The sequence below is a fragment of the Grus americana genome, chromosome 3 (genome assembly GCF_028858705.1).
Source record: "Grus americana isolate bGruAme1 chromosome 3, bGruAme1.mat, whole genome shotgun sequence".
In the NCBI taxonomy this organism is placed as follows: domain Eukaryota; kingdom Metazoa; phylum Chordata; class Aves; order Gruiformes; family Gruidae; genus Grus; species Grus americana.
In genome coordinates this window covers 63533783-63777575 of record NC_072854.1, presented here as the reverse complement: position 1 = coordinate 63777575, position 243793 = coordinate 63533783, and the positions used below count along the sequence as shown (strand labels likewise).

The 243793-nt window shown below is 39.6% G+C and overlaps 2 protein-coding genes across 4 annotated transcripts; one reads left to right on the top strand and one right to left on the bottom strand.

Annotated features, from left to right (window-relative positions):
- Positions 1 to 793: 793 nt before the first annotated feature.
- MTFR2 (mitochondrial fission regulator 2) lies at positions 794 to 10153 on the top strand. 2 transcript variants are annotated; one of them, XM_054818969.1, is made up of 9 exons: positions 794 to 925; positions 1473 to 1604; positions 1984 to 2088; positions 2322 to 2446; positions 4506 to 4723; positions 5808 to 6108; positions 7618 to 7804; positions 9318 to 9451; positions 9575 to 10153. In XM_054818969.1, exons 1-8 carry the CDS (start codon positions 863 to 865, stop codon positions 9414 to 9416), a joined length of 1230 nt encoding a protein of 409 aa, XP_054674944.1. In that variant the 5' UTR covers positions 794 to 862; the 3' UTR covers positions 9417 to 9451; positions 9575 to 10153. The 2 variants fall into 2 exon arrangements, with proteins under 2 accessions (XP_054674944.1, XP_054674943.1); XM_054818968.1 differs by having other exon boundaries at positions 9318 to 10153.
- A 14543-nt stretch (positions 10154 to 24696) lies between these two features.
- Positions 24697 to 203578, bottom strand: PDE7B (phosphodiesterase 7B). Of its 2 annotated transcripts, XM_054819761.1 has the most exons (14): positions 203440 to 203578; positions 203200 to 203314; positions 142927 to 142987; positions 61647 to 61730; positions 48857 to 49008; positions 47531 to 47594; positions 45815 to 45910; positions 44033 to 44133; positions 42383 to 42514; positions 36410 to 36501; positions 35207 to 35351; positions 33126 to 33222; positions 30281 to 30361; positions 24697 to 29730 (listed from the first exon to the last, which is right to left on the bottom strand). In XM_054819761.1, the coding sequence occupies exons 2-14, from the start codon at positions 203218 to 203220 to the stop codon at positions 29513 to 29515; spliced, it is 1344 nt and encodes a 447-aa protein (XP_054675736.1). In that variant the 5' UTR covers positions 203221 to 203314; positions 203440 to 203578; the 3' UTR covers positions 24697 to 29512. The 2 variants fall into 2 exon arrangements, with proteins under 2 accessions (XP_054675736.1, XP_054675735.1); XM_054819760.1 differs by lacking the exons at positions 142927 to 142987; positions 203200 to 203314; positions 203440 to 203578 and adding an exon at positions 107465 to 108680.
- Between the last annotated feature and the right edge of the window lie 40215 nt (positions 203579 to 243793).

Here is a 243793-nt window from a genome sequence, read left to right as displayed (position 1 = left end):
TTTTTAATTTTTAGAACGAATGAGTTAGTTTACTACATAGAGGACCTAAAGCATCTCATTTCAGTTTAGCTCCTTACTGTGGCCCCATCATGAATTCACTCCTGTTGCTCTAGTGTGTTTCTTGTTGCTGTGTACTCTGGTTCTGCTATTGCACACACTGAAGTTTCATTTTCTCACCAGTAGAATAACATGCATCATTCTAGCATATGAAATAGCCTCAGTGGTACGTGCAGGAATATCTGTCCCATCCCCATGCAGCAAACCTCGACGTTACTCAATGGAAACCACTGGTTGGTCAGTCAGGTGTGAGGTGCTGGTGCTCAGCCGGGGTTGTGGTGGGAGCTCTACCAGGACCCTGGGCCCGACTCGGCAGACAGGCTGGGCTCACGAGCGGGGGAGCGCAGGCCCCGCGGGAGCGGTGCTGCCCCTGGAGCTGCGCGGGGCGGCCGCTGAGCGCCGCGCCCGGCTGGCCTCGCGGCGGCATTCAAACATGATCCCCTCCCGACACCCCCCGCGAGGGTGCCCCGCCCTCGCCCCCCTATTGGCTCTGCGCTAAGCACCGGCTACTTCCTATTGGCGTGATTTCTTTTCTGACCTGCCCCTACCTCTCGATTGGTGCTGCCGGCCAAGGCGGCCTAGCTGGGCTATGGGCCGGCTTCTGCGCCCGTCGGCCGCGGCCTGAGGCGGGGGATTAGCGGAAGCGTGCCGGCTCTTCTCTGCTCGTTGGAGGCTTTCGCGGAAGAAAGAGGGCACCGGGTACTTCCGGTGAGGTGGGAGTGCCGCGGAGGCTGGACGCTGCTCGGCGCGGTGTCCCTGCTTGCGAGGTGGGCGACGACCTCTCCCTGCAGCGGGCGCGGCGGCCATGGCGCTGGTGCTGGATCTCCTCAGGCGGGTGCTGGAGTACTTCGGCTGGCCGCCCGACCAGGTGAGAGACCCCGAGGCGAGGGAGGGGGGATGCCTCCTGCCGGGCGGTGCCTGGAGGCCCGCTAGTGCGGGGTGTCTTGTCTGCAGCCGTTGTGGTTAAGGGGAGGAAGGGTCTTCACCTCGGAGCCGCCGCCTGCTTGCGGCAGGACGGGTTTTGCTCCTTAAGTACGGTTGGGTTTTGCCGATGTGGGAAAGCTTGCAGGCATGCTGCCCCCGTGTGGGATTTCGTGGGCTCACTGTTCTGATACAGCCATGCAAGGGGTTCTTTTTTCTCTGAACGGGCGAAGAAGCAGTCACTCTAGCTGTCAACGTTTTGCTATTTTAAATGAAAAGCTACATAACAATTTCTAGGTAGTAGTTAACCCTGTGTTTTCAGAGACCTGGGAAAGGGCAGCTCTTTAGTGATGGGTGTCAGTAGGGAGGCGCAACTTGTAGTTCTGGTTTATTTATGTGAAACTACTAAAGTATCTCCAGGAGTGCTAGTTTGACTGAGCTATCCTGGTTATTTCTGGTTTCATTGTTGGGAGTTCTTGGGGTTTTTTTCACAGGCCATATATTTGGAAACTCGCATATTCAGCAGCAACATCAGTCGTACAATCAGAACGTGCCTTCTTTCAGCAATCTCCTCAAGAAGGCATTTCCAGCAGTTATATGGAGTTATAAGGAGCTATCAGGTCAAGGTACATTAAACTTATTTCACTTATTTACTACTATTTTCCCTAAGACTTTTATAGATGCATATGGTTACTCAAATACGCACTTTTTATTTTGTCAGTAATGGAATAGTGCTAGCTGCATGACATACCTGCCGTGTTCTTTCTTGGTCTTTGTGCCACTCTAAAACATACTGGGTACAGGCTGTATCGTGGTGGTGTTTTGGAAACAGTCTGTTAAAACCAGTGTAGGCCTCTCTGGACTTTCAGCTCGAGAAGAGCATTGAAAAGTTAGGTTAACCTAACTGCATTATTTTTAATTACATATAACATTAAATTATTTACTAACTTTGTAAGAATGGAAGGCTTTGATTTTGCTCAAATTAAAAGGTATTCTTATTTTTAGGTCATATCTGTTTGCCAAAAAAAGGAATATGGATCTACTCGAAGTGTTGTCCGTAGACTTGGGACAATTCTTTCCTTAGAGCCCTACCCAAGACCTTACTTTCAAGTAAGTGATTTGTTGTTATATATATGTTTCAACTATTTAAGTTTTCTAGCTTCTTAATGTAGTCATGGCTTTCCTGTTCTTTTTAGCTTGTGTAACTCTTCTGTTGCATCTGTTATGCTCACTGTTTTCAACTTGCTTACAGCACTATTTAAAAGTTCCTTTTGCCGAGGCAGAACCCTTAGTATGTGCTGAATCTGGTTTCTTTTCATACTTTTTGTTTGTTTTGTTTTTAGCTTGTTCAAGACCCAAGTCCGTTGGGTAATGATGAACAAAGCACAACTCCAACTCCTGTAGCTCCGTCACTTGCTGATGTCCTGTGGGTGGCAAATGATGAGGGACAAGCATTTACTAGACTTAGGTAAGTAAAAGTGGAATATATGCATAAAAAATGAGTAATGAAAGTAACTTATGTCTTTTCTTCTTTGTGGTGTGTTGTTTTTGGGGGGGGGTGTTGGTGGGGTTTCTTTTTCCTTCTTCTTGTTCCTACCCCTTTCAGGGTTCCAGCTAAACCAACCACGGAAACTGTCTGTTTTTTTAGGGGGGCAGTTCCTGCTTACCTGAAAATTCTTACTATGTAGAGTATTCTTATCTGAAAGATTGCTGAAATTGAGCCCCCTCTTTTCTCTGACTAATAGCATATCGGATGCATTACTGGTATTTTAATTTGTTTTCACTCACAAAGTACTTTGTGAGAGAGGGAGTTAAAGGAAAGCTAGTGTATTGCAATATACAATAAGATTATTCTTATCTTCATAATTTTATTTTACAAGCATTTTGATGAATGTTATAAAGGGGAGAAAGAGAAAAAATATTTAAATGTCTCCTTTTGATGTTGATTATTACAATGCTATGTGTGTAAACCTTGATGGTTGCTTTGATGGAAAGAAAAACATAATTTATTTATTGTAAGAATTTACTTTGAATATAGTTTTTATAATTCTTTCTAGCTTTTACAGATTGCTAAAGGAAAATATTTTTACAATTAAAAAATATTACAGGTACTGTGAAATGACAGATTATCCAGGAATTTGCAGACACAAATAGTATACAAGTCTTTCTCCACCCTCCTCCCCCCACCCGCCCCCCCGAGAAGGAACAGAAAGTTGGCTTACTGTTCCTCTAAAGGCACTGTTCAAAATCAGAGGATGAGTCAGCCAGAACCAAGATCAAAACTTGGACTCTTGTATAGTCTTGTACTACGTCTATATTGGAAAATGTAATTCTACTTCATATTGACATGTGTTTGTCTGTGATCTTTGTGCTGCTTGCTGGTAATGAAACTACAAGAAACTGGTGAAATAACACACTTTTTATTAGAGAATTTTTGATAAAGTTGTGTTTCATCTCGTGATTCCTGAGATGTTACTGTTGAATTGTGGAAGGTTTTTTTTCAGCAGCTGTAAAATACTGGAAGAGTAAGAATATTGTTGAAAGGAACTGTGGCCTCTTTTGTCTTGCTTGTGCTGTTCTTTAGTCAGTAATTCATGAAAGTTCGTTCTTCTGTTGTTTTCATTCTTTCTTCCTCTTCCTTCTCTTGTGGCTCTGTAGGATGTTTTTCAAGAACAAGTATTGTAACTGATATCTCTTTCTTCTGAGCCAGTGTGAAGAGCCAGGGTTTTTGGCAAATCAGAAGGCAATGCTGCAGGTCTGATTTGAAGTAAAAGGTTGATTAATATAAGGGAAAAGGTCTAGTTTTGTTTCAATCAAAACTTAGTACATCTTGAATAAATAAACTTAATTTCTTTCTCTGTTTCATAATTTGTTTGCACTCATCCTGTATTTTAAGGTTATTTCTACAGGTACAGACTTGAAACAATTTTTAAAATTAAAACCTGAGACTTGTAGCACAGTTTTCTAATGCGGTCTGTATTCATATGTAGTTTACAGAAGATGAAGTTCTTATTCTGTGTGTATTAAAATTCATGATTATTCTCCAATATATTTTCTGAAAGACTGAAACTTCTTTGCTGCTTGCAGTGTTCATCTTGTGGAGTTTGATAAATTACTAAAATGTGCGAAACCTAATTAAGAGATCATTATTATTTGACTCTCCCTGCCTTTCATATCTACTGTTTCAAGTAGGGAAGAGATACACCTTTATGATGTCAGTCTAATATTTATTGAATAATAACAACTTAATCCTATGTTATGACCATATGATGTATATAATCTGTCCTCAAGTAAATTATCTGACTATTTTTTTATGATGTCTCTTCAAGGATCTGCATCAGACTTGAGTAAAGGGAGGCTTAACTACACATGACATTAAAAATATTTTTAAAGTGTAAAGTTTTCTTAAATAGTTTGCAAATTTATGTCTTGCTGAATGACGATAACTTGTTTGAACTGACAGTGAGTAAGTTTTGAGATTTACATTGCTGGCTGAGCCTTTTGAAACTGTCTTTTGTGCTTTCTAGGACTGAATTATGGAGAAAAGAAAAAGGTACAGCTTATCGTGACCTACATCCGTCTGTAGATTCAACACAAAGTGTTCCAAAACACAATACACAAAAAGACAGTCTTGTTGATCAAGCAGCACTCCAGAAAATTTCTGCGCTTGAAGATGAGCTAACCTTTCTTCGTGCTCAGATTGCTGCGATTGTTTCAGCGCAGACATCAGGAAGCATTCCGTCACGTAAGCCCTTCTCGTTTGAAGAAAACCAAGTTTTCCTTTTTTTGCTTTAGAGTTCCTGTTCACAGCTGGCCATGTCTGATATTGACAAAGAACATCTCTAACTTCTGTAATTGAAGTTACACCAAGTAAATGTACAGAATATAGTATTTTGTTTCTCTTTTAGTATTTGGTGTTGCTTCTCCCTTCCTCCCTTCTATTTTGTATCCTGTTTGCCAATTTTGAATGCAGTTGATCCTAAGTGATCTTTATACTCATTTCCATGTTTGTGAAGGAACTTAGTAGCAACACTATTTATAGGCTAAAAAAGCTACAGACTATAAATTATCCCTTTTGGGTTTTGGCCTGTTTCTGGCAAGTTATCAAAATAATGAATAGAAAAAGTATTCGAAGTCAGTCAGGTTCAGGCTTTGACAAAAACAAATACTGCAAATAAAGGTGTCACTAGCATATCAAAGATAAAAGTTCATACTGGACACCAACTATCTTGTGACTTTTTTTTCTCACCCCCTTTAAAAATTTCGAGTTCTTGATTGTCTTATTTGTAGCCTAACCCTACTGTGGTTGTTGAAATATTTGGACCGGTGCAAGGTAGTTACCTTTGCATGGTATTGTGAGTCACCTCTGTGCTTCAGTTAGCTTTTCTTTTGACTCTTCCTTTGCTGCTTCTCCATTGCACTCAGTGTTGTAGTCTGTTTTACATGGTTCATGGTTATCTTTGCTTTTGCTTCATGTGGGTTATTCTGACCTTCAGACCACTGAGAATGAACTGTATGTAGTAGTAGCAGGCTGCTTTGCTGATTTATCTAGTGCTTAAGATTGAAGACACAAATGGAGACAATTGGAACGGCACAAGACACTTCAGTTTAATTATTTTACATGTTCTGAATCTGTGACTTTGAAATAAAAAATGTTCTTTAAGTATAATTCTTCTGTGGTATGATGTGTGAGGTGTGTAAGAAAGTCCTTTCAAGATAAGACAGCCCTCTTAAAACTGAGTCATTCTAGATGTTGCTTAATATTGTTAATTGTGAAGGTATACAGACTAAAAATAAAATCACTATTTTTCTTTTCTAACTGTGTCCAGAAACCTTTAAAACATTCAGCACTCCAGATGGATTTTACCCAGTGCCCGCCATGACTTCTACGCCATTGTCCATCTCTCACAATCACTTTGTAATTCCCTCGCCTCCTCCACTTCCTTCTGGTGTACCATCTGGTGTTGATGGTAGTAATTCGGCAATTGAACTTATAAAACAGCGTCGTGCTTCGAGAAACAGTGGTTCAGCTGCAGCTGATAGCGCTGATCACCAAAGGACAAAGAACATTCCTAGTATGATGGATGTTTTGAAAGACCTAAATAAAGTTCAGTTGCGAGCTATTGAGAGGTAGGTTGAATTGAATGTGTATGTGAGTAAACCAAGACTGTAAGCATCACAGCACTTCAGTAGCACCAGAGAGCACCAATGTGAAACATCATTTAATGTGCAGCTACTGCTAACAAACTTAAGTTGGCAACTTCTAAGTTCACAGCTTGGAATGTAAGATACTTGTCACGTGCATTTAGATGCATTTAAAACATGCTGAATATCACAGCATTTAAAACTGGTCGTCCGCTTCAGTATACAAATCTCAGGTTGGTGTGGGGAGGTGGGTGTGTTGCTATCTGGAGATCGCTTACAAAGTTGCCTGCACAGTCACAGGAAATTGACCTGAACAAATAAACTTTTTGGATTCACTGTGAAAGGATAAATCCTTGGGGAAGCACTGGAAAACTACTGTTAACATACACAAAGTATTCTGGTTCTAGCTTTAAAGTGTTAAAGAAAATACATGCTGTATCTTTCATTGAAAATGTTTTGTAAATTTATATTTCAAAAGTGCAGTTGGGTTATAAATATTTAAAATGTTCTGCTGTTTTGATGGTAAGCACAGTTGACATGTTACAATAATGCGTTATTGAAGACTGCAATACCTCTTCAGGTCAGTGTTGCTCTGCAATGCTAGGTGTGATGGAGGTTGTTGGATGTCTTTTCTGAACTTCTTGAGTTGAAAAAGTATCTAAGAACAACTGAGTCTATAATGAATATTTGGAGCTCTTAATGTGGGAATAATGTCACTTGCCAAAACTTACTGCATTCTTATTTCAGCATTTTCTTAACTGTGAGGTTTATCCCTGAAAATAACTAGCAGAAGTCTTGGGCAAATTATCTATATGCAATTCTAAAGCATACCTTTACACTTTTGATGACATTTTCACAGTAACTAAAGCAAATACAAAATGCACTTAGGTAAGCCTGTGTGTTTCCTTATATCTGTTTTCTTCCATATATTCCATGTACAGTGAATGAAGAAAGTGAAATGTTGAGGTTGACATTTCAACAACTATCGTCTTGAGCAGGGGCATAATTAGTAGGAAGTGGTAGGTGTGCATCCAAAATGCTTTCTGGATTTAGATATCTACCTGTATTCTGAAGGTAGAACTTAACTGAATAATGAATTTATGTTATTGGAGGGAGTAATGATCAAAATTGCTATAATCTTTCAGGCAGCTGACATATCTTAATATAACTTAGGAGACCTGCTATGAAAACTGCACATTTTGCTTTTTTCCTCATTATTTATTTGCAATACTTTAATACTTTGTGTTGATTAACTGCCATTTTTCTATATGGAACAGCATCAAGTTGTATTGTCAAGCTAAGAATCTATCTGACAAATTGTTGGGTGTACTTGTGTTAGTCCTGTTTGGTGAACTGCTGTAAAATAACATTAGCAGCATTATTTGTGTACTCAGGGATTTATAGGATATTGTGTATACAGAAATTGTCTCTCTAGATTTTGGGTCGCTCAGCACAAGATCAGGGGCAGGAGACAATAATTTTCCTTCTTTGTAGGTCACCTGGAGGTACTCCTCTTTCTAAACCCAAAAAGAGGCAAAGTTCAGATTGGGATCCAGTTGCTCTACTAACTCATGCACTGAAGCAGAAATTTGCACATAAAAATGATGATGATGATGATTCCCTGGACAAAGAAAACCGATCTTTTGATAGCTCTCCATTTTCTAGTCCAGAGATCCCATTGGTATGTTTTTATATAAGAATGTGTTTTTATATTCTTGAAGTGACTGCTGTTTTCCAGGATAGTTTTTTTACAAGTCTACAACTTCTCTACAATGTTTTTAAGCCATCAGCCTAGATGGTTGCTCTTTTTCAAGTATAATCAAGGCAGAGAATCTCAAAGAATAATTATTTTGGGTGGATGTAGACTAGTAAATATACTTCTAGATGTACCAAGAGATAAAACTTAGAAGACTGACTTTAAAAATTCAGCTCATAGTTCGTTGATCTATGGTTGTTTCCTTGATGGTTACAGCAGGTATCGAAGCATAGAAATTGTGTGTCTAGTTAGTAATACTACTTATTGACTAATTTTACAAATAAAGATGCTAGGAAGGTACAGAAGGTCTGACTAATACATGCTATGCCTTCAGAAATGGAAATGGAAGCATTGTCTATAATATTTTTCTTTGAGGTAGCATCATTTTCACATAGTTTACTTCTTTATCCAGCATGAGATGTGATTCTGAATGCTGTTGCAAAGCCCATGAAAAATACAGTTTTTGCTACGAACAAGAAAAGTGTGGTAGACAGAGCCATCTGACTAAAATGATCCTGAGCACTGGTCTCTGTAGAGCAGCCTGTGCAAGCTCAGTGCAGTCTAGCAGTACTGTTGGCTAATTGTTAAGAGACATCCACAAACATCAGAACTGCTTAGATGAGATGGACAGAAATAGGTGGCAGTAATTTAAACTGTGTCTCTGCTTAGCAATTCTAACTATTTCTTAAGAGTGAGAGAAAGATTTGGACTGTGGCATTTGTTAGCCTAATGGAGGGAAATAATGATGTAAAACATGTCATGGAAATCCAGACACTCTTTGAAGACTGCTGCTTATATGTGTGGCTAGCTGCTTGGCTGAAAACTTAAAGAAAACCTAGATGTGTGGTTTTATTTCCAGCTGTAATGATTTGTTTTGTTTTTTTTAATTTCAGTTGCCACAAGGGTTCTGCAAGTGAAATGTAGCATACAGACTGTAGTGAGTCAAAAGCTCTGGTGCAGCCTTAATAAATTTCCTTGTTGACTTTTTTTCCCAAAGGAAAAATTAGAAACTTGTTAAAAACAGCCAGGCTTGTATTTTGGATGCTGCAGACTATTGCATTGCATAGCTGACATACCTGATTCTAGATACAAAGATCCTGAAACATCTTGTTTCTGAAATAGCTTTTGTTCCAGGATCTAACAGCTGAATTATAAAGTCCTGGAAGGGAGAGTGCTTAAGGCCATCATATTCAGAAGTAGACACAGAAAGATGGGCTTTTTCTGGTTAAAGCAGAATAATCTCATGAGCTTGTAATCAGGCTTCTAATTATTTACCCTTGAGTGTTTTGAGGAATAAATGTACATAAAGCAATTGCACAGGCGTACTATTTTATTCTTCCTACGTTAAGTGCAACAACTCTTCCAAACTGTCTTTATTGTAAACATCTATTCAGTTGCCTTTGATATAATTTTGTTTAACTCCATCTCTGCTCCCCAGGTTGGACGTTGCAGTCTGAAGTCAAATGCAAAATCTAGTCTTATGAGAACTGATGAAGTTAAACAGGTACCAACGTGGAAGGTGAAAGCTCATATTTAACTGATGGAGACTTCTGAGGAAACTTCATAGTGTGTGTAAGTGGTGGGTCCACTTTGAAACTGCTGTAAGGTGCTGTAATGTGTTGTAGAACATCTCTCCAATGCAATTGTGGTTTGGGAGTTGCAGGGTTTGTAAAATTTCTGCCTCTTTCTCCTTAGTTTCACAGCAAACTTGTGAATGTGATGCTTTTATGAGAAGCACAGAACCAAAAGAAGGCTTCTATTGCTATGGAGCAGTGTGTTTGAAACCTGGGAAATGCAGGAAAGAAGTGTGTGTGAAAGAAAAATAATTATTGGTGTGGCAGCTGTGTGCTCTGTTTGCACTCCAGTGTAAATAATGAGGAAGTATAAACTTCTTGTTAGTGTGTTATATGTAACTGACTGTATATAATGGTTACGAATACTGTTCATTAGAATGGTAGAGTTGCCTCAGTTTTCTTTGCAGTTTGTTGATGCAACTTCATAGTCAATGTGCAAACAGTATTCTAATTTATTTTGGGTCAGTAGATGAACTATGTTTGTGAAACTTTGTTATGCTGTAAGTGAACTGCAGGCTGTCTGTTAAACGCCTGTAATATGGGGGAGTTGTGTTCCGAGATAAAGACGACCTTGTAGAGAGATCTGCTAGCACATGGTCTAAATTCCGTATGTAAATAAACAGTAACTCCCTCCTTGGCTTCTCCATATGAAGTCTGTTTTGTTCACAAGGGTTTATAAAATAAAACTTCCTTTACCTCATAGATGTGTGTGGTAGTGGTATTTTGTGTTGCAGACTAACTCTTTTGTATCTTAAGAGCTGACCATATTAGACAACTTCTTAATTTTAGATAATACAATTTATTTAAAATAGAGGTTACATTTTTCCTGACAGAGTAACTCCTGATGGAGTCCCTTGTTTACAAATTTGTTACGATCCACTGCTTACAGTAGCTGCCTTCACTTAATCTTTTGGCTAATGATCCTGATGTATCAAACCAAAATCCTATCAATTAGACTGTTGAATGTGTCCCTTGTATATCCTGTGTGTCTTCTATTTCCCGGCTCGCTTACACAGAGTAGACTAGCAGCTGGATTCCCTCTTACTGCTCAGTCTTATTTGCATGGTTGTAAGAAATTTCTGTGCAAATCTCATACTTCTGTTTTAATTTTCAAATTCATCTTTGATTAAAATTGGAGCTTAAGCAAGTTGTTACTTTATGCTTCTAAAATCATATCTCCTAGATGTTTTTTTCTGAATTTAGTAATTACTGAACTTCATCACATTCACTCATTCCTCTCACAGTCCATAACAGTTTGACCTTCCCTTTCTTTCCATCTTCAAAATTTGTCACATTCCCTCCCTAAACTCTTCAACTGCTAGGAAATTGATGCAGAATAGCCAGCTTGGCCCTGTACTTACCAAACTTACCCTCTTCTATCAAAGCTCCCTGTCGTCTTTTGCCTGATGCTCTGGTCTCTGATGCGCTAGGGCAGCAGGGAGCAATAGTGAAGGGAGCCTGTGCAGTGCCTGCAGAAGGGCATACGAGGGCAGCTGAGTCCTGTGGAGTGTAAAGCCTATGAATCGGCTTGCTTTTGCTCAGTATCTGCAGGGTGATGAGGTGGAGCAAGTTATCTCCTGTGTTACATTAGCACTCATAGATCCAGAGGATCTTGGCGCTTGTGGCCCTTCTGTTGTGACTGAAAACATGAAGGTGGAATTCTTGCTGTGAGAGACTGAATTAGTCTATAGAGCCCTGAATACACTAGACTTTTCTCTCTCCTACTTCAGTTGCTTTATGTGATCAGCAGTTTCTTCTCTTCAGGAAGAACTACTGTTTTGGACTCCTTTTGTATGTGGGGTTTTTTTCCTGTTCTCTCCAGAGTTCATCATTTAACTACAAGTTTGGCCTACAGGAGCATTTTGCAGTGAGAATTTTGAATTTGAAAGTGTCTTTTCATTTTGGAAGGGAATTCTCTCAGAAATTTCTTTAAACTAAGGATCTAGTGTCAGACTTAAGAAGGATCTGCAAATTTTAGTGAGCTGTGTGACCCTTCAGGTCATTGGGTCTCCGATCTCTGATTTTTGTGTCAGTCTGATGTGAATTGTGTGGTGATGTAGTTTGTGTAGCTGATCCGCTTCCTTAGGGAAAAGAGTAAGTCATGGGCTATGTGATTTTTTTCAACTACATACCACCTACACATGTCATGAGAACAGATTCTTTGGTTTATGTAGTTCCAGATATAAATTAGGTTAGACATTGAGCCTTGGTATACCTTGAGAAGTCTGTGGGTGGCATCTGGTAACATCTGACAGTTTTCAATATTAAGAAGATGAAAAAATAGTGATGTTTAGTGATGAAAAAGTTAGCACCCATTTCAGAGATTTCTCCTTTTCAGAACTAATGGAAATGTGGCTTTGTCATCTTATTTTCTGTGACGAAAACATCTGTATTGACAACTTGGAAGCAACTTGAGGTTCTCTAAGATTGTCCATGCCCTGTTTACCTACAAATAACCTTGTTTACATATGGTCCCTGACTGAATTGCTCAGTGACAATGCAACACTTAGAGACGGGGTAGTGATATGGGGGAGGAGGAAGAGACACAGGAACATGAGCGCTCTATTGGTCTGCTGGAATAATTTTGTGAAATGTTGTGTCTTCTTATTTTTATCACTGAAGAAGTCTGGAAAAGTTATTCTCCTATCACTCCTGATGAATTTTTGGGCAGGATGTCTTCCTTCAGGAGTTGTTGGGGAAGTCTGTGGAATGAAAGCTGGTTTTGTTTTTCCACTAGAAAGACCAAGAAATACGTATAGTATATCCAGTTTTTCAATTGATAAAATTGAAACAAGAATAAATGTTTCCCATAATTTGAGTAAATAGGGCTAGAAGGAAGAGTACAATGCAGTTGTTTAAAAGCACTCTTAAGATTTTTTTCTCTTGGAAATGCTAAGAGATCTGAGTTCTCTATCAGTGAGTTTCCCATTACAAGGAATAAATACAATTACCTGAACAGCCAGAATATCACTGTTTGCTGACAAACTCCTATAATACACCAGACTTGTCCAGATACTCATTACTTGTGAGGGACAATTAATATATAATCTGTCATCTCTCTGGATGTGTAGGTACAGAGTTTGGCGGGGAAAGGCACAGCAGAGAATATGCAACAGCATTCACTGCCCTCAGTCTATTCCTCTTTTCGGGAATTAATTACAGTGTTCTTTAGTCCTACCTAAATAGTAAAATTATTTATGGGGCTCTTGCAAAAGCCTAGTTGATAAAGGGATCCTGCTCAACAAGTTAGCCTTTGAGTTACTGATCAGAAGCCTTGGGGAAAAGTCAGTCCTGCAGGCAAGACTATGGAAACCACAGGTGTCCCGCTGTTAGTAAGTCTGCAACCAGATTTCACTTCTGCTTTCTCTGAAATCTCTTTGCCAGGGATTGCAGGTATCTGGGAGATGTTCACGATCCTGGTTGCTGTAGCAGGTTCTCAGAACAGATCTCCCAGTAATCTGCTAATACACTTTTTCATAGTGATACCTACTTCAACTACATCTGTATTACCTTCCAGGTCTATCTGAATAATCTATGAATTAATTGTGTATGACACTTTAGAGCATTGGCATTGCATATATGTGAAATTTGAATAGTTTGCACATTCTGTTCCAATGCTTAACATACTGCTGTGACTTGGCTGGAAGACACATAGAAAAACTGAAGTTTTCCAATGATCAAAATGGGCAGCGTCAGCCCACTGTGATGAGAGAAACAAGTGAAAATTTGACATTCGTATTGCCCTCAGTCAATGGCATGATTTGATTTTAGAACTTCCAGTTGTTTTAAGATACAAGTCCTTATTATTACAATTCTAAGTGAGAAAATGCAGCTTTTTTTTTTTGAACAGCATTGTCCTCAATATTAATATGAGTATTTTTTTCTCTCAGGCATGTGTATTCATCATACTTAAAGCATTTGGCATTGAGAATGTACTGCTATGTAAAAGATCTGCCTTGCATATACTTTCCCGTGCATTAGTGAAGAATAATTTGATAATTATTTTATTTGTTTAGACATTAAGATTATATAATCTCATTTCTTTTATAAATATAAACAATTTCTGTTATTCTTCAGTGTAACATATTAGCAGCTTATTTTAAAATCACAATTAGACTTTTACCCACTATATAAAAGCAGCTAGCTTCAGGTGGAATGTCTTGGCAATTGTACCACGGGGTTTTTTTTAAGAGAACTGATGCAAGCACCAGTAGTTTCTTTAGGAATTTGATGCGGCTTTGAAGGCTTGCTGATTCTCTTAAAGTTTTAATGACAAACCTCTAGAAGTTGAAAAGTGATGGTGACCAAAACTGTAAAAACCAAGCAGGTTTTTACACGTATGTATTTATTTTATCCTGCTTTCTATTCTTTATTTTTCAGTGCTAGTGCCTGCAATCTCATAAACTTCTGCTCACGTGTCAGCCCACAGGCCATTCTTTTGCCTTTTATCTTGTTTGGGAGAATTATTGCCAGAGACAGAAAATGATTCTTGAAACTTCTTTGAAGTGTAAGTCTAGGCATTAATTACCAAATTCTTTCAAAGTACCTGTAAAGTAAACTTTCATAATTTAGACTTTGTAGAGTCTAAATAGTAGTTAAAAGATTTACAAGGCAGTTAATAGCTATCAGGATACTAACTCCTCCTAAAATACTTGCTTTTGTGATTTTTTTGTGAGGTTTTAAAATAGTGAACTGATTTCTGTCTCTGGAGGTGTTTTGAAAGGACATACTATCCTTTCTCAGTTTCCTTTCATGGCTTATACTTTTGTTAATTTTTCCTTGCAAGACTGTTTTGAAAATCTTTGTTCATGGATAAAATCTACACAAGGTAGATGTGTGCTTTTTATTTGGTTATATCTTTGCAGTACTTATGTAATTCAGTATAACTTAATAGCGAAGCTATTGTAGTGTTTCTTTGATAAATGTACTGATTTTTTCCCTTTCTTGCCTTATTGCTTGTATGAAGCATCATATTTTCTGTACAATATATGTATTGCAGTTCTATTCCATTAGTTGTTTCATTATCCTTTCTTGTCTCAATACTTCTTCCTGTGTTGGCATAGTTAGACTCTCTTGGTCACCATCGCCTTCAAAATTTTCTCTTTTCAACATGTAAAGATTATTAAGAGAGAATAGTAATCTTCAGGGGATAAAAGAAATAGGTTAAAAAGAGAGGAGCTATTACAAAAAAGCACGTTTGAACCATCTGGTTTGTCAGCAAGTGTACTGGCCTTGGTTAACAAATATAGTTCTGCCACTGAGAAACTGGAAGTAGGTAAATACTATAGTGGTAGGTACAGGAGCTTCCCTCAGACAAACTCGGTGTACTTTAAATTGTCCCTTTAATTTCAACGATTTGGATGGGAAGCATGTAGCTTAACTAGAAGGAAAAGGATACCTGTTGTAACTCACCCATGTATAAAGGGAATTTTTTCATTATTTTTCAAAATACTGTGTTGAAGTATGAAGCTGAAGTTACTATAAACAGTATAGCAAAAAAGGACAGGTATTGGATAATAAGTATAGAAGGGATTTTGTAAGAAAAGGAAAAAATCTTCTAAGGTCATTAAAAGTAATGCATGCGAGAGTAACTCGAGTTATGTAAAAAGAAACAAGACATGGATTAATGCTTGTATCTGTATAAATAATTCTGCTTTTGTTTCTTGCAGTTTGACTAATGTGAAAGGCACAATCTGGACGGGTCTTTGCAAGCTTTTTGCTCTCTTGCTGCTTGGAAATGTTTCAGTGGTTTATGACAATGCACATCATGCTCCATAGTTACACTTTGAAACTTTTTGTTTAGGAGCCCAATGTCTAACTGCTTAGACATTATGTTAACAATAACTAAAATTATGCTGTGGGTAAAGGCTAAAGATGACAGCTGCCCTTCAATTACAAATTCTTGTGCTCTAGAAATATTTTTTCTTTTTAATACCAGTCACTGACAGAACAGAAATAATTTCTGTTTACTATCAGTTTTCAATGTACTTTTTGTATCTCTAATTATTCAGCAAAGAAATGTTTTGCCTGTCCATCTGTAGGCATGTGTTAATAAAATAGCTATCTCATATAAGATAACTAATACTAACCCAAATATCTGTGTTATTTAATTTATATTAGGACAGCTCAAAATTAAGTTACAAATAAATGATCTTGGCCTGTGTTTAACAGAAAAAGAAATGACTGAAAACCACTTAATTGTGACTATGAATCCTATATATTTATATATGGAAGCACCTACAATAGGTATTTGAACTTGCCATCCTAGCAAAAAATAGAAGATTCTAAAACCTTCTGTGTTGCTAAAGGGATCTTTTTCTTTAAATTCAAATGTCATGTTTTGTACTAGGAGATTGAAATAGTAGTTTCATTTGCAATATCATAACTTTACTCTGTTTTATCTAGCTATAATTTAGCTATTTAGCTGAAGGACATTTTTGATTGTGCTAGACATTAGTTTCCACAGTATTCTTTATTTAGAGAATTAGTTCTAATAGCTAATTATAATAATAAAAGGCCTTTCTTTTGATATTCATTATTTTCCTCAATAATCCTGTCAGCAGTATCTCTCCTTCTGCAATGGGAATTTGATTTTTATTTTTTTTTTTTGCATGTTGAAAGGAAAACAATGTGGTGCTTTTGTGCCAGCTATGTTTCTAGTCCTCTTTACATTTTAATTTCTGCTTATATTTTCATTCAGGCTATTTGCCTGGAAGACTGAAGGAGGCTTTAAAAGCAGATTATTTCTCTGTGTGAGCAGGAATGTTCAGACTCTCATTTTGATTGTTATTGGGATGGAAGTATTCATACCTTTTGTTTAAGGCTAATTTAGGCATTTAATTTCAATGGATCAGAGAACCAAAAGCAGGAGCTTAAATTCCCTCTTTAGGTAATGGAGAGGTAGCAGCACAGTGTGCAGAGCTGGAGTTGGCACTGGTTGCAGTAAACCCCTAATCAGTAAAAAATATCTTAGAATAAAATATATTTGAAAATTTTGAAAATAATTGATGTAAACAGTTGATACATTCTGCAGTTGAACTGCATGTATTTAACCACAAGAGAGCAGTGTTCCACCAGTTCTACGCTGCAAGTCTTAAATTTAGAAGTAATTCTGCTTTGTCAGTAATAGATCTAACAGGAAAATTTTAATCCCTTTATATTTTTACCTTTTTGGTGGTATTCACTAAATTGTAGAGGTACATGCTTCTAACTTACTAGTGTTATGGTGAACTGTATTTATATGTATTTGGATTAGTAAAAATCACAAGGCTAGTTTATTCTCTTATTCACAAAACAAATCTGCTACTTCTTTTTCTAGGAGAACAGACAGAAGATTTTATGTGGTGAGTTAGAAAAGAGCTTCATCTGAAAGTAGTCTTTTCCTGAAGATACAGCCTCTCATATCCCACGTAAAATGGCTATTGAAGAAAATTTCTGTTTGTGGTGCAGTACATAATGAGCGTTGCCATGGAATTGCAGGGATTCGTGTAAATAACTTTTAGGTTATACAAGTGATAATATGCTGGTACTTACTGATTAAAAGTCAAAGTGACCATCTGGCATAAAAAAAATCACACTTTTCTTTCAGATGAAAGATTGTTCTCTGCTCCTGTAAGCATACACATTCTTTGCTCGTCACATGTAAACAATGACTTGAATGAGTTCAGGTGCCTTCATAAAGCTGAGCAAGCGTATGTTTGCAGGGTTGGGCAAAGTTCAACCTTCCGTAATGCTTCTGCATTGCTATCAACTTCATTAGAGCTGCTAGAGTGGAACTAAAGGCAGTATTTAGCTACATATTTTTAAATAAGAAATATCTTACCTATCCTATCACCTTGAACAGTGGAGAACTTGTACATTTAAGTCCTCTATTCTTGCCATCTGTGCTTCCTCTTTAGTACTCTGCAGTTTACTTAATGGGGAAAGTTAAACTAGATTGATTGTTCCCACTTCTCTGTTTTACTTTTTAGTTTTTATGCTGTACCACAGCAGCTGTATTTGCTGGGATGCAGTTGCCACTGAGCAGCAGCTGCTGGTATAAAGGAGGAGTAGGAAGAAATTCAAAGTAAGCTTAGTTTTAGTTTCTTCACATGTTATTGTTGCCTTATGGTTGTCTGGCTAGTATTTTAGTCATCTTTTTCCATTACACTTTTTCTAGTAGGTGTATTGCTTGACTTATATACCATGTTTGACTGCCATCTACTTGATAAGCCAGGCTGTTTTTGTTATGCTCTTTCCTTGCTTGTGAGGAAGTGTTTCTGAATAGAGGTCAAGCTCAATGTTCTTGTTTTTAATTTTCTTAAGTTAGGAGCTGCCTTACCAGCATGTACAGTGGTAAAGTAATCTAAAAAAAGTCAGGACTTTGTGATAGTAAAAATAGCTAGTTTGAGGTTGTACTTTGATTTGACTCAGGCAAAATGTGGGCTTTATCAACAACCCCTGTTCCTTATCTGCCCGTTTGACCACTCAGATGTTTTTCATCTGGTTGCGTTTGCTTCTTATGTCTTCTCTTCCTCTCATGTGCACTGTCTGCATGTATCTGAATTATATTAAGGTTTTACTTGTTATGTTTCTGCAGGGTCTTGTTTTTCAAAACTGCTAGTAAATCTTCAGCCCCTTTATTATTTCTCAGTAGTGACTTAGTCTTTTCTTTAAGATTTGAAGAGGATATTTTGTATTTAGTATGTTAGAACAATGAGGCTGCTAGCAAGACTGATCTCTACCAAATACTCTATAACCTAGTTTGTCACTGATACCATGATTTTTGATGTTGAGTTAGAATTTTGAGGTCACAAATGAAAGAAAGAAATATTAACATGTGGTAAGCTACATAAACAGAATTCGGGAGATTCCACTTCATGCCTTGTAAGCTCTTGGTGCTGTTGCTAGGAGAAGAGCATGTTAACAGTTCTCTAGGCTAGTAGTTGCCTGGGGAACCCACAGAAACTCGTGCTATTTCTACACATCTGTACAAACTCACGGATAATCTTTTTCTTCTGTGTGCTCCCCTTTTCCCCCCTTTCTAGCGTAATAAAAGCCATGGATGAAGGAGGTTGTGTCTTGATGATAGGACTGAGTCCTTTCTCATTCTCTAGCATACAGGTCTCCCTTACAGAAAAGACTCAGTAGCTTTGAAGAAAATGGTATATGGCCAGACCTTGACTGAGCATAGTAATCCTGAATAGTTGACCTGATACGAGTTGAGGATCATGAACATTGCACCTGGTAATGGTTACTGGCACAGGTGAACTTTCATTTGGAAGTTGTTGCCATTCTGTTGCTTAAACAAGAATCAAAGTCTCACTTACGAATTGCATAGATTTTTAAGAAAAGTGAAAAGTATTTACTTCAAAAAAAGCAGGATCACTAATTACTACTAAAGTAATTTTCTGATGGAAGAATAAGTTAAACTCTGCTTGCTAGAAAAGAAGCTTTAAACTGTGGATGGTTAAGCAATTTGAATCTGCAATTCTAAAGAAGTTGGCTGACAGACATATCTGGCCTTTCGTGTTCACTTTGAATAAACCTTGGAGTAATACAGAAAAGTATTGTGGCATCTAAGTATCTAAGTTTTCTTTTTAAGAAAAGTGGGGTGAACCAGGTGACGACAGGCCAATTAGCAGGTATCAATTCTAGGCAAAAAATCTGTATGATTTGGAAATTCTTAGATAACAGGAGTGATCTCATACGACTTTATTGGAAAACAGATCTTTTAAATCATCTTTCACAAAAATAGCTGTCATAGAATAGTGTAAATGAAAATATAGCATTCATATTATCCACAAAGTATATGTTAAATGGATGTAGAACTGATTAACTGGCAGATAATAGTAATCACTGAAAGGAAGTATTTGTACTAGAGCTATAGAGTGGTTCTAGGTTAATGCAGTTTCATATTTTCAGTAATGAAATAAGTAATAAAATTTGTGGATAATTAAAACCAGAAATTACGTTGTGAGAAATAATGAAGATGGGAATGATGGCACAAAGCCATAATGATAATGCCATATTATGTTAGGTCTTGAGAAACAAAGTATGTTCTAGTACAGTCAGTTGGAAAACTCTAAAGGAGTTTTATTCAAATTTACAGGTTTTGCTGCTGTATTATTTCAGAAACAGAAAATCTGTTTGCAGTAACCTGATTTATCTGTGAATGCATGAAGAGGAAATAAAAAAAAGGTACTAAAAGCCTTTTTCTCTGACAGAAAGAAACATAACACTAACCAGCAGCAGGAAGTGAAAACTAGAATAATTTGAATGAGAGTGTATTTCAGTGATGAGCAGTGGGAAGTGGTGACTCTTATTTCTTCTCAGTAGTAGAAACCAAAGCTAGTTCTACAGTGAACCAACTATGGAGTGAAACAAAACCAACAAAGAAGCCCTACAGCTTCTGATATCTAGATGATCGAGGCTTATTAGGTGTAAAAGCTCAGATCCCATATGAATTGGGTGAACTTTCTAAGAGATTTTTCTTGGCTGAGTCACCTTTTGACAACGGTGCCTTCCTTCTCTTCCCCTTACATTATTTTCTGCAGAGAAGTTTTGAAGTATGTTTATTTTCTAATGTATTTATCATAGGTTGTCTTACGAAGAGATCAGCTCTTACTGAAGATATTTGTTTTAAATTCAGAAGTACTTTGTTTCACAGAGGGAGGAGCCTGTGCTACTCTTGAAGGCGCAAACTCTTTGCTGATATTCAGAGCTTTAAGGAGACTCCATGCTATCATGGTTGTCAGTAAAATTTAAGTTTGTAGATGTGCTGTGCCAGCTGAAAAATGGCATCTGCATTATTATATAAGATGTCCCTGAGAGCAATGTAACACCCACAGGCAAAACTTGAAGCTGTCAAGCAACTCAAGAGTGATCATGTAAGCTCTTCCTTTAAATTAACGACACTGAGGTACCAGAAAGAAAGAACTGCAGTTGGATTGGTGAAGTAATAAACTCTTTCCTCAAAAAACCCAGCAAAATGTACTTTTTCTTTTAAGGTACTTAGAGGTGATCAATCCACTTTTCCCACAAAACCATAGAAGTTTAGCAAATAAACTCCACCTTTATCTAGCATTTCATATACAATATGACTGTTGAGCTGTAATAATAATTTCATTAGTGGTTTATATTTCAAAGCCTGCAAACGTGGGCCTAAGTAGTGGGACAATCCAGAAGAAAATGAAGTCTGTTGGTAACATGAAGTTATATCGTGATATGTTTAGGTCTTGGGCAGATAGAGGATTTGGCAAAAGACAGCTGAAGTCCAGATGCTTTTCCTACACTCCTTCCTAAGCAAACAGTAATACTAATATTTTTAACTATGAATCCTTAAAACTGGGAAACTGAAATGTATACAATAATGTCTTAAACGAAATTAGGTTTCACACTGCTGTAAAATGTACTTAAGTGTGATAGGAATTGAAGCTGACCTGAGCCTCAGGAAAATGTTTCTCTTGAAATCAGAAACCCAGGTTTTCTTGCAATAAAACCTCCATAGTTTTAACTAGGGAGAACTTGGAAATGACCGAGGAAGACAGAAAATAAAAAGGGGGTTGGAAGTAACTCTTCTTCTGCTTATCGTGCCCTTGCGTGTCAGTCCTTGCATCCACTTACTCAGAACCTTTCTGAGTTGCAGCGAAGTCTCTTAGGCCCCTCTTGTGTAGGTGACAGCAAAGCCTCACAAGAATTTTACTTGCTGCGTTCTCCAAGTGAGCTGTGAGCTTCTTGCTGTGGCTCTCTTACATGAAATACCCTGCGGTCTCTGTCTTTTCTCTCTTCCAGCCCAATCCAGAGCATCTCAGAGAAGGAAGAATTCCCCCTGTCTTTTGAGGGTGAGGGGAAGTCACTGTGCTCTTTAAGAGAACATAACATATGATTTGGAGCATAATAAATACCGTATTTTCCCAAAGCAAATTTTTTTTTTGTCTTGCCTGTGACTAGTTGGTGTCTTCAAGAAGCTGACTGTAATTAGGTGTGCATGGCGGGGCAAGAGATCCAAGAAGGCAAAAATGGGGGCTTGATAATCAGTTTTAGTCATCCCCAGATGGGACTTCTGCTACAGCGAGCACAGAGGAATTGTGAAGGTTGAGTGCAGAAGGAAGTCAATTACACAGCTTCTTACCCAGGTTTCTTCACTTTCGTTCACTAATACCCTCAGATAATATAATTTGTGTGTGTTATCTTTGTAGCTACAATGAAGGTAAATGCAGGAAGTGTATTTGCTATTTTAAAACTTTTGTATGCACCTTTATGCACCTAAAGCATGTGCAATGTCACCTGCTTTGAGTAGCTGAAGTACCCATCCAACATCACCACTGACTGACTTAATTTATGTTTCTTAGTCTGTTTAATGTCTGTCTTTACATAGGCAGTCTTCAGGTAGCAGCATTGTTGAGAAAGGTTTCCCTTTAATGTGGCAGTTACTATACATATATATATATGCATCTTAATTAGGCCTTAGTGCTGATAACAGGTACTTCAAAGCACACAGTGCAAATGGCCACTCTGTCATGTTTCTTGCAGTAATGCTAGTACTGGTGGTGTGTTGACTTTTTTGATACATTAGAGGGGAAACCTGTTGGGCAGAGGTACCATAGAGGGCAGTGCCAACGTCCCGAAGTACTTGCCATATACATGGAACCTCATCCCAACAAAACTGTATGTTTTAGAGTAATTCCACTCATGTTTTGATGTCTCAGTTGATGATACTAATATATATATATTTTCCTTCTGCCTCTAAAGATTGAATTGAAATATATTTATCCAATGCAAAACATGACAGATACAAAAGAGTGGTCTTCAGGACAATATTTTATCTTTCTTGTTGAATCGTGTTTCAGTACCTCCTATTTTCTTTGGATTTTGATTGCCTGAAGTGACTAGCCCCAAGTTTGTCTCCAGTTGTTGGTAGGTCCTGCTATAGAAATGAGGCTGGGCATCAAATACATGTGTAGGTGTAGCTCTAAATTTTTCTTTTTGGTGGCTAGAATTCTTTCATAAATATGTTTATGTATGAGCTAAGCTCATAGGAAACCTCTGCAAATATGAATTAAAACTCTGGATTTGAAATGTAAAAGCTGCTGACCTGCACAAGTAGGTCATGACAGCATCATTCTAAACTAAAGGTTGGTTTAAGTCCCAAAGTATGCTTTCTCCAAGATTATGATTTTAGTAATACTTATTTGTAACCACAAATTTTGGTTTTGTTCATACAAATGTTCAATCTTCTTTTAAGTTTTGCCATGTGGTTAAAAGTTAATGCATTCTTGTGGCAGCAACTTCCACATGTATAGCTTTACTTTGTTTTACCTATGTTTTGATTTGGAGTGAAATAGAAGCTCTCCATCTGCCTAAATGTTCACTTTTTTTATGGGTGGTACGAATGAAGCTATAGTCTTTTCTGGAGATTTTTCGTGATCCAAATTGGTTTTTGCCACCCTTCTTTGCCTTTCCCACTCTTGGACTTTCTAGAGAGGGGCGATTACTATGAAAATGATGGCAAATTCCAATGTTCCATTTTAGTTACAACTTCTTATAACACTCAGATCCCCTTCCTAATCTAGTGCAATATATTTAGAGCCCTGTAGGGTATAGGATTCAACTCTTCTCTCTAAAGTGTATTACCATAAAATTGTCTGGCATGAAATTCATCTGCTGTTGGGATTCTCATTTCCTTGTGTGTTTAGGTCTATGTGACCCTGCATAGACACCCAAGGTAGCTTTTAGGAAGTGGTGCTGCTGGCAGCAAAATTCAGTTGTCATGGGTGGAGCTGTTGCATGATGTTTAGTAAAACTCTGCCTGAGACCCAGACTAGGCTAGGATATAGGAAGGTCATCCTTTGGTTTTAGTGGCAGAGCCAATTTAAGCCCTCTTTCCCTTTATCCTGTGGTTCATTTTCTGTCTGTCCCTAAATAGCTGTTTGAGACTGCACTGTACACGTCACTGAAAGATTGAGAGGTTTAGGAGTGGGAGCACCAGAAGCCTGCCTTGTTGCTAAAACCAGCATATTTTATAATTACACCCATGTTAGCTTGGAGAGGATGGGACTGTGTTGGTGACCGGAGAGACCCTGCCTTCCTCAACGTTAGGGAAAAGGAGTGTCTGTCACTTAAATAATTGTTTGTCACATGCATGTTGTATTGCTGCTTTTCTTAATGAATAGTTGCATTTCCTGAACTTCCACAGTTAAGTCTTTGGCCAGGACAAAAAAATTGCCATATTATTAATTTTTCTTTCGCTATTAAGTTCAGTGATCATTTCAACTTGCTAGTCTACATTATTTGTTTTGAACCATTGAACATCAGCATCCATACAGACAGTGCCTGTGCAAAGTAGGAAGATGTATTGACTTAGCTGTACTTAAAAATAGCACTGCTCAATCTGTTGTGGAAAACTGGGAGTGGTTTTCCAATGCTGACTATGTAAAACTTCTGGAGAAACCGTCACAACTCCATCTATATACAGGACAGATCTCTAAGTGGCTTCGTTCTAGAATTTATTCTGCAATTCAGCTTGCATCTGGAGGAGACATGAAAACACTTTTGATTATGATTCAGAAGGGTGGTGGTTTTTTTTAAGAAAGTAAATATAAAATGTTGCCTAATTAACACTGAACCCAAATATATTTCCACCTCCTATATTCAATTCAATTGTAGGACTTGCACTGCGCAAACTATATGAGTATTGCCACTGAAGACTTTGAGGTACAAATGAAGTCTGGCTTTAGAAATGTTTCAGAATCAGGAAGAGTCCCTGCAGTGACAAACATCCATCAGCAATGACAAGTATTTATCACTGAGAAATATTTATCAGTGTGGAATGTCAATACTTCCCATATTTTCAGTTAAACTTCACAAGCCTTTGTCATGTTGCACATAACATGTACAACATGGTCTGCAACTGAGAAATGAGAAAACGGAGATTAAAACTGACCGATGATATTAAGAACTAATTACTGGAACTGAAACAATAGTAAAAGACAACTCCCTCTTTAAATATTGGAATAGGGAAACATTTCCCCTGTGGTTTGAAAATCCTTCTACTATATGCTTAGGAGAAATATATGGAAAGACTTTCCTTGCTGGTAACTCCATTTAAATTCCTACAGCGAGGCTAAGGCTAAATTTAGAGAAAAGTTCTTCTCAGCAGCAGTGCACTAGGGCAGTGATCATCCTGTTGGTAGGAAGGAGAGGCAGTGGAAGGATGGATGCAGCAGGACTTTTGCTGTCAAACCACAATGTCTTCTGCAAACTAGGGAGATGCTTTCAATCAACTGGCTCTACCAAAGAACTTTGGACACTTAATTTTTTCTTTTTATTTATTTTTTATTAGTTGTCATTCTTTGACATGATGAATACTTACAGCAGTATGTTAAAAAAGATACAGTTAAGTCTCTTGGCATCACTGCATAGCAGTCACAGCATTTTCACACAATCTAGTGCTTCCTTTCAGAATGATGCATATGGCATATATACGCACATATGGGGGCTGATTCTTGGTCCCAGTGAAGTTGGTGGGACCAGTGTTTGGCCCATAGAGTTGTATAAGATATGTGAATATGTATATATAAAATGCTTTACAATAAACATGACATATACAATCTTGAATTCAAAGATAAGCAGAATATATTTTACATCCAAGTCAAACTTATGCTCTGCACTTAATGTTTATGTACCTAAAATATTGGATGGATTATAGAAACAAATAATAGAATAGTTTGCACCAATCAAAGAAATTTGGATACATATTCATGGCATGAAGCTTGCCTTGGGTTTTTGTTTTGTTTGTGTTTTGAGGTGGCTTTTTTTGGATTTGCAGGATCTTAATTTAAATTGAAGTATTGATTTTTGTGGGCCAGGAATGGGGGATGTTGGCATCAGGAGGGGAATGGAAGTACTTCATGGACAACTCAGCTGAGTGACTTAAAATATAAGGCTATAAATTATGGCTGGTACCCTGACTGATACCTGAAAATAAAATTGTAACTACTTGAGTGTTTCTCCTTTCCGAGGAGAGCCGATCTGGAAGGGCTAGTATACGTTCTGTCTCTGCTTTGTTGGAAATTTTTTAATAGAAATTTCAACCACAGATTGGAAAAGCTGGTGAGATAGCTATGCAGTGTGAAAACAGGCTTATCTAATTTACTGTGGTAACAGCCTTCTCACTGATCATTTGGGTAGACTTTGATTTTCTTCAAGAAAACCAATAGCTTGCACAAAAGTAATTGATCCATGTTGTAGATTAGGTTAGATACACTGCAGATCATGTGGAGTTTTATTCCTCCATAGAGTCTACTTAATTTCAGCTACTCCTCTCTGTGTCTGTATTTCAAAGGTACACATTTTCAGTAGTCCCATTTTTCCTCTTTTGGCTGGTGGCTGGAATGTTGACCCTTAAAAACCCAAAGGTTGGTAAATTTTTTATTTAATACATGCATTATTTTAACCAGCCTAAAAGTTTCACTTATCACCACTTTCCTTTATCATCATTATTATTGTTGTTATTTATACAGGATTTGCCTCTTTGATGGTGTGAAATCTGCATTTAAAGAAATTAGGTTTTAATCAAGTGAACTGCATTTGTGGGGCATAAAAGCATTTTGAACTGCTTTTAGCACTTTTCTGCTTGTTTCCTTACATGAAAAACCTAACTCAGTTTTAAAACTTCGAAATCTTTTAGCTGCACTGGCCCAATAAGAAATAAAAATAATTTACAAGGGCTTTCTGTAAAGTGGCTAATAGGGCTGTCAAGACAGAAACCTGTATTACCTGCATTAGATGTTTTTCTGTTCTGTGCATCTAGCATTCTGTTGGCATCCTGGGGAGAAATCCCAGTACAGAAATGTCCTCCGAACTAGAGAATACCAAACGTGTATCACAACTGCGTATGCTGAGCACTGGTGCTGCTGGATTGGCTGTATCGGGTACGGTTTGGCGGCTTCTATGGGGAATCCAATGGCAGCATTTTGCATTACAGACCCCAGCGAAATCTGGCTGCCGGGCATCTGCTGCCAGAGCCTAAATCTCAGCGTGCTTTTCTCTGGAGCACCTGAGGCAAACTGGCCCGGACCCAAACTTGTGTAACACGTTTGGCTTACAAGTACAGAAGCATTTCTGGAGCCACCCTGAACCTATTTCAAGCGTTGTTTCATTAGACAAGGTGATTGAAATCTAGCAAGTCTGTTCAGTGCACCAAAACAACCCACAACCTGTTCATTTTAAGAGCAGCTTTCCAAAGTTGGGAAGTTTTACCTTGGTAAGAGCAGACTTATAATGGACCCCGTAGGCTCTAATTACAGAAAAGGACTTGGTTTTATTGTAGCTATTACAGAACTTGATTTGTACCTAAGCTTTCCTGTTGGACCTATTTTCTGGAAGCTCCTCAGAAACAGCTCAACAATGTATCCGTCAAGAGGTTTTTATGCTGCTAGACATCGGGTTTGTTTAACTAAACTTCAGAACATTTAAAAAAAATCTTTGAACTAGATGGAAAATGGCTTCCATTTCTTAGTAAAAAGACAAAACAAGGGAAATTATAGCCTTTTGTATGTACTTAAGTGCTTCTAAGCAGCACATTACACTGCTTGTGTAATGTCCTAATAATTGTCCTAAATCTGTCAGGAGTAGGAAAGATACACCTAAAAAGCTGCAAAGTGGTGATGTTCCCGCCCCCACCATCAGGTGGTTAAAAAGACATTTATGTCCTGTAGTTAGAAATAATTTTATTCTATTACAACGCTCTCTCTCTCTCTCTGTGCTTGTTATGGTACTTCTAATGTGAGGCCCATTTAGAAGAGGGAGGAAGAAGAATGTTTTCTACTACTTTTAGCTTACAAAATAGTAGAGAAGAAAATCATCGTTCTCAGGATGCTTTGTGTTCTCACAATAAGAACAAAGTTCCACCTTCCTTCTTCACTGGGTTTCAGTCTCCTTCTCTGAAGACACATGTCCAATGAGTTAGTAGAGTAAAACATCCTTTACTAAAACTTAGGCTTTTTATTTTCCTTTAAACATATTAGTCACCTTATGAGCCTGAACACTTTGACTATCAAGTCAATATTCCCTGTAACTGAGGAAAAAAAATCTATTGTATTTCCCCTTGTACTTTTATGAGTAAATATTATCTTTCTCAAACACCAACTTAAATAACTCTTTCTTTGTTGGTCTCTCTAAGATATTCTCATCCAAATGTGATTATAGAGCCATATCTGCTGGTTCTTTTGGAAAATTGCTATACAGATTTGATGTACCGGGGCTTTACAACAACACTACACCTGAATGCAATTAATGTTTTCCTGAGGGCGGAGGAGAAGGGGACAATCGCTTTGGTGCAATGCAGTAGTGGCCGACAACACAATCTCATTGAAATGATGGAAGCTTAAGGAAAGTTTTATAAAGACTATCCAAACTGAGGTTGTTTATGGCATAGATAAGGCCATGTATCTTGCACAAACAGGAGACCATAGAAAATTCCTCGGCTACTATGATAGTTAAGAGGATTTTTCTTAACGGTCCAACTCCAACGCATTTTTTTCCTTCGCTGAGTCAGACTGATCTAAAAGTCAGTTGAAGGGGTTTTTTTGTTTGTTTTTGGTTTTTTTAATGAAAAGAAAAATACAAATGCATTTCGATGCTGGCTAAGGAGGGAGTGTGGGGAAAAAATCAGCTACACTGCAACATCACTCGAGAAAACAACTGGACTCCAATACTACTAGAATGTCGTGCTTTGTAGATTGCTAAGCTATTTTATAAAAATTCACACTCTTGAATAAATGGTAATCAGGTTGAGGTGTTGCTGTGGGTTTTGGTGTTTGGTTTTTTTTAACTTAAACTTCAGGCTCTGTGAAGCATTTACCTAGACCGAATGTGCAAGGTGCCATGGATTAACAAGACGGACCCATATGGAATGTGTTTGAAGTTTTCAAGAAGTTATCCTGCCAGACTTCATTCTTTAATGACCTTTGATACACCTTGGGTCGTGGAAAGGCAGTTCAGAATCCTATCTTGTGATCATATGATTTTGGCAGCTATCAGAAGATGAAGGATGCTAAAGTTAAGGCTTTTATCCACAAACAATGGTGTATATTAATAAACTCTATACCATATTTACAAATGCTTTCTCTTGTATTAAAACTAACAGTATTCTGTTCACAGTGCCAATGTTTTTACAGGTAGCAATCCCACAGTACTCCAGTATTTTGGCATGGGAATCAGTAGCGCTTTGTATTTACAGAAAATGTACACATATGAATATAAACACGTTACTTGAAACAGTACTCAAAAGATAGATCTGTTCGTGTTTCAAAGGTTTAGACTGTACAACACCTTCCCTTTTGGTTGTGAGGGAATACTGTTCCTTGCAATGAGAAGATGCCTGTCTTTTATCCAAAGTGGCATAAAAATGATTACCAAAATGAGCCTTGTTACACTGGAGTTGTGTATACGGAGAGTAACTTCAGTCCAAGGTTTATAGATCTGTTGTTTAGTGCACAGAATACAAAAGTTAAAAAGGCTTTTGTTTTAATTACTAAAATAATCAGACTCGCTCTGCCCTCTGTAAGCGCTGTCTCACTCAGCCAATGTCCTCCGGATGCTGGAGATGCTGGTGGTTTCACGTGCAGCCCAGCTGCCAGCCTGGGAAGCCTATGGCGCTCTGGGCCTATATACATGTGTCACAGTATGACTCGTGGTAAATGAATATATAACCAAGAGTGCCTCTATCTATCATCTCCCCTGTTCTCTCAGTAATCCTCCCTGCTTCGTGGCAGCCGTAACCAGCCCGGCTTCAGTACTGCTGACTGGGACTCCGCGTTCAGGCAGTTCATGGTCAGAAGTGACGAATGGCGTCAGGCATGCGCAGAATGAAGAGAGGGGAGAGGAACGCGAAAGAGATCCAGAAGGGAACCCAGAAGAACCGTGGGCTTGTTTGTGAGGACCCTTGGAGCTTCTACTTTGCCATTTCTTCGCTTTCCACGGTCTTGACAACAGGCTCCTAGCTCCCCAGGATTTTGTTTGCTGCTGTGATCAAGACGGAGATAGCAGTGCTATAAGGGAAAGTGCAAAGCTGCCACTAAGGAGTCTCTTCTTCATTTAAAGTCTGTTCGTGGCTGCCAGTCATTTGACCTGAGTGGTCATTGCTCCTACTACTGCTGTGTTGCTTGTGGAGCAAACTCCTCCACTTGGCCTTGTTCCTCCTGAGATGGTTTAGCATATTTTCAGATAGGGGGGTATCGCCTGTAAACTGGGCCCACCTCTCAAAGAGTGGCTCTACAATGTACGTCATGAACCCTGGGGAAACACACAGAGGACAGCAGGTGAGGAACAAATTCATTCCCTGAGTGCACTTGCCCCATAGAGTGCCTCGAGAGAATACAGCAATATAAATGGCAAAAACCCTGAAGAGAAATATCAATAAACCCTCAAGCAGCCATCAACTCTTTTTGAAACGCACAGCTTTTGACCAGCGCACATGACAAGATGTGGCTCCATCTGTGCATGTAACAGTAACATCTGTGAGAGACAGCATCCTTCTCTGAGGAGATTCCAGACTAGGAAGTAACTGGTGTGTAATCACTGTGTTGGCTGTGATTTTTCTCCACAGATATTAGAATGACCCCTTTTTTCCTTAAGCAATGACTCCTTTGTATTTCTATTGAATATTTGGTTTGGATAGGTTTCTTTTTGAACATTTTTGTTTAGAATGTGAATCGTGACTCTTACGGTACTTACAGTTCTTACTGTTAAACCAACTAGATTGGGAAAGAAAAAAAAAAAAGAAAAAGAAAAGTTTCTCTTTGAGGTTGTGCCATAAACATGGGGAGAAGAAACTAATACTTACCGATCTGTATGCTTGGTATTGTATCCTTCTGCTGATTACAAAGGGGGCTTATTTCCAGTTCAAATTTTTGTTCCAGATCACCTGAAAAAAAAAGACGAGAAAATAATTTCGGGCCACATATCTCTTCTCCATACCTGTGTCAGTGACTGCAACTGTGTGGATTTCAGCAGCTGGAATCTTGCACCAATGATGACCATGTTAAATGTCTAAATACCTTCATTTTTTGGACTTTAAGTATCATAGAAACTGAGTATGCATACAGAGAAAAATCTCTCTAAGGAAAGGTGACTTTTGAATGAACATTAAATCTGTGAGCACTTACATTTTCTGAAGACCTTAGTTTTTAAAATAGATTTTCTCACATGAAAGATTTTTTAGCACATGTTTGTTTAGAACTTCTTTTCTCACCACTAACAGACAGTTTTGACTTAAATGGTATTGTGCCACTCGGGCTCTAATAGCCCCATATGAAATACCTTGTGCATTTTTAAGCCTTGCCTTTCTTCTCTCTGCAGCATACAATGGCTTCTTAAATGTGAGGGGAGTATTTTCAGTTCTAATTAGATATTTACAAAAAACCAGGGAAATGTTTTTAGCTTCACAAACAATGAAAAGGAACAATTCGGCAAAATTGAGACAAAATAACAGTTTCATCGTGTTTCCAAATGTGTGATTTGTCTGTCCTCTTCTTCCCCTCTATCCCCTCCAAAAATCTTTGGCCAAAAAAAAGAGTTTCTGACTCTAGTGATGTACCCTCTGCAGGTATTCTGGGTTCAAAATGGTTGATCTGTCTGGCTTGAAGTGTATCAACATCTTCTTGTCTTTGACAAGTCATTTAATTGACAAAGATAAGATTTGCCTTTGCACACATGGTAACAACTTAAATGATGGTCAAGTTTCATATGTTTGAAGTTGCTATAAAAGTAACTGCATGAATTAGATGCTGAGAACTTTCATGCTGGGGAAAACTTTCCAAGCAATTTAAAAACCCCTCCAGAGAAACCCATCATTAATGTTACTTAAACATTAGTCATTTTCTTGAAACTTGTTTCTTTCCAGTTCCAGTTTTATATAAACAAATCGAGTTGCATCATTTACCCTGTATTCCTATTTGACTTTTAAAATGCTCATTTGAGAACAAGTTAAAGTTTTTTTCTAGGAAAAGTTTGTGTTAGGAATTGCTGTAGGCATCAGGTGCTCCCTGAAGTGTACTTGATTGTATATTTTATTTGCTAATAGATGTAGCGTAGATACACCAGATGACCAGAAGATCAAGATCTGCGTCTACTAAAATGGCATTAGAAACATTCGGTACAAAAATGTTCAGACTTTGTATGCGTTACAGGAGGAAGATTAAACATGGCACTAATTGAGGTATAATCTGCCTCATCTGTAGTTAAAAATCAAAGCATAAGAGCCATGGTTTTCAAAAGCTAACCTTAGTGAGGAAAAATACCTTCAAGCCTCAGCATCGTGTGTAAGGAGGTAGAGAGGGCTACAATAACATTCTTAAGTAATAATTGTATCTAAGTACATGGTAGTTAATGTTGGGTTTTGTATCACTTGCCAGGACTATACAGCCACCAGTGACAGTCAAACCAGAGTTTCTGTATATTCTCCCACATGAAATACTCTTTTTTTCTCCCTGTTACGCTTCTAACTGGTCTTATATGGTCCGGTGTCCCCTTTCAGAGGTTAATAAATCTTGAGTCTCAGGGAAAAAGCTTACGTTTATAGGAGTTGAGAGTGCTGTTTTTCTCAGCGTGGTCTCTCAATACACTAAAGGTGAGGTACCGCACAACTGCAGCCCTGTCCTCATGTGCTGAATACTGATTATGCCTTAACTATACGTCTGATTAAACAAACCTGCATCTGACAAGCTGCTTATGTCGCTTCAAAAGCACCAAAGTCAAAGACATTTCACCGGCTTAAGCTGACACTGGCTGAAAATTAACTTGCTGACCTATTTGTCCTTGTTCGCTAATGTTACGGACTAATGGTACTAGGTACCAGCTCGAATGTGGCTTAATTTTATAGTGCAAAATTTTAAAAGAATTGAGAGCTTCATTGCGCACTCTTCCAGTGTTTGTACCACTTGCCTTTGGCTCTCAGGATGCGCCGAACAAAGAATTTAGCAGTGATTAAACTCTGCTGCACCCTATGTTGTAGCACAGCATGACCTTGCCTATGCAGATAGAGCCAAATGGTGTAATTACTGTGTTTAAAAAAAAAAACCCTGCCTGACTGCGCGCTCTGCAGGGGTTTGAAAACATTTGCAATAGGTCCTAGCTGAGCTTTGGCTTGCCTGCTTTGGCCCTTTCAACAGCACTGGAAAAGCTCGACGTGTGCTGGGAACTGCATTTGAACCCTTTCTCTGCATTCGTGCGCAGAAGAATGTGTCATATTTGGGAAACAGCGAGGGTAAGGCTCCCATCAGAGTCGTAATGGGAGCGTGAGAAGTGAGGTAAAACACAGTGGGCAGCGGTAGGATTTTGGTGCAGCGTAACCCTGGTGCTGTTCCAGCTCAGAAGAGCTAATGGTGACTGGAGGGCTCTCAGAGAAGAATCCAGCCATGGGCTCTCCTGCTGAATTCAAGCGCGGAGGCACAGCAGAGCCCTCCCTCCCTCCTGCCTGATGCTGTTACAGGAGCAGCGAGGGCAAAGACACGCTTGCTGCTCTTGTATCCCTTCCCACTTTTCAAATGGGGCAGAGTATCTCGTCAACAGCTCCTTCTTGAGGGAGATTTCAAGGCAACCTGGGTAGACTGAATGCTTCCTCTGTCTCGCCACACAAAAAGCCTGGAAAGCTGAGGTGAAAGGGGACCACCGTGCGCAAAGGGGCTGACCTTGCCGGTAAAACTCTTCGCAGACCCGTTCACTCCACTGTTTGCTCAGATCCCAGAGCCGGCAAGGGTTGCAAATGTCAGCACACTTGAGTGCAATCTGAAAGCAAAGAAGAAAAGTAGCAGTGAGAAATGAAACTATTGTCTAGCAGTGCTTCAGCAGTAAATCTGCAGCCATGAAACTCCCAGCTATGTTGGGAAGGGTTAAGATCACCTTTTAGAGACTCAGGCTCACCCAAATACGCCTTTTGAGGAAAGAGCATTTACTTAAGCTGCAAACAGAACTTTCATTCAGTCCTCTGCTTTACCGTAGTGAGAACAAGAGGAGGGCCAAATTCCAAGGCTGCAAAGTCTTTTGGATATTCCTTGCAAGGAATAAGCCAACAAAAGCCTCAGGCTGGCTCCTGCTGACTGCCTGGCTCAGCATCCACGGCTGATGACAAGGAAGGGAAGAGCCAAGCTGGTGTATTTAGGCATCATTTCTCTGCGGTCTCAGTGAGTGACCTTGCATCTCACTTCAATTACACTTCATCTTAATGTCTGCATATTTTTGTTTACAAAGCTAAGCACAGGGCTCTCCGCACTGCCCTGGCTTGGTTTCACTTAGTTAACTAGTACTTTTAAGTGCTTTGCAGGGGAATGAGTACAGGAGGGCAAGAGGTTTTTAAAATCAAGTAACTGCTTCAGAAAAGTAAACCATGTAATAGTCTGCCTTACTGCCTTGGAACGAGTTGTCATGTGCCTCATTTCTTCACAGATTGAACACAGTCAGTTAGCCTGACAGAGGTCAGAAATCATTCTGGCAGCCGGGATGAAAACATAAGAAATATTTCCTGTATAAATTCAGACCTGTGAACTGGAGAAGGGAAGCCTCCAAGTCGCTTTTCTCTCTGGATTAAATCGATTAGCCTTAATGTTACTGTCTATTACAAGGACCTTTCAAACATTCTATAACTTATCCCGATCAATCAAGATTTCTTGATATTTTTTTCTTTTCTTATTCCACAGCTAATCCCCCAGATAAGTAAATCTCACCATGTCTATGCCCTAATTACTATCTTCAAGAGAGTGCGTAAGAAACTTTTTGCCATAGTTGCGATCTGTAATGCCTCTGCGTTTGGCATTTGCACAACTTTCTTGCCTAATCTGTCCAGAAATATGATAAGCCCATCATCCTGCCTTGCATGGTCCATGCAGGAATCTGACAAAAGACCATGTCTGATGGAGGACAGGCGAGCAGATTACTACATTTCCCATGCTGCTGGAGGGGGAAGAAATAACAGATCAGCACGTCTTTCCTTGCAGCTGTCACCTTTCCTGTAACCTCAATGAAGTGATAACATGTAGATGTTTGTTTTATAAATCACAACGATTACTTAAACTCCGTTATGTATTTAAGAATGAAACTAATATGATTTCTCCACAGAAGCATGTATATGCAGCTACTTTAATCACAATAATGCTTTAATAGGTAGAGGTTAATTCTGAAGAGCCTGTTAATGACTGCAGCTTAGCTGGAAGAACCAGTCTGGATCTATTTGATTTTTAAATAAAGCATGGATTCTTCATTAGCTGGCCAGATCCACTAGAGAAACACCTGCTGCCATGGCAACAGCTGTCTCTGCAGAGGCAGTTTCTGAACACCCATCACAGGAACGGGACTTGGGCACCCGATGTCAGGCTGTCTTGGAAAGAACACCGGCAAGGGAGGGTCTCCTGCACGGTGACAGAAAATAACACCAGTGACGTGACGTTTGCCAGAAGAGAGACTATAATCGAATCATTACCTGGCAAGAGAAGCCGTAGTCGAGAAATAAAATAATTAATAGCTTATCTTCATTTCTCAGCATTTGACACTCTCCTGTATCTGTTGCATTCACAGCTTTTTAACTCAAGGAAATTACATAAGGAAATACTGGAGGCACCTTACGCTTGCCTGACATGCCAGGTGGCACAAGGTGATAGGTAAGGAAATGCTGATGTCCAGACACACTATCATATGCTATTCTGACATATACTAGAAAATACTGTGACTTGAAAAACAAATAAAAAACAACAGTGGAAAATGATTTTTTTAAACTTACCTGAAGCATAAAATGTCTGTCTTGTGCATCCTCCAGCCTCAAATCTTGATTGTCAAGGTGAGATTTCAGACGGATCAAAAACTCATTCTGCCTGTTGATGTCTGTTGCCAAGATCAGGGAGCCCAGCTGCTGCTCAATGTCCTGTCTGCAGATTAAGGAAAATAAGCCCCTTCAGTCATGGAACCATTGAACATTAATAGCTCAGAACAACCTGCTACAGATCATAGCTAGCATAAAGCTTCCTCTTTCTTTATGGATCCAGTCTGACCTGTTTGGTCAGTCTCTGCTGGGGTTTGCAGGGTACAACTGTTCTAGCTGCCTAGGTTCAGGAGTAATAGATAATATAGAAGAAAAATGCTTGTTGGCATAGGTGGTTCTGAAAAGTGCTAGGAAAGTTAAAAAAAAAAAAAACCCAAACCATAGCATGATGCATTTAGAAAAATGCTTACATCTTACTTCAGCTGCTCAGAGCTGGGTGGTGAATACCGCAACTTTGAAGTTGCAGTTGAAGTTGTGAAGGACTGAAGTCCTTCAAAGTATGACTGAAGTTGGTGGTCTGAACCAAAGGATTTCTGGAGGGATATGGAGCTTATTGCTTACAGGTAACTTGTTTATATTCTTGGTAAGGCAACCTGTGATTAAAACTCAGTACTGCAGGTTGTTCGTTGGCTCAATCTCCATTCCCTGGTGGGAGTAAAACTGCACAAAACCAGCAGGTGAAAAGTTAGCATCAACTTGGCCAGGTGCTCATGTTGCTGTGGTTTTTTTCCTTTACCCCAAAAGATGGTGAAGACTGAACTACACCTCCTAAGTCAGGTGTGGAAGTCCTGAGCAGTCTTGAAGCTACTTGACCAACTCCTCCATTTTTCTATGTCATGCTTTTTAACCACTAGATCTTTCCATATTTGGTTGGTGCTATGTGAAATGAAAATTGCCAACAATGGATCTGAAAAGGTCCATTCCTGCTGGGACTCCCAATGTTCCCAGCACTGACAGTGGCCGTTCCTGTGCTACAGAAGTGGCAAAGTCTTAGAAAATACTTTTGCTGTATAACTTTGTCTCATAATTCCATACTGGCACCAAGCAAGGTCAGGAAGTTCAGCCTACTCTGAAGCTTGTGCCTCTTTGCCAGTCTCTTTTAAAGAAGGGTGATGGAAGCCATGGACTAGTTTCAGTGATGCACTTCCTCCAGCGGACACTTACGTCACCTCCTTGGGCAGATGGGCGAGGAGCCGTGACTCTCGAAGCATGCCTATTGTAGATCGCCAGTGATGATTTTCTAGCACGGAAACATTCTAGGGAGGAATAAAAGGAATAAATTCAAGGATTAGGCAGGTATCCATGGTACAGATTTGCCATATCACATGATGCCTAGAGCTGGTTGGAACTGCTGTAACATGAGCCTAAAACGTGTGCCTTTTAGCCACCTTTTGGATTTGAGGAATTGGCCTGGATTTCTAGAGTTAAGGGCCTTGTGCTTCTAGGTTTCCTGGCTAAGGTCAGCCCTAGAGTCCTGCTGTTCTACAGATTTTGAGTCCTGCTGTGAACGGAGGAGCTAATCTCAGCTGAGTGGGAGGTAGCTTGCATTCTAACAGATTTATTAACAAAGGAATTGAAGTATGAGTGCAAAATCATATTTTTACCTCCTACTGATCCCAGGTTGACTTCTCAGCTTCTACAGTTTGAATGCAGAGCAGACAAGAAAAAGAAAACTAAACTGCCCAATTTCCTTTGGAGTCAGGGAACTGGAAGCTGCCTGCAGCTGCTCAGTGAAAGCAAGAGGGGTATCAGTACAACTGAGCATCTGCAGGCTGCAGCAACTTAGTTTGCAACAAATTTTGAGTCCTTTTCATTTGTTTGCTTCCAACTAAGTGGAACCAAAGTTAAACTGGAAAAAAATTCCTAGGGAACGGAAACCTAGCTTTCTAGGTTGTCTGTAAATTACAACAAATTAGGTATCTTGTGTCTAATGACTTTATATTACTATCCTGATATACAATGCATTTGCCAGTCATCACTCGTTTTGTTCACAGAGTACTTTTTCTACCACTGAACACCTCAGAAATGCCACTTGTTTAGAAACCTCTAACACAGTTATTCTAATTCACAAAAGCATCTGCTTGCTGCAGAGAAGCAGCCCAGCAGAGCACCCCTCCAGTGAACAGCACAGTCCTCAGTCATCCACGACACCGCGCACAGCGTGAATGAGACGACTGTCACCTAGCAATAGTGACGCTCTCAGGGGAGGTACGGCATCTGATCCCTGTTTTGGGCAGTCTATGGCTTTTGCAGTGGACAAGCACTGGATTAAAAAAAAACCACCCAACACAACCAAACCTTCTGAACAGGTAGCAGAGCAAGGACTCCAGCCCATCACTGCCAACTGGGAAATCAGAGTCCCTCTCTCCAGCCACTGTTGATCTCTGGCTCCTTTCTGCACGGTCCCACAGCTCTGAGGCGCAGCTGCATTAGTGCTGCCTTTCCTGTTGGATGTGAGCACAGCTTCCACTTCTCCAATGGGGACCAAACAGTATTTTCTCCTTAAGGCTTCCCCATCCTCCTTTGTAATCCTGACATAGCTAATGACTGTTGAAACACTAAACATTGCCAGTAACCAAGATCCAATTTGAATTTTGATAATCTTGTCTGTATTTTTCTTGAAATTTTGTGCTCAAAATTAGTGCAAAGGTGACACTGCAAATTGGATTGGTTGCCTATTACGATATTTTCTGCAGTACGTTCTGTTGCTTTGAAATTCACACAATCACTGATACATTGCTTTGGTATTTTTTTTCTTCTTTTTTTTCCCCCAATAGAAATCACAGATACTGGGTGGGGGGGAGGGGAAACAAAACAAAACCAACCCTAAGACTTTCCAACCATGCAAAGACTAAGTCCTTTTCCTTGGAAGAGCTGACAGACTCAGAATCAGGATCAGCTATGCAATATCTAAATTACTTTCAACAGCAATTCTGTTCGTTAGCCAACTTAAATATCCCTCTTCTCCTTTTGCCTAAATACATCAGGATGGACTTTTGCAATCCTGCACTCTGACCAAGAAAAATAAGGGAATGTAATAGGACTTTTTTTTTTTTTTTTTTGCTTCTTTCACCTCCCTAATCTCAGAGCCAAATCCTCATCCCAACAGTTACCCCAAATCCACAGGCTGCCATCTTCCCACCCTAAGGTAAATCGGACAAACCCTGCCTGCCTGTCACCTTTGGCTTTTGAGAAGGCTTACGCTCATTTAAGACAGAGCCTGCGCACAGTTCCTGTAGCCCCAGTCTGACTGCACCCTTGACACATCCCAACTGGGGAGATCCCCCTCAGAGCACCCTGTGCCCCCACGTCCCTTCCAGCACGGCAGCACTACTTGCCCGGAGGAGCTGCCTCAGCAGCACCCACCCTAGCTGGGGAATGACACTCCATGGATGCAGTTGCTCTTTGGCCACCCTGAAGGCCAGCTAGAACAGGGCTGAGCGTGTGGGTATCCAAGAACTTCTTGCACCCAACTAATAGCTACTCAAAGGAAAAAGCAATCTCAGGTATCCACCCCAAAGCATTTCTGCTTCTAAGTTTCTGCTCTTTGCCTGCTGCTACAGGGCAAACTTAAACCACAGCTGCTGCACTGTCTGATTTCCCACACTTAAAGCACATGGAAGAGCAAAAAGGAAAGGTCAAGTTAACAAGCGACAACTGAGCATAAAGTCACATGGCTCCCCTGTTAAATGCTAGCAGCCAGAACCCCTGAAGCTGCTGCCAACAATTAGTGGAGTCAGCTATTCCACCTTATTAAGACTAATTGCCATGAGCTATCTGATTGCCTAGGCTGGTGGGGAGATAACCTGTGCAGGGAAAAGGCCATGAGCTGCCTTGCAGACTGGGGTGCTCCGCTCTCATCTCCAGAGAGCTTGCTTCCCCTAAGTTTTTATTTTTTAAAGAACTTAGTAGCACAGGTTTGTTTTAAAGGCTGTATGCTAGGAAGCCTCTATCGCGTGTATTGCCTAAAACTAGTGGATTGCTGTAACACCGACTTGAGGACTGTGGAGAAAAAAAATGGGTTTTCACTTAGACTATCACAAAATCTCCAGTCTGTGACTTTCCCTGAGCCATTCAAACCACCGTACTTGACATATGTATTTGGAAAAGAATAATAACTCGAAGAGAGGAAGACTTGCTATTAGGTGTGTGCAGAGAAAACTTCAATTTTAATTCAGAATGGAAGGCAATCTAAATTTCCTTAAACCTGGTCATCCATTCTTAGTCACTAAGCAATTACACAATGTTAAATACCTGAAAATCATATTTTAATTAGAAATGGTGCTTTTAAGGAAGACTGCAAAACATGTTTTCCTATTTCTAGTTTGTATGTATCTGTATTACAGTTGTAAAGCGTTCTTTCATAGATTTCTGTTTTGTCCTACAGATGTTGTGTGTAATCACTGCAGACTTCTAATCTATTACCCTTCATTAAAAGCCAAAGATAGATCTCAACTCTCTATTCCTGAAGTTATAAAACAACATTTTATTTACATTAATGCTATTTGTTTTCTTAGGAAATTAATAAATATTTTTCAGTAAAATACAGGGTTTTTTTTTAAAAAAAAGCAGTATGACTTTTTCTGGTGTTAGCTTTGATGTGGAGTTTTTGGGTAAATACAAGGCAGCAACCTTGAATTCTATACTGTTTTCAGTCAAAAGAAGCAGAAATAATGTTGGATAAGCCAAATGTATCACCCAGAATTTGAGTTATTTATGACTCTTAAGGCTACAGAGACCTAAGAAGACAATCATTATCAAGCAAGAATAAAACTTTTATTTTTCATTTTAATGGCCGATGAAAGTTAGAAGTGGATCTGCGTCACAAAACAAGGAATGCTGTTGTGCTCCTCACAGGAGGCTAAGTGACCTCCAGGTCCCTACTGTCACCTTTTATACTCTCAGGTGTCTTTGTAATGCTAGAGACATGGATGAGGCCCTTTTATTTTTGTGGAAAATGACAGTGCCTCACATGCAATAGACTCTTGTAGAAATTACCCTATAGATTACAAAAAAAAAGTCTTGCATCATAAAATATGGATTTCATTTGAAAATTAATATTGAAAGTTCTGAGCTCCTTGGTGATGACACCTATCTTCCTGAAACATGATTCTGCTTATATATGCCCTTCAGAAGCTGTCAAACACTTTGCATCTTAGGCAAATACTGACCGACCTCATTTTGCAAAACCTTTTTTCCCAGATGATTCAAATATAAAGTTCTAATTTAAATTTACAATCAAGAGCAAAGAGATGTCATAGACAGATAACTCTAAGTCTCAGTTACTACTGTCTCAGTGACAGATGACTGCCAACTATGTTAAAAACTTACTTTTGTTTGATTATTTTTCTGATTAGTCCCAGCGGTTCTGTGGCTCTACTATTTAAAAACAGAAAACCCTAGAACTTTTTTTGTTTGCTTCAAGCACATGTTAAACTACTAATCTTGAGAAGAATATAATTTATTGTTTCAAAGACTATTCACTGAATCTAAATTTTTGACTAAAAATGTTTTCAGCAAAACTTTTTTTCCAGCATTGTTATTTTTATTGGCATTCATGTACTGTATACTACTAAAATCTTCGGAAACAATCTGGGATCAATTTCAGGTAAAATAATATAAGTGAAACTTGCCAGTGAACATCCCTAAACAGGATACTTAAAAATCACATTTGCTGCTGAAAGACTGCGTTTGCTGTATTGTCACTGCCTTTTCTAACCAACATTTGAAATTACATTCAAGCCCAGTTAGCTGAGCAGACACCATCTCTCCAGGATAGTAATATCTTATTTTAGCTACATTTCTTTCAGATTAGCCTGAATTTTCAACCTAATTATATATTACTGTTTCCCACTATTAATTTGAGAAGGAGATGTTTATACCTTTTCATAGGGTCAGGGTTTTTGTGGAATGGCTCTACCCACTCTTCAAAGGATCCTTAACATAACCTTCCCAAAGTCCCCTGGCTTAGTCCCCTGGCTTTCCTCCCTCCCCACTCAGCTGGCCTGACATTTAGCAAAGTCTGGAGCAAAACACACCACACACGTACGGGTATGAAAAGGCTCCATTTGCTAAGTATATGTAGGAAGGAACATAGCTATCAGTGAGCCTTTTTCAGTTTGATTAATTTTTAACTTGGCATATTCTGTTTCTGGTACCTTATTACAAAGGCTGAAGTTGACTCTTCCGAAGGCTACAAAACAATACCATCTCCGTTTATTAGCTATGCATTACGGTTAGTGCAACCAAAATCATGTGCATACATAATCATGTATACGTGCATGCAAAGATTATACGCACAGGACAGTGGTAGATAAAATCCAGAGCTACAGTGATTGCCATGGGCCAAAACTACAAATATATTCAAAAAGGACCACAAAAATCAGGGCAGGGTAAGTTCATTGACAGTTATTGAATAAGAGGGTCTGTGTTTTTGTTTCAGGAAGTCTTCTACTACTGCTTGCCAGAGCCGGGAGGATGTATTCCAGGTGAAGGACAGCTCTGTACTTATCCCAGGCTTATGTTTCTCTCTGAAATCTTTTGCTGGTTGCTCTTAGAAACAGGATACTGGTCTAGACAGCCTGTGGTGTGACCTACAGTGGCTGTTTTAACTTCTTTCTCTCTATCTCTAGGCATGTTTGGGTAAATATCTACAACTTTTCCCTTGGTCTCCTCTATAATTTTTTTTTAAATTGCAGTATTCATTAAGTGTTTAATTTTACTAGACTCATAAGAAGCAAAACTTTCTTTTAATACAATGCCGATTTAGAACATGCTTGTTTGCTTGCTCACTGAAGGAAGATGAAGTACAAATTGTCTCTCCGTGATTTGAATTCTCCTACCCACAGTTCCTTACCCTACATGATCTACAGCAGAAATAACCCAGGCAACTGATTTGGCTTAAGTGTCCTCAACAAAATCTGACATTTCTACCTTCTTTCTCATGTGTATCACCAGCTTTGCTGAAGAAGAGACACCCAGTGAGGAGCTTAGCTGAAATTGTCCAGACTCTAAAGTGCAGGTTGATTTGACCAACATCCCCGCACTGCCAGATTTCGGCATGAAAGTTCACCGCAAGTTGCTTAGACCCTCCTTGACACCAGTTTACATATTACCAACTTGATGAGCAGTTTTTACCTGGTACAGGCTGGCAAGGTGGTGTTTAGTTTTGATTAGAAAGGGCTGGTTGACCCCTGGATGATCCACGTCATGAGCCGCAGCAGCTAGCAGTCCGAGCATGACGTCCGACGGGGTGAGGAAGTTGGCAAGCTGAATCACACGCATTAATCACAACGAGAACGTGAACAGTAAACTCTTTTTTTTTTTTTTTGGCAAATAAAGGAATCAGCTAACATCACGGCATTGCTCAGTTTTGCAGGACAATACACAAATGTCAAATATAAAAAAATTTTGTGAAGAATGTTTTTAAGGTGACTGTTGAACAAACATCTATAAAGATATCAGACTATATAGTCATGTTTTATTACAGTTTGTACTTACCTCTTTATCATTTATGGCAATATAAGGATTGTTGTATAGAAGTGCTTGAGCTTAGACTAAAAGATTCAGTTTTAAAAATTAAATAACTATACTAGCAGGTTGGCATAAATGCCAACAGCATACATGATAAGGGCTCTGCCTCACACAGTATTTAGTAATACAAACAATACATTAGGCTTCGTTTTTCTAGCACAGCACTGTGCTGTAAAATGCAGAGTTTATAAACTTTTGAAATTACAAACTTGGCTGTTAGATATCTCAGTTCAAATATAAGTATTTTATTAGAGAACATAATTTACCTTTCTAACTTCAGACATCCAAATTTGAAAACCTGCCCAGATTTTTTTTCTACTATACAGCTTATCATTCAGAAGCAAATTTTGTTATCACTGGGAAAAAAAAATCAAGTCTTAGCATTTTCTGTTTCAGAGCGTGAGGTAGTTATTACCGGCCCGATGAGTCTGTACAGAGTACAGGTCTATGAGCTGAAAGAAGCACCCTGTGATGAGAAATTAAGAGCAGTATGGTACAGATTCTGGATATTGGCTGTCCTCTGCACTTTTTCACAGCAGGGACTTGCAGATCTTACAAGAGATGGAAATACAGGAAAGCTGGGTCCTGCTCCTGTCCTCGCTTACCATTACTGTATTCCGGTCTAACAATTTGCTAATTCTAGCAGAACTTCCCTCCATTTAAGTCAAGCCAGGAAAGATTAGTTATATTCTTACAGTGTGGCTCAGCATTACAGTATTACAGTGCCTTCCAGTAACACATAAAGCAACGTCACACCCGCACGTCGTGAGGGCTTGCTGCAGCAGCCAAAAGCTGCTGTTCAGTCGTGCGGAGGACACCCTTGCAGCAGACCCAGTCAAAGGGAACGGTTTCCCCTTTTACTGGTGTTGCTCTGCCAAATCTGGTATTTTGAAACACCGACGCGAAGGGCTTATGCCCTGAAGGGACTGAGGCGCGGGCACGCGCTGCCTGCTGCTGGCTCTGCTGGGAGGGCTGCGGCCACTCGCAGGTGGCTGGTACGCACGGTCACGGGAAAACTTGGTGGAACGCATATGACAGCACTTTGATACGTCACCTGCGTGATGACAAGCGACTCTAGTAGCTTGTTTAAAGTGTCGGTAATCTGTAGCTGACTCTGCTGCTGCCTTGTTGCTGACTTCAAGTACACAATCATTTTCTGCTATCTAAAAATGTTTTTTGGTGTTGTTTTCTAGTCCTGGGGAAAAAAATTGAGAATTATCTGAAAGCAACATCAGTGCAAAAGGTTGTCATTACCTTGGGCTCCCTCAGATAGCAGTGCATAGCTTGTGTGACATCAGCAGCATGGACCGCATTGTGGTACGGGTTTTGGCTATGGTAATCTTCTTGAACCATAACTGGGAACCAAAACAGAAAATAAAGATCCTTTTGTCTCTGAATGCCACGGCTACAAGTGGGAACTGGATTTAAAATACAATTTGAGGTTTTACAGCCAGCTGCCTAAGGAGTTTCTTCAAATATCTGTAGCTTACTTAGACTGGTGCTCTCATTGGGATACCTTTAGAGAAAAAATGCATGAAAGGATTTGTGAGGCCCAAGAGGATATACTGGGTCTAGTTCATAAATCAGCTCTTTCTTGCCTTAGTGAAGGCTCTCATTCAGGAGTAAAATAAATAAGGAAGAGAGGCAAATTTATCCACAACGGAGTGTAATTATTTATGCTGCTGTCATAGAGGAGTAATGCCATTACGGCAGCAGCACCTATTTTACAGCGGCAGGGGGTGAGGCCCCGAGTATCCTGGCATCATTTGTTATTCGAGTGACTAGCGATGGTCAAAGGCATTCCTACATCCTCTAGACAGAGAATCAAAAGATAAAGCACTGGGGTATTTGGAGCAAAATCTTATCTTCTGTGATAATTTTAGTCACATTTTAAAATACTAGTCCCTCTTGTTTTAGTGTGCAGTGCTGGAACTGGTCCAGGTGGAAGACCAAGCGACAGCCTTTTAAGTCTCAGCTTTCACTCACACAGAAGATCACGGAGGTGTGTGCTTCACACTCACCTCTTCCTTGCAGCAGTGCCTGCGCCATTGGGTGGTCTCAGGGGGACACCACGTGAGCAGTGGAAGCTGCACGTGATCTTGCCCAACGCGCCCTCCTAGACACTATCAAATCCATCAAACAGAGAGCTAACGGGCAAATTTCCCATGGCGCTCGTCTCCAGCATGGGGAACACCAAAGAAAGCCCTAGCCTTCGGTTTGTTTCCAGCTCCCACGAGCATTTGAAGCTACAGCGGGTAATCCTTTAAACCCTGAATACCGCTAGCTCTAATTATCCGAGCGTCCACTTCGCGGCCGCCCACAGGAGTCAGAAGCAGCAGGGAGATTTCGTCTGTCTCCACCGGAGGAATGCTTTCCAGAAGTGACAATTACGCAGTCTTAAACAAGAGACCGTGCCTTTGAAACTCCGTCTGACAGCCGGCATTCAGCCGCATTCAAAACATGATGCAAAAAGTAATTGATTTTGGCCAATTTCTTCTTTTGGTTCGCTGACAGCATGGGGCTAATATTTCTGTTGGCAGTAACAGCAGCAGGGGCTTTCATCAACACTATTCAGTCCAGACAGCTTGATATAATTTGTTAAATTTTGAACATAAGCTTTTAACTGCCCTGGGTCTCAGTGGTCTATTAGTCACTAAAATAATGACACTGCACCACAATTGTACTGTGCACGGGTACACACTGCAATGTCTGTCTGTCTGTCTGTGTGGGCCTACTTGGCCGGCCACATCCCTGCATGACATACTTTTTTTAAATCACCAGTGCAATTGTGGTACTAGGACGCTTCAGCCCAACGGAGAGCCTTTTGAAGTCCCTCCATTGACTTAATAGGGACTGAACCAAGTACCTGAGTGCCTGTAAATTGTATGCTAATATATATCACACAAAGGTTTTACCGAAATATTTGCAACAACATCATGATTTTACATAGACAGGCAGAGCAAGCCAGTGCCGCCTTTGATGCCCTTCTTAAGCTTGTAAACTGGACTTAAAGACGGCTTTGAGGTGAGCACTTACCTAAAAACCTGTGTAATGTAACCATATCTAGCTGGAAATGGTGAATAAGTCCATGCACGTTGAAGAGATGACAAAGCAGTGTTACAAGACTGTTACCTAAAAGCAGAAAGGAACAACTCTTAGATTCCCTTAACATGTAGTTACAAACCAAGCAAGACTAAAAGTCTTGGTAATTTCCTAACTATTAGCTCCTATCCCCTTAGCTCCTAACATATGAGCCTAGATGACACTCATATACTCAAAAGTAGTTTATATAAATTACTCCTACATATAATCAAGGTTTGATGGTACGGCTGTACCAGTGGAGTGCCATTCTTGTGACTAGATGCCATAAAGTCACGTTTGCTGTTTCAACATGACGGAGAAGGCAAATTGACATGGTTTTAACTGGAAATCTTTTGACAGGCTTGTTTGGGCACCACGTCATCTTCATAATCCAGGTCTGCCTCCAGAAACAACAGAAGGGAGAATGGCTTTTCTGCCACTTCAGTTTGCCATACTGTACTAATTTATTAATTACTGAGAATTCAGCAGTTTTTCATTATTTTTTTTTATTTGGCTGTACAAACAGGTAATTAACCCATGTACCTAGCTCAGCTACAGTTGCACCTGATAACGATGATGCAGACAGGAAAAAATGAATTGCAGCACTTATGGTCTCAAGTCCCACTGTAACGTTACGCTGGCCATACTATGAATCCAATACTGGGAAAACTGGCAAAATTGAGCCTAACTAGTATTATACGATCAACTATACATATACACAGTATTTTAAAAAGTTTGCCTTGCATAATTCAGCAGCAATGTTTCCAGAAAAGTTAGAAAGCCGCCCCCCCCAAGACCAACCTACCCATACAACATATAAACAATGTTTGAAGGGAATCTTCTTATTTAATGCAACTCAGGAAAGAAAATAAATAGATGTACGAAGAGGACATGGGAACTTATTTGGCCTTGACTACTGAGCAGAGGCGCAGAAAGGTAATTTAGAAGAATTATGCTTTTGCTTCCCTTGCCGTTTGCAGTCCTTTCCACTCTTCGCTGCCAGTCACTCAGCTAAAGTACCCTCTACACCAACTTTTTTCTACACCGTCTACCCCAGCCAAGCCTAATTAGATTGGGGGTGAGGAATGAGGGATCTCATTTCTACGAACAATACTGAAAGGAGAAAGGTGCGATCGTGACCCTCTTCAGCAGTTACCTGATCAAGAGGTATTGCAGAGACGTTGGGGGGGAGTGGTGTTACAGGCATATATTTAGACAAAACATTTCACAGATTTTTACTGTCTTAATGAATTTCCTAATTTTGCTGCTGAACAGAAGGAGGATATTTTCAGTTAAAGGTACTTCATGTTGATAGAAATCGACTGATTATGGAGGTTTGGACTTATCAACCAATGTATCTAATAGGTATATTTAAAGTACCTTTGAATTTCCCAGGTAAAGGAAACTGAAACACTTCCTTGAAAAGGGGGCCATAACAAATGTAGGAGATTAGGTTAATACAAAAACACACTTTAAACATTACCCTACAGTTGTGAATATTCTGGGAAAAGCCTGAAAATGTTCTAGGATACGATTTTGAGAGAAGTTAACTGTGTCCAATTTCTCTTCGGTAATCTAAACTGGAAACGTTTAGTAATTATTTAATTAGGGATTTTTAGAATAGTCATACATGAGAGACATTAAAATAAAAACTTTTAAAAAATTACTTACCATTTGTCAAGCGGTCAAACAAGAAAATGTCAAAATCCCACATTCCCACTTTGGATAGCATATGCTAGAAAAACAAATATAAAAAGGCAAATGACTGGTATGTCAAAGTGTCAAGCAGATTTAAATTATTATTCCACATTAATCAATCACAGAATTGGTTGCTGCAGCTTTAAAGTTTTGTTCGGGAAACCTATAGAGATGTATTTGAAATATCAGACATCAGGAACCAAATTTAGCTATACTGCATAAAATATCACTTGCATTTTTAATGGAGGAGGTTTTGAACTTGACACTAAAAATATCTTCTAACAAAACATGGAATAATATAGACCAAAACATTATGAAAAGATTCCCTTTTACTGCACAACTTCTTTATTGTTCTTTCATGTCCCCGAATCAATTCAACACAAATTCTCCTAGGTTTTTATTACAGTAAAACACAATCCTAGCTCTCATGGTGAATATGAATTACATTTTGCTAAACAAACCAATTCACAGGAATAGATTTATAAACTGAGATACAGTGCTTCTGTGAAGCCCACTCGGCTACGCAGAAGAACCCATCATTACCACCACATACAGGGTCTTTACAGCTACGTCAGTTCAGTCAAGAGACCGAGTCGGGGCTAACTGTATGACCTACCATGGCATATGCACGAATCAAATGTGCGTTCACTCCCATCGCTTAGTCTATATTCAAACCAGTTCTGGATTCTTAATTACTTTCTAACACCTGGCACGTAACCTTCTCTTGCAGAGAATAAAAATTGCCTAGGCACATAATCTCAGTGCCATCAGTTGTGCAAGTTTTGTTAGAAAATATCATTCAAAGCAAGCATAAGAGCTGCAAAATAAGAGAATTACATGTTGATTATTTTGAAGTTCTTTGCAGTGAATGTTCCCTGTTTTCTAGCCTTTGCCATTACGGAGAGCTATTGTGGGTTGCCTAATAGCTGCTCCATACCAGCTGAGAGACAGCTGTCTTTTTTCAAGCGGATGAACTAAATCCTGTGTCAAGGCTGCACTTACTTAAATCAGTAACTCAGCCAGGGATCTCTCATCCTTTGATAAATCCAGATTATAATTTCAGTTGACAGAATCTGAAAATGCTGAATAAATTTAGACGACTTCTTGTTGCTTTGAGACTAAGCCTTTAAAGCTGTAACCATAAAGGAGGAATAGGCAGTCTGTTTGCTGTGAGGCAGGCAAGTAATGTGGGTCATTTAAGACAGATCAGCCATATAGCTGTTTATCTGAACACTGAAACAAAACTGACACTCTCTGGAATATTATTAAAAGAAATGGAGATCTGGAGACCCGTCTTACCCTTGCTTGCCCAAGGTAGTCCTCATCCAGTAGGTACAGAGAGGCTTGTGGTACAATTCCACGCAGTAACCGGGATGCATGGAAATATCTCTGGAAACTTAACAGTCTTTTCACTTTTTTCTTGGTGCCGATTTCCCCTGAGAGCGTAGTATCTACGAAAAGCAGTAAGTACAGAAACCATGAAACCCAAGATGAAGGATGACATTCTCAATTATTTAATGAGAGACAGCAAAAACTTTCAAATAGTGATACAAAAACCATAAAGTTCACGCTTCTTGCCAATCCAAACGGAGGAGCAGTATTCAAATCCCTATACCTGAGCGTAATGTGTTTATTTCAGAAAGGAAATACCTTCCAGCAAAAAGAGTACTAACGTAGGACTTGGAAGATCTGAGTTCAGCACATGGCCTGCCACAGACTTTCATGTGATCGAGGCTAAATCAGCGGAGAGGTGACAGATCACCTAATCATGGATGTCTAGAGGGAGCCTAAATGACTAGGCAGAGCTAGGTATGGGAAAGCTGCTCTTAGGCTTCTGCACCTCTGGTCCCCACCGATACAATTGAAAACAGCATTACCTTGCTACCTCATCGGAGTGTCACCGGAATACATTAAAATAGCATAGCACTAGCATACAGCGTGATCTTGGACATAAAACCAAAAAAGTGGCCTCGAAATGCAGTTGGAAAGCACAACTGTATGACCCGCTTTTGGAAAATGAGAAAGAGAGAAAGAAGTAAGAACAGGTTAATAATCCTAGTGTATTGTCTGCTGTCCCTCCTACATCTTAAGGCAAATTATAAATGAAGAAAATATTTTAGTTCTACAATTAGGAAAGCAAGTATATTCAGGCAATACGTGCATTTCTGGTTACACAACATAGTATGTTCTTTTCACTCAGTACCAGGATAATTCTAATTCCCTAATGCTGTATTAGGAGATTTTCATATAGGGCTAAACGTGCCACAAAAACCAAGGCAATTTTTATACAGTGATTAAATCAGTAATTAGAGTAATTAAATTACCTTATTGTTAGTAAGGCTTCCTAAAACTGATAATGACTGAGGTAATTTCATCTGAGCATTTAACAGAGCCTCACTTACAGTGGTGATGTTTTCATTATGCAGCCTGGTATAAGTTTTGGAAGAAGGGAGGGCAGAAACTGGACAGTTGTTCGAAGGTGTATGATTCAACACAGTTTTATCCATAAGAGGAACCTTGTGAGAAACTGAAGATTAAGCACTCCTTTTAGAGAACAGTAATGATTGTTTGAGATAAGAAGCTGCATCGCAGTTCACTGGATTTCAGGCTTAAATAAGAACTCAGGAAAAATATCTATGGACTGAAGATGACTCTATTCTGCTATTTCTTTTCATGCAAAAATGCTTAGCATTGTTCTGCTGTGAAATTAAAATACGACTTTTTATCCTGCTTTTATGAGTATTATTAACCTGAGAGGTTTTTCAGATAAGTCATTAAGGTTTTTTTTGGATCATAGATGGTTCAGTATTTGATCAGCAGATGTGCGAGCACCCTCTGTAGCAAGTTTCTTCCTTAAGCAATCCAACAGCTACTGAGCAACACAATGTCAGTAACAACAACAAAAAACACATACTTACATACTGAGTATCAATAATTAATATATTTTCTTACACCTGTAAGTCTCCCACTTCTCGTGGGCAGCCCAAAAGCCCCACCAAGTTTTAACAGTATAAAAGCACAAAATAATTTTATTGCAACTTGACAAGCCATGTGTTTTCAAGAACGCAAACAGCAACAATGTCACTACTGTACCAGCCTTAAGGTTAGATTTTCATTTATGATGTGCCAGCACCTGCCTTAATTCTCTCTCACATTTTAAAAGCTGGAACAATTTCATGGCCCGTTGAAGGAGTGACTAAGGTAGGTGTTAACAGTTACCCAGTGACAGCAACATGTGGAGGAACTGGCAGGCTTGTTTTCGCATTTCTTTTCATTTATATAGTGCTGCTAAGAAGTGGCTGGCATTCAGTTTAATTCCTGGATAACAAAACACTCTTAAAATTAATTCAGTTTTTCAAACTTTTGTCAGCTGCTTCTCGAATTCCCAACTTTCCTAATTCCAGCTTTGCCCCCGAACTGTCACTGCTTTCAGGTAACAAGTTTAAAGTACAGAAAACTTCCCTTTTGTACATTAAAAATGAGTAGTTGCTCCAACTATTTTTTATCTAAGTTCATATCTGTTTTTCCAGTTAAAGACAGACGATTGAAATTACAAGCTATATTCCCCTAAACTGTCTTTAAAACTCACATGTAGAGTTGCTGTGGATGATCTGAAGGTGAAGGTTTGGCCCCAGTCCCAACAAGCAGCCGTACGTTGGATTATGAAGAAGTGGTTATTTTACCCTTCAGACTATCAGATTATTTCAGTAGGACAAATAATACTTACAAAACCCCCAAACCACCAGGCTGAAATAAATAATTTATTGTTGTGAAACATATTTTCTGCATTGAACCGCCAAACTTGTTGCCACCGCTTTGTCACATTGCTCCATAGAGCTGTCACGGATCTCAAGTGGAATTTAATCATCGGCAGACAGCGCTTCTGAAACATGACTTGCTGCTTCAGATGAGCAGAAAAGATTACCCGCAATAATCTGCTGCCCTGTGTTTTCATTCATAAGGGAAGGAGTTCATAATACTGATAAAGAATGGTAGGACATGTATTCTCAAAATCGGGCTCTTGACAGAACAGCCCAAATCCCGCACTGCAGCCTATCCACATGCAAACTCTGGATATCATGTTAAAATCACGTCCTTTAGGTCATTTCAGTAATAATTGATTTGTCCATGAATCACAGGACTTGTAAGATGATTGCTGTGACCCTTAACAGATTACTATGCCATCTGCAATAATGTACCTTATTATGACGGTGTCTTGCATAAAACTGGACTAAGACTATGCCCTGCTCTGCGCACAACACACCCCAAACTATTATAATCTCATCAGCACTTTCTCTTTCCCCTCCAAAGATCAGTGTCAAACAAAAAAGAAAAGCACGGCCGTATGAAATTGAGAGGAAAAGGACATTTAAAAAGAAGAGCAAAAAGTAGAGGAAGCAGCTGAGAGTGAATGCTGAAATTCTGTCCTCAGCTCAGCAGCTGCACCTGAATCTCCCAGCAGCAAAGAGCTGTTCCTAGGATATGGGATCCACCAGCTGGCACAAAATCAGGATGCAGTTTTAAGATGAAATTAAGGGTTTATGTGAATGACTTATAGTAACACGCTGAACATACCCCTTCTTCACTGACAACTGCAAATTTCAATATAAATTGTAAATAAAAAATTTCCTTGATGATACCTCATATAAGTCATATAATGACTTTGAAACATAAAGAGTTATTGTTAGCTATTTCTAATTAGGTTAAATTGACTTACAAGTAAATGAATCAAAAATATCATTGCAGATATCACTGAACTTCAGTTGTGGAACTATGGGTACTAAAACATACGCTATATTATCTAGTTACAGAACACAAGCTGCAAGGCTCACATGGGAAGGATTTAGTAATTATGTGCAATTTGGAAATGGACGTGAAAGACGAAGAAGAATGTCTTTTGTTTACACCCATAAAACTTCCCTTGAGAACTGTGTTTATCTTTAATCGTTGTGGCAACTTCTGAATGTTTCATTTACCTAAAAAAGCCTCATCTGTATCTCTTAAAAGACGCACATTCTCATATCCTGTGGAGTTACTCCTGGCACAGTGGTTGGAGAATCCCTTCTTTGTGTACTGCACAAAGTTATTGTATGAATTACATACACATATTGTATGAATTACATGCACATTTACAGAAGCGTCCATCTAAGCATTCCTCACAAAGCTTAACTTCTGCCTTCAAAAACACAGGCGGCCTGAGCTCACAGCCTATCTCCTGACGCGTTTCAGCAGGCAGAGAAAGTGGTTGCCTTTTTCCTTGGGTCACTTGATACCCACATCACATATACACACTATCAGACCACGGGTGATGTCTGGATACTGCACGTGGCCCTCAAGAGGTTAATAAGCTACAGGAATCAATGGTCGCCTTCTCTTCTCCTAACAAAGTTCCTCCAGTTACACAGATCGGCTCGCCTTAACATGATCTACGGCTCACTACACCCCAACCTCTGTTATTTCAGGGAAAGAGGTTTCCTGCACTAGGAACTGCTACCAGTTTTCTTTCAGATTTCTTTCACGTTGCTGCGCTAGCATGTGCCCGCAGGCAGCGTGACTATAAAAATGACGGAGGTTATGTTAACAATGGTTGAGTTAACATCCAGAAACGATCACATAAATCAAATTTGGACAAGGATGTACTTAACTCTGCACCAGGCGTTCATTACACTGTTATTGTTCTTTCAAAGTAAACAAACTTGGTTATGCATTCAAATAAAGCCTGTGAGTTTTCCTTCACAGAATTGCCTTTTTTATTTTATTGCACCTCAGTGTACAATAAAAACAGGTCATCCAGCAGCATGAGTGGATAACAACAGGTTTATTAATTTTCAAAAGCCAACTGATTCAGAAACAGAAAATGTTTTTCCTCTTCCTTCCCAAAGGATGCAGAATAAAACCAACATATAGAAATCAGGTCATCTAGCACCTGCCTTTGACTCATATGGTTCACAATACCCTTTCCCCTCTTCTGAGGATGCAAAGACATTCTGTACTCAGTCACTGCTCTACAACTGTACGCCCAAAGAGTCAGGCAGGATTGGCAGAAAAGTGCCGGAGTATCTGGAAGATAAGGTGAGGGGATCAGACCAGCAATTTACTGTCCAGTTTGCAAACAGCGAGGACTCTGGGAAACAATTTGTCTCTGGTCCTATACATTATGGAGGTAATTTCCTGCACTGGTTCCTGGCTTGACAGCCGATTAGAATGCTTTTATTTGAGAGCCCAAGAGCTATGTAATTGACTTATGAGGAATAATTGGTGTTTGTCCATTTTTTTGTGTGTCAAATCATGCCAGGCATTTAGATCGCCTTTACTGAAATCTTGTTCAGCAAACTCATTGCATGACTTGGTTGCTAAATTTTTCTTATTAGGAAGAGTGCATAGCACTGCTGATGCAAAAAAATTGCTATGCCTTCTTAATATCTTCTTACATGATGGATTTATCGCATTATCCAAAAAACAACAGCAGCATGAGTAGGGATTGCTGAACTAGCGCAGGTAATTTAAAAATTAATTCCAAACTTAATACTTCAAATCTGAATTTTGGAGAAGGACTGCTAAACTAGAAGAACGGGTAACATCATCTCTCCGCACTGTCTAGGCTTTCCTGTTACCTTGCACCTTGCAGTCCAAAAACTCTTTGGAAAGGAAACATTGCAGTTTTGAAGAAACTATATGGGAATCCAAAAAGTTTGTGTTACAAACATTTTGTTTTTATCTGCTTCTCTAATGTCTAAAAACTTCTCTGTTCCTTGACTTTTGATAAAATTCAATTTTCCAAGTCAAATGCTTTCTGTTAGCTGCCATTGTTCATATGGGTTACAACCACATTATTTGTCTTTAAATGGGTAAACATTTTTTTCAATTAGGAAGAGGCTGTGAGAAAGAGAGGAGGACTCTAAAGACATCAGAGAGAAGCAGAAAATTAAAAGTAAAACAAAGGATCGTTAAAATTTTCCACTTTGAGTCAAGATTCCATTCTTCAATCACCTGCACAAGTGCACAAAAATCAATGCAGAGCCCTGTTTACGGAATAGGCACTTGTGTGCTTCTTTGGCTAATGTCATTAATGAAATGTGACAGGTTCTGGATGCCAACTTTCTAGGTCACCTTACTGTGGGGTTTGCTCTTCTTTCAACACCACTTGAGGTGATGGTGGCTTGTGACAGCTCAGTTTCCAAATCATAGAGTTCCTGCACAATTGTTGGCATCTTGAAGAACACAAGTCGTGCAGTTTCCCCCCCCCCATCCCAAAATATATTTCTTTTGATACTGTTTGAAAGAGACTACAGAACTTAAGAATTACAGAGATTATCCCACTCTATATACAAATTATCCGATTACACCAAGTTCTGGAGAAACAAGGTTTTCAAAGACTAGTTAACAGAATATTAGCCTTAATAACAGGAAGAGGAATAGATTAAATCCAAATTTAAGATAAATTCAGATATGTTTCTCTTCACAATTTGCAGCTTTTATTGGGGTCATCAATCATCTTTATGCAAACATACATCTTGGCATCTTTTATTAAGCCTCCTACAAGTTCTTAGGAAATGGCATGTTGCGTTGTTATCATTTCAATATGAACCTTCACTTTGCCACTTCAATCTTCGTACAGTAGCACAGTCAGGACCTTTTTTTCCTAAAACTGCAAATGTTCTATAGCTGATTATAGTTCCTCCAGCAGGAAATGGTACATCCCCTCCCCCTTCACTCCCCTTGAGAAAAAGCAACATAACCTGTAATAACAGCAAACCCAACTTTCATTTATCATCTTAATGATCCCTTCTCCTTGTTCTTTCTTTTCCTCTGGTCATTTGGAAAGTGTCCTCAGTGTTATCTTCGTACACCCTTTCCCTTTTCTAATCAGGAAAAAGAAGGTGGGGTGGCAGAATGGGTCACGCATCGTTTGGAAACTTTTAAAGGGACATCCTCAGTTGAACTGAATCCCAAATCTGTATAAAAAAATAAGTTACAAACCTGTATAATCAGGTCACTGTTCACTAAGACTTTGTGTGTGAAGCACATCTAGTTTTTTGTTTGCTCTGTTTGCTCTCATGAGTTCTCCTGAAGCAATCATAACCCAAACCACTGCATTTTGTTAGCATCTGAGGGCACGTGCATCAATCGGTTTTACATTCTGGCTGTCATTTTCTACGAATGTAGCATAAAAGCTAAACAAGGAGCACGAATGGCAAGAAGAAGAAGAATATACTTTTCAATCTACCTTGTTATTAAATTTTGCAGACAACAACTCTTAAAAACACCCCCCCTCCCCCCCCCAAAAAAAAGAAAGAAGAAACCCAACAAAAACCAACGCCCTGAACCAAAAAAATCTTGCTGATATTTGAGGTAAAGGGGAAAGGGGGGAATCAGACTGACTTCCAACGACAGAAAGAATTTCTGAATATAATAAAGTGTTACTAGAAAACAGAACAAGCTTTGTGCTGAAACATTATTAAGAGAATCCCAATTCCTCTTCCTTGAATAGGAAACTGAAAGCAAGGCCATCGGCCAGTTCTGGAAATGTTCTTTCCATTCAAACCAGACACAAGCTAACCAGATTAAGAAGCCCATGTGCCTTCAGGATGTTGATGAGTATCTTTTGGGCATGCTTATCCATGAGGAACTAAGGGAGGTATTATGTAGAAATGATGCAGAGCTCATAAGATCTCTCCCTTTCTAATTTAATAACCATCCGGAACTTTGGGCTCATCTCCATGGGCTGGGTTGGGATCCGAGTAATCCAATCAGCCCTTGAAACCTCCTCACAAGACTTTTAGTGTCCTAATTTAACCTGGGTCAGAAACATCTAAAAAGGCATCTCTCACTCCCACTTCTTTTTCTAGCCAAAGGCAACAAAACAAGACAGTTAACCAAACTCCTTTTAACCTCACTCATTTGGATTCAGGTTACTTGATGGTTCAGTTTTGGGTTGGTGGCTGTGGTTAAGTTTTATTTTCCCTGGAGACGGGCCCTACCTGAAAGCCCTGGAGTTGTTCAAAAACCAAAACCAAAAATGAATGTAAATTTTGCAAATGGACCCTTCTGTAGACAGGCAGAAACCACAGATTCAAACACCCACAGACTTGGGTTCTTTGAGATGGAGACCTTTTCATGAGTTCCTATCCTCCCTTACTAACCCGACAACACTTTTCATTTCTGTAGTACCTAATACATCACATGCCTGCAAAGCATCACTTTATTCACAAACAAACTGAAACCCGGAGGATTTTGCTTGACTAAATCAGACAGCAAATCAAGGACAGAGACTGAATAGTACCTAATATCACTGTTTATCACCATCTGGTACTAAAAGTATATCATCTATACTAACTTCATTTGCTAAGCTAAGCTTAATGCTGGTGGGGTTCTTTTGGACTCAACTTCTGCCTGTATGACTACACCAAGACCCTAGGTAATATGCAGATACACCTTTGAAGTGTCGACACACATGTTTTGACCTTTTACATACTCTCAGATCCCACTCTATGTTCCTATTGAGCAAGGGCTAAGGAAACAGAAATCTCTTTGGGTATCATCATTTTTGTACAGAGATCCCACATTGCATAGTACATACTTTCCCCTTCCTTGTTATCCCTCCTAGATCAATATATAGAGAAATTAATTCTGTCAGACACTGTGGATGGTTTACTGAAAACAAGTGGGTGCAAGGTAACGAAAGCAATGGCATGACGGATACGGTGACAAAAACAAAGTGTCCCTAATAGAGAATTTTTCAGGAAAAGTTGAAAATGCAAGCAGAAATAACTTTAATTATATTCCTCCATGACAGGCCAATTTAAATATAGTCAATTAGATGCTAATAATTTTGTCATTTTGAAGCAAAAATTCAATCCAGATAAAAGCTTAGCATAAACAAGATGGGAAATGGAGAACCACTCTTTAAGTCCTAAGAATGTTCTTGTCTTCTGACTTAAAGCTTGACAAGCAAATTTGTAAACAAAAACTTAGATGTAAACTATGTTATTTTGTAACTCTACTCAATTTTTTTATGGGAGTAAAACAAAGTATCTAATATAATTGGAGCAGGGTGAGGTCTTCTTGGTTATTGCTGGATGCCTACCTACAGTTCTAGATTTGTCACAAGGAATTCCCTCCAACTTTTGGTTAATGCAATGAAGAAATGTACCATCACAGTCACCAGCACAACTCATCATGGGATAATGAAATCTATTTTATTCAATGCATATTAGTCAGTGGAGGGATCTGGTTCAGTGACTCACTGAGCAACTTTGTCCATCAGAGAACTAAATTATTGCTGCCTTACCCTACGGTCCTTTATTTCTCAAATCTTAACTACGCTTCGCTTAAAGGAAAATGGGATCAAGTTAATTTTCATTGCAGAAGTGTTTTAAATTCTAAAGTATTACACTGCACATATTCAGTTTAACTCCTTTTCTGTCCCGTGAACACAGAAAGGTTCATTTAATTCACAGAAATGCAGAAGTGCCAATAAACTGCCATCATTAATTACAACCTCCATTAGGTTCAGTTACAAGCTAGAGCTACCAAGTTCAGAGTCAAACTTTCCTAAAATTTGTGAGGTTTGCTTTGGAATCAATCTTACATCATTTGTACATTGCATTCAGCTGCTCGATGGCACCTAACACTTGCCTGTTCCATCCCATTACTCCTTCTGGAAAATAAGTTTCTAACGCTGTGTCTTTTTTAATTCCACTGCTCCCATGTTAAGGAATGCCTTATTTGCATGAAGAGGAAAACCTTTCCCCATTTTCCTGTAAACCTACAGGGCTGTGCAAAACTTGCATCTTTTAGGTTGGGAGTTTGTAAAGTCCAAGTATTTGTTCCTAAGCGCCCTAGTGAACATGGAGCCCCAGGTCTGCCACGTCCAGTTTATTTTTTATTGGGGTATATCTGCGGCTATCAGGAGCAGGTGGTCTCCTCGCTTTATTACAGCAGGATGGGAAAAGGGACGGTCGGCTTGCCTACCAGGGGTCTTCACACCAGGCTGGCTAACAAGCATTGGCTGCCGCAGCTTCCCTGGGGAGAGGAGCTACCACGTAGCCTCCCCTGAAGCTTCAGGCTCGATACTGCTGACGCAAGCGAGTATCTGGTGTGTCATGCAGGTCTCTGCAAGTTGCAGGGACTGACTCAAGAGGCCGAGGCAAACATAGGCTCCTCGCAATGCAGAACCGAGGAGTTCTTGGTGACACGGGGATACTTTACATTCAGTTTTGTATCCCAGAGTCATCTTAAGAGCCCCAAAACCCACCAGTGCAACTACGCCTCAAGGGAAGCTTGCAACTAGGCAGAGAAAAGACAGGAAGATGCTAAAGCCTTGCATCTCCTCCAGACAGGATCCTGCAAAATCCTCATGGTGCTGACAGCCTGGCACTGACAAGGTGAAATAACACTCACTGAGTTTCTATATATTGCAGAGAGGCACCGGAGGAATGTGTAGATGGCATCACAGACGTTAGCTCAAACAGCAAGAAGCCAACATTAATCCCGTTGGCTTTGATTAGGGCTACAGAAGATCCCATTTGCAGAGCACAGGAAGTTTTCCTATCCAAAAAGACGTAACGGTGTCTTAAGTTACACAGCGACTTTACTGCAGAACTCCAGAAAAAACAGAAGATACGGTCTATGCAGTGTTAACCCTTAATAGCCATAGGAGGGAACAATCTGCTTGTTTGACTGAATCTTTAAGTATGTTAAAAAAGTTACATTTAAGAACCTTGAGTCTGGCATTAAATAGCAATGCCCTGAACTTTTTTTTTAAATGTCAATTTGCAAAATGAATGTCAACTCTGTTCAAGAATGAGCTTCAGTGTTTTCCCTTTAAAACAAGGGTGGTACTGTTATTTGGAATAATATTTCAGATAGTAGAGGGAACAATCACTATTTAAGCTCAGTTTGTCTGAATGAGTGGGAAGCTGGAGTAATGTTTATGCTGCATTTCTTTATAACTACTTCTGAGGATATTTACCATAAAATTTTCTCGACCTCATCCCTCCCTTACTGTAACAGCTTTCAGTATACAGTTGCTGCCTGTCAGTTATTGCCCCCAAACAAATGTAACATGGTGCCAAAATTTTACTGCACGTATTAGTTAGTCACTTTTCAAAAAAGTTTGCAGTAGTGACATATATATGTGTTTCTTTTTGACAGGGTGTGCAGCACCATGGGTTTTGCTGCTGAAATGGTATGCACAGCAGAAATGGATTTGACAGATAGCTGTATATGAATAATATAAAAGTCTGTGTACTTCCTGGCAAAACACACGTCTGCGTGCTCCGACACTGAGCATCTTCATTTACCTACAGGTCACCGAGTGAGCCAGACCCAGTGCACTTGCTGGCTACAAAATTAGTAGTCAAGTGCCTAGAAATCTCACTTAAGTTTGCACCGAAAAATTAAGACAACATCACTCCCAGAAAGGGAAAAAGCAGTAAATACATAAAACCCTCAAAATAATGGGAAATCCAAAATCTCCTTAGACAGCCCATGGAGAGCACCAATACTTCCCAGAAGCTGGCAGGATCTGAAGGATGGCAGGATTCATCTACAGGGGATGAAAGCAAAGCCCTATTGCCAAAAAAAAAAAGAGCTGAAAAGTTTTTGGTTTCTGTAACCAGGGGGAGGAAAGAACGTATAATGAGAATTTTAAATAACATCTATATATTCAAAATAAAAAGGAAAGAATTAATTTAGTCACATTCAAATGTACTTCTGCTTCATGAATGAAGTGTTTTATTTTCTCTCAGTCTTTATACAGGCAGCAACGGTAATATTTCCAGCTAGTCTAAACCAGTTTTTTCTTCACATTTTGCATTGGCAACCTGAGACTAAATTATCCTCAGAGCTCTGCTCAACCAGTGCATTATTCTGTATTTGTCCCGAGAAAATTGCTGGACCCATCTTACCCCTTATGTCTCTCTACCTCAGCCATAGCAAGCACTCTGATGGACTTAGGACCTAGAAAATACCTTTTATCAGCAAGACTGAAAGCAAGCACTTTGCCAGCCTGGAGCCACTCAGAGCCCGAGTCCTCCCCTTCCTATTAGCCCTTCTTTTCTCCTGACTCCCAGCCAGACCTCCCCCTTTGCGGCTGGGCTTCTTCCCCCTCTCCCAGCCCCCTACCTCCCTTCCCCTTCCCCAGGCACTCAGGCAAGCAGCTACAAAAAGGAGACGAAAAACTTTTGGTTTGAGAATCGCTTTTTAATGAAAAGCATAATCGCTAGAAGCTTAAAAGCGTCATCACTAAACGAACTGTTGGAATTTCAGCCTGTTTGGGTGATAACTTTTGCTTCAAAGCTTACATGGAGTGGTCTGCGCAGTACGCAGGGACACATCTCGATCTGCCTGTGCCTGAACACCGGAGTTAACGCGGCATCCAGACTGAATGCCACAGGGCCCAAGACTAAGTGTTCTCTGTTATTTTATTTTTAACACACTGGCTAATAGGTCTGCATCTGTATAGAGAATCCATCAGGTAAAAAAAAAACCAACCAACAAGATCTCAATTTTTTTCTTTTAGATTTGCCCTCCTTTATTTACAACAGTGGCAAAATAACTTCAATCAAAATGAGGTTAAGATTATTTTTAACAGATGTTCACTGCTGGCCTGACCCAAAATCCATTGACGTCAATGAGAAGACTCCATGGGGCTTTGGATTGGGTTCTAATTGTTGGAAAAATTAATGTTATTGTAAACCACTGGTCAGTGCTGTCACATGCTCCCCTTCTGTGCCAATTCTATATGACCGGATAACAGACTCACATAAATCTGTTCCAACTGTTGGTTAAGAGGCTAAAGGACACAGAGGTTTATCTTTTTAATTCTGAAGCACCCCCTGTCTCCCCCAGCACACCCCATGGCACTACTGTATTTACTTGACAGACTCAGCATTATGGACAGTATACATACAATCAAAATATTTCACAGCCAAACACTGGGTGGGAATAACAGAATTATTAATGCTGACTGTATGAAGACAGCTGAACTACAGATATGTATGAAATGAGATACTTTGGTTTGTATACTTTCAATACAGATTTTTTTTTTTTTTAAATACAGACCTGAAGGGAGGGTTGCACTTACTGTTAAGAAGACGGAAGTCTATAAATGGGTAGGAGCCACGGCGCTCGGAGAGAACCCCTGTCTGACCTCTCACCCGTGCATCTCCTGCAAAACACAAAATCCCGAGAGACGTTAGAAGGGACAGCTGCCTTTCTCTGCTGTTTCAATCTAGATCTATTTTCTATTCAAAGTGATGACGTTACGCTGCTCCAGTGGGAAAACCAAGGTCCAAAAAATCATCTCCCATGACATCTGTGGGTAATTGGGTAAAGCAGTACAGCTGATCCTCTTACCAGAACAAAGGCACAAAACCCCCCACGTGTATCCTATTGAACAGCTTCTCGCCCAGTAAATAGACTCTCGCTGCTTCAGGAGTAGTGTAGAAGTACAATTTTCTGCCCAGACAAGACCAGTTGTATTCTGACTGTCATGGCATCACCCGCAAAGGCCTCAACCTTGGACTAGGCTCACAGTCCAACTGACCTCCAAAGCTGTGGGACTGGTCTCAAAATCATGAGTTGATGAAAAAATCCCCAAACAAAATATGAAGATTTTTTAAAGTTTTTTTGTTTGATTGATTAATTGTTTGTTTTTGTTTTGCTTTCTGCTCTTCTGGAGCATTCTGGAAAATGTCGGCCTTCTCCTCAAACACCGAAACTGCTTTATGTAAGCGAAACCTGATGTTCTCAGATAAGCATTACTCCAGAGCTTTAGAATGTCTATTTAAATACCATAAAGTCAACACACGATACTAAGAATTAATATCGCTGTGTAATTGACATTGATTTAGTACCTGACTTTCCATGTAATATTGATGCAATAGGCAAAACTCATTTAAGGATAAAAATGCTACTCAGGATGAGTAAGAGCTACAAAACATCTCTCCAAGTAGATAGGAAATAGTGGGAAGCAGATGTCATTTTTCCATTTCCATAACTTTAAATATCTTGTGCTGTAATATACTCATTTCTTTACAGGCAAATAACAAGACCAAAATATTAAACATTCTTAAATTAGATGAAGTTTGGAGATTTTAGAGGTTCGGGTTAGAGTACTCTGGAGTATTCCTTCTCTACAGAAACACAGGCCATAGTGCTGAAAGCATACCCACTGCACTTCCCAAAACAGCTCACGCTGTAGGCCTCTTAAAGTTTGCAATAAAATTACGAATTATTAGTTAGTTTGAATTGTGCTTCCTCTGGGATACGAAAATAGCATCTGACTAATCTAAACAAAAATAATTGGAAGAATTTGGCTGCTGGTACTAGCTTCTACCGCTTGTGTTTAAAAACAAGAAAACATCTTGCAGCATGAAAGAAGGATCTAGTTAGATGCTGTTATTTTTTTTCTATCTTATGTTCACTTCAAATGTGCTTACAATCATGTTTAAGGGAAGGAAGCCAAGTAGAACTATTAAGTTAAATATTCGAGGTGGAGAAAAACTTCCGTGCCCTCTAGGGGTCCTTAGAGGTCCAAAAGACACAGGAGCATGCACTCAAATTAAGAATATTTCAAACACAGCCACTTTTGATTATATATCTATTTTCTCTCATCCCTACTTTTGCTTTGCTTTTTTGTTTCCAGCCACAGAGCACATGTTCCCTGTACTTGGCTCCCTCTTGCCAACTGCTCGCTCGAAGGAACCAGCCCAAAACAACTCAAGCCGCTGTTGACCCCACTTACCCCTCCCGATAGCAGGGCCAGGAGGTGCAAACCTCTGCCTGCTCCTCAGCTGCTGCACTTCAAAAGTGTGGCAACAGCGTGGGTCTACCTTCACCAGCAGTTTAAAACCACATGCAACTTGTGGCAGAGGAGGGAGATAAACCTATTCCCCCGCGATCCTTCTGTTAAAGGGCAAAAGGGTGGAGCAATTAGCTGGAGAGTTCATAAAACACCGAAGCAAGATTCATCAGCACTCATGAGTCAGAGCTCAAAAGGCAGCACCCGCACTTAAAAGCATTGCTCTCTGCCACAGGTAGACCCATCAGATTGGCTGATTCGTGCAGAAAGAGTAAGAATGGCGAGCATGTGGTACACATTATATAAACCCAAAAAAATCAGACAGGCTTGAGCCTGTCACTAACACAAGCATCAGCAAATTAAGAACGGGTGTAAATGCAGAGCATGCCTTGATTGAAGCTTTTGGTTTTCTCTATGAATTAATAGGAAACTGCAAATAATCCCCTGCATTAAAACACTGATAAACATGTCACTCGTGACTAAATCAACAGATACTTTGAAAAAAGAGAGAGAAATTCAAACCCTAAAAATCTGAAAATAAAAAAAAAGCCCCAAGACAAACGATACTGTAAATGCAGTAAGACTGATTTTCTTTCTGGACATGAAAGAATAAATCAGATCAAGAGCAGTACCACAGTACTACAGAATAACAAATCATACACCGTTACATATGGAAAAAATTGCCTAACTCTGATCTTAATAGTATGACCCCAAATTTTGACGAAGAGAATGCTAAAAGTAGGTAGACAACTGAAACACAGAAGAAAATACAACATGGGCTTACCAAAAGTAGACCATACAAGATAACACCTGATAGTGAATGACCTCGAATAAAGGTAAGAAGACAAGGTGCACTGGAAAGAAACTTTTGCTTGGGAACAATTACTGCACGATCTTTAAAAGATTCATATTGGGAATGGTCTTACAATTTTTTATTGGTTATCTTGGCATAGAATTAGGAGAGCACTAGTGAGATTTGATGATAGCACAAAGCTGGGAGATACATACAGCTACACCTATTTTAAATAAACTTCACTGCTACTGTCGCCTTCTCTGCCTCAACTACTCTATGGCCTAGCTACCTTTAACTTCTACTTTCATTTTACCGGTAGTCCAGCTTCCTCCCATGGTGCTGCTGCTGTCTCCTACAGAACTAAAGACCAGCTAACTCAGATGTGTCTATTCAGGCAAGGAAATTCCAGTAAAGAGAGGGAAAGCCAGGGATGTATTGATGCCATTAGTTAAAACACCTGGGGTAAGTTCATCTGAAATACTGTCTCTGAGAAAGCTGAATTCCTCCTGGAAAAACTGAAAAGAAGGACCTCTAGGAAGATGATCAGGGCACTAGAGACCCATTTCATAAAAGGAAAGTCACCCTGGAGTAATGCCCACTGTTGATAAGCAGCAGAGTGGGAAAAGAACCATTTAGGTGATCAGAAGAATATCATTCTGAAGGAGAGATGAAAACAACCAAAGCAGCTGATGGCACTAAAAGATTACCTCAAATAGTTAAGGACTATGCATGATGATCAATAAACTTACTACCAGTTCTATGTTCTTCAAACTAAGAAAATGTGAATGAGTTTTACTTAACCAGCAAAACCAAGGACATGAAGTCGTGGAAGATTACTGATGATTCCAATCAGCTGTTTGAGTCATTTTACATTTTTTACAGATAACAAAAGTTTGGGCTGTCTCTAGCACTATTGGAATCTATATGCAGAATAAATTTGCATCCCCACTGACTTAGTAAAAGCCACTAAAATCCTTATGTTCGAGGATTATTAAATTTACCCTCAGGGAAGGCAAGTTTCTGATGAGTCAAAGATGTTATCAAGTAGCTCTGCCTTGTGAATCTGTTATTTCAGAATATTTCGCCAGGTGCCACCTAGTCTCTTTCTACATCATCAGAGAAAGATTAGTTAGGAAGTGGTGGTGGGTTAAGACAACCACACCTGCCTTCCTCTATTTTTTCTTGGCTCACTTATTTGGAAAACATTTATATTCTTGCCTATTACTTTTAATTACCTCTAAGTACACTCAACAGAGATACTAAAAATAGGGATTGCACCAGCTGTACACCGTACCACATGATTTTTAATTTCTGTGAGACAAGGGTTGTTCATGGCAACACACCAGACTCCCTTTTTCACTTTGATAGAGGACTTTGAGGGCAAGTTTCATCAGTCCACCAGACCCGTACATCTCTTTGCTCTCCACCTTAAAATCAAGCTCAACAATTGTTCTGACAATATATGCAATTAGCAGTTTTAGATAAATAATCCTTTTTGGAGCAAAAGGAAGGATTCTGTGGAAACAGGGCAGGAAATTTTGACAGCTCATTGTGTTCCCAAGTGAAACAAACAGGGTGAAGGGAAACGGCAAGGGTACAGGTTCTCCTTGGCTGCTTCGGGCCGAAGATGCGAGGCTGGAACATTCGCAGCCGCAAACACGAAGGGCTGCACTCTCTCCAGAGCCAAGTCACCACGAGAGCTTCCAGCAGAGACATCTCCCAGGGGATGCGGCGCGAGTGAGTTTTACTTTGTCCTTGTTAAAACAAACAGTCAAGAAAAGAAACCAAACAAACCAAAGAAACCTACGTTAGGTAACAGGAGCCTGTGCACGATGCATGGCAGCTCATAGTCACGGGAAAATCGGAAATGGGGCAAGAAGTATGGTACTACTGCAGCCATAGTGTCAGCGTGATTTCGAGATGGGCAGAAGGGTTAAGAAAAGACCAAGGCAGCTTTTAGCTGCCTGACACATCTGGAGGAAAGAGCCATCTGCACTGAGGAAAAACAACTTCTCCAAGACTTGCCTGAAATGACGTGGGATTCAATTTCACTGAGCAAGCACAACAAATTAGGAGGGAAAACAGGGCTATAGCTGTGACAAAACAACAGAGCAGCTTCATGCAGCAGAAGTTAAGACCAGCCACCAAATTATTGATTTTATTTAGTACACAGCTCCATGTGGTAAGTCAGGAATACCACAGCAAATTCACAAGAGGTTACAAGTATTTATTCTAGTCAAGCTTTTCTACAATTTTCATCCAAATATTTCTTAAGCTGACTGTTTTAGGACACATACTGCAGTGGCTGAGTACTTTCCATGGAAAACCGAGTGGCACTAGTAAGGCCTCTTGCGGACTCCAGGGAGCCCCTGGTTCCTTCGCTATTTCAGTTATGAAAAGGCTTGGGATTTCTGAGATGAAGGAAGATGAGCTGTTGATGTGTTAAGCATCATTCTGGTTTTGGTGGAAAGCTTTCTAAAAGAGGCAAGTGTTGCTGTGTAAAAGCAGCAAACTCAGATGAAAAGTTAGGTTAAAAACAAGTAGCAGAATTATTGGCATTACTTTTGATCTGAAGACATCTAATGCTTGTTCATGGTGATTTGTACTTGTTTGGATCATTTTCATTTGGTTGTATTAGTGTTATAAAGATTATGGTTGTAAATTCTTGCCTGCAGAAAGCATTTTATGCACATAACATCATAGCATGGTTTGGGTTGGAAGGGACCTCAAAGCCCATGTAGTTCCAACCCCCCCTGCTGCGGGCAGGGACACCCTCCACTAGACCAGGTTGCCCAAAGCCCCATCCAACCTGGCCTTAAACACTGCCAGGGATGGGGCAGCCACAACTTCTCTGGGCAATTTGAGATTTCCTCATGTGCATAAGATTTTCAGTGAACAAGAACACTTCCTCTGAGCAGACATGGTGAGACTGATGTTAGAGGTTACAGAGACAGGATGACTCTGCTTTCCAGCAGGAGAAACTGGGGCAGCCACCTCACTTCATCCACTTGTAAGGACCAAATTTTTAAGCATGTAAATAGTTCAAAACATGAGGTTTTCTGTGCCATATGACGCATGGTTCTACTATTTCTGATAATAGCCCTAATTAGCTCATAAGTAGTGTTCCATCCAATGCCTTCTGCAGTTTCATTTCAGAATGTTCTGCAAAGGTAAGATACTGTTGATCCTCCCTTTTTACAAAAAGGGGATAAAATTATAGTGTAGTAACCGTCATTTGGTTTTGTAGATGTTTTTTACACAGAAAATCACCTAATTCCCTCTGCAGTGGTCCTACCTCACGAATGAGGCGAACCTTTTACAACATGCAGACTTTGGAAAAAGTGCTTGCAGACAACTGAAATCCAAGAGGATGAGAAAACTGCCACAGAGAACGAGGTAACAGCAGTCATCAGAAATTCAGATACTGAAGCAATACCCACACTGGCCTCTTCACAGACCTGTTTATTCTTGCATGAGCAAACGTAGAGCCTGCAAAAAACCTAGGTAGCTACCGCCGACTGAAAAAATGGTCAGTTGATTAGGATAGACAATCCTGCAAGTGCTAAAGAAGGGAGCTTTCCAAAATATCAATACATTACACTGCACTGGAAAGGCTTTCAATTGTTTCTGAGTTTGACAATGGGCTGTGAATTACTGCCTTAAGCTCACATGCGTTTCATGTACTCGTATGTGTAAGTCAGTGGAAAGGAGTAGGTGCTTCCGCCCAGTGACTAATGCTTAACGAGACTGAATTGCCTTTCAGAGTTGCATGTTTTTGACTTTGCACATGGAGTCTAAGACACTACTGTTCCTAAATTAGGTGCCACGATTATGAGCACAGCATACTGGGGGAAGAATCCAAGACCTTGCCTGTGAAGACTGTATTCAGACAGCTGAGACCACACTAAACCTCTTATCTGTAAGTATGCCTTTCACTGTGATTATCTCTGTGACTGTTACTATTTATTTTGTAATAAATATAATAGACACACACACCTTCAGTTCACACCAATGTGGGCACACCCTCAAAACACGAACTGTGTACGCTCGTACAGTGTAGCATTATCCCACAGCTCAGTTAAACAAAAATCAGCACATGTTATGCAATAGTCATTGGAGTACTGTTCTCTAAAAAGAAGTAACTTGCTCTTTGGTACTACTGTGTGATACTTACTTAACTATCAGTATTTTCTAGACAAAAATACAAAAGTTTATATAAAAATTTACATAAAGTGCTAAACCACAGGACAAAAAGACAGAAATGGAGTGTAAGAACATGGACAAAAGTTACACAGACTGCTTATTCACATACAAACTTTTCATTTTGGAGACATGAGAAATTCAGATGTAGAAGTTTGCCAGCAAGAATTTTGCAAAATTCAGCCAATGGCTTTCATACGCAGAAGAAAAGATAAGACAAATGTTGGTATCTAGCAGCAAAGAATAGGGAATTACTGAACTAAAAGCAGGAGACAGGTCTTGGAAAAAAGAATCCAATGAGAAAGCATGGAAACTTGTATAAATACAGCATTAAAAGTGCCCAAGACAAAAGTCATCTATCACCACCTCCGTACCTGAAAGGAACAGTTTAGAAAAACATCTTGACTTTGATACTTGAACTATAATGTAACGAGCTAGCCATCTACTATCTAGGGGGCTGAACTCACTAGTAAAAGATGAAAATGAAAGCCTGGGAGAACAGGCAGCTAGGAAGAGATGTGATTCTGCTTTTATTTTTTTTTTGAGTGATCCATTTATAATTCCGATTCTTGCCTGCAGTTGACAGTACTCACAAGCAGTAGCACACGACTGATGGCATCTTGAGAGTCTCACTGCTGCTGTGGTCCTGAATGGCAGCACTTTGGCTGAGCTGAGGCTTACTATACTGCTGCTGCTCAGCAGGGTTCAGGGTAGTAAAAGAGGTCCCTGGGCACTTTACTGCATTGAAAGACCAGACTTGCCAGGATCCTCTTAGTAAATCGGGTAATACCATTCCTAGTGCTAAGAACCACCTGTTTGTATTTTGAAGTTTTTTATGCTGTATTATTGTCGGGGCTTTAGTCTTTTCTGTCTCCAAATATTGATCACTGACTTTCCAGGGAAAGCAGATATTAATATAGATAAGGCACTGAACTGTCTTGGTAATTCCTGTCTTCCTAAATGGTTAGATAGCTTGTAAATTACTCTGCATTAGAGGGTGGGAGCTATGTTCGCAGAATCAGGTTCTTGCATTTCTATCATCGCTCTAGAGCCCTGCTGGGAAGTGGCAAAACTTACTGGTTTTCTCACATATGAAACTGAATCTAAAATAACACCTAAAAACATCCTGAAATGTTAAGAGCTGTAATAAAAGTAATAACAACAGCTACAGCATGTTCTTAGCAACAGGTAGTAGGCTGCATTACCATGGCAACTTTGAAGATAATATCTTACTGTCTTGCTAGTCCCATCCCTTTCCCAAATAAATTACAGTATAAATAAAAAGACATTATTAGTTATTTAAATTATACTTTTTGGATTCTAGTATTCTGCTAAACACCCAACTATTAAAATAAATGTATTTATAAAAATATAAATATATTTAATAACAAAATTATAAGACTTGTACACTTCCAATTCCATATACACAAATTTCCAAAAGAGGTTAAGTAGTTTAATATCATGACTTTCATTTTGTGTAAAAGAAAAAGCACAAAGAATCTGTGTTTTGTCCAAGACCAATGCCAAAAAGAGGTATAGAGTTCAGATCTCTATGCATAGTGCATTATGCCAAGCTACTTCTATTGCCAGTGCGCAAAAGATATGATTTTCTTCATTCATAGTTACACCTAGACCCTAAATTATCCAATATATAAATTATATTTTCTTAATTGTAATAATGTTCTAGATATAGCTGCTTTTTCAGAGACCCCTTTGCATTTGCCTATGTATTGCAACTTCAGACTGCATTCTCTCAAACATCTGCATCTTACTCTATTACATGGATTTCGGATTTGAACACTATCAACACTTTAATTGTTTCCACTGTGAGAACACAACCGGACTCCTTGAATCCACCAGTGAGGGTTCTGCAGTAGAAGAACAGACTCGTTTTCTGCAGAACGTTGAGGTAATTGTCAAGCATTTATTCAACCAAGTTTGTTTTACTGTTCTGCATTTTCATGTCTCATCTTCCTATAATATTTGTTAAGTGATATTTTAATTAACTTTTTATTTTTTATTCTGTAATTTCCTCAAAAACCATTGTTTGCAAGTATATACATTTTATGGGTTGGATTGACGAGTTACCTGAGCAACAAGGTATGGGTCTCATTTGCTGCTAAAGCACTATTACGTAGACAAGCAGAAACTGGTTGATACTACGATCCATGTTTATCTAACATAGCCATTGATTAAAATTTGATATATTATATATACTTATGTAAAATACCAATTGATATAATGACATAAACATTAATAGCAAAATGTTGATAATTCCAGAGCGGAACAGAACAAATGGAGCTTGTTTTCTGGAAATGTTCAATAATTTGAGATTAACATTTTTTATTTCTGAGAGAGAAAGAGAAGGCACTCTTGGAATGAAAGTGCAGGATGGCAATCATAAGCCCTGAGCTCATTTCCTGGTTTCTTATGGAACAAATGGTTTGCTTTCCATGCCTCAGTTTTCCACGTCTGTGTTTTGTTTGTTCTGTGTAGACAGTGAGTTCTCTAATGCAGGGCCTCAGTGGTTCAACAGCACTTTCTACCTGCTGTCCTGGTCATGGTTGCTACACTGCCACAACGCAAACACCAACTATCTCTGCTTTTTGTACCAGCAACATTAAAATTAGACAACATTCAAAGAAAATGAATGTAGAGGGATTTACTTACGCCATCAGACCAAAATTTGCTTTCACCTCTTTAACAGGACACTTAAGAAAATTTCACTCTATTTCCACAGCTTTGCCCACGGGATTTCTACACCCTGCCTTTCCAATGAAACTACAAAAGAGACACGTTCAAAACTTTAAGCAGTGATACAGAAATTGCCATTATAGCAACACATCGTCTACTTCTGAAACGCCTGGTAGCAGCCAAAACCTGAAGTCTGTCAATAGTTTTTACAGAATGGCAGTTTTGCCTGTGGAGGAGCCGAGTAGGAAAAGTGCAAGACCTTTGGGATTTGCTCCCTTTGCTTTTGTGCTGGAACTGCATGGCTGCCATTTGCCTCGCACAAGAGGAGAGCCAGTCTTTGCTGATTCAGCCTGTCTCCCCGTACCCAACGCTTCTGTCTAAAGATTGTATGGTGCTTGCACAACCCTTTAAGGTACAGTCAACCTTAGAGTTGAGTGAGACACAACAAAGTAAATGAGTCTCAATCTTGTGCATTAACCACAGGATGATCCTTCCTCATCAGCCTCTGCATGTTCTTCACCTCCTCTTTTCCAACTCCCCTCTGCACTATGTATGTATACACGTACCCATTCCTAACTCAGGTGTGACCCTTCTTCTTCCTCCCCTTCTCTTTGATTCACCGGTAATTCAGCCTCCCCTCTACTCACCGCCCAAGGCTGGAGTACTGTGCAGCTTTGTAGCCGCAGGCCCAGCAGTGCTGGCCACTTACTCCTCCCAATCGGGCTGCCCCAGGAGTCTTTATGGCTGGGGAAGACCAATGGAAGGGTGAAGGAGGAGAAGGAAGCGCTGAGTGTTGGCTCGGCAGCGCAAGAAGGTGCCTGTAATATCACAGAATCATGGAATGGTTTGGGTTGGAAGGGACTTCAAAGCCCATCTAGTTCCACCCCCCCTGCCATGGGCAGGGACACCCTCCACTAAACCAGGTTGCCCAAAGCCCCATCCAACCTGGTCTTAAACACTTAAGTCCAGGGATATCTTGCGGGAGAAAACTTTACTCACCACCTGAAGCTTTTCTCTGATTAAGAGCTTTATCTACACATGAGACTGCGGGAACAAATGTTTGAGATTAATGACTTTTGTTTGTACATCGTACATTGCAAGAAATTCTTTTTTTGTATTCAAAAGGAGTATCTATGGCAAATAGCTGGAAACCTTCTTTCTTATTGGTTTTAAATTTGGTTTAGTTTCTCTGTGGAACATACAAATACCTCCATAACTCAGTGAATTACTGAACAATAAGGCAAGAGAACTTTGTCCAAAATAAGCACAGATAACTTTAATATTATTTGCTTATTCAAGATGAGTATTTCCTGAGCTAGCCCACATTTTATCATGTAATATTTCTTCATCAGAAAATATTATTTTGATAAAAAAACCTTTTTCTCATAAGAATGTTTTTCTGTTTAGAAAAAAATAAAAATAGCATATGTAGATAATTAATACAACTCTTTGGAGTGGAACCTTTTTCATTTTGATGCTAGACACAGGAATAAAACTGCATAAAGTGGAAGCTGAGCTTGACTGTTCTACCGCTTGGAAAGTACTTTTTTCTTCCTGTTTTTTGCACTGTATTTTCTGAACAACTAATTAAATCTTAAAAAAAAAAAAAAAAGACAAATCATCAAATCCAGCACCCTAACCTGGCTAGAATTTAGCAAATATGCTACCTTTTGCACATAAACAGTTCACTGATCTGGACCATCTTTGCTATGTACTATGCATTCAAAATTTAACACTTTAGAAAAGGGCAGAACAAGAGAAAATTTTGTTACTTAAACAGTAGCCCCATCCACTCTTATGGTTCAGTTGCACTAAACATTTACTCTCTAAAGTACAATTAAATAGCAGTTTACCTTTTTTATTCATGGCACATCCTTAAGAGAGGTAAGCATGAGCTGGCTCAAAGAAAAATAATTAGCTACATATTTCTGTGATTACAAAACAGTTGATAAACACATCTAATTAGGTGCCTGCCATTGGCAAAGACTGGTATTTCCCCAGAACCTGGTTTTGTGTTTGATGGCTGAGCCCCGACCGGGACGCCAAGCAGCAGCAGGAGCAGCTGGCGCTTGGGCTTCTTCCCCAGCAGATGTGCTGGCAGCCGTGACTTCGCTCAGCCCATCAAATGTGCAAGCTGCTGCCAGGTAGCCTCTGCCTGACTTGTTCTGGTGAATATGGGGTTCTACCCCAGCTCCTTATTCCAGAAACTGCAAATCCTTAATATCTGAAAGGAAGAGCAGCTCGCAAGATACGCAGAGAGGGATAAACACAGCTCACTGTAACCAGAGCTCCTTTCAACAATCCTTTACATCTTCTTCCCTCGCCCCATAATTATGTACACCTAGTCTTGATTTCACTTTGGCACTAAAGTTACGAATAGCAATGGCAAATAAGGGGCCTGCCCCAAACACTACCCTTTGGGAGGAAAGGGCACACCTGAAGGAGGGAAACCCTGTCTTGCCCTGGAGACAGAAATGGATCATGCTTGGTCCCTCGCTGAGGAGGATGGACAGAGCAGGGGAGGGAAAGTACTTTTCTCCTTCCTCCTACACTGTACATCCTTCCACAAGAAATGGGGAAGAAAAACTGGTTTTCAGACAGCAAACTACTTGCTGCTCAACGTTTGCATCAATATGTGTTTGTTTAATAACCTTCCAAAACCACCATGAATGGGCAGAAACACAAATCAACATTGTAAAAATTGTACTACTAATTATCAGCTAACTGGCCTAACCCAGGAAGTCTCCATTCATGAACCGCTACACTGGACCTATACCTAGAAGCCAGGTCTGCAATTCAGGCCCATCACTGGCATAAACCGTGCTAAATCTATTGTGTCAGTGCCAAGAACGCTACCGGGAGGCATGTGCAGGCACCCCATGGCCCAGGGAGCCAGCGAGGCAGCTTCCTGGGGACGCTGGGGCGGTCCAGAGCGTGCCAGCATCATACCCCTTCTGGAGGCCAAGACACCCTGTAAGAACTTCTCACTTAATGTCATCCAATTACTTCATCAAGAAGTGCCACTAGTAAAGATTTTTAATTGTGCTACCTATATTACTTTATATTTGAAGTTAACCAAAAGCCCTGTGCATTTCATCCTTGGTTTTTGTTAATACAGAAAAACACCAAAACCAAACCAGCAACAAAAACATTATGAATATTTCAAACTATTTTACAATAGAAGTGCCCGGTCCTCTCACTGGCTGCGTATGCTGCAACACTGCCTTTCTCCACAACTAGAGCTGAAAACAGAAGCTGAGGCTTTTGTCTCCTGTGTTTTAACATGTTCTTAGGGAATTCAAGTAATTGCTAAAGTCTTTCAGAAAGAGGAGAAAACTGCAATTTAAAACTTCTAATACAACAAACAAACTTTTCTGGGTGGAGGCAAAAAATACTGGAGATGTTTTTATAAATCCCAAAGGAACAATAAACTGTACAAACAATAGTTTAATTTTGTTTTGTCTCAAAATTTACCTTTAAATTACAGCTTAGCAACTCAAGAGTTCTTAGATATTCATCGAACAGATCCTTTTCTGAGCAATCCAGCTCCTCAGGCTCCTCCTCAAATAGTATTTTAAAGGAGAAAGAGCAAGACAGCACCTCAGTATTTGCTCTTCACAAACCCCTGTAAATTCCAATAGAGAATTATTCTGGCAGAGACTTTTTGGCATGTGCGTGTGAAGGCATATAAAAAGTATTTCTTGAGTCGCCATACTCTTGTGCAATTCATACTAAGCAGAGATTGGTTTTCTTTCTCTTTTTTTGTTTGTTTGTTCTGGGAATTGCAAGATATAACACAGTAAAAGCAGGAAGATTATTGTCTTTTTCTTCAAAACAGATCAGCTGGAATAAACACTGAGGATATCTTAAAGTAACATCTAGAAAAAAGTTGTGTTTTTCCTAGACTCTACCTTAACAGTATATTCAGTAGCTAAGAAAAATCAAGAGTTATATGAAAAATAATCATCTCAACTAGTTAGACTCTTCTTACAAATGATATCTGATACAAAGTTTCTGCAAAATAGTTTTTGAATTTATTACAGAAAAGCAATTCAGGAACTCTGCTAGAAAACTCAGAAGAACCTTCTCTCCCCAAATATTTGGCTAGGTCTCAGCGAACCAGTGAAAGAGCTAAACAAGTGAAACTTCTGAAAAAGTTAAATTTTAATTTAGTTACACACTGAAGAGAAAGTCCATGAAGATTTGTAAAAATCAGCTCATCGTTATCACATTACTGAAGAATGTTATAAAATTCTGTCTATAGTTGTAAAACTGACTAGTAGTTTGGACCAGGCTCTAATACCAGATGTATATTACCGGGAAAAATGCTGTACTCTGTTAGTTCCCACACAAGTGTAGCAAGGTAATGTACACTGTATTCACGGCTATTCAAACACAGATCCTACGTCAACTACATGGAGGAAAACACTGATTAAAATTCTACCAGCAGACAGAAGCGTGCCTAAAATCCTAATGAAGAATGTATATTCCAGTTCACCTTAAATTAAGCTTCCTGTTTTATTTCTCCCCAAAACCTAATGGCTGAGTATTTTCTCTCCAGAATGCAACAGGATCCATCGCAGCACGAAGGCATAAATAAATCACTCCTTCCAGCAACATCTTATTTGTGTGGCAAGTATACCGCAGCTGTGAGCTCATACTTCAGGTTTGTTGTTTCACTATGAGATGTTCCTATTCCAGTTTTTTATGAACTAAAGCTCAGCAAATGTTTTTTTCTGAATTCTAGGAAGAACAGTTTTTCCAGGATCACAAGTATCAAGTACTGGGGCATTCAGTCCTTGTGTTGGCTCCTGCGGTTGCTCTGAGATGTGCTGGCCCATCTCCAGGTGTCTCAGCAGCCTTGGACGCAGGTGGCTGCTGGGCAGAGAGATCTCATGTGTGCAAGGGCCAGCGGAAGTGGCTACAAGTGGTTTACTCCCCACAAGGGAGTTGAACAGCCTGTACTGCTTTTTCACCTGAAAAGACAAATCGCATTTACCTGAACTGACTTTCCATTTGTATACAAAAGGGGAAAAGATTTCAACTCTATGGAAACTAGAATGGGTTTCTGGAGGTGACCCAGCTGCCTTCCCATTGCTTGATCTTCTCTGTGACTTCATTGACCTTTCTCAGTAACTGACATCATCACTGGGGCTCCTGGAAAAGTAAATGTGTTGGTCTGGGGTGGTGTTGTGAATAATAAGAAGAAAGGGACAGGTTGCCCTGAGCCTTCCATGGAAGGAGCAGCCCAGCCAGTGGTCCCCCAGGCCCCTGAGACAGGGCCAGCAGTCACTGTTCCCAAATCTTTCTTCTTCAGAAACGGAGGGGCTGCATCTGCATTCGGATGCTGCAGAGTCTGCAGATGCTGCAGGAACCACTGCGGTCAGCGAAAGAACAAAAGTTGCTGGGTGGGGGGGTGTGTGTGGAAACAACCTCAGGCAAACAAAGTCCTATCATAATTATAAAGACACACTATTCTGTTTGCACATTACTGAGGAGTCTTTGCATTTCAGATCAGAAACTGAGTTGGAAATTACAACTTGAAAAAAATCACATGTATTCAAGACCTTGATCCAGCAGCCACAGAACTCCATCTCCTGAAAACAAGCGGTGACACCCTACACTCCTAGGGCAGTCATGTCAGGCTGCGTGGACAATTCAGCAGAGACTCAATATGCTTTTCAAAAAATAGATCCAAAATTCACTTATTTTTTTTCCCAGTCAGGTAAAAAAATTAGAGTGGAACAGACAGAAATTGCAAGAAAATGAGGTTAATATTTGCTTTCTAAAATGGAATATATGTTACTGTTAATAAGAAGTAAGCCTTGTATCCATCCTCAACATACTAACACATACAAAGGAAAAATACGTTATTATACACTAATATCTATTGGAATTCAGAAGATGCTGGCCACAGAATGTTTGACCTTCAGCTATGCACACACCCCCTTTTTTTATCAGTCTAATAAGATGAGATACATTATGGAGAAACTGAACTATGTTTCAGCAAATCACAAGATTTGGTAAGGTAGGAAATTATTGCTTTGAGCAATCCCTTGTCTAGCAGTTGTAAAAGGTAGGATATTGGATTTTCTTTCTTTATAAAATGAGCTTCTCAGAGAAAAGCATAGGTAGCTAAACCAGTACAGAGCCTGCTATTTGAGCTTCTTCCACAACTACAAGGTACCGGAAAAAGAAGCACCTTTGCCAACAACCTCTGTAGCACTACATCATCAGAAAACGTGCATGATTATAAAGAGAAATAGTAGCCATAGAGTACAAATGTTTTCTTTGCACTACATTCAGGAAAGGGTTGAGGGAGTGGGGAGGGACCGAAGGCAACTATTTTACATCCTTCCCCACTGTTTAGGTCAAACTTCTTTCCTTGATTTTTTTCTCCAAGATTTTACATGCTACGTCTTACCATATTTTCTTTTGAAATCAAATAGATTTTAGCTCTCATGAGATTCTATGTCATCTAATCAATAGTGGAGCACATCATAATGTTATGAGAACTTTTCTATAAATATTACCATCATATACAGTAAAAATAAACATACTGAAAAACCCCTCCTACACCATAGGGTATCTTCAAATATCTAGAAGATTTCATATCCTGCTCCTTGCAGGGCAATATATTCCCTGACCAAAACAGGCTTACATATTTGATAGATTCTGAGAAGAAATTATTTAACAATCTTAATTCTCTAATCTTAACAAAAGTAATAAATAGGAAAAGTAGTAGAAATATATTCATTTTACTGAAAGCTATTCCGCACATCCGAGAAAGCTTCATCTCTACCCATTCTTCAAAGGCTTTTATTATTTTATACAATACAATAAACTTGCAATAAGACCTTGTGTTTTTCTGTCACATTAGTATGAATTCTTACCCTACTTAATGAATCTGAGGGGTTTTTCCCCTCCTAGTGTAATTTTTTCAAAATAGCAGGCACTTAACATTTCAGATTTATCATAATTAATTTTATACCCTACGACTGCCAACGATATGTGTTTGCTATTCTATTGCTTTTAAGAGGAAAAGTGGGTTTGTATAAACAGCCCTATATCATCTGACTGGCAAGCTATCCGCTCCATCTGTGAGCGGCCCTTTAGTTTGGAAGTTCCTGCCTAATTGCTGCAGACAGATGTTCTCCTGCTGTAGCTGTAGATACCACGGAGGCTCCTGCCACGTTAATTAACCAGCTTAAAGATGTTCCTTTCCCTACTTCAAAAGCCTAAACACCCTTATACACAGCAGAAACACAAGGTCTCACCTTAACTCCAAAGCCACATTTTCCTAAATGCAGTATTTTGAAATATCCCCTCTAGATCCCCAGATAACTTACCTGTTATTCTGTGTTGTACAGCTCATAGTAGAGCTCTTCTATTATTACTTGACATTTTTCCCACTCCCATGAGTCCATACTGCTCTGGGCATACATACCTCACATGTTACTAGTCTATCAATACGGGGGAGCGAGAACTAGTCACTTTGCCTGAATGAAATACGTATAGATGACAAGCAGTCTCTTCTTTTCTTCAATGCTATTACAAATACCTTTGCTTTCTTCCAGGAGGAAGGAGTTTCTCCCCCTTAAAAGCATTGATTAAACAAGCCTTGTAAAGAGCTTGCTAACTTTTCTGTATGCTACTTTGTGTAGCTATCAGTCATCTCGATCGATCAAGGGCTAGACTTGTAACCTGCCTACTGCCTTTTCCCCCCAACACCGACTGCTCAGGAAATAGTTCCCCCAATACTGGGTGGAGAGGGGACTGCACACAGCAGCAGTCTGCATGTTGTCAGGTATCTCCTTCAGACCACTCTATAAATGCATGCCTTATAATGGCACCATAATACATCTGTCTGTCTTTGCTTCATATAAAAAATCGCTTTTCACCCCTTTAACAGTTAGTGAAATAATTTTTATTGGCTGATCTTTTCCACCATAACTCACTAAGCCTCTACTCTTTTATTGCCTTTGTCTTCAGGACATGTATCTACTCCTCTCATAAACCCATCCAATGCCTTTATAAACCTGTTGAATATCACCAACTATAGTAGGAAGTTCATTGATGAAAACTGCCTTTACTTCTCTGATGTAAGGGGGAATCATCACCCAGGTCACTTTTCCAGTCTCTTTAATAAGGTCCCATCTTCTTTTACCCCTCCTTTATGTTTTCACCTTAAAACGTACTGTAGCAAGGAAGGCCCAGTCAGCTCCTACCTTTGTTAACCATTCAGTTGTACCTCCCACCCACCTGATCCTTTCCTCTTTTCTTTTTTGCCCCTTCTTTCCCTAACGTGGAAATTCAACCTAGCTTGGCAACAAAGATGTTTAACCTCTCCTCACCCAAGCAGTGGTCTCCTTTTCAGATGGTTTTTGGCAACTGCTCTGAGAGACCAGCATCGTACTATCCTTGTCAGAGACCGCTTCTCACTGAAGTAGCATGGGACAGTGCCTGAAACACTCTTACATCCTCCCACACAAGTAGGAAGACTCTAGATCTCTCTTGAATTTTCTCAAATTCAAGAAGAGGTTGCCCGCTGAGGCTGTGCAGTCTCCATCCTCAGAGGTTCCTAAGACCTGGCTGGGTAATGTCCTGAGCAACTGAGCTCCCAGCTGAGCCCGCTTGGAGCAGCAGGTTGGACTGGAGACCTGCAAAAGACCCTTCAACCTGTGCGGTCCTGGGAATTTTAACTCCATGTTGTGACTCTGGGCTTGTTTGAGAGTAGAGGATGGCAGAGTTGCAGGCAGCTCTGTGTGATTCTTTACTGCTGCAGCTGTTTCTGCTTCCGGAAAGGAAAAAACATCTTGCTTTAAACATTTAACAGGATCTTCCTTCTCCACTTTGGGAGATTTTTAAGTTAGTACTTTCTTTCATGAATCTGAGAGTTCTGCTCCCAACATTTATCCACATTCTCCAGGTCACTTGGCTCCAACTAATCATTCTTTCTACATCACATTTAATCCCACGAAATCTCATTTCTGCTGAAGATTTCAAGAGAGTCCATTTCTGAGATTAACCTATCAAGTCTATCTCTGGTAGTGATGACAATTTATTTTTCATCTTTGCTTTGCCGGGAAACAGAACAACATCTTGAACCCTACAAACCTTGCCTGCTGTAAAACCATGTTCTGAATTTCTTTTGGGAAAGAAAACCTTTTCAAACTGTCTCCTCCTCCTCCGGTCATCATTCCACGCACACGGGCAGCACAGGCAGCGTGCAGGCTGCCGACAGCCCAGGCAGGCGCAGCGCCGTGCACCATCTGATCCAGCGTAGGAAGTCTGGGTCCAGGCAGCCATTTGCAACCTGTCATACCTTTTCTCCACATCGAAAAATTCAATACCCCTCTTCTGCTTTCTCCACCATTCATTTTTTTGTTCGTTGATGCTTCCTCATATGTTCTGGGTTCAGACAGTACCAAGAAATGCCATTTTAATATTGATCCAGCTGCATCAGGAACGGAACAGGCCAGAAATCCTGCAAGAAAGCTTGCTTGAACCTCTGTTCAGAGCCAATGAATGGTTAGGCTGCCAAATTCCTGATGAGAATATGGTTGTTATTAAAACTGCACCTTCTCATCCACAAGTCCTTACTTGAAGTTCTGTAGTTGTTAGTTCCTTGCTATATAGGATGCATATATCTTGTTTCCCAGATATTTCTCACCTAGAAGTGTCTGAAGAGCAACTAGTCACCAGTGGGACAAAGTTTTGAGCAACAGTTTCCTTAACCAACACAACTACTGAAATTCACTACGTATGTTTGCAGAAATAATTCAGATCTTGTGAGAAAAGTTCCTTCTCCTAGTCCCTCATCTCAGTTGCATGACACTGAATCAATACTTTGTAACTGGAGCTATTCAGCTAGGCAGATTCATGCCAGTAATTTATAAGACTTTGAAAAATAAAGCATTCTCAGGTTCCACTTGGGTATTTGGCATCTTTCAGACAACATGCCATCATAAGACATTACGCCATGCTTTGATCTGTGAAGTTTCCCATGCATTAAGTGATTTTTAGAATGCAATTGCTTCAGAGCACATGATCTTTTTTTTCAACTCCCACAGTTAAAAATACATGCTTTTAAACCCTGAAATAGATAATACATGTGATGTATCTGATAGCAAGACCAGTAAAGATGAGTAGGCTGGTCTCATCATAGGCTAGAAGTCAAAGACAACTCAAGACAGCAGCTGGAGAGAACGGTACTGAACTAACGTGTATTTTACTCAGCTTGGCCAAGTCATCTCTATTCTTCTCTATATTATCCAAAAGTTCCTGTCCCTGAACTGCCTCCAGTGTTTTACTGCTGCAAATATTTGCGTGACAGCCATGATGAAAACTGACTCGTCTGAAAAGGAACAAAAGCAGTCCAGTACAAATTTGGTTCTCTCAGCCACACCAGTTGCCCAATTATCACTTGGCATCAGCACAGCGATGAGAACCGGTGAAGTGAACATCGTCACTAGAAACATTTACATGGCAATTCTGCCCAGGAGTAAAACCCAAGTACTTTGTCCTTGGTTTGTTTGAGGGCTTTTTACAACCACAGGATAGATCGCACACATTAATTATTGTAACGACAAACTATTAATGCACGGCAATGATCCAGGACTTCTCTAAAGGCTATATTGGCAAAGGAACAAGTGGTAAAGTTGGCCATGAATTAAATCAGACTGACAGAGCATTTGAGCAGCCAGGTGCCTGAACAATCCCCCAGTGGGAAGAAAAGCAAAGCACAAAGAAAAATAAAATATAGATATATATTTACACACATTTAAAATACATATTTATATATAGACACATATATTTAAACACATTTTAAAGATTTTTAAGACATTATAACTCCCACAGCAGTGAATTGAGGAGGGAGTCAAATGGTTTCAGTGTAAATTTTTTTATCAAGGGAAACAAAGGTTTAAACACTGTAAATATTTCAGGAACATGTCCCTTTCCCAAAATTTTATTTAACAGTGAGATTCTAAGATGAAAGAGTTTGACAGAAAGATTGAAATCAGGAAAATAAACTGTCTTCTCACTCTCCTGTTTACTCTTTTATTCACTGGGAAAACAGATGTTTGGGGATAAACTGAAAGAAAACACATATCCCCTGACCCTGTTATGTTTTCAAGAAACACTGAAGATTTTTTACTGTGACTAGTGATTAAGATCACAAAATATGCAGGTTTTTTCAACTAGTCTTGTTAGGGGTTGCTTTCCTTCGCAAAGCAATTCTACAAATGGTCAGATGGATCCTGGCCAGTCCAAAATACAGGAAGAACACCAGCCTCTTTCAGTTAATGCAAGCAAGGCATGAATGTAATCTAGGCTCAGTCCATTCTCATGTAGCTGTTAAATATAAAATCCATTTCACAGATGGGAAACTGATGCTGGAAACAGAAACTGATTTCTGAGAATCCAAGGTTTTTAAACCATCAAGTCCAAACTCCTTCATATCAAACACTTCTCATCCTTTACCTGACTATTAATTAAAAGATTTAGTTTAAGCTAAGGTGTTTCAGTCTCCAAGAGACTTCTGCACTTCAGGACACAGATAGAAAACAGGCTGTCACCTCAGGTTTTCAGTACCCGTCATCCCTACAACAGGCAGGTAAGTGATGCACCCAAATGATTGCAACAGACAAATGAAAACCATCATGATCTCCAAATGTGACTTGTGTTAAAGTAAATTAATGTTGAAATTGAAAAAGGTCCTGTATTTACACTCAGGTCACTAAATGATTCTATAACATAGGTCTGAATTTCTAGGACACAAAATGTCACTACAACGTACAGAGCAAGATGCAGGGCTGGACCCGAGTTTTGGGATTCTCCTAATGCAGTCCAATGGCAGGGCGGCTCCTGGTTCTGAGCTCCGGTCCACAAATGGGCAAAGTAAATGCCATGTCCTAGTGCCACTTTCTTTTTCCACTTGGATGCAATAGAAGGTGAGTCTAATTGCAGGTGCAATTGAAGCCTTCCATCTTTCAGGTCAATGCACACTGCCCTACAGTCATTTTTCACCATCTGTAAGGCAGAGGCAGGAGACAAGTGACATTAACTAAAACCCACTCCTGACTAAAGTGCTGATACAGAGAACTGAAAAATCAGACGAAAATTAACAGAATAGCCAGAAGCAAACGGCATTATGTCCTTGAAGCAATGGAGCATTCCATTGCTATTCCAAATAGCATCTATTCCATCTTCATAAGCTATGGATAATTATCTCTCACTAGAGTTTTGAACCTCAAATTACTACATTTCATTAAACCTTCTCAGACCTCAGTATAAATACCACTGTAGAAATAGGATGTCTTTCCTCTACAGGAGGCATTAGTCCTGAGGAGGTCACATTGCTAAATAGAAAAGAAGTCACTTTGAAAAAGAACTTGCACGTCGGCTGAGCCAAGACAACAGACAGCAGCCAGTATATACAGCATGGATCCTAAATGGCTGCGACGTACCCACTAACAGGTTACCGAACAACTGCACAAAATGAATATGGTAACGTACACGCACACCCAAAATACGCAGCAGGCATACAAATGCTGCAGTACAGATGGCTGCTCTAAAAGATGTAAATGCAAACAAAACACCTCACTGCCTAGAACATGATGTTCTTGAGCGTGTCACGGCTAGTGTGACATCTTTATAAATATCTCATTTGTTAGGTACGAAAGATGATATGTAATTACTTCTTCACAGCTCTGCAGTAGGTCCAACATCTTTCCTCCTTTGTGTAAAAAATCTATTAAAGTCGACTCTGAGCCTCCATAATTGTTCGCCATTAGTAATGATTTACATGATATTACAGCTGTCACTGAATGTCAAGGTAATTTCCCTGTTTTCTTTCTTTGAATCCTTTTAGAAATTCTAGTTTAAGAGAGTACCTACTGTAAACATGTTGTAACAGAGGAGACTGCTAAAGAGAAAAAAAACTCTAAAGGACATGAGACAGTAATTTTGAAATATCTTGTCATTACAGAATTGACATTAATCAGTTCTAGCTGTGGAAACTTTGTATTTCTTTTTGCACCCAAGGAAACATCGTGAGGAGCGAAGAATTCAATCTTCTTATCTGACAATGGCACCAGGACAGGGTGGAACAATCTGTCACTCCACTTGGAAAGTCACGTTTTTAATTCATGCGGCTTCAGTGCTTCTCAAAAAACCCAAAGTTTATTTTCATAAAAGGCACTTCTGAGGATTACGTGCCAAAACTGGCTTTAAGTTCTGCAGGCCTGAAAACTGCCAGAAAGAGAATAGGCCACGAGTTGCCTCCAATTTCCATCTGTAAGCCTGGAGAAGCAGCAGGCGCTGGAAATGTCGGCTGCCTCCCACAGCAGTCCCGCGGTCGGAGGAGCCGAGGCGCTGGTCTGTGACACGGTAAGCTGGCAGAGCAGTGTGGAGCTAAAACGTCCTGGCCACACACGTGCCTGTGAGACACCGCACCCAAAAAAGATGTAACATAAGCATCCTCTCATCAAAGGGGCTGTTCTGGATTACACGGGATGGACCTGAACTTGGTGGGTACAAGAACCCAGGCTGCAGGTACAGCTTCTCGCTGGGTGTGACTGATGCAGTTGATTATGATGGTGTTTGCCACAGATTTGTTCAAGAGTGTCTTCTCAAACCCTAGAAACCCACCTTATCATCTGCATTTCTTACTGACAAATGTAGTGAAAGGCAGTGCTGACTTCTAATCAGAAAGATTACAATTCTGAAATAAATACATATGACAGTGCTTTAAAATGGCATTTAGATATGGAAACTGAAGTTTGGAAAGACATAAAAGGCAAGAAGAATGTATTGGCTGACACAATTGGACCACTGCTTTTAAAATTGTTCCTAAAGCAAATTTAGACCTTGGCTGATTTTGTTAGCACGGGTGGCTCTTTAATTTACATTTACTAAAGATTATTCAGACACTACTTATGAAAGCATAAGTGAACTTAAAGAGGAGTGAGATCCATTGGAAATCTGCCCTGGGCAGATTTGGTTTCATTTTGAATAATCCATCTTTCTTCCAAACACAAGTCCCATTGATTATCACTATGGAGGAAATCTGCTTTCCTTTAAAAAATAATTAAGAATAAGTTGGTTTGCACTCACTTCTCTGGAGCCAAGTCTCCATGTCATAAAGCAACCGCTACCATTTACATTACTGGGCGAACTTCTCAGGGAGATTATTAGGGAGTTTTGAGGGCTCTGCTGGCCCAGAGGACGACACTCCCTGTTATTCCCAAGGATCGCACTGCGGATCAGGGCAGAACCACACAGAGGGAGCTAAAAGGGAATAGCTGCAGCCACCACTGGCCATGCTATGACCAAACAGAGCAATTCACTCCTAACAGCTCCATGCTATCCATAACGACCTATCAAGAGCAGCACATCCTACTTAGAAAAAATAATTATCTGTCAACTAGTAATTTTTCAAGTAAAATTAAAGAAGCACTTTTTCAGACTACCTCAAACGTTTTTGTCCCTAACAACCAAAGTAACTGGGGAAAATATTGCAATACTATTCTGTGCTGAGGAGGGAGACCAAGAGAAAATCAGAAGGCTAGAATTGTTTTAAGCTGTAATTCATTAGAGATTTTTAAAAAATCCACTACCCCCCAACTCACAAGAAATAAAAACTATAAACCTCCAACATGGTACAGATGTTTCCTTAACGCTTTAGTACATGGAAGGAGAATACCACTTACCCAGAATCAGAAAACTGTCCAAAATTGTGCTCAACAGTTACACACAGTATTTAAGAGACATCAAAATCATGCTTGAATTGCTAACAATTACTTCATGAGAAGTTACGTGACAGACAGACACAACTCAGGTGTGAGGAAATTTCCTTTTGTTCTTTTACTTTTTCCTATTCTTTTAACATCGCACCAAAGGAAGGACAGTTGCACTGGCCAAACGGCAAACCTTCAGATCCTGTGAGCTTTACCAAAAATTATTTCGGCCAAAATCCTTAAAAAACCCCTTCGTAAGCTTTTAGGCAGAAGTGGGGCAACCCACTTAAGGCCCATTCAGGCCAAGCAGCTGTGTAGTCTACTGGGTCCCACTGAGTGTTGGGTCCTGCTGCACCGACTTCTCCAGGACTCAGGCGGGAGAAGGATGAAGGAAGGGGAAGGGCTGTTCCCTTTCCCCATGACTGCAGTGGGATGGGATTGGGGTAAGCAGCAAGAGCTGTACTTGCTTGCTCTCTGCCTGGTTTGTTTATGATTTCGGAGCTGCTGGGCGCTGGCAGCAGAGCAGGCGGGCAGGCTGAGGGCCAAGCCTGCCATGCACGCTGCGTCTGGGGGTATGAGAGCGCTCCTGGCTGCTCTTACTCTGGCAACGCAAGAAATAAAGGCAGCTTTGGGAAGGGAGTGGAATTAGAAGCTAAGATGTAGGTTCCTCTTGTGCGTCTGATCCACGCCTCGTACTGCCACCGAGGTGAGAGCCCCCAGGGACCCACGCCAGCCTTCCAGTAAAATCTCTGGGGAGGTCAATTTGGGGAACAGAGAAACTCCCACTCACAGCCCCTACATCCCTCTGAGCTCTCCCAGCCTGCTTCTCCACACACCCATCTGCTTCTCCCTGCCTGGCAAGTCCCACCAGCCTTTCTCAGCCTTCTCTGTCCTAAATTTCTTTTACTGGTACCAAAATACTGAGCTCTGTGGCCAACAAAGGTAAAGAGAAAATATGTATTCCTGTGTCTTTGTTCCTGGAGTGGCCAAATCCCGTTTTGCTTTCTACGGGAAACCTTGAGCTGGCTCTAGATCAGACCATCACAAACTAACCTCACCAGAGTGTAGCAGAACCTAAAGGCTGAGAGAAACTTATTTCCCTAATTCAAATACTTAAATGTAAGCATTTGCATGTGAGCTACATGTCTCAGCTCCCATTACAGTCAAAGCCGTAACTCAGTGGAGCCTAAGAAGCATTCAGTTGCTTTGATTTCCACTGGCTGCAGCAGGAACTTGGATACCCAACTTCAGTACCTCGAAGCACCTTAACAGGGAGCTGAATCACTGACCCCTAGTGACCAAGAACAATAATCTCTAGATGGACTGCAACTCCAGGACAAGCTGTATAGAAAAGAGATAACTATGTTAAATGCTGGGGGTAATTTAGAATAATGGGTAAAATTCTGTTACAGCCACCTTGTTTTTTGTGGCAGGGATGTGATGAAATATTTTCAAATGTTATCTGACACAAAACTAATTGGATTTAAAGGCTATTAGTTCAATAGTACCAACAGAAAAAAAGACAGCTAAATAGGTTTTCAGCAGAAACCTATTTTCTGGATATTACCCAAGAACACTGTAGTTTGCACTATGCTTTCTCACTGTAAATTCATACTTTCCCAGTCTTAACTCAAGAAAACCATAACATACTAAAACACTTGCTTTTCATAGCAAGCTATGTTTAAACTTGACTAATTAAACCTAACCCCTAGCAACCAACTACTAACAGTACACAACTACGCTTTGTTAATTCAAAAATCAGAAACCGGTCATGACCACAGTAATTATGTAATAATTGTGGTCAAATTCATCAAGCTACATAGTATGGTGCCCATATCTGAATATTTACTAACTTATAGCTTACCACAGTTCATTAACTACCGCCTCATACATTCTTGAGTAGCAGTACATGAGATGCTTTCAGGCTGTACAAACCCATTACAAGACAGGACAACATCCTTTGTCAGCTAGCCTAAATCTATAAATCTTTGCTATCTGAAATTAGTGAATACTAATTTAAAGGCTCTTGTTGTCTTCCCAAATGCAGTCCCACCATATAAATGTAAAAATCACCAGTCTCGTCAATTATTTAATACTCTTACTGCAGTGCACTGCACAACAGCTATATGTAATGAGAGAAAATGAGAATTTTCAACAATAGGGGAGTGAAAAAAGGACACACTTCTCTATGAGCACACAAATTAACATCTATGGCTATGACTATTCCATATACGTAAGGTAGACCACTAAGGCAGACCACTTATTTTGGTCCAAATCCAGTCAAGGATCACATAAATGGGCCTTGTACGATTCAGAGCCTTCATGTCCTCAAAATAATATTGAGATAAGACTTCTTTGTACACTTTTGTGTAAGCATACATTTCAACTAGTGTGGGCCAAACCCAGCAACTGTAGGGGAAAACAAGTAAAGTGCTAGATAAAACAAAAAGCAAAGAAAACTTTCTTCCAGGTCTCAGAAGACACTGTTCTCAGTGTGTGGTTTATCTGTCTTTTGGGGTCCCCCCCCTGCAATTTCTAAGAAGTGGGTCTAAAATAAACACTAGAACAGTGTGTATTTGAACCATGGGTGGGCGTGCCTGCAACAGGAAACTGTATTTCAATACAAATTTTGCAAAGGCACCTCTTATGACAGCAAACAATTACATTCCTCTGCTTTTCTAGATTTTTCTGAAACTCTATGACAGAAATGGCACTTTTTAAAAAGCACTGACATACTGATATATTATCTCCAGTTAATTACAATCACTAGCATCTCTGCTCTTTGTAATTCTGAGTGGATCAATTTCTACAGAAATACTAAGCGAATGAACAAAAGTACTTTAACTCATGAGTATTTTTATTACATATTTCGTTCTTTATAGTGTCATATCAGGATGAGAGAAAATAAGACAGACCTGTAAGGAAGAAAAGCTTGAGTCGTTATGTGACTATTTTCTGTGATTCTCACCTTCACACTCACAAGAATTGTATGGAGAGGATGATGATATTCTCATCACTGCTGCAAAGAGAGATGGGTGCATGCTGTGCTCTTCTGGAGAGACTTTTTTTAGTCTTCCTGCTCTTGTTTTCAATCTAAAGCAAATTCTACACTTAGTAGGTACCTATGACCACTCATTATTTTCTGAACTTTGTGGCACAGTGACAAAACCTTGCATTAGAAGAAGGAATTTTTTTCTCTCATCAGGATGTTTTTCCACCTCTGGCCTCCTGCATTTCCTTCATTTACCTGACTGTCTTTCCAACAGAGATATATAAAGTTGAAAATATACAGCACCAGACACTCTTTCTTTCTGTGATCTCTGTAGAGCTGCCAGCCACTTTTGTGCACGAACTCCACACCCCAGCATTAGCAGCACGATGGAGCCCAGGAGGCACCACAGGAGAGGGCAGAGGGCTTCTCCCACCCAACAGGTTGTGCAAACCTGAATTTACTGCGCAGGTGACGAAGTTTTCGACAGCTCAGGGATGATTAAAATCTCCAAGAATCTGGAATGTATCTCTGTTTAAGCAGAAGGAAAAAGGTGGGTAAATAAAGCAAATTCACGCTTACCATTTAGCAACAGCTTTTCTCTCTTCATGATTTCAGTTTTTGTAATCTTCCTGTCAAAAGTTGTTTATTTCATACATAGGCACTGCTGCACAAAGCCCTGCTAATCTGCCCTTGCCGCCTCCTCCTGGGCTTCAAATATAACAAAAGGTAATTTTCTTTCCTTATTTCTGTGTAATTGATTAACGTGAAGGATGTGTACTTTTCATTTAAAGCCTTTATAAAAGCCTGAAATAGCATGTCTTAGATATGAGCATTAGACATTTATTAGATACAAACAAAAGTACTGTCAAACCTGACACTCAGAAGAAAAAAATTCTCCCTTCCCCAACACCCCTCTGTTCTTTAAGCTACAGTATTATTTGCTGTACTGAGCTTCTGACCATAAGAGACTGTTCTCATTGGTAAATACAGTGGAAGTTTCCAACTCTATTAGCACCCAGTACATGTGCTTGCCTAAAAGCTTTCCTTTCGCTGTATTTCATTAAACACAGAATCATGTAGCGAGATGAGGCAGATCTGGAAATATCATCTTCATGCTTTCAGGCTGGGTACGTCACCCAGAGCGTGATGAGATGTTACAACTGCACTTTCAGAATTTCAGGACAGAAATACGAGTTAATTGGATAGGACTGGCGCTCTCATGCACCCAGCTGCTCTTTGGCGATGCTCTGAGAGTGGCTTTTTCCAGCTTTTCTTCTGTAAGAGTTGCTACTCACGTCCAGTCATGAAAAGTTGTTGGACACTTAAGAAACAACCAAAACCAGCCTGCTTGGACTGACGTTTTGAGAATTCAAAGCCATGAAAAGGATTCACAGCTCACAGTAGCCCAATGGTTAGAAAGGACAGAAGTAGAGAACGCAGCCTAATGCTTTCCTGTGCCAGCCCTGGTTTGATCCTGCTCTACCCTAAAAACACCTTCAGGCCAAACCCAGTACAGCCTTAGATCTGCAGGAGGGACAGGCCTGAAATGCATGTAAACTCACCAGCCAAAGAGCAGAATAAGTCTGAATTTTGGCCAAGTAAGTGTATTTCTCTAATTAAAAAAAGATTTTTTTTGATCCTGCCCCAGTCCCTATAGGGTAAGTCAGACTTACAACAGGGTGTTATAATGAAGAATTTGGACCTTGAGCTATTAAATTTCATAACTTTTTCATTTGCACATCTGTGCCTAAGTAACTATCCCTCACTCCTGCTCCTAACAACTTACTGTTGTGTTCAGTGACAAAATACATAACCTTGAAAATCCTCACCAACCCTGCATTTCAAAGGCATTTCATAATTGTTTACCTCTTGGCCTGAACAGTAGTACTGTATGTACAAGGCCCCCTTGAACTGGTGTAACTGAAAACTGCTTAGAAACTTTTCCTCAAATGATTCTAATTTCTTCAGGAAAAAAAAGCAAACAATAATTAGAACATATTCAAACAAAGGATTTTTGTTAAGGCTTTTTGTTAAAAATAAAAAATTCCTTTTTCTTTTACCCCAGAAAAGCAGTTTTCATTCCTACTTATTTCAAAGGAATGCCTGCAATTTTGCGGTATTATGCAAACCCCAATTAGCAGTCCACAAGGTGTTTTGAAAAACAGTGCCTAATGTGTTACAGACACATTTAGTGGCCAACTTCCAACAGCCTGAAAAAACGCCTTTTTTGAAAGAAAGTTTGGGAATTAAGTCACTTCAATTTTACTGGGAAATGCTGATAGAAATAATTCTTCCAACAGTTAATAATTTTTTTTTTATTAGTTGTTGGTTTATGTTCTCTTACAGGAACAGAGCAGGATATTTGTGGCAGTTGAGCAATTTGGTTTCCTTCAGTCTTTCTTTAAAGTCCAGTTCTACAACTACTTACTGCTGAGCAAAGTGGTTAGTCTTACAAATCATAGCTCTTATTTGAGAACAGTTCCAAACACATCCATTGATCATGTTTGTTTATTTAGACTTTCTTTTCAGTTTTCTGGAACCTAATAACTGTTTTGGTTTTTTTAACCTGTACAGTGCCTAGCATAATACGGTATGGGTATCTAGGTTGCACAATAGGGCAACCTCCATGATCAGCTTTTACAAATAGCATGAACAGTAAAGGATGGGGAGCGCTGTTTGTTTTGGGAGTTATCCTGAGCTATCAAAGACTATCACTGAGCAGAACGTCCTGTCTGACACAGCTCAACAGCACCTCAGAAACAAAACCCCACAGATTTAAAACGCCTAAAGCAGCACTGATGTACACGAGTGACAGTGAAGTTGCTGCTCATTTGCAGCGCTGAGGTTTTATTCCTCCCTTCCTCACCAGAACTGCGGAAATGTTTTAAGAACGCAAAAGTCAAGAGGACATTATACATATGTGCATTTCAAATGCTCGTGACTATATTATGCCGTGTATTTTATATTCCTTAATTTCTCTTCCCTGCAGAGGAAAAAACCCTCATCCTGTTGTTAGTAATCCTTTACAAGTGATCACACCCTAGCCAGCTCCAATAAGCACGTTTTATTGCTCAATTAGTTCTTTATTTCTATCATGCCTAGGAACAGAAGCTAGATCTTCAAAAGTTTAAACTTTTTTTTTTTTTTGGCTCGCGTTCCACACACACAGTTTGTAAAACTCCTATCCTTTCTCACTGACACATAAAAGTTCCTGGTCTCCTTTTTCCAGTTTCTAGTCATGCCTCAGCTCCTCATGAAACTCCGAGAGGCCCTGGCAGGCTCAGCTCCTCTCTCCCATTCATTTGTGAGCACAAAGTGGGGCAGAGTGGGCCTTACTGGACAGAAGACGGGAGGGAAAAAGCTTTATTAAAGTCACACTTTTAAGATTTTAATTATCATCAGGCTAATCACAAAGGGAACAAGTATCTTAAACTTTGATCAGTTTTCTCTGAACACAGAATAACATGCATCTCTAGAAACGTCATAAATTACAGATCAGCAGCTTAGACATAGTGTAAATCAGTATCAATTTGTTGAATTAGACATACAATCTTGTGGGGATGACTACCATTTAATTCCTTCAACAGCATGTCAAAACTGATTCTTGTGTTGGTTTACCTGAGAAGTCAGCTTTGCTGGCCAACTGCCATTTTACTTTTCCTCGTTTTAAAATTTGCAAAAGGAAAACATGTATTTTAAAAAATGAAAACTATAAATCAGTACATTAAATGTTTCTGAAGAAGGATCAGAGCTTCAGCTGAGTGATTCTTACAACATTGGTTTTACTTTATGATTTAGTGGGCCTCAAGCAGCCAAAATGGGGTCAGACTGTGAAAAACTTTCCCTCCTGGTTCACTCTAGTTCATTCTGGGAAATTGGGAAAGGTTGAGTCAGTTAGTTACAAAATATGGGGCCCAATCTGTTCTGTTACAACAACTATACTGGTAGCTGGTCTTGCTAACAGGCCACTGCCTTCAATAATGCGAAGTCTTCCAGGCAGTCACCAGCCTTCAAGTATAGAGAAGATTAAGTGATGGTACTCGAAGTGTATATTGTTTTGTGAAGTAACTGCCATGCTGCTGAAGGTACCATCCCTCTAGCTCTGTTAGGTTAGAGGAGCACGCAAACACCCCTAGCCTCCCTCAATGCCAGATAAAGTCTTTAACCTGACTAACGAACCTGACTAATGTGGGGTAGTAACTTGAACCTACTGCTGTGGTTTCCAAAGTTATCATCCATCTGTACCCACATTCTGCGGGCTGGTTTTAGAGGTGAACTGTATAGGATGCTATGAGACAAACTCTGTTTTCACCTCGCTGGTAGGCATGATAATCTCTGTACCGGAGATTACCAGCACTGATGGCAAAGTAAATCCAGAATGAGAAGAGGGTTTGGCCCTCATCTTACCTGTTAACTAACACGAAGGCTCTCTAAGTCCGTCCAGTTTCAAAGCTAGAAACTCAAAGACAAGATTATGAGATTTTTTCTTGTTGAATTACAGCAGTAAGAAAAGCTGCCACTCTGAGCCTAAATAAAGTGCATTTAGGGCTTGGGCTCTACTTCAAGTTCTTATTAGCTCCTGGAAAGGTGCCACAGCAGCTCGAAATCTCTCCTGCCTGAAGTTGCTTAACTCTGCTGTACAAAGAGGTCTGCATCTGCATGGAAAGAAGACCATTCCTTTCGATTCCCCATTTGTGGCCCTGCTTAGCTCTGTACAGCTATATTCTTGATGTGCTGAGCAGGCCGAGCCAGAGACGCAGGTCTGCTTTCAATCTCCACGTCCTCCTGCATCCCAGGAAACATAACCCACTGCCACACAGCAAGAAAGCACCACCAGACCACCGCTGATCCAATGCACAATCACCTGTGACATGTCAACACCCTTAGCCCTGAGCAACTTCGGAGTGCCTCATGCATAATTCATGCTTCCTTAAAGTGGTTTCTGTGTGTATTTTGACGGCTGACACTCCAAGCTCATTTCTGATCTGTTGCACACTGGAATCTAAGAGCTTTAAATGCTAGCTGACTTCCCCCAGAAGGCATTAAGTTACACACAGAGTCTTTGTTCGCCACCCCCCCCCAAAAAAAACCCTAGCACCTTTCCTGTAAACCAGTTCATGCCTTCGCTAGCTAAAAAGGAAATAGAAGAAAGTCAGTTCCCTCCCCCGCCCTGCATCTTATAACAGACTCGTATAGAAAACTCATTGCAGTGGTCACCCATCCTCCTCCCACCTCTCCTAGGTATCTTTTCAAGCAGTGGAGACCGCTCTTGGAAAGCCATCTCTTGTGGTAACAGTTTGCAGGTTGCATTTTCAGAGCCTGTCACTGGTGATTTAGGATAATCACAATCTGTGGCTCCAGCAGCTTGACTTCTTGCCTCTCTTGGCCGGTCATGCTTTCAGGTGTGGCTTTCCAGTCAAAGCAAGCAGGAAGGTACACCATTCGAGGTGCAAGAACAGGAGCTGGCAGGCAGCTCTTTTTTTTTCCCCTGCTCTTTTTTTTTTCCATAATTTCTCCCATGTTTCTTAATTTGTGGAAACATCCTGTAAACAGAGACAGCAAAATTAAATATTTGCCCAGGTCTTCACTGGTTCCACTGTAACTCCTGTGTTTGCAGATTTACATTTGATAACAGAGGGAGAAAAGTAACAGAGAAAACAGTTTTAATTCTTCACCTTTCTTTCCCCCCAAAAAAACAAGTACTCTTACCCCCAAAGGACAGAATGTTACCTCATTTGTGCATTGCTGCTTCTGTTCACTGGCCACTTTCCACCATCCCCTGTTTCTATAAGGGGTTCATCCACAGACATCGATTCACCCCTATCAAGCCTTAAAGAAAGCATTTTCTTATTTCATCAAGGATGACAGCCTACAGTTGAGGCAATATACACCCTTGCTTTCAAAAAAAGTTTTTGATTTATACAGCACTCAAGTAAAATGGGCTACTTAGATTTGTGATTTCCTACAGCACTACATAAGTAATGTCTGAGAAGCCATTCTTTCCTCATTTTAGTGCGGCTTATCTTTGCTTTCTCCTTATCCGGTCCAGTTAAATTGCTGTTTTCCCCCTTTAAAAGATTTTAAAACAGTCATCCATAAAAGATTTTAAAACAGTCATCCAACTGTTCTGATTTCCCATGGATTAGTTGCACTTCCCCCCCAACCATCTGTCTGGCATTCATATTTTTACATGCTTTTCTTTTTACTATCATGCTGCTTCATATTATTTGATCTCTGCTCCTTCCACTTCTGCCTCTGTGTGTGGCTCAGACGGTCCTGTGTTATTTTATCAGCCTCCAACTGCAAGAGCAACGTGGGACAGATACAGAGTTTTGCCTTTGTATTTCCCACTTGTGCTCACTCACAAGAGGCTGAGACCCTTCTCTTGATAAAAAGATGTTTCTGGGAAAAGAAACAGAACTTTTGAGCAACAGTATTAAAGCCAAACAAGCTTCTACTGGCACCATCTTACCCGTTCACCTGGGAAAGTTGCTGACTCCTACAAGCCATATGGTTTTGGTGGTTGCAGTGTTTGAGATCCTGAATATAATGAGGTTTTCATAGAAAATTAAGTTTCGGTACCTACTCTCTCCTTCTGGACAAAGGTGAAACAGAAGCTTCCCCAGGGCAAAGAATATATATGTCCTGGCTGAGACACATCATTTAAATAGTTGCTGGTTGGAAGCAGGCGCACCTTTGCATGGTGACAGTCGTCCCAGTAACTTCATCTACCCTAACTAAAAGAAGGTGTGGGGTGATATCTGGGGAAAAATAGGAGTTCTATATTGACTTGAGCTGGGGACTAGATATTTATGAGGCATTTCACAAGCTATTCATACAGTGACAGTGAAAGCTGTATTTGTAGGGGAGATGAAGTGTCTGCAAAGTCCAACAGGACACAGTCTTCTCTACCATGTGCTGTCCTTTGGTAAACGAAAAGAGCAGTAAATAAAATTCTGCCTGTAACAAGGAGGAAGGGGGTGGGGGATAGGGGATGTCAATCTTCTGTTGAAAGAAGCATCAGTGGTGCAGAGAGGTGGAGGCTGCAGGAGGGGAAGATGTAAAAGGCTATCTAAAATAGAGAAGAGGCAAATAAGACTGCAGGTTTGGGAGTCAGTTAAATCAAAGACAGAGGTGTGCTTTGCAACAGAAGAGAATTAATTTGTAGTGAGGTAGTCAGCCTGGTCATAGTCATTTGAAAGATGCTTAAAGGCATGGCAGCTGAGAAATACACCAGGACAGACTTTGCAGGAGGAAAGGAGAACAAATGACTGTTAAGAGAAAAGGAGGACTTGACAGTGATGGTGAAAAAGAAATCCTGCATCAAACTGGTGCTCTGCCTTTCTAACATGGAGAACTGGACAAAGAGGCTGGGTCTTCTAGTTCTTTACCATTTTCTCACTCACATCTCTTCATCTGATTTAGAGTCAGCATAGAAATGGAAGTCACTAAGTCTAAATGGGAGAACAGGGGGGGAAAAAGTTCAGCAGGTGACCAGAAAAACACAGATTCTCAATTATGATCTAAGCTTCAGTAGCTCTGCCTCTACTTTGCAGTGTTGCTCTTAACTCATGCTGTTAACAAGGTCACATGCAAAACATTTTTCTGTATGTATGACAAGACAGCTAAGTATAGAGTGCTTTCCCCTTCTAGTCATTTGATCCTATTCGAAACATATAATCTCCCAGGTCTCCAGTCTGTGCAAAGCCAGACATCAGCACATTTTTGGCTACAGGGCACCTACAAAAAGATTAGTGACAGTCTTGTGAGGCTTGTGTTGCAGATTCTGTCAAGGGGCCAACATTTAAATAAGGTACCTTGCATTTTCATTATGAGAACTCCAGCCCATTATTAGCAGAGTTAGTTTAACTTTTAGTCTGTTTTGCCAACTACTAAGTACATATTTAATGATGTGCATTGCTGGCAGTGGGGGAAGGGAAGATCTATTCTACTGCTATTCCGCTGGGAAATTAAATGAGCTTGCAGAGTCTGCCTAGTTAGAGGTTATAACTTTATTCAGAATTCCATCTCTTTAATAGCTACGCACCTTCAGTAGATGATCACATTTTACAGATCCCATCTCCCAACTCAGAAAATCAGAACACTGGATGCTGTAGGTAACTTAAGTATTTATTTGACATTAATCAGGTAGCTTCTTAGACACTTAAACTCGGACTAGTACCTTAATGAAACAGAACTTCAGACCTAATTATTAGTGAAGATCTGAGCATCCACATCCTACCAAGGACCTGTGAAATCTTGTCAAAGATCATATATTTCTCATGAGTACACCAAGTGGGCAAGCCATGTGGGCCACCCTGTGAACACACCCCATTCTAGTTAAGACAGGAAAATCCCTTCCTCCCGATTCTTTTATTTTCTCCCCAGGCAAAATAGGGTCTTTAAGCACACTTCTGTCTTAAGCTACTTAATAATATTTTCTGGACTTCATCTTGCATGCAGTATGTTTTCCGCACTAGCCAGTTAAGTCCTACTATCCCTTTCACTTCTACCGTGGGTGAGTTATCTAGCATTGAGGAAGAAACAGTAGAGATCATATTGAAACCTTCTGATTGCTCATGAAGCTGAGCTAATGTAGTCCTGTAACAGCTTTTCTACCTTCATGCCCGCAGCATGTCTTCAACATGAGCCCCCTACACTGCCATAACCTGAGTTGCTACCCTTGCTATTTTCTGTCACATAGGCTGAGAAGCATGACGGTAGGAAAAGCTGGTAATTTGTAATTCACAAGATGCTCCTTAAAAAAAAAAAGTATCCAAGAGTCAACGCACGCTGCACGAAGCCCAGCTTATCTGTGTCACCATGCCCTTGATCCACAGCTGCAATTATGGTTTCCAATAAAAGAGCAGGACTACTTGACAGAAAAAAGGTGGGGAAAAAAGCTGTGTCAGTGCTGATACACAGCTGTGATCATTGCCTTTTTCATGACTGACGGGGAGGGAACTTGGGATGAAACTTAAGTGAGACATGCCAGTGCACCGAACAGCACTAAAGAAATTCCTCTTCTCTCCTTCCAACTCCTATCCTTTGCTAGTCTCCTGTAAGTGCCCGCTGCTCCTCTCTGCTCTGCTTTCTTCAAAGCTTTCAGCTTGCTGACTCTAAGCAGGATGTTCAAACTGACCCTGCCTGGAAGCGTATGCTACACTGTCTCACCTAAAAGCTTCGCTCCTCTGCCATTTTAGGGCTGTAGTTCGCAGCTGTGCAGTAAATTCTTCTCTGCTTAGTCTCTTTTCCAGTGGTCACGGAAAGCAACACACCTCTTTTACACACACTGAACTGGAGTTCAAGAAAGGCCTGAGCTATTGCCAGTACTAATTTATTCAGTTAGCTTTAGTTCCCAAATGAGAGCATGAAATGTATGCTCACTAGTGCTTCCAGAAAGAAGAGGAAGCAAGTGTAATAGCTGTGCAGCATGTAAAAAGTTCAGAATCTCATACGCGGTTTTCTGTTTCTTGCTGTTAACGTGCTTGAACATCATCTGAATCGTTACAGTAATCTGCAAGCAAGGCGTACAGAATTCTTCCCTCCCCGCCCTCTCCTTTTAATGAGACAAACCTGCATGCACAACCAAGCTGGATCAAATCACTCTCTTCGGCATTTCACAGGAGCCCGGCCCCTCTCACCCCTTTATTCTCCCAGTTCCATTTGGAAGTGGAAATGCAATTGCCGAATTACTGTGAAGGCAGCTGTTCCTGCAGTATATCCACTCAGGCTGGAAGCAGGAAATAAGAAATCTTCCATGAAAGCCTATAATTACGAGATTTCCAGCTTAAGTTTTGCACACATGAACTGTTTGGAAGATGTTTGGATAAGCAAAGTTTGGAACACACAGCTATTTGGATAAGCACCTGGGTGCTTCACTGAACCAGGTCTCCTGATAGTCAAGATACATGCAGAGATCACCTCCCCAGGGACTAACTGCTGCTAACCTTAACTAACGGCAAGCTTGCTCAGAGAAGCACTACTTCTTAGACAAGGAAGAACTTAGCCAACAGCTATTAAAAACAGACTAGTGGACTGTGTACTTAAGATGCTTTCTGCACCTGTCTAAGTTTTGATGGCTTAAGAAATGTTCTGTGCTTGCATTTTCCAATTGTTCTGTATGATTTTTAATTGAATATTCACCTGGCACATTTGTGCAACACACTAGTTTTTGACTATTTCGGAACTATTTTGCAACACAGTTCATCAAGCTTAAAACTAATTCCTTCTACTTACATGAACCTACTTTACAACTTAACTTTCAAGAGCAGTGTTCAAACACTACTTTGTAGTACTTAGTTTATAGTTATTCTGGTTGATTTGTAATTCCAGCAGCTGAAAACAAAACATTCAATCTCAAGGTGGTGCTTAAGCAATGGGGAATGAAGCAATGCCCGCCACAGCACAGTGCGTTCTGAAAACCCTCCAGGATACTGCTTCATTTCTAACTGCACCTGCACAGAGCATCTGGTAAGTAGGCCACAGAGTTAACACCTTGCCCTTATCTTAGGTCAGGGATAGCAGGAGAACACTGAGATAACAGTATCTGAAGGGCATTACTTCCACACAAGCCAGAGCTGGCTACAGAGGAAAGGATTTCACATACTCTCCCAAGGGAAGTGGAGCTTTACACGCTTCCCTTTCAAAAGGGATCAGAGCTGGAGGAGTTTACAGCAATTTCTCCAAATGGTCTCCTGTGCATAAAGAGACACTTAAGAGTACATCTTCCACAGGGTTTCACCTGCAAGTACCACTGAGCATCCTGGCTTAGAACAAAGCCCAATCACATCCATGGAAAGACTCTCCCTGGCTTTAGTGCAGCCTGGACCAGGTCCTCGGCTCCCAGACTGGGGAGCGCTCCCACAGGGCAGCACCCACAAGGATTGCCAGCAACCTCTGCTCTGCCAGCTGATTAAAAAATTCCATTTTCTGAGAGAACTTTGAAGGATACCTGGCTTTCAGAATATTCTGTTCAAAGAGCAATGGAAGGGTTTTGCCCCTTTATTGCTACTGTAATACGGGACAGATCTGACAGCAGTACTCTTGATGATGAGCCTGCTAAACCCCTGTTGTGTTTGACCTTCCTCTTTGTATACACCTCAGACCACACTACGTTCAGCTTTGCAGCATCAGGAGCTTTCACAGGATGATGCCTCTTCCTAGCAGGTGACAGGTTAAGACAAGGAACTTCTATGATCTTACGGTGATTTCAGGAGGGGAGAGGGAAAACCATAGTTTGCTATCCACACAAGAGCCCAAAGAATGCTTTATCTAGGAGGTTACTAAGGATTTATTCCTTCTCTCATACAGAGTTTGTTTGTTTGTAGCCATAACAGTGACAGAAGAAATTTCATGTTGCAAGCTGAGGAAAAAATGAAGAGCTGAGACATTTTTGTCTTGCATTTGCAAGTCTACACCAAGAACCAGCCAAGTACTTAAAAGTTACTGTAATTTATCCCATAATTAAGCAGGCTAAAATGCTCTTTTTGAACAAGGTTAGGATGACTTACAAAAAGATTTTAAAAAGTGTCAAAGCATGTTTCAAGCTGGAAGTCTCAAGAAGGTTTCTTTAAAGTATTTGCACTTTTTAGTCCAGACCAAGGGAACATGGAAGGACTAGCATGTTTTACAGCATCATGGCCAGAACCAGGTACGTAACTACTGGGAAGAAACAGCCTGAGGTCAATTGAATTTTTTCAGTCAACCTAAAGAAGCTGACACTGGGGAGTTCCTGCAGTACGACTCCAATTCACACAAGTTTGCCCATTCGTAAAGATGCCCCTTGGAAATGTGACAGTAGTTAAGTAGCATGTGAGCGATCGTAAGTAACACGGTTTATCATATTCTGAATGCAGAGCTCTGGGGAGGGGGTCAGAATAGATCATAGTGGAGAAAATGTTGACACAGGCACCCTTTTCCTTGAGTTGCCTGGAAAGCCGAACTCACACTTCATAAAGCAGGACGACAGAAAGTTGCCTGGGATGCATGTCTCCAAGCAAACAGTTTTAAGAAGTCTGATAGACCACAAGCTCTAAGTTTGTTATGAGTGCTGAAATAGCAAACATGTTGCATACAATGCTCTACTCCCGCTTCAGAAAGGTTGGAAGTTAGATGCAGTATCAAGCCTCCCACAGTGCATTTTAAACATTTCTCTCACAACATTTAAGCAATACAGAAAATTATCACTAGTAGGCAGGCATGGCTAATATCACTACTGCTTTCTATCGGTAGCCATTTATCAATTTAATTCTTCACAGAGTATAAAGCACTTAAGAGTCAATTTACCAAAGATAAAAGAAAACTATCAGCTTTAACCTTAATGAAGCAAACAAGCATACAAAAAACCCCAAACCATCAAAAAGCCTGTTTGTATTATAGTGCAGTAGCTTTTCCTTTAGACACACTATTTTTATATATAAAGCCCCATCTCTGGCTCCTGATATTTAGAAGAGCTTCACTGAAAGCAACAGATCTCACCACCATTTTACAACTCACCAGAATTTGCTCTATTTGTGTTTATAGTTTTTAGCAGACTGCTTATTTGTCTCGGAGTTGACATATCAATAAAACCTCTGTCGCTTTTCACAGGCAGTATTACCTTCTGCATGCTGGCCAACACCCAACCCGGACGATTACATTTTATCTGCTAACGTTATCCTGAAGTCTTAACTCCATATTGTAATCTTTTTCTTTCTGTTGTGGCTGTACATAGTTGAACAGCTGCTGGAAGAGCTTCTCCAAGTATTTCTGCAAACAAATTTTGTTTTCCAACATTCACAATAAAGCAAACAAAAAATGTGCCAGCAAGGCTGAACTGAAAGACCATTCAGAAATTGTTGAGATTTTCAGATAATTTATTCTCCAATGTTTATCCCTGCTCTACCTCTTATTTCCAAATATCCCAAAACCCTAACAAATCCACAACAGAAAATTTACATAAGAATGAAGTAAAAGAGAGAGGTTAAACACTTAAAGGTAGAGTTGAGTGAAAATTTTCACCTCCAAAATAAAGAGAATTTGGTTGACAAACACATCAGCTCATTTTGACATGTTCAAAACCAAAGACTTTTAATATCAGTTCCACTTCTCACTGTACATGACATTTTAAAAATATTTCTAAAGAGTTAGGTGCTAAAAAAGGACCAGAATTTGAACAGTGACCACAATTTAATGTCTCAAAATTATTTTTTGGACCTTTGAAGCCAATTCTCTAATTAGCAAAGTATTTCAGAAAGAAATAACTCCAAATGACATGCATTGCTAACCTGTGTTCAGCCAGTAAACTGGAGAGTTGTGTTTGAACAGCACTGCCCACAGATGTGATCTGAATTCTAAGTCTTATCAATGGTCTACATACACACACTATAGAAGTGGTACTGCATGCAATCTAATTTCACTGTTCTTAATGAGACCATCACACACAGTTCCACTGATTTAACCAGCTCTTCACAAGAATATAGAAGGCATGTTTCCTATTCTCAGGGGCTGGAGTTTCAACACAACAGTCAGAGAGCAATCAAGGTTGCCACAGGTAGCCTTGATTCTATCAAATTCACATTCTCTGTCCCTAGTAAGTGTAATGGATTTAACAAGTCTCAACATAAACCATAGCATAAAAAATAAAAATAAACCTAACTTCAGAAAGATACACCAAGCTGCCCTTTTGCCTGCTGTGCATCTCTCAGCAGGACACAAACGAAGCTGTTTTCAATGTAAGGAATAATACAAGAGACTGGTCAGATCCTAAGACAATGCCATTTGATAGCTCCTGTGTTGTATTTATTGCTGCAATTTACATCTGTGGCACTTACATGCTCAACATCAACTACACAAAATTATGAGCTTTCTAAGCTATTAGCCAAACCCCCATTTGGTTCTCAGTAATTCAGATTCAGATTTTATGCATTTTATGATTATTAATTATTGCAGTGGAACTACAAAAGCATGCATGAGTTTCAAGATGTCACAACCAAATATGATTCAGCAAGTACACAGTGAAACAGGTTGCCCAGAGAAGCTGTGGCTGCCCCCTCCCTGGAAGTGTTCAAGGCCAGGTTGGATGAGGCTTTGGGCAACGTGGTCTAGTGGAGGGTGTCCCTGCCCATGGCGGGGGGGGTGGAACTAGGTGATCTTTGAGGTCCTTTCCAACCCAAACCATTCTGTGATTCTATAAGTAATGATGGGAAGGGGAAGCATGAAGTTTATTTTAACACGTGCAGCAAAGCTACTGCACAGTGTGATAAAAGTTGTTTATCGCAAAAGGAAAATGAAGCTGAAGGCACGTTTCCTTGGATATCGTGGAAGAACTGAGTCTTTGGGAGGTCTTGTGAGTAACTTTAGGGAAGACTTTCAAGTAACCATTGAAGAAGCACACAGATTATTTAACTCTGACCTCTCCAACAGGTATATCACAAGATTGCTCAGCATGCAGCTGTAAGGTTTGAAAGAGCAAGGTCAGTTTGGGCAATTGCAAGAAGTTTGAATAAATTACTGAGTTGGAAAGGAGACAGCTGATTGAAGAGGAGAATTAAATGGACACATTGATAATTGGGGGAAATTTTCCCAGCAGCAAACTGTAATAGGAGTGATGTGTGGTACTGCTTATTTTTCCTCCTCATGGCAAAGGGACTCATCAGCTAACAATGAGCGTGATGCATGCATGAATCAGAACCAACATTTCTGAGAAAACATCTACAGAAGGAAAGAGATAGGTGGAAAAAAACATTCAGAGTTATTTCAAAAAACCCACAGAGATCAGTGTCTCAAAGGACCTCGATAATTCTAAGTACCACTGCACCTTCTCTGAAAGTCTTGCGTGTCTGCACATGTGCAAGACTCAAATAGTACAGACAGTTTCACTGGAGTTATCTGGGATGATCACAGTGAATTTAAGAGGTTGCTAATGCTTGTAAGGAAGACTCTTCGAGGCAGACCTATACCCATTCCCCCATCAGGTTTGTTTAATCTGCAAAGCTGCTGCTGAATTCTAGGAGAGAGTGATAAAGTTAGGGTCATAAAGAGAACACAGTTCCCTCCTAGAGATCAAGATGGTTTCAGTTGAGAATTATTTGAATAATTCAATTGTCATAATATCAACACATGCTGTTATTTTACTCAAGTTAGGAGTGCTGGCTTGCGAATAATCTATTTGAAACACTGGAAGGAATGACACTGAATGACACCCATTTCCCACCCAAGGCTTTTCAAATTAATTATCTTCCATTATTGCACTTTTTGCTATCACATGTCCCGTTTGAGTATGTGAAATGGCTTCTGGCAGAGAGTCTTCACCAAACCACAGTTTTGTGCTGATTTGGTCAGGGATTGAAACAGGGGAAAAAAGAGTTACTAAGCAACAGCAGGCCAGGAGCAGGAGAAAGGTCTGCAGTCTTAATTGACACTAACTTTAAAACGCAGTGCAGCAATAAGAGAGGGCTCAAGATGTTAATTTTACTGCTTTAGAAGGAAAACAAAATAGTTAGAAACCCCAGGCATGAGATCTGGGTTCTTCGTTCATCCCAACTATATGCTGCATGATATATTGCAAATGCTTTTTGCCGGGGAGATTGAGTAGCTTATTCTCAGTACTGAACGAGAAGATGAAAGACCCAGATATAGCTCTTTCATTTGAGAGCCCAAGACACATAGACAGCTTTAGTCTGCAGCAGCTCTCTACTCCTACCTCAGGAAAGAGGAATGCGGTATGAATTACGGCTATATGGGTCCCCAAGACATTGCCGTCCACAGAACTGACATCATGTCCAGATATAGCTGTCATTCCCCCTCACTACCCATGGTTAAGAGGGTTGTTCCTTTCTAGAAAGCCAGCCCAAAGCCAAGTCCAATCACTCAGGCTAGGACAAGGGAATTTGCTTAGCTAAATCTCTATTAACATGACCAAGCAAGGCAGAAATCCTGAGAGTTTCCTTCCAGAATCCATATCTATTTCCTCCTCTTCTACTGTAAGCAAAGTAGTTTCATGAGGATGTGATAACAGAACATGAGTTATCACATGAACACTTACAAATTTAAATGAACAAGCCCTTGATGTGGAAAGTGCTGTGAACTCTACTACTGAACAATCAACCTTTATTTGCCTAGCTAGCAGTACCTTGAGCAGAAGTTATTTGCTTTAGCTTCACCTGAAGAAAACCTGATTTCCTATTGAAGTACTGCCTTTTTATAAGATGTAAGTCGTATGGGCTTTTTTTTTTTAAAGGAGTCAAACATGTACAAAACACCATAAAAACACAAAGCTGAGTACCTCATACTACTGATCCTTCCAAACGATTATCTTTTCTTCCCATTTCTGCATTCTTTGATTTTGCACTTATTTAAGTATACTAGATTTCAGCATTTACTGGTTTTCCCACATACTACCATGTACTTTAAGTGACTAAAATGAAACCACAAGAGGGAAAACTACTAGGATGACTGTTGCTGAGGAGGAAAAACCAGCAACCCAGGTCTGGTTCACTCAAACTGTCTGATGATTCGTATTTAAAGTGTTGAGAGTTAGAGTCATCTTCTGCTCTGATTTGTACTGGTGCAAGTCAACTGAGCTTATGAAATAGGATCTGGCACCATGAAGAGGACTGTCCTTTCACAGGATACGAGTAATAGACACTTGAGTAAATGCAAGTTACTCATATCCTGCTAGTGGACTGATCTGTCTCTGTACATTCATGCACATTTTTAGTTGCCTCCAGGAATCTGAAGGCGAATCTCATTTGTTACCTAATGAAACTAATTTCACCAGATACAACACGAGCATACTGAAAAACCACTATTACTCATACATGAGGTGTAACCAATGCAGCATTTTTAAGTTCTGTTTGATTAGGGTCCATCTCTGAACACTCACCATTTACCACACAAACCTCAATCTCCCTGGTTGGCTACGGTACATTCCCAGCTGATTTGCTCCAAGTCTTAAAGAGTAATCTGACCTCCCATTTCTTTATCCACAACACTCTTACTATTCTTTTAAATTGAAGTGACTCCCAAAGAGTGGGATGGCAGGTTGTACATTTTCCTTGGAGCCTGAGAGCTTACCTTCCCTTTTTCAAAACAGAAGTGAACCATACATTTCTTAGTTTAATTGCAAACATCTGAAACAATGGACATACAATGACCAACCAGCCAACCTTGATGGGCATTCAAAAGTCATACACAGACACTTACCTACTATTCAAGTTTATATATACAGTTACACACACACTACATCATACACACACATGCACTTTGAAATACCTGCAACATGGTGAGGCTACATAAGAAATTACATTATTCTGGTACAAAATACTGTAAATTATAGTCTCGATACAGGGTACAGCAAAGGAAGATGAAGGCATAATCTTTGAAGACTGAAAGCACCGGACAACTTTAGTGACCAGGTTGCAGAGATGAGATAATCCAGTTCTGAAAAACCAAGCCACACAGTTTCAGCAAGGCTATTTAGTCACGGTAGTACGATGACAGGAGAATAAAAAATTATCAACTGATACTGAGACAATCATAAGCCTATGAGCCTTCAACAGAATTCAAGAGGTTTTGAAGGAGACAAGAGGTTGCCTCCAACAGAAGGCAAGAGGTTTTGAACCATGTGACGTGCAGCATAGGATAAGATGCAGTATCAACTAATCAGAAGTAAGAAGCACCATGCTAACCTGACAACTCATTTCTACATACTGAAAATGCAAGAAGTCTAACCTGGACTTCAGTAAAGCATTTGATATGGTGCCATATGGCTTCATGACTGTGAGTTGGGAAAAAAAACCTGACATGCAAGATTTATACAGTTAATAAAACCAGCATGTGCTCTTTAGCCAGTAATATACCACGTTCAAAGAGAAAGTAGTGGGATGGGGCAGCGTTACTCCAAGAATGGGTCTCAAGTTTTTAACACCAGTAGCTAACGCAAGTCATAAGGGTGTCGCTCCGCTTTGCAGATGGGAAGCACGGGAAGATCATGTGAAACGCGCCAAGCACACTCAAAGACGAGGGTAAAGTTTGGCAGCGTATGATGAGAGGCCATGCGCTTAGAAAGCCACAGCTAAGACAACCGGGAAAGCCCTCGGCGCTGGGGCGAGCGCAGCCACCCCCTGCTCCTGCAGCGGCCGAGCTGCCCGGAGGCCCCGGGGTGCCCCGCGGCCGCCCCCCCCTCCTCCCTTGACCGCGGGGCCGCCGCTGCGGAGCTCCGTGCGGGCTGGGTTAGAGGCTCCCCCGCGCCGGCACCAAGCCCAGTTGCCCTCGCTTAGGTCAGCCTCAAAGCCGCGGAGCTACTTGCTCTAGTTCTGAGCTTTTATCGCTCCGCTTATAAAAGCACGCAACAGATTGCAGGGGAGAGCGCCATCAGTAAATGGACCTGGCTTCCAGATCCGGCACAAAGTGTGTGTGTGTGTGTGCGTGTGTGCGTGTGTATGTCCGCGGGGGGAGAGGGCGAGAGCCGCAAAAGCACGTTTTTAAACCCGGACGCCCGTGGGGCAGCGCTCCTCAGCCCCGCGCCTTTTCAACCCGCCCCGCTCCGGCGGCAGCAGCCCCGGGCTCCAGCGGCTCTGCCCCACGACGGGCCGGGACGGCTCCGGCCGCGGCTCCCCGCCATCCCCGGCCCCCAGCCGCGTTTACCCGCCCCTCCCCCCCGGCTTCCCCCAGCAGCAGGTCGGGGGAAACTTACCTGCCGAAACGCTCAGGGCATCCTCGCTCTCCAAAACCCCTCTGTGCTTCGCCCCGCGGAGCTCCCCCTTGGATTTCCACACGAGCTTTACCATCTTGATCATCTCGGGCAAGTCCCAGGCCAGGGTCCCCTGCTGATAACCGGGCAGACTGCCCATGGGAAAGGGCATCGGCTCTTCCCCCGTCCTCCTCCGCCTGCCCGGCTCTGCCGCGGGGAAGAAGCGCTCCAGCACCGGCATCCTGGCCCGCGCCCCCCGCCGGGGAGCCGCAGCCACCCCCCGGCCCGAGCAGCCGCGATGGGCATCCAGAGCGGGGCGGGGGCGCCCGGCCGCCCACCGCCGCCGCCCCGCACAGGGGGCGCGCCCCGCCGCCGCCCGGCCCCGGCTCCGCGCTGCGGGCGCGGAAGGAAGGAGCGCTGGGCTCGGACCGCCACGCTCGCCGGCGGCCCTCTGCGCGCTCTCAGCCCGCCGCCAGGCGCCGGCAGCCGGGGCGAAGCGGCTGGCGGGCAGGCGCGGAGCCGCCGCTCATGCCTGCGCGGCGCAGCGCCGAGCCCCGGGGGCGGGGGCGGGGGCTCGGGCCGCTGCTGCCGGCGGCGGCGGCGGCGGCGCGGCGCGGGGGCTGGCGCAGCCCGGCAGCGGCAGTCGGGGGCAGCGGGGCTGGGCGGGCAGAGCCACCCCTCACGCCCCTCACTGCACTAAGGAGGAGGGTAGGGAGGAGGCGGTTTGACTTTATCCGCGCCGTGATGCCATGGGGGAGCCCCCACCCCCCCGCCTTCCTCCTCGCCCTCGCCGGGCTGACTACGGAGCCGGTGGGGTTTTTGGCTTCTTAGTCAAACCCCGCGGTAACCTCGGCCGCCCTTCGGCCGGGAGTAAAGGCGGTGATTCACGTCCCGCCGCTCGCTGCGAGGGCCGGGAGCGGGGCACGAGTCCGCTGGCGGCGTGCGGTGCCCCCCGCCTGCTCCGCTTTCGGACGCCAACCCGAGGGAAAGTACCCCAAACGGGTATGCAGAAGAGCAGCGAAGGTGCCGGCGCTTGACGGGTCCGAGAGGAACGAGTTTCATTTCAGCCGGTTTTGGGGAGGGTGCGGGGTCTGACCCGCGTCCTCACCCCTTTGGCTGCAAAGCTCCACCTGAATGGGTTCACGTTAGGACACTGCCTGGTGGCAGCGATCACTCGCAGACTCCAACGAGAAGACAATTATTCACCGCTAATCTTTTAAAACAAGGCAAAGCCGCCCGGGCGAGTGCTGTGTCTCATGCAGAAATGAAGTGGCTTGCCGGGCTCCGCAGCCGTCAGCAGCGCTCAGGGCCCGGCCAGCGCTTCCCCGGGCTTCTTCGCTGCCTTTGGGCGGGCACCGCAGCAGCACCCATCCCTTCCCTGGGGTCCCTGGCCGGGAGGGGCCTTGCGCTTTGCAGACTTGTTACTTCGCCTTTATACACTATATCCCTTTTAGCCTGCTGCTGGTAATGATCTGTCCTTTAGCCCTTGGTTTACAGAGTGTACAGCAGAAGGGTGGAGGGTGGGCTCGCACCAGCGCTTACTTTTCAGTAAAATTGCAGAAGAGTTATTTAACAGGACTTTTGTGGGCATTATAATATTTTCTAGCAGGCATAGTTAATGCGTTTGTTACATTCGGGTTACATTCAATGTTCTGCCTTTCCTCCAGATGGAAAAATAAACTGGCAAACAAGCAGGATCTTCCTTCACAGAGGAAGAGGAGCCAAGAGAATGGACTGGAAGTTAACAAACACCGTTACTTGCGGAAACCAGGGTGCACAAACCTTTCCTCCTCATGCCAACATCAGCAGGGGCAGTGTGCTGCCCAGCGTTAGGATCCTCTGCCATGCTTAATGTTCCCACCTCAAACTGGTGACCTGAATGCTTGTCAAAAACTAGCCCTATTTTGACTGCAGGCTGTAGCGCCGTACGATTAACATACTACACTTTCGGGTGGCTCTGTCTTGAAAATCGTGAAGTGCTTCCAAAGCATTATACTATTGTTGTTGTACTGTTATTTTGCAGAGTCCTTAGCATCAGGATATCCTGACGCTTGGAACAAAGGGGTTAAGAACAAAGAAAACAAATAGATGATGTGCAGTACCACAAGCATTAACACATTAATACAGTGTATCGTTATAATTTTGTGAAAAGGCAAATTTTATTGGTTTTAAGTTCATATGGTTTCTTGTGATATTTTAGGTTTTTCATATTAGAGCATGTTGTGCAATTACTTTATAAAGCAATTGTTCCTGTTAGAGAGGGATAAACTAGGCAACTGAAGTCCAAAAGACTTAGAAGACGAAGACTTGCCTACTGGGCGAGTTAAACCTCACACCCCAACTACTTCATTTTGGTTTTGAGCTACAAGGAGTTGCAGTAACTTTTTTTTTTTTTCAGTTTTTGTTTTTCCTCTTTATTTACCTCTGCACTTCCTGCTCCCCGCACGGCAAAAAGCAGAAGTGCCAGTGGTGTGAAAAAAGGGCTATCCTTATGGCATTTCCAGCTTCCCTGAATGCAAAAAGTACCAGATATCTCGGAAGAGAATATATTTACAGATGCCCAGCCCAATTTTTAGATGAATATCTGAATATTTAAGTGCTTAACAGAACTTAGCCACCCAGCCTCTTGATAGCAGCAATAGCTATCTTCTGAGTTTTCAAAATCTATGCTATCTTATTACATCCTCAAAACTGTGAAAAGTTTTGTGCCAGCTGTACTTGGGTCACTCGGATATGTACCTGCCTTGTGGATAGGATCAGGCAGTCAGAATCGAAGCATTAATTGTTGTGTTTGTTTTCACTTGCAGCTCTACCAGTGCAAAGCAGGAGGCCAGTCAAAACCAAACTGAAACTGTGATCTGTTGTTGTTACAGTTCTCGTGTTTTAAGAAGCTGTGTAATAAACCTAACAGACAGTATGTTGTGTCAAATGAAATCAACTGCGCTAGGCAGCCTGGAGTTCCTTTTTTTCCCTCCTTTCTGGCCAGTTTAAGGATCAGCAGTTGTGAATGAAAAAAATAAATTGTGTAAAAAATGTTACTTGGCATTCATGGCTATGTCTGTAAATTAATACATCTTATTCTCACTAAACTTGTGCTTCGCAGTTGTAGTACAATTCAGTGATTACTTATGCTTAATGCTTCCAAGATTTTGCTATTACTGATTGCCTTTCCTTTTTTGTTATAAGAATGGAGCCAGATAAGAGCTGCTTGCAAGAAAGCCCGGAAGATATATATTTGATTATGAGGTTTTCAGCATCAAAAATCAGCTGTAGCATCACTCTCAGAGACTTTTAAGAGACAAAATACTCAGATTTTGAAAGTTCTCTGTTTCTCTGACTTCAGTTGTGCTATGAAGATTTACCCAACTTAAAGAAGTGACCTCAACATAACACTTTTCATTGCGCTTGAGAAAAGCCATCAGAATTAAAACCTAACATACTCCTGCACAGCAATGGACCCAGCCATTTGTGACTGCATTTTAAACAGCCCTTGAGCAAGCTCAGCTCACCTGAAACTTCTCTTTTGCATTCTCACTTCCAGCCAGACTTGAAGGAAATCTTTCAACAGAGATGGACGGCTTTATTGCTACTAACTGCATTTCTCTCCAACTCAAAGAAGCTTAAGTGATTACAAGAGAAATATAAATGTATTAGCTCTGGCCCCAGTTCATCCTGAGAAGCAATGCCAAAGAAAAGGCGAACGGAGTCGGATCTGAAAACCTGACAAGGCAGTGCGTATTTTCACAGGTAGACACGAGAACTGGAAAAGACTTGAGAAAGGAATACTGTGGTGGGAGAAAAGGGAAGGGAGTAAGCTGACAGATTAATAGCTGGTGTTTCATAATTGATGTCTCTTAAAAAGTTTTACTTGTTTGCTTATTCACTCCAAAGTTATGTACTAAGAGCAGCAGCAGCAGAATTGCACGCCAGATGGTAGAGCAAGCGCCTCGTGTATCTTCCTGTTCTACTGAAGCCTGCAGGGCCGTAGTTAACCCACTGCTCTGGTTTTCATTGCAAGTCCCTTTCTTCCCCTTTTTTCTTTTCCTTCCTTCAAAGAAAAAGAAGGGAGGAAGAAAGAGAAAAAAAAAAAAAAAAGAAAAGCCATGGTTTAAACTGGCAATAGCACCATCCTTTTGGCTTTGAGCTACCCTGTCCTGTGCCAAATATACTGTCTCCAGCAGCTCTCCCACAACAAATCAGTCCAGACACACAAAAGCTGTAAAAAAAGAATGGTGAAGAAAGATCCTTGATTCTTCCCCTCCACCCCCCCCCAAGCCTTTTCCTTTTGCTTCTTTCCCCAAGCTTCATTCCCCAGCAATGACCCCCTGCTTGCCAGTACTGTAAGTGATACTGGGACCTCCAGCCTGCAACTTTGCTGACAGCTTCCTCAGAATACAGGCGTCTTTGCCTTTCTCTATTAACAGGATTGTAAAGGAGAAGTTATATTCTATTATGTCACTTCTGTCTGATAGCAGATGTTCAAAAAAATGGCACATAAATTAGTTGAGTGGCAGATTCATTACTATTGGAAATTCAGTCTGTTCTTTGAGCTGATCCACACCGCTGTGTCATGTCACAACTTACTAAGGGTACATTCCCAAACAGATACCTGAAAAGATTTGATATTGTCTATTTATACAGTATATTATTAAAAAAAATGGAAAAAGACTACCAGATTTTTCAAAAGTTATTAGCGAACGTTAAATAGTCCAAATGTAAAGTCCAGTTACAAAGACTATCAAATACTGATTTTTAGAAAGTGTAAAGCACTTGCCTTTAGATGACACTTATTAGCTGAATCATCTTATATCAGTAAGCACTTATGACAACAATGCCTTTCCTCTGTCCTAGGGGTCGCGGAGTCCTACAGAGACAATAGGCTAGGCCATGGCCTAGGATCAGAACCAAGTGATGACACCATCAATGGGATCAAGTTTTAGAAGGCTTCAGGGGTGAGATGTGAGTTTAAGATAAACGAGAAGACTGCGAACGCTGGGACACAGTCCTTACACATAAAATAAAAAATAAATAAATAAAAAAGGTACTGCACATTTGCAGGGCAGCCCAAAAGGAGCAATAGAGAAAACAAGAATGTGAGTGGGTAACTTTCAGAAGGGACAAGGGAACAGAGTGCCTAAGAGGCTTGGAGAATATGACAGAAGAAACATAAGCAGGCAGAGTTATGCAGAGCTTGCAAGAATTTTTCTAATGAACTCCTGGAAGGATTCTTTCATTGCTTTAAAAATCTTAGTATACTTTTCTTATTTTTTGCACCACATTTGTCTCATTCCAGATGTCTATTATTTTTAATTTTATTCTTACTAATAAGAACAATTGCTCTTAGTTACCTCTATCATTGCCATTATTTTATTAAATATGAATAGTTTTGTATTTATTTGGAGACAGTTACTATGTCTTTGCTCTAGATTGGACATACTAAAGTCTATAAGCTCTATCTCAGAACTTTTTTCCCAACCCTGACATTATTTTACCATTTTAGTATTATTTTACTATTTTAATATTTTAATTTTTACTATGAATTCTCAACAATTTACTAACATTTTTTTTGGATGCATACTCAAGGTACATAGTAGGAGATTTTTTTATCTGCTACCATTTCACTGTCAAGAGTAGTGAAATGAATTTCTAAGGGAATGGTAGCATGCACTATTTGTTATTGCCTGAGCTGCGCACAGCATCACTCCTTGAGAACCTCACTTACTGGGAAATGTTGAAGTCAGGCAGTGGTGTTCTACGGGTTCACAGTAATCTTTTGCTTGTTGTCGTCAGTCAATCAGACTCCTTGGAAAAAAGGTTCTGGAAACGGACGAGTGAGGATTGCTTGAGTTCTGGAGGGCAAGGAGCCAATCCCTGTTTCATTCTCAGCATATGTGAGATAGCACATTTTTATGATTAACAATTTGTACTACTAACTAAGCAAAAATGCTTGTGGTAAAGGAATAAACAGAAGTCCATAACTAATTGGAAACAGTGAGGTTGTGTAATTTTTCCATTGCCAGCTTTGGAAAATTCAAAGTTCAGCATACTGAGTCTGATGCTTCAAATCTCCCACAGTACACAGTGAAACTATGTGGCTTTAAAGGAAATTACCGATAACAGATAATAGAGTCATCTCATCTTAATAAACTATAATAAGAAAATAATAATGATAAGCTGAAGGACAAGTACGAAAGGAACTGCCGGCACTATATTTAACTGTGTTACACAATATATCTGACAGACTCCATTAGTTTATATCCTCCCCTCAATTCCTACATGCAAGTGAGATTTACCTGACCCAAAGTAAATTCAAGAGATTTAAGAAAAACTCATTGCCATCCCAAAAGGCAGCTGTTACGCAGTGATCATTGCAATGGTTTTGCAACGGATGCTTAATGAACTAGGGTAATGGAGTGGGAGGTTAAGAACACTGTATCTAATTGAAAATGTAGGTAGAAATCAGGTAGGCAGAAAATAATAACCTATTATACGAGACAGTGGAAATGCTAGTCATCATCTTTATGTAATAACCCTACGGCAAGAATAACTGCAGAATCCTGCAGGATTCCTTTTTGCAAATAGGTAAAAAAAAGCCTGAGTAGAAAAAGGGACTAACCGGATCAGAGATGCATATCCCTTAAATAAATAACTAATATTAAGTAAGTGGATAGTCTCAATGAATTCAAAAGGATTACTGCCATCTTTAAAGCTGAGCATGTACATAAATATTTTCTCAGTTGGAACATAAGTATCTAAAAATTCTAGCAGCAGTTTGAAAGATGAGAGATGTGCCACATTTGAAATGTTTCTTCTTTTACCTATAACCTTAATGAGACGGCATTAGTGGCTGTATAGCCTACGGTATCCTTGCCCCTTATGGTATATAGAAAAAACTTGCAACTATGATTTTGTCTTTTCCTGTCTTTTGAAATTATAAAAATAAAGTGAGTAGCCGAAAAATCTGCATTAAGTGATCTCTAGCTTAATTTTTTGTCAAAGAAACCATAGTACAGTAAGAATAAATGGGACATAAATATAATGATATAGAGGAATAATAGGGCTTGTTCCTTCACTTGTAAATCAGATATCATAAGATCCGATAACTTAATTTTTCATTTTAGCTTTCAAAATGGAGAGGAAATAATATTGACTAGGAAAAGAAGTACTATTTAAAATAAAATTAATACATATTTCTTAACTTTTTAAACTTGTTAGATATTTGATGGCTGCACATATTAGTATTGTAGAGTATCTACTCCTTGTTATTCTTAATTTTTTGTCTAGTGACTTTAATAATTAATGGTGAATTTATCTCTATACCTAATCCCATTTAGACCCGATAATGAGCAGTTGGATGGCACAGGTTAAGGATAGGCCTTGTGCAGACCTCCCCCAAATATATTCCTATTTGCAATGCGAGAGTAAAGCAACACAACTGAATTGGATTTTGCCCGATGCCACGTACATTCTGATTGCAGACCTGTTACTAGCAGTGGCTAAATAAGCTTGACACTTTGGTCAGGTTGAATACCTAGGCCACTAAATTATAGCCAAATAATTACAGATATGTATTTCAGATGAAATAGCTATGGTACTCGAGAACCATTTCTATATTTATGCTTGTGCTGTAATCACACTTTGTCTTTATTCTGTCTGCACGTCAGCTTTCTGATGATGTGCGTACCCCAAAGCTGAGGTTATTTGCCCTCTCACAGAAGTGGTACGGCTTCATTTCCCTCTTTGCATCTTGCATGACAGCAGCGAGTGCAGTTTGCTGTGGGGATGGACAGGAGGTACGGCTGGGAAGCCGTGGGAAAGGTCTCACAATGATGCACAAACATCCTAGTGATAAACTAAGCTCCCTCTGACCTAGTTTCTCATGACTGCAAAATCAGGCCATATTTACTGTAATCAAGCTCTTTGCATTTCTTACAAATGCATTTGTGTAAATGTAGCTCCACCAGTGTCAGCAGCTTTGGAGCTCCGCTGTCACCCCTGTGCTGGCATTTTATTACCATGCTATCAAACCCCATTGATAATGATGCAAACACATGTCGGTTCTTTTTCTTCACTGCAGCTTCCACTCCAAATGTAGTCTTGACGATAATGCTGCGGAAAGAAAAAGACTCTGAGCAGAGAGCCTAGGAGGAAAAGCTATCTATAACTGGTTAAAGGCATCCACTAGATCTGCAGATGGAGGGGAAGCTTTCTGGAAAAGCTGTTTCTCTCAGACTTATTTGGGATTTGGGCAGGCTGCTCTCAGTAATGCAGTTCCAGCTGCAGTATGCTTTCCAAGATATCCTGACCATATGTAAAACCATAAATGTTTTCCAATGTTTCCTAAGATATCTGTTACTTTTTTTTTTTTTCAATCCAGGCAATCACACGTCATTTTGCAGGGCTCTGCACAGCTCTTATGATAACAATATTCATTTAGATACACAGTAATTGTAAGATACATTATTTTAAAAAATCCATAATTGATCAAAAGTTTAGTAAAAGAGGAAAGCATTCAGGTTATTTTGGTAAGACGGTCATGTAAATACTGTACTGTATACAGATTTTTTCCCAGACCTTAGCCACACATCGAAATGTGAACTTTGGTCATGGAATTGGCATCTATAAACATCTCTTTCCATCAGTAGCAATGAGATCTCAGAATTTTTCAGGTGGGATAGTCAGGACAAAATTTCTGTCTCCCTTTCACTATCTGTTCAATACTTTTTGGCCCAGGGACTATATTTGCCTGTGCTTGATCTATTTTGCTGAGGTCTGCAATATCACATGCCAAGTCAATTACAAGACATCACCGGTTACTTAATCTCACAATTTAAAGACATTTGGGTTACTCTCTTCAGCTTGCCTTCTGCTGATGGAGTTCCTCTAGAAACAACAACAAAACCCCCCTTTTCAGCCACCTTTGGGTGGGATGAGAGAGAGCGAGCTAAACATAAGAGTGATTGCTCCCACAAACATTTTCTGCTACCTGCAGTTGCAGTCTAAAGATGCCTAATTCAGAAACCAAGCTCAGATCATTAGAATGACAGGCACCATCTTCTTTCTATAAGCATGGGTTTGGCAAAGTATCACCCTTTTTTTGAAGTGTGCAAAATCATAGAATCATAGAATCATAGAATGGTTTTGGTTGGAAGGGACCTCAAACATCATCTAGTTCCAGCCCCCCTCCACTAGACCACGTTGCCCAAAGCCCCATCCAACCTGGCCTTGAACACTTCCAGGGAGGGGGCAGCCACAACCTCTCTGGGCAACCTGTTCCAGTGCCTCACCACCTTCATAGTGAAGAATTTCTTCCTAATAGCTAATCTAAATCTACCCTCTTTTACTTTAAACCCATTACCCCTTGTCCTGTCACTACACTCCCTGATAAACAGTCCCTCTCCAGCTTTCCTGTAGGGCCCCTTCAGGAACTGGAAAGCCGCAATAAGGTCTCCCCGGAGCCGCCCTGTCTCCAGGCTGAACAATCCCAACTCTTTCAGCCTGTCCTCACAGGAGAGGTGCTCCAGCCCTCTGATCAGCTTTGTGGCCTCCTATGGACTCACTCCAGCAGCTCCATGTCTCTCTTGTACTGGGGCCCTCAGAGCTGGACGCAGTACTCCAGGTGGGGTCTCACAAGAGCAGAGTAGAGGGGCAGGATCACCTCCCTCGACCTGCTGGTCACACCTCTTTTGATGCAGCCCAGGACACAGTTGGCTTTCTGGGCTGCAGGTGCGCATTGCCAGCTCATGTTGAGCTTCTCATCAACCAACACTCCCAAATAGTGATCACACTTAGAGATAGCGGACTGAGGGACATTCCTCTGTGTCTCTGTTAGCCAAGGAAAGAAAATTTTGGTGCTCAAGGGATCACTGAACTGCCAGGGACAACTGCGCTCCCCAGTTCTGTATTCACTTTCCATACAGCTTTGTTCATGCTCTTGAGTGCTTTGAAAAGTTGAGATGTTACAGAGTGTTTGTTACTGTGTCCTAAAATCAGAGTTAAAAAAAAAAGTTTATATGATGGTCTAGTCTATCTTCTTGATAATGCTGGCTTGTTTTTAATGGCATATTATGCATATACTAAATGAGTAAAATGGTTTCTGTTCTTTTTATCAGGAGCTTATGCACTTCAATGAAACCCATTACATAGTTTTTGCTGTTATTTTTAAAGTATAATATCAATGTTCAAGTAATACCAGATGAAACTGGTTTCAGCCACCATTAACATTAGCTTTTCAGAAAGGGAAAGAAATCCTCCAGTATTTCCAGCTTCAGCTGGAACATTGGCACAGGAAACAATTTAGCGGGGCTAGCGTGCAAGGAAGTGATGTAACTTTTACCAGATTGTGTGACTGTGTGGAAAAAAAATCAAACATCTGTTGGCCTATCACCCTATTAAACCACTAGTTTCCTATGCCAATGAATTGGAAAATGAACTGCATCTCCTTTGCTGACATTTGCCATCTACATCAGCTGGTATTTTAATGGCTAAATCTCAGGTTTCCAACTATGCCATCACATGTGCTTGTATAAGTCCAGTAGGAAATACTTATTTAAGTCTCATTTTTGCATGAACATAAACTTCCCTTTCTAGTCCCAGCATAAACAGAAGTGCATGCTCATCTAGGACTGCCTGCTGGTTCCTTACTATTTTCTTTTAAAAAACACGGTTCCTTAGTTCAGAGTACAATTGCTAACATAATAAAACCAATGTTAACAGTAGCAAATTGGAAAGCAGAATTTATTTTATGAAAATGTCAGACTTTGTTTTTATTAGAAATTAGAAGTTAAAACCAAATGTCCGTCAGGCAAAATTTAAAAATTTGCAGTAAATTACATCTGAGAAAATATTTTTTTCCTTTTGATGTAGCAAGTATTCTGTTGAGATAACTTCAAAACATTGCATTAGAATAGCAGATCCTATAACCTGGTATTTGAATAACATTTAACCTGGTATTTGAATAGCATTTGAATAAACATGTTAGAATATTAAAGTCTAAATAAATTAGCAAAACAATAGCGAAAGAAAATTACCGGAAAAGGTCAGAACGTAATGCTGGTTGTTTTCTTAACAAAATGAGAAATTAGAAGCAACTTTCCCTCATAGAAAAAAAATGTTAATAAAAATATTTTTGTAAGAAAAAAAAAACAACACTGCCTTTTCTGAGGCAAAATTACTCCTCTGAAAAAAATTCAGCTTGCTGTAGCTACCTTATTGAACATTTTCTATCTGAAAGTGTGTGGAAGCCAGAGCAAGCACTGGACAATGTGAATGCGAGGATGCATTTGGGTAAAGAGCTCAATGACTTGCAGGTGTCTTGTGTGTGGCACAGAAAAGAGAGGAAGACCTGATAGCATCTCTGTAGCCCTCAAATATCTTTGAACTGACAGCGATAAAAACCCAGCTTTAGCAGCTCTGCAGTTAATGCCCTTTCCTGTGCTAGGGGCCAATGGGACACGATGTACGTGGTGAGAGAAATTTCCCTGTTGAAGCAGTGCTAAACTGTGGAGAGATAAACAGGAGAGAATGAATGGTAAAAGAGAACTACATACATTCAGTGATTGGTAGCTATTTACTATGGTTAATTACTTTTATTTTATAAAAAAGATAACGAAAGGAGCAGACATTTATTAAGCAGGTGATAGTTGGTCTAGGTAAGATGAAAATACTGACTTCATAGATCATATATTTAAATCTTAAAGGCAAATAGAAGTTTTATTTAACATGTACATCAATTTTAGGTTATTTCTGTCATTTCCCTGAAGCATAAAGCCAAAGATAACTTTCCTAATTGCTTTTTTTTTCTTTTTTACTAAATGCCAATATACCTCAGTGTGTATGTGGGCGTACAGATCATTTTGGATTAGATCAATTTGGTAACAGATGTCTGTGTGGTTGGAGCCTTGTTTTACTAGATGTTACACAGACAGGTCCTAATTATCATTCAAAGGTCAATGTAACAAAACAGGGAGACTTTTACAATACCAACTTTAGATACCCAGCTTGGCCACTAGCTTAAATAGGAATGAGACAGTCACCAAGGGTACAACTGAAAGTACCCAAATTAGCCTTCTGCTCTGAATCACTGTATCACAGAGGCTGTGTCTTCCCTTTGACTCCAAGAGGAGCCATGGGAAAACAACTAGGTAATTTAGCTAGCCAAGTTTTGTGATGATATTTGGGTAGGCTGCTTGCACCCTAAGCTACAATAGTGCAGAGTGGAATAGCATTTGGCACAGACCAAATGCCCTAAATTATAACAATTGTTGTTTAACAATTATTTAGGAGAATTCATCACATCTTTGGCAGAAATTCAAACAACCAAACTTTCCTTCTTTTTGTTTTGTGGTTCAAAATGTTCCATTGCTTTCTAAATAAATAAATATTGGAGTCAGCTGTGCGCCTCAGTTTCTGCTGAGATCAGAAGTGGAAGGATGAGAATGATGAGGAAGGTGCTACACTTCGGTTGTTGCCAGGGAGGAGAATCTCATGAGAAAATTCTGATCTTAGGTTTTCTGTCTGAATTCCAAGATACTAAGATAAATTGAGACAAACATTCAGAATTTTAAGTTGTTTTTTTTTTTAATATAAAATAGACTCACCAAAGCTTTTGAGATTTGCCTGTTACCTACTTAAACATATCAGAAGTATTGCTTGAAAAGTATAGATTTTTCAAATTCAGACTTTGAAGCTCTAGAAAACAGCAATGGTAATGGCTGTATGAATATTCCTGAGTTAAGAGAATAACTAAACCAGTCTTGTTTTCAGCAGTTTTCACAATATCTATTCTTATTTACGGGTTTTCACTATATTAATGGCATTCACTCACTTCTCTCCTTTATACAGTCCTTATGGGAAAATAAAGGAAAATGAACTGTGCTTTTGTAATGGTCTTACATCCCTACAGATGTCAGCTCAAGAGCATCCAAAAGATTTGTCACACATTACACACACTCTTGAGAAGCAGTGTACTTCTTTTCTGAGCAGATTCGAATTCAGCTCCCTGGTCTATCACATTTCCTGCATGCTACTAAGAAATTATTTTCATCACTTTGGCTATATCTAAGCCGCCCAAACTCAGGAGTTCCTCCTGGTTCCAGGGTTGGTGATGTGAGACAACTCAGTGCTGGGATAAGATCTGGAGCCTACTTCTCCTTTCCCTCTTGCCCCCTGGTTTCTCTGGGAAGAAGTCCAGGGATGTAAGCTGCAAAAGCACCACGCTGCACTGGATAATGTTGGTTGATTAGGAAACCAGAACTAAGTGGCTTGTAGTGTCTTATACCTGCCACGCTGTATAGCTGTTAACTGTTTTCTTATGGCTAATACGGGAATAGTGTTACCTTTCTTCAAAGGAAGAAAGCAAACATAAATGTTAGGTATAACGAACCTTTAGCATACTGTAGTAACAGGGGCCTTATACCTCTTCTTAGATACTTACATGTATTTTTCAGGATCTGGTCTCAAACATAGTTTTTCTGGACTGTCAAGATTTATAGATATCTGGTCACCCTCAGGGTTCAAGTGCAATTGGCAAGACAGTACAAATAACAAGTACATGTTGAAATGTAACATTGTTAGCCAGGTTCAGAAATGGTGGTGGTTTTTTTTCAGGGAGTCGAGTAGGAGTTCATCACTTTGCAACGCCTATGAGTCATGCCAGGTAGCACTGGCAGCCCTGCATGACCTTGCAAAGTGCTGTCTCCCCATCTAACCTCCAGGCCTGAGCGTCTGTCTCGCTTGGCAGGACGTGTGAGCAGCCTTCCCCTGGGCCAGGCGTGGGCAGGGACAGTCTTTGCAACCACCCCTGAAGTCCTCAGCAGGTGCAGTGCTCAAAAGGTGTTAGATAAGTCAGCTATCTTATTGTCCAGTCCACTTATTATTGAGCAAAAGTGTCTTGCATTTGTAGTTGCTTTTATTCTGAAGAAGTATTTAAAAGATTTTTTTTTGTCCATCCATGTTTGAACATGATTTTTTCTTTTATTATTTATGTTGTCTTGCCAATAACATCTGGGCTGTTAGGTGAGGGGACAGTTGCAAACTATGGTAATAGCTATACGCTCTGCTGTTCCCCCATGGCTGAAGTGTGAACGAACGCTGCTGAGAAGGACTGGATATAAACGCTATTTGTATCTCTGTAACTTCAATATATTATTAGGGAAAATGTAAAATAGTGGTGTGGCCAAAGCAATATTTTCATCAGAAAAGTGGGATAAGGACCAATTCTGGTCAGAAAAGTGGGATAAGGACCAATTCTAAGAATCATCTCTCATAGTCACAAGTAACAAAGGCCTCAGTTGCTTTATCCCCTATATTGTTTGGGACAAGTCATTTCCCTTAATTTAACACAGAGAAGAGTGCTTACCTAATTCATCTTTAATTCAGCCCCACCATGACTGATGGATCAACTGCCTACTTACAGCTGGCAGCCACAGCCCACACTTGCAGCCTGGCCCATGTTGGGCAAAGCCGTGGGCCCGGCTGGAGGTGGAGATGCTCTGGAAACGAGATGTGCTCAGAAATTGCCCTGTCTGGCCTATCGCCAGCACTGCGTGCTGCCGGACTGAAATCGGCTGCAACAGATCCTTGCCTTTGCCCCTAAATACCGAAAAAGTGCTGTTGGCTTGGAGGCAAGTTGGTTTGCTCTGTGTGCTAAGAAGTGAAGGGCTGTGCATCTCTAAGAGGAGCTAGCACTTAAATGCTTTTCAGCATGAGCTAAACTGTATGAAGAGCTGTGAAACAAAAATAAAGGCAGGCAGAAATTCCTGTGTGTGATATTTCTGCCCCAGCTGTGTGTGGCCTTGGGTGGGAAGAAGATCTTCCCATCCTATCTGAAAGCAACGGTGTCTCATTCCTGAGCAGAACTGACATGCAGTAATAGAATTTGGAAAGTTGTCATTCTGGATATCTGTGAGCAATTTCCATGCATTTCTTTCACATATGCTATTTTCCATATTACAGAAGATACTTGTTTCATTTTGTTGTTAAATTTTGCCAAGAATTTACATAAAAAACTCCTCCATTTGCATTTCACTAAAAGCATTTAAATGTATCAAATTCCTTTCATTATGAATCAGTAGATTTTAAAACCTAGAAGCGTCAGGTTTCTAAGAGGACTGCTGATTTGAGTGTCCTGATTCCAGACAATCCAGTTAGAAGCATCTAAAATGAATTGATTTTCAGGAACTAATGAATAAGTATTGTCTGACTTAGAAGGATATCTTTTTAATATGTTGCATGTTGGTATCATAAAATCATAGCCTGAGGTTTTGAGTTATGCTGGAAAAGATATAAAAGCTGAGTAAAAGGTATCATCGTTCCTTAAAGAGCCAAGTTTCCTTTTTTAAATATGTCGTATCATGTTTCTTGGCTGGACTAATTCCTCCCATGTCATGGAATATTCTCTGCATTCACAGACCATGTCCAATTTAGCAATTTTTCTCTATCATACCATGTAAAATGCCTTTTACATACACAACATAGTACCTTCCATTTGCTTAATACTGTACAATGAACTTTATATGTTTTCTAGAAAACATCCACTCCCACGAATGCTCATGTATGTGTGCAGACATAGACAAGGTGAACATACTGACTCCCACACATGCACATGCGGGATATTGAGAATTGAAACCATAAATATCAGGCAATATGCAAACCCCTCTCTACACCTCTGGCTGAATTACCTGTGATAAATTTAAAAAAATAAAGATTGGATACCAGTTGCAATCAAATGTTTTATATTTCCCTTAATTATTCTATAATCAGAATCTGCTGTTTTTAAACAACTCTTCAGTGGAAGGGCATCAGAAGATTTTGGGCAGACAAGTGATAAGTGTCTTGCACGTCTGATTCTTCATACATATGAGCCCTCTCAAAGTCTTATTACCCTCTCTTATTACCTTGTTTTATTATTGTTCCTCCTCACAGAGGAGGAAATTCTTGAGCTTGTTATCCTCGGGTCCCCTCTAGTTAACCAACAGAAATAGTTGATTCATGTGAGGTATTTATGTTGCTATACTATGAGCTGAAAAGAGCTCTCAAAATGCCTGTGTCTGTTGACTGGCAGGAAGCCTCAGATATAAACATTCTTATTGTGGACGTAAAACGGTACAAAAGAGGTAAAGAGAAAGCACGCTGCTCCCCTGGCGATGCTGTGTGCTATCTGTGAAGAGAATTTACCACTTTCAGTATTGTACAATATAAATTCCTCGCTTAGAGCTGAGATCCCTCTTCAGCTGCTTCTTCCAATGCCTTTCTATTACTGCCTTCTACCTTCTTTCCTTTTCCTAGATGAAATTCTTCCTTAAGCAGTAATTTAATGGGGTAAGATAATATAGTCAAAGGCTTCAGATCTAGGAGATTTTTTATTATCAAATTCCATAATTTCTTTTGTAAATTTATTTGATATGTTGTATCTATGCATGAAAAAATATGCATGAAAACATGTTGGATCTATGCATAAAACATGACTAAACAAGCCTAGTATCTATATGAGTCTTGATATTTTGGCTCAGTACCAGTCTCTTTCATACAAACTTTTTCCCACTTCACTCACCAAAAACAATCTAGAACTTCAGCCAGGGTTATCTATTTCCATATGCAGCCTATGCCGGGAAAAGAGCTTACAAACATTAACAGCTATTCCATAATGATAAGACAACAAAATTAAATATCTCCAAATAACTCCAGTAGAATTTTTTTCCCTATATAAGCCTAAGGAATTGCATCAAATGCCATTTAGATAGCCCAGTTTCCAGGGGACAATGAATGACAGAAACAGTAATTACAGGAAGGGCTACCTCAAAGAGCCTGAGTTCCACATCAGTAATGAACTGTTACTGATGGATCAAGAAGATAAGGCTACCTTTACGGAAAAACGGAAAGGGTCTAAAAACAGATATTCCTGTTAACAATGGGAAAATATCTGGAGAAAAGCCAAAGCCTCATTTATTTGTGCAGCTTTTAGGAACGAAAGTATTGTAATGTATGGTTCCATGCTAAGACTATGAAAAAGCAAATGAGGAACCAACAGGCTGTTCAAACAGAAACCTGTCTTTAAAGGTAGCATATAGCATTTACATGAAAGTTTTGTAATGCTTATATGGACAGTTTGCAGATGTTTACAATGAGAAACACAAAAGTGTGCGTTAGCACATGAAAGAGAGAGCGAGCAGGGTAGGGAACCTGACTTCCTATCACATCATTCAGCAAAGCATCGAACGAGGAGACATGTATCGATTTTCTGGTGCCAGGAGATGTGAGGGAGAAGGCTGCTGGGATCTGCAGCTGGCCCGAGCCAGAGGAATTACTTTGTTTGGTGTACCTTTGTGAGCTTTCATGTGTTTGTTTCCCTGGGGGCAAGAGCTAAAACCTGTTGTGATGTAATAGTCTTTGACTTCCTGGAAGCAGGAGATAGCCCACCAGATGACTTAATTGTCTCAGCATGCTGGAGCAGCTGAGCCAGCTACTTCCTAGAATCTCCTGGGTCTGTCAATGGATGATGTGATAAAAACTCCCACTACAGTTCCAGGAGAAGAGTAGGACTGCTGGGACCCAGCTCTAACACAGCTTCTGCAGAGGGACAGCTAAGCAGCTGGTGAGCAGAAATGGGGACAAGAGGTAGGTGTGGACAGGAGTAGCAGACTCCCTAGGTCTTGTGAGGTTCCCCATCATTTGGGCAGCCTGGGGTCAGCTGAAAGAGGCAAATTCAGGCACCGTTGATGAGGCACCCCACCTGTACATCAGCTGGAATTTTTTTATTGCATTTGTAGGGTGAAATAGGCCATCGTGTAGGTAGAACTTGATGGCAATAGCAGTGATTCATGACAGCTGCTCTCTGCTGGCTGGAGCTGGAGCTAGAGCTAGACCTCTGCATCTGCCAGGGGATGTACGTTTTCCTTACTTTTGTCAACTGATAACTTCCTGGACTTCTGAATTAAGAGAGTCTAAGTTTTACTCTACCACAACAATGAAATTCCAAGAGCACCAGGTCTGTAATTTAACAATAATCATGAAGCCAGTAAGTCACAGCTTTGTTTAAGTAAGACCTGGTTAGGTCACATCTCTTGAAAGTAAACGAATAGGAAAGATTAAAGTGGATTCAGCAGCGAATGATTATCTTTGACCACATATTATCAACTAGATGGCCTTATGTCTTTAAATCTGGGATAATTATGGTTTTCTCCAACAATATCCAATTACATGACGAATAACCTTGGCGTCTAAGGCAGGAACCTCTGATATGCGTCACTTCTTACCTCAAGAAGACTGCTTATCAGAGTTATCAGTGCTGGCTGCTGAAAAATCAGCCTGCTATTGTTACATTCCCATTCAGAGCACGCTGTCTTCCAAAACATCCGAGCAGACCTGACAGACTGATGGCTGGGAGTACTTTGACATACTCTACCAGAGAGAACTCCTAGGGGGACTAAACCAACTGCATTCATTGCACTTCCTTCTTTATAGTGTGTGATAATGTTGCTGGGGAATGCAGGGACAGTCTCTCCTGTGAGACAAAGCAGCAAATGCATATAGGAAATCATCAGTGCATATTTCTGATTTGCACTGATTTAATTCCAGGTTCTTGTTAACACCAGTAGTTGCAAAGTACAAAGACACACGTCTTGCACTGGGGAAAAAAAAAAAAAAGGTCTTTGATATACTGAGATCAATCACTCTGAAATATAGCGAAGCATTACATTTCTGATTAGCCTTAGATCCCATAAGCAATAAAGACTGAAAATTGTTATTAGAACAACAGGTGTTATCATTAAAATGCTTCCTAAGAATAGATTAGAAGGTAACGTGAATGAGGTTTGTACAGTAACATCTTGTACTGTGTTAGAATAAGAACAGTCTCTATAAAGCAGAAAAACAAGGAATAAATTTCATTACAGAATTGTTTGGGATATTCTTCATTATAAATGGCTATGTGATATATTATGTATTTAGCAACTTAGCTATATAATGTGCTAATTATCCGGGGATTTGCATTTAATATATTTAAATCTGGTTTAAATTTTGGGTTATTGCTTTAAAAACATCTACTGTTAGAAAAAATTATCTTCCCAGCCCTTTGCCAGAAAAAGAGAAGCTTTTGACTCATGGCTAATAAAAATTTTATTAATAATTAAAGAATGTTGATGATTAGAAGCAGCCTACAGCTACTACGCATGGATATTGTAGATGAGACCTGTCAGTCTCTTTCTTACTGAATGTGAGAACATGGCATAGGTCATCAAGACATTAAGAACTAGGTCCAAAAAATGTTCCTGAAATGGGATTTAGGAATTCCAAATAGGATTTTGTGCTTAGTTCCAAGGGTAAGACCCCCAAAACTCCCACTTAACTTTTGTTTGACATTGAAAATGCTTCAACACTCTGCCTGTTGCAAATTTCTTGCTTTGCTTTCTTGCTTGCTTGCTTTTTGACCTTAAAACCCAGTCAGTATCTGAAAGATCTAAGTGTGAGCGTGCTCAAAAGCACCTCAGATTGGGGCAGAGCTCTGAAGCCACTGCTGCTTTCATGTTTTCATCGTATTTGCATCCAGATATGAAGCATTCATCTGCCAGAGTCCCCTTGTGTTCGCTGCAGTCGGCATTCTCAGCATGTGCCGGGTACAGAGTGTGGCTCATCACAAGCCCCAGTGGTGACCATTACAACAACAAGGAGAAAAAGAGGTGCCTTTTCTTTATATAACAATAAAACTGTGCATGGAATTTATATAGCAGTTTAGCATTTACATGGGTTGTCCATAAAATGGGTTGGGGAGGACGGACAGATTCAATTTCATGGTCTGCCTGGGGGAATGCTCCTTCCACAGCTTGTAGGTCCCAGCAGAACGCTTTGCCTGCAGCGTTAGGTGTGCTCAGCAGAAACAGCCTGTCTGTGTAGAAAAGAAACCAAGGTTCGTTGTGTATGTGTGTGCAAGAGTGAAATGACTTTGTAATGTAATGGTTATAACATTCACCCAGGGTGAGGGAGAACAGGGATCTTGTCTATGCTTTACAGTCTGTTCTTGGATTTTGTTACACAACTTTCATGGGAACTCCTGGTTCAGAGACCACAGTGTAGGAACAATTCTTCAGTAGTGTGTGATTTTAATTGGAGCAGATTGTGCTGTAATTTTAAAAATTAATTTATTTTTGCTTTTTAAGGTCAGTCTTTTTTCTTTTTTTTCTTTTCTCTTTTTTTTTTTTTTTAATTTAAACTAGATTTACAGTAGCTCTCTGTGGTTTAACAGTTGGTCAGGTGCTTGTGAGCCAAATGAAATGCAGGAGTGAGAGTCCTCAAGTGAACAGGGACTGTTTGTCATTAGTTTGTTTGTATCCTTTTTCTAATTGACTGATAAGCTATATCCAGATGCTTTCAAACCCCCACTGCGAATGGAGTGACTGTTTCAATACTTCATAACTATAGAAGACAGAACCTGCGAATTCCCTGTTCCAGTGTTGCTACTTTATTTAGTGGATACTTATTTGAGTTCTTCCTTTGAATTGATATTTGCACTTCTCAGGTGCTCTGAAACTCAGACACAAATTGCTGTGATGTTTTGCCTAGGAGAATTACGAATAACTTGCCACAAGGCCTTGCATTACACACCAGCCAACGCTTTAGGGTAGCTTTATGACGATAGGGAAAATGTAGACAAAAACCTGTTCTACCAAGACAAATGCACTCATTTTGATGGCCTGGGTTTAGGAAACCTGATTAAAAAAACATTCTTTTTTGTTTTTATTATAGTCAAGGAGTAACTGGCAGGTGATTGTGCATCAGCACTCATGGGAAAAAGCAGCCTGGAACATGGGAGCAGGTGTTGCATTGGCCAACCTGAAACGGAGGGAGGATGACTAAACCCCTCCTTCATTTTTGTCCCTTGCCCAATTAAATCCAATTTAGAACAATGTGTTGCTACACACTGCGCCAACAGTGAAAGGGAATAAAAGACCAGCTTACTTATTTTACAACTGAAGAAGTCCTTTTTTAGAGTACCATAATAACTGCTCTTATGAAAGAGATGCCACAGGATCATCAGTGAGCAGAGGGTGTTAAGAGCAGCGTTTTATATCTTGTTGAGCAGACGGCTCCTCCATCAGCAGGACACTCTCACAAGCTACACAACAGCACTGATCTACAGTTGACATAGGCACTTTCTACACCAGCTCCATCACTCTCATTATGTCATCCACGTCCATGTGTTAACCTAACTCTGCCTTACTTTATGTTAAGTAAATTACTACCACAAAGCAGGGTCACTGCATTTGGGTAAAGTAACTCTAAGTGACTAAGCTCAATTCAGAAACATGGTAAACTGGAATTTTGCCTACAAAATATTTTTATCAAAAAGTTTCTGAATTCCATAGGTATTGTTTCTACTTGTCAGAGCAATTTAGTGGTCATCTTGTCCCACAAACAAAATTTCCCTTTCCATCTGGAAATACTTGATTCAGAGATGCCATAGAAATTCCTCAGGTGAGCCTTAGCATGTGTGTGTCGTTATCCCATTTTCCTCTGTGACAGAGGTTACTCAGCCAAGCTGTACCTGCCATGGGGTGTCACCAGGGACTCCTGTCATATGCTGGAAGAACTCAGTGAGAGACACAGTGATGCACATCCCACAAAAAAGACTGAAGTGTACAGACTTTCAATGACTCTGCCTATAAAATGCCACGGCAGCTTTTCTGAATCTAAAGCTTGTTACTGGCCAATGGAATCCCACTAAAAATTATTGGATTTGGGTCTCAAGTTTTCATCTTTTAGAATCATAGGATCATAGGATATCCTGAGTTGGAAGGGACCCATGAGGATCATCGAGTCCAACTCCTGGCTCCACACAGGACCAGCCAAATCAGAGCATATGACTGAGCGCGTTGTCCAGACGCTTCTTGAACTCAGTCAAGCTCGGGGCTGTGACCACTTCCCTAGGGAGCGTGTTCGTTCCAGTGCCCAACCACCCTCTCGGTGAAGAACCTTTTCCTGATATCCAACCTAAACCTCCCCCGTTGCAGCTTCATGCTGTTCCCTTGGGTTCTGTCACTGGTCACCAGAGGGAGGAGATCAGCGCCTGCCCCTTCGCTCCCCCTCGTGAGGAAGCTGTAGGCCGCGATGAGGCCTCCCCTCAGTCTCCTCTTTTCTAGGCTGAACAAACCAAGGGACTTCAGCCTCTCCTCATACGTCTTCCCCTCTAGACCCTTCACCAGCTTTGTTGCCCTCCTTTGGACACTCTCCAATAGTTTTATGTCCTTTTGGTACTGTGGCGCCCAAAACTGCACGCAGTACTCGAGGTGAGGCCACACCAGCGCAGTGTAGAGTGGGACAATCACTCCCCTAGACCGGCTAGCAATGCCGTGCTTGATGCACCCCAGGATACGGTTGGCCTTCCTGGCAGCCTGGGCACAGTGGTGACTCATGTTCAACTTGCTGTCAACCAAGACCCCCAAGTCCCTTTCAGCATGGCTGATCTCCAGCGTCTCATTGCCCAGTCTGTAGGTACAGCCAGGGTTGCCCCTTCCCAGGTGCAGAATCCGGCACTTGCCCTTGTTAAACCTCATTCGGCTGGAGATTGCCCAGTTCTCCAATCTGTCCAGATCTCTCTGCAAGGTCTCTCTACCCTCAACAGAATCAAGAGCTCCTCCTAATTTGGTGTCATCTGCAAACTTGCTCACGACACCTTCTAGTCCTAAATCCAAGTCATTTATGAAAACATTAAAAAGAACTGGCCCTAAAATGGAGCCCTGGGGAACCCCACTAGTGACTGGCTGCCAGCCTGATGTAACCCCGTTTACCATAACTCTTTGGGCCTGACCCATCAGCCAGTTGCTCACCCATCGCACTATGTTTTTGTCAAGCTGTATGCTGGACATTTTGTCCAGGGGGATACTGAGAGAGACAGTATCGAAAGCTTTACTGAAATCTAAAAAAATGTCATAACTGGCTTGCCTTGGTCAACTAGAGGGGTGACCTTGTCATAAAAGGAAACTAAGTTTGTTAAACAAGCCCTTCCTCTCATGAATTCATGTTGGCTGTGACCAATTACTGAAACGTAATTACAGGATCTAATTTCATGAAGACAATTTTTGTCAAACATTTCTGAAGAAACTCTTCCTCCAGCCAGCTTAGATGCATGCTTGATATCAGCGACAGGCAAGTTTTTGAGTAGAAGAAAAGCAGGCATAGCAGCAGGAAAAATAAAGACAGGAGCCAAATGATGGGCCCTGCCTATGTGAACCTGTACTTCTGGTGTTGCTCCTACTGAGGGAGTTAAATATGTCCATAGTATGAGATCCTGCAGCACATCTTGTTACTCTTGAGGCAGCTTCAGCAAGAATATAAAAAACAGATGGGCAAAGGTGCTAGTAGCTTAGTAATTCCTGCAGATGATCTTTCCACGTAGAGGAAGAAGCTTTCTGGCAGGACAGTGTTAGAGGGATTTATGCTGTTCCCTCTTCAGAGCCTGTTTTGCAGAGGGAGAGCTTGAGGCTGCACAGCTGCCAGCCTAAAACCTTTCTAGATTTACTACTGGAAATTCACTTAAAATTAAACATCAGTGACACCCTCCCCAATGAAGATTAAGAACAAAAAATGTCAAGTAGGAAATGTTCAGGGTGAAAAGAGAATTGTCATGCTTCTGATTAAAATCAAAATCAAACTCTCCCCCATCCCATCCTAGGATTTCAGAAAGCTTTCCAGCACACATCTGCCTCCAGTTTCCTCTTTGTTTATTCAGTCATCAATTATCAAGAGACTTTTTGTTTTGTCTCAATGAGCTGCACAATTTGAAGCAACTGTGGTATCTAAGATGGTTCTGCCTAAACCAAACACAGATTTCTTCATGGCACAGAGAAACTGGATTGGATTAAAATAAAAATATCCAAAACCAACAGAATTTTCTCTCTAAGCTGTTCTGAGGGTTATTATAATGTCATTTTTTCCCTATGAAACAAATAATACATGAACTTCAAAAGCCCTGAGTGTTGTTCTCAAACAACAGAAGATAAATGAGATTAGACATCATGATTTATGATGCTTCCATTCCTTCTTTTTAAGAAAAGGGAAATATGTTAATAATTAAAGTCACGTGAACTCAGATTCTTTTGGCTCCTAAAATATTATGACATGCACTTGCCTAAAGAGCCCTCTAGGACAAATGTACAATGACAGCAATTGCACTTGCGCCTTGGAAGTGGTAGCTCCCTGGACATATTATTATCTCTGATTAATCCAGTGGATTAATGCCTGTTGTTACGCTCTCTGCTGATAGCAAGAAATTACAATGGAGCATCTGCGATTCATCTTCCCTTTCCAGCAGAGCTCTGTCAGTGACTGCTATTGTTACTACATCATGTAGCTACCAACCGGGGACTCAATTTATGCTGCCCCTTAGCTTACTTTCACATTCTCACAACTCCTTCCATAGGAGCAGCCTCGTGGTGATTTTAATTGACTATGCACGGAATGACTGGGTGTATTGGCAACTCTATTCGAGGTTTCCAAAGCAAAGCAAAGCAAAATAATACCAGTTTAGCAATGATTTTGTTGTATGGCAGATACTGACCCGAGTCTGTAAATACAAAATGCTGGAAACCAATAGGTAAAGAAGTTAGGTTCCATTAGAAAATCTTTGCAGGGCAGTTAGAGCTGAGGGAGGTAAAATTTCTGTCTTTTTCTTAGACAAGCAATGACCTGTCTCTTGACAAACGCCTGTCTCAATGATCAAAGTGGCAGAGCACATTCTGGGACTTGACAAAGTGCCCAGTCATGTACCTTAACTATAAATTTATCTTCCTACTTTTGTATAAACCTGAAATACAGCTCATGGAGTGAAAATGCACAGGCTTCTTTTTAAGATGATGTTCAAGATTTCATACAGTATTTAGTAACAAAACCAACAAGAAGACAAAAGTACTTATATCTGTATGGGCTGTCTTTACATACTGTTATCTAACTGGCTGAAAGACACTGAAAATAACTCTCTCTTCTGTCAGCATGGTAATATGTTTCTTGTTATGATAATATACAATTCTGACATCAGTTTATTACACTATCTTAGAGTCAATGGAGGAGTCAACTCTAGGCCACTAGTCCTTGCTTTCTTCTAAGAAATGTCTACTAATAAAGTGCATGATGGATTTCTGAGTTCCTTTCATCAGCACTCTCTGTTATAAAATGAAAAGATATTACAATATTAAGTAGTCTTGTATACGCGTGAATAAAATGTGAGGATCTCACTATTGTATGTCAATAAACAAAGCTCTGGAATGTTAATAATTGCTTTGAATTAGCTGTTAGATTAAATTTGCTCTGTATTAATCTATAAACTCAGTGTGGAATCCTGACCTAGAGTTAAAAGGCATTTTACCTTATGTTTCAGAAAGGATAGTATTTCACATTGGACTAAATCACATTTGCCATTCCCCATAAACATGTCCACATTTCACAGTATAAGACAAACACCTGATGAAGTTTTAGGTTGCATACACAAATTGATGGCATGTGTACTGGGAGTAGGCAAACAATATCCAGGAAAACACATGCTTACAACCAGTCATAAATTACAATTTATCTGCATCCTATGCATCCTCAGTTAAACCTTAACTGAGCTGAATGGTCCTGAAGGCAGTGTGTGGGTACAGAAATCTGTGTGTTAGAGCAGCTGTTGGGTTGAAGTCACAACTGGTGTTGACTCTCTGGCATGGTTCACAGATTGGTTGAGTTAGCCACAGCTGATGCCCCAGTGTCTGCACTGGGTATGCTTTGGAGGAGTTGGTTTGGACTACCAATATATTTCCATGTACTAAATGTCTAGTAGCAGCTAGAATGCACCAGAGGTGCTCCCAAAGCACATGGCTTGCTCTATTTCATATGAAAGTAATCTGTCTATTCTGAGGCTGCTCCATAATGCAAACCCAAGTCTGCAGTAACTTGGGATAGCATCTCAAAAACACACTCCTGATCTGACCTAAACCACTAGCGTAGACATAATCTTCACAAGGAGAGGCTATAGAGTACCCTCCTTAAAAATTTTACCATGGGATGAAATGTGCGTTTAAAACGTTAGGAAAATCAAAACCATATTTCGCCTATTAATGGCTGAACTTAGTCTTCATATCCAAACATTTCATGATACAGTCAAATTTTCTACCCACATGACAGTGTGATCATCAGTCCAATCTGGACCCCTTAAGCATATGAAAAATCTTTTAAGCATATGAAAAATGCTTTCAATTTATTCAGCTAAAATTCAGGAGCTATTCAGATGTCAGAAAAGGTCCTATAGCTATGTCACAGGGCAAGAGAGAGTGAGAGAGAAATTGAGACTTCATAAAGGCAATGAGGAAAAGAATTCAATTAATAAAACCAATTTGCTATCTACATTACTACAAATATGCTGAAAACTCAGAAATTGCTCTTATATTAAAACCCAATAAATTATCTTACAGATGATTTGCCTGATTTTCTGCTATCCCCCATACTTTAAGGTTTAGAGCTGTGAACACCATGAAAAACAATATCTGTACTCCAGGAGTAGGATTAATCTCCTCCAACTGCTCGCTTCCACACTTCAGCTTCCTTAGCAGTCAGCAGGGAGAAACAGGGACTCTCTGAGCAGGGTTCCTCGGACCAGTTGTAGACGTCTATTTTGCAATGAGCTGACTCTTAAGGAAGTATCTTGTTCTTTTCAACTACAAAAAGGAAGACTAGATGATGGCTGTAGACTTTAAAAAAAATTTTTTTACAGATGTTTACAGACATTCTGTCAGATGAATCACATCCCAACTATCTTCAGCATTATTTCATCTGCAGAGTGTGAGGATTTCCTATAAGGGAAATCCAGTAGGAGCACTCTCTGAACTTTTCTGTAAGAAATACAGTAATCTCTTGACATGGCTATTTGAGATTCAGAAATTCCATTTCTTGTTGCTAAATTGAGTTCCTGTAATTTACTACCAATATTCATAGTCACACTCCATGATTTCATAAGTCCAGAGCCTCAAGTATTTGGATCAGATCAGGGTTTGAGCATGCACAGTGTTAGACAGTGTGACTGATCCTGGCACGGGAACATATTTCAGCCTACGCATTTTTTGGCTTTAGTGAGAATATGTAAATACATGCTTAAGTAGTTTGATGATCAAGGCATGATTTACAAGATCAACTTAATGCTTTAAGAAGTATGAGACATACAAGAAAACAATAGATTATAATTAGAAATGATAATTTATTAAAAAAAAAAAAAAAGGGAAGCTAAATTCATCAAGGAAATCTAGCTACCCAGCTAGTAAGGCCAAAGAACAGCAGGTGTTTGATTTTGTGGGTTTTTCTTTTTTATACTAAAGATGAAAAAAAAAAATCTTATAAATAATATACTCCCAGCTCTCAGTAAGAATGGTAAAATTATTGACAGCATTTCAGAAGAGCAAAACTTTTTAGGTCCAGAATACGAGACACCTTTTACAACACAGGGCAGAGAAGAATATAGGAAAATGCATTCTTAAGCTGAGAAGTTTCTGAACGTTTACAGCCAGGAACTGAGTGCTTGAAAGCACAGGAAATCCATGGCTTTCTCAGACATAAATCACTCTTAGTAAGGGTAGCTACACAGTAATCTATAGGAAATTGTGGAGACCGTGAAATTGCAAGGTATCACCAAGTAATAATTAAAGAAAGAAAGATTAATTGCTAGAGATAAGCTCAAACCACAAAATATGAACTTGAACCACTTAAATCTAAGTTTGGAAATTTTAACATCTGGAGATTTTATGCTATCATGTAGGGATGTCTGGCTGTAAAACTGTGCATAAGTGTTTTCTTCTCCCGTTTAGTCCCATTAATAGATCTGATAATTGCTCCTTTCCCCCCTTTCCCATTACAGCAGTATGGTTAGTCACAGCAATTTTCTGTACAGCAAGTATTTTGGGTGAACGCATCCCACTCACAACAGTTTGGACAAAGAACATAGGAAATTTCGTGAATGTAGTCCATGTTTAGGCATGAGGTTAGGCACGAGGAAAAATCAAACTGTGAGGAAGCAGACTGAATGGGCACTTGAAATCATTTTTCCAACAGGGGATCAGCAATAACTCATGTGACAAATACCATGAAATGAGATATGAGATCATCTTCAGTAAATCAATCAAGCAACTGTTGCTCTGCTTTATCTAAGAAGTGCCTAGTTGAAAAATTAAAAAGGAAAGGTCTGGGAAAAAAACCTCGGGGCTGTCCTTATCTTACACGTGTGTGCTCCCCCAGATGAGGTGCAAGGCCTGTTTGTTATCTTCCTGGAGCCATACCCAGCATTTTTCCTTGTGCAGGGTCAATAGGTGGAACAGAGAGAACGTAATCCCAACCTGTGTTGCCTTTAATTTGGTGGATGAGAAAAAAGTGTTTGCTGTGGGCTGTAACTACTTAAAGGCGAAGAAAGGACTTACAAATCTGTACTTTTTCCAAATGTGATATGTGGTGAGAGTCTCAGCCAAGTCAAAAAGCCTTTTTGATAGAAAGAGAAGATGAAGAGTCAGGGGTTTGGGGTATTTTTAGTTGGGAGAGAGGGGACTTTTTAATAATCTCTTGACCTTTGGTATCTCAGCTGGATCCCATGGTCCCAATGTATGGCACTTGTAGATGTGGGCAATACAGTAACTCTCCCTTCTAGAGAAAGCTATCATGGTGTGTTTAAAATCATACAGATGGGGTCAAATTCTCCCTCCAAGTCCCCTGACACCCCAATTTCTTTCCTGCACCAAGCTCAGACATAGGATAAAACTATATATGGTTCAATTTGACGTTTAAGCAATAGAAAAAAAAAAAAGAAAACAACAAGAAATTACATTTATAAAAGTGTTTTGTATGCCTACTCAAAATGCCAAGGCTAGTTTTTGTCTCCTTCAGCACCCTTCTGAAAGGTAGAATACTGCAAGACAAGTGGCTTCAGTCTGACCTGATTTACAGGACAGAACAGGATAAACAGGTGGTCACTGTCACTCAGCTACCAGGCTATATAATTACCTAAAATAGTAATTAAAACAAAATTACTGCAATAATAAGATGGTATTAGAGAACTGCTCTTTAAAATATACTAAGGGCACCAGAATTTTCAATTTATTTTATCTTTTTTATAGTTTCTTAGCCAAATTAATCAAATAGTCATGAAGCTAGAAGATGGATTTGATATTTACATTCTTTGTGGGTTTAGGCACAAATTTCATGATAAAGACAAAGAGTTCCTACTTATTTAGCATGAAACCATAACACAGTGACAAAGTGGCACAATGACAGCGTGTGTACACTGTAAACTCCTTGACAAAGGAGTCTCTGTTGCAGCCTCGTGGCCACCAATCTGCCACTTTCTGTCTCCAAGCTACGCTGAAACGTAGGCAGCCTGGCATCTCGACTGGAGCCTTCCAGATAAAGCATGGGGCGATGCACCAAGTCTTTAGCCTTCTCTGTACCACTACAGCGAACAAATCATGAGCGTTCTTGGAGAAAACAGGTATTGCATTTCAGGAAGAGACAATAAACGGGGGGAGGAGGTCTTAAGTGACATGAAGGAGCAATAAGTCTGTATTTTGATGGTGGTAAGGTCACAGACATACCACTTTTTTAATGTGTTTACAAGCATAGTTGCTGTATCAGGAGTTAAGTCTTATTTTTAAATTGTGTTAATATACTGGAATGACATTTTAGAAAAAAAAAAGGAAAAAGTATTAGAAGTTATTTGAAAATCTCTACCTTTTGTGTACTCAACTGGGTAGAACAACTACAGTTCCAGAAATCTTATCTACATCATACTGTTCTCACCAAAATATATTGTTGGTAGAGAGACTTTCATTGGCAGTTACAGTATGAAACATAAGTGAAAAGCTTGTAGCGTGGGCTTATATGTTTAGATTTGAATTTATCTACATTAACAAGATATCAAAAAGAGACATAGTGTTTATCTTTCTGTATGTATTCACACCATTGCTTTATAGTGGGAGAAACCCTGCTTCCCTTCATCCTGTGTTGCAAGCTGCTCATGGAATAGAAGCCTATCTTTTTGTAGCAGACATGCTAAACCTCCTCCCTGCCACCGTTATAAAGTTCTGAGTAATCCCGACAGGCAGCATAGCGATGAGTGTAGATTTCTAGTCACTGTAAATTTTAGGCCTTTTTCCCATAAGCATATTGCTTAATTTTACAAAGATTAATTCATGTGCTTATTTTCATGTCATTTGCACAGATAGAATATTTAGTCTGCATAAGGTCAAGTGCTCGTGTAAGACTTCGAACGACTGCGATATAAATAGTTCATGTATTTGGCTATTTAGAACACCATTGCTCATGCATGCCTATCAGTTTCAGTCGAAGTTTTGCGTGTGCAAGAGATATAGGGTCACATTTCAGATGATGTCAGTGAGGGCTCCAGAAAGCTTTGCAAAGCTGCAAAACTTGACCAGTGCGGAACCATTTGACTAGCTACCTCATTTCTTTTTCTCCCTCCACTTCAGGGCAAATTGACACGTTTAGCTATTCTTCAACATTTATCTTTCCTACTAAGTTATATGGTTATTTACCTGATTAGGTTTCTCAAAGTAAAGTTTAATAGATTTTTTTTTTTTCTTCCCCAGTGAAGGTGAGTTCAACGGTTATGTAAGGCAGAGGCCAGCCAGGCAGAGCCCTGCCAGTACCCCTCAGTCCTGGCTTTCAACACAGTTGTTATTCCAGTAATGTCTCCCTCTCCTAAGCTGCGGCTGCCAACTCTGTTCAAATGTGCGGTGGTTTTCTGCTGTGGGCAAAGAGCCACCAAGACTGAAGCTGGATCCACGAAACTCGTTTCATGGCTAAATGCCGATTCCCTTAACCATAACTCTCCATAGGTAATAAATGGTGGAAGTATGCCACAAAGCAGCTTGCTTTTGAGGGGGAAGTAGGTAAGCACCTCGCTGTGCTGGAATATGAAAAAGTTTGTTGCCCCAAAGCAACAAAGTTATGTTCTAATAGTCTGGGGAAGAAAAAAAAAAAAAGGTGCCACCCCCACCTTTATTTTTTTTTAATTCCTTTTTTCTTGGATGAATTTTAAACGGCTATTTGTGAGGAAACTACTTTTATTCCAAACAAGGATTCATCTGTCTGCTTTTGCAAGAATTAAGTCTACACCAAAAGGGAAACAAAACTCACCCACATTATTCCTGTCTGCGTGGAATTTACAATAATGAAAAGAAAGCACCTCAGCCATTTGCCATGGGGCGTCTGGAAGGCTTGTGTTTTCATCTTACTAACTAGCTCCTTAAGGAGGGCAATTCACATTTCCCCTGGAAAAATCTCTGCAGACAGCAGAGTTGGCCAGCAAGACATGTGACCTCTTCAAAATCCACCCAGCATTTCAGTAAGGACTAAAGACCAAATCCAGTGGTGGAAGACTGGCTACTAGAGTAACGAACTAGATAATTTGCTTTTATCATCCCTCCCCCTTACTCCACTGTTATCAGTAAGGTTGAACAGATTAAAACTGATGGGATCATTTAATTTTGTATGTGTGATGATGAGTGCAGCTGCCTACTTTTTATACAGCAAATGATAACCGTATCTATTCTGTATAAACCGGTATTTATTTATACACTGGTTTCTCTTCTGGTTGGCAGGCCTTTTTCCTTCTGTGCTAATCCTAGACCCTGATACGGGAATGTTATTCTTTCCAGGATAAATTCATAAAACTCAGTACTCTGCCATGTAGAGGTTACCGAGTTAGCTTTGGATGAGCTTAACTAAGTTGTGAGAACCGGCTAAGTTGCCTTAACTTTGGACTCTTCCAAGCTAGTATGCAATTCTTCCCAGCAGAATTAATTAGCTTAGGCATCCAACCAGCAATTTTCACAGCAAACTAACCCAATTATCTCTGCATGATACGACATTGTGTCATGTCTGAGCCCAGAATATGTCTGTCTACATATGGGAAAAATTAACCACAGGTTGTGCCATTGAAAATAGCAGTGGGTGCTCTAGGGAGAGGGATAGTCCCCTTCTGCCCTGAATAATATGAATATCTGGACTAATAACCACATATTGAGTACCAGCTATATTCTCAATTTTTGTGCCAACTATCTTTTTTTTTAAGTCAAAATCATTGTAAGTAAAGGGCATGAGAAGCCCAGCGTTCTAACTTCCAGAATGGAGCATAAAGCAAAAGCTTTTTGACATCCAGTTCAGCATTATCTAGCAATTTCGTCACGGTCGAGTGCCCTTACTAACTTGATAACAGCTCCAATTTAAGCAGAACAGTGCAGATTTTCTACGTTGCTCTGAAAGTGCTGATGAGCTACCGGTGGCTCTGGAGAGACTCGGAGATTCAAGAGAAACCTCTGACAACACACTTTTATTGACAGCGTGGTATTTTTATGACCTGCATTACTATAGTACTTCAGCTTCTCATTATACTTATAAATTTATTCTTGTTGTTCCTAAGAAGTGAGGAAGCACTCCTCTTCCCATTTTTCAAAGGACAGTGGATGTGCTGGGATGTTTAAAGCCTTAGCCAATGCCAGGCTCAAGAAATCTGCGATAGATTTAAACACTTGTCTTCAAAAGGCTAAGGTGGGCCACTGACTGACTTTCTTCTGTGACAGTTTCAAAAGATGTATTGCTTTAACTAATATAATATATAGAAATGTAAAGAAACAAGCACAATATAAAATGTAAGAGGGAGAACAACACTTTCTGTAAGAACTTTAGTACACATAATTACACTGATACTAAACATATCTTGGGCAGAGAACATAGTTATTACCTATCATATCCTCAGGAAGCATGGCTAAGTGACCATTTACTTTAGTTGTTCAAGTTCTTTTTCACACTTGGATTATAAATATCCATTACTCCAATGCTGAAAGATGAGGGTGTTATGCTCTTAACCTCAAGTTGAGCGACATCTAGTCAGTCCATTGAAAACTTACCTACTTTCACTACAGCCATTGCAAGTGTTTAGGCATTTCTTTATTATTTCCTATGATTTTCTGTTTTCCAGCAGAAAGATAGGAATAAGATTTTCACTGCAAACCTCTCTTCCTCAACCTTTATAGAAAAAGAACCTCATCCACATAATCCATGTTACCTCAAGGAATGTGAACTCACAGTAGCAAGTCTAGCGTTACTTCTAAAAACTTTTAAGCTAACCCAGAACCAGTAGTATAGCCCAGATACAGACCTTTTCTCACAAAAGCAGCTGTTACCGTTTTAGAATACTGCTCGATAATGTACAGTTCCAAGTATGGACAGGTCTTGCGTCAAAGATCCCTGAAGAAATACAGTCAGTACTCCAGGCTCCTGTGTTTCTTTTCTTACTAAGTAATTGCAGTTGCTGAGACTTGCCCTCTAGATTTCTGTCAGTGCTGGGTCACTGTTACAGTAAATGACAGCATGACTGTTTCAGCATATTTCAAAGACTGTGCAGTAAAAAAAGATGTCCCTCTCTGAAGGCACATGGTGCTTTGTTCACTAGTTACACGCACAGATGTTATAACGTCAGCTTTGCATTGATCAGTGACAAACTTTGTCTTTCGTTCTCTTGGAAATTCAATTCCCTTGTAAAGCCTGAAATTGGACACTACATGACGCATTCAGCACAAAGTCTTAGACCTTTTAGGTTGCACGATTTCTGGCTCTTGCTCTTCTGTACAGAGCTCAGTATGAAAGGAGAGGTACTGGAATGGGCACCCTCTGGCTTTATAGCACTACCAGAACCACACACATTTCTGTGATAAATCAAGACAGTGGAGTTTGTCTCCAGTAGTTGACCTCAGAGCAACCATATAATGCGAGTTTCTACTTCCCATGCCTCTTACAGAGCCAGTTGTGGGATATCTGCTTGCACTTAGAATGATCTCAGCTCTGTACATGATTTGGGATACCTTGGGGTGAAATGTAATATCCTATATTATATATGACACTACAGTCCTTAATTTGTTAGAGACACTGTAGAATAATAATAGCAGGGAAAATATCGTTAAATACAAGAGATGTAACTTCTGAGCGCCAGTCACACCTTTGGCAGGTACTCTTGGAGTCATTTTTACATTCCTAGCAGTTTCCTTACAGAGCACAGCATATGTTCTCATTCTTGCACATGCATATATGACAAGACATAGATAATGCATGTAATGGAAACAAGATCTTGCTCTGCTCACTGCTCCTAAAGAATCATTTGCATTAAGGATGATGCCAAACTCCCAGTTTTGGACTGACTTGTTATAAAAATGCTAAACCAAATGGTGACCAACCTGTGCAGAAGACTTTAATCTTCAGGTCATTTTTTTGTTCTCCCCTCTGCCACCCCCCTTTTTTTTTCCTTAATGAGAATTTGCATGGATATAACTTTCTTAGAACTAGAGCATTACGAACTCAATGGTATTTAAGCTGTAGATTATAATTGGCATGATAAAGGATCACAAGTGTATCTTTTCTGTCAGCTTGTTCCATTAAGAACCTCTAACCATGGATCATTGATGTAACAGATCATTATGGCCCATTGTGTCAGTTCATCTGTTGGGATCTGTGCACTATAAGCATGACAGATTTCCTCTGCAGCAATTATAGTCTATTGTGACAATAGGATTTAATGAATATAAACAACAAAACACATAATCTGTTATTACAGAACACAGCTATGCACCCAGATGGGAATTAAGTTCCTAGACATTGCCAGTTGCAGTTTTTAAAATTGTGACTATTTCAGTCTTCATGTTATTAGATGCAATGTCCTAATTTACAGCGTAGATTTATCTCAACCCTGGCAGGTGAAACGTCTTCAGAATTTAAAGCCTAATCCTGCAAGTGTCCCGTGATTTCATTGTTTTCTGAGTAAATATTATCTTTTAGGTTTTTAGAGTTTCCCTATCTTTCATTGTGAAACTAGCCATGCTGTTAATGTTTCAGTACTAGCATTGTAGATGAAACAAGTAAATGCAATAAAATTGGTCACAGAAACTAAAGAAACATAGCAGAACATTCCTGTATTGTTTCCAAAGAATAGACACTTCTACTTAATATCAATTTTTACAAATGATGGGCAAAGTGCTACATAAGCACAAATCTGTAAAATCAGAGTGATTGAAATTTTGCTGATTGATGCAGCTGAAGGTCTGACCTAGAGGCTTTTGATACTTATTTGTGAAATTAATACTCCTTTTCAGAGTACAGATTTTCATCTTTCAAATAGAGTTCTGGACTTGAGTACATCCGAGTTTTCGATGATAGTGTTGGTACAGCTATATTTTCATCTATGCAGATGAGCACTACTGGAATATATATACACTTTGTTTCAATAACTGAAAATTCACTATAAAGAATATATTAATGAGGACTACATGTGGATGAGCTATGTAAATGCCATTGGGAATCATCACAGCCATTATCATGTACTTTTGAGAAGAAATCCCCAATTAAACATACTTTCACACACTTCTTGTATCAAAAGGGGAAAAGACGCTTACCCTTACCTAGCATGCGAACGCATTTGGCATTCTGGTCAGGACTATCAAATGAGATTTCCCCGCACCTCTGGAAAAAAAAAAAAAGCATATATTTAGTTAAAAACTCTGTGATAGTATCCCTGGCCTTGTCCTCTGATACCTCTGTTTATGTTTTGGAACTAGAGATGTTCGAAGACACATTGTAAAAATGTCAAGAATCAAAAGATTTTCCAGTAACCAAAGTCTGAGGAAGAATGGACATTGCTAATGTGCAAGGATGGGTCAACACAGTATTCCAGGGTGTTCACCAAGAAAAACTCAAGGTTACACCTATTACCTTTGTATCTATGGCTTAAGCTACTGCCTGATAGACGTTACTGTTTGTCACCATCAGACCCAATTATACAGGCGGCCTCATTTTACCACCGGTACACATGGCAGCCCTCCCCAGTATACTGATTTAGTTGTCACATTGCTGCACCCTAAACTGGATCTGTGAAATGATCCAGTTGAAAACAAAACAAAACAGCTATGCTGATCCAACAATTTGCATTTCTTTAAAACAAACTTATTTTAAAAAAACCCAGAAATTTTAAATATTTATTAAGGAAAGCTGTCATTTCACAGAATTTGAACTCTCCATAACACCTATGAGGAAAATTGGTTTTTCTAAGGTGCAAATAATTTATGTCTCTATGCTAACATGTTTTGTTAATGAAAAATAATATTCACATGTACAGATATATTATCAGGACTGATGTTCTGTCCCTATACAAACCCAGTGAAGGAACATCATTACAGTTAGGATCAGAATACAGAATTGTTGGGTTGTTTTCAAAGATAAGACATAATTTTTGAGTCAGTTTAGCTGCCAGGAGAAACATAATTGCTGTGGCTCATGGGTCTGATCCAGCTCCAATTAAAGTCAGTCAGCATACAGATCCCACTCACTTCAGTGGTGTTTGCTTCAGGTGCTACAAAAATATTCAATTTTCTGTCACTACACTCAAAGCACATGATAGGGGCTTAATGATGGCCTCATATTTTATAGGTAAAAGTGGTCCATACTTTCTTAACTACATATTTATGGTTTTGGTATCCATGATCAAGTTGGAATAAAAGCACAGTGATTCAAGTTTGGAAAAATCACTGAGAGCTATCCATTTCCCTTCCCCTTCCTTTCTCTTCTCTCTTACGCAGTTTCCCCTTTTCAGCACCTACGGCTTTGTCTGGTATGTAAGACAAAGTGGTTAATACTGTCTTTTTCTCTCTTTCTTTCTTTCTCTCTTTCTTTCTTTCTTTCTTTCTTTCTAGAAGTGACATTTGCAGCAAATATTAAAACCTACAAAGAATCAGGTAAGTAAAAAACCCCAGAGCTTCAAAGAGGATGAAACACAGCAACAGTTTCATAAATGAACAACACATTTGGAACTCACTATTTTTACAATAGCCTTCACCTCCCTCACACCGAAATAAACACAAACAAACAAACAAAAGCCCATCTCCCACACAGAGTCTTTTCATATATCAGTACATCTAAAAAGAGCAAACAAACGCCTGTATTAATGTTCCTAGGTGGGAGCACATACTACTGAAAGATTGTAAAAGAAAAACAACACCCGGCATTGCAAAGTTAATTTTATGAATGCCCTTCTACCAGCTCCCTGCCAGGAGACGCAGAAGCAGAAGTTTGCTATTTATTCTTCTAGGAAGAATGTTAAGATATGAGCATCTTTTCACAGAAATCTCCCAGCTGCTTCTTCTAAGTATACTTAGACAAACACAAATGTAAGAAAGCATGTCAAAATTTACTGCGCACTTCACTCCTGAATTTACGCTGCTCTTTGAAAACCTTTGGTTATTTTTGATTTAGTCCCTCAGACATACTGTATGTTCCAGACATATTTATATAAACATCACATTTCAGGCTGGCAAATGATGTCGTACAATATCTAACAATACTCACCAGTCCTAGTGTTATGAAATTGGGAAAATAGTTAATGTTCCCCAGAGTCCACTAACATCCCACAGGATCCATTATGATGATGGATGAACTTTCAAAAGTTTGCAAGTAAGATTCAGATAACTGTATACAAGTTCATAGCCTTATCTGAATTCCCTTAACCCCTTCAACCCACAGAACTGTCTGAAAATCATGCTACAACAGTCAGCCTAGGAGATTTTTCACTACTGGAAATATCAGGAGAAAAAGCTTCTGCAGCAATTTAATTTCCGATGCCAGTAAAAGCTCATAGGTGCACATCAATGGGATGAAATATAAGATGTTACCAAACTGCTCAGAACATCTGAAAAGGATGTAGTTGGATCCTGGATGTGTAAAGTGGCACAGAAATGCAGCAGGCACTCATTTTTGCTCATCAAAAAAATAAAGTTGTTTGGGCATTTTTGCTGTTAGCAAATGTTTTCCATGGACAAGAAGTAAGGAATGACTTGAGGATTTAATCTTTAGGATTAAACTGAGACTTTGCCACCGTTGCTATGAATTCCTGCCAGGGTTGGATAAGCTTCTCGTGCCCTTTTCCTGGCCTGACTTACTTCCCTTTCAGGTTTGGGTTTGTTCCGTCCGCTTCTATATCGGAGCTGGTACTGAGAGATGAGACCAAGCATCTCTCCAGTCCCAATCCCTTTCCAAACGAGTCCCAGAGCAGCTGCTCATTCTCTCCTGAAAGTTTCTAAGTTGGCTACAGAGTCAGTAGTGGATCCATCAGACAGCAGGAATAGGAATTTGACATTAGATGCTGGTTATTCGACTTTTTTCAGTTCAATCAATCAGAAAGCAGAGAGAGGAGGAAGAATAAGCCCCGGACATATCTGCTGTACATGTGCAGACGTACACACACATATGTACAGCTCCATATAAGTCTGTGGGGGAAGCTGAGAGAGAAATATGACATCTCTTCTAAAGACTGGCTAAACAGCCTCTAGAAGCTGCTGCTTATAAACAGTACTAGCTGTATTCATAGGAGTCAGGTCTGGAAGAAGAAATCAGTTTTCTGTTCCCATTTTGGAGAAGTAAGAGTATCAACAGTGAGCTGTAAACACCAAACATATCCAGTTAGGAAGAGCAATGAACTCAAACAGGAGAGCTGCCTCTGAACTTCATTTCTTAAACTCTATGATGAGGTTGGATTCATAGTCCTGACCTGTATTTGAAGCTCATTAAAGTTCCAAGATTTTGCTCTCTAAAAATATGATGAATCATATTCTTCGATCTAAATGATCCCTGAGTTTGGGATATTTTAAATCTCAGTTTGGGCTTCACGGTTAGGACTGCTACAGCACTGGTAGGTCTGGCTGTTGGGCTGGTGAGTTTACAGGGGCAGCCCTGCTGAAAATAATGCCACTGGTTTTCACTTCTCTGAAGTGAGAGAGGATTTATTGCTGAAAATCTTAAAACACTGTTGTGTTTGGACATGGTCAGATTTAACAAAGAATTGGGTAAAACCAAGAAAAATTCACCCTTCCAAATCTTCATTATACCATCATATCTCTTGAATCACTGAATTCTGGAAATTCTGGACTAGACTGTGGGGGTTTTGTTTTGGTTTTGGTTTTTTTTCTTCTCTTTCTGGAGAAGAGGAAAGTATAGTTACTTTCAGTTAATAGTATTTTCAGTAATATAGATGTATTTCCATATAGCATTGCAGCCTGCAATTCATTATGTGTGTGAGAAAGTTTTTATATTCATATAAGAAAATAAATTAATAAATTCTCTACTCTCAACTCCTTTTTTTGAGATCAGATGCATGCCATGATGTTGAGTCTGAAGCTGTTGAAGCTGAAACGTAGTAAAGTAGAATGGGACTGACAAGTCCCCCATGGAAAAAGAGACCGAATCACAGAACAGCTGAAAGTGGAGCTTAAAAAAAAAAAAAGAGAAAAAATAAAAGACAGAGTTGCTATTACACAATAGGGACAAAAGGACATGATATTCAGAAGAAATGTGACATGAACTCAGGTCCTTTGATGAGGTAAGTAAATTGGAGAGCTTGGTTGGCTACGACAGCCCAGTACCACCTGTCGGAAAAGGGAGATACCATATTACGCAGGCACCATCCTCCATAGCGAAAGACTCTGCTGGAACCGGGTGCTGTCAGGCAAGCTGATGCTCTCTTTGCAAGATACTATGATGAGGAGTACACAGGAAAATAAGAAGTTTTGTGCAAGGAGCCCTATGTCAAAACAGTGTAAGTAAAACTGCAGAGAAGTAGGGCACGACTGGCAGAAACAAAGTTCATGCAGAGAGTGGATGGAAAATCTACCCTAGTTAGTTGCACTAATGCAGCAATGCGTCTCATATTACTTCTCCGGTATTACGTGATCATTCATAGGTTGGGTTTCCATTTCCAGCATGCCTGGACTCACACCACCTGCATTTGAGGATTTGAGATATGTAGCAATAAACAGGGTGTATATACCCCAGACAGAATATGGCTTAGTTTTTGTTGGCTTTTTTTTTTTTTTACTTTGTGGAGAAAAATTTAGCTATGAAAAAATGTTTTGAAGTCATTCTATTCAACTTCTATCTCTATGATAAATTAAAGCATTACACATTTTAAGAAGAGAGATGCAAATCAAGTAATTGAAATAAATAGGGCTAAATTCTTACCTATGACAAAATTCAGCAAGTAAAGATCTGAAAGTGTTTGTCAGAATTGCAGTAAGTGGCATGTTAATTTTCTGCTTATTAAATGCATATAATTAGCATTTAACCATTTTAATAATTTTAGAGTGTATAGCATTTTAAAAATATAGTAAGATTTTTTTCTGCCATGAAATTTGACCATGCACAATTCTGACCTTTTTAAGCTGCAGACAACCAAGTTTTGAAAAGCCAGCTTTGTCAGTTAAAAGGTTATTGGAGTAGGAACCATATTTATAGACTTCTTCACTCTGTTCTGTTCTGCATGTCCCGAGTACAGTGTTCAACACATGTGTCTCTTCCAACATTGCAATAATCAGTGAGGTACTTGATTACACGATCAGCCAAATATGACAATAAAGATTGGATAATTTTCTTTTTGCAGTAGGTTACAGGAATTATTATACCTCCAAATAGAGGAGATGTGTTAATTACACATTGATTGCATGCCAAATATTTTTTAAGAATCCATCTGATTTCTTTTTTTAAAGGAACCTTAAGTTAATATGCTTTGCTCTTACCAAAGAGAGATGTGGATCCTACATAACAACATTCTTTGGTAAAAGAGTTTTTTCTTTTCTTTTCTTTCCTTTTTTTTTTTCCAGAGTACTGCATATAATTTCTCATTCCTTTAGAAATCAGAGTTAGAAGAGGCACTCATAGACACAACTGACTAAAAGAATTTAAGGCACAGCAAACAGCTTCTATGCTTCTATGAAAAAATGGATGATCTCAGAGGCAAAAAAATGCTACTGTTATTAATATTTCTGTTTTCCTATTATGTTCATTTCTCCATCACCTTTAGAAAGTACTTGAATAAAGTCCCCTATTATGTAAAACATCATTCTAATTGCATAAGGATTTATAGATGTAAAGTCTGTTAGTATGAAAAGCAACACTACTTCATAAGTCTTAGCAATGTTTTATAAAAACAACTGGCCACTCTTATAAATAGCCAAAAACTAAGGGCAATATTTCACAAGGAGTCGGGCCACATGCTCTTCATCTTCAGGCTGCTTGGGCGGAGATTTAAGGTGGATTCATCTCAATGCTGATGAAATATCGGTGTAGGAACAGTAGGATTTCCAATGCCTTGTTACACTTGTGGTATTTCCAGTTCTGTCTCTCCTCTCTGACAGGGACGAAAGTAAGTACAGGAACTACCTGTACTGACATATGTGACCTGTCCTGCCTGCAGCCTTTTCACAAGCACCTCCCCCAAAAGGAAAGCCTTGTAATAATATCTGTTAGTGATTAAATCAATGTTTATGTAAAACAAGGAAGTTCCCTACCAATACTCTGCGTAATCGTGAAATGCACTTAAATGTCAAATACTTCTGGATTTTGCTGAATCTTTACCCATGGCCTTTGTTGGTCTTAGCAAAGGAAATTAAGCCATTGTTTTTATTTGTGTAGAGACGAAAGCTTCTTTTATCTATATCACAGCTTATTTTAAATTTAACAGGCCTGTATTTGATCAATTTTCTCCGGAGTGAATGATTGCAAAAAGCTCACCCTATTCATATGGCCTTGAATTGCCAACTGTGAATTCTGCAAGAACTTTACTTAGCCTTTCTTATATGAAAATATGTGTATAATGAATACAACTTGAGAATTGCATATATAATCCTTCCCATTGGTAGCGAATACCACTCGAATCTTTCAGCTAATGAAATTGCCCAAGATCTATAAAAATTGTGACTGTTTACATATTACCTCCCCAGGCCTTGTTAACAGTTCCCGTAATGACTATAGATAAAATCTTATAGTTACCTGAAAATTTAGACCTACATTTGGCAAGTTAAGTGTTCCCCTAAATTGGCCTGCAAAAAAAGTACACTTACCTTGAACTAGTATGTACTGTGTGTATGCCCACCCATTTATAAATGTGATGGAATCACAGCATACTGACAATTGCCTTAAAATACTATTAGCAGCCAGAATGCTACATATGCTGCTCTTCAAATTACTACTACTTTGTTGCAACTATTATATTGTAGCTATACCATATTTCACGGGTAAAGTTTCCAGCTTCCCTTTTGTGTATCAGAACTGAGGCATACTTAAACTGAAAATTCAAGTTCTATTAACATCTGGATGATTTCCTGCAGAGCAGAATAGGTATGTCTGGGCAGACTTGTTTTGAGAGTTCCTCCCTTTCCAAGCTTTCCCAGTGAAAGAGAAGGTTTCTCTTCCCTCCAGGAAGTTAAAACACATTGCTCAAATAACCTTTCAACACTGTCAGTGTCAATCTCCAGCAGCACCTTGGCATTGCATTTCATTCTGGAATTTATCATGCTGTAGACCCTCAGCTAGTTTGAACGGAAGACACAGCAACGTAAGTAATTACCACTAAATTGAGCAATAATTCCCAACCAACCATTGTTGCCAGTAGTCAGCAACTTGTTTGTGGGCTAAATAGCCCAAGGTGAACCTTTAGGCAGTTAATTTTCTCACAAACCTGTGATTTACTATGGTTAAGAGTGGTTTGAAATGGATTAATGTTGCTGGAAAATGGATATAGCAGTTTAACTGCTTTGTTTTCTTCTTCAGTTAAGGAAAAAAAAGTTTAACAGTGTGTGACTTCATTAGGGAGGCGCCAGTAGCCCTGACCCCCCTGAGAATCTGTCAGTGTTTCAATATGGCATCCCTAACTTTAAGTGTTTATAACATGGGAACTGGGAGCCAAATCTAGAATTACTAAGCAATAAAAATGTTGGGCTTTAATAAGCAATAAGTCACAGTCGACCGTGCATTGACAGGCGAGGCACAACTTGTATTCATGTTCTGAGGGGGTGCCATCATCCAAGAAATGTTAAAGAGCAGACTAATTTTTACCCTCATGGGATGAATCTGTATTACAGTTCATTTTCTAGTTTACATTTTGAAGAATGTAAAACATCTGTAGATTACGTAATGGATCCTCCCGCCACAAAAACAGTTCTAAGTGGGAGGGAAGATGGGAGCAAAATATCAATACTAGGGAGAAGGCAAATTCGTTGTCTCTAGTTATTGTTGCTCTGATGCGAAACATCAAAGTTCTCTGTATTTAAATATTTTCTGGACCGCATAATTGTGTTTCCTCCTCTGAGTTCCAGAGCTGGGCTGTTCTCGTAGCTGCTTTCTATGGTCACTGCCATTTTAACTTTCACTTCTATTGATGTATCTAATGGGAGGAAACTATAAGATTAATTTGTGAAAATTTAGGTCTCAACATTTTATTCTCACATATTTCCCACTGATCTACTGGATCAAAGGAAGGGTCAAAGCCTTAGAAGTACCAACTGACACACCACTCTTTCCAAGAAGCAAATGGTCTGTGGGAGAACGAATCTCCTGAAGAGTCTCCTCAGGCTGTTCAGAGCAGCGTGGGATGAATCTTGGCACCTGCTTATTTGTGTGTGCCCACTGCACACCGTACGCTTGGCATACAAAAGCACAGTCTCAGGAAGGACAAGAAGACTGAGCGCTGCTAAGTCGACACAGGCATCGGGTTCCTCCTGTCTAATAAGTCGGTCTCCCTGACCACCTTCTGAGTGGTACCAAGCTCCAGTGGCCGCCTGCTTCTCGAGAGCTGGGTGCTCTCGGTTCCCTAAAACATTGGCATGCACTGAGGCAGTCCTGTTTGATCCTTTCCAGGACATCATTTTTAAGGAATGGGATTTGGTGAGAACAACCCATGCCAAAAGCATGCCAACGACTAGGTAATGTGTTCATGACTTCGCTGCTTTCACTCACCTTCTGGCAGAGAGGCAGACTTAGGTAACAGAAGTAGCACTGGACCAACAAAGCAGGTGGGAGTTAGAAGTCATCAAACAAAACTCAAAACACACATGTGGAAGGTCTATTCAAGCAGACAGCTTCAGCAGAAGTGAAAATAGAGCACTCAGAGGCAGAAGGCAGGAAACCACTTTTCCCTAGTTCCTCTCTTGTGCGCCACACATTGCTTGGGTCTGAAGGTAGCAGGGTCCCATGGATAGCTATACATTGACTGCAAAATTGGTTATCCTTTTAAAAGTGAGCTGCTCCCTTTCTCTTTTCTCGCTCCCTTTCTCTCCTTGCTCTCTCCCTGAGGTAACGTTGTGTTTGATGTCTGCCATCCATGAGGGACTCTGCAAATAAAACTCTGTACAAAGAAAATCCTTTCTGCAGCACTGTGTCATCACACGATGCCCTAAGGAAACCTGGGCCCAACTGCTGTGCAAGGAGGACACAACCAAAGAGTGGCCTCAGGCCTTGTTTTCATTAGCTGTGTAGATGATTTCAATGCGTCACAACATGAAATCCTCACTTCAGACTGTATCTCCTCAGCTTAACGCTAACCACTTACAGCTTTACTCCCAAATTTGATTCTGTTCATCCTTCTCAAACATTTTGAACTCTCCTGCCTCATACTTATTTTTAAACTCTTTTGCCACTATAAGCAATCTTAATACATAAGCACTGTCTTCAGTTGTTCTGTACCAATGGTCTGATACGAAATTTTGTAGGCATCTGTCCAGCATGTTACCAAACACATACTGTAAAAATGGGCATCTATAGTGGTATTTTAGCCTGTTAACATATGCTTCCACAGTCATAACTATCAGTTACAAGTACTCTTATATTAGTGCAGTTTAGAAAAGGAAATCAAACCAAAAAAGTAAGTAACCTTAGCACTGCAAAAGTTACTTTCAGAACTTCAAGTACAGACAGCATACACCACATTTCTACATGCAGAACATATGGAGCTAAAAAACAGCAAGTATTGCTTTGACAGGAAAAAATTGCATTTCAAAAATTGTCATATTAGACATTGGGGAAGAGCATTAAAAGAAAGTGTCATTGATACCAACATTTCTTTTTGACAGTTTTCAAAGTGGGATTAATGATATATCTTGAGCCATACAAATGCCATTATTGTCAGGAAACATTTAGATGCTACTGCAATAATCACTATGAACATATTTCAGATACGGGGAAATCCATGTTTTTTTGACATATTAGTAACAGTTTCCAAGCATTGCAGCAATGCTAAAAAGACTATTTTTTTCCCTGAAAATAATTCCCAGAATCAGAGACTTTCTTTTAGAGTCTTTTTCTTTGGTTTTTTTTTAATGTGTGAAAGCATCAGTTCAAAACAGGTGTATGGTTGGCAAGTGCTGCGCAAAGCTGCTCTTTTCTCTCACTTCTCAACAGATTCTGGTTATAATCTCTTAGCCAAGACTACATCTATGCCTATCATTGAGACGGTAAAAGAATAGGACAAAGCTCCTGCAAATGTTTCTTTTACTTGTGGTAAAACTCATCATAGGAGTTTACACGAGGAATGAATTGCCCAGGTAGGTTCCTTCTTCTCTTGCAGGCCCAAGGCCTTCCCAAATGACGTGCATCTTGATTCCCCATACAAAAGTTGTAAAAGCATTTCATTCTAAAGAGGCTTATTTTAGACTGCAGAAACAACTGGAGTAAAAACCAGCAAAAAGACTCCATGGGAACAAAATGTTCCCCAGGTCTGCACTCAAAGCCTTCTTGAGCTGTCAATCAGCAGTCTACAGAAAATAAAGCCATCACAGTTTCATAGCTATCTGCGACTGACATAATCCTGTTTTGCGAACAGGTATTCAAACAAGTCTGGAATGATATTATAGAGTCCACTTTCACGTGTAATCCAAATACGATCCCGAGCATATCGGAAGGTAACAGACCTCTTAAGTCACCCTGCTGCAAACACTGTGTGCCTGCCACGCTTCGTTTTCTTATTAAGTTTTCATCAGTAAGGAACGTGAAAGTATTTTAGACTTGATTATGAAGAACTGTATTTTTCAGAAGAAAAAAAGATCACGTACCCCACACTTTAAATAACTATGACATACAGTAAAGCACATTATATAAGAAAGGTAATTTTTAGTAAAAAGCGGGGTAAAAATTAATTTCATAGAATGCCTCTGTACTAAACAAGCTTGCTTTGTAATAGAAACAAGAAAAAGGAAATAGTTACTATTCTTTCAGGCATTGCTGAGAAGACACACCACCTACTATTTATGCGAGCAAAATGACAGTTAGAAAAGGATTTGGTTGAATGTGGTTCCCTCCCTTCCTCTGGATTCACCTTCTGAAGATAAATTCTCTTAAGAGACATGTCCTCCTGTTGTATGTAGTAAAACTCAAGTATTTTGCAAAAATGGCAAAGCCATGTTTTCTGTTACTCCCTATTCAACTACATACTGCTTTTTTTGGGGGAAACTACGAACTGTACTTCATCTGTAGATGAAAAAAATGTTAACCTGTTAACCTCTTGTTGTCATGGGAATAATCTTACATCGCCTTTTGGCCTGGTTTTGCTCCTATCTTCCACTCTTAGCTGCCAAAGTCAACACGGTGAACATATTACTGGGGCATTTTCTATCATATATCCCCTGCCCCTCTGTACAAAACCAGAAAATGCCTTTGATTTTTACTGTTAACCAATTGGATTCTAATACGCATGGCATCATTTCTACTCAGTGTCTGTTACAAATCTTATCACCATACGTCTGAATTGGTCGCAGTAGGCGTATTAAGTAATGTGACTAATATCTGCCGTATATAGTTTGTTCTTTATCTGGTCCCCCAAGGGGAAAACTGGGTGTACAGTGTAGCATTTTCTTTCCAAAAGATTTTATTTTTAGATGTGTTTGTTTTTGTCTTGTGTTATTTAAGTGTGGCTGTTATTATGTATTTATGTTAAAGATGGGATTGAAAAACAACTCCTAATATCTATTGGTTTTCAATTTTTTTCCTGAATTCCCAATTTTTACATGAGAGGCTTCAAGAAAAATAATTTTCCCTGTCTATTTTCAGACAATTGCTGAGACACTGAATGTCTTACCTAGTTATTTCTTTATATTAAGTCTCTGTTTTGGTAGAACATCTGTTTTATAAAACTCCCAAACAATTAAAATCTATAGCATATTTAAAACTATGGTGGACTTTTGAATCTCACTTGAGGGAGCTGGCGTCTAGATTTTTAAGTTCATAAAGGAAGAGAGATGGAAATTTCCAGAGGCTGATTTAGCCCACCTGATTACAGAGAAAGCCTGGATGCCTAACTTTTTATCAATTAAAGTTAGAAGGATTTAGCTGACTCTGAGTGTAAACATCTGCAGTATATTTGGACCTAAAACCAGTGTTAATCCTGAATGTTAGAGGCTGGATTTGCACAACAGAAGAAATGTTCTCCCAGTTGCCACACAACAGCAAGTGGCTGGCAGGTAAGCCGAAATGAGGGAAATGCGAATGGTCTCACCAGGACACGTGGGATATCCAGAACGTTTGGTTATAGAGGGAAGCCAGCATGGACTGTTTAACAACTCTAGATTCATTGCATTTTTTGTGAAGGAACTAAAAAGATGTTTTTAATACTGCTTTGGCCATAGTTATTAGGACTAATTGACCGCTTGGGAAGAGCACAAGGAGAGTAGCACAGCACAGCTGTGAGGCTCACAAACAGCTAAAGGAAAATACGCCATTTTCTTCACAGTATACAGAACACCTTTTCTGAAGCTATGAGTGCATCCTGTTGTTTCCTCTTAGCTTTAAAGAAATGATAAAGCAGCAGGGAAAATAATCTTTCCAGTTTTCCTATTTTATTTATCATATGCCTTTGTATATAACATATAATGCTTATAATGAAGTATAAAAATGCAGTTATAATTTACTGGGGGTAAAGATTGCTGAGTGAATTATACTTTGTGAGAAGCAGTGGTACATTTAGAAGTTGTGCAGTGCAGTGATCAAGAGAAAGCAGCAGAAGCACTTGTCAGAATCTGAAAGCACCTCTTATTAATTCTGTCTTTAAAACATTAATACATTATTATGGTGTCTGTAGTATTTACATATGGCACTTGTCATTCTTCACAAATGAGTTGTGGTTTCCCATATATTGCAATTATGAGCCACATGACTGATAAAACTGCGCATATTACAAATGGTACATCCGTATCATTTTACAAAGAAAGAGCAATGAATTTTTTTACAGCAGCAATTAGAAACTTTGTTTAAACTCATTTTCCTAGTATTTCCAAAAATTCTTTTGAAACAGAATTTACATAATACATAAATAATGAAGTTATATATACCTGGTACTGTTCATTTTATGCCACACAATCCTAATTTTAATTAGTTTTTCAGTGGAAATGTGCTGGGTTCCTATTAAAAGAGGTTTTGAAGTACGTCCTGTTTATATGAAAACACATGAAATTTGCATTTGGATCTAAACTCCTGTTGCTCAGGCACATCTGTATTATGGGTGCAGATGCATTTCTATTATTTGAATGCTGGCCACGCAGTGCTAACCTACTGACTGAAGCGACTGCAGCAGATCTCATGCTGAGACTGATACAAACAATGTAATGAGTTTTAGCAGGTCTCTGCATGTGGAAAACATTTGGTATCTCTGTGATTTTTTTTTAAATTTATTTCCATTTTAATGTTAGTTATTTTTTACAATATTCTTTACCATTACCCTTGAGGCAGGCTAATTTTTACAGTTAGATACTGTAGAGATGGGAATTGGAGGAAAGGACTGATTACACAAACTTGTTAAAGGTCGCCAAGCCACTGAAAGAGCAGGGAGTAACATTCCAGTTGCCTCTAATTCTGTGTACTATTTCTTACATTAACAGTATGACTACATTTATCTTGTTGAGTAATGGATGAGTAAATACAGGAACTAATACAGTGCAGACTGATGAGCGCTCTCGCCTCATAAAGTCAACTAAGCAACTTAGGCCAGAAGAATCAGCTCTGAGGGGAGATATTTTGAAAATAAGTGTCATGTTAGATCAGAAGCACTGTAAAGATTTATTTCCAAAAGTCACCTTGGTGACTTAAGAGCACAGTTATTAAATCAGCCCTGTGTTGTTGACCATTTGGTTTTTCCTTATGAACCTGTATGTAAGTAAATCCAGCACATACAGGTAACGCATTGGTGAGCGTATGCAAGGCTCCATTTGTCTCTGATCTGCAAAGGGAGTAAAAACCCTGGCTGGTACAACAGTGATTCTTTAGCTAAACCGATCACCACCACCCCCTCTTCTCCCTCCCTGTCAGGAAGCCACTGGAGGAGTCCCTGGAGTATCAGCGGACAGCAACAGGACAACGCCGTGACAGCAACAGAGGAGCCGTGAGGACACATCTAAGGGAGAGGGCGAGCATTGCCAGCTCTGCTTATCAGATGGTCTGTTCTGTGTTTAGTATTGACACATTCATCTTGCATGAAGCTAATTGGATTTGTACAAAAATGTGAATGAGGATAGAATGAAAACTGCCTTCTCAGGACTTCCCTTCAAGAAGAAACATAGAAGGGTTTGTCCTAATGAAATGTCTGTTTCAGAATAACCAGACTTGGTAAAATACTGAAACCAAAGAGATTCTAATTTTGAAAACAATCACCAAACAAAAACTCCTTAGGTTAAAAAAATCTCTAAGTAAGGCTAATCTTCCCATCTGGATATACAGTGATCCAAGAGAAGGATAACAAAGTTATTGTGTGGGTTTTTCAATGTTTTTCTTGTGTTCAGTGTGGTATTTCACAACTGACTGGGGCCTCCTTCCTCAGTACATTGGGAAACATCCATTGCAGTATTAGATTCCATAAATGAAAAAAAAATAATAGTTTGCCAGAAATCTAACTCCTGTAACACAAGAAGTTGGCTCTTTGAGTAGCTCAGTTTCTAGCCATTGCTAAATTAATTTACAGATGACAGCCCTCTTTGGCCACTGGAAATCATGTTCCAGCTGAACTGGGAGGTCTACTGACACTGGGCTAGTGCTGCTTAGAAATTCCAGCTTCCACAGACAGTAATTGGCCTGGGGACCGATGTGGACAGCACTCAGCACCCCCCATGTGCAGATAAATCAGGTAGCAGCCATCAACCCAGATTCTGAAGAGCAGAAAGGCAGCTTTCCTCTCTATGCCTAATTCCTAAACCACTATCACTGAATAAAACTACTGTCTTCTATTGTTTTAACCACATACAAGTTAAAAAACAGGTCCTGTTCATCACTGAACGTCCACCAAAAAACTAATCCATCACATATCAGTGGCATTCTGGACATTATTGTGCTGGCATAACCCTTCAAGGCTGCCTATTCACGTCTACTAGACAGTAGCTGTTTAGTTACTACTGAACTGCTCTGGTGGTGCTCACTAACAAACAGCAGCATCTTCAAATGTGACATGGGCCAGCCTGGTTAGTATTTTGAAGTATATTGGTTTACCCACAAGTTATATTACTTTACGAGAGAAAGGTCTGTCCTAAGTCCACCACCCTTTCTCAACATGGAGATTCAACGTTGCTTGATCGCACATTTATTTTTATGTGGAGACTATATAGAAGGGATTAAAAAAGCCTATTGTAATAACACAGAAGCCTGGAAAAAAGATTAAAAATGTGTCTTTCCCATGGAAAGGATATTAATCCAGTATCAAAAAGTGTTTAGGCTGTGATATCTTTGGAAGCTTACGGATGTCACCTTACAATGGTGTGATAACTATGAAGGGTCTGACTGGAACCAAACAAAGCTGAAATTCAATGTCATCCTGCTTATCCTTTACACATTACATCACGCTAAAGCAGGGAATTTCAAAACAGTAAATTGCTATAATCCCAATGGGAAATCAAGGATGGAGAATTTCCTGTCCTTTGATATTTAAAATCAGAAATGCTGATGTTTTCTTTCAACTTACTTTTATTGGTTTTGCATAATACTTGAAACAATACATAAAATAAATATTTTACAGTTTTGTTCCTGAACATTTTCACAAAACAAACACAAAATACTGCAACCTTGTCTACTCTGTTGACCTTCGCCACAAGTGTCCAGGACATGGGTGTCTCCACCCACCAGCCAGCTACATAAAGAATTAATATGTTATTTTTAATGGGAAAATCAGTAGGAGCAAGGACTGCTTGAGAACCCATAAGAGATAATGTGGAAAGCATGCCATTGGGAGGTTCTCCAACAATCTTGTCCAAAAACACAGGACACAGTGAGAACTCAAGGCTTTTCTTACAAAGAAGAGCAGTTATTAAAAAGTTCTCAGCCCTCTGTAGCTAGACCACGCACGATGCAGTAGTCACAAAAGTATATCTCTAAAGCTTTTCTAACCGTCTTGGAAAATTTTGTCTAACCGTAGTTTTGAATCCCAGCAGCCTGTATTTTACATCTGACATCTTGGGGATCTGACATCTGTCACTCAGCAAAAAGAAATGAACTATCTTACCTCGCCTCCCGCAGAGAAAACTAACAAAGAACACCAATAGCCTTCATACCAAAATACTGATACTTTAAAAGTCTGCCAAAACCACTCTTCATCCCATGCAATATCACAACAAAGCAGCATTACTCCCAGAGAAGAGAGCATCAGCAAACCTTCGAAGAAACACTTCTCATTGACCTGTCCACATCAATGGACTGTGCTTCCAGAACACTTAAATTACCAGATATGTTGACTTTCTTCCAAATCAGAAAGGGTTAACATATTTTCAAACCTCATTGCACCTCATTCAAAATGAAATGAAAATGTTTTAGCCTGGTATACAGGACGTACACGAACAAGTGCAAATATACACGTGAACACACGAACAAGCCACGGCCTCAGTTCTTCAGCTCATTATGTGTAACCATCCTTCTGAAGAGCAAAACAAGTGATGGAGAGAACCAGAGAATTTAGAATAAGGAACTGAAACAGGAATTCAAATTCATGCTTTTGTGAAAAGTACTTTCAAATCTCTCATAATCGCAAATAATTAATACTTTGCTATATAGTCTTTTTACATCAGTTTCTAGGAGCTGATCAGTGTTTTCATCAGAGACAAAGTATTATCTGGAAAATCGTTCTTCTCACATATTTTAGTAAAACATCATTATTTTCTGAACTTTCCAGTTTAGACATAAAGGCTTCGTCTATGCTAGCAAATTAAAGATATCAGGGACTTTCAGGTTCTTTAAGGCCAACTGGCACAGAACACTTCAGATCCATCACATTAAATTCTATTAGGCTCCAAAACCGGGGGCTGCAACCAAAACACTACCGGGTCCCTGGCCAGTGTGAACTCCTCAAACCACACCATGAACTCTTTGGAAACGTCCTAGTCAGCCCTGGCCAAAACTGCACCCAGTTATTGCTAAGTATTTAATGATATAGTTGACAAATCCCAGGACTTTTTCCAGCACCGCTTGATTTATTAGTATGGGGCATAGCCAAAGAGTGGGGTTTATCTCACCCAACTGTAGGTGCCTGCAGCTGAGTAGTTACTGCAGCCTGGCTTTACTGGAGCCAGTGGCGGTTCTGTTTGTAGCACGTGCTTCAGGGGTCCGTTCGAGGATGAAGTGGAGCACCCTACAAGTGTCTGTCTCTCTCTGCGGATTGAAAGCAGCCCACGGTGACAAACTGAGCGAGATCAAGCCCACCTGAAATTATACTGCTGTGAATCAAATCAAACCCCACGGATTAGCACAGTCCTCACAACTGCTAAAATAAAGAACTAATAAGCAATGCCTGAAACTGTCTGCAGTACCGTGAGACTGCTTTTCCCTGTAAGCCTGGCAAGAATGCCAAGTTCTGAGCCTCCCTTTCCCTGCTTGCAGTGTGAGGTTTGTGTGTTTAATTACCTCACAGAGATGTTGTGAGGCCCACCTACATAATGTTTGCAAAGCAATGTTTGTAGAGCACTGTATGGTACATGAAAAGTAGGAAGGCGAGCCAGGCACCGAGGTGGAGACGGAACAGGCGATCGAGCTCTGGATTCCTATGTTTTTGTTTCCTCCTCTGGCAGCTTTTGCACCTTGGCTGCAGACATTTAGATAGCTCAGCCTTGCAATTAATTAATTATTTTTCTCAGTATAAACTGTATTGAGAGCCCCTGTATAAGACTACTGTTTACAGATAGCTTACAAGTTGCTGCTGTTTTCTATTGCATGTTACGTCCTGGCATAGCTACTGCATTTGTACACACAGAGTGGCACGGATTTTCCAGTCAGCGCTGACTCTGGATGGTTTCAGCTTCCAAGGAGACTGCTTAGGAAATATGTGTGAAAACAGCACTATTAAGGGAAATAATACCTACCTGAATTGTAACAATCCTTACCGGTGACTACTATAGTGATATTTATGCACGCGTGCGGAGGAATTCACTGTGGGCTCCCAGCAATCGGGGAAAGCCAGAGCATCTAGCATGAATGGTGGCTGTTTAAGCAGGGCACAATATTGCTACTGTTACAGACAGCTGGGAGGAAGTCTTAGAGGGGCATCATGGTCCACTGACCACACACTTCCGTCTGACAGCTTTGAAAGAGGCCAGCAAGAAAAATCTATGCCTATTAAGCAGCGGCAAACCCTGCTCCTCCCTGGGGAACAGTGAGAGCTGGGAGACAAAAATTCGGTTGCCTTAACCATTCCCTCCAGAAAAATATCCTACAATTTAAAGCTCCTTCTCTGTGTTGGCTCAAATGCATTAAGAGAGCCGGACTTGCAGAAAGCTGGTCTTTGGATTTTGAATCCTGAGAGTCTGAGCAGGCAGACATGTAGTTAGAATCTCCGCGTATCTCCCATTTAGGCCATTTTGTCTCAGAGTAAGCTAGCCCATTGCTGGCATTTTAGCCCTTGCAAAATGCTATCAGCACAGGAACATAGACTGGTCCAAATCCAATCTGAAAGTAAGCAGTCCAGAAGGTGTGAGCTCTCCTCCCTCATTTTATTAATACTCATGCTAGGCAGCCTTCTCTGTTATTCCTTGTTTCTGTTATTTCTTGTTTCACGTGCTGTTAGGATATGACTTCTGTGCTTTAAAACCAGTAAGCATGGCCAGGTGACTCTCCAGGAGATGGCCGACTCCTGTCGTTTAAATCCACTGTACCATTTCCATTGGCAAAGACTCGTGAAAGCCAAAGTGGTTTTAGCTGGTGGGAGAGCAGTGCCTCACAGCCAAGTTGCAAGGTGGAAATCAGTGTGGAATTACACTCAGGGTTACAGTGAGGGCCAAGAGGGAGAAGCCTCCCTGCATTGCCAAGTGCTTCAAAGAAGAAGGATTTATGACTCCTTTGAGAGCTTAGGATGGTGCCAGCTGTTGATGGCAGCTAATATGGCACAAAAGAGAGGCTGAATTCACACTGTATATAAGACTTCTGATTCAACAGAATTGCACCAATATGAATTTAGTTTGACTTTCTACGAATAGTGTCTATAAAAGTTGACGCAAATTCTAGAAAGCATTTAATTTACCCAGCTCACTTTCTCCTTATCTGTTCTTGGGTTATAGTGTTAACCATCTCACTTGTCATGTACATCCCACTTCTACTCTGAAAAGCCATCAAGGCTGCTTGAACACTCATTATTTTTACTGACTATAGATATCACAGTTTTTAAGGTTAAGATGGTGGACTGTTCATAAAAACTTTTGTGTAATTACTGAAATGTGCAAAGATGTCTATGTTCCTATTTCATATTTACAGTTAGAATGAACTGTCCATAATGAAGGCATAGTTATTAATGTGATGGAATGATGTGAGAGGAAGGCATAAGGAGTAAAAATCAAGATAAAACATTTGTGAAAAGCTTGAAAGCATGAAAAAATAGATTGATCCTAGACAACATAAATTTTAAAAAATTAAAAGATATGCAGATTTTCTACTTTCAAAACTGAATTTTGTTTTAAGAGTAAGAAAAGTATTATGATGAATATGTTTAGCATAAAGGAAACATTGCTGTATAGAGCATTGAAAAAAGTAGTAAAATCTTTACTTTTGACTAACAAAAAAGATAATTTCAGAAATAGATCTGTGCTTAAATAGATGTTTGCTTGTTTATTTCTTTTTAATTTGGGGAAATTTAAATTATTGAAAATAGAAATCTCAGTATTCTTACCTTGTATGCAACAAAGGGAAGTTGTATCTGCAGGTATCAAAAATAGTATATCATGGCATGAAAGCTGGTGAAGGTGTGACCGGCACTCCAGGCAACAGCTTTGCACACCTCAGAGTTGAGGACATTGCACAAGCAAGGTCACTGTTTAAGCTCTGGCATTCCACCAGTTTAGTGTAAGAGCGGACTTCATGCAGAGTTAGCCAGGAAGACACTTTCTTAGAGCTTCCAGTTGGAGGCAAATCCAAGATGTTTCCCTGAATGCTATTCCTTTTAAAAAGGGAAGACTGCAGCATGTGTTTGGCAATCCAACCTATAAACATGAGGGTAGTGTCAAGCCGAAATCCTCAATGAGGTGTGGTTTTTACATTGTTTTAATGAGGAAAAGGGAATGATACAGGAGAATAGCCCCATTCTGGGGCACATATAGAGTCTGCCAAACAAGCTTGAACCTCCCAAACCTTCCTAGGTAAGAAGATAACCGCTGGAAAGGCCATCGTCACTGAGAAGAAGTGGGAGAATGACTGGACATCATATAGGTGGGGACACAGCCTGAGTTCTGTAGAGGAGAAATTGTGTGGCAGGAACAGGCATGAAATCCTACAGAAACCTTATGGTATCAGTAAGGAAGAACACTGAAAAATTCTTCCTGCTGTTCACAGCCAGGTACTCTGCAAGTGGAGCAAATGAGAGCCCTCTTCTCCCAGTTCAAGCAAGAAATCTGGGAGAGTAAATGGAGAAGGGAAATTCAGGCAGTGAATCCAGTTTTTTGGTTCATTATTGATCAGGCAGAAGAGTTCTTGAAAGTGCGTATCAACCTCTGGACAAGACAAGAAATGTGTGACATGGGAACTGAGGTAGTGGTATAAGCTTCACAGCTCTTGAAATTCAGTCCAAGGAAGTATTTTTTTTCATGAACTAAATATGCTGACAGGACTAAATCATCATTCTTACCTTTGGATAGGCAGAAACTGGGTCCAAAGTTTTGGGAAATACTATGAATGCTGAAGAAAGTGAATAGCAGAAGCTGATACTGGGAGTGGTCTTAATTCCCACATAGATCCTTCCAATACAAAAACTTGATTTAGACATGGAGGTTAATGGCTTGTAGACTGAGATGTGCACATTATTTGCGAGGAGTGACTCATAATAGCATCCTGAATTTGGGACTTGAGAAAAAAAATACATACACCTTTCCAAGCTCATCACAGACATTCAGTTATCATTTTTATTTGTGAAGTGTTAGAGTCTAAGGCCTAAAGCAAATGCAAAACCCTGTCAACTCACTCGCTTCTTTGCCAAGTGATTCCAGGATGGGATGAGAGACCAAAACAGAAACACTCTGTTAATATCTTTGAGAGACATGGGGAGTGCTTGTGATGAGTGGTCACCCTTATCTAAGATAATAACCCTCAGCCTTAGGAAACAAAACTTATGCAACAGAAAATAAAGAATAATAAAATTTAAGAGTAAGAAGAATTTAATAAAAACCCTCCTATCCTTAGTGTTCCAGAGGACATCCAGCTGTTGTTGGAAGAAGGTGATAATCCTAGTTAGGTGTCGTGGCACTAGTCAGTACTTTTAGAATCAACAGAAAAGCTGAGGTGAAGGTTTGAAGGCTTGTCTTCATGTGTTACCTCCTGCTTGTGGGATGTTACAGTGGTATTGATATTGCTGTCTTGTTGCTCTGATGATCTGCTCCTTGTCAAAAAACTAGTGGTTTTTGTTTTGTCTGGAAAAAGAGGTGTTGAATGAATCCGAAGATGCACCAACAGAACAAAATAATTCAGGAACAATATAGTACTTAAAGTCATTGTAAACAGAGCACTTCCTAGAACATGCTCCTCTTCCTCTATAGATCGTGAGTGTGGAAATCACTGGTGGTGAAAGAATTACACATAATAGACCATTTGAAACCTATCCAAGAGGCAGAAACAGCAAAGAGTTCTTTGAAAGAAGGATCACTCAGCACCTGTAGGTTAAAAAAAATCCCTTGGTAGAAGCCTTTGAAGGTAGGTAGGTAATTCTGAGATGTTCAGGGAAGCTCCAACTTGAAAAGAGACTAGTGATGCAGATCAGGATTCGCTAAAATATCAGATGTTGTTCTGATTTCTCTACTGCCAGACAGCAGAGAAAATAATCTTTTATGGCTGCACCCATTGCATCAGAGCTTGATGAGGTGGACAAGACAATAATGAGGTGAAAAATCTCTGGCTAACAGTATTTTGTTGGGTATATCAATACATAAATAAGCACTTGAAGAAATACTGATGAAAGAGATAAAAAATAAATCTGAAAATGCTGTAGGAAATCATTAGAATATAGTTAAGATTGAATAAGGAATCACAGTAAATTTAGGTCATAATCCATGGACAATATTTTATCCAATACTATAAGTAACTTAATTTGAAGAACTTATTTGCAATTTATAGAAACCATTTTGTAGGGTCCAAATATAAAAGAAATATTTTAAACATTGCTCCATAATGCTTTCACAATCATTGAGATAAAATATTTCAGATGCAAAGATTTTATTTTCAGTGTTTCTTAATTTTTCCAAAACAGGCCTTAGAGAAAAATCTGGGGAAAATGAATATTTTATTTTGAAAATGTCCAGACTTTTTTCCCCAAGCATTCTCATTTTTAACATTGCTCCTGTATTGCAGTGCTTAACTTATTAGTTTCTTGCTTAGACTCAATTTGCTATTACATCATCTTGCCTCTGATTTAAAAGGTCAGTTAAATTGACCTAATAAATTTACTATGCAGAAGAGGCAAATCAGGTCCTTCATCTCTATAATAATTTATCTAGGAATTTAGTATTTTTTTAAAATATATTACTGTTATTTAATATAATGTTACATGCTTATGCTTGTTCAGAGCCATATTTCTTCTCCTATTGTTCCACAGCTTTGCAGCCATTTCCCAGCTCTCTCTGCTGAATTGTTTCCATTCAGTCTCCTCTGTGTATAGTCTGCTATACTTTCTCCTGTCATCCTACATCCTTTCCTTAATTTGTTTTTCTTGTATCTCCTCTACCTGAATCTCCTATTTATCTTTTACCAACTTGGATATAAATTAACAGAAATTGCTCCAGAAACTGATGTCTTGTCATTTACAGTTCAAAGAAATTGCAGCAGACCACAAAAGTACAGAAGGTGCTAAGGTAGAACAGCTGAAATTCAGATATTCGAATGTGTCATCATCAAAACCCCTGCTCCATAATTTTTTGACAGCAACTTTTCCTCTCTGCTTAAAGATGCCCTTCTGGGGATACTTATCATTGCTAAGCAGTTTTCTGCCTGTCTCCAAGGGTGTGCTGACAAATGCACATCAACCTGACGTGAACTTGGATCTTCCTCAAAGAAGAGATTTCTAGGATTGAACATGGAAGGGAAGGAGGAGAGAAGTTATTTGCTGAGCCAGCCTTGAACAGAGGTATTCCTGAGAAATGACAGTGATGACAAAGTATGAAACTTGCTGAAAGTAACTTTTTAGAGCTTGTGCACAAACCGGCTGTGATTTTAACAGCTGGTCTTACTGGACTAGATGGAGTAATCTGCAGAAAAGCCCTGCCTGTCTCATGTGGGAGTATATCTCATCTGAGAATTGGGATGGGCCTTAAGGCCATATTCCCCCACCTGCCCTGAAAGGTCTGTGCTTAGGCCATATCTAAATATACCTACATACCTTGTCCAAAACCAATGTAGCTGCCTGGTGTGTCACAAAAGGGGAGGAAAAGATGTGAGTGCACCCTCATTCTACTGCAGTTAACGGCCAGCTCAGGGTATCAAAGACAGTTCAACTACTGAGGTGGACTGATCATGAAGTAAAGGGTCAAGGACTCGTTTGCAATAGGGAGGCAGCAAGTGCGCAATGTTTGGCACTCATGGTATTCTCACCCAGGAAAGGAAAGGCTGGGGTTTGGATCCCCGACTCTGCTCTGTATTTTGCATTAAATAGCTATTGACCAATAAATATAAGCAGTCCAGAGAGCAAAGACCACAGATCCTTTGGCCTTTCCTTTCCTAACACCGTTGTCAAACCATAAAGAAAGAGGACTGTGCTCACTCTCACTCGTGGCCCTGGTCCACCTTTAATGGTACCGGGCAAAGAACAACAACTTCAAGAGGTCATATGGAGCTTATCCATACTTCAAACAGCACGCAGTCTGGTGGGTGGGAAGGGAGATGTCAGTGTGTCACACACCAAATCACTGCTCTTAGCAGTAGGCCCTTAGCACTATCTCATATAGCGTTCTTTACAATATAGCAGCAATGTTGTTCTATTACCTTTCACTGCTTATACAAAAATACGGTTATCCAGTTTCTCAACAGAGGCAGGACCAACTGACAAGTAAAAGGGGTTGCACTATGCACCCTGGACAGAGGTATGTACTTGAGCCTGTGAAAAAGGTGATGTTCAAGAGACATTTTTATTGTTATTTCTCCTATTTGCTATCTGGAAGTGCTGTTGTCTCTTTACATAATTGGCTCAATGTAAGCCTCAAAAAATATTTGAAGAGAATCACCCCTTTTTACTAGCATACTGTAATGTTTTCAGATATTTTTCTGCTAGAATTCCATGCTCTGGAAAGATCCAGATGCAAAATTATGATATAGGATAAAGAGAAGGCAGAAGTAGTCATTAGAGCTATGGGCAGCACAGGCATTTTAACAGCTACTTAGCAAATTTTAAGCAGCCACATTTGGGGAAATGGTTTAAGGAAGAGTTTGGTGGGGCAGATAGATACATAATTTAGAGAGAAATAAACAAGAGGTCACTAGAATATAAAAGCCCAGAATGTTTGTTTATTAGTAATGGGAAAGAACAGTTGCACAATACATGGGCGCTCAGTTCCTATAAGCAACACAATCCATATGAAATAAATTTTGTAAAAACCAACTGTAAAGTAATGGTGAATGCTGATATTTTGAAGCAATCAGCAGATGATCCTGTTGATCAAATCAACCCTGCTATTCTGTGGAAAGATGCTGTAAGGAACTCTCCTCAATAAAAATAAAATGTTGATGCTAAAACATTATTTTACTTGCATTTCCCATACTGCATATGTGTTACTGGGTAAAGCATGTGAGAATATGTTTGCATGGCAGATGCTCCACAAAATATAGCTGTACTGTACTTTTGTTTGCCGCTAACAACATCTTGGAAGTTGGGAGATATGCCAATAACCATGAGGCAGTTATGTTGTTGGGATAAACCACAAAGACTTTGCAAGCTTCTGCTATGTAATTCTTCTGCAATTGTACTTAACAATTTCACTCCCGTAGTAGTGTTTGCTGATTCTTACTGCAACAGTTGACCTGATTTATTGATCAAAAGAAATGAACACAAATAAGTAACAGTTAAGTGAAAGCTGTGGAGTTCCAAGTAAGCTGTGGGGAAGGGATAAGCTGCGTTTGGTCACCACTGAGATTTCATAAAACCGAGACCTAGCTAGGACCAGTGCTTCCTGCTCAGCACTTGTTCTTTTCTCTGTGAAAATCATTGGAGCTTTTGAAATTATTTCTCAGTTGGATGCAAACTTATGCTGTGCTCATTTCATCCACTGTTCGGCATCAAAGCCTAACAATGGAAGAGTAGTTACACGGGCCATTTATAATAGTGTTTTTCAGAAAAAACTCTTGTCCTGTGGCAACTGGCACCACAGATTTGTTTATTAGAATGTGAAGTTCAACAGAAATCTCACATCTCATCAGACTCTTGCTGGTGGAAGTTTCCTGCCATGACTTTCTGGGATGGTTTCAAACTCCATGCATGATTTTCTTAGAAAAAGGCAGTGAAAGAGATGCTCATCTCAAGGACATATTGTATTCTTGGACTGGTAAATTTTAGCTACTTATTTAATAAGTAAATAAAGGCTTTCTTTTTCCCCATAGAAATGTCAGTTGCTCAGGTGTAATGTGTTTATATGTGTCCATAAAGAAATCATCCAGGTAGAAGTGAGCATATTGCAGAGGACAAGGAAGAAGCAACCTAATTTGCTTCATTACAAAGGGTTTATAAAGAGGTGGAAGAAAGACAGAGGGAAGACACAGATACTTAGAATCAGATTCAACTGATTTAAGTTGTACACAGTAGGAACAAATGCAGGTCAAGAACTGAGAGGCAATCTAGGAAGAGCAATACATTCCCTTTTAAGCATTGACTTGGAAGCCATCCCTGAAATGTAAGCAAAATAGCTGTAAAAATCTTTGGAAAAATATTTCATACAATTTTTGTGGCTATTTTGCATAGATGATGAAAGTTCACCAGTGTTACTTTTACCCCAACTGATTACAGGTCCCAGCCCTGCCAGCAGACCATACAGATTCCAATTTAGGCTGGAATTTTTGTTTCTTCTAGAAAAGTTGAGATAAAAGTATACAATAAATCTTTGCTAAAATAATGTCAAAAAGTATGTAGTGCCATTAAAGACTGTGTAATACATATCCATGATGGAGTGGCATTAAGGCAACCTTAAACATTATTTTTTTAAGAAAATGTCATTGCTTTCAAGCTTGTCAAGTTTGTCATTGCCACCAAGTTTGAATCTTTGCCTTTATGACTTAAACGTTTCTTAACCTCATTCAAAAAACATCTAATGACACAATGGAAGTTAAAAATATGGTTACAGGAAGAATGTAAAAAAGATATATATGGGAGTATAGGTGTGTATGTTGCTTCTGGACTCAGCTGATGGCAATGTTAACTGGAGTTGTGGTGCTGCAACTATTTACATATAATCAGAATACATAAAAGTAAAGGAAACACAGTGTATATACTTCTAAATCTAAGACCAGGAGGCTCTGCCAACTGTTGATCCTGTCCTCATGTCTACACATTTAGGATGAAACTTATTTCTCCCAGAAATGTTCTCAGAATTAATTATTGATATACAAGCATCACAAATCTTAGATGAAAGGTAATTTGTAGGTTCAAAAAGCCTTATTTGCTTCATCATCAGGGGCTTCTAACCACTGATGGTTTACTGCAACAGTATATAGAAGAAATGCACACCACATTGGATCAACCAAAAAGACAGTACACATGATATGATTAGAGAAGTGCCTCTAGATGTAAATTTACCAGCTGTAAATCTTATGGCTGTTTTGTTCAGACTGCTATATACTATTGCTACAGCCTGGACTGTTTTACAGTGAGGTCTTTATGACAGGGAATCACATCTCTATCCACATAGTATGATGTGGTCAATAATTTTTCTTCTGCATACGACTTCATGCTTGCTACCATATATCTGTCTTTTACTTACAGATGAAGCAAAAACCAGATGAAGACATTGGGTCTTGAGCCAGATCCTCTTTTTTTCTGTCTGGACTGAAGCACAAATGGACTTCAAGATTCAAAATCAAAATGCGACTTCAGGAAAAAAAAAAAAAAGGTGTGGCAAAGAGGCTGACTTTCATTGAAATCACACCTGGATTGCTGAAAACATTTTAGTTTGCATTTTAGTTTACTAATGATCTCATTGTATTTGAATTATTCAGGAAGAAATTTTCCTTGAGAGATAGACTCTGTCCAAAGAAGGCATGATTTTTGTGAATCACAAACCATTCACCCCTGTCCTCCAAAGTGCACCTCAGTGAGGTATTTGTTATCATCTGCTAAAATAAACTGATCTCCTCAGCTGTGATGGTGTCATCACTAATCTCCGAACTAGGTTTTACACTGCAGTATGAGGCCCATGACACCACTCCAGAACCCTCCAAAGTATGTCTAGGCTGTATATTTCTCTGTTTGTTTATAACTTGTAAGAACAAATTGCACTATGGGTGTAACAGCTTCAGATCATGACCACACTGATTATTAGTCAAAGTTATAAGATAAACAATTAATTTACTTTATCACAGCGAAGGTAAAGAACTTGTGTTATCTTTAAACAAGCTACACCAGATAAAATAACATGCACTGTACATCTGATACTTGTATTCTATCTCTAGCAGAGCCTCCAGATTCCTTCTTGCAAGACCTCACCCGTCTAGGAGAACCAGAGATTTCCTTATCTGGCTGGCCAAGTTGACAGAGTGATGCTTTGTAAAAGAAATCATCAGGATATTGCACAGCACGTGGCTGTGGACTTAATTACCACAGCATACCTTATCTGCCACACATTCTTTTTAAAATAGCAGTCCTAGTCTTGACTTGTGGTACTACGATTATACCTTCCCCATTGTCCCTAATAAAACTCTCGTTGCTTGGTGTAGATGATGGCATTGAAAACTGTCAATAAAATGTAAAGAAAATCCTATTCATTCAATTAAAAAAAAAAAAGTGATACCAGAGAACCCAATTTTCAGAAGAACATCCTCCCTGAATATTCAGTTTATAAATGCACTGAGATTTTATCCACCTGCCATTCACAAACTAATCCATTCTCCAACATTATGCCTTAAGAGAAACAACTCGCATAGTTTACATACATTTTAAATGTGAATAGATGTATACAGTATACGATTTTAAAATTTTCTAAACCTAGGTAATCTTAAAAGTTTATAGAGCCCAACAGTACAATAAATAGGGTGAACTTGTAAGTGGAATATTATGTCTATCAGTATCAGGTAACCCCATTACTTGGCACAGTTTCATTTTTGGTGAAAGAATAAATTATTATTCTGCTCTTTGTTATGAAGATCTGTGACAGCTAAAATATGACAGAGGCAGAAAGGTGATCTAGAGGAGTAAGTTTTGTCCTCACAATCTTTTCAGAAGAGTTTTGCTAGGAAGTGGTTTCCAATAACCTTACAAAAATGGCTTTTCCTAGTCTTGCCTTACAAGGACTACTCCCACGGAAGGCTGTCCTTTATGTTTTCTAATTCTAGTGTTTTCTTGTTGTCAGAGGAATACTTTTGGTTTGTTATAAATTGGCCAATGTTGCTTTTTCAGCTCTAAAAAGTTTCTATAATAAATATTTGCAGAAGAAAGTGCAAAGCCTACCAGAAAAAGTTATTCAACATTTCAACGTATCCACTTCCCACCTAAATGTAATGTGACTTGGTCATACCCCATCTAGTTTCAAGCAGAAGCAATCATAGCACATGATTTCAAATCTGATCTGTCATTTTTTCTTGGCTACGAACCTTGACATAGATTATTTTCTCCTTCTAATAGCAGAAATAGTATGCTAGAGAGCTGGTGTTTCCATGTTAAAGAAAGAACATGGGGACGGATCGGTAAGTGTATAGTACTTACATTTTACACATGGGAACAGTGTTTACTGCAAAGTGCAATCTTAATAGAAAAAATAAAATATTGATGAAGAATCTTATTAACTTGCACATAGACAGATTAAATGAAAACTTGTAAAGCATCATGCAGAAAGAGCACTGTCTGTGTGGAAGACAACCACTAAGTATAAAACTTTGGTAAAGAGTTACTAAGCATTTCTTTTAGGCATCTTCTTAGGCAAGTGTCTAAATATAGCAGAAGTCCTCAAGCATCATAACTGGTATGCTATAAAATGTGAACTGTGCAGTTAATTTTGAAATGTGTAAGTTGAGAAATAGTAGAAACCTGTTTATTGTCCATTTAACACTAGATTGTTTGCTACAAGACATGGTCCAGTGTATTTTCCATTTTTAATGTCTGATGCAAGACTTTCCTTCTTCGTGATGAATGTTCTGACAAAGAATCAGTGGTAACAAAGATATGTGTATTCTAGGTATTTCTGATGTTAACATTTTTCAGCCAAGCAAGACCGCCCATTTTTCTCACTATTCCACCACAAACGTGCTGGATGGAAGTAGGTCTGTGCAAAACATTTCTTAGGGATGAAGTGTCCAAAAATATGTGCCTGCCCACTATGACAATGGCAGTAAAATCTTGTTTGGTATTCCTAAATAATGCCGCTGAGTGCCTATTTATCAGAGGCATAAACCGGTGCTTATTCTATTCATCTAACGACATTTACTTTATGCAATGGAACCACAATAAGGGAAGCACTTAATAGCACCAGATCTCTGCCAAATCCCTGAAGTCAGGGGAAACTGGCTCCACGCAGAACCCCTCTGTTTACAGCAGCTGAGAAAAGTAGGGTACCAGCAGGAAGAAGTGCTCTGTGGTCAAAAGACCTGTCAGTCAAGCAGAATTCCAGGGAAGGCAGTTGTAGGTGCTGTTACCAGATATTCCAGGACAGGTTAGGTAGGCATGAGAGAAAAGCACCCAGACTCTAACAGGCCAAGTGATGCAAGAGCTTTCATGTAACTACTTGCCGTTTAAGAGTCTGTATGAAAAGAATTCAGCTGTGTATATCTATGGATGGAGAACTTTCTCTAATTAAAACCACCGGAATTTATAAACAAGTCAGTGGCGGAAAAGTCAATGGAAAATATATTCCACAAAATACAATAGGGGAGGGGAAACCCAAAAAGAGGAAACAATTGGAACTCTTGTGCAAAACAGCAGTATTCTTTGGTGTCACTATTTCTTTGTTAATCAGGAAAATAGCAAAATGACCCCACTTAACTTCACTCCAGAAAAGGGTGAAAACACAGTCTAGCTGACAGCTCTCCAGTCAGGCCTATAAACAAAGGAATCTAATTTTTGTGATCACATTTGCGTACCATCTTCAGACATGTATTTGCCTGTGTCTATATTACAAATGCACACCATCTTTTTGTATAGATATACAACAACTCATTGTTAGTTTGAATATGACAATATATGGCAAATCTATAAAGTAATACAGAAAGTGTACAGAATTTTTAAAGTACTACAATTGAGATAAAAGCACAATTGATGCTGCTCTTTAGTTTAATATGTAAATAATTGTTATTACCGTAACCTCCAGGATTTTTTTGATATTACAGAAGTTTTATCAGAAAGTGCCACGCTAAGCTTTGATACTTAAGCAACTGTAACTAAGTGGTACTGGTTTCTATTTTGGATCTTTGACTTTCTGGTTCTGCTCCGGTAGCACAAAGTGTTACCCTTGGTTTCATCACTGTACAAATCTACTGAATTGTTAAAAATCAAAATGATTAAATAGAATGTAATATTTCAATGTTAATTGATAAACAGAAAAACAAGCTGTGTTAACAACCTAACTTGTCAAACTATTAAGATTTTTCCATCTATTCCACCAACAAATTATAAATTAAGACAATTCAAATGTGATAAAATTATTCCTCCCTCCTCAAACAAAAGTTTTGAAATTATTTCTTTTCTTGAAGCAAATAATTTCATATCAAAATGTGGTTTGCATTTTTTGATCTATCATCTATTTTGTTACAGGTTACTTATTGAGAAAAGACTAAAATCTTTTCTCAGTTAAAAAAAAAAAAGATTTTTTAAGAAATGCCATTGGTATTTCTTTCACAAATTTAAACAAGCAGAAAACCTATTTTTCCCATCTTCTTCCAAACAGAACTATGCATGAGACCATTATTTAAATATTTTTTTTCTTGTTTTATCACACTTTGTTTTTTTTCTCCTGTCTTTTCCAGATAGCAAAGTGGCAAAGGGGAGAGATTAAGAAAAAGAAATAAAGTCTTGAAAATGTACAAACATCTTTACAGGCAATGTTTTTTTCCAAAATAGCAGAATTTTTTCTAGAATGAGTCTTGTGTGAAAAACATCATTGACCAAAATTGTGATTTTGAAAGAAATATTGGAAAACATCAGCCACTCTTAGTAAGATCTCTTTAGAGTTGTCTCCTTTTCTGATTTGGAAATAACAGCTATACATTATTTCACACCTTTTTTTCTTTCTTTTTTTTTTTTTTTTGACCTGATTTCCTCTTAGTAAATCTGGTGACCAAAGAGTTAATGAGTTTTTGGAAAGCATGGGTAGGCTATTCTGAAGGGCACTGACGGCTCAGAACTGCTCCAAGCAGCTGCGGCTCCATGGAGTTCCAAGGAATTGCAACCACTTACGCCAGATCTAAATATATCTGCATCTGAAGAGTTCCTATTAAGTAAAATAATCAGGCTTCAAACAAAGGTGGGAGTTTGAAATGATTTCTGTATCTGGACAGTTCAATTACAGCACTCCTCTGTGCTTTCCTTGAGAAGAGCCAACACTAGTTTGGTCCCCACCTGTGACAGAAAATGTTTTAGTTTTCAGATTTCTGATGAAGAAAAAAAGAAACAGTCAAAGAAAACAGACCCTTTCCAGTAAAATCGTTCATCAAAACGTAACAGTGAGCAGTTGTGCTGTGTGAAAATTATATATTTCTATTGAAAGTTCCTTCAGCAACTTTTTTTGTGTGTTACATAAAGTTAACTATTTAGCTATACAAATAAATATGAACATTGAGAACGTTCAGTGACTATCTGTAGCATGTCATTATATGAAGTCCTGCAAACTAGCAGCTAATCACTTGGTCTGCTTCTAGACCGAGCAGTGACTGTGCTATGCATGGGCCACAGCCAGGATCCTTTGCTGCCTTCTTCTACCCACCTTCTTTATGTAGGCCACACAAAAAATAACAAAAGAAGGTGTTGGTTTTTTTTTAAAAGAGTTTGCCTTTTGGTAAAAACCAGTTATGAAAAATTCTTGAAATAATGCCATGTATGTAAAGTGTCAGTGCAAGCAGATATGTGACCAGCCATAGGATATTAACATATTCTTCTGGGCCGCCTCTATAAAAAAACAAAAGCCAGGAAAGGCTTTAGGAAAGGAAAGTTAAAGTTGCTCCCAACACGTTCCCTCAGATGCTGGGTTTAGCTAAGGGCAGAATGCGACAGTACCAGGGCTGCTCTGCACGGGAGCTTAGGGCAAAGCTAATAAGCCCGGCGTGTTTGGGGGTCCCTGGACTTTACAATTGCTCTGCGTGGGAGTTCATCCCTGCCTGTCTCTGTGTCTGAAGGTATAGCAGTATCTGAATCAGGTTCTGTTCACGACTCTCAAAAATAAAACCAAATGGGATCAGGTTAGAGATCCTTCTGCTTTATAACCTATTTTAACAATGACTAGCAACAGATATGTAGGTAAAGGCCGTAAGAAACAGAGAAAACAGGGAGAGCAAACCTCCCCCAGTAAGTAGCTGTCCCGTTTCTGGAATTCAGTAGTACTGGGATTTCCTGAGCAGGTTGCAGCTGGGCCATCTTGTTTAGCAGCATTTAATAGATCTATTCAGCATGAATTTGCCTCGTCCCTTTTTGAACTCATTTGTACTTTTGGCCTCCTCAACATCCTGTGGAAATGAGTTCCACGATTTAATTATGCATTGTTTGAAAAAGTACTTCCCTTTCGCTTAACTCTGCTGCCTGACGTTCTCATTTTGTGTTCACTAATTCCTATGTTATGAAAAATAGTGAATTTCCATACCTTTTGAAACGTCTAGATCTCTATTGAATCTTTCCCTTTCTCTCTTACCACTCCTCTCCCCCTCCATCGCTTTTTCCAAACTGGAATCTGAATGCATTTACGCAGTAATGGTCGACATACTCTACCGCAACCAGAGAAGGCTGGCTGCCTTCTGGCTGGACTGGCTGCCTGACCTTGTTGTGGCCATAAGGAATGTGGCCAGGATGGATGTATTACTTAACAGGCTTTTCTCTGAGATACTAGAATGCCAACATCCATCGCCATTTCTCTCCACAAAGGAGGGTTCATACAGAAGGGGTTTCCCATCTCAGTACTGGAGTGCAGTTTGGCCCACGGAAACTACTTCAACTTTATTTTTACTCTACAACTGGGGTGGGGGGGGGGGGGGGCAGAACTGAGCATCACCATTCCCTCTCCTTCTTTAACATGTTACAATTCTAATAAAGGGAAGACAACCTCTAAAAAACCAAGGCCAAATCCCATGCTCAGTTATACTTTAATAATATCTTTCAATGTCCACAAAGTTAAAAACTCCTAGCTGGTGCCTAATTTGGTGCCTGGGGAAAGGGAAGTCTTTTCCCTTTTTATTCTGGGGAAAAGAAGTCTTCCTGGTAAGTCAGTGTTTTAGCTTTGACTATTTTGAGTTACCATGGCAGTTCATTTATATAGGCTTGAAATGATTTTCTGTAAGCAATATTTGTCTCTGGATTTACATGACATTTCTGGCATCAGCTATACAAGTGCACCATAAAACCGGTTTATTTACAGAACTTTCACACCCCCCACCCCCCGCCCCCATCAACACACAGCTGCAACAGAATGGAAGACAGATGAATACGGCCTATTTGTGAGTCCCTTGAGAGAAATGCATTAATCACTAAGCCCGATATGAAAAGGTACAACCAACTTCTTAAGCACTTTCTCTGCTACAGTCCATGCTTCATTTCTATTACTGGCATCTCTGAAACACATGTTCTTGGGAGAGAGGGTGAAATTGTCAGCAAGTACAAATCTTGAAGCCATTTCTTTCTGGTTGCACAAAAACTGGGCTGAGTAATTATCAACTGTTTCTGTCATCAACTTTAAAGAAAGCTTCACTAAAGTAGATATAGATGTGGAAACTAAATATTTTCCTGGAACTAATCCTAGCACTACTTAGGGTTGAGAGACAGGCTGCAGTAAGCCAAGCTTTAGGAACTTTCTGCTGTGGAGAAACCTGGAAGAGCAGCAGACGAAACTCCCCACCTTCTGCTTGAAACACCCAGCATCAACTTATTACACTGCAAAATACATGGCCATGACATCTCACTGATGTAGAATGCAGAAAAAGAAGAGAAAGAAGAGAATACCGAGATCAGGAAACAAAATTTAGTACAAGAAGCGAAGATATGGAAGAAACGTTAACAAGAATTAGTGTGAAGGGGAAATGCTGCCAAACGAATGGAAGGAGCTGTGTCAAAAGCTTAGGCACAATATCTGTTGAAATTGGCTGAACTTGAGAATACCAGTCTAATAGAGAGAAAAGCCCAATGAATAGCAAGAACACATACTGACTATAACAAAACAGATAAGGTTGGTATTTGACACAGAAAATGGGAAACAGCAATGTGGGTAAATTTGAGGCAGCTGCAGAATCATCATAAATTCTACATGAAAGGAAGTAAAAGAGGAGGTAGTTCTTAGAAGAGAATTGGAAAAGAGGAATCAGAAAAGAGGAACTCCCTGCATTTCTCAGAAAATATGATTGGCAGTCACCTGTAGCTGCTGAAAAGTAGAAGATGATGAATCAGTGAAGAAACACAATGAACCTAAGACGATCTGTACTGCAGCCATAGAAATACTGGCCTTGAAAACAACAGAAGAGAGATGAACAAAAGGGAAAGGCAACTTTGCAGGGAAATGTAAAAAGTGGTGGAGATTAACCTTACAATTATCATAAACTATACTGCTAAACACATACCCAGAATTTGTGTTTCATTCCTCTGTTGCTGAATACTTCAATTAGAGCACCTCAAGATTATTTAGAAAAAAAAAAAATCTTTTAACTTACTTTCTTGTCATTTTTTACCTTCTTTTTTTTGTCTTTTTTCATCACAGCAATTTCGCTCCAGAAAACTGTCCACTTGAAATAGTTTAATTACCATTTTAATTAATTTGTGTGACAAAATTTATAATTTGAGGATGGTTCAGAAATTCTAATTTAACTGTCTGAAGATGCAGTATAGCCACTGTTGAACATCAATTTCAGTCAGAAACTTCATGGTGCAATTCCTTAAATTCAGTGGATGTGAATGTTCATGCTATGTGGAATGAATTGTTTGTCCTTGTTAAAAAAAAAACCAAAAACCAAACAGAAACCAACAAAAAACCCACAAAAACCACCAACTCCAAAAGTTCCAGCTTAATCACCGGAAAAATGAGATAAATTTCAGACATCCAAAGACAAATCTCACACTTAAACTAGAATGAAAATAATTCCTTAGTGTAAATTAGAGTTGCTTTCATGTTTAAATTCTGTAGACAGTGGAGGCAATATGTTTACATGAAAAAAAGATAAAAATGAAGACTTAAGAATTTAACCCTGCTAAAATAATTTGAAGTTACATCAACTTCAAAGCAAATTTATGGCAAAACATAAATTCATACCCTTCTATGCTACTTTCACTAGAGTGTAGCCTTGGAGTGGCAAAATATCAGTCATGGGAGTCAGATCAACACATCAAAAGAGAAGTCATAAATATCTGGTCATACACAGATGGCAGAAGATTTCTTTCAACCACATCAGTAAGGGAGGACTCAATATCCCTGATTTGTGAACATGTGTGTAACAACTACATGCACTGCCCGAGTCAGAAAATGTTAGCTTCACCTTACCGCCTGCATCTGTCCCCCATGTCCTGCACCAACATCACTTCAGCCTCACTCACCTGTGCTTCAGTTGACTAGTTCTCATGAAGACCTTAAGCGCTAGGCTAGACAATCAAGATATAAGCTGGCTAAGATGACAAAGTAGAAATACAGTGCTGGATATCACTCACACTTCAGACTACCTTCTCAAACAGCCCCCTTAAGGATCCCAGCACACGCTGAACAGAAAGGATGACAAGATGGACCTTGAATAACTTTACATTATAATGTCCCTCACAGAAGAAAAAAATCCTCCTGTGATTCTCTGAAGGTATTTTGGCAAGAAGAAACATATCTTCTCTAATATAGAAACTGGTCATAATCAAAGACATTTAGAGCTTCTGTCAAATCAGTTTAGGAAATGAGACTCAGTTTTCATCATTGCTAGGAGAAGCTTATCTGCTAATGCAATCAATGCCATTTCAGTTCCAAATATGAGTGCAAAACTTCCGTATGCTGCAAGAAGTTGACATTTCAGCTACCCGTTCACTTGCTATCATCTTTGCGGCCTCATTCAATGACAAATCGTTTCTAAATTATGGAGATGCAAAATTACATTGAACAAAGAGGCTTTTCAAAACATTCATGCTGCTGTGTTTCCCATCACATGTTGTTTCAATCTTAAAGTAAGCAAGGATTATGCTATATTATAATCCTTTCTAATTTGAAATGACTGAGTGGCATGTAGGACATGATTTCCTTTTAGTTATAGCCTGACTGTTCTCCTGAAACAGTGCGTTAGGATCTCAGAGGATAAATGGAGAAGAGCAGGGTAATGAAATAATTTTTTTGGTTGTTGTTAATCTTTTTTTTTTTTCTTTTGGTGAGGAGAGAATTGTCTTTCTGATGTGGTGCTTAGGGACATGGTTTAGTGATGGACTTGGCAGTGCTAGGTTAACAGTTGGACTTGATGATCTTAAAGGTCTTTTCCAACCTAAATGATTCAATGATTCTATGATGTTGTGAAGACCTCCAAGCTTTTAGCCACAAAACATTGAGTACCTTTTAATGGCCAAAAAATGTTGAGTACCTACTAATGGCATAGGCAGCTGAGGTCACCATGAAGGGCAGTACAGATACTCTGTCTTTGAGTAGATACACTCCTGCACGGTTAATGACAGTCAACTCCAGCATGGCTAAGGCTGAGCTGGCAGAACAGAATTGCTCTCAGCTGTAGCAAGTGTTATAGTCTGAGATGTTAGGAAACAAAACAAATTCTCCAATGCTTCTTCCAATTAAGTTTGCCTTCTAATTAAGAATGTGGTGATATATAACACAGATTTTTTTCAGAGGAATTTGTTTCCAGTTCTCTGGTTGATTTCCAGTGGAAAAGGTGTCTTTGTCCCCAGTCGAACAATGAATAATGCATGTGTTCCCAGATTATTCCACCTTGTTCTGTGTTATTTCTTTCCCCTAAAAGAGCAGGGGAAAGTTACTCATTACTAAGTCTCTTTGTGTCACTTAGAGATATGGTTAAACTGCAGTACCTGACTTTCCACTCCTGTGTCCAAGTACCCTGTCTCTTCGCTCTGTCACAAACAATGAAGGCGACAACAGTTCCTTCAACAGACGAGCAAAGTACCTTTAATGTATATTTAAGGTTGCCAGTCACATTGATTGACATAGTGGGCTGCCAGAAGTGTTAACTTATACCTTTTAAAAGGTGTACATTTCATTCTGTTTGTTCAATCTACAGTGGGACAAGTAGCACAGAACATGAATAATTTATGCTTGCCAGGATCTTGCAAATCAATAGTAACGTTCTCTGATCTCCTACTTTGAACCGGCTGAGTTCATAAAGCTGTACTCAGTTGAAATCCACAACGGACATTGTTTAGAGGCTACTTAAAACAGCCATACAGCGTTAAAAAAATCTAGAAGGAAATGTTTTCCCTGGCATCTGAAGCAGCATTGCCTGCCACTCATTCTAAAGGGTTTCTTTACTTCTTCAGAAATTTCATGCTGGAAGATCTTTAGGGAACATCCTACTAGCACTGAAACTGTTTTAATAAAATATTATTAACAGAGTTCTCCAACAAGCATTGCAGACTGCATGTATTTTGTCCCACTGCTACAACAAAAATTTGTAAAGAAAAAACCTGTCAGATTTGAGGAAGACAACCATTTCCTTAGTTGAAATAAAACCACAGTAGTCCGAGAGACATGATTCTGCACTGGATTTGTAAATACACCACAGTAAAGAGTACCATAGCTAGAAAGAGTGAAAAGTCCAACCGTCCTCTAGAGTAATTATGTGCTTAGATAGCAGCAATGGATGAACTAATTAAATACAAGTGAATTAGACTGGAGCCATTCTTGGAAAAATACTTGGCTAATGACTTTGATGAGAAAATGTCAACATACATTTTCAAAGTGTTTCCAGCTGAAAAAATTAGGTACTATTAGAAAATCCTATTCCCTTGAGAAATTTCCAGACCAGTTCTTCAGATGGCAAAGACAGCAAACAAGATCCTCTACTTCAGAGTTCATAACAAAGCTTAGCTACAAGTATTTTCAGATTCTGCTTTCTTTGTGTACATTCCTTAATGATAATATACAAGCATTAGTACACACTCATAGCATCCAATTCTGATCATGCAGTCTCTTTCCTAATTAATGGATACCACTAGGCAACATAGGAGGAAGATAACCTTATGAAGAGAATCATGTAGAGCCAACAATGTCAGTAAAACTCTACCTGGATTTGCTGGAATGGTTCTTTTTGCAGGATCCCCTCTTCCATTTGCAACATGCATGATCAAATTATGGGAGCCGTATTATCTTTACCCCTTTAAACTAAACAGTACACACTTTCTCTACAGTAAGATCTTGGATTCTAATTTATTCCCACACATTAAAGGAAAAAAATAAGTATTGTGTGCAAACACTGTGTGTGTATGTATGTGTGGGAGGTATTTTGCAATGTAGATGCAGCTGTTGCTTTGCGAGCTGCAGCTAGTAAAACTAGAATTATGAGCTGAAGGTGTCCACTTTCAGGTTCCCCTTGTGGAATTATGAGGCCCCCTTACATTTTTCATCCTGCTATCAAGAAATATCTTTGAAGCCTTCTGAAAATTACTTTTGTCTGGAGGTGATTTCCATGCAAGATGAGGAGCTATTCTATTGGCTGTATTGGAAACCTGGATACTGCTGTCGTGCTGAATTGCATCCATAACAGATAGAAACACTCTTTCTTAAGTTTGTTGTGGTTTTTTTTGTTCGTTTGTTTTTTTCCCCTTTTAAAATGCAGGAATCTGTCCTCCTTTCTCTGTTAAAAAACATTAAGACTGTACTACCAAGCATGTAAAAGAGGAAAAAAAAGGTCAGTTTACTTCAGTCAAAACAAGAATAAAAACCCCCACACTCTCCTGTGAGTTCGTATTCTGAGAAAAATCTAAGGTCAAGAACCTCCTGTCTTTTTCCCACTGGACCTCTGCCTGATTTGTCAGGTAAGCGGCAGCACTGAGGATTAACCATCATTCAGTTCCCGCTGCTCCCGCAGCATTCCTGGGTTACGCTTCCTAATTTAGGGACAAATTGTTTGCTTCATAAAGATGCAAATAGGCACCGATGGAGATTTCAAGATGTGATATATAGCTTTACAAGTGCCTCAAACGTATTTTTTAAAGTTGGTTATGAATTTGTATTTGTTATTTTCTCAGGGTCCAAATTCAGCTGATGGGCCCTCATTTAAGAAATCTGAATATTTTCTTCTGGAGTAGAAATCAACAGTGATTTTTTTTTTTTTTTAACATATACATTTCTAAATCATACAAGTAATTTGGAAATGTAAGTCCTGGGCATTTAAAATTGGGAAAACCAGACTAGAAGATGCTCAAATTTAGGGAGCATGATTACTTGTCATCTGTGAAGATTATGCCTCTTGAACCTTAGAAAGATTCAGCTTTGATTCAGCTTTTAGAAATGATGTTACACTACTGCTCAGCTGATCTGTTGACCCTTGCACCTAACCCGACTCAGGAAGCTGCGAGCCAGGTTAGGTGAGTAAAAACTGACTACTTACATAGCTCAGAAATGGGAGAGGAAGTACGAGAACAGCAATTTCACTATAAAAACCAGGACGACAAAGAAATCTTGCCTGCCCAACAAGCAAAATACGATGGTAATGATACTGAACAACAAATTGAAATCTCAGAGAAAATACAGGAGAATGCTTTCAGAAAATCCAAAAAGAAGGTAAGTCATTAAATATTATAGACATATAGGAGGGAGATGGACATGGACAGCTGGCATGTCCTGATTGCCACGTAGAAGTATTTGTTATACGGAATAAGAATTCACAGTACTAGCTCACGTTAGAATGTGTCTGGACATATATCAGGGCAACAGCCCTGCTGTTCACATTAAGTAGCTAGTAAATGTATGTAAATATGCACATTCTCAAAGATCTCTCAAACACACAGAAACAGAGAAATACGAGAGGCTGAAATAATTAATCCTGATAAAATGTGAGACCATAAACCTCTACCAGACAAAGTTCTTGTTCCTGTTTAAGGTGAGGTATATAAACATACACCCAAAACTTCAGACATTGCCAAGTACTTATGATACAGCAATAGAGATCCTTCCTTCTGCAAGTCTTACTTCAAATAAACGCTGATATTGAAATGTGACCGAAGGAAGAACGTGCAACAAAGCTGGTAACAAATACCAAACAGTAGGTGAAGGTCCCATTTGTTTTTGTGTGGGCACTCTTTCCACTTCTTACATGGAAATATAAAAACGTTACGTGGCAACCATCAGCGTTAATGCAGCCACATGTGGTAAATGAAATGGGTGTGCCTCGCACAAAATATTATTACTAGGTTGTGCAAATATGGTAAATGACAATATTTACACGTCATTTACAAATGACAACTATTAGTAAGAAGCAAAATAAACATTAAGCAGGCACTTTTTTCCTACCAGGAACCTGTGAGAAATGTTCAGGCAAGACACTTAATTCAAAGTTTACTGAAGTCGAAGAGAGACTTCCCTTGTATTTTAACAGGCTTTGGATCTGCTCTTAAACTACAAATGACATTGCAGCTGAGAATAAGAAACTTACCCTGAAGACATAAGAATAGTTCATAGAATAATGCACTAAAATTATTAACTTGAAAATTACAAAATGCATTTTCTTATTATGGAATGATTTTGTCTGTTTTGTAGCATTACTGTATTCTCCTCCTGTCTCTGGCAAACGAAGGGGATACTGCTATACTCTGTATTCATCACAGCAGATTTCTCTATGTCAATGAACTAACCAGGAGCCAAATAAGAGTTTACAAGTGTAGTATAATGAGAGATTCTTCAAGATGACAAACACAGCTGTGCAAGGACCGCAAATATGACATGTAGGACTTAAAAGCTTTTTACAGCACTAGTATTAAAAGTCTGGCTCATCAAGAACTAGTAAGTCTATCACTTAGTGTCAAGTCTGACATCAAATAGTCACTGAATTCTCTTTTCCCAACCTAATGTGACTGCAGGCCTGCTGCTACTGTGTTATTACAACGACTAATATTTGCACTAGGAAAACAGAGAAAAAGATTTCTGTCATACACATGTACTGAGAGGCTTGATCAACACATTTAGAGTATTTTGATTTCGTCAAACTGAAACACTTCACAAAATTAGCATCTAACTAATCTGTTGACTATTTCAGAAAACACTGTTTCAATGGAACCTTGTACAAACAACACAGCCTCGTGATTTATTAATTATTTTATGACTAGAATATGCAGTCACAGCTGGAAGGATCAAATATTCTACTGCTAGAAACACTCTGTAAAAAACTTGGACAGAAAATGTAAGCAAGCCATGTAACTTTATAACAAAAATCTCAATTGTTGCTGATCTTTATGTAATGAAATTAAAATTTCAGCAGACTATATGTATACAGACAACTTATGAATCAAAACATACTCATTCACTTCCACTATATTGAATGCTGAACCAATTTTGGTTGCTAAACAGAAGAGAAACATGTTTACAGCTCCTGATGGGCTGCATCCCCTAACAGTGACACAAACAAAAAATACTCCTTACGTTCAACACCAAACCCAAGATAATTATTGCCAGCAGGTGGCCAAGAATTGACAAATGCAATTAATCTGTATCTAGTAGTGAAGTTTAAGTGAAGCAGTCAGTTCATCACCTAGATGTGTGATTTCCTTCAGATGTCTCATGTAGGTATATTTTTAGAGTATAGCTATCAAAAATGATTATGCCACAACAGAGAAGTGTGAGAATGCCACATTTTGCCAATTTCCGCAGACCTATTTGTAGTTGTGCACCCAGATTCTCCATTTCTTATGCTGATAAGAAGTTTCTCGCCTGACTAGTCACACAGACAGAAGTCAAATGAAGAGGTTTCCTAACAATAGGAATAAGCACAGTATAGCAATCAGCTTAGAAATTGTCTAAATAGAGAAACTGTCTAAATAGGAAAATAATTTTGACTTGAGAACAGAACAAATCCCACTCAGATAAACTGAGATCATAGATGTAGAGCTCCGTATTACCAGAGTGTAAAATAATCTTGTTGAAAGATTCCTTGCCCTTTCTTGATCAAGATAAATCACATGGGTGACTCTATTAATCAAACAGGGCAGTTTGGGACTTGTCAGATTTAATAAGTTCTGTGGAGTTTTGGTTCCCATTGTTGTGCTAGTTCCTCATGGCTATTGTGATATTCTGGCTCTGTTGTAGTCCACAGGAGATTTATCGCGGAGCTCATTACATTAATTTGCTACACTTTAATTAAAATATTAATTAAAGATAGCTGTAACAAGGGACCTGGAATGTGTTGCGTGAGATCAGTTTCACAAAATGATATGTTGCTTCTCATCTTCAAATGCAGACTTTTAAGTGGGGCTGCCACAGAAAAGTAGGCTTTCTACTTTACCTGTTGATGGAGACAACGTACCGAGTTTTCCAAGGTTGTTCGTAAAGTGAGAACTGTTTGGACTTTTAGCGTTACTTGTAGTAAATTTCAAATTGTATTGGTTAGGAGTCCTAGAAGTTTTCAGGGATGTAAATCTCTGAATTATAAGTTATGATTCATTATTAGGTATAAAAAAATTTGCGGCAGTAGGCTATTAGAGCAGAGAACATGCAGCTGACGCTTCTCTATCTCTCTTTTATATAACCCTGTCCCTCTAATACAAGATGTTAATCAATGCGTTCAGAAATATTCTCCCTTGTGAATAAATCTAGCAAACACGGGCAGCAGACATGCTCGAAAAAATTAGAAGTTGTAAAGGTAAATGATGTGCCAATTACAATGTGGCTTCCCTGTGGATTTCACCGGCTTTGGAAGAGGTACAAGTAGCAATGCCTGGGCATGTGCACCCAGATACGTACACATAAACAAAATCAGGCCTTCAGATTACCCGTAGTAGAAATTCTTTGGAACATCATAAGAAATGGAGCTCCTATTCATCTTCTAAAAGCATAAATACTGAATGAAAGCATATGTTAGATATGAAACATTTATTATCGTGTTCCTTTTGAACTCTAATAGTATACTAATGGATGTGCCAGAAAATTATCAAAGCACAGACAACCTGGAATGCCCACTAGCAAAAGGGTACCTTATTGAATGTGAATTAATGGATAAGATGCACTGAAACAGAATTTGATCTGACTAATAAAAGCAGCAACAGCCATATCACAGAATATCCTCAAAATATTCTGAAGCACAATGGAAACAAAGTTTAAATTATCTGCATTGCTTTGCTAAAGAACTAAAGATATTAATTTCTGCATTTCCTTGAAATCACTTGTCAGCTTGGCCCTCCCTGTTACAGAAAACTTGTTAACAGGGGGACATTCCTCCTGTCCTCTTCCTAAATGATATTACTGGCATTTACGTTTTCGGCTGGTGCCTGGTGGCAGTCCTATCACATCTGCGGGGCTTGGCACTCTACTGATCTTATGTGCACCATGCCTACTGCTGAGTCGCAGGATGGTTGAGTTTGGAAGGGACCTCTGGAGATCACCTGGTCCATGGTCTGGCTCTGTCTTCCTAATACCTTCCATCAGCTATTCATACAAAGATCTTTGCCGAGCTTTTTCTTCTCCAGGCTGAACAATCCCAGCTCTCTCAACCTCCCTGCATGATGGATCCTCCAAGTCCTTATTCATCTTCATGGTGCTTCACTAGACTCACTCCAGTAAATCCATGTCTATCTTATACTGGGGAGCCCAGAACTGGATGCAGTGCTCCAGATGTGGCTTCATAGCATGGATCATTAATAAACTAGTAACCTCTGAAGATCTCAGTAGAAGTTGTCATTAAGGCTTGTGAATTAAGAAGGCCTACAAAGTTTTTGTTAAATCAGATCAAGACTGATTCAAAGGTAGGCTTACAGCTTAATCTAACTCAGCAAGCATGCACCAAAAAGAGTAACTTCTAATGAAGGTACCGTTTGAATTCCTCAAAAAGGCCAATAATTTCAGTTATATTTTTGCTATGAAGTAAATATAAAGGATAACACCTAAATCACTGATAAAAATGTGACATCTGAAAAAGTTCTGCACTTCCTTAGCTCATTTTAACATACAAAAATTGAGATATCAACTTATGCAACAGTTAACCAATGTAAATATCTAATTTTATTTTTGTATGCTTGCATTGCTTCTCCTCTTTCATTTGCTACACTTGACTGTTGTTTCAAATTAAATGACCAAACCAGTGTCTTTCTCTGTTTGTGTGACACCTTGGTTACACAGCGGTGAGCACAATGGAGATGGCAGAGGGAAACACTTAGGCATAACTGTAATGCAAATAAATACATAGAGAGTAAAAACATAGGAAAAAAATGTTTAATGAAAACAAATATTCCCTTGTCTTTCATCCAGGTCTGTCTTTAGTTTTGTATTTTAAAGGAAAGCAGGACTTAGTTATGATATCATGAAACAATTTAGAGATCATCTTTGACAAAATTTGGTGTAAAAAAAGGCAAAAACATTCTGTCACAATAGAAAGGTCCACTGGTCTACAAAAGTGTTGAGCAGATTATTTCTGTTATTTGATTTTTACTGATGAATATAGGACTAGAATCAGTTTATCTGACAAGTAGCTCTATATGTCAGAATTAAGCTGTCCACTAGAGAAATAACTTTGCATTAAGAGAAGCCAAACCAGATGAGAAAAACATCAAAACCATCTGATCAGATTGCCAGGAATAGGTCATTTTGACTTATTCACATGCAGATATAAAACATCTGTTTATATCTTGATGCCATACATGTTGGTGCTGGTGATGGAAAATTTCTTCCTGATCCTGTGGAACACAGATTCCTGCCTTCAAATGTGAATATACTGCCCTTAGCTTTTGCAAACATCACGAATGTTTGCAAAAGGTAAGGGCTCACTCCCTTCCAGTAGCAAATATGCCTTCAGATGATAATTACTTGGGATTTATACCCTTTTCTGCTAATTCCCAAGTCCATCCTTCACTAAAAGGAACACTATATTAAGAAAAATAGTTTGTTCACATTAAGATGAACTTCCTCACCTTAAAGACAATGAAGCAAAGGAAGCAAGACGAAAAACACTCTCTGCAGAACTCAGATACTACGGGGAAGCATTGCGGCTTTGAAATAGATTGCGCCCGTAGTCTGGTCTTGTAGCGAGCTGCTGCTAACTGCAGTGTGGCCATCTGACCTTTGTAGTCAAATTAAGAGAAACAGTGTTCTCAAATAGCTATGGGAAATGCTAATTTGACATGATTATGATGTATATGGAAAACTATAGGTAAATAGATATTATGGACACATCTGATTTTGTAAGCTGTTTTTACTCTGTACTTGAAAATCAGCACTTTAGGTTTCCTACGTGTTGTACTAGAAAAGCACGTTATGGATCAGTGATTTTCTGCTTGTAGTATTGAACCTATGCCTAGTGATACTCATTTTTACAAGAGTTCTGCTCAGTTCATTCATGTAAAAATTCCCATTTGCATTCTAAATTATCTTTCTGCCGTAAGTAACAAATCCATTTATAAAGATTTAATAAAAAAGATGTCTAAGTAGGTCTGGAAGGCTAGCCGAGCTAATCATAGTATTCACTTGAATATTTTTTTTTAAATCACAGTATTTTTATATTAATGTACTCGCTTGAAATCTTTACTTCTTACAGATAGTTTTGTACAATTTTTGGAAAACCTTATATTTTAGGGAACAAACTCCTTTCCAGATATTGTCGTGAAATGAGAGGAGCATAATATTTTTCCTCATTTAAAATAGAGAAAACTAAGATTGTGATCTGTGCTTTTCCACCTATCTATATTAAGAGTCAATATGGAAGGATCAAATACGATCAGATATTAGAACAGCAAAGGCCTGGAAAAGTCTGAGACTACAAATATCCTAATCCTATTGAGCGCTTAGTTTGTTTCCCAGTAGTTAAACTGTTTCCTGGCTTTTAAACTATTCTGTGTCAAACTGCATCTTTTATCAAGACTTCCTACGTCGTAGGGTGATATTACAAGAATAACGCACAGGTAATATTTGAACGTGTTTGGTGTGAGTGGAGGTACAAGAATAGGGAAAATAAAGAATGAGACAGACCGCAAAGCCTAGAGGCCTCGTGCATTGTTTGCTGTCAGGCACTGATAGCCTAGTTTGGTGTTTCTGAGAGTGATGTAAAACACGGGGTAACCTTTGCCCATTCCTTACTCTGGAATTCCCGTGTACCAAATGCCACTGAGGCAGAGCAGCTTCCCTGGGACGGCTGCCAGCACTGTTGAGCACAGCTTGCTGAAAATAACTTGGTGCCAAGAAGATGCAAAGGGCAATCACTTAAAGGGAAAGATGCCATCAGAGCATTTAGCACAAGCACAAAAGGACTACAGCAACAGTGAGAGAGGAATACATGTATTTCAAGGGAGAGTGAAGAGACAATTGCAAAGCAACCACTGCAGTTTCTAGAACTTATATTTCATTAATTACAATAATTTCAGGTGCCTGTAGGCAAAGTTATTTTACATTTGTACTGATTTCTTCATAATGATTAAGAAGCTGGAACCTAGACAGAGGTGTAGCCTGGTTTGCTGATCTGCTAGCGACAAGAAGATGAGATAATTTTGCCAGACTCACTTTTTTATGAACAAATGTTTGTTGGGGAGATACGGTGAAGGCTACGTAACTGCAGTGATAACTTTGATATATCAGAATAAAAGATAGCAAGGGAAGACATTAAGAATGAGGCAGGTCCCAGAAAGACTTGCACTGTTGGATGGTTTGGCTCTCCAAAATAAAATGCAGTAGAGATTAGTTGCCAGAATATTAACATAGAACTTACGTAAAATACATAAACCAACAAGGCCAGGTTGATAAAACAGGAGAGGAGGATTTTTCTTGTTATCAGACTCAGATATAAACTGAATACAAAAACTGGAAACAATATTGCTTTTTTATGTAACGCATACAACCCTCTTCCATACATGGAAGATTACCAGAAAGTCAAGCAAACTTCTCCTTGCATGTATAAGAAGGGAATTTGGTTTATATCTACTAAGTTTTCTGTACTGTGCAGTTTTTCAGGACCCCTTGAGAGGTTAAACAACCAGTCATAGATCTGATCTTTCATCCTGTGAGTTTCTGTTAAAACCTGATTTTTTTCCCCCACATCTGTATTTAATAACTCACAAACAATTCATAATTAGAATTTTGCATACTGTTATAAAATTTAGAATGATGTACAAATATTTCAAATCCACAGATATATTCTGTCAGTTTTCCAAAACCTCCATTGAATAAACATTTTATAGAATTTCTAAAAATCTTATCGTTATTGATACATTGTTAGAGATCTAAAACATTCAGGGTTTTTAAAATCACTATTCTCCGTATGAAAAAAACCAACATGGCCATATCGTTGTTGTTGTGGAACACGTTATTTGCAGGTACTGCCATCATGATTTGTCTTTCACAAATTAAGTAGAATTGTCATAAGAAATTTTCGAAGAATGTGTGAATGGTCCAGATATTCACACATAATGAGATGCCACAGGGTGAACCAGTGAGGTTAATAAATGTTCTGGAGTAAACAAATAATCATCCTCATTGCTTCTTGTTTCTAAAAGTCTAATTTTTACATTTCCAATCCTCTTCTCAGATTTTTTTTCTATTTTATGCCTCATCCTCAAGAGTGAATACTTTCCAGTACTGCATAAACTAGGACTATAGTATCTGTTATATGTGATTTGTTGTCTCGATTATTCTCTTTTAAACATGTGATGATTTCTTTGGAAAATTGGAAGAAATATATCTTGCACTTGGAAAGGGAAATGTTGAGGAACATGACAATCCTCAGTTTCTTAACAGCTCGTTTTGAAATTTCACAGAGATGTCTCCTATACAAACAATCTTTATCCTGATGCTGGAGACAGCCTTTATGTCACCACAACTGTGCGGTCAACCATCATAAAGAAATCTGTGTAAAGCTGGACCCAAGAGGTACCATGATGTTGAACAGATCAATTATTTCTATGGGCAGCCAGTGTAGAAATACTGGAGGTCAAAAGAACAAGACTTCACGGAAACAAGGAGAAACAGTGATGAAATAGTCCTAGTATCAGCAATTTTATAGTCAGTATTGGATGGAGGACGGTGTGTTATTACAGATGTTTAAGATGGCAGGACACAGTGCAATTTCCCCCCATCGTTCTCTGTAGCCACCCTTTCCCATTTCTTCCTCCTCCACCCTTTCACTCACTATCTGCCCACGTCCTGCCTGCACAATCCGAAGCAGAACCAGGGCTTTTGGGTCAGAGATGACAAATTCTCTGAGGGAGATTCTGGTGGGAGCCACGCAGCCTTGGATGCGGGCGGTGACGCCGAGGAGAGGTGCACCGTTAGCAGAGCTGCGGGATCAGACACTTCAGGAGCCTGTGCCGTGGGGGTGCCCACAGGGAAGGCAGCTCCAGGGAACGTACGGTTTCCAGCCAGTCTGTGCCTTGGGTTCAGCGGGAGGCAGGTACGGTTTGCACTCAGTGTGCATATGGTAGGTGAAATGAACCCTTTATTTTTATAATTAAAAAAAAAATAATTAAAAAATCAAATAGATGCTTGAAGTCATTCTATCCTCAGTTTAGGAAGAACTCCAGATCCTTAGGATACAGAGCAATTTTCCATAACATGTTATTTATTTTATGAAATGGCAAATTTATATAGCAGAAGACTCTGTCAACATAAACTGCTTATACAAATGTTTGGTTGTTCTGCAGCCAAATAATTAGATTCATACACAGAGAATAGAAGACCTAAATATTATATTTAAACACTACATAATTTCTGAGTTAATAAAAAATAATTTTCTGAGTTAGAGAATCTGGAGTGACAAAAGCTTGAATCTCCAACTCTTAAAAGATATTCATGCACAGACAGAGAAGCCATTTCCAAAAGGTGGCCTTTAATACATTTGTGTTTCCTGCATTTCTATCTGTGGGAAATAGAGATGTCTGTCTTAAATGAATCTTACAGATCTGACTAACGTGTTACATACATACATTTTCATACTCTGCTGGTACTGCAACACACTTTGCAACATAGAGCAACAGCCTTAAATAATCTCTTAGCTCAATACAATTTTTCCTAGGTTAGCATTTCATTTGGTATGAGTCTGAACATGATCTCATGTTCCTATTTGGGATCCAAAGTCTCTGAGACCATCTCTGCTTGCCTTTCTCCCTTTCACTCTGTTATCAATCATAATCAGAAATGTTTCTGATGTTTCGTGATAGCTGGGGATATACCTTCCCCTTATGCCAGCCTGCACTCTGCCTTAAGATGACGCATCGACTTCCTGTAAGGATCTGCTCAGAGTTCAGAAGGACAATGGGGTTGTAATGGTCCAAAGATTCTCTTTCCTTTGATATTTTTATTTATTTTTTTTTTAAATTAGCTAGGTATAAAATTCTTTATCCTTAAATGTAATAATAAGTCAATTTTCTGGTCTTTAGTTTTCTACTCTCTAAAGAAAAAGGGAGAATTTCAAAAAAAAACAGAAAAGAAAAAAATGGGAAGCTTTTAGATGTAGCAAGCAGCTGCTGTGAATGTAATATAAAATATGGACAGAAGAGGAAATATTGCTTAAGCAAAAGCTCAAGAGTTTAAGGAAAAAGAAAACACATATGCTTATGAGTTAGAGAAAATGATTTTGTATTTCTGAACAGTGGTCGATGTAAAATGTTTGCCCCAGCATGCATCCTCCAGTTCTTCTACAGAGCAGAGGGTTAGCAGCAGAAAACTCTGCCTCTCCTAGTGAAGTGCAAATAACATTAATTTTATTTTAAATATAAATTAATATTATAATAAAATTATAATCAGTAGCCATTTGGCTATTTTTGGTATTACAATGTCCAAAAAACCTGGAAACTCTGGCCTACCATTTTGTTGAAGTCTATCATAGCATGGCTGATGTGACATATTTGACATTTTGGTTTTAAAAAATTCTGAGGATCTCAAAAATACAGCAAAACCAATGGGAGCATTAGGTGCTCCAACAAGGCACAGGTTTCAAAACGATCTCCCCAAAATATTTTAAAGTGGATAATTTTTCAAATTCTGAGTTTGGTCCTTAAAAGAATCTTCTTTTAAAGGAAAAGATTTGGAGTGATGAAGTCAAACTAAAACTTTGTTTCTATGCCTGTATTTGTAAAAATAAGAATTGTAAAGCCTCTCTTAAAAACACCCCAACTTTTTCTTCATTCATCAGCTTGTTCAGAAACGTTCTCTTTCTGAATTATAGTCTTCATGAATGTACCCTTCTATACTAGGCTCTTCTAGAACAGTGAATGCCATTGCACGCATGAAGCATGAAACATGTCTTTTAGCATTTCTTATACCATACATGGTAATTTCACAACTGAGGTTGACTCAATTTCCTATCTGCCTGGGCTAAGACCAAGGCCGTTCCCTTCTACATGACTGACTTTCCAATGAGTGCCTCTTCTAGCCTGGAGGGACAGCAGGAACACTGCCTCAGGTTCGTGGGCAAGCAGCAGAGGAACATTAATTAGTAAACCACTTGTGTGCTCAGCAGGTACCTGAAAGGCAGTGAGGGAAATTTAAGGGACCAGCTAAAAATTACACCACCACTGGTGATTTTGGTAGAAACATCTAGTGGTGGACTGACTTCATAAAATCTTTCCTGATCAACTTGTTGCTGAAATCTACAGGTATCCTATACCTCAGCACCAACCTATCGCTCTCTACAGTGCAGATTATTTGTTGCCAGCACAGACAAATCTGTGAGTGTCACATGTGAGGGTAGAATATGTTGAATCTCATCTCCCAACAGGATCCACAAAAGCAACTGTGTTGACAGTGTTCTTCATATTTGACTTTTTAATGTAAATTAGCTAAAACAATTTTTTCTCTCTGCTGCACTCAAGTGGCACTTCTCTGCAGAAGTCAGTGGTATCACAGTTCAGTTCCCAGTTTGCCACAGAGGCTGACTTACAATAGTGACTTTATAAATTAATTACTGTCTCGTATATTTGCAACATGGACAAGAACTCCTTGGTTTGTTCAAAGGGATTAGATTTGCTTGTGTTGAACTTAATAAAGTGTAAAACAGTTTAGGTAATGAAGAAGTTGTTAACATCAGATTGTGACTAATTTTCTGTCTGCTACTAGGAGAAACAGCATTAGTACCCATGCCAGAACCTATAAATCAGTGCGGTGAAAAGGCAATTTTTAGACAAGTGTTCTCAGGAGAAAATGAGGGTAACAGAGAGGCAAAAAGAAGAAATGCTTCTTTAATACAATCTTTCCAAAAATGTTTCTAGAAATTGATAAAGTAGCTCAGAGGTTTTTGAAGTTCTCCTAAAATCAGAGCTGAAGAAGGTCAACTGTCAAAGTACTGTCAACGGATGACAATTAAAGGGTGGCTACATAGCACTGAGACTTCTCTGATAATTCTTTTCTACATTTTAAAGATCTGGACCTTTTGAGACTTTTTTAGAGAATGGTTTGTTTATTTGCAAGCTAATTTTCATCAGCTATCATAAAAAGGTGCAATGTCAAACACAGACTGACATTAAAAGCTTTTTGCCTTATTCTTTTATGAAACATGAAATAGTTTCTACTAATACTTAGAAAACAACAAAAGTCAGCTCAGGCTTGTTCACATTAGTAGTAAACATGATTACAAGTTAAAAAACGATTAGCGAAGTGATGCTTTGTGGGTTTTTAAACTAAACTGTGAATACCAATTTAAAAATTATAATGTAGTGAAACCAAGCTGCAGTCACATATTAGGTGGTCCAGCTGAATGTGAAGCTGCCCCCCAAGAGGCTTTCTGACCAGCTGACGTGTTTAAACATTGTAATCCTCCCTTTCTCACATTATTGGATTTAAAATAATGTTTGCTATGGTGTTTGAGCAAAAAATAAAAAAAAAACCCAAAACCAAACCAAACAGAATTCACACTCCTTTATTCTGCTAAATTTGGGGGGAGGATGAGAAGAAAAATACATCTGTGGTGCATGTGCAAGCCTCTTCTTAAAGCAAGTGCATTTCACAGACAAAAAGCTGTAACCACTACAAGGAAATCTTAACATGAAGAAATAATCTCTTCAGCACGATATAGTTATCACATAAATGAAGCACGGAGTGTTGTTGTTTTTCCCCACTTATTTTCAAAATAAGAAACAATAGTAGTACTAGGTCTATTGGGAGGAGGGTGAGAAGAGGATTGCTGAAAGACATGGAAATTCAAGACTTCGGTGACCTTTGAGTTTTCAGTTCAAGCACTATAAAATAAAAAGATCTAAGCAGACTTTTCAAAATGGTCACTAGATTGGAACCAGGTGTTCAGTCACTCTGCCCACTAGCAGGCACCCAAAGCAAGCAGTCTCTGAGCCCCTCAGTCCTCACAAGCAAGGTGGGGATTCTGTAGCAGCGGTGATTTTTTTCCCCCTCAAAATATATCCGGACTTTCCTCTTAAAATCAACAATTTGTTGGAAAAAAAGCTGTTGAGGAAGAGGTGCTCATCTGGAGAAAACACCCATTAGAAAAGTTTCTTGGGTTCAGGACAGAACTCCTGGAGCTGCAGGTGGAGATCTGCCTGAAACAACCTTCATGTGCCTCTTCAGCAGCGGAGAAGCTCTGGTTCCAGCCGGGGCTCAGCGTGGAGCTGTGGGCTCCATCTGCCAGGCCCCGTGAAACCAGAGCTCAGCCCTTGGGGGACACTGCAGTGGTAATCCACCCTAGGAAAGCCAACACAAGCAGAGAGGGAACTTGAATATTTTTCACCCCTAGCCTCTCGAGATCACTAACCACAGGCTGTTGGCTACTTCTGTCTGAGGTAGAATGGGAAAACATTTCCCAGGCAAGCTCTCGTGCGCAGCAGTTTTTCAGATCTGGCCGTTTCATTTAGATAGTAAAGTGAATTCGAGCTTTTTTGAAAGCTTGACCGATTCTATCAGCTTTGATGATAATATATAGCACGAACTTCATTCAACATCTTCATGTTGCACTGGTTTTTGTTACCATACTAATACGGAAGTTATATTCTGGTAGTGGATATTGTTATTATAGATATAGTTTCGTGGTTCAAAGAGACAGGATGTTACAGCCTTACTACATGAAAAATTTCTTGTGGTACAGTGCAGTACATGTTGGTCCCTAAACAAAATTACTATTTCCCTGTTATTCCTCAGCTTTTAAAATTATTGCTTACATAGCTGTGTCACTGAAGCAGATCATGGTCTATACTGAAAACAAGCGAGATCAGTCCCCTCTGTATTACAAATAGATACAGTTTTGCAGATGCTAGCACATAAGCTAAAAATTAACTGTGAGGTTGTGATTTCAAATAAAATCTGCTAAACTTTTTTTTTTTCTTTTTTTGCTATGAGAAAGGGAAGGAGAGAAGGGAGGTTTAGAGGATGATGGTAGGGAGAAAATGCATCGCAGCTTCTGTGGAGCCATCAAAAGCAGCCTGACAGTACCGCAATGCTGAGGAAGTTGTGGAAAACCTGTATGAAACAGGTATAGTGGAAGGCTAATGAGCTTAAAATTTGATCTAACTGGCGAAGAGAAGGAATGCTTATAAGACCTGAAAGCTCAGCGGGTCTGATCTTTCACAGTTATAAATTGAGGGAGTCCTATTAATCTCAGTGGAACCATGCCATTTTACACTCTCACGCACCGATCCAATTTGAGTCTTCTTTTTATCTTTCAGTTATTCTGCTTTTTAAAGCAGTCCTACAAAAACAAAGCAACTGTGCACATGAGGAATTTGTTTGGTGAAGAAATACATTCCAGTTTTATCTTTCTAGCTGGCACTTTGAGTTTGTTCAAGAAAATGAAGGGTTTTTTAAGAACAGAATTGTAGAATTTGGAAAATATACTTTCAGTGTAGTAGTTTTCTCTCTACAGTATATGATTTTCCACTTTATTTAGAATTTTAAGGGCATTTTCAAGAGGGTTTTTTGATAACAGTGTCCTCAGATCTGCTAAAGCAGAAAGCAACTCACTGTCCTCCCAAGCCTTGAACAGGCAAAGCTCCCTCCTCTCCTTTGCTGATGTGTGCAAGTTCTCCTTTATTAATCAGGACTAATTATTGTTTTCCTGGCTGTCTTACAGTCTTCTAATGACCATATTGATTAAACTGGAGATACACTGCCTAATTAAATTTATGATGGCCGTTCTGATGCCACTTGAACATTGTTATTAATAGACACTCGGATATTATGGCAATGTGTGAAACAGAATTGCCTATGAATAAGTAATACAGAGCCAAGTCATATCCCAACATTTGAAACAGAAAGGGGCAGTAGCCTATTTCAACATGGTTGTCAGTGAACACAAAGCCAGAAGTGTGCTTTCTCCATGAAGACCTCATGCATCTGCTTTCATCTCTCTCTGGGTGTCTATGTGAGGTTTTCTCCTCCTTCCCAGCAGCCTGGTACGCAGCAAGTCCTCATTCTATCTAACCTTCTCAGAGATTTATGTTTTCCCAGGTGCAAGACCTTACACTTGTCCTTTTTGAAATTCATAGGGTTCTTGTTAGCCCACTCTTCTAGCCTACCTAGGTCTTCCTGCAGGGTGGCTCTCCCTTCTGAACTGAGAACTTCCCCACTCAGTTTGGTATCATCCGCAAACTTCATCAGTGTACGTTTGAACCCATCATCCACATCATATCCAGAGGTACCAGTTCGTGTTCTGTACCTGGATCATCATACATAAAGGGGAAAATAGCTACACCCTCTGGATGACAGCTGAATTCTTGGGAAAGTAAGAAGGCATTTCATGTCAATATGTGTTCATTTCTAAAGCACAGCAACCACCTGGGATCGGCATCTCTCTTTCCAAGGGACGAGTCCTTGCACACTAATGCTAGCTCTGCCATCACATGTTATGACAAGTGCCAGAGCTTAGCCAGTCTACACAAGCACTGTAGGAAGTCTGCTATGGGAAAAAGGTTGGGTAGGGGGAAAGAAAGGGAATAAGAACATGAGACTACAGACTGTTTCTTTCAGAAGGAATAAAGGCAATTTCCAAAGGGAGCAGAAGTGGTTACACAGTAGCTCAGTATCATCCTCCAGGAGTTCTCCGGTTGAAGTTGAGGTTTCTTAATTTCACTTTTCTAGATGTATATTTCTCTGAGCCATCTCTGGGTTGCTGCATATTCAGTCAAAACATGCCTACCTCCCACTTTATTCTTGGAAAGGTAATGATCATCTTTTCCAAAACATCTTTCCTACGTACAGATGGGTTAGTATCATAGACTCTGCCATGAACAACCATGTAGAAAATTGCATGCAGGTCCTGACAGCAGTTGCCCCACAAGTGTGTTTTTATGCTTCTGTGACAATTAGCTAAACTTAGTTTGACAGGAGATTCTGTGCTCTACTTTTAAAAACCTTACACTGCCAGCATTAACACACGCCATAGTGAGATATTAGTTGGTGAGTTTTCTCATACCAGAAATTTTTGTGGGTAACTAGTATAAACCTACCAGCTAGAGAAAAAAAATACCTCTGCAACTATCTTCTTCTAAATATTTGTATTTTATTTTTAAAATAACCTACTCAAAAAGAACTAAATCTTGCTGTTTGTGTCTGCGTGCAATTCTTCTTTAGCTAAACTACAACAAATTCGTCTCTGTGTGTGTCTGGGAGAATCCGAACTGCTCATCCCCACCTATTAAGAGGGAGAGATCATCAGCTATGTTTATCCATCCAGGCAACCTGGATGTCTTATTTGGCTGGATAGTAAGCTAGCAGAAGCATATCGTATACCACCATAAGACTATGTGGCTTAAATAAGTAGCTAAACTGAGTTCTCATCCATCCTCACTCACAGCTCCCAGCGGGAGGAAGAATAGAATGAGAAAATCAAACTTAATAGGGCTCTTTCATTAGTTTAATTTCTGTAGTTCAACACTGTTTACATAACAAAATGATAGGTATAGATATTTCACTTTCTAAGAACAGAACAAGTGAAAAATGTTTATTAAAATTACAGCATCAATGGACTGTAGATACCACACTATAAAATGTGTGCAAAAGAAATGCTCAATTCATTTGACTGTTGTTTTTTGAAAATTGTGTCTGCCCCAAATTTTTTCACTAACAGTTTTGCCACTGAAGTCCGGCTTCTGGAACGGCTCTCGCTTCTATCTGATCTGGCTCGGATTTGTTAGTTTTCTACTTTAAAACTGAAGGCTTTAAAACAGATAGCTATCGCTAGCCCAGATCTGAGCACTGTGAACCCCAGCAATATATCTCCTGGGTCCCACAGTCTCTTACAGGAAAACAGAAATGATAAGTTCAGAGGTTCAACTATTGTTTTCTAATGCAATTTTCTTGGAATGGTACTGTAGTAAGAATAGTAATAATAAAAAAAAAAATTAAGGAGTGCTCTAAATTTTCAGAAAGATACAGAAGAATTCTTTCTGCTAAAAAGTTGACTTTGCATTTTAAATTTCTAGAAATTAATTAAATAAATTGTCTTAAATACAACAAATACGTTCTATCTCTCTAGTATTTGCACAGAGCTAATTCTACAGACATGACAAATTCCTATTACTATCAGAAGACACATTATTAGATTTCCACTCATTTACTGTGAAACCACAGAAAAAGGTTACCAGCCGCCCTCATCCGATTGCATATGTGGTGCCTGGCTTTCTGGCCCAGCTTTTCAGCTACCATTGTTCACCTTTAGCTGCCTAAATTGATGCACCTTGCGTTGGCGAGAGAAAGAAAATGCATCAGAAGTTCCGAACTGCTTTTGGACACGTAGGCTGCACATCTGTGCCCCAATGCCCCCAGGGTATAAACTCTAAATAACATCAGTTCCACATCCTGAAGCTTGTGACTGAAAAGCGCAATTTTCACACTAGAAGTAAAGCCAACGTTTCACTGAAAGTGTAAAAACTGATGTCCCTGCAAGGGTAAGCCTGCTTTCTGGCTGAGGAACAAGAAAAATGAACGCTGCAATTCCAACATAGAGAGTCCCATCTTCGACCCAATATGGATGTGGGAGGAGGAATACTGAGCAATCATTTCATTACAAAACAGTTAATTTTATTCTGGCAGCTGGTAGGACCCCAGCTGTCCCTTTCACTTTCACCCTGTGACAAACACATGGAGCGTTGTAATAATTTCAAGCACGAAAATGGAGAAAAGATGAACAATAGCGAGTCGCTAAGAATGCTCATTTACATGGCATGTCTTCCTGGCTGTCCGAAATGACTTGTTTTTCTGTTAGCCCAACTGCATCAAGAGCTTTTTTTTTTTTTTTTTTGGTTGTACATTTAGCTTGATTACAGGACAGATTAGGTCTTAAACATTTCTTATGATTAATTAAAGAGGTGTGAGGTTTTAGTCTACTGACAGTAATGGCTTGGTTAGTAGCTGGTATTTCTGCTTCATACAACTCCTGTAAAGAAAATTAACAGTACCAGAGAAGTTCTTTCCCTATGAGACTGAAAATTTACAAGAAAACCATACATCATAAAATATCAATTTTCAGACTGTTTCTCATTAAAATATGCTTTAACTATTGGTAGAAGCACCATGGGGTGAGTGAAAAAGGATTATGTATGATTGAATGTCTCAATTATACTTGATGATTGCAATGAAGACACTGGAAAATCAGTCTGCTTCAGTGACCTACCTAGAGGTCTGGTAAGGGCAAGCAGAGGGCTGGATTTCAGAAGGGAAAAGCACATAAACAGGAGGAAGGGGAGGAAACAGCTGAAGTTATAATGGTATATTTATATACTAGTTAACAGAATTAAACATTTCATAATTTAAAAAATTGATCTGCAATACTTTGGATCAGACTCAGCAGAGTTTGCCTTACTCTGCTGGAATCACTACAACTTCACTGGTGACAACTCTTGTCTGCCCTACGGAAATAAACTCAGAATGAGCAGCCATTCATATCATGTGAAACTTCTGCAACACAGACTTTATTTTTGAGAGAATGTGACTGCAAATGTCAGTAATCATTGCATCCACTGTAGAGAGGCCAACCTTAAATTGTATTTTGCTCTTGATGCTGAATTGAGAATGTTCTGAGAAAGCATTGCAGATAAACTTTTCTTACTAAAGTAGAAAAACAGTGTCATTTCCCCAGCTGAAGTCCCCTTAGCATATTTACTATTAGTATCACCAGTAGTAGTTGCTACAACACACAGATGCAGCAAAATGTAGATTACAGAGCTTAAAAACTAAGCTTGTCTGAAAAATGTTTATCAGAAGAAGTGAATAATTTAATTCTAGGAAATTATTATAAACAGATACCTTACGGATTGTCTGTCGTAAACTTGGGTGTCTTCATATAGTTACAGGGCTGTTCCTTACAGAACAGGCTATAGTCCCTATAGACTGAGGCTTCCCCTTAGTCAAATTTACTAATTAATCATCTAACGAATACTATATTAACCCTGATAAATTTGAGGCTAGAGAAGCAATACTTTAGTTTTTGAAAACAGCTGGCAGTTTAAGTAATCAGACTTAGAGGAGGGCTGGGGAGGACAGAATGGCATGGAGATTACAGAATAACGGTTCAACTAACGAAGCTGGACTTTGGGTTGTTGGATGAGATGAAAAAAATATCCTCAAGCATCTCAAAAGAGATGGGGCACTAAAGAGTTTATCTGTGACAAGTCTCTTTTTTTTTCTGCAGTCATCAGTGAAGATACAGCAGAGGAAATGGAGGAGCTGCAGCTATGCATTTGCAATACACAAAGTCCTTGTTTTCCCACTAGGCACTGCAGAATAGCAATTGTCCATTCACAGCACATATCACATCCTCTGCATTTCAGAGCTAATATTTTTGCAGTCCTTAAGCTAGCATGCTTCAGCCTAGTGTGATTAATTTTTGTAACCCCTTGAGGAGCATCGCATGAGGTGGGTGTGCTCATGTTCTGTTCCTTTTTGTTTTTTCAGGTATAATTTTTAAAGTTAAACTAAAAGATCTTCAAATTGCAGAGGGTTTATATCTACAGCAACACTTCAAACAGAGCTTTAAAAAGTCTCGTTTCACAAATTGGGAAAATATGAAGATTGCTAGTCATTGAGCATACCTGTATATTAATCCAATTAAGACTAGAAATCGGCTGTGTTGGCTGAAATTATTTTTAAGGCCGCTCATACACACACACACACACACACACACACGAGCTCTGACAAGTGGCTCCTCCTCTTGTATTTTAGAATCACACTCCTGAAAACAATGTTAGTTTTATGCTAGCAGTTGTTTTCATTTCCTGCAGCACACTGTCCACTGTAATGCTGCAATACTCATTCAAGGCATACCGTTAGCTCGAATATGAATCGAACCTATATGCCATCAAACAGACGTCAGGCTACATTACTTCAACTTCCAAGCAAATTTCCACTTTTCTCTGTTTAAGTAGCAAAAGCTATCTGAATACTGGTGTTGATATAAGACGATCAGCTCCCTCCCTTCCCACTGAGGATCTGCTTATAAGTCAAAGTGCAGGCTGCTTCTTAATTTTGAACTTCTGAACCCAAATCAAGTAAAGCAATCTTAGCATGTAGTAAAAAAAATTAAAATGTTGTGGTACGTGTACTCCTAAAAATGAGGCTGATATTGTTTTCTGCTTGATCTGTTTATTTCCAACTCTTTCTCTCTCTGCTCTAACTCTCAGACAAACTCGCAGCCCCCTCAGGATAAGAACGAGTTTCTGCTTTCTTCTCCCTTCACCTAAGCCAGCCAAGTCCCAGGTCTCCTCTCCTGCCACAGAGCAGTAGGAAAACATATAGAAAAAGCAATCACACTTCCCTCAGTGGGGTCAGAAAGGACCAAAATAACAGATTCTTTCCGCAATCTTCTCTCGCCATCAAATGGTTAAATCAACAGAAGTTAAAATTTTCATCTAGTTTGAATAAAGAGAAAAAGGGAGGAAATTCAAAAACCGGTTGCTGTAGTAACAATCACCAGTAAAAATCTTTTCCACTAAATAATAGTATTATCTCCCTCTCCCCCTCGCAATTTTAGTTCCCCTTCAAAAATAATCATGCTGCCTCTTTTAGATTTGCTGTACATACCTCAACCATTAAACAAGACATTTAACCATAGTGGCAGTTCTGTGACCTTTGAATGCCGTGAAATCTCTAAGCGGTGCAGCTTGTTCATGAAGACTTGTACTGCAGAATCCAGTAACTGCATCCAGGATTAGGAATAGAATTAAGTAACAACAGCAAACAAAAATAAAAAAAAAAAAATAAAAAAAAGGAAAAAAGGAAAGAAAACCTCCCCAGGTCCCCCAACCCAGCCAATAAAACCACCTTAAGAAGCAAAAAGACTCGGGAAGAGAGTGCACTTTTCTGCCAGTGTGAGGGCTGGGGTAGAGCTGAGCTTGCTGCAGTCTGCCTGCCCGTGCTCAGAGCCGAAGGCCGTGCCGGGCTGGGAGGTGCTGTCAACCGCCACAGGCGCGGGAGAGCAGACCAATCCGCGCCCGCACTGCCAGCTCCGTGGAGTCAAGCCTTTTCTGTTTATGTTTCCTCATTTCAGGAGTGACGTCAAAGGGTTTAGTTTTTCCTCCGCATGTGCTATTAATTTTAAACGACTACTATGGGAAGAATGTGGCAGTGATTTAGGCAGGCTACCCTGCTCGAAAGAAACCGGAGCAATGATTTATCCGTCCTGGATTTAGCTTAGAAAGATTTTATAATGAGAGGTACCAGAAAGATCCAAAATATCCTCATAAAACGGGGAAAGGCTATAAATACGCTTATATATATTGAAGTGTTCTTAAATATACCCGATATGTTTCCCAGTGAGAGCTGTTATCTGTATGGGTTGCGGTACAAAATCAGACCTGATTCTGCCCTTGCCCCGAAGTAAATCAGGAACTACCTCTCTAAATTCAGTGGTGTCACGCCAGTGTAAACCTAGCGAAAGAGATAAAACTGAGCCTACTGTACACATCCCTTTATCAGTCAGCACCACCAAGATTGCAAATTAGCAAACCTCTTTCTTTACCGTGTCAGTCACCGATGCAGTCACCCTTAAGGTTTGCTGCTCTGGGCAAACACCTGTTCCACCAGCAGATCACAGCCCAGCCCTGGTCGCCTACGAGCTCTGCTGCGGACCACCACACAGGGCTTTATTTCGTACCAAATTCCGTGTCAAAAGGTAAGAGGCAATGGCAAAGAAGCCTGTCATCCTGTAGCACCGCACCTTTGTCAACAGAGAAGCCATGCAGCTGAAGGTTCAAAAAACAAGTAGCATATGTCAAGGTCAATTAGCATGGGTAACAGAGGCCACAACAGCACAAGATAATTAATAGGAGGTCAGTTGACAATGGTAACTCTTTAGTTATCGTCATCATTTTAATTTTACTGATTTGCTCTTCTAAGGATTCCTTTCAAAGAGATTGGTTTATGAGGCACGGTTCATTCCTGAAAAAGTCTTAATATTCTAACATTAAATTTTAAAACACATATAAGTGCTTTTGAAAGTGGATAGGCTGACAGCTCTTGAGAGGGAAATTTCTCAATGATTCACAGAACAGGTACAAAAATAGTAGAAGTACTAGGAGCTTCTCCATGACCACCAGCTGATGCTACTGAAATGTTACTTTGGAGAGACCAAAATATTTAATGATTTTTTTCTCACTGAAAAGTCTGCCTGTTCTATCACTGCTAATGTAACCAGCTTCAGCAACAAATGCAAAGGGTTATGGTGCTGCAAATTCTGGAATAACATATTTAAAAGTATTAAATAAGTTAGAGATTTACAAAATCAATTAGAGCTCATTAAGTTCATCCGACTGTACTTAGAGAACTGTATGAAGCAATCTGGAATGCATAAATAGGAATATTACTTGTAGTACACAGAAAATCATCATGTTCATCTTCACTCAGCATTGGTGAGGGGGCAGCTGAGTATTGTACTTTGGGAATTTGGGATCAGTTTTGGGAATGTCAGTTGAGAATGATATGGGCTCCAGTGAGAATGATCTGGATTCTGTGAAGAAAGGCTGAGATCGACATTGTTTAGTCCAAAAAAAGGAGAGTTGATAAGAATTATTAACTATATAAAGGTCACATTTATCTAACACCCCCCCCTCCCCAAACCCCCACACCCCACACCCCCCTTTCAATACTAGAGTTTATTCTTTGGCCTGGAGATATTATCTGGCCTTTAAACTCTTACAGCCTTCATGATGACACAGCTGCATTTGAGCTGGTAATAAGTCTCAGACTGTGTTTGGGAAGTGATTAGGGCAATGCCCCAACTCTGCGAGGGCCCGTTCTAGGAACATGACATTGTAGATAATCAAGGTCCACTGTTCGGGCCTCTGTTCTGTCTCTGGTTTTTTATCAGTATAGATATAGGCAATTTGCGAAGAAGAAGTGAATGATATTTTTCTCTGTATTCATTGTGGTTAGAACAAGTAAATTGCAGCAGAGGGAAGTTGTTTGATATAGGAAAAACTAAAGAGAGAGTGAAGTACTGAAATAGATAGGCTGTGATAGTCCGCAGTGTCCTGTTACTGGCTATTTTTAAACGTATGGTTAGGCAACCATCATTCATGAGCAGTTTTGATATAGGTGATCCTGCTTTGGAGTATAGAGGTAAGAGTAGGGGATTTATGAATATCTATTCTGATCCCATTTTTTTCATTTTCTGCATTTTAGCATCAATCTTAATGATAATATTACACTGTGTTTCATGAATTAGGGTACTGGTATGTTCAAGTTCTGTACAAACTCTTAGACAGGTATTGTGTCTCTCCTAAAGAAGTTAGAGGTTACTTCAGGAATCATGTGGTCCTCTGACAATAAGTGGTCACCGGTTCTTGTGCTGTAGATGCTTCTTGGGTGAAAAGATGGAGAGGTCTAGAAGTGCTTATGATTGCAGTTTCTACTTAGACAAAGACAATCTCAAATGAGTACGTGCATGTAAGGATGGGAAAGGGAATGCGTGCCTGTGCACAGTGTTACAAGGAAGACCTTGGTTTCCTCACCATAACCACATGCTTCCATGATGGGATGGGAGGGACTGCTGAGAAGAAATGGGCTCCATCTGACAAAGAAAGAAGGAAAGACTTTAGCATAGATTTGCTGATCTGATCAGATATGTGCTAAATTATCCTGTCAGGTTGGTCACATGAGTGTCCAAATAAACAGGACCCACAATGGCCTAGACAAAAAAGCTGAAAAAATGAAACCACTATGATTCCGTAAAAAGTGTCATTGGAGGAAGAAGAAGAAGAAAGCAAGCCAACTGATGCTCAGCCTAGGTGTCTCTATACTGATGTAAAATGTATCGAAAATAATAGAAGGAGCTGGGAAACTCAATGCAAGAGCAAAATTACAACTTAATTGACATAACAGAAACTTGGTAGGGTACAGTCATGTGAGTATGTGACTGGAATACTAATACCAAAGAGCACAGCTTGTTCAGGAACAACAGGAGGGAAAAAGGTGAAGGAGATTATGCCACATATCTCACTCATGTTCAGAATGCAGCAGAAAACATGTATTGAAAGTCTGAATGATAATACAAAGGAAAAGAATATAGGCATTGTTGGGGGATCTGCTGCAGATCCAGGCAGATCAAGTGGATAACTCTTTTTGTTAGCAATTAGCGGGATTGTCTGAAGCACAGAACTTTGCCATAATGGGAGATTTTACTCTTGCAGCTCTTGGAAAAAGAGCTGAGCTGGACTCAGACACCTTGGTTCATTCTCTCCAGAATAAGCATTCAGAGTACATTTGGGAATCCCTCAAATTTATGAGCCTGCCTTTTTGAGCAGTCCTGCTTGATTAAGTAATTCATTTGACTTCCTTTTATAGACCTGGCTCAGCACTGGAGGCACTTTAATATTTGTCTTTAGCTATTCTCCCTTCTCGACGTAGGTGGCACACCAAGACACGCTATCTCCTACCGTGGGATGGCATTCCTCTTCTCAAATCTTCAACTCTTCCATTGTTGTCTCTGGAAAGGAGCTTGGATATTAGTCTGCTTAATCTGCCTCACCCCAACCACACTCTTTATACCCAGACATACTGCCTGGAACCTAAAAAAAAAATATATAAAAATTATCCGAGTGCCGGTAAAAATTGATAGAATGGCAGGCACTGTGCATGGACAGGCAAAAAGATGCCTCCTTCCTAAGGTACCTTCCACTTTCCTCCCACCTCTTTATTTCTACCCTGGCCATCTTTAGGAAGGACTCTAGCATGGGAGCACATGTTGCTCTTCATATTGCTGTCAATGACATCTGAGGGAGTATAGTATTTTTAGAGTGTGGGAATGAAGAGTGGAAAAAGATGCATCCTTTGTAAGCTGCTGCCACTGCTGAATGAGTTCATGCCTGACTCTTCCTTTCCACATCCCTCACCTCCTCCTGAAAGTGCTCTGAAATGCAAGATTGTAGATGTTACAGTAATTCCCAAAGGTTCCTACTTTCCCCTACTTTTCCTTTGGGCACAAACATGTAAGTCTGAGGATGCTGAAGACTCCGTGATGAAACTTGTCCTTTGCTAAGTCTGTTGCAACTTTCTTTGTTGGGGGACAATAAAGGTGAAGAACTAGTGCAGAGGCACAGTCTTCTGTAGTCATGAAAAGAAAGGAAGGAGACAGTGGAAAACCACAGTCAAAGAAACATAGTGTCAAGGAAGTTTATGCTTATCTCACCCCAGGGTGACAGATACACTACTCCTGAAGGTGAGTTTATATGTTACACTGGATATATTCCTGTTGGGAAACTTTTTGAAGGCAGATTTCTCCAGGCTGAATCATGTGAAATGCCTGGATAGTGACTAGATGCGGATGTCCTATGCCTGCTTATTTACAAATTAATGCTGTCAGTTAGCTTGTAAATCTTGTTACAGATGCAATGAATGGCTGGAAGCACCACTGGTGCACCGTCTGTGGAACAGACTCCCTTATGGTTCTCTTCTTCACCTGGGATCTGTGCAACGTTTTCTACATATTTACAGACAGCCTGTGTGAACTCTCAGAAGATACTGTTGGCTGGCAATTAGCTGAGGTTCAGGGTTGCCCAGAATGACCCAAGGCCAGGATGCAGAGGGCAGTATGACTCAGTCAAGCAAGGAGATAGGTAAAGGCATGATGTTAATCAGAGCAAGGTGGTCCCAAAAGGAGGACACAGATTGCTGATATGACTGTAGACCTCATTTATCTGAGCCAAAAAAGCTGGTGTGTTCTTCCAGCATCTGCTCTAATCTGAAAAGCTGAGTTAAAAAAAAGAAAAGTCTTTCTGCATATTACACTGTTTCTCTTAGCTTTCTCTCTCCCTGGACAGTGCAAAGCCAAGGACATATATGCAAGGGAGAAAGGTCCCACTTATAATATTTGTTGCAACTATGTGGTTTATAAAGATTTAATTTAATACGTCACATTACTGCTCTGTAAAATTTATATTAGCCAGTACATTAAAATCTGTAGAAAAGGAGTAAAGTTTCAGTACTTTAATTTGGAGTAATGTAACGTGACCAGATTTTTAGAAAACATCTCTACTTACTTCTATATACTTATTCATAGATTTTAGTGATGGGAAAGATCCCTAATAAAATGGATATTTTTTTTCTATCATAAAAGCATAGAAGTAATTTCTCATCTATGGATTAGGTAGTTCATATAAACAGCATTGGATAAGCTCAACAAGCATCCTATATGATGATGAAACCATCAGGAAGAGAGTTTCAAATACTCATTAACTTGGGGCACTGGTCTAGAATATAGTGTGGACCTTGATTTTCAGTAGACATGACTCTTGAATTAATGAAAAAATAACTGCATACATGCATATTACGAACTAATTTAGGGTCCATTCATAGTCTGGTTTCTGTTTTATGGCATTTACATGAGTTTCAAAGGGTGTCAGTTGGATTACTACTGAAAAGGCCCACAGCATGACTTGCTCTAAGAGTCAGGCTTCTGGCCGGTAGCGCACAGAGCAGTGGTAAATCCCCCAAAGTCAGAGCAGAGCCATATGGGCAGACGTGTGGTTTGTGCTGCTGCTGCAAATGCTGCATATAGGCACAAAGGACTTCACTACCTGGAACGAAGCAGCTGACAGCCAGTTCACAGGCATTCAAAGAGAAGGGTGAGAAAACATCACCGTGAATGACTCATATTTCTTTTGGTGATCGGACCATGTGAAAACACATTTGTTCGCTTCCTAATATGACATTTGATTTCAAACCCAGGAAAATTCAGAACAGAAAGGTGAGAAGTGTAGTGCTCTCCCTTACCTGAAAGATGACAAACTTTCTTTTATTTTGGCCAGTGCTGAGTACTTTTGACTTCACTCTGATCACTCATAGGTGGGTGGCACAACTTCCCTCTAAAATCCAAACATGTTCAGAGAAAAATTTCAGTCTTAAAAAGCAGCAAGATCAGCAAATCCAAAACTTTATCTTTCTAATACTACTGTTGCTGATACTTCTCCAAATTCATCCAGCCCTAATTTGTGCAAACAGTCTTTTTGTTTATCTGCTTTTTTTCAGCCAGTGGCTTCTTTTACTGGGTTCCTGGTGTTTAAGAGAGTTGAAAAAGAAAAGATAAACTAAAAGCAGTTTTTCTATTCCGCAAAGGAAGTTGAAACAACAGAAGAAAACCCGGATGCAATTCTGCATTGAAGGGTTAAAAGCAGTACCAGGCAGGTTAGTACATCAACTGGAGAAACTTTAAAAGTGAAAAAGTATTGCAAGTAAAAAAAAAAAAAAAAAATCCTTATTTGTTCAACTGAGTATTTATATTCTATGGTCAACAAGTAAGGAGAGAGAGGAAAAATAATGATATGGTGGTTTCCAATTCAAAGCCTCTTTTTTAATATTTAAAAATTTGTACCACATCACTGATTTACACAGATAAACACACAGGTAAATGTTTTCTTGAAAAATACTCAGGAAAATTGTACACAATTCCTAGATTTTCATTTCAACATACCTAAATTACAAAGAGCTTCATTCTTGCTTTTTCTGTTTTTTTTTTTTTTTTCCCCTGCCTTCTATAAAATGTTAGATGTGGAAGGACTTGATTGTTGCTTGAGAAAATCTTTGAGCAAAAGTTGTAATTAGATTGTAGAGTGGATTTTGTAGAATAAAGTGAATTTAAATCTATTTTCACAATTTAACTTAGGCATTTCACTGTTTTTCAGAATTTGAAGATTTTTTTTCTTATTTCCATTTTATTTTCTGTGAAATAGGCATTACTTGAAATGAAACTGAGGCTAACATTTTTGAAAGTAGATTATTTAATCTATCAAAGGAAATGTAAGCTTTTGCATGAAGCTAATAATGATTTACTTTCTTATCCTGTTGAATGGAAATGTGGTAGAGTGAGCCAGCAGCTATAGGTCTTTAAGATGAAAAGTACATTGAGAGGTGCAAATGAAAATTAGTGGAAATCATTTGGTTTTGCTCACCAAGTAGTTCTTGCACATGAGTGATGATCTGGCCAGTCAGTTGTACAGCTGTCCACCTATTTTCTTCTTCCTCACCTCCTTACTCCACAGCCTGCATCACCCCTGTGTTTTGGAATTCCCACAGAATCTGCAGACATTAAATGGGCACTTTTCGAACAACCTGTGTACTCCACAAAGTTGTACTTATTTCATGATGTGTGATATCTTTAATAGACAGAATGAACACAAATCATTCCTCTGTTTAATGGGCTTATCAGAAAAAGTGTAAGAAGAGTAAGTGTACAGTAAAAAGTGCCACTGCCGTGGCAGGTGCCCCTCCCCAGCTCTGCGACGACACAGACTGAGTAGTAGTCCTAACTCGCTGAAGTCTTCAACCATTTCATTATTTTGTTTAATTACTTGAAATTAGCCAATGTGGTGTTAGAAATAGTTTAGTCAGATGAAAGAGAAAAACACTCCCAAGCCAAGCAAAATGGACAAATTCTCTTACAAACATAAAAGTTGTAAATTCTCAGCAGATCTAAGATCTCAGTGTTAATCTCTTCCAGACTGCAAGGTCTGAGTCTCAATTTTTCACCTTTTTTTTTAACCTATCTTGTTTAAATCATCTCAGTCCTATGCTGTTTGAAATGCCAGCCAAAACATAATTTCTTTCCACAGAAGAGGAAGAACATTGTTGGGGTCGCAAAATTTCATTTCCTTAGCATCTTACACAAAAAACCCCCTAATCGCTCTAACATCACATACATGTAAAACAGTCTGCAAAGTTAAAGCATACATAGCAATGTACTATCAATAACATTTATGCAGTAATCGACTGGTTGCTTTAGGAGAACAGTGATGATTTGCAGTGCATTTTCTAGGCAGTTTGAACTTTTAAAGGAATCATAATTATAAACTTTTTAAGAGAGGAAGTTGAACTGGTATGAATTAATTCAAATGCTAAAGGTGTGAATGAGAGGTAAGGTAGGTAAGTGCGATGAAAACACTGGAAATGTATTAAAGATACATAATGGATGAAATCTTTGACTGAAGTCAATGGGAGCTCGACGTTCACTTGAATGTACTATACCTGCTATACTTTATGGTGATGTACTTATGGAGAATCTATTCAGTGTTAACAGTGGAGAGACACTTCAATCACGTTAACCTTCAAATTTTCTTTACATAGATTCAGAATCTTGATAAACAGGCAAAATAGTTAAGTACCACACAAAACGGGTATGTGCTTAGCTCCCTCTGGGAAGGCAGACCCATTAAGGACAAATACAGGTTGCTTCATTGTTGCGCCAAGCATCTGCAATTTTGTAAATTATGGAATACAGTAACATTTTGAGACAACTTGCCTTGGCAACATTGACAGAGGACAAACCACTGATTTTCTGTCACCTGTCTTCCTGTTTTTCAGTCTTCTAATTCCAAGCATCTCTGGTCCACATCTTCACAGACCTTAACCAAGACCATTGTTTCCCCCTGACTTTGTAGGCAATAAATGTTGGGTGGTGGAAGTCATTATTCCCTTAGCTCCTCAGCCTACCTGTCTTCTGGAGGCTGCCTCCCTTGCACTGATGTGCTTTTTGGAGCTGCTTCATTTACAATTCAGTTGCTCTTGATGTGACAACAGTGACCTCCATGAGAAGCTTCTCTTCCAGCAATCTGACTTCATTTATTCAATGTATCAATACACTATGTTGATTTAAAACTCAGGATATATAAGAACCTAGATTACTGGAAATTATGGGGGACTGCATATAGAAATACTTGTTTTAATGTGTCAATGGTCTTTTGTAGGCACAGATTATCTTATGTAATGCTTGTATATTATTTATGTTTAATGCTGTCATATTTATACATATATATATTCCAGACTTGCAAACACATGTAAATGATGATTTGAAAAGTTGGTTCCTATAAATCTTAGGACCCACCTTTTCCATTTTTTCATGTAGAAAGGTTATCAGTGGATAATTCTGGTAGGGCTTTAGAAAAGTGAACAATAATTTAAAGGCAGCATATAGCATTAGATATAAGAAGTAATGAGTATACTTTCTTTGGAACTATATGTGGTGCACTATGCATTCAGTAAAAACTCCTGATGACACAAATGTTGTCCCAAAGAGGGTAGAATAACAATTACTACAGTAACACACCGATCCGACAATATGAATATTTCTGTTAACCAGCATTAGAGGCATTTTTTAGCACACTAATAATAAAAAAGTTACTGTGGTATCCAGCCACTGAACTACATTAAAGATAGGGCATAGCTCCCAAGGCCCCCTAGATTTTGGAGTAGAGGGGTCTCTCCTTTAGAGTGATTTAGGCTGAATTTTTAATGGCATCAAACAGGACCTCAATTAACGCTCCCTGTTCCTGCATCTGACCCACCCTCCTCCTGCACACACACTTTTGTTTTATGAGCGGAACTCTTTCCCTGTGACCTCTGCAGATCCAGCCCACAAACCAGGCGGTTGGTGTCCCTGCTTTGCACTCTTAAAATATGCAATCCCCTTCCCAGATTCTTGCAATGCCCATGTACATACAGTGTAGCTCTCTTTGATTTCTGTCTTTCAGGGTCCTTCTGTCTGAATTTCATTTTCAGAGTCACGAGGTTTGTTAAACACATGGAAATATGTTTTTCTGACTATTATCCAGGAGTAACTATTAGGAATCAAGTCAAGCCAAGCTAGGGGATTGAATCCATCTCCCGAAGGTCAATAAATATATATGAAAAGAGTAGCTAAACAAAGACTATTGAAAGTAATTTCTGTTCTATGCAATTGTCAAGTATGGCTGCATATCCTGTGCTTCTACAGTTTGGTTTGCATCTGAAACTCCAGCTTATTGTGTAGCTAAGAGAAAACACAGAATCAAAATGCTAGGACTTGCAGCTGTCATGCTTAAAGAACCCCAGCCACTCGCGCTGAAGTGCAATTGCCCTTTATCTAAGATATTTTTCTAAGTGATATTTTTCTGTGATGCCTAAGATCACTCAGAACTGTGAAACAAACCAATCACTAATAAGGGCAAAAGTGACATTAATGGAAACTACTAAAGAACAAAAAAGAGCAGAAAAGTGAGAAAGTTTTACCAACAACAAGCATGAAGGAGAAGAGAGATGTATTTTTGCATGGTCCTAAATCTTTCTGGTGTGCCTAACTCTAAATCCTGAAAGCAAAATGTCTCGCCCATGCGATACATAAGCAGGCTAAACACGACCCAGATTAAGGGCAAAGGCGAGCATGTGGCCTGCACGGGCACAGAGAAGGAGACGAGCTCAGTGATGCGCAGAGATTGACTCAGCTACACAACGAGGAGCAGGAGAGATTTGGTAGCCGATGTCTTGTTAAAACAGCAGCAGCATTACAGACCACTCTCACCCACTGAGACAGCCAGTTGTCTGATTAGGATTGTGAAGCACACTTCGGTCTAATCAATCTGGCTGATCTCTTAATGTGAACAGTGATTTTTATTTCTGAAGTCCCAAGTTAGACTTCCCTACCTACACACAAAACAGACACACAAACGCTACCTCCATGTATTTCTTACTCTTGTGCAAAATGACAGTATTCACCATTATAAAATCCAAGGGATCTTTACATATTCCAAAGAGAGGACAGTATGTTAGGCACGATAAAAGTACCTATTCCTTTTTACATTGGTTAGTCACCCTGTGGAAACATTGTTTTGTGAAAGTCTGCTTGTTTAGTTTCCAGTCAGCTACACCATCCCGCTCCTGGAATGTCAAGGTCAGAGGACAGCAGGATAATTTCTTACAAAGTTAGCACATGTTTAAAGCTAATTAGTTCAAAATTAAACTTCCTTTGAAAATATTTGACATTGACTGAAGGAGCGATTCTTTAAAATAAGGCAGTGTTATACTTTGTATGACAATGTGTCTTTATCCGCACCTTCTGTTTTCACTGCTGTCTTGTTTAGATTCATTTGTAATTACCAGATGAACATTGATAGAGGCAATAAGCAATTGCAATTGTTCTTCGAACTAGTATTAAGAAAAAAAGTATTGGATGAAACACTGACATTAGAAAAGACAGCTGAAGATTGGGTTGGTATAAAAAATAGGAATTCTGACGCAGGGCCTTACATTTTAGTCACAACATGAAGTAAAACCAGACAGTTTGTGTTTATTATTTGTCGGGACTGAAAAGTTATGAGGAAGATTTTCCGCTGTGACCGGGTGCGGATGCACTAGAAATCTCCTGAGAAAGCATCTTCTGCCCAAACATGAAAGCCCAAGAGACTTGCCTTGCTGAACTCGGATGCAGCATTATAAATAATGAGCAAGTGTGCAAGAAACAATGCTGAATTCTGAGGTTTGCTGCATGTCATTCATCTCTACCCCACTAAAGAGCTACAGGAGCAAAAGAACCTGTCCAGGGTTTGCCACCATCCCTGTATCAGAAGTTGTGTTCATGTATTGTACTTGAACTTTTTAGTGGCATTGCATACAACGAATCTCTTAGGTAGGTGCTGTTCTTGGAGAATATAAGTGTCTTTGCTTATTGTAGTTAAGTGGAGGAAGGAGAGTAGCAATAAGAGCAATCAGGAGGCAGAAGAGGAGAAATCTGGCTTGTGTGCTGGATTCAGCCTAGGACTTAATTTTTTCCATTACATGACTACAGGAAGATCCTACCTGGTTGGCTTACAGTGCTGCTCTTGCCCTACTCTTACCAGACATACCTATTCATACCACTGCTTGGTTCTCTTTCTTCGGATGCTATGGTGCTTTCCTAGGTTTCCCTCACATTGTGGAACAACTGGTGGGATGCTTCCCAAGCCCTCAGGGGCCTGCTGATCATATTTGTCAGTATCACCTTGTAATTGCCTTTCCACCTTCAGAGCTAGAGCTCCATAGGGAATGGATTTGAGTGGAAAGGAGTTCTAGGATGAACAGTAAAGTATGGTTGGAAGAAGTGGACAGTCAGGTCTCCCTGATTTCTATATAGATCTGAAATTAGAGCTATCCTCTGCTATCTGAAATACAAGTAGTTCCTGGAGGTCTCTCAAGAACCAGAGGTAAGGTTTCCAAATCATCATGACACGGTGCCTGCCGTCTCCTTCTCCAACAGAGACATAATGTTTTCTGGTTCTCCCAGGCTCCCCATCTAGAGAAAAGAGGAATTTGCAAGTCACCACAATTTGGAAAGGGGATGCTGTGATGTATGCTAGGCCACGTCAACACAGTCAGATTCAGACTGCCCACCCTGGTTTTCTCCATGTTTTGTGGTGCTGCTGAATAAGCCAGCTTAGACATAAGCTATATGCAACACCTGAAGTGGGACTTTATGACTTACTCTAGTTAAAGCCACTTAGATCTTTGAACAGCACTTATAGGTGCTTATAGAGTCAGCGGCTGTTTTTCTGAATGATAGCACTAGCCGCAGCTCACCAGGAGCCACCGTCTTGCAGAGAGGCAGGATTCAGCCGGCAGCTGGTCCTGGGGAATCAGTGGCTCCTTTGAAGTTCTTGCAGACAATGTGCCCATATTGCTGTAGACAACTGCTTTCCAGAAAGAACCGTTGGACCCAGCAATAACTACACTCAGTGTGTACTAGTAATGACAAAAGGCTGGAACCGAGTTATAATTTTGTCTATAATGTACTAAAATACTGAAAAATAGTTTCAAAACAAAAGTATGTCCCATTAGCACTACCAAAAACACAAAACTGTTTGCTGTCTCAAAAAAAGACTCACATATTTTACTTGTGTTTGCTCAGCACCTATCACTGTAAAAGCCTGGTCCATGACTCTCAAAACAGCAGCATAAACAAGCAGACATTTCTTCTTGCTCTTCCCTACTGCAGTGTCTTATTGCACCATGAACTTTCTGAGAGGATGAGGATTTCTTCCACAATTAGTAGTTAGAAAGCATTTGAAAGTGTAATAGGCATGCATATTCAACACAATTAATTCTTTTGCTGTTGAACATTTTACTGAATCTACCTATTAAGTAAAGCAGAGGTGCTCATGAAATTAAGTGGCTGCAAGGCACAGAGAAATTCCTTATACATCAGCTCAATGAAAGTGTGAACCACTTTGATGGTAAGACATACTTCACTTTGGCTGATGTGCTGAGTTCAGCTGAGTCATTTCCATCAGGTCAACTGTAAGTTTATTCAGGACCATTGAAGAAAGCTACTGATTTATGAGGAGATGTGTAGAAGCATTACTTGGGAAGAGAGGAAGTATTTAAGCTTTTGCTAGTATAACACATGTTTTATAAATCTGAAGCTCACTAAAGTGGGTATTGCTCTGGAAAAATAGAACAAGATGATGATAATTACCACAGACACTCATTACAGTAATCAAGAGTGGTAGAGGTCATGCAAATGAACATTGTTCAGAGAACAGGATATGAGACACTCTGACTTCTCTGGACGGAGGACAGGGATACAGAAAGAGACGGGAGAAAATGTTAGAAGAGTGCAAAGGAAGGAAATGTGAGACGGAGTGAAAAGAAGGCAAGTCCATATCATTTACGTCAAAACTGCCTTAAATAAGAGCAGCCAGGAAGGTATTTCTGACTTTTTCCGTTTCAATGGCACTGAAATAATTTATGTATGAAGTTTGGAAGGAATCTTACAATCATTTGGTTTGAGAGTAAACCACAGATGTTTGAGATCAAACACACAGGACTTGATCATGAAGAAGATGACAGAATGGGAAACTGATGGTAACAGATCTGATTTTGTCACTACAAATCCCTCTGAATGGATATGCACATTATATCTCTCAGTCCTTCCAGGGACTTTGCATTATCTGGCTATAAAGAAGCATGCTCAGCAGTTAGAAGAATCTTCCTTGTCATGCTCCAACAAAACCTTGCTCAGTCCTCCCCCTAGTCTCAAAGGGAATCCTTTTTTTTTCCATCTCTCCCAAACAGACCTCTCCTCCTGAGGCTCCTCAGCAGTTTTGGATCAGCAGAGCACAGCAGAAGCTCAGTACAGCGCTGAGCCCGACGTACCGAGATTCTCCTCAACTCACCCGCTGCTGCGCCTGTCTGGAAATTGCCAGAGAGGCCAGGGGAGTGGATGTGTGTTTTGATACACCCTGAAAACAGTATTCACTAGATTCATTCATACGTAGCAATGATGTGCTGCTGGCATATCTATTAAAGAAACTTCCTTGAAGTTTTCTTCATGGAATTCTCTTTCCTTCTCTGAGTTGCAAATCAGAGGTGTGTGGGCAATGTCATGATTTAGCAGGCAATTTCTCAAGCATGAAGCCACAATCATGATTTTTGTTTCACTTACTTATTCAATTCAGTTCAGTCTCAGAAAAATAAAAAGAGGGAGGTTTTTTGTTTGGTTTTTTTTTTTTTTTTTGGTTTTCCAGTTAGGTATTTGTTGGAAGACACTTCTACAGGCTGAATTCTACACTGTAAATGAGGCTTAAACAACAATTATTTTCTTTAATGTTACTCTGTAAAGATTTGATTGATTGATCCAGCCTTCCTCTTAGTTAAGTGACAAGTGAAGGAAATCAGTGTCATCCTTTATAAAGAGCCAAAGGCTGTCACACTAGCCATGGTTTTCCTAGATGTGAAGCTAGAGCCGTTAAAATTAGATGCAGAACTTGGGCAAAGAGTGTGTGTAGGAGTTATCATGATGTCCTAATAATCCCTCAGTGTCAGAACATGTCTTGGGGAACTACTGGCTCAGAAACAGAGAGAATATGCATGCACATAGAAATGGCTATATTCTTACTATCGTCAGTGGGAGCACTAAGATCTCAGGTAGAGGTAAGTTCCTGTTGGTTTTCTTGTGGTAATGCCAATTCTTTCTGTCTGTGCACCCAGCAAATTATTTGTAGATTATCTCTACCATTCTGCATACTAGTGCTTACTGCGCTGCTTACCATGTTCCTTTTTCCTTGCAACTCATCAACAGACCATTCCTGGGGAAAAGCTTATGAAAAAAACAGTGTACAAGTTCAGCTCTGAGTACAGTTCAGCTCTGAATCAGTTGAGAAAAGCTACTACTGTGCTCAGTCATGTATATTTTAAAGATTGAATATTTCACCTGAATTCTGTTTTACCGATCCATAAATACACATGAAAATAAACTGATGATAAAACATCTATAGAAATTCATGTTCCAATGCTCTATTTTAATGGATTCTCAAGATATACAATTCCTCTTAAAACACCAAGAGTTAATAATTTGTTAGTATTGTTTTCCACAACAGGAAACATCTGATTTGCTGTCATTAGGGAAGGCAGCAATACATGCCATCACTTAGCAAGCTGAACAGCAATTGACTTTCATGATCGTTTGCCAATCGTCAGGCATTAATAGGAAGCAACATCATTTCTTTTGACATAATCTCTGTACAGTAAATAGGGCACTCGTGCAAATTTGATGGGCTTCATTAAAGCTTGCGGAGCAAGAGAAAAGGAAAAGACGGTGCAGTGTAATGGAGTGTAGCCTTGCGACATTGTATTCTGTGATAGTAGAGAGTTGCCAGGGGAAACTGCAAGATGCAGATGCCAAACATATTTTGTAAGGGAAGAAACACAGATAGTGGAATGGTGTCCTTTCTCTCTCCCTTTTCTATGTCTGACTGCAGTATGTTCATGGAGCACATATTGAGTGCTCACATTACGCCTCCTGTACTGTTGGGTCTTGAAAGACTGTCCAGCTTTAAATCAGATGCTGTATGAACGATTAGCAGAAGTTTGTTAGTACCAAGCTAGTGCATGATTTACCTGGCAGCAGCTTAATTTTCAAATGCAATGCACCCAACTTCATGGGTGCCGTGACTCACACTTGGCAGCCTCTAAACAGAGCAAGAAGAGGAGGACAGTCAACCAACCTTCCTTCCTGTTGGTTTTGGTTGTTGGTTGGTTTTGGGGTTTTTTACACTATCTGATTAGATCAGCTGTTTTTCTCCAAGAAATGCAATCAGATTTCTGAGATGGACTCATTAATATAAACTCTAAACTCCATTTTTTATTATGTACTACACTAAAGGTAGGATTTTCAAGCTAACTAGAAACAGAACTATTTTCCCTGTGCTTTGTACCCGAATCAGGTACCTTTCTTAACAAAAGTACATATCACATATTAGGAATGCAACTGAAAGCTCCAAGTAGATAGATCAACAAGACAGATAATAACCACGGCTTTTCTTTCTGTCCCTTCCTTATGACATTTCTGGCTAGATCTAATAATTGCACACATGCAAAGCAAATTCCTCCCTTGTACAGGTGAGCAAGCCGGAGAGCACAGGGAGATCTGATCTTCCCATGCCCCTCATAAACCCTATATCTGGGTCACCCATCATGGCAGTTACTGATATTATCTGAGCATGAAACCTGCTTTCTGTGAGCATCCTGAGTAGTCATTTCGAAGAAAACACCAATGAAGCAGGAAGACCATAGCCGAGAATTTAAATAACTTTTTTTTTTTTTTTTTTTTTTCAAATGAGACAGCAGAAAGCTTGCTGCCTTTGCATATAACACTCTCTCTGAACATAATACCATACATACCATACACTGGGCAGGGCAGACAGGCATTGCCTAAGTGCTGTCCAATAGTTAATACGTGTAACTAACCCAAACAGTAAAACCTCTGGAAAAGAAAAATCCCACCCACTCCCCTTAAGGCAAAGTGAATAAACCCTTCCATTTATATCCAATGCACTGGCTGCCCTAACATACAGCAATCACCCCTGGATCACCGAAACAAAGTCTAGAGTTTTTTATACAAATGTTTTTAATTTAGCATTGCATTTGTGAATATTCCCACAGCACCAGAGGAATCCTTCCTTGTAATTAGCAACTCTCAACATAGCTTGTAGAATACAGCTGCAAACCTTGTGATTTTATCTTTTCTCTGAAGAAAATCATGAGGGAAATTTTTCTTTTCTTTATCTCACAGCCTAAGCCATCTAGTCAGCCTGCAATTCATCAGGTTATAGCTCCTGATGATGTGACGTGCTCTTATGTAGAAATTAGATTTATCAGATGCTGAACTGAGCTGATCTTTGCAATGAGAAATAGTTAATCCATTTTCATTAAATCAGCAAAGCTCCCAGTGAAAAACAACTAGCATATTAGAGAGATAACTACAAAAAGAATAGATTCTTAATGCCAAAAGTGCCAGTTTCAACTTTGTTATAGAAAGCAAGCCAGTTCAACTAGGAACTCATGGATGCTCCTGGATCATCCCTAAATTTGAGGTGCCCTGTGGTGTTTTGACTACCATGGTCCTGTTTTAAATCTGTTTTTAAATAGATCTTGAAGGTCTTTTCCAATCAATATGATTCTGTGATTCTACGTCTATGCTCTTTTCCCCAATGCACATCATATCTCACTTTTATACACTGTTTTTATTCCAAGCTATTCAGAGATGCTTCTATCTAAACACTATCTTTCGTACCGTCTTTGTGTTTTACAGATTGGGGAAGAGGAAGAGTCCTACAGTGATTTATCCAAAACAGTGATGGAGGTGAGACATACAGATGAGCGTTCTGTCCAGGAAATTACCTTGTTTGCAACATACAGGCACAAATTGATACATTTCACAAACAAAGAAATACTGAAATCAGGAATCAATCTGTCTACGAAATACTGATACAAAGCCAAAACACCATGATTAAAAACTGAGACTAACACATACGAAAATGAACAAAACCCCAAAACATCTGAATACAAGGTCTACCCCTAAATACAGTATAAATGTTTTGCTAAATTGGAATCTTTGGGGAGACTGGGGAAAAACTAGTTCAAATGAAATACAAAATTTATCAACTTTCAACCATTTCACCAATAGCACTAGCAGATTAATAGAAATAAAAATTATTTGTAGTGATTGAAGTAGCATATATTGTTCAAACCCCTCTGAAGGGGCCTACAGGAAAGCTGGAGAGGGACTGTTTATCAGGGAGTGTGGTGACAGGACAAGGGGTAATGGGTTTAAGCTGAAGGAGGGTCGATTTAGATTAGATGTTAGAAAGAAATTCTTTACTGTGAGGGTGGTGAGGTACTGGAACAGGTTGCCCAGAGAGGTTGTGGCTGCCCCATCCCTGGAAGTGTTCAAGGCCAGGCTGGATGAGGCTTTGGGCAACCTGGTCTAGTGGAGGGTGTCCCTGCCCATGGCAGGGGGGTTGGAACTAGATGGTCTTTGAGGTCCCTTCCAACCCAAACCATTCTATGACTCTATGATTCTATGATTTACTCAGATATTTTGAGAATTCATTTAATCTCTTGGAGTTATTGTATATTACACGAAGGCTTTCAGCCTTTAACTGAAATAAAAGGCTCACAAATTGAAAAGAATTCAGAATAGTTCTACAAGAATTATTTCATGTCTGGAAGTCATGGCTCAAAAAGCCCGGTCTTCCCTATATCAACTAACCGAGTTAAGATGCCAATTGTTCTTGATTGGTAAGTACCTTCACGGGAGAGAGGTTTCTGAAAGTAAATGCCTGAACTACATCAGAGGAAATTAAATTTATTGATTATCTGGATTCAGCTTCCAATCTAGATGTGGAATAGTTAGTTGGCTAGGTACATATAAGGTTCTTATGGCCAGGAGTCTTCAAAGAGGTATTAGATGGCTTGTCTCAAAGAAATACCATCGGTCAGCCAGAAGTGAGGGACGAGTGCTACCTCAGCTTCTGTTGCCCTGTTGTGCAGTCCTTAGTAGGTCATGAGCACAGTGCTAAAATGCAGCTCTATGATGGAGAAACCATCTGTATATTCAACGTGTAAAGATACTGGTTTAAGATGAAGGCACCTGGGCGACTAGTATTCCTGTAGTTCGAGCAAGGCCAGCAGAGTCCATTCCCTGGTGCAGGCAGCCATCCCAGAATCTGCTGATAGCAGCCCTCTTCCCCCTTCTTTGCCCTGTTAAATACCAGACTGCGGTAGTACACTTGCTTCATGGAGACAAGCTGTGGTCTGTGCTGTCACCTCTGCTGTGTCTGTGTGTTGTCAATGACAGCAGGAGCTGTCGTGGGTCAGATCCTGCTCGGGGGAGCATGTGCTCAGGTAAATAGCACAGATGTTCCTGGGCTTGAGTCCTGCCTCTGTTAAATTTATTAGAACAGCTTTAGCCCTGCATTCTGTAAAAGTACAAGTTATAATATGAACCAGTGAAAAATACTTTAAAATGAAAACTTCTCTTATGGCCGATGATAGCATCAAGACATGATGATTTTAAGGTAGGTTTAATAGCAGGAGTTAAAACAGTCTACTCCATGCCGTGTATCATGCTCATCTTTGAGAGTTTTCCCTTTATCTCTCTATCAGTTTCACTTGGGAAGACCTTTTTAACTGTCAAAGTGACTTTTGATCATATATTGGCCTTTACAGGACACAGTGCCAACACCAAACTGTAATTTCAGGAAGAAAAATATTTATTTCCCTCTTTAGAGTTAAAAATCTAACACGTCTCCAGTAACATGTTTTTCTCAACAAATGGAGCCTCTGAATATATCTATGGACAAAATTGAAGAGTAAGGAACTAGGTTTATGCCTATTTTGAAATGAATATAGGATTGGCCTTTACTTCTTACTGCATGGTGAATATTTGCTAGGTGGGACTTGATGCTGTCTGGGAGAAAATCAGTGATGCTCCTCCTCATGACCTTCCAAATGTCTCAAATTCTTACAGATATACTGGCTCACTGTCTGGATATATGTTGGGCTATACATACTTTCTGTGCCCCAGATCAATAGAATTTTGGACAGAGGAAAACTGTGACTTTTTTCTTACACGCAAAAGTGATTTAAGTGGAGCTCATTGGGCAATGCCAGTGACCTCAAACGGGGATGGCCCGTCCTTACTCATCAGAAAAGCAACAATGGAGAAGTTCCAGAGAAGAGGAACTAGCTAGGCTTTGTTCTTAAAAAACAACCCTCCCCCCAAAAAACAAACCCCAAAACAAAACAAAAACAAAGAAAAGGAAGAAGTCTTGGCTTCCTGATGGCTTTTTTGATTATGAGGCTTGTTAGTAGCCCCATATTGGCCCTCAGCCATGCTGTGACACAAGGTCAAACAAGATGCATCCTGGCTGGTCACTGATTAGTGGGAGCACAGCTCTGAATAATATTCAGTCTGCACAAAAAAATAACCTTAGGCAGTTGTAAAGTCCATCAACATTCACGTGTTTTATCTTGGAAGTTAACCTTGTTTTCAGCCAGGTATCATTTTCTGGAGACTGAAAGGTCAAGAGATATGGTGACTGTCCTCTGTACCATCAGAATTCAGTTTTTAATTTTTTCCAATGTTTTATAAATGGGCATATGCTCTGAAAAAAACCCTCTTATTGATAGTGCATGAAACCCTTAGTATGTATTAATGTATGGCATTTAAACAACAGTTTATAAATATCCAAGCAGCTTTAGATGAACATGCTATTTGTTGAAAAGACCACACACCTGTATATTTTTGGGAGTGACTATATCATGTTCAGCTGTGAGATGATCAAGCCAAAAAGCAGTTTGAAAAACAGCTTGCAAAAGACATACAGTTAATAAAAATTACTTTTTTGTAAAGCTTCCTAAAGTGCTTACAGAAAATGAAGCCATAGCAAAAAAGGCTTAAGTAAATTTTTACTTCTGGGTTCACTATGGAGGAGATTGAGAGAGTTCCCATCCTGCAGGGTTTCTATATGGCAAACACGTAAGATTATCTGATGCAAATTGAAAAAATCATTAAAAGAGATTACAGAAAAAAAAATTAATGTTTATTTTGTCAAATCACAAGACCCAGGGGGTACTGCTTGAGAGTTTTAGAGAAACTCAAGAAACAGCCGAAGCTAACTGATAATGTAATCTCCTGCTTAGAACGGCTTTGTGCCTGATGACTGGAAGGTAACCAGCAAGGCAAGTATTTAATGAAGTGGGTTAGGGGCGGTTTGGGGGGAAGTTTACAAATTAGTGAGTTTATGTCTGTGTTGGGTAAATCACTAGATGTTATTTTAAAGATGTAAGTAACTTGATACTTGAAGGAATATGATATATGTGCTGCTGGGTATTGGCTTTGGGTTTTGCTTTCTTAACAAAAAAGACTTGGACTGTGCAAAATGTATACCGCTGTTCAAGTGATGGAGAACTTTTATGTCTCCTAATATCTACAGCCCCACCGCATAACTTGGTCACTGTTTCTCCTGCATCAGTCAATGGGCTACTTTTCGCTATATTTCAAGATATTAATTTAGATGGATGGCCTTTTGGTCTAACCTAGAACAGTTGTTCTTAGTAAAAAAAAAAAGTACTTTTCCTTATGTCTCCTATTTGCATATTAAATGAAACAAAATGTATTGTCTTAATTAAACCAGATTTTTTTGCTTAATTTTGTGTACTTTAGTATATTGTCAAATATCTAGTACATCACAATATAGACAGAACAGTACTCTTAATTCTGACTTCAGCTTAGGGCATTTTTATGTTAATTAACAAAATGGCACATAAATAGATTACTTAGCACAGAGACTGAGAATAATGTGTTATTCTGGGAACTAGTACGAATATAAAACTGTTTATAGAAAAGGACATACAAGAAATTGTTGGACTGCTTTATATGGCTTAATGCAGCTTTAAATTTATTAATTTGCTAATTGGCCATAAACAATTTTTTAAAGAAAATTTCTGTAGGCTGATTTTTGTATTTTGCTTTTGTGTAGCATAAGTTACTACTTGTGCAGCATGAAGTTACTACTTATCTTGCTTAATTCTTTGTTTTGAATATTTCTACTCAGATATCAACATTCCAGAGATGTGGTCTCATAGGAGAAATAATAAGGCTACTTTCTGCCTGCATAATGCCATTTCTTCCCCTAAACCTTCCCCCCGTACTCCCATTATATCATAATGCTAGATACTGTTATTTCTCAGAGGAAAGTCAAATTCTACTATTTTTGCTTCTTTTAATAATCGTCTAAGTTCCAAAAACTTTCAGTTATGAAGTGCTTAATAACACCTTATCAACCAACAAGCCTACCTTATTCTTCTTATACTCTTTACAGGCAAAAGATATTTTTCCATTGTTTATTACTGTAAACAAGTTGTGATTGATAAAGGATATAATATTTTGGCAATACATATTATGTTAATTGTTTTGGAAGATATTCTGCTAGAAGTAATAGCTCTAATATGCTGTTCCATGCCAAGTATGTCACTTCAGCCACAGATTCAGGCTTGAACAAAATTTATGGGTTATATGCTTATCTTTAAAAAAAGATTTGCACCAAAAAAGTAATTATTTCTTTCAATCTGTCTGACTAATCATCCATGCTGCTTAAGACCACAAACTCTTAGTAACAGCACTACCCTATTTTTAAAGCTTTTTTTCCCTGCTTTGTATTAGCTCGAAATTTATTCTGACAAATATTTCAGAACAGCTCCAGTTAGACATCCTCAATATGAAGTTCATGATACTTTTTTACGGGTCCGTCTCTCTAGGTAATGCTTTCCAACATAACCAGCAGGGGTATCCCAGCACTGGTTTTATCTTTCTGTTCGGACTGGCAACGACACTATAAATATTGTCAACAGTGTTAAGTCATTCTGATGGAGAAACTAACTGTTTTCTGAACTGAAAATTAACCTTGCTTACTTAAGAGCAGAGCCAGCAATACTGAGACAAGCTTATGAGTTGAGTGAATGTCTTTGATTACATTTGAACATTGCCTGTCTACCAGATAAAATCTCGATATACGTAACTTGGCTGGGCATCAGAGCGCTTCTCTGCTTCCTGGAGGAAAGGTAAGGATTTAGTGTTCCTGTTGTTTTGATTTGGCAGATAGGATTGCTCTTCAGCTTTTCCTATGAACTGTAGCTGAAAATGATGACTTTTGGACTAGTTGCTAAACTGTAATTGATAGAAATCAAGTGCACAAGATGGCTGGTTAACAATTTGCAGATGCTCTTCTGGCATCTGTGAATATATTTCTGTATCAGCAAAATGTATAGATAGCCTTCACTTCATTTCTTATTTGTTTTGTTGGGTTTGGGTTTTTGGTTGTTGGGGTTTTGGCGGGTTTTTTTAACATACTTTTCTCAACTTGCAGTATTTTCCCAGTACCCCATGTAAGGGGTAAGGAAGGTTGTTTGGCAAAGGAGAGAAGGATTATATATACAAACCTCTTCATTATTCTCTATTGTCTCAGCTTTTACTAATAAAGAAAAAGTTTTTAGCTCTTGGGTTTTCAAATGAAATACTTCCAGTGCGATCCAAGTGTGTCCAACATAACTAATTTCTTGAATAGGCAGAGAGATTAAAAAAGAAACCATGGTCTGAGGCGTGAACAGCCCCATTCATTGCAATACTCTTACCTCATGTAAATAGTATTTTAAAATATCAGCACTCTTAACTATTTTGTTACAGAAAACATGTAAGAACAGACAGGAGGTACAATAAGACTTATGCTATGTGCTCCAAGAACTGCTCATTTGAGAGAGGCTTTTGACAAAACGTAGTAAGAATAAAAGAAGTTGGGTTGTTTTTAAATACTTCTAAAGAAATGAGACCCAGCTTTCAAAATGTGCTAACTGCTGCTGGTATATTGCCTATTTCTGATAGGCAGCAAAAGCAGACTGGGCACAAGTTCTCAGGAGCTGGGGCAGTGGGGGTGGCAGGCACCACGGGAGGTGCTGTGCCTGCTCCCAGCTCTGCGAGGGCAACTCGGTGCCTTTCCAGCTCCTCCGGCCCCTGAGCGGAGCAGCCAGGCCCGCCTGGCCGGCTGAAAGCGCTGCACCAGCTACCCCTTCCCCTGCTCTTGGGTAAGGACTGTGAGAGACCTCGTGGTGCAAAGTAAACAGATGAGATCAGATGTGAATTACGTAGGGGATTGCTCAGCGGTCCGAGACCTGGAACTGGCTCAGCCAGACCAAAAGAAGAGGGAGTCCATCACTGTCCTGACAGCTTCATTCCCCACCTCAATTGCTTTTCCTGTCCAATACCTTTCAGTGCCAAATCGAGCTGGGCGCAGATGAATCTAGAACAACTACACCCTCGCTGTCTTGGGAGAAATACAGGATTACTTCCCTTAGTTACGTGCTAGGTGGCATGTCAATATATTCAAGGCACTGAAGGCAAACTGGGAATTTTGCAGCCCCTTCTATTTAAGCAATTCAGAACAAAGGAATGTATTTCATCTCTTTCGATTTGAACTTCTCTACCCTTCATAAATTTGGGCCTTTCTGACTAGGGAGCTACATTTTAAAGTCCTTAACTGATAGCTCTTCAAATAACATCTGGCAGTCTGTGGTGGGCGTTATATTCTTGTACTGAATAAATCAGCAATGTAATTATTAACATTAGGGTTGTTACTTATTTCTAGTATTTATAATTTGATGGACCTCAAACTCTCTAGTGTGACTTCTACATCATAGCTTAGTTTTATCTGTATCATTTCAACGGGTCTTGTTTCCATAAAGACAAACATCTGTAACGGTTAGAATATGGATGTTAATCCCCCTTCTATATACATAAAGTAGAACTTTTTCTGTAAAAAACCCCCGCAACCCCCCCCAACAAACAAACAAACAACCCCACCACCCCCAAAAAACCCCCAAAACAACAAAAAACACAGGAACAAACCCCCCTAACCTTTCAAGTTGATCTATAATTCGGTTTATACACAAAATGGAAACATCGTAAGTACTGGTACAGAGATGTTCACTCCTATATGATCTTTACAGGTCAGCCATGTACGTGTCATGACAGAACCACAGCCAATCCTTGCACCTTCACTGTGGCTCGGGTGCCTTCTTTCACATTTGTCCCAGCAACAGTTACAGGCTGCGACTTTAGAAGTTGCCGTCCCCTTAGTGCACGTCAGCTACCTGAGCCAGAGCGATGACAATCTGTAGCCAATTAAACCAAAGAGTGAGCTCAAGCAAGGGTCTGGCTTGGCTGAACTGTAAGGCATGAAAAAGGCAAATCCAGCACAATGGAACCAACTGCACATATAAGAAAAAGAAAATATGCAGTGTGATACATAAAGTTACTTGCTGCGACTGCCAAGCAATAATGCCAGAACAATCTTATTGCTTCACAAACACAGCCTTAATGCAAAGCCAGGCACTGTGCAAAGCCTGGCTTAGATCTGGCATGATTTATCTTTGGCTTCACCACTGTCACTGGCTAAATATCAGTATTTGCTGCATTCTGTGCTGTGCAATGTGTAAATCTTTCTAAATATCATGCTATGTAAGGCATGGTCAAGTCAGTCTCATTGTGGAATACAGAAACCGCTGTGCTGATGTACTTGCGCACAGGCATCTTAAAACTGATTTCACATGTATATTTTCTGCTATCATGACTTCTGCTGCTGCTATATAATCAAAAGGATTTTGACGTAAGGTCCTTTTGCTCTTTGAATTCATGCACAGTTTTTGAATCAGATTTTTTTTTAGATCGATGTATGAAAAAGAGAGGTTTTACAACTCCATTTTGACAGACACCTATTAGCCTGTTTTAGTGCATTTAACATGTAAAACATTAATTTTATATCATCCTAACTTCTTAGCAGAAAGTGCTATTCTACATCAGGTCTCGTGTTTCACAGAAACCTAAGCGTACTCAATCAACAGAGTTACCTTTATAAGCTAAACTTAACAGTTCATTAAAAGACATAATTCGACAAGTCTTATTGTCCAGATACTCTTTTTATAAATTTTATGTCGCTTATATACTTTATAAATTTTATTTCATATAAATTTATATCATTTATACAAGCCTCTTTCAATTGAGTTTTGTATCATTTTTTCCACTGTTTTTCCCAGGATTGACGTTAGTCTGCCAGACCTATTATTGCCTGAATTAGTTTTGTCTCTCCGGTAAATGCTGGCTTCAGTTTTCTTCCTGTCTTTTTGGGGTTCTGTAACATTCCAAGACAAGTTCTAGATCTTCTTGGCTGGTGTCTGCAAGGGCCTCTTGCAGCCTGTGACCAGCCTTTCTGATTCTGGTTATTCTCTGCTTTGTCAGGACACTAACAGAGACCGCTGGAAATGACCATCAAGAAACAGAAGTGAAAAGGCTGGATGCTTCCATTCCATCAGCAGTGCAAAGTGACCTAAAAGGTTCGGGCTCCCTTCCCCACCGGTGAAAATAATGTTCTTTTCCTTAACACTTCTTTCTCTTTTTCCTCTGCTGCCATCGATACCAGCTTCCATAAGCACAGAAATGAGTCGCTGCCTGTGTCCCTACCTCTTTATTCTAACACTGAATGCAGAAGTTGCTCTGGATATTCTAGGAACCAGGTATTGGTCCACACATCCAAATATTTAGTAAACACTTCAGGGAAGAAAACGTAGTGGCTGCTGTTCTTGGAAATCAGAAGGTACTATGAAAGTGATATTTTTTTGGTGTAACATGCAAACATTTTTTGTCTCTGAGGTAAAACTAGACAGAAAAATATGTGTACCAGATAACATTGTAGTTCATTGTGTCTCTTCAGACTTAGTCTCACAGTGTCATTAATAATCACAGTATTCTACAAAGCAGAGATTACTGTAATGCTCCACTCCTGCAAACTGTTCATCTTCAGTAGACTCCTGAGCCACGTCTACCAAACAGTCCCTTTTTGAAGGGGATCACATCCTGGAATGGCCTATTAGCTCTGAGGACTGACTGTCAGAATATCCCTGTAAACCATGTACTATGAGAGAGGCTTAATAAAGGGAATAACAAAAATAAATCACCTCAAATATTGGAAGCGACTGCTGTCCAGTTAAGGTTGCAGTATTCATTTATTGTGGCTGGAGAGCCACAAATTCTTCTATAGAAATTTTTGCAATGTTGCTTTGATGCTTTTTTTTTTTTTTAAATTTTTGGTGAATGTACCTTATTTGTCTCTAACTCTCTACCTTGCATTTAACTAGTTATCCAATGAATGAAATTCTGGCTTCTGAATTAAGTGGCCAAAGAACATGGAGCAAGGATTTTATCTCCATTGTAATTGAAAATTATAAAGGTACATTTCCAAAACTATTAAAAAGGAAATATGACAAAAACCTGCAAGTGTCGGTTTGCAATGGAAATGCCAACAGGCTACACAATTACCAAAGGGTTGATATGCTGCTATGTTTACAACGTGCACCAAACAAACTGTAACGGTAATGACCAGGAATGCATATAGAATTGTAGAGTGTCTGTAAAACTGGTTTATGAACTATAAATGCTAGGCTTTGTAAATAAAGTCCCATTAATGAAGTGTCAAGAGATGGCAGGATTATATTGTAAAATATATGAAATCCTGATTAGTTTTGACACAACACCAGATTAAATGAGCATATAATGGCAGAATCTATAATGGAAGGACTGCAGAAATGAAGTTAAATGCCAGAAATATACAGAATAGTTGCCTTTTTTCCTGTTCTACATGCTGTGAGATTTCAATTCCCTTTGCCATTTGAATTCTTTACATGAGTGTAAAGGCTGGATCATTTTTAAAAGCTGGAGAAGGAACACACATATGTTGATGATTTTAAAATTTACTGGTTAATAATCTAATTAGATTGAGACTTTAACAATGGAGTGAGTCTTGAAACAAGGCAAGACTGTTATTAATAATATACTTTGGCTAGTCACGCTGGTATTATTTAGAGTCTCATGCTCACATAATCACTCTTCAAACTCACTATGGTTCTGCTTTTGTGAAAACATACTGCATATTTTTGATATCACTGTTTGTTGTTGTAATTAACGTCAAGATAGCTTTCATATGTAAGGACCAAACATTACTTGTTACTCATTGGGATCCTGCATAAAGTGGAATAATGTCTCTTCTGATCTAATCAGCAAGATTGAAGCCAACAGTAAATCACAGATTTATGCTTTTCTTACAAGATCAAGTAGCGAATAACACATATTTCAGGATGCCACATAACCAGGTTGCAGAGGCAGACACTTTCAGCATGTATAAGAAAGGATTAGACAAATTCATGGACAACAGGCCTGTACAAAAATATCAGAAAGAGGCAAAGTTGTGCCCTCTAACATCCCTAATCCAACAACGGAGGGTGATGCTGGAGTAGAAGGGGAGTGGATGACTGAAAGCAGCCAGGCTCAGATGCTCTCCCTAAGCAGCACCTCCTACTGCCATTAGAGTAGTAGGATAGATTGATTTGACCCAGAAGGGCAATTGTTATGTTCGTATTTTTTTAAACTCAAATAAGGATGTCTAAAATGGATAAGGCATGTTAAAATAAAATTAGCATAAAAATAAGTCAAAAGCGATTTTGGCAACAGAGAAGATAAAGCAAAATTTCTTACAGTGGACACTCAACTACTATGATTTTTGCATGGACAGATAAATAATATACAGAGGCAGAGTAGAAATACATAAATGCAAAGAAGAGAATACAATAAAATTTTGAGAAGAAAAAAGCAACTTGCCACATAGAGCAGAGAGAGAAACATGAAATACAACTGTTGAGAATAGTAATCTCAGTACATTAGAAATTAATATAGAAATGAACAACAAGGACAGTATGGCTTCAGATTTCTGTGCTATTTATCATAGGCGAACAGATGATCTAGATTAATTGACAGATAATGTGAAACTGGATTTATTAAAAATCTCCAGCTTGACTTCACATGTTAGGTACTGGGTTCAAGGATATAACAAAGTAGCTGAATCCAGTGGGACAATAGATAGAAGTGTTGAGGATTTTATTTTCCAATAACTTCCATAGTACTAATACTCAGCATTCCTTTAAAATAATCATTCATGCAAAGTCAAATGATCTAACACACCGGGCTACTTAAACACTGCTTCATTTTAAGTATCTGAATAATTCCACACAGTTTAATTCATTCCGTTGCATTTAAAATTAGTAATATTCCACCCATTAATTTTGCTTTAAGTATAGCTCTGGATACTTCAATAAACAGAGCAGTGAGGATTAGTGAAAGAGGATTTGAAAAACAGTGATTATTTATGAACTTGGAAGTTTGTTATAATGAAAGACTGAATGAACCAGATACAGATCCAAGTTCTGTTCTCAGTTATACTGCTGTAAATCCAGAACAATTCTACTGATGTTACTGGGCTCTGGGGTGAGACAGACAAAAAAGCATGTGTTTCAGTACAAAAAGCTAAAAGAAGACTTAGGTTAACACAGGATATAACTGGACAAAGTCGCTGAATGTTTTTGCTCTAAAAAGCAAATACTTTTCTCTCCTTCCAAGTTTGCTCTAATACAAAAACGCTAGTCAAATTACATATCCAACCAGCAAATATCCAAACAAGAAAACATGTGTGCATGTGTCTACAGCCCATCTCCACCCTTTGGAAAGAAATCATACAGCTTTTGCATGCAAAGGATTAATGCAAATGCCACCATCACCACCCCCCACCCCAAAATTTGACGGCAAACGTAACAGGATGAGAAGGAAAGCTGCACAGTACCTGATGCATCTCTTCAATCTTGTCAGTCTTCCTGACAATTGCATGCATCAGGTTAGCCTGCTCTTGGGTGAGAATTTAGGCTATACATAAAGTTAGTGAAGCTATCCCAAATTTATATTGCTGCGATCAAAACCTTTCTAGACTTTGAGAAAACTACGAAGTCTGCTATGAAAAGAACTTAGAAAGTATAGGCAGAGCTATCAAGGAAGATATAGGACTTAGGGCAAATAATAAGGCTGAGTGCCAACTCTTTGGAAACAGAGCTGGAGAGGACTAGTGCTACCCTTGTTTTGGTCTAGACTGATCTGGTAGACCTGCCTCAAGTTAACTTCAGAAGTTTTTAATTTCACGTATGTGTCAATCTATTTCTCTCAAACTGATTTTTAGTCAGTGAGTAAGCCTTGCTGCAGTATTTTTCATCCATTGGAGAGACTTTACAGATGAAATATGGTCTGTAGCTTCACCTTCTGTTCCTAATGTGATTTAAAATAATTTTCTAACATTTAATTTGCATATTTTAATAAGCAATGACTAATTAAATTGTAACATCAGAGACTTTCCAAAAGCTTTCCAAACACTCTTTGTTTAAGAATATTTGTGAGCTGATTATAACTTCCTTCCTTATCTCTTACTATATTATACTAATAACGAGTTAACTTTTTGTTTATTTGACTATAATCAACAAGTTATGCTGAAGCCAAATCACCTAAGGATTTTTTCAGTTATCTTCTCTTTTGCTCTTTTCCCAAGCCTCTTACAGAAGTTATGTCTCCTTGACCTATTATCAAGCCAACGCGTTAAGTATATTGCAGACTTAGATGTGAGAACCTACTGCTGTATTATCAAATTAGACATTAGGGACAGATTCCCAGTGAGTTGAGGAGCTAAAATGCCATTTTAGGGGTCTGAAGTCGTAGAATCATAGAATCATAGAACATCTTGAGTTGGAAGGGTCCTCATAAGGATCACTGAGTCCAACTCCCTGCTCCTTGCAGGACTGCCTAAAACTAAACTATACGACTAATAGCGTCATCCAGAGGAGCAGGTCAGAAAAAATGCCTGAGGTGCTAAGGATTTCAGGCAAAAATCTCTGGTCGGTCAAAAAACCCCCCGGCGTTTCCCTGCCCAAGTTTCCTGCAGAGTTCAGTTTGCTGACTGTGCTGAGAACATGCCTCAGTCTAGCACTGAATTCAGTTAAAAATGTGTGATGACTGTGATGGTCTTCCACATACTAGAGGAGGAGCGAGGATCCCCGGACTCTTTCCTTGCCTGCTGCGGGCTCAGACTGTGAGGCTGGAGTCAGGCTGACATCGGCCGCTTCCCTCCCAGACCCAGCGTTTCCGCACTCTGGCTGCACCACAGCGCAATTCAGAAGGAGCGGCAAGCTACCCCGTAGCCTGGGCATGAAGGTGTTCTCCTGGAAAGTAGGATCTGTGAGTAAGGACCACAAAGAGCGAGATCCAGCCGGAATCCAGCTCTCTCACTGCTGCTTACTACACAGAAATTGCTTCTGTTTGCCCCAGGAATCAGACTGCCGTTGTCATACGACCAGCCATTTTAGTTGGTGTCACTGAAACCTAATACTCGGAATATAGAAAATGACTGGTGTCATAGATAGATTGTATTTACAGATGTTTTTCCATAATCTAAAAAAAATGCAAATATATGAACTGTATTTACCATTGAGAAAAAAATTAGTATTTTGCCATATTCTGTCATTCTATAAGCTTGATTAGTTTCAACTCCTGCAAACTTACAGAGCATTAAGAAATTTCATGTATCCATCTAATGAACGCCACTGACTTAGACATTCAGAGACATACCTGTACCTCCAAAGATCTCTTCCACTAGGTGTAAGCCTTTTGTTTTGTGGACAGGTGGGCAGAACACCTCCTGAACACAAGTACCTGCTACTCAGTCAGCTTGTTTAGATGCTGGACTATTTAGACATCCTCTGGAAAACAAAGGGGATTATGCTTCACCAGATAGCCACGTCTTCTGGGTTTTTTTACCTGGAAGTCTGTGGTGCTACAGATATCACTGAGCCTTTCTGACTTTGCTAAGTGGAGACACGATACTCGAAGACAAAACCGGCTCCTGATGCTAGGGAGCAAGGACACGTTGATTCTTGTCTTTATATGAAATGTTTGTTTCTGCAGAGGGAGTGAAGTCCCATCTGGGCTGTCCCCAAACCACTTGATGGCAAGGGGCAGAACTGTCAGCATTTACAGTGTTCAAGAGGACTGAGGTGGACTTCAGAGCAGAACTTGACATGTCGCTCTTCAATATGAGCCACTTCTCCATCCTTGGCCTTGCGCTGCTGATAGGAAAGCCCTGGCTTTTTGACCTAGCTAAAATATTAGTTAAGACCTTTAGGTAATTTATCTTACATTTCTTAAAAAAAAAGGTTCCCACTTTGGCATGTTCTTTCTTCATTAAAAGTAAAAACATTACAGCTAACATCATTGTACTATACCATCGAACCATAAAAATCCAGTGAATCATGACGTCAATAAGTTGGCAGAATGATACAAAAAAAAGTCTAGTGAATATCGTATGAATAACACTAAAAGCCTGACCTCAGTGAAATCAGTGAGAGTTTTAACATTCAATGTGACAAACTTTCACTGAAACAGAATATTTTGTTGTTATTTATTTAGTATTTATTATTTATTTATAGTGTAGTGCTATTCTGAGGCTTGGTAGTTTATTCATAGAAGAGTTGTGAGTCCCAAAACTAATTGAAAAGTTTTCACAAATGAGCATTGGTTGCATTTTGTCTTGTTATTCATTATTTATTAAGCCCGTCTTGTAGCAATGTCATGTATCGACTATGAGGACAAAAACAATAACGTGACTCAGTGAGTGATACCACATTTCGTGCAAGCAAGCACAGCAAAAGCTATCCAAAAGCTGAAATTTGTTTGCATAAATTATTTGGTGAATAATTATGACTAACCAAGAGCATTAAAACAAAATCTGGATCATTGCAGAAGATGGCAAAGAAAAAAGCAGCCAAGAACAAGACAAATCAGCCCGTGCAGAGTGCTGCGGTGCCACAGCCGAGCCGCCACTGGTCTTAAAGCTATGCCACATCAAGCTGGCCTGGGGACTTCTCCACGTTGCTGCTGTCTTGTCTTTTTCAACAAATGATTCAAGCAATTCTAAATCTCAAACCACTCAGTTTAATGATAGGTACTGACTCTAGTGGTTTCCAAATGTTGGCCACCCCTTACTATGCACTTTAAACTTATTTTTTAATTAACATGTTTAATAACATAGAGACAAACAATGTTTTCCAAATGTTTGAAAACAAAAAAAAAAACAACTAAATGGGAATGCGTGAGTTATTTTTTTCTTTGTGGTACTCTTGTTTGAAACATGCAAAGAAAGATCAGCTTTAGTTTGCTGCTAGCAATTTCTCCGTTGCTCTTTTCTCATTCTGCCTAGGTTTCCCTATGGCCGAATGGCAGTAGTATAAACTAGCTTCAAGAGGAAGTACCAGGATATCCTGCTGGGTTTTCTACGTGGAATTGCTGTTCAACCAAATAAATCAAACACAGTCTAATACATCCAGATACATTCCAAATATTCAGCCTGATTTCCATATTATTGGAGAGAAACACTGCCGTTTGCTTCTTCTGACTGAACTTAATTTAAAAGAGGAAGCAACATCTGCAGAAAATGAAGGCTCTTGCTGGGTGCTACAGAGAGCACCAACCCCCCTCAATTTCTGCCACTGGATATCACCAGATGTTTAACCCAAAGCAAACGCAGAAAATAGAAATCTTTATATTAGTATCTAGAACCACGTGAAGTAGAGAGAGAAACTGAACTCTGTGGACGATGTTTCCTTAACTGGAACACGAAGCCAGAACATACTAGCCTTTTTCTCATACATTACTTAACTTTTCCTTCCATGGAACGTAAGCTTAACACAGCCTTAGGTCAGGATAAAAATATTAAAGACTACATCTTGTGTTGGGTGTCTGCTTCCACTTGAGAAGGCCTCCTTGCCAGGAACAAATGCTGACAATTTGATCTGCTTTGGGATCTACTCAAAAAAAGCTGCTTGCCCAGCTTTTGCTCTGAATTGTAACATTCTGGATGACCAATTTATACTACAAAAGTGGTGATTTATGTTTGAGCTATAGTTTTTAGTTGTGCTTTTTCATGGTTTTTGTTTTGTTTTGTTTTGGTTTTTTTTTACTACAAAATCATAGTAACTTTTACCAAACAATGATTAGAATGAGAAAGTTTTGTGTATTCCTGAAAAAAACAGGGCTTTTTCCTTAAATTACCCTAAATGGTGCAATGTTTGACTGACTCCATTTGGGATTTAGTTGATGGTGAGTGAACTTGCTGATCTACTACAAAACATATTGTAAAAACTCAGCAAGTAGCCTGGCTCTACAATGCTTCTGTTGCCTTATAATGAGATTATGAAAGTATTTCTTTATCTCACAAGGGCTTCATAAAAATCAACACATCAAAGAATGAGGGTAATGTAAATTACAGTAGAGAGAAGATAGACAACAGCTTGGACAAAAAGTAGAGGAGAAAAAAGCTATTTCTGTGATAGCGCCAAAGGGCCTCAGTGAATTATATTCAGAAGTAAGCTGAACTTAATTTCCTTGTTTTAAAAGCCTCACTGAGGATTTATGTAGCTTGCAGTGCTTGTTGTCAATAGTTTCAAGTGGCCATGTCCACCCAAACTGCAAGAAGGTTTTAGTCATGCAAACATCTTTTTTATTTTCACAGTCTAAAGCATAGTCCCTACCTCCATATACATATTATTTTAAAAGGACAGAAAGGTTCATATGTACTTCAGGATTTTGTAAAAGTAAACTTTTGAAAAACTTGAAATCATTCTAAAATATTTCCAAGATTTGTGTTTGTTTTTTCAAACACCAGTGAGGGTCTGTATACATTATAGAAATATATATAATGTAATAAAATGGGGGAAAAACCTTAATCCAAACGCACTGAAAATTACACATTTTTCTATGGCAAGTTTGTTCAGCTGCTGTCAATAAGGTCATTATTTAACTGTTTTCTAGATGGAGACAGTTTATCTTATGAAAAGGTTTTATTTTGTTTTTTAAAGGACGTAGTTCAACTTTGGCTTGGCTTTTGCAGTGGAGTACAGCAAATCCTTTTTGTACAAACAAAATGTTCTAATTTACTGCCCTCGATAAGATCCCCAGGCTTGCTTAAATTGTTCAAAGTGTTAGAGGTGTAAAGTATGCCAAAAACTATACTAGAATAAATATTGCATATATTTTCAATTTGCGGGTGAATGTAATGCAAAGCAATTTTGGTTGTTAGGCACATTGCAGTCAGGCTCTGTGCAGGCTTCCCACACACATTGCTACCAAAGCACTTCGTCCTGACAGTTAACACCGTATGATATTCCACTCTGGAATTGCCTTATGAGCAACAACTGCCAACTCGGTCTGCAAGTTTTGGAATATTTGAACCCTATAGACCTGATGACTTGTTGGTTTTTTGGTTTGTTTTCCTTAGCACCATGCTTTTTACATACAAATACTATGAATATCTGCTCACTGTGAAGGATTTCTACTGCGTACTTAACCTTGCCTCCTAGAAAGCCAATTTTCCTCAACTTAGTTTCATTTAAAGTCATGGGCCACCTTCTTTCTAAATGAAGCTACTGGATTTTTTTTCTCCAGTTTGTATTAGTGTAACAACCTTGTGTTTATTGAGAATGTGAATAGGTAAATTTGTCTTCAGTGTCTTTCTAATATTTCTTAACTGTCTGTATAAGTTGACTCGCTTGACTATTAAAAAAGATACACTCAGTACTTTGAAATGGGAATGGCCCAAAAAGTGTCTCAGATGAACAAAAAATATTCTTCCTCCAGCAGTACTGGAAAGAAAAAGCAGCAGGTTGTGGGGAGAGAAAGGACAGCATGCCTGGTTTTATGCATTAACTTACATTTATATTGGCTCATTTTGTATTACACACCAGACATTTTCCAGTTTTGTTCCACAGTGGTCAGATGAAGAAATCTTAGAGGATGGAGAAAACAGGCAAAGTGAGGGTAGGCTGCTTTGGAAAGACGCTGAAGACCAATAAACACTCCCTTCATTTTATTCAACTGTGCCCTCTGTCATTTGTACTATGAGAGCTCAGCATCATGTGTGGCTTTGGAGCATTTGTCATAGCAACCAAACAAATTTGTACATGCCTAACAAGACAAAGTGTTGTCCAGTCATACTACCTTCAGACCCTTGCTGTCAAAAAAGATTTGTAATAAAGACAGCTATGACTATAGTCCATCCACACATATTTCAAAGAGAAACTTTAAAAGGTCACAATTAGTGCATACATATAGAAAGACTTTCCTTGTTTTAGAAATGTAAGCTGTACACCTGTAGAACTAGAGAAAGCCATTTAATTAATGGTGCCAGAAAGCCTACCTACCACCTACACACCAGAAAAATAAAAAAATATAGAAAAACATATCCAGCTAAAGCAGCACAGAGAATCCTAAATTTATTCAATAGTCTAAGTATTTTTTATGATCATAGGACCCTTTTTATTGAACTCAGAGTCAAATCAAACTCACTGGAGATGAAAGGCGTTTTCAGAAACAAATCCTGCCGCAAGGTACCGCCAAGGGCATGCTGACTTTTGGATGGGCATTCAAATAAAATTTAAGTTCACAATCCTCTTTAAAATGTAACAGCTATAGAACTCATCCATTTAGTTCATCTGCTATAGGTGTAGCTTTTCCTCCCTCCTATGTCTGGTTTGTCTATGAGAACCTTTCTGCTTTCCAGCCTTATGCCTCCTCCCAGAGCTGGAATAGTGTGGTTCTCGTACAGCGTAAGGTTAGACCGCAGCACCTGTCCGCTACTCTTAACTAGCACACCTGCTCAGTTCCGCTCTTTCCGTCTGGTTTTGGGAGGTAGGAAAGAGGTGAACATGGCAATTTGACAGTCTTATTGTTCCACATTGCTCAGATATGGTTCATTTCTAAAATTAAAACCAATGTATTTACAGGATGGTAATGCTGGTTTTATTCCATCTACAAACACCCTACTTAAATTTATTTGTTAGATTTCTCTGAGCAGTTCCTTAGTAAGAGAGATTATATTCACCCAGCCCAAATTTCACCGCTCTGGTTCATTCTCAGGTTTTGCCCCTGTTTGTCTAAACCCCTTCATCAGGCTCACCACGACACTGAGCCCAACCTCCTCAGCCCAACAATTACGTTGTTATCATTAACGGCACTCATATGTTTGCTGAGGTGTGACCAATTTGAATTCATCTTCCTTCCTTGTTTTTAAGTTTAACTAAGAGAGTTTATTTGTAAAATAAACACCTCATAAACACAGTCAACTTTGCTGCTTTGTTGCTGCTTTGCTGACATATTTTGATGTAAGAAATTCCTGCATGCAGCTGCACTGAGATAGACAGCTGGCCACCAGCATCAATCGCCTGTGCTGCCTCTTCGGAGCAGCAAGACAAACGAAGTGAAATGGCAGAGATTCTTCTCACTTTCTTGAACACTCCTGGACTCATTACAGGTCTGTGAAATTTCATCTTTACCCTACCTCATTCTTGTCCTTTCTTCAGTCACAAATACTGATGGGAGACACAGAAAAATTGTGCCACTCACACATTCACCACAAGTAGATACAGTAAGATAAGTGTTCAATTATCCGGAGAAAATCATCCCGATGCACCTTGTTAAAGGCACCAAAGGGAAGCAGCAGACATCTTAGCTGAGCAGACAGTGCTGCCTTAAATGGCCGTCAGAAAAGGAAGACAGGACTGGGAGAATATTGATTATGTGGTAATTTAGGAGGCAGGAGGACTGATGTACTGTTCATGTTGACATAGTTCAGCAATCTTTTCTACCCAGTGTGACAGCCACGCTAATCCTCTGTGAGAGCCTGACAGGTTTATACACCACAGCCCGGCTTCCCACGTAAAAAACCTGCATAAAGATCCTGTGTGAAATAATGTTTTGTTACAGAGTTGCTGTTTCAGGGGTGCATCATACCTAGCCAGCCTTTCATAGGAAAATAAGGTAATATTCAAAGACAACAACTTGCCAAAGGGAGTAGAACAAAGCATTCCTGTGGCAATTCCCATGGTAGGCTATCAAGATAAAACAGTGTTGTCATATGTATAGGAAAGAAATTAAAAGTGCTGTTTAAGTGTAAGATTTTTTTTTTCATTCACCACTCAGGGAAAAGAGCTTTCACACAGGGGGAAAAAAAAAAAAAAAAGGTTTTTCTGTGCTGATCTGATTATATGTGGCGAGAGAATCCTACTTTTTCTTGGGATGGAGTGAAAAAGCGATGTAATTCAACTGCAGACAATAAATGAACAGGAGAAAAAGAGTTGAAAAACAGAGTGATGCACTACAGGAATCCTGTTGTAATTAGAGAAAAACTCTTTTACTTGTTATTAAGCATTTTGATTTAGGACAATGGATGAAACAATGGATGAAAGTAATTTAGCTGCACCAAGATTCAGTACGCAAATTCCTCAGGGCAAAGATCTTGTGGGGCTTTTTGGGTATTTACACATATCCCAACCCCCACCAGAGTTTCTGGGTACTAGGATAATATAAATATTATTGCTGCCAGTACTACTTCAATGGTAGTAAATGCTACAAAAACATTTAAAAGAAACAGAAATCAGATAAAAATCTTCTGTAAAGAAAAATAAAATTTAAAAATGGCTGTAAATTACATGGAATATACTGAGATTACAGCACTTGGCACTTTATGGTTCCTCTCTCCTTTGGACCATTCCTGAATTAAGCTCAGAATGGCAGCTAAGGCCACTGGTGTAAAATTTTGATCCTGTTAACATGAGAGCTGCATCATCTGTTTTTTTTTATGGGAAGAGGTTAAATGATGGCCAGTAGAGATCTATTCAGCCCAGGCTAACATGCTACGTCTGACATAGATGGCATATCCATCTCACAATTGCCAATGCAATCCTGGTGTCTTCCCCTAAGCCTTGCATGCAGCCTTGGGAGTGTGAGGGGAAAAGGTGCTCCAGCTTTGGGATTGTATGGATCTCTGCTCTCAGCGTGGCATCGTTCTGCTTCTTGGGTTTTCAGCATCTCCGTGTGGCTCAGCCTTGTGGCCCATCATTGATCACTCATGCCACAAGTGACAGAGCAGAGTCCCAACCAGTCACAAAGTTGGGGTAACCTTTTGGCCCTCCCAAAGTTGAGTTTCCAACATGCTGAGAGTGGTCTCATCATTCAAACCAGGCTGAGCCTGGACACAAATGTCAGCACCTATTTCTGTACTAGGGGACATTTCCTAGGCCAGGTCTGGGGTCACACCCTTTCTTATGATAATCTTCCCTACCTGAGGCATGAGGTCTTTCCCTGTCTCTATGCTCTAGCAGGTCCTCTTGGCAATTGCTAGACCCAAACTCTAATGGCTTCTCTCTTATATGTGGCATTGTGTCTTACTCCTTCCTGCTCCTTCTGGACCAGTTACCCCCCCAAGCATCAAGCGACACCATTCCCTCCAGGCACTGGTTTCCCTCCTCTGTTGCATCTGATGTTTATCCCATTCCCCACGCTACCCTGGAAAGGGGGTGAGGTATTTCTACTGTGCACCGTTCTCCCAGACTTTCTTCTGGATTAACAATATGCCAGATTTCCCCTCCTCCAGTCTGCTTTTATATCTTTCCCTTTTCTTCCCCCTCAAATAACCTAGCTACTTGAAGACCCCCTGGTTAGAATGCTGACATGAAACTTGCATGTCATGCTGACATGCGGCTATCTTGTAGAGGAGAAATGAAACTCCATTTTACTATTTAGAAATTAAAAAGCATATTTTATTCCCTTTCCCCTCTATATTTCCTTGCCAGCTTCCAATTTGATTGCTAGCTTGGGTTTTTTGTCCTTCTTGCACACAGCATTCTGCTGAAAGCTTCTGTGTACCTTTTTGGATGCAGAAAGCTGTAATGTTCCACCCACTGCATTGCAGTTGTGATTGAGAAATAGTCTATAAAATACAGTGGGACTCCCAGAAGATCTGAGACACTATTATAAATATATTTAATGTTAATAACCTATGTTTGTTTAAGAATCATATATGACATTAAATAATGGCATTATTTCTCCCCATAAAGACTGTACTCTCCTCCTTTATTTGAAGAGGTTCACTAATTTTTTATTTCATTTCCATTTGATTTTCATGAAAACAGCTAGCTGTTTATTCCTTAGCGACCACTCTCTTACCGAAGAAATTGTTGCGTAACAATATGCTTTATGCCTGAAAGGCAAAGCTTGTCTTCAGTCCGAGCCCAAGTGAGAGAAATGCCCGCCTCAGAACGGTCCTCTGCCTTTCTGGCAGGTCTAGTCTGTGAGCCATCAATACATGTGGTGTGGTGGAGCTCACAACAAACCTTCTCGGAAACAACTACCCCCAAGCATTCTCGATGGGCATGAAGAGTAAAGCCCAGGCCATTACAACAGGTCAAGAGGTAGATGTAGATAAATGCTGTAATGAATATAATCTCACACTGTCAGATTTTCTCCAAAATGTGGGCTACAATCACAGAAACCACCAAAGCAACCATCTAACTTAACAGTCTTGCCAACAGATGAGATTTTCACATTTCATAGGTTACATGTACTTCAAAATTATTTTTCTAAGAATATGTGTATTATCCTAACAACTTAGTGAGCTAGCCATTCTATGTTATTTTAAAATGGATTTTCTTAATTGTTTTGCAGTAGTACAAAATGAAGAAGCCACAGTACACAGAGGAACAGGACTAGACAGGTGTTTTGCGGGAAGGGAAGGGAAGGGGGAAACAAAGCTCCCTCCAT

What these genes read in the sequence shown, in the direction of transcription:
- MTFR2 (XM_054818969.1), top strand. Translation starts at nt 863, where the DNA reads ATGGCGCTGGTGCTGGATCTCCTCAGGCGGGTGCTGGAGTACTTCGGC. An exon ending in TCGGCTGGCCGCCCGACCAG is followed by an intron (nt 926 to 1,472) that starts GTGAGAGACCCC and finishes TTTTTTTCACAG; the next exon opens with GCCATATATTTGGAAACTCG. An exon ending in ATCAGGAAGCATTCCGTCAC is followed by an intron (nt 4,724 to 5,807) that starts GTAAGCCCTTCT and finishes AACTGTGTCCAG; the next exon opens with AAACCTTTAAAACATTCAGC.
- PDE7B (XM_054819760.1), bottom strand. Translation starts at nt 107,702, where the DNA reads ATGCCGGTGCTGGAGCGCTTCTTCCCCGCGGCAGAGCCGGGCAGGCGG. An exon ending in AGACTTCCGTCTTCTTAACA is followed by an intron (nt 49,009 to 61,646) that starts GTAAGTGCAACC and finishes TGCTTTTCGTAG; the next exon opens with ATACTACGCTCTCAGGGGAA. An exon ending in ACAGACATTTTATGCTTCAG is followed by an intron (nt 33,223 to 35,206) that starts GTAAGTTTAAAA and finishes CTTTGCTTTCAG; the next exon opens with ATTGCACTCAAGTGTGCTGA.